The sequence below is a fragment of the Patella vulgata genome, chromosome 8 (assembly GCF_932274485.2).
Source record: "Patella vulgata chromosome 8, xgPatVulg1.2, whole genome shotgun sequence".
Lineage (NCBI taxonomy): Eukaryota > Metazoa > Mollusca > Gastropoda > Patellidae > Patella > Patella vulgata.
In genome coordinates, this window is record NC_065886.2 from 45,313,962 (window position 1) to 45,586,936 (window position 272,975).

General features: G+C 34.3%; 6 protein-coding genes and 2 long non-coding RNA genes across 18 annotated transcripts; 3 read left to right on the plus strand and 5 right to left on the minus strand.

The window, feature by feature from the left end:
* Positions 1–1,872: 1,872 nt before the first annotated feature.
* Positions 1,873–13,966, minus strand: LOC126830765 (transcription initiation factor TFIID subunit 7). 2 transcript variants are annotated; one of them, XM_050561171.2, is made up of 10 exons: positions 13,781–13,966; positions 12,722–12,853; positions 11,026–11,106; positions 10,397–10,496; positions 10,201–10,259; positions 9,132–9,330; positions 8,253–8,420; positions 3,592–3,695; positions 2,932–2,985; positions 1,873–2,613 (listed from the first exon to the last, which is right to left on the minus strand). In XM_050561171.2, exons 1-10 carry the CDS (start codon positions 13,868–13,870, stop codon positions 2,602–2,604), a joined length of 999 nt encoding a protein of 332 aa, XP_050417128.1. In that variant the 5' UTR covers positions 13,871–13,966; the 3' UTR covers positions 1,873–2,601. The 2 variants fall into 2 exon arrangements, 1 of the variants encoding a protein (XP_050417128.1); XR_007683968.2 differs by lacking the exon at positions 1,873–2,613 and having other exon boundaries at positions 2,941–2,985; positions 3,592–6,941.
* Positions 13,967–14,011: 45 nt separating this feature from the next.
* LOC126830764 (magnesium transporter NIPA2) lies at positions 14,012–34,110 on the plus strand. 5 transcript variants are annotated; one of them, XM_050561166.2, is made up of 8 exons: positions 14,012–14,179; positions 19,577–19,729; positions 25,575–25,625; positions 26,240–26,444; positions 27,462–27,518; positions 27,736–27,826; positions 29,750–29,910; positions 30,697–34,110. In XM_050561166.2, exons 1-8 carry the CDS (start codon positions 14,177–14,179, stop codon positions 31,335–31,337), a joined length of 1,362 nt encoding a protein of 453 aa, XP_050417123.2. In that variant the 5' UTR covers positions 14,012–14,176; the 3' UTR covers positions 31,338–34,110. The 5 variants fall into 5 exon arrangements, with proteins under 5 accessions (XP_050417123.2, XP_050417124.2, XP_050417125.2 ...); XM_050561168.2 differs by lacking the exon at positions 14,012–14,179 and adding an exon at positions 17,356–17,507; XM_050561167.2 differs by lacking the exon at positions 25,575–25,625.
* Positions 34,111–36,370: 2,260 nt separating this feature from the next.
* Positions 36,371–40,655, minus strand: LOC126830777 (uncharacterized). Its single transcript, XR_008789116.1, has 6 exons — positions 40,522–40,655; positions 39,953–40,150; positions 38,951–39,088; positions 38,128–38,307; positions 37,256–37,411; positions 36,371–36,593 (listed from the first exon to the last, which is right to left on the minus strand). It is a non-coding gene; the product is annotated as an uncharacterized LOC126830777 (long non-coding RNA).
* Positions 40,656–41,375: 720 nt separating this feature from the next.
* On the minus strand, positions 41,376–43,431 carry LOC130014125 (uncharacterized). The gene is made up of 3 exons (XR_008789117.1): positions 43,412–43,431; positions 42,398–42,537; positions 41,376–41,667 (listed from the first exon to the last, which is right to left on the minus strand). It is a non-coding gene; the product is annotated as an uncharacterized LOC130014125 (long non-coding RNA).
* Positions 43,432–53,753: 10,322 nt separating this feature from the next.
* LOC126830762 (cyclic nucleotide-binding domain-containing protein 2) lies at positions 53,754–72,210 on the plus strand. 3 transcript variants are annotated; one of them, XM_050561164.2, is made up of 16 exons: positions 53,754–54,141; positions 61,164–61,237; positions 61,429–61,555; positions 61,801–61,875; positions 62,035–62,123; positions 62,809–62,882; positions 63,854–63,942; positions 64,691–64,842; positions 65,429–65,506; positions 65,973–66,033; positions 66,471–66,588; positions 67,047–67,117; positions 67,348–67,458; positions 69,793–69,957; positions 70,317–70,376; positions 71,666–72,210. In XM_050561164.2, exons 1-16 carry the CDS (start codon positions 53,992–53,994, stop codon positions 71,876–71,878), a joined length of 1,707 nt encoding a protein of 568 aa, XP_050417121.1. In that variant the 5' UTR covers positions 53,754–53,991; the 3' UTR covers positions 71,879–72,210. The 3 variants fall into 3 exon arrangements, with proteins under 3 accessions (XP_050417121.1, XP_050417122.2, XP_050417119.2); XM_050561162.2 differs by lacking the exon at positions 53,754–54,141 and adding an exon at positions 58,927–61,006; XM_050561165.2 differs by lacking the exons at positions 53,754–54,141; positions 69,793–69,957; positions 70,317–70,376; positions 71,666–72,210 and adding an exon at positions 58,920–61,006 and having other exon boundaries at positions 67,348–67,531.
* A 1,176-nt stretch (positions 72,211–73,386) lies between these two features.
* LOC126830760 (uncharacterized) lies at positions 73,387–182,466 on the plus strand. Its single transcript, XM_050561160.2, has 27 exons — positions 73,387–73,984; positions 119,127–119,379; positions 120,990–121,121; positions 141,320–141,448; positions 143,667–143,742; positions 144,440–144,572; positions 145,614–145,748; positions 146,210–146,313; positions 146,744–146,868; positions 147,597–147,841; positions 148,528–148,728; positions 149,615–149,785; positions 157,166–157,354; positions 166,670–166,874; positions 167,092–167,223; positions 170,398–170,541; positions 173,937–174,168; positions 174,754–174,886; positions 175,393–175,631; positions 176,125–176,249; positions 177,197–177,441; positions 177,739–177,939; positions 178,561–178,734; positions 179,064–179,205; positions 179,704–179,868; positions 180,591–180,793; positions 181,048–182,466. Exons 1-27 carry the CDS (start codon positions 73,901–73,903, stop codon positions 181,741–181,743), a joined length of 5,013 nt encoding a protein of 1,670 aa, XP_050417117.2. The 5' UTR covers positions 73,387–73,900; the 3' UTR covers positions 181,744–182,466.
* An 8,391-nt stretch (positions 182,467–190,857) lies between these two features.
* On the minus strand, positions 190,858–229,793 carry LOC126831146 (sodium- and chloride-dependent glycine transporter 1). Of its 3 annotated transcripts, none has more exons than XM_050561818.2 (14): positions 229,635–229,793; positions 223,494–223,681; positions 210,456–210,587; positions 206,746–207,049; positions 205,972–206,104; positions 205,355–205,489; positions 204,959–205,062; positions 204,692–204,816; positions 204,270–204,382; positions 196,317–196,448; positions 195,669–195,768; positions 195,192–195,292; positions 194,801–194,968; positions 190,858–193,559 (listed from the first exon to the last, which is right to left on the minus strand). In XM_050561818.2, exons 2-14 carry the CDS (start codon positions 223,675–223,677, stop codon positions 193,344–193,346), a joined length of 1,947 nt encoding a protein of 648 aa, XP_050417775.2. In that variant the 5' UTR covers positions 223,678–223,681; positions 229,635–229,793; the 3' UTR covers positions 190,858–193,343. The 3 variants fall into 3 exon arrangements, with proteins under 3 accessions (XP_050417775.2, XP_050417776.2, XP_050417777.2); XM_050561819.2 differs by lacking the exon at positions 229,635–229,793 and adding an exon at positions 229,225–229,247; XM_050561820.2 differs by lacking the exon at positions 229,635–229,793 and adding an exon at positions 228,609–228,631.
* A 14,393-nt stretch (positions 229,794–244,186) lies between these two features.
* LOC126831180 (proteolipid protein DM beta) lies at positions 244,187–265,464 on the minus strand. Of its 2 annotated transcripts, none has more exons than XM_050561889.2 (7): positions 265,381–265,464; positions 259,451–259,607; positions 257,949–258,108; positions 257,141–257,303; positions 256,551–256,645; positions 248,918–248,983; positions 244,187–247,240 (listed from the first exon to the last, which is right to left on the minus strand). In XM_050561889.2, the coding sequence occupies exons 1-7, from the start codon at positions 265,433–265,435 to the stop codon at positions 247,100–247,102; spliced, it is 837 nt and encodes a 278-aa protein (XP_050417846.1). In that variant the 5' UTR covers positions 265,436–265,464; the 3' UTR covers positions 244,187–247,099. The 2 variants fall into 2 exon arrangements, with proteins under 2 accessions (XP_050417846.1, XP_050417847.1); XM_050561890.2 differs by lacking the exon at positions 265,381–265,464 and adding an exon at positions 260,200–260,330.
* Between the last annotated feature and the right edge of the window lie 7,511 nt (positions 265,465–272,975).

Genomic DNA, 272,975 nt, shown 5'->3' on the forward strand with positions numbered 1-272,975 from the left:
GTAGACAAACTAACTACTGAGATAGTAAGAAGAATACACACAACGCGAGTCCTAGCCAAAAGAGAAAGAAATAGGGTTTAACGTCCATTCGACACAAACTAGGTCATTTCGGGACTAACACATGGTTCAATTTTATTTCAATAATTCGCTTGCGCGTACGTGTCTCTAGCAGTGGCAGGAAACCCGGGGAAAACCCGCGAGGTTGGACAGGCGACCCTACTCCTTGTCACGTAAAACCGGGGAATCGAAACCCCGCCAGTTGACTCAATGACATGTGCTAACCATTCGGCCATCCAACCCCCAAATAATAGAAGATCACAAGGCTATTTAAATATGTAGCAGAGAGGAGAGTATGAGTCACTCGTTGGGTGTGTTTTGGGTTTTTTTTTTTTTTTTGGTTTTTCCAGCTCTAGCCAGGTTCTCATAGCACTGCATATTTTACAGCACCACTGAGAACACTTCCAGCCCCGTTCGTTGCTCTGAGCTAGTTACGGCCCTGACCGTATCTCATACATTTCATAAGTATAGCTCATTCCATATGAACTCGCCCTTGTTAACGAGAAAGCGGCATCGTTAGGACTTCAAGTAGTTTCCTTGAACTTAATTCGACTCTGTTCAAGTGCTTTGCTGATCCGTCCTGCAGCACCGACAGGTGTAGCCAGCCCGGTACAAAATCCCGATGACGATGATTTTTTTTTCGGTCAACAACGGGATCGAACACGATAGATCAAGGTTAGGGAGCCAATGTCTTACTAACTGACCCCCACCCCCACCCCCCTGCCACGCAAGTGATGCGCTGTTCGCGCTAGAGCGGAGAAAGAATGCTACCGGAGAGACAATAGTAAGTTCACCAAACATGAACAAACCTCCATAAAACAAACCCGCCCCTTTTCTTGGAGATGGGGGCCCTTTTATTGTACTGGGGGGCCCTCCATTGGGTTTGTGGGCCCTGCCTCAGGGGTTTCATATCAAATTTTCTCACCGGTTTCAGTGTTTTCTTTCAGTTTTATTGTTTGAGATTTTTAAAACGAAATTAGGGTCGGAGACTGGTGCCTCCGCTACTGGACACTTGGATTTTTACTGTAATATTGTTTTATAAATTTCTTTGGCAGAGCTGCAACTCTAGGACAAATGAGATAACTGATCAACCCGCGTGTCTGCTATAACAGTGAGGACATCCCCACTTGCTTTTTGGGGATTGTCACTATTTACTTGCATATGCTGTTTATGCTGTTTCTTCCTAGATCGGATATCTTTTGTGGTTAGAGCGTTCACAAGGTTCAACAAAGTGAAACAAGGGCCATAACTCCTGAACAAATTAAGGGAAATTATTGAAATAAAATAGAGTTCTTCATCTCACTGATGTAAACAATATATATCAATTTCAAAATAATAGTTGATAAATGTAGTCTGTAGAGCTTGACAAGAAGTTGTGGACAACAGATGGACCAACCGGGCAACAATCATGGTATTACATACTTTTACACTATTTGAGTAATGGAGCGGCCATGTTGTCTGGCAGTTTCACCCAGATTTTCATGAAATTTTAACTCAATCATCACTATGGTTTAACAATGACATATTTAAACATTTTTTTTTTTAAATCGTATAAAAATTCTAGAGGTTCCACAAGCTAAAACGCAATTTCTCGTACCATCAGGGGCCATATTCCCGGACGTTACGGTCTGAAATGCAGGAATATCGAAAAGAACTGAGATGTTTGGGAGATAAACCTATATTTCAAGTATCATCAAAATCGGATAAAAACTGTGAACTATAAAAATAGATAATCAAAAGTGAATATGCTGAAAATTTCAGTCAAATTACTTCACTGTATATGATTCTTTTTTATGCATTTACTGAACAATGTCATCAATTTTGTATAATATTTATTCCTGGTAACGATTTTTAAAAATGTTATACAAACAGGGTTGTTTATCACAGTCTTTCGGTTATTTTTAAAAATCGGTTTTGTGATATGTCATCAAAACAGGAGAGACATGGTCACAACTCTCTTAAAATTGAACCAGAAAATAAGTTTATTTTTATAGTTCCTTAGACTGAAGTAATCACACTTTTAAAAACAGCAGTATCTTCACATTATATATAAATATATACAAATTATGCCTCTATACATGTTATTTATTCAGTGTATATAAACTGCCCACCATTTTCTCTGTTAATACCAACTCTCTATTACTGTCTTAGACAGCATGGCATTAATCCGGTTATCAAAGATGGCTCTACTATCAAGGATGATTTGAGGAAGAAAGTTAGACCAAGTATCATCTATCAGCATCAATTTGTGATAATGTTTCTCCAAAGTACTCCACATGAATACCTTTATGGAAATAAAACGTTTTAGACAATCACACACATATATATAATCATACTTCACGGTTGATAATTCTATACTGGTTAATCATATCATCGAACTGACACATAGTCCTGTATTTCAACAGAAAATACATCATATTCTGAACTGCTGCTAGATTATCCTCATGGTACCCTATAGCTATACTTTCAACTAAGAATTCCTGCAAACTTCTGTTGTATGAAGATACCATGCCAACATTTGGTTTAGTTTGGTCTGCTTCTTTATTAAATGTCGAACTGAAAATATAAGAAAAAAACTTAAGACTAATGCAAATTACGGTTATCCACACACACCCTCCCCTTTAAAAACAGAAACATACACCATTAACAGTAAAGTGTTAGATTGCTACTCATTTTGTTATTGGGGTGGGGAATGGGGGAAGCTATATTGTTTAGTGTGTAACATCCATTGTAAAAACCATGTAAAAACAACATTAATCTCCTTATTATAAGAAGATACAGATAACAGTATACATGTAGTCATTGACACAGAATTATAAGATAAAGGTATACATGTAGTTATTGACACAGAATAATAAAACCATCATCTTTTACCTTATCACTGTCAGCTTGAGATAACTGATCATCATAGTCATCTTGTAATTTCTCCTTCAACAATAAAACAACAAATATCAAAACATCAAATGTAATCACACAATTAAAATCAATGGATTTTAAAATGAGAAACCTTTTTGATTTGGGTAAATAACATTGTCAATTTCATTGGATTTTATGTATTGATTTCCTGTGTGACCGGTATGACAGTCTGTCTCGGTTGAAAAGTCAAAAATTGAACTAAAATTAGTTAACATTGTGAATTAATCTTTCAACAATATGATTGAAAATACTATGCAGAACTTAACACAAGACTTCTTGTATTGGTATTTTGCATTGTGAAATGGGCAAGTTGAAATCATACATGGGCAAATAAAAAATCGCACATGAATCATTTTGATATTAACACAGAAGACTTGTATATAGTATAACACAATGTGCAATAGAAATTTGTTAAATCTATTCAACTTAACCATCTTTATATTCCAACTATCATTATACCTGGTTTTCTTACATTTTAAAGTTTTCAATAGTCCAGCTTAATAATAGTTATGTCTCTATATACATATAGTGTTACAAAAGGAGTATACTTACTATTTCTCAACAAGTGTATAGTAGTTGTAGTTAGTATAGAAATAGAAAAAGACTTTATGCACATACCTTTTCAATGTTAGCTTCCATGCTCTCTAATCTCTTTCTATGTCTTTTCTGTCTTATTTGTGTTAATTGACTAGACAATTCTGATAATTTATACTGTTGAAAACCTGTAAGAACATGTATAAAACTTTAATAGTAAAAGTCAAAAAACTATATTATACACATAAAATATAATCAATTAATCATTAAAAAACAGTCAGACTAAGGGTCTAATGATGCACTATATATAATCTAATCACATCAAATCAAAATCTATTTTTAACTAATAGACCTGGCCCCAGTTCACAAAGCATTCTTTGACACAAGTTAAGAATTTACTCAAAATTGTTCGCCTTGTTTTAACTAAAATATAGAGCTTAATAAAAAAATTTGTTGTTTTAATGTATCAAATACATTCAATAAGAATCTATGTGCAAAGTTTTGTGTTTCTGGATCAAAGATATTTCTCATAAAGTGATTGAAAGTTGAGTAAATTCGTAACTTAAGTCTGAGAATGCTTTGTGAACTCGGGCCTGGACTTTTTACAAGCAATAATGCTTCTTTAATTATTTCTATCACATCAATCAAAAATTATTTTTACCAACTGGAGAAGACTTCAAAGTGATAATGCATTTTTAAATATTTCAACAAATGAAAGGTTTGCTATAGTAGGAGCAATGGTTAGACCCATAGTCAGTGATGCAATAGGTGTACACATGCTTTTTACAGTAAATATAATTATCAAAAATTTACCTCAGTTTCTCTATTTAGATCATGCAGAGATATAATTTAAATATTAATTACATTACTTAAAATATTCATTTCTTGCAATTAAAACTAATATTTATTGTATACAATTATAAAACACAAAACTACACAATAATATTAGAAAATGATATAACCATTGGATACAAAGTCAGAAAAAATGATAAAAATAAAGCATACAAAATTGCCACACCACAAAAGATAACAATCCACACGAGGAGGACAGTAAATGTATTAAAGGACAAACCTATATATCATAATGCCCCCAGAATTTATTTTTTCTAAATTCTTTTGCTGTGTACAAATATGGTGCTGCAGTGAATCTTACTTATTCAATACAGTCATTAAAAACAGCAAAAGGTTGTTAATTAGGGGTTAATATGCACAAAAAATAGTCATTTGTGTTGGATCAACATTGTGTAAATATCATCTCTAGATATCACTTAGATGAATATTTTGCTTAAGAATAAAATTTGTATGTTTGACAGTGTCAGAAGAAAAGCGTGGACATTTAATCAAACAGAAAATTAGTGCAGTTCTGCTAATGATTAGTCACTGAATAAATGAAGTATGTGTCATTTCCTAATAATCAACATATCTGAAATACTGTAAAACAAGAAATTTACGAGGCCTAATGTGACTAACAATATCAAATTTAGAACAAGTCATATCCTTTATCACACCACTATCTATTTTAATAAAGGACACTAACAAAATACCAATTAATCTCACCATTGATTAGTTTATCGTACAGGCTATAAATGTGTAATGGAATCAATATGAATGTAGTCAGGGCACATCTATTTCTTGTACACATTTATTTCAGGTTTTTTTTTATAGTATCCAGACTGGCATTATCTGTTCCAGAGTTCAATCTGAACCCAAATATTGTGACTATTAGTATATATAAAAATGTCTGCAGAAGTTATTGGTAAAAGTTAGAAATGCATAAAACCTTAAACATACATTATGCAAGAGCAAAATCTGATTATTGCAAGTCTTAATTTAGGCTTCAGATGATATAGAAATTTTAAATTAGATCTTTATTTAAACAACAAGACCAAAATCAACTCTGTAGACCCACGGATGGCTCGGCTACAGCTCGGATTTAAATAGGATTTCACTTATTAATTAATTCAAATATGGCATATCCTGATGAGAATACGTCAGTTAGATCGAGGCTAAATGATAGAATGTACTTAGCGAGGCTGCTGTAGAGCGTTTCCGCATGCCATTGAAAACTTTACTTGATAATCGAGATATGTAGGTGGAGTTAACGCCTGTCAATCAAACGATCGGCCAAGGTGAAGGCACATTTCACTACCATTTCTAGTCAAATATTACAACGATGATAACTATGTTCAGAATAAAGTAATTTGACTGAAATTTTCAATATATTAAATTCTTCTTTCATCATCTACTTTTGAACTGTTATAGCAAGAATGGCCAATTCTCTATAAAAAATCTCCCATAATGTATCTTTAAGCAAACATTTAGGAATGGATTAAATACCCTAAGCACATAAAAGTTTATGATGCCCCATCAAAATGTAATTCAAAATAAAAAGTTAAAAACAAACTAAACTGAAAAATGATCTTGTATCTTTCAAAATGAAACAAAACTTACATGTATGCTGAAATTGAAATACCTTTATTCTATGTTTTTAATTACAAAATCCTACATTATTTCATTGAAATACAAATTAAAGATGCATTATGTAAGAGCTAAAGTTGCCTAATGTAGTTCTTTCGTTTTACCTCAAATGTTATAAAAATAATTTATTCAAGCCCATAATCAAAGCTCTAGACGGTCTAGACCATCCTATGCTTTGAATACAAACATGATTGCTAGTTAATGATTAAACCTACTTTCTTTTGATATTGTAACTCCACCCATATTGAAGTAATTTGACAGAAATTTTTTAACATATTCCCTTTTCATTATCTATTTTTTTAAATATTATAGCGAGAACTGTCAGCTCTCTATCTAAATCTTACATAACACATCTTTAATTAACAGATTAAAATCATTTTGCCATAATTTATTACAATAAACATATGAGCATGCCATTTCGCTTGCCAGATTCTAATTGTATTGTATTCTCAAGTCTAAATATATTCAATAATATAATCTATTAATGATGGTTATAAATTCATATATGTTTACATATGATTTGTCTTGTCAATATTGTCTGTACCTTTTCTCCAGGGCCCAGCAGCTGCACCCCAATTGAACCTTGGAAAATCTGGCACTTAAAAACAATCAATGGTGACCACCCCCTCCCCCCTTTCCTGTAGTGCCCCAAGTTTATTTAACAAATAGTTAATCCAAGGCTGTTAGCAGAGAGAAAAAAAAGATCTAAATATATTTCAATATTTTATTAAATACAAATATTGAATAACAATAATATAAATTGTGTGCAGTTTATTTTTAATAATAATTAAACAATCAGACATAAGCATACATACAGTACATTATTCACATCTAATCTAACATCTACATCTAATTTAACTCTTTTTGTCTCCTTCCAAACCTTGAAAGTTCTGGGAATGTAAACGTCGATAACTGATATCCATCAACAAGAATCCTCATTCAGGTCTCAAAATGTTCTACAAAAGTAATTTTCTTGACCAGTCACTTTATTTATTCACTGATCATTTTATTCCAGTGTTCAAAAAATTTAAATCATCACCCAACAGTTTGCCCCAAAATAAAAAAAGAAATGCCAAATAAAACTGGAATAACACACTTTTTTTTGTTACTTTTTGTAAATAAGATTAATATGTCACAATTTTATTAACTGCTAGGACGAATAAACTATTAGTTCCATGAGTAAGTAAAACATGTGACTGTGTAATATTTTTAATTCCTAATAAGTTATCCAGAAGACATTAATTTGTTGTGATACTTTGTATAATCTATGGTTGCTCAGGGCAACAGTCTACCAATGATCTGTACAACAGGATTCTGTTTTTCAATAACAAATCCCAAGTTTTACTTTTTTCTTAAGAAAAAGCAACTTTGGAATGTCTCGGTCGCTACCCCCTTTTTAAGCAGGACATTCTGCAGTTAAGACATCATTCAAATCTGAAATTCTATTCTAAAAACACAACAAGCATGCACTAAACAGTTTAATATCTCATCCAGACTGGCAAATATCGACAAAAAAAGAGCTCTTACATTGCCCGGCAGATTCTTTATATTTTGTTCAGTACATGTGTAGCTTGTAGTGAAATAGTTTCTACCATGCACAAACCAAGTATTTAACAGATTAAAACACTGTGATATCATGAGGGTAACTGTCATCCACTGTACATAAACAAAACCCTACACTTGATATAATAGACTTTGATCCAATAGTGGCTCAGTGTGCATTAACCAGGAGGTCCAGGGTTTGGAGCTGGTAATGGCTGAGAATTCCCCTGGGGTTACCAGTGTAGATTCCCCTGTACGAGTGATGAAGGACAGAGAGTCTGACAAGGAACAGTTGTCCGGGTGCAACAAGTTAACAACATGCTTGTACAATAGACACACATGTAAAAGTAACTTTTACTGTTCAAATTTGATGAAAGAGTAGGCAGAAATGCATGGAGTTTGTTAGTCCTCAATAGCCTAATAGGTGCAGAAAAGTAGGATGTTAAACACCATTTTAGTTAATTTTCAATGACTTTCTCAGTGTATTCACCGACAGCTACATGTTTAAAGATGAGTAGCTTTAACAGGATGTGCATATGATTCTGTTTATAAACAGTGACAGCCAGTTACCCTTTGTTAATTGAAGATAAAATGTTTTGTACTTCAAGTTCTGCATTGTGAAACTATTTAAATACTAAATAAATAATAGAATATAAAGAGGGACGATTCCTCTAAGTAACAACATTTAGCTGATATATTTAGAGTACTTGACATCTGGGACTAACCTGTATCTGTTTCAGGTACATCCAGACTTTCACTCGCTGTTCTATCTAAACTTCCGAATGATATTCGAGGTGTGGACGGACCTCTTGATGCCTCATCTTCACCACTATCCATAATATTTATATCTTTGTCTTCATCTTCAGAACTACTTACTTCTCCAAAATATGAGGCTGTAAACACAATATGTATGAATAGTGAAAGTTAGTGTTCATTAAACATACATTATGCAAGAGCTAATTCTGCCTATTGGAGGTCTTTATTTAGGCCTGAAATGTTTCTAATTATTAATTAGACATTAATTAACTTATCCAGACAATAATTAATTCTCTGTGCCATTGCTAGCCTGCGATATTTAGCAGCTTGGGCTACATTTTTTGAAAAGCAATTAAACGTTAAAATGGATAATTGGGACTCTGTTGTTTATCGTACTGACTTTAGTAATGATGATCAAGGCTAGCCTAAAATTCAAAAGCTAATATCTCGGTTCAAAGTGGAGCAATTTGACTTAAAATGTAACCATATTCTATTATAGCGAGAACTTTCAACTCTTTATCTAATCTCCCATAATGCCCCTTTAACTGACTATCAAAATCAACCTTTAGCAGTGGAAGGAAAACAGAAAACCATGAGAAAACCCACAAGTTTAGGCTGGTGACTCTACTCCTTGTCACGTACAAGTTTAGGATCAAAATCAAGCCATTTGATCAGGCCTCAACATGATTCAATGACAGACCTTTCGATCTAAAGCACACATGTTAGGCCACTTGGTCACTCCCCCCGATTTCCTTGTAACCTAGTTATCACAAACTACACCCTATTATTATCTTTTTGAATGGATAAAAATATCCATAAAAAAATAAAATATTGTAAACTAAACTAACCAACATCCATAGATGTTTCTTGTTCATTTTGTAACAAACCAGCTGGTATTTTTCTAGAAGATGTACTTCCTTCCATTATTTGACCTGATGTAGTGGCTTCAGCTTCATCTCGAATTATCTCCCATTTAACATCAATAGCTTCAGCATCATACCGAAATAATCTCTTTACTTCTTTTTCTATTTCTGGTTGATCCATAAACTAAAAGTAACAAATTCAATTGGAGCAAGATCAAAATAATGAAGATGATACTCGATGGAACTTCCAGTACTGAATTCTCTGAAATTTTGCCCAGACAGCGGCACTACGGCCTACTCTTATATCAAATTCCATCTGTCAAGGATCTTTTACGTGCATGCCAATGTGTACACGGGACCCCGGTTTTTCGTCCCATCCGAACGACTAGACAGCTGATCTTGTCAGGCCCTCAGTCCTGCATCACTGACAAGGGGGAACCACGCCAGAAAATCTGGATGAAATTTCTCGGCCAATGCAGGGATCGAACACCTGACCTCCAGACTAGGAAGCCAGCGTCTTACCCACTAAGCTACCGTGATCCCCCTGTCTTAAAAAGTGTCCCTTTTTTCTGAACAGTTTTAAACACCTGGGCAAAATTATATTGAATACAAATACCCAGTTAATGACCAAAGATAGAGAGACATAGTAATATATAGGTATGTAGAGAGAATACACTTAACGTATATTATTTGAACTTATCTACACTTTAAAGAGCTATTAAAACTTTCAACAGGAACATATATAAACCCTCGCTCAAACATAGACATTTCAATATAGTCATATAATTTTTTTAATTGTTTTCAAGAAGTTTGAATGCCCGTTAAAATTATTTTATTTTAAGTACGTCGGTGTTTGAATTTTCAATAATAAGTTGAGTCTTCGATTAGTTTTAATATGCTATTCAAAATTAATTACATTTATTTTCTTGGTATCACAAATTGTTCACAAGTGCTCATATAACATCAAATCAAAAAAAATGTATATTATCATAAAGATCTCAAACTTTTTATCTAAAGATGTAATGGCAGTACATGTCTAACAATATTGTTTTACCTTTTTCTTCAGTGTTTTTCTAAATCGTCTTTTCTTTACATTTTTCAAAGGAGGTGTTACTGTAATGTTATAAAATAAATCAATTTAGTACCATCTGATCACGTTCTATAATCAAAACATATATATTCATAATAATAATAATATCAAATTGAACCCTGAATACACAACAGTAAAGACCTAGCAAAATAAATCTTACTTCCATGATTATAGATGAATTTCTTCTGTTCTTTATCTTTTTTCTTTGGAGAATCACTTTCTTCCTGACTTAAATCATCTTCTGTTGTACAAATCAGCATCTGAAAGAAAAACATACAAAATAATAAAGTTGTTTTTTTTGTGAAGCAACAAGGAAATTATAATTGATATAAATCATTGATTAAAGTAGAAATACTAGGTGTTATTAATTCATAAAAATATGTTCATACTAGGCAATGAAACATACACCCACTGTAACAAAGTCATCTAAACAGTTCATAATGGTTGTCGCATTCGGAATCTTTATGCAAATAACAAGCCAGTGAGACTGATGTCTCCTGCCACAATCCCAAAATAAATAGATGAACTCAATAATTACTTGCACATTTATCATTTTATAAAGCATCTAGCAATCAAATAGTTTTTCACTCTGCATAACCTAAGAAGAAAATGCCCATTATTGAACTTAGTCAAGGTATACACCAAGTTTCACCACTCCCTTTCAATTAGAAGCAGAATTATTGTGGACAACCAAGCAGAAAATGCTCATCATAAAAATCAAATGAATATTCTACATCAATCAGACTCAGAAACAGATTTTAATTGGAATCATTTTTGCTTAATATTTACCTTGTTTATATCTGCTGTCTTATAAAATGTTTTTTTATCAACCGTTTTCAAGGAATCGATTATGCAAGGTAGGTCAACTAACTGAAACAAAAAGGGGAGATAATTTGGCATTGGACTCATGACTAAATACTGAATTAATTACATCATTTTCTCCGTAGTACACTGTAATACATGGCACATAAATTACCAATGTTATAGAAGACCAGAAAAATGGTTTTGTTCTTGTCTTGATTTCAATGTATTTTGGGTGTTCATATGTGTTATGGGATCAAAATTTGTTTTAATTGAAAATTTTATACCCGTAACATACATGTACATGTAAAGCCAAAACAAGGATATATATTCAAGTAACTAATTTTGTGTTCGATCACTGTAAACACAGTGAGCTCAAATTTAAACCAAAATAAGTAAACAAGCCAATATCTCTCACAAAATAAAATTTTAATTATTCTCAGGTAAACTCAATGAATTACTTTATTTTATGTTGAATAAAATCAACAGAAAATCTGAAATCTATATGGCGAGTAGCCATCGCCACAGATTTTCTCTTAGTTCTTTTGCGAATGTGACTACTGTGAACAGAACGTTGGCTTACGAATAACTGTTCTAAAAATGCTTATTTGCAAAGACCGAAAACTTTTGACTGTTATTTAAAATAAGGGGTCATGGTGGTTAAGTCGCTGGCTCGCTAGCCTGGAGGTCGGGTGTTTGATCCCTGCATAGGCCGAGAAAGTTCACCCATATTTTACGACGTGGTTCCCCTTTGTCAGTGATGAAGGACCTGACAAGGACAGCTGTCTAGTTATTCAGAAGATACGAAAAACCGAGGTCCTGTGTACACATTGGGGTGCACGTAAAAGATCCCTTGACAGTTGGAATTCGATATAAGAGTAGGCCGTAGTGCCGCTGTCCGGGCAAAATTTCTCTCATAGCACACTGTATGGCGTTTGCCCGTCTTCATTAGCCCAGTTCGGAGCAAAACAGTAGGACTTTAAATCCCATTTCATTTCATTTATTTAAAATAAACAAATATATCCTGGAATTATTTAGTTAACCAGGGTAGATTATTGACGTGTACGCACAGTGTACATATATTTTTATTATGAATCAAAACACATTCTGACATTTGCACACTTTCAAAATTCCTCATGAAGGCGTGCAAAAATTGATGTCAGGTTTTGAAATCAAAACATGATAAAAAGGACTTCTCCTCTTAGCTAAGTTTTGAATTGCCAGATCATCATGTTTGATGTTGCCAAAAACTGGCCAGGATTCAACTCCTTGGCAAAATTGCCTAAATTTGTGCCTGTGACAGGTGCCTTATTTACAGACTTACAGAAAAAGAATAGGACAAAATGAGATCTATCACTTCAACACCTCAACTGTATCAGTGTCAATATCCTTTGTAATATCACCAGTTTTAGACGACATAAACTGAACACCCGTCATCACAGTGAGAAATAACGAGTGGCAGTCTCTAAATTGTGACGTCATAGGAAATCTTTTGAACTTATTAACTAAGCCAGTATGCTAAGGTCCCCAATCAATATGCGTACTAATTTCTAAATCAATGAGATTTCGCTCCCATAATCCTAAATGATACTGATGCATGTAAAATTGTAAAGATGATAATTTATTATTAGGCATGATTCGAAATGTTTCTTTTCAACTCCATACCTTAATATACAATGCTTACTTTTGCTGAAAATATTTCTCCACCATATCGAACTCTAGCATGCCTCATATCCGGCTGCATCTCTATACTCAGCTTATCTTTTAATGTTAATGAACCGGTTTGAACATCATGACGTAATGCCATGGCAGGACCCTGTAAAAGAATGCAACACTTTAAATCAGATATGACAATCACATATATCAAATGAATCCAAAGTGCAAATTCTATTAAATAATCTAAAAAGTATCACAAAAGCAAACTTTTCAATCAAAAATATAACTGATTCAATACAGTTCTAGATTGTGAGTTGAATTTTTAGAACATGTGTGACTGTTGCCAAGTGTTGGCCTACCAAATTACGTTCTGTGATTTAAAGTAGCTAAGTCTCTATCTCAATATAATCCGAAGTCTTCGACATTGAAAACACGAAATATTTGTCAATTTAAATCAACATTGGTGTTGTTATCGTATCATGAAAAGATAGGCTTCTGATATCTAATATTTAGGACAAAATAAACATTTTACCATTGGTAATAAGGGACTCGAAGAACGAGATTAGACATATTCCACAAGTCATGTCAATTGGTGATCCCATATTCTTATCTGGAGAGCATGCGCCATAAATATTATCGGTGTAGACTGGAATAACCAGACGCTAGAGATTGCCATTCGATTGAGACTTCTGGCGTACTAGTCGAACATAACTGATTTGAAATGAGGGTAAAAACGGAAACGACTGAATGTAAAACAGTTTATATACATTCATATTACATTATTATATGCTTTGCGACCCATTTGTGTCAATTTCGAGGTCCCAAATATTAGCGATTTAGCTCCTTTAAGCGATTATATCGTTATTCTTTTTAGGGATATATGGTTTAATGTTTTATTGCTGCTGTAATTATTTTTATTTTTTCATTTTTATAGCAGTATTTATATAGTAAAGAGCTGGGATATTCTTTAAGTATAGATCAAGGTCCACCAGGAAGAAATGTACAGTAACAGCAGAGATACATGTACATGTACTACATGTACCGGTATACCAAAACCATTATTTACTAAAATATAGATAACACAAACCGGTGGTAAACGAAGAATAAGTTGTTGTTCCAAATCATTTACAGTATCAGCAGGGTTTTCTCTTCTCTTAGCTGCATTTTTGTTACTCATCTTGCCTTTTAATTAAAAATAAATAACGATAATTAACTAATTAATGAGAAAAATAAATATCACGTCTTGCAACCGGAAACGTTCTACGTCAATAATTTTGTGAAGATCAAGGGAGGTAACTCTCATGAAAAGTGATGATGATTCCTGTAAGAATTTCTGTAGGACTCAAAGGAGCAGATATTATCCAAAAATTCATGATGAATTTCATTTAGAAATAGCCTTTTACTCACTTAATTTATTGATCTATACACTGCATCAAAATGATAGTTTATTGTTTTAATAGAGCTCCCCATAACAACTGCAAAGATGGTAAGTTAAAGAGTACCGTAATAATGTGATTTTGATTCATGATTCATTGTCAGATAGCCCTGCATGTCAAATGATGATGTGACCTTCTTTATGTTTTTTTTTTGCTACCTTCTAAAGACTAGACCTACTCTCTTCTAGGGACTATATTTATCGCCTGATCTGTTTTAGAAATAAACTTAGTTATGTATACATCATTATTATTGCGGTGAGACGAAGAATCATAGCAATTTCTGATAACTCCAGAGTTATTGCCCTTGATTAATTAAATTGTCTTATCTGATTTGAAATTGATAGTCGGTAGCCCACAAATACTAGTGCAGTTCATACAGTATGCGTTTTTACATTAATATTGTAGGGGTAGCCTAATAGGTATCCGCTTCAGATCATTAGGTTTGTCATTGTAATTGAGCCAGTCAACGTAATTTAGATTCCCTAGTTATACATATACGTGAAAAGGAGTAGCACGTCCAATCTCGTGGCTTCTCTCAAGTCCTCTGGTTTCCTCCAATGTTAAAGACCCCTACGTAATTGAATTAATGAAATAAAATTGTACCATGTTAGTTTCAAAATGACCTAGTTTGTGTCAAGCGGAGGTTAAACCCCATCCCTCTCTTTATAATCATCTTGTCATATGTACTCGGTTTGATACTGTACCTTACATATGTACATGTATTTATCAAAGTGACTTAGAAAAATAGTTGTTTATTAGTATAAATCTATATTTACATGTAGTATGCTTCCTACTTACTGAAAAAAAAACCCTATTTGGTCCTTTTTTCGGAATCTTAAGAATACAGTGCTATTATATTTGCCCCCAGAAATTCCAAAGATTAGTGAAACAATTTATCAAGATCCGCGAAAGCTAAAAATAGGAGTGTTTAGACAACATAACATCTATCATTGAGTCAAGTGTTGTGGTTTCACTTCCCAGGCAGCGTCATAAGGTGTAGGTTCACCTATCCAACCTCATGGGTTTTCCCCTGGTCCCCCGGTTTCCTTCCACTATTTAAGACTCCTACAGGCAAACAAATTATGGAAATAAAATTGAACCATCCTGAAATTACCTAGTTTATTTGGAGTGGACGTTAAAGCCCCTCTCTCTCTCTCTCTCTCTCTCTCTCTCTCTCTCTCTGTATATTGTTGTCAACCCTGTAGATTCAATTGACTAAATTATATATAATGGGTAAGCACAATTATTATATTCATGAGAGAAGAAACCGTATCTGTATTTACAAGTTAAATATTTTTACAAATCTCTCCTTTTGGCTGTCCAGCAGAATCATTTACAAGTTTGGTCTTCTCTTTGGAACAGCTAATAGGATTTCAACTAAAAGGTGGTGAGGATTTCGATTTGTTCATACTTTGGGCAGAGTAGGGATTAAAGGAGCTAAATCCCTATTCTTTGGCACCTAAAAATGAAAACAAATATAATAATGTAATATGAATGTACATGTGTATATAAACTGATTTATATTCAATTGTTTCTGTAATTATTGTTATTTCTAATCAATTATGTGCGGCAAAATTTGCAAAGAGTCCAAATTGACTGGCAGTCTTCTTGGCGTCTGGTTATTCCAGTCTACACCGGTAGCATTCTGCTGTGGAGTATGTTTAGCCTCGTTCATCGAATCGCTTTATTATATATGGTGCTCGAACACATTCTAGCATGCGATTTGTGTACCAAATTTTAAAATTTTCATTTTGTCGTGAATAGTGGATATCAGAAGCCCATCTTTTCACGGTAAGATAACAATATCAGTGGTGATTTAAATTGACTAATAATTCTTCTTGTTTGCAATGTCGAAGACTGTGAATGATATTGAGTTAAAGACTTGCCTCCTTTAAATGGGTAAAGGGCTCAGATTTTTTTTACTCTGTGTTGATAAATTTCAAAAGACAAAATATTTGTATGAGATTCTCTCAAACTGATCAACAGTAAATATTGACATGACTACCAATATCACTGATCGTGATGGCATCAGGAGCAGTTGATTATTCCTTCATATTCACTTAAATTCTAAAACATGTTTTTAAATTATTAAGACAAAAAATGCATAAAAGAATATCATATTTGTTTTTAATTTTTACCAAGACTATAAAATTTTCTTTTATTTATGCATATAAATTGTCACATTGATCCGCAGTGAATATTCGCTTGGCCGCTACAATCACTGATAAGGATGACATCGATGCGACTTAATGACTACAAAATATTAACTTTTTTCTTTCGACAAATTAAATTCTGAAACATTTTTTTTTAGTATTAGAAAAATAAATAAAGGGTGTTTGAAGTATATCTTGATAAAAAATATTCCATATTTAGTGTAAATAGGTACAGAAAATAGTACGCGGAGGCGTAAAATGGGTAAAACGACATAATTCTGCCCGTACCTGTTCATATTACTACGTTCGATGTAAACAACGCACGTGTGACCATCAATTTGACGTTTTTTTCTGTTTGTTTAATCTGAATTCGTTCAGAAGTACATTTTTTACCGTCTAATCTGATTGACCTGCTCGTGTTTGTTTTAAAACAACAAAAACAAGCCTCAGAAGTACTCTTTTTTGGCGTTATCGACGCCATCTTGCTTTGTTGGTAAACATTGTGATGTGACGTCACCCTTAGAACTATAGCGGTCTGACCTTTTAAAGGTCAGTCATCTTGGACAGAGATAAAAGACAGATGTCGCATTAGGTCTGTAAAACAGATTGATAAATTGTATGAGATAATAATTAGTTTGTCTCATAAATTTCGCATAATATAGCCTGTTTGATGCTGACTTATCATTAAATATCATTTCATTTGATTTCATTTGTTATTTTTATTTTCTAAGTTGGTACATCTACACCAATCAATAAATTGTGCTTCTTTTGACCATGAAAGAGTCGAGTGTCTTCAAGGGATCGTTGGTACATTTATTATTCCCAACCTGAATATCTTTTGATTGATTTTTGTATAGATCTTTGAAGCGTAGCTCACATGACACATGACTCAAGTAATCTATAGAAAAATTAACAATTCTCTTGTGGGTCATTGCAAAACGGGTTGTTACTGACAACACATAAACAAACCAGGTATTGATAGTACTGGTGATTATTATTTGTTGTGAAATCTGATGAGATATTTACATATAATAATAAATATATACATTGACCACGAGTGTTATAAGTATTAAGATGTTCTGAATGTTTTGTCTCGTGAGAATCAGACGTTGATATGCGTTTGACGTAAACAAGAATGTAAAAGTTTAAATTGGATTTAATACTGGAATTGTTTCGCACAACAACAATTTAAACCTAATAGACTATATTATCATTTGATTGACAGGTATGTCTTAATTAATTACATGTAAAGGCGTAAGGTTCCACTATTATTTTCGTACTAAGATTTTTGTTGTGTAATTTATTTTTGATTACACTGTATGCATGAACAAATATTAAATCCAAAATTTTAACAATAACATTGAGTAGTTATTTCTCTTGACTATTTTGTTTTAACATTTGAATTTTTATAAAAATGAAATGAAATGACTTGAAATGGGGTTAATGTCCTACTGTTCTGCTGCTACTGGGCATACGCCATACAGTGTACTGTGAGGGAAATTTTCCCTGACAGCGGCGCTACGGTCTACTCTTATTTCGTATTCCAACTGTCAGGGTTTTTTTTACGTGCACATTAATTTATACACAGGACCTCGTTTTTTGGTCTGATCCGTACAACTATACAATGTCCCTCCGTCCTACAGCATTGACAAGGGGGAACCACGCCAGTAAATTCCGATGAACTTTCTCAGCCAAAGCAGAGATCGGACACAGGACTGCCTGGTAAACGAGCAAACGTCTTACTGACTGAATATTTGTAAGGGGTTATAAAGAATGATCTTCGAGGTAGGCTAACAATGATTTTCTCTCCGTAAAATGAGATAAATCCAATTAGTCCAAGACACCGTATTTTTAGAAAGAGCTTTAAATATCGCCATTTTTGAGACAAGTACAAAAGCTATGATAATGTTAAGAATAAAAGTAACTAAAAAGAAGTCGAAGGACTAATATCCAGACTTGGATGTGTACGTGTATCTCCCCTAAAACATCTTACTTTGTTCAATTTTAACGATTTTAATATTAATCAATTTCAACCTTAAAATATAGTCAAGTCTATACCTTTTAAAAAGATAAGTGTAGTGTATTCTCAGGCAGATACTGGTATGACAATGAGATTTTTTTTTATATACTTGTATTTCCGTCATTGCATTTGATCAGATAAAAACTATACATAATTAACTGATCAGTGTGTGAATTATGAGTTGATTAACTGTACAATATTTGAAGATAATATTTATTCGATCAAAATTTCTTTCATAGCACTCTGTGTATTCAATCAATACAATAATGTTAAAATATATTCATGTTTAATACCTGTATATGAATTGAAGAAAAGTTACATACTTGTAAAATCACAATTAAAATATGGATCAGAAATGTGTTAAATAATTAAATTCAAGGTATCTTTACATCGTTGGTACGCAAATTTCTTAGTAACCGACCTACTGACCACCTTGTCAATGTATCATCTGTTATATTGTACATTGCAAGAGGCATGGACTTCCCTCATGTTTTAGTTAATATATTTTGCGTTAAACAGTGTTTGTAAAGCAACAAAACGTTTAATACAGAATATGCACCATACATTGTGTTGAACATACTTTGGACACAGTGATCCTGGGAACAAGTTTCAGGTGTAGGTGCAGTCCCTGGTATGGTGCTTTAGACACAGCCAACTATTAATATCTGTATTCAGGTACTCAGTAATTCCATAGAATTGTTACTGGTGTATAAACTTCTACTGATTGTAAAATATAAATTACAATAAAATGTCTTCATATGTATGTATGGTTCACACCATTAGAATACATTATGTAGCAGCTGACATTGTCAAATTTATTCTTAATAATAACAAAATATTATTTTATATTGGATCAGTTCATATTCAGCTTATATTCAGCCAATAGAAAATCTTGATAGTTTGTGTGAGTTATGAGTAGTGACTAATTTAGTTCTCAATATATAGAATTCGTGTGATTGGTGTGTAGTTATTGATAAACAAATAGTGCTATATTATAGTTATTGGTGTACAAATAATACTATATATTTATTCAATAGATTAACAGATTTAATACAATTTTTGTTTCATAAGTTAGTAGATAGTTATCGATAGCTTCGTATTGTGATAGACATAGTTTGAATTGAGTTGACACTGGTCTCTCTCATCTTTGAAAAAAACAAAAAAAAACCCTTGTTGGTCTCGTAAGAATGTATGTAAAGTGTTGATGAGATGTTAACATTATTCTTTTACTTTCATTTTTTAGATTTTCATAAATATTATTTTTGTATTTTCAGAAGCTGTTACATCTGTGTTTGCTTGGCTTAATTGGGCTTTCTGTGATTCTGTACATAATTTATTTCAAAATGACGAGTCCTTCGTTAAATCACAGTATAGGACTTGTAAATCAACTGGCAACTAATACAAGTCTTCATTATTCTACAGATCAGGTTGGTTTTGTTATATATATTTATATATACCAGTATTAAGGTGGGGGGGGAGGTGAAATTAAAGGCCCAGTCTTTGAGTCCACTTTGACTGATTGTAAAGACAGTTCTATTTTGCTCAATAATGGAAGCACATATTGGAACATACTGCTATATAACCCAGGGAGTAAGACGCAGGCTAGCTAGCCTGGAGGTTCGCTATACGTGTTAACCAAGAAAGTTGTTGAGGATTTCCAGCATGTTTCCCCATTGTCAGTGGTGCCAGAGGGCCTGGCAAGGACAGTTGTCTAGACAGTCGGATGGGACAGAAAACATTGGCATAAAGGTAAAAACAACCCTTGGCTGTTGTAATTTGATATAAGATTAGGCTATAGCGTAAAATTTCCCTTATAATACACTGTATTGTGTACGCCCATCTTCATTAGCCCAGTCGGAGCAGAACAGTAGGACGTTAAACCCCATTTTATTTTGTTTCATTTACATATAAAGAACCTTGTTGGTTTCCAACATTTTCTGGTAACTTAAAATGGAAATGTTATCAGGAAGAACCAGAAGCCAATTATCAAATTTTAGTTATTTCTGATAATCAGTTTATAGCGTCTTGTAAATGCTTACAATGATTCATTACCAACAAAAGAAAATGAGTGACAAACCTTATGGACTGCTGTGGTTGTCTAGCACCCTATTTTTATTACCAGCTGTTGTTTGTGTTGTGTCAGCTTTTATAATTGAAGCATATGTTATTTGGTATCAAATTTTATCAGCATGCAATAAGATATATCTTCGAACAACGAGGGTACGTAAATGTACATGAATTTTGAAAGAGGTGCTTGGTCAGGGTCCCCCCACCCCACCCCACCTCAAATAGATAAGTCATCTTATAAAACATTGTAGTATGTAAATTAATTTTAAAGGGGTGGTAAGATGAGTAAAAATATGATAATAGAACACACACCTCCAGAAGGGATGCTGGCTTGGTGAGTAGGGAGGTCACTCACCAGCCAGGCAATCCAGGGTTCAACTCCAAAGTTGGAAGAGAAAGTCCTGTTTCATGTCATTTTCATCCCATCCTGAAAACTTATCACTTTTAAAATGTGGTTGAAATCTAAAATAGAAGACTTTAAAACCAATTGATAATTATATGCTTTTATCATGCAGTAAAATATATATGAATCCATGTCCATTATATACAGCACTAATGTAATAGGACGAATAGATTATGACATACATCTCCCCAAGTGACTTAAGTTCATAACCTACAATGTATGGTGACCTGTGACTAGTTCGTAATGTTCTAAAAATATAATTGAAAGATACACATGTGGCTATTATTGCCAACATGGTTTGAGATACATGTAGCTTGTGACATATTTATATATCACATGGCTTATATACACTTGACTGGTTAACCATATCTTACATAGTATACTTGTTCTAGTCTATCGGTTTGATAACAAACTAGGTACAATACATGTCCAGGAGTGTAGGTATTTATATTGTGGGTTATATATTTATAATGTGGGGTCCATTTAACACCATACATATTAAATAGGTCAGTTCTCTCTTATATACATGTATATATATACCTTACTCATGAATATTTCATAATACACAGGTATTTGGAGTGTCCTTGTGCTTGTTATTCTTGATAGTTGATTGAAGTTATTTAGCTATGTGAAACATTTATGAATCGATTGACGACTGATTTTCAATTCAAGGTTGCTAAAGATAGCTTGTTTATTCAGATATTTTTAAACACCGATCAAGTAGTGGAAGAGTATTTTGTTTTTGTTGTTTTTATCTGGTTGATCAAGTTGTTCTACTGCATCAACAAGTAGCTGTATGACAGATATGTGTCAGAAAGGATGTTAACTGTTTTTTATGTAGTTCTAGAAATGGATTTAATTTATCTAAACGTGGGATAAAAGTTTAAATGAAGATGTCTCAGGTATGGTTATATTTGTATATGGTTCAGTATATGTTATTTTACACCTGAAGAAGTAAGGATAATGTATGGTCAATTGTACTGTATTTAAATCAAAATGTTATAAGGACCAACCAGTTTCAAGAAGGTGACTAATTGTAACCCCTTCATGAATATTGCTGAGGAAGTGGCTACAAGCATTATTCGATTATTTAACCATAGTTGCATGTTGTCTTACATTTATATTTATTAGTTTAATTAAGAATAATAAGATGGGTTCTTTTAAAATCTTTATGAAACTTTCAATATAGGTTTATCTCCCAAAGATCTTGGTTCCTTTCGAAATTGGCATGTATCGGACCGTAACTTCATGGATTATGGCCCCTGATTGTACGAAAAACCATGTTTTTAGCTTGTTGACCACTCTAGAGGTCACAATTTTCATCCGATTTTAATGAAACTTGAAATGTATATTTATAACCGAAAGATCTGGGTTCCTGTTGATATTCATGCATATCAGATTTTAAATTCCTGGATTATGGCCCCTGAAAGTCTCTGATTGTACAAAATGTCACATTATTTTTTTTACCTCATTCTCTGTCCATCTCTTGCAAAATGCGGGCAAATGTTGCATGGCAACTGCTTGTTTAAGCATGTTGGGGCTAAAAGATTGACAAAGAAACAATATCCTATGTTTAGTGTGTTTATGTTATGGTTTACAGTAGGTAAAAGTAGCATTACAGTTAACTGAATATGTGATAGAACTCGTTAAACACGTTCCAAATATAATTTTAACACAGAGATAATTATTTCGATAGATGCGTTATGAAGGTTTCAACAATCGGAAGTGACGAATGCAAAAGGAAAACATGAGTTATTCCTCTATATAACTGACTGAAGTGACGAGTAATAACAGATACAGACAAATTTCTGCTCACTAATAATTACTTCGAAGACCAAAAGTTGTTACACAAGACTATGAGAGGATATCTGACAATTCAAAAAAGTAATTGAATGTCACTAGATAAGAGAACACGAGAAAAATAGAAATAGTCGGTACATTCCCTTGTTTTTATTCATTCTATACTTAATAAAACATGGTAATCACAGACTTTTCTATTTTTTTCCCGTGTTCTCTTATCTAGTGACAGTCGATTCTTTTGATGAATTGTCAAATATCCTCTCATAGTCTCGTGTAACAACTTTTGGTCTTTGGCGGAATAAATTCACCCGTGTATCTGTTATCACTTGTCACTTCATTCAGTTATATAGAGGAATAACTTGTGTTTGCATTCATCACTTCCGATTGTTAAAAACTTCATAACACATCTATCGTAGTAATGATCGGTGTTGAAATTATATTCAGAACGTGTTTAACAAGTTCTATCATATATGTGATAATGACTGACACCAATATTGTCCTTTAATCCCCAAAAACTAATATTGTTTATGTATATTGTTGTTGGTGATATTACCAGATGTAGATGTATCATTAGATCAGTTTGTTATAATATATCATAACCACTATCAACTGCTATTGCTACAGGTAATATTTCATATCATCTGTGATTGATATCTTCATTTAACACACACCTGTTGATTAATTAAAACGATTAAATGTCTTGTTTAATTGATTAGTTAATTTAGAGTTTAAAATATGCTGGTATTAGATTTTATGTTATTATGTTGATGTTACACAGTCAGAAATGTAATGGTTGGTATCCATAGAGATCTGTCTTCATTACCCCAGATGGTGCAGATAAAGTAGGACGTTAAACCTAGCAAATGTTAAATTATTGAGACCAGGTCATCACACAAACTTTCTGTGGAACCTGGGACCAGTTCCATTTTAAGTCTAGAGTATCAAGTACCACAGTAAAAAGGAGATCACAATGACCAGAAGCGAATTGTCATTAGGTAGGTCCAAGTCACCAGATCATCATACTGTAGGACAAGGTTACTAGGTCAAATTATATTACAGCATTATGGAAATAGGCTCAGTAAGCTGGTTACCAGTAGCAAAGGGTTAAAGTTGTCTAGGGACAGTGTTTTTTTTTAGTTGTCAGGACTTATATCCAATCTTTTAAATTTTACTGCGCACAAATTTGGAAGTGGCTATATATTGTGTACTGAGTTTTTGTACAGATCTTTTATTTTCCCCAAGTATATGTGTTACAGTATTGGTTGGTATCTAGAACCTTGCCAGTACTTTATATATTGCTACAGGGTTTGTTAGAATTTGTCAGATCTTCTCCTGATTTACAGTGTTTGTTACTTGTTGATTAACTTCTTGCATGCCCCTGATTAATATGATTGTTAAGTCAAGGTCCTCCCACCAAAGTGTATAGTATTTTTGACACTGTCATAAGCCTTTCTAACACGCACTGTGTAATCTTAAACAATTGTTGCATGTGAGGATTGGGAGGGGCCTCTCTTCATCTAACTCCAGTACTGAAGCATTATTTTTTAAGTATGCCCTGTATTTAGTATTTTATCTGCCTTCCTTTAATACTTAATAGCTATTTTATTTTGAAACCTCTGTACTGTTAATATATTTTACCTTGCATTCAATATTACTTTATGTCATGGGCTGAGAAGAATTGTTTATGGATAGCCTACATGTAAAGTTTTGTGAATAATATGCAGAAATGACAAAATTGTAAAAAAATTGAATTGTGTTGTTAGTATTGTGTTGACAAGATTTTACACTCTGTTACTTTTCAATATAACTTAAAGAGGCTGTCCCAGATATCACATGATACCATAAACAAAAACTTATTTTAAAGTATGTTAATCAAATGACAAAAATGTGACTTTTAAGGGTATCAAATATGTATGAAAATTTCTGATCAAAATGTTGAGTTACTCAAAAAAATTCACTAGATTTGCTAAACAGGGTTGTGTAACATATTAAAGGGATTTTGTTCTTGACTAATATGAGAATCATTACCTTGATAATCGTGACAAACACCTACTGTTAGAACTTCTACAGGTATGTAGAAAGAGTTATCCAGACACTAAAATTTGGTGACTTATTGCCGACCGCATGTTTTTATTTTTTTGAAACAGTTTAACCAGAGCTTCAGAGTTCAGATACATGTAATTCAAGGTTTGCATTAAAATATATCCGGTACAGATCCTTTAAATCTGTCTTTTTTATCCAGATCAATTTTAATCAATCAATAGCATTAACCTACATATAGGCAATGAAATCTATTCTATGTATATCCATATAAGTCTACAAATACATATAACACACTGATGTTACCATGAGGATTATAAACTTAACACGACAGGTAATTTAGTTAAATAAACTAAAGTTGTAGTTTGAGCAGTTCTTCAAGATATACATATATGTGGGTGTTTTAGAAATAGATCACGGGACATGAGTCAAATTAACAATGACTCATACAAACAGTTTTTAATCTAATTGATAAGCTTTTAATTGGATAATCTTTATACCTGCTTTGACTTACAAGTTTACAAGTAGAACGTAAGCTTATACAGTGACAAATAATTTAATTACCTTTGATCAGTTTATTTTTGTTTCATTACATAATTACCTTTGACATTAATTAATCATTGATGATTTATTTATAATTTTTAATTCTCTGAGAAAAGCCTTTTTCTGGAGTTATGGTAGTTCTGGTCTTATGACATGTTGATTTTGTAGGCGTGTACCGGTATCTCATTTGGTCCAGCTAAAATTATCTTCACTTTGATTACATTGAATGGACAAAATAAGGTGATTTGTTTATGTGGTAACTAGCTGTGTAGCAATTCGGTATTCCATTCATCTTTCAATACCAGTTAAAACGTGATTTTCATCTGGAAATTATCTCTATGTAAGAATTCACATTATACTGTGATGATCTTTCTCACTAAATCTGTCGGTTAATATTGACGTTGATTTCTTTAATTCAGCATCCAAACTTAATAAGAGAGAGGAATAATAATATTGTTATCTTCAATCAGGTTAGATTTATAGTCCTTTCATTGTTGAATGTTGGCACTTTTCTTCAATTCTGTTCACCTATGCAATTTTCATGAAAGCACATATAATTTATGATTGTTTTTTTATTCACTCCCTACACACAGTTGATGTTACAGATATGATTTTTTATGTCAGTGTTGAATGTACCTGCTTTGAATTATTTTGTTCTCTTCTTTCAAGTTCATATATTTTATCGTATTGAACCTATTCATTTAATTGCATTTAAGGTATTAAACCTATCCTTTTAATTGTGTAAGCCTTTAATATATAAAAAGAAAGAGTTTAATTTGCATGCTACTTTTCAACTTTATAAATTTGAGTACAATTGAAAACAGAAAATGAAAAAAAAAAATTTAAAGGCCCAAATCAAATCTTGATAAAGAGATTATCAACTGTTAACTGCAAAAAAAATAAAACATACCGTACATTAAAAATTCTAATTCCAAATATCTCTGGCAATCAGGATTTTTATGAATAATAACAGTTACATGCCAACATCTCAAATATGATGGCTATATTTACACCTTTTCAGTAAACTTTGTGAACTTGTCATCATTTTGAAATTTTTGTCACCATTTTACTTTTTTTTTTTCAGGGAATAATAATAAGTGGTAACTGTTCTTCAAACTGTAGTAATCAAAGCACTAGCAGCATCATGACACCAGATGCAGGAAGAAGTCAGCAAGACTTCATTATTGGTCTTATGTTGGCCATTTCGTCCAGTTTATTTATTGGGTCGAGTTTTATTTTTAAGAAATTGGGATTATTACGATTGGCTAAAAAACAGACAGCCAGAGCAGGTAAATAATAGTATGAAAATTAACATCCATTTTTATTACAATTCTTTTGAATCTGAATTGTCTTAATACTTTCCCTAGCTATTTTAATGGTAATTGTGATGGTCTGACCCTTCAAAGGTTATTGGGTTTTTGAGTTTTCTTGTAGATCCTGTTCCTTAAAGCATAATTATCAAATTATCCAATAATACAACCCAGATCTTTCTTTGACTTACCTATCCAAAGATGTGTGCAAAACAAAAGGCCTAGTACTACCAAGCAAAATTTATAATTTTTCGTGAATAGATAAGTAGTATTGTTTTCGACACAAATAATAAAAAAGAAACAAGTCCTAGATACGTCTTGGAAAAGGTGAATAATATATAATATAAAATGTCAAGTGTTTTGGTCGGAAATCTGAGTAAAAGTTTTAAAAACATAAATCAGGTGAAAAATAGACCTGAATCATTCCTAGCCTTCAACTATCACTATTTTCATCATAGAGAGTCCAAAATTTCAAACGGTTTAGAAAATATTTAATTCTTCTGAAGATCACAGTCTTATTTTAATTTTATCTTTATTACATTTTCATTCTTGTTTTAATTTTGTTGGACTACACTTCATGATCAGAGACATTTACATTCAAGTCAGAGCATTCATTCATATTGCTTAATGTCTGCTACAGACAAGCTTCTATCGCCTTCATTTATAGTGGGGCCAAATGGATTAACATTAGATTATAAGGTCTGTCATTTTAGAGTCGAAGTGGCGTGGTTTTGATTCCCCACTTGTATGTGACAAGGAAAAATGACCAAGTTTGTGTCAGTGGTCTTAAACTAACTCTCTCTCGCTCTCTCTCCTCCCCTCCCCTCTCTTCATTTATATGCCAGTACATGATTTTTCATTGGTTAAAATCATTCTTGCCAAAGCATCTGTTCATTTGCCAGATGAAAGGTTGGGCCAATTGAACATAAATATCTTATGACTCAGTTATTATTTATGTTATATTTTAAAATATTTTTATTTCTATCATTATTACAGGGCAAGGTGGCTATGGTTATTTAAAAGAATGGTTATGGTGGGCTGGAATGATATTGAGTAAGTTCTGCAGTATATTTTATGTAAAATTGGGAATCTTTTAAGCCTCCATAGACTCCATACCCACATCTTTACATCTTTTTAGAAGACTGACTGGACAAACCTTTTTTTCTGTTATCACTAATATAAATCTATTTACAGCATATAGCATAGAGAAATTAACCCACTAGCTTTATTTCATTGATTATTTTAACACTTAACTGTTTTCTCATTACAGTGACATCAGGGGAATTTATGAATTTTGCAGCCTATGCATTTGCACCAGCAACACTAGTAACACCTCTAGGTGCTTTAAGTGTTATTATAAGGTTAGTGTATATATATCTCTCAAAGAAAACATGACAAGTTAAAATGTCACTCAACACAAACTGGATTAATTCAGGACTAATGTATAGTACAGTTTTCTTTTAACAATTCACTTGCAAGTGGGGGTCTTTTGGAGTGGAGAGAAACCAGAGGTCCCGGACATGAAAACCCACATGGTTGGACAGGTGACCCTTCTCTTTGTCACGTACAAGTGTGGATTGAAACTATGCTGCTTGACTCAATGACAGACCTCATGATCTAAAATGTACACATATGATCAATCGGCCACCAAACCTCCCATATTTTTCAAATTTACTATTCTGTGATTTACAATAGCTTACACAAAATAAAGATTAGAAGTAAATATTGGCCATCTAGATATATATTGGATATTTGTTTGAATATTGTAATTTAGAAGTTTTAAGATTTCTGTTTATAAAATATAAATAGATATATGTGGTTGTCACCACAGCTGTTTATGAAATAACAAGAATATTGATATGTTATTATTCTCACAATACTAGGACAGTTCAATACTTCTAGTCCTGGTATAATTTATGTATTATCGGTTCAATGGCTGGATGTATTAATCTATGGATTCTGAAATTGACATGGATCTCATTATCCAGTCTCAATCACAGAATATGTTCATTACTTATAAACAATAAGGGTGACCTGCACAAATCACTGGTACAGTCAGCCATATTGTGGAACTTCGGCCCAACTGATATCAAATGAATTGTATATACATGTACTATGGCTACAATATTAAACAGTTTATTTTGCAAGGCTCATGTCCAATATACAAGTACAACATCAATCAATATCCAATATACAAGTAGATATCAATAAATATCCAATATACAAGTAGATTATCAATAAATATCCAATATACAAGTAGATTATCAATAAATATCCAAGTAGATTATCAATAAATATCCAATATGCAAGTAGATTATCAATAAATATCCAAGTAGATTATCAATAAATATCCAATATACAAGTAGATTATCAATAAATATACAAGTAGATTATCAATAAATATCCAATATACAAGGAGATATCAATAAATATCCATTAATAAATATCCAATATACAAGTAGATTATCAATAAAAATCCAATATACAAGTACACCATGTGTAAGAAAAACTGCCATATATTCTAAGGCCATATTCCAATGAACATTTATTTTTCTAACAAATTGAAAAATAGGGATAGTTTAAAAGTTATAGTGAGCATACCCATGACTTTATATTCAGAGGTTTCATTAGTTCTTTCAAAATGTGTAGCATAATTGTGGAGTACCTTTTGTATAAATAAAAAAAAATTAACAACTTTTGAACCTTTTAGTTGAATTTAAATTCATTTGAACTTTAGAATAATGTAAATTTGAACTAAAAGAATAATTTGAATATACATAAAATTTAAAGATGTATTATTATTAGATTATATAATATCTGGTTGTGTTAGACTGTGTTAACATCTTTCTCTATAATATTCAGGTTACTAACATAAATAATACAGCTTGCAACATATCCTTTTACATAGATTTACATGTTTTCAAGCACGCAGTAGTAATACATTAGAGATAAAACCTGATATTTAATACTTGACTGCTATAAATTTAAGTCATAAAATGGTTTTATATGTCAGTGCTATCAATAATCAATATAGAATAATGACTCTATGAAGATTTACAATCTACAGGCCAATTCAAGTCATGATCAATAAAGTTTATATGGAAATAAACGCTTGGGTCATAATTTAATTATAGACCTTTAATATAAACATACTTGATACACAGAGAATGAAACAAACTACCAATAGTCTATTTACAAACAAAATGAAAGTAGAGAGATAATGTGTGTATTTCAGTGTGTATTACTGTGGATCAATGTATGATTTTGTTTATAATATATTTCAGTGCTGTATTAGCATCGTGGAAGTTAAAAGAAAGATTAAATCTATGTGGTAAAGTTGGATGTCTATTATGTATATTAGGATCCACGGTTATGGTTATACATTCACCAAAAGAACAGGAAGTAAGAGATATGGAACATTTACTGGATAAAATAAAAGATCCGGGTAATTCTGCTATTTCTTTTTTCTGTTATAAGTGCGATTTACAAGGGTTGAATTTTTCATTCTTCAGAATTGATCTGAAGAAATCTGAATAAGCGTGGCCATAGTAGATTAAAACTACACTTTGACTTAGATATATATATCAAGGGGTTTTAATAGAATTTCTGGATGACAACAAAATATGTAGAAAAATAAATACCTACCAGCCTGTTCAGCCTCTGGTACTGTTTTAAGGGATAGGTGTGTTTTCCCCCACCCCTTTCTCAAAATTAAGTTTTTAAAACTTGCTGGGATTGTTCATTGAGGTATAAGGAAGAACTCATCAATTTTCATTAATGTCTGATTTTAATTTACACAATTTGTTAACAATAATTTTACAGCTAGCACAGACAACTTTGCTGCTGCTGGGCGTACTCTTAAGTCATAGAAATGTTACCTTTTAGGTACCTATGCAATTGTGTTTAAAATAGATAATAGGAAAATGTAGACGTTTTCTCATTGACAAAGAAATTATTATAGTGATAGACTAACCCAAACTCAAACCATCTGGGCTCTTGTTATTCTCATATATTGTATTGTCATTGATTTTTACTTACCCCTCATATGTTATCTTTGATATCGATGCTGTATCAAAATACTTGCCTCGTTAATGGTTAAAACTATTCTTATTTCATTTATTACGGGTTGATTTATCACTATCTCATTTTTTCAGTCAGAAGAATGATCTAAATAATCTCACTAAAATTATCTTTAATATATACATATAATTTTCTTTTTTTATCTTTTCAGTTTTTATTGTGTTTGCCGTGTTAGTTGTGTTATCAGCTTTTATTCTAATGTGTTACTTCGCGCCGAGATATGGTAGTCAGAATATGTTAATCTACATCAGTATATGTTCCGTCCTTGGATCCTTCACCGTCATGGGTTGTAAAGGTCTTGGTGTAGCCATTAAAGAAACATTTAACGGAAGGAACGAGTTCACGAACCCTTTAACTTATATTTTACTTATAATTGTTGTGGCGTGTATTTTAGTTCAGTTAAATTACCTAAATCGTGCATTAGACACTTTTAACACAGCCATTGTAACACCCATATATTATGTGTTTTTTACTTCGGCCGTAATAGCAGCATCGCTTATTTTGTTCAAAGAATTCTACAATATGCCTGCTATGGATATTGTTGGTGACTTGTGTGGATTTTTCACCATTATTGCAGGAATATTTTTGTTAAACGCTTTTAAAGACTTGGATATTTCATTGGCCAATTTACCCAGTCTACGTAAGGATCAAAATAACTCGAATTCTAATGGTGATATTAGCGCAGCCTTGGATAGAGAGCGTTTAATCGAGGACGATGTCCTTACACAAGTGACAGAATATGATGACGATAATTTTACAGATGATCATAATCAAAATCATATCATATTTTAAACTGATGATACACCTTCAGGGTTGGATAATGTTGTGGTGAGGTTCCTGATAACTTATACTATGTGTATTTATTGACCAAAAATATGTGTGTATGTTGATTATAAAACACATTTAGTGACTGGATTTGTTACTGTTTTAATAAAGGGAAAATAAAGGGAAATAATGGTTTTAGCTGACGTTATGTCAAACACTACCGAACTAGGACCTGTTCAGAACATGTATGAATAATATCAATAAAAACACAAAAAAAAGGAAAAATCAGTGCCGAACAAAGTAACAGACACAAAGGGGTTTGTGTCTGACATTGCTTGAATTTAAGCCTGGCAAAATCTGTGACAGGTGCCTTATTTCCAGGCTTGCAATGTAGGAACTTTTGGTACTCGGACATTGTGAGCAAATATTGTGATAAATTGGAACATAAAACATTACCTCATTTAAGCGATGAAATCCATTGGATGCATAGTTATAGTGGATCAGTGAGGTCAGGTCTAAATATTAAGGCCACCCGCAGATTTCGTCAAGGTCACAAGATGTAAATAGGGTTAGTAAATGTAATTGTTGATGAGATTGTGGGTTAGGGTAAGGTCTAGGTTATGGTTAGCGCTAGCCATGTTTACATCTGCAGGTGGCCTTAATATTTAGACCTAACATCTGAAGTATATTCATTGCACCCTGTCCCCTAGATCATTATGCCCTGATAGCTGATTGGTAGTAAAAATTTGCTCTAATCCTATAGTCACAATTAACCAGACTGTTTCTAGTTTAAGGTTGCACAATACACTTTTTATCCATCATTGTTGAGCTTCCAAAACCTTGTAACTCACATGTCAAAATCTTTTAAATCCTACCCATATTCACTGATCCAATGCCGATTTAAAGCATGTGACTATTTCGCATATTGGTTCCTAATATGTCTCAGTAGTGTGATGAGAATATACATATTTCTCATGTCACCCCTCCTTTTGAAGAAAATTGACTGTTAACATGAGTTTTGCCTTCTCGCTCTGTCCCACTTTTTGAGACACAATAACTTAGTGTAGGTGTTTACATGTATTCGGTGAATTCCTTGATGAGCATTTTCCATTAAGGCTGAACAGAAATAAACAATTTTGGAACTCTATTTTAATTGAGTGAGAGTGATGAAACTTAGAGTATGGTTTTAAATTTTGTATATGTCAGTTCACATTTGTCACATTACTAATCAAAACAAGATATTTGATCAGATTTCTTTTTGTTTTAATTCAGAGTGACGTATATACTGTTGTGATCAATAAAATGTTTGTTCAGCAGTAGAATCAGTGTTATTTAAATTAGAAATATTTACATTTGTCCACTCTTGCCATGGATATTTTTTATTTTGATTCTCAGATACTCCTACATCACTTAAAAAGATCCTCATATTTTCCATGTTTATTGGAACTAACTATAAAAAAAATAAATGAAACAGGAAGTGTTTGGTATTCTCAGTTATCAAGTACGCAACCCTGTAAAAGTTATTGACAATCATAAATAATACTGGATAATCATACTATAAACAAGAGGAGATAAATGTAGAACCTTGAAATGCAATGTTTGTGATAAGTCAATTAGCCACGTGATCCATTAAAACAAAAATAAAAACCTCCATCTTCCATCTGATTTTTGCGAAGGTTTGTCTGAGAACAGAATATTGTATAGCCTAATATATTGGTACCTAAACTCAGTAGTATTCATAATATTTGAAATTTAAACACTAATTAGGAACGATAACTCCTCCATTTCAATCAATATAGAACTGTGTTATATTATGTTCAATCACTAAATGCCATTCAAAGATTATATTGATTTTGTTATCTTGCCGTGAAAATATGGGATCCTAATATCCAATATTAAAATATATTGAACATGTTAAAATCAGTACACAAGTCGTGTATTCTACGGTTTTGGGCGTAATTTACAATGAACAGAGACAAACATCCTAGAAGTCAATTAGTACCGACAAAATAATAATAAAAGGTGTAGAATGAACTAAGCAGGTAACTGTTGTCAATTTGGACTGTCTCATATTTCAATGAACATAATTGATTAGAAAATTACAATGAAATTGTTAAAAACTCACTTTATATCCATTCATATTGCATTAATATGTGCTTTAAGACACATATTCGTCTATTTTAAGGTTCCAAAGAATAGAGCCATACATCCTTTAACTTTATAATAGCAGTATACAATCATATGTTTTATCACCTCATCATTACCTTCATATTCATCAAAACATGTACCTTGCAATCAATCAATGTCTCTAGTTTGCCAGGGGGTTGGATGGCCAAATGGTTAGCGTGTGCGTGCTGTATCATAAGGTCTGTCATCGAGTCAACTGGCGAGGTTTCGATTTCTGTAGTTGTACATGATGAGGAGTAGGGTTGCCTGTCCAACCTCGTGGGTTTTCTCTGGGTCCTCCAGTTTCCTCCCACTGCTAAAGACCCCTACGCGCAAGCGAATTATTGAAATTGAATTGAACCATGTGTTAGTCCCGAAATGACTTAGTTTGTTTCGATTGGACGTTAAACCCCATTTCTCTCTCTCTCTGTTGTTTGCCAATCTAAAGTCATCCCCATGTATATACTTGAATGATTATTGTAATAATGTAAATAGGTAATTGTTTTTATTGTTAGTGATGGTCACTAGAAGCCTTTATGCCATTTATTATTGCATGTATTATGGTTATTTTAATATTACTGTATGTTACATGTAATTTATTATTGAGGATGTTATGTAAATATATTTTTGACATTGTTGTAATAATAATAATAATGTTACTGGAATATATATTGAATTATACTGTTGAAATGCAAATATAAATTGTTTACTGAATTCAATAACTACTGAATATATAATAATGGTTGCATTGCATGTAGTGCAGGGTATGCATACTATTTATACTTACTTCCACTTCTATGTGAGAACATGAAGGAAAATATATTTTACGCCCACATTTTGATATGAAATAAATGGGGTTTTAAGGGTTTTTTTAACATCCAACTTTCCTGCACCAACCTGGATAGTGAAGACAGATATATTTATGCAGTGTTCTATGAGGGAAACCTTGACCAGACAGTGGTGCTATGGCCTACTCTTATGTGATAAGGTTCTTTCTTTTACATGCATGCCAACATATATACATATACTGGACCTCAATTTTCTGTACCAACCGAATGACTAGTCCTCCATCAATGAAAAGGGGTAACCACGCCCACAGCAGTATCAAACCTTTGACCTCCTGGTTAGTGTGTCATTGCCTTACCTACTCAGCCACCATTTTCATTTAGTTTATATTGGGGGTTGAACGATTTACCCTTTATACCACATTAATTACCTACGTTATAGTTAGTTTGGGCCAATTAAAACCGATTCCTATCCCCAGTTGCCATAGGGAAGGGACATAACTCGTGTATAATTTTGTAGCTAGGTGGGCTGGCTGAAAAGTTCTAAGCCTGTCTGTGAAAGTCCTTTACAAAGTCGATGGTTTCCGTTTATTTTTCTACGTAGTCCCCTTCGAGGTGTTTACACTTTTACCAACCGGCCTGGATGCAGGTCAGGACCACATTTTCTCAGGCCCGTAGCCAGAGGGGGGCAATGCTGTAGACTGTGCCGGCTGTGCCCCCCCCCCCTAAAAACCTCACTGCCCCTCCGAAGCAAGCAAGCTGGCTACGGGCCTGCATTTTCTTCAGCCACCTTTCAGCTGACATGACGTCATCATTACTAGGAAAATGACGACTGGCTAGTTTCTATTTAATTTTTGGAAACGGGTTTCGTCCTTGGTTACCATTCTGACTAAAAAATTACCAGGATCTCCTTCAGAGCGGTGCAGATTGTCACGGGTCGTCAGGAATCTGACATGTTTCTGATCCACAGTCAAGAGTTTTGGCACCTTTCTTGAAGAAACTGTTGTCATTCCTAACTATTTGGCGATAATGTGCTCAACCCTCTCATGAAAGATGCACATAACACTGGCAATATGTCGAGGGGTCCATCGTAGATCAGTAATGTTTTATTGAATGGTTGCTGTTGATAGCCTTCCAGGACGCGAATCATCGTCAAGGCCCTTTGCCATGTTTAAATTTCACAGCCCATATCTTTACCGTGGAAATGGAAGGGGCATCATCCCTTAAAGTGGAGACCATGTCGGCATGTATCTGTGTTGGGGTTAGTCCTTTCAATTGCAGGTACTTCATGACTGGCCTATAGCTAGTTTTGTCCATTTCTGGTAATTTCTGTGGATATGTTCACAAAATGGCCTGGTACAAAGACAATAATAACACAAAAGTTGCAGTTCTTATGTCTATGATTCATGCAATGATTGTACTTGTTAGAGGCCTTGTTTCAACCCAATTGATCTATCCTTTGCAGGCTTAGAACTTTTCAGCCAGACCCCCTATCAGACCAGGGCCATTCTTTTCTTTAGTAGCAGGTCAACTTAAAAATGTAAAGGCTGTCTTCATTGTTACAACGCTTGTCAGTCCAAAAATATCACCCCTCCTGTTTTCTCACGACTATTAATTTTTTAGCGTTTTCCTTATTACTGTTAATTGTTTGACGTTCTACGTGTAAACTCGTTACAACTGGCATCAAGAAACGTCATTCAGCAATTGACCACCGTCACGATAGGATTACCTTTTTCTTGTGTGGTTTTTTGTTTTGTTTTTTGAGGGGGGGGGGCTGTTTTATTGTTAGTTTATCATTTTGAGTGAAGCCTGTATGATTCCATGCCAGGGACTGTAAATCGCATTGGCTGCTTCCTGCTGGTCCCCGAATCCATTCACATGATTTAGTTTTTGGGGTTTTTTTTTATGTCTGTATAGTTTGTGTCTTGTCCGCGGGTTTGTCATATCTGTTTTGTTGGCGTGTAGTGCGGTTCCCGTTGCACTAACTAGTAAGTAAACCTTGGTTTCCACACAGACAAACATTCCGGAAATTAAAGAATTGTTAGTAATAAAAACACAAACAACCGAAATTCAAATTGACCATGTTTTATTACATTTAATGTAGTCTAACTAAGAGGATTGGGACATGATTAGATCAAGTCCATCAATAAACGTGTTTTAACACTGGTAAGATTTACAGCTACAGGATTGTGGTAAATATAATTCTATTTCTCTGATCTTCTTGTCCTGTGGTAAATTATCACAATAAGCCCACATTGATACCCAACTGTAATTCTCTGTACATTTACTTACTCCATTTCCAGAAACCTTACAGCTCTCACATTCATCATGACTGAAATACAAGTTATAGGAAACTATGAAAATGATTATTCAAGGGTTATCTAGATATTCGTCTGTGATTAAAATCAGGAAATCAATGTAACTAAGACAATAAAACAAAATTCGTCTGAAATCTTTTGAGACAAAAATCGTACGAGGATTTGCACTAAAACCTGGTATTCGGGAATTTAACTTGTCCTCGATGTGATGGGAGATAACTGCAAATGGCATAGCAGAATATTTACTGGCTTCTTTTTTGTACGCGACTTCCTTAATTCATCCATGTTTACTTCCAGACCCTTCCGCCTCAAAATCGCTAAAACTTGGTCAAAAATAAACACACTTCTTCGATTTTAGACAAAAAAGTAAAACATGCCATTCCAAACCGGGGGAAAGGCAGAAATAGAGTTGCTACAGACGCGCTGCATTCGTCTACCATGAGTTCAGGGGAAGCACCATCACGAGAGATCATGAGCAGCACCATCACGAGATCAGGGGAAGCACCACCACGAGAGATCGGGGGAAGTAATCACTAGTCTTAATCCATAAATATCAAATGAAAGCTATACAAAAAATATAAATTTACTAAAGAATAATTTTCACTGTTAAACTCATATTGAACAACAGATGAGAGATTCGTCAATAATTCAAATATTAAGGAATGTTTAGACTCACCCGCATGTAGCGTATTTAATCATCTGTTGAGTTGGTTCTATAACCCAACAATTTCCACTATAAGCTGAGAATACACGAAGATCGTTCATAGTTGCTGGACATACTTCACCAATAGGTTCTACCATTTTCATCATCTGTGGTTCTACACGATACGATCTTTCAAATAGAAAACAATATGAATAAATTTCAAAATAAGAGAGAGGGAGAAATGGGGTTTAACATCCACTCGACACAAACTAGGTCATTTCGGGACTAACACATGGTTCAATTTTATTTCAACAATTCGCTTTCGCGTAGCGGTCTTAAGCAGTGGGAGGAAACCGGAGGACCAGGAGAAAACCCACGTTGGACAGGCGACCCTACTCCTTGCCATGTACAGCTGGGGAATCAAATTTCAAAATATTGATTCGCTGAAAATCTGTGATAATTTTTCGTCAACTTTTTAAATCGTCTTATTTTGGAGATTTCTGATGCTTACTGGATTATCAGTCTGATATTTTCTTTAAATTCGAACCGTCATGGCTTCTTTTGCGTGTACGCAGCGAGTGGGAAACCATTCCTGAAAATGTCCGAAGTTTCTTGTCGGTCCACACTGGCATTCCAGTTACTTCTAGTAGATTTATAATGAATAAAATGGGGTTTAACATTCTACTTTTCTGCACCAACCGAGCTAATGCTGCCCGGGTAGCAATTGCCAAGGTTGTTTTTACGTGGCCTCAGTTTTTCGTCCCATCCAAACGACTAGGCACTACCCTTGTCAGGCTCCCCGTCCTTCATCACGGATGGTGGTGGGGGCACGCAGGAATATCCAGGGGAGCTTTTGTGGCGAACATCGGGATTGAACCCAGGACTAGTGAATAAAATATCATTACCTTTTATGGCGGTAATGAGGAGAACCGTAATGATATCCTTGAGCGGCAAATCTGAGATTGGTCAAACTTCTAGCAGTGTAAGGGTTAAAATTATTTGCATACGGGCTGTATCCATTATGAACTCCATATCTGTAGGGTGTGTATCCACTTTGGCGATTGTAAGCAACGGCTCCAGGATAACTAAAAAGAATGCATGATTATATCTAATATTAGGTGCAGGAGGGCCGCACTACACACAAATCTACAAGATAGACATTGCAAACAAATAAACAAATATCAAATCAAGTGAATGGATGAGGGTGCCAGCCGTAAGCGTCCATTGCGCTGTACAGTCCCGGGCCTGTAAGGATACAGGTTCACTCAAAATTAAAAAAACTGATATACCAAAAAAGACGACATAACAGAAATAATACGACCGATCTTTGTTTTAAGTAGTAGCTATAAACTTCGAGCCATAATCAGAGTTTATACTCGTGGGTGCTCAGTATTTCTTCATGATTACAGAGTTGGTTGGGGGGGGGGGGGCTTTTTGTATTGCTATTCGCGCATACTGCTCTTCAATAGATATTGTTTATTTGGGAAGAATTCAAGTTATTTATTATTTACAAGCGAAATAACCATAACATCAACATACTTAAAAGTACAATTCCCATTTGCATGAAGGATTACTGCGGAGGGTAAGTCTTTCGAGTGGTACAAAAAAATTGAGGTCCAGTGTATACACAATTTTCTTTTTAAACCGTATTCATCCGAATTGGTGTTATTAATATATAAATATGCGAATTTTCGTTTGTAAAACGATGTTGTAAATGGCCGTACTTACGTAGGATAAGGCCGGTTGTATGGAGTAACAAGGGCTTGAAGCTGAGCATAAGTAAATCTATTTGATCTTTTTCTAATGACATGACCATTACCATACTGGTATCTAGGTGTTCTATTATATGGTCTGTAGCCAGGATATCTAAAATAGTTCAAAACATATTTTATAATCAACTGTCTTTACTAATCGATATTTTGTCGTCGTCAATATGCTTCTTAATAATGATAGGATATTATATTCCATTTAGTGTGGAATCATTATAACTATCTTCAAGGCACAGATCCCATTACTTACTATCTAATTAACATTAAATAATGATTTCCTTTGATTTTTTCTTCTGGTTTATATTACATTGTAATCTATTCTATTTCCTACCAAAACCGAGTTCGGCCAGATAGTTCGATGTATAATGATCAACTAGTCCTAATACAATCATAAACCCACAAAAACCACGCTTATAACCAGGCCTATTATAAACCGTAATCCAAGCGAAATTACTCTTTAAACCTATATGCACCCGGGTTTTAAAATTTCCATAAAACGATGCCCTGGATACCAATGCAGGTAATTTTATTAGTTAATAAGATACTTACTGCTATTAATCTTTTAGAGGCATTTAGTAACGGGATATATAAAACAAAACACTTTAACATGTACTTATGGAAAACAGCCACTAAATTAAGTGTGTGTTATAGGTTATTATTATTACTAATTAGGGTTTAACCGTTTCCACTGAGGGTGATATCAAAAGCAAGTCTTCCCGAAGCAACTTGCCAAACAGGCATTAGACCACTTGATCTGAACACCCTTTTCAAAGAAAATATATCAGATGTCAATGTATTGCATCAAATTTGATATAGAACTAAACGTAATTTACATTTTATTTTAAGATTGAATTTCTTGTAATGACTTTATATATTACATACTTTTTCTTTGTCAAGTTACACCACCCCATGTTGTTCCAATGCAATGAGGCTGGGTATTAATTAGGAAAAATATACTTACCTTCGAGTTTCTCGGTGGTATGGGGTTGCAAGTTTTCGCAGTTGTTTAAAAGACAATTTAACCGCTCTTTGAACAATGGGTTTCTTTAATTCAGATTTATAATTTCTAGGCGTTTGCTCGACATTGTATCGGCGGTAAGCTTGGTATCTGTTAGGTCTAAACCGTCTTCTGTTGTTATAAGCAAATCTTCCAGAATACCTGAAAATAATTCTCTAACTATGAAATGACAGTCGATTAATTATTTAGTAAATGGTCACCTCCACGGGTTAATCTTTAGACTAGATCAAACCATACTCGAATAAACTTTTCACCATGATCTGATCCGTAAAATTATATCCGATATCTGTTATCTTTTTCTTGCTACTTTGTCTTTAGTGATCGGTACAGTCAATTTGTATAGTAATGGGACTGGATACACTGATTCATGCGCAAACAAAAACTGTATTTGTTTCAGCTACAAATGGGATCTTACTAAAAATAATACTTACCTATAAAACACTGATAATCTCCTATATACGCAAGTTATCCCAATCCCTATAATTATTTGTTATTTAGCTCGTCATACTTACGTAGGATAAGGCCGGTTATATGGAGTAACAAGGGCCCGGAGCTGAGCATAAGTAAATCTATTTGATCTTTTTCTAATAACATGACCATTACCATACTGGTATCTAGGTGTTCTATTATATGGATTGTATCCGGTGAATCTGAAAACGTCGTAAGAATAAATATTATGTTTGAAACCTCTTTTATTAGGGTCCTTGTATCCAAATAACTGTATGTTATAGCAGAATACATAGAAGTCGCCCAATTACAGTAGCATAATACCGTGTACAACAGAACTATATATCCAACATTTGTTAACCACGCGAAATCCTGTGGTCCATATACAAAGAGTAAGCATACTTCTTTTTGTATCAAATGACTATTTACAACAATTGACCATGGAGATTATATAACTAAACATGTGACTGGGAATTTGCACTGAAACCCAGATCATTTCACATTTGTGCCAATAATGCCATTGAAGATAAAAAAATATGTTTAGAAGTGGGCTATATTAATTTGCCTACCTTTGACTAGGTCTTTGGTATGGGGCCACCAATTGTCTCAGTTGTTCATACGTTAGTTTACCTGAGGTACGAGCAAACGGTTTACTTTGTTCAGTATTAGTAGTTGGTGTCTGGGCACCTGCCTGAGGAACAACAGGAGCAACAGAGCTTCCAGGTTGTGGAGTGTGGGGATTTTTAGGAGCTGTGTTTGGGTGCACCATTCCTGGGTAGTAAGCAGGACGTTGAGGCTGAGGATATGAAGGGTTTGCTAACTGGGCTCCGGGGTAATTGGGAGGATTCTGTTGAGATGGACTACCAATAAAAGATCCCGGTATGTTCACGCGATGTTGGAACTGATTTTGTCGGGGTGTTTGATGAGGTGGCATCATTTGTTGATAAGGATTGATTCTACGCTGATAAGGATTTTTTGGTTGATATGCAGCTCCTGCATATGCTGTAGGGATATATTTTGGACCAAAACTTATTGTAGGACGGGAAGACTGGTTTGGTGGGAGATTTACTCGATGAGCTGGTACTTGGACCGCCGGAAATGGAACTTTGTTAATATCTGGAGCATCATTCTTCGCGGCTACCGTTCCTATTATGTTCTGCAGAAACTCTTGTAATTCTGTTCGACGTCCATATTCTTGTGCTATGCCAGCTCTATAGAAATAATAATTCACATAATTCACAATTCGAGATATATGTTAAATTTGCATGAGCTACTTGTATTTGAAAAGTCGTTTTTATACAATTAAAGAGAGAGTTAAGGGCTAAAAGTGTTATTTGGATTGTAATTTACACAAATAATACAAACCAAAAAAACCGTAATAGATGGATATACATGTCGTGGGTCGACAATACATTACAAATTTTTTAAATCAATAGTGTCAGATGGACACAACTTTCAACAGATTTGATCGATTATAATAATATTTGGACCAATTTACTGCTTATTGTCTGAAAGTGGATTTTTTACGTTTATTGTATATGATCTGAAAGTCTATTTGACGTTTATTGTATATGATCTGAAAGTATATTTTTTACGTTTATTGTATATGATCTGAAAGTCTATTTGACGTTTATTGTATATGATCTGAAAGTATATTTTTGACGTTTATTGTATATGATCTGAAAGTCTATTTGACGTTTATTGCGTATGATCTGAAAGTGTTTATTGTGTATGATCTGAAAATCTATATTTGACGTTTATTCTGGAATATTGGGCTTGGAAAAAATGTTGGGTATGCAGAAACTCACAAAGAAATCTCTAACCTCTACATCAACCCATTTCGCTCTAATTAAAACTTTATCTGATTTAAAATTATTTTACAACCAAATATTTATGAAGTTACATATCCTATAGAGTGTGTAAATATATGTGAATACTTACCGTGGATAATCTTCTGATGCAGATCCGCGGAGGTTGTAAATTTGAGTCAAATCAATAAACTGGTAACATTGGTTAGAATTGGCCTGGGAATGATCTTGGATCTGAGCCAAACTATTTACTACCAATAGTACTAGTAGAATCTACAAACGTTTAAATAAAAGGACTGTTTACCCACTTGAAACCCATGGAATATCGGTCATAGGCGATCAAAGGCTTTTTTTAAACGTTTAAAGAACTAAAACGGCCTATAATTAAACACCTATACACTCAATTAAACCGAATCTATTCAGATTCCAATTAAACTGAATAGCACTAAACCCAAATATAGATATAGTGAAGGCAGCTTAAGAAGCAGAATTGTTGTTCACATTTGCTGTGGATGAAACTTTATCTAATTAAAATTGGACCTTTCTTTGTTTCTTTTCCGTTTTTATACATAGATTGTCGGGGCATTTTAACAAGCAGAATTATTATCCAAATTTGCGACCGACTACATTTAATTTATTTAAAACTAGACCTTACGTTCGTTTCTTTTTCCTTGTTACTTTGCCTTACATTTACATTACAGTCATTAAGTAGTTTGTGTCAAAATGAAACGACCTTCCATTTAGCAAGTGGCAATGATCAGACGCTTTGACTTGGCAAGATTGATTTTAACTAAGTTCAAGTAAAATTAAAAAAGGACAGAGGACGGGTAGTTAGACTTTTAAGTAATTGAATTGGACGACCGTAATTTTCGCCATTTTCTGGTTTATTTGTTGATTTGTGTTTGAATAGGGAGAATTAATCATATCAAGAAAACAGAAAAATCAAAAACCCGACTGACGCATGTATATTTACAATTAAAGTCTATAAACGTCATTAAAGGTGGGATTGTTTCCCTGGCAAACTTCGATATTGTGAATGTTGAATCTCTTTTTAGGGATACCACCAAAAATGGTTCAGTTTCATTCAGTATTTACAAAGATATGATCAACTGAAAATTTGTCAACATTTGTCTTCAAAAGCCAGCACCTTCTATGAGTTTCGCTGAGTTTTGATGGGCAGATTGAATCCACGTCGGGAGATTATTTACCGTTAATAATTTGATTTTGTTTTCTTAATTAAATGTTAAACATTAAGTTTAAGAACATTTTATCCAGGATTAAATCTTGCAAAATTTAAAATCTTTCCGAAAAATGCACGGATACTTCAAAAGATATTAAATGAGCTTACCAGATTAACCGCCATGGTGAACTGCAGCCACGAATCGTCAAAGAGGATTTGCGAGATGGTTAAACACAAAAATATACAGCATTTTAATCCCCTTTTATATTATCTATTTAGTTATAAAATATTCGAAGGAAATAAATTTGACATGTTTTATTCATGAGAACAGCAAGCCATGGATATAATCACAGTATGAAGGTTAATCATGGGATGCTGTCTCACCAATTATGCATCTTCTAACATCAATTATTTCTGGACAATAAACATTTTATAGTACCATAACTTTAAAACTAACACCGAGATATCCATTTCTCCGAGGTGCGTCCTTGGCAACTATACTTGAATTTTATGAAATATAAATTTTGAATGTATTTATAGATCAATAAAATCCGATATAAATAAGGATAAGTATAAAGTTGTATTTTTCTCACGCAATTAAAATTCTTACATGTAGATCATTTATAGATTTGTGTGAGTTTTTGAGTACGTTCCTATAGGGGATGCACCGGGTTAGAAAATCACACTGTGATTCAAGAATTGTTAGCTATTTTAGGATAATAGTCGCCCCAGTATGGTTTTGGAATCTGTATTGTAAACGTGCACAATTATTACCACCCAAGTCTTTTGTTATACCAGAATGGGTTAGACTAGGAATATGTCTGTCCTGTTACGGATTCAGATGTTGTTACTATTACAAAATAGATTCCTATCCATCTGAAAATATCCAATTACCAGAAAACTTCTTTTAACCACAATTATTTATTATAAAAATACTTTGTCTACCCTTAAATGAATTAAAAGACTGTCTTAATGAATACAATGTTGTGGCACTTTCCCTACATTCTGGATTTTAGTAGTTTTTTTATGGCATAGGGAAAATGGGAGTCTGTGGGGTACAGGGTTAAGCAGTATGTTTAATTTAGAGAGATTTAATTTACAAAAGCAAAGTATTATCTTCCATTAATATTTTATTTTACAAAAAAAATAACACAAAATATTATCAAACGTTATCAAATTTCTATTTTATGAAATTAAATTCTAATATAAAGATTTTAACAGGTTTAACACCTCTAAAACATATTGTGGCATTCTCATTTATAAATATCCATATTGGAGGACTACCGTTGGGTTTTATTATCGCATTATATTTATGATCGATAATTTAATTTATTACACTGGGAAATCTTGTTCTTCTTACTCAGTTAATAATTCGACCTTTAATGTCATTTTGGGTCAGATAGGTCATGTCAGGACACCTCTTTACACATGCATAGATTAACATATTAAAATGCATTAAATGTTTGAAATTTATTGTGATTTATTAGACATAATTATCGATTTTTGTTCATAAACTGCAAAGTATGCAACTTCTGAAAATGTCATAAAAGTTGGCTATAACTCAATAAAATTAAAAGTTTTAAAGATTTAGTGTAACCAGTGAAATAACGACTAAAATATTGACGAGATTGTTAAGCTGACGATCAATTTTAATGGGTCTGTTTATGCCACCCATCTTGCAGTGAATAATTTAAAATCTGGAAGGTGTGCACAAATGTTAAGTAAATCGAAAGACACTACATTTGCATTGTTCTTAGTAATTGAAAGATCAATGTTCATGAACTCAGAGTGGCTTACTGCCTAATTCATATTTCTTCCAACAATTTCCGTACCATGCTGTTTTGGATAATGGGAAAGTATTATTTGACTGTAATTGAAGATATAATTGTTACTCTATTGACTGTTCCGAATTAGATGCAAGGCAAAACTCGGAAATGACCAATTTACTTGATAAGCGAATCATGTAGTCTACGTCACAGATGTTTGTCACAAGTGCGTTATGTATAGGATAAAGCACGAGACTGAGGTTATGCTGGGGAAAGAAAGACTGTAGAAAATAACCCGAGAAAAAGAAAAACCGAGGCCGGTAGGTCGAGGTTTTTCTGTCGAGGTTTTTTTTTCTGAAGTCTTTCTTTCCCTGCATATATCCAAAGCCTCCCCCGCCTTTCAGACCGCAAGTTATTCCGGGCATAGAATATACCCCAAAGATCAAAGAAATTTACCGTTACAGGTTTATAAGATGGAAAGAAGTCTGAATAGTCAGAGCCGAGTGAGTTATGATTATAAGAAAACTGGACAGTCAGAGCCGAGTGAGTTATAAGGGCCGAGACAGGGTTAATCTAGTTAGAACACCCCATAACACTTTCTTAAATAAAATGTTCATCTGTGGCCATGAATGAACCTTGTACTTTTCCCTTCAGTTAATTTTCGAAAAGTAGTTATGTTTTATCTTTAATTGGCTTATAAAATACGTACAGATAGGTCAACTTAAACGGTTACAAGAATTCTCGTCTAAACTGTTTGTCATCATCTGTTATCATTTCACGCACCGGCACTTTAAGGGATTGAAATAAAACTTCTTACTACTGCTTTACTACGACGTAAAAACCAACAAGAGATTCCACCATAAATCGACTCTGATTGAAAAAGAAACAAACTATCGGAATCTGCTTCTTTAAACCAGATAAATTAAATATCAGTCTAATAAAGAGCATTGTGTTTTATCTGAGACCTAGTGATCTAAATATTTATAACAATATTTATAAATGAACTATTCTAACGGTACTCCAAATAATCCTTTGAGGTTCACATTCTAACGGATATTGGAAAGAAAAAATCATATATTTCAATTAAATCATACAGTTCGACACGAATAAATACAGAAGCGTTCATTACTATCCGCTTTAATCGAAACAGTTCTTAGTCGTTTTGTCAAGTGATAGTTTGTCAAGCCTTCCGGTTTGATTTCCAAATTGATCTAACGGAAAACTGGAGTTCAAAAGTACTCAAACAATTGCGGTATATGAAAATGAGGGGACCGCGGTAGTCGAACGATCGGAGAACTGGACTTTTGGCTAGATTGATGCGGGTTCGAATCCCGGCGTGGGCCGAGAAGAACCATCGATATTTGTAACAATCTAAAACACAAAGTGATTTATTTGGGCGACGTTTCGAAGAGTATTCTCTCAACCTTATAATGTGTTATGTCCGTGTTGCTGAAAAGGAGGGTGTATCTAGTCAGTCTGAAGGTAGGTAAACGTAAAATAAATATTTGACAGTTGAAGATAGACGAGGAGCCAGTGGATAGTATATAAATATGAATTTGCTTAACTGTAAAAAAAAATCAAATAAATCTCCAAATCCTACACTTCAAAATAATGAAAAAACGTTGTATAGCTTATTTGACATACTATTTTGAAAACTATATCACTTTCGATGTTGTTTGCAATTTTAGCAAGAGTCGCTTATATCAACGCAACGTTCCCGATCAGGCGCTCAATCACCAATTCCTTTTACGAGTACATTTATCATAATCATAAAAGATAGCTGGATATTGGCCTGGCTTATAGTTATCAGTCTTAAATGTGCAGGGAGTTGCGATAGCACAGTTAGTAAGACGTTGGGTCGCTAGCCTGGAGGTCCCGTGTTCAATCCCGATGTTGGGCGAGAAAGGTCATCGGATTTTTCGCCGTGGTTCCCCTTTGTCGGAAGAGACAGTTGGAATTCGAAATAAGAGTAGGCCGTAGCGCCGCTGTCCGAGTCAAATTCTCTCATAACACACTGCATGGCGTATGCCCGTCTTCATTATCACAGTCAGTGCAGAGAATTTCACTTTACTTTAAGATGCATTATGTAAGTTATAAATAGTTGACAGTTCTCGTTATAATAGTTAAACAATATATAATGAAAAGAAGGTGTGTTAAAAATTTCAGTCTAATCACATTATTTTGAGCGGAGTTATTGTCGCTAGAAGAATAGTGCAATCTCGATTCTCATTGCTACCGTTGTTACGATAATATACAATGCCTCGATTATCCAGTTCTTAATTAAATCATTAACTCAGAATCGAGTTAATGACTTCTAGCTGGCCGGTCACCTCTGGCTTGCGGCTGTGACTAGGGGATGAGCGTATGTGACTAGGAGATAGGGGCGCCTTCTTAACCTCGTGGGTTTACTCCGCGTACTCCGGTTTCCTCCCACAGGAAAAACTCCTGCCTGCGTGTGCGCTAAGATAACAAAAATGAAAATAAGACAACTTGTCTGCGATATCACCATCGGTGGAAGCGGACGTTAAACACAAAGAAGGACAGATGGAACAAGCCATTCGTTATTTGTTGGTCGCCTGGATCAACCGATACTTAAGTCTGGATAACCAGCTCCCATTAACCAAACAATCGTATTAGACAGCTTTTGATTGGACACGAACAATAATGGTGACCTCTTAAATTAAAGGTTTGGAACCATTCCGGTCGACGATTTGATTGGGCTATAGTGTAAAAGAAATCAAATAAATTATACCAGTCTACACTAAGTATTGAATAACCCTGGCTTTGCGAAGATGTTTTTGTATCCTCTGTTATAATTATACTGTTATTATAAACATATTGTTTGTTTCGTGTTTTCTGAGGCTGATTGGCTGCATTGTCTCATGTTGACGTCATTTTAACTTTTGGTAAATCCAGAATGACCAGTTCGTCCTCGTGAACTTTCTGAAGAAATTATCTATGATATTAACGATTGGTGTATTAATTGAGCTCTGGTGACTTCGCGTCTTAACATTCTCAGTGAACCAGTGCAAGGGGACTTGTTTTTAGTAGACGCGTGTGGAATCAGTTATAATTGTAAATATCATTCTTGATAAGAATCAGATAATAACTACAAGTGTTTCATAACAATCACATGGCAACTGCAGTGAAAACAATTTTGATAAATTGATTTAATATAATGCTGGAAATTGGTTGTTGTCATGTGACCAATACCATCGACTCCAACTGTACAGATCAGGAAGAGGTATATTTCGATGTTTTGGAAGAGTGGCCAGAAATATTCGCATTTTTTGATAATTAAAGACACTTGGTTGTAAGGTAATATTAACATTATTATGAAATATTTTGTTTTCCAGCGTCCAAATGGCGAAATAATCTTCACTCAAGGTGCTGGGGCGTATGATGCTCCAGGGTTAAGAGCAGTAATAAAACAAATCGCGACGTCGAGGTTGTGTCCGCTTATTCTCCCTTGATCGTTTACCGCGGGAACTATTTTTTGTGTATGTGATGCATGTCAAAACAACCCTTAGTTACATGATTAGTATGAATGATTAGTATGCATAAATGGGTAAACAGTCTTGTGTCTCTGTAATATCTGACGCGACCAAATGATTGCGCCCGAGGTATTAAAATATCAAATAACGGAAAATGCCAACCCACCTTATAACTCTCTATCTAGTAGGCCTACGTTAATTGGTCTTATTTTGCCGATGATTAAAATACACACGCATGGGGTATTGGACCTTTTCCTACAGACCCGAGACAAATCGTTCAGATGGCTAGAAAAATGAGGTCTACCCGTGTACATATTGGCGTGCAAGTAAAACACTCCTTGGCAGTTGGAATTCGACTGTATGCGGAAATGCCACTGTCCGTTCAAAATTCTCCTCCCTGGCATTGCACAATAGACCATAAAAAAATAACCTTTACAGTCTCATAATAACCGAAGTATTGTATGACTACACTGTAAACCCCATTCATTTCTTGTCAATTCTTTGTCTTTGAAATTTAATTTCTTAAAATATAAATCATTAATTCGTTAGGCATATTTCATATTGGATTGATTTTTCTAAAAATATTTCTAAAAATAGACGGCATTAATAAAATTTGAAAAATGGAGATGTTCAGTTCGGGTATACTAAATCAATAGTAGAGACGCATTTCTCACGTGCGGGTGGATAAATATTGTCGAATATCATTACCTATCTATGTTTTATTATTTATGACAAGTTATAAGTATATGATTTATATACTTCTATATACGCACCTAGATACTATAAACACACCACTTTAACAAACATAGGAAATAGAAAGTCTGTTTATCACTTTGTTAGTGGCCCTCAATCTCTAATTATTTACTTACCTCTTAGGATATAGGTAATTTAAATCTTAGGGTCACGTAGAAACGGGGCAATACAAACCTTCACTTATTGTGGATTAGGAATTTTAATCGTGGGGATTTTATTATCTGTTGTTTAGTCCAAAATATGTAACAAACTTAGTCCATTTTCGGGAAAACAGTAGACTGACTGTTTTAGAACGCCGATATTATAGATTTGCGTGAACTTATTTTGAATAACATATATTGGCTATTTATATGAAATTCAATGCTCATATATCCATTCGATATTCTGCAAAGACGTTCATATTTTTCAATTCAGTTTCTGTATTATTAAGCGTTTAGACAGGTGATTGCTTACAAACGTGGACCAAAACTAGAACTGGGCATATATCAACTCTTGGATTAAAATGGGTTTTTAATTAGAAGGTGTTATTTTAAAAGATAAATTTTCCTAACCAGTACTATATTTCTGAACTAAAGCTATGTTTTACAGAATAAATATAACTTCACAAATCCTACATTCCTTTGAGCTGACCAAAAAGAAGTGATGTGAAAAAACCGAAGACTCACGAATGCAGTCAGTGACGTTAAATAACTGTGACGTCAAAGTAATTGTGACATGATTGTAGTTATGGCTCGTTCTAGATGAAAATATCGGAGCTTGGTTAAGCGTGGTGGTCAACGGGGAATCGAAAATGGATAGTTTGTTGTGATATGGATTGTTGAATGTGGATTCAATTTAAAAAAAAAATACATATATAATAATATTAATAATGGATCCGCCCGAATCAGATTTGGATTTTTTTTCAAGACCAGAAAACTATGTTGGGAGCAATCTAACAACAATAAGGTAGGTTTAAACAGTCTATATGTTATTATGAAGTGTACAAAAACACGTAAGGTAATTACGTACTGTAACAAAGTAATTTAATACAGAAATAAAATGAAATGGGGTTTAACGTGCTACTTTTCTGCAACGACTGGGCTAATGTAGACGGGCATGCGTCATACAGTGTGCTATGAGGGACATTTTTCCCAAACAGCGGCACTATGGCTTACTCTTGTACCGAATTCTAACTGTAAAGGGTTATTTTACGACGTGCATGCAAATGTGTACACGGGGCCTTGGTTTGCCAGGTCCTCCGTCCTTCACTACTGACAAGTGGGGGCCACGCCGGAAAATCCAGATGCACTTTCTCGACCAACACCGGGATCGAACACGGGATCTCCAAGTTAGCGGAGCCACCGCGGCTCCAAAAATTTTTAGTCTGATTAAATAATTATCTTTCTATTCTTGACATCAATTTAAATTTGTGGCTGTGTATAAAATATTTATATAGCCTGTAATGATCAATATTATGGGATAGTTGTAGCCCATGAAATATTTTGATTGGGGTGTGTGTGGAGATGCTATCTTCTTCATTTTATAAAATATATATATTGAATTACATATATTTTTTCTAAACTAGATTTATAGCTGCTACAGATAAAAAAGAAAAACCCAAAAAATCTAAAAAGAACAAACGAAATAAAGTTGAACTAGAACTTTACAGGTAAGTCATTATTAACATGACAGTTACACATTACTTTGGTGCCAACTAATTTATGACATATACACATCCTTTGTTTAATTGATATATTATACTTGCTAGGTTACCCGATGATTTGATTTGAAGTTCAGAATTTGCCAGAACAATATAGGGATTTTTTTCCTAGAGATAAGGGGCCTGTCTAAAAAAAAGTATGACACTTTCTATTATGTTTACAGCATCCATAATAATAATCATTAATTGTCAATTTAATCATTAAAGATACCTTCCCGCGTACAAACTGGGTGGTTTGATGATATATTTTGGCTAAAAACATATAGTGGGGTTCCCAAGCACTAAGTACTTTCAAACCGATGCAAAAGTTTCGTTTTCAGTACCAATTTGAAGGTAAGGGTCTATGGAAAAATTCTGGTTCGAGTGTCAAGCACTCAGATAAAAGAAATATCAAAATGACCGCCAAAATCTAAGATGGCTACCAATTTCACATTTTTTTGCATTACGCCTCATAACTTTTGTACTATTGAACCTAGAATGGTGATTTTGGTCTCTATACCTGGACACGACAACATGCAAAGTCATGGCTCTTTTCCACGCATTCACTGGATCAGACAGTACTTCTTCCGTAAAGTGCAAGGGTAAGCGATCCTGCTGCACGTTGATACACGAAGTGTCATCCCTTATGGAGCATTTTGCAACTATTGTCGACACTCCATTCCAGACATCGCCAAGGTTGTACGAAGTGGCAACAACCTTTGTCTGTAAGATGTACTCAATGAATCAAACGAGGATAATGATGTGGACCTCGTCCGATTGAGGTTGTTCTCACGGAAGACTAGGAACGTGAAGAGACTTCCCCCAGCTAGTGACGCTTTCGATCAACATCTCATAAGGAGTGCATCTGGGCAACCGCCACATGTTCATGATGCTTGTCAACAATCCAACTAACCATGGGTGGAAGGAAGAGTACGGCAAGTTGCTTCCCTTTTGGGCCGCGCTGCCCCTCGTCAAGGATGTGTTCCACCTGGATTTGAAGCGCACTTGCTCTAGGTACAAATGTGTGACGACAAAGTTGAAGTACACATGTCAGTGCAAGTGACTAGCTGGACTAGAACAATTTCCAATACTAACATGTATATAGGAGCCTTGGTTAAATTGTTAGCCATTTTCTTACTGAATGTATTGTTCAAGGTTTTTTTTTCAGGCAATTGTGTAAGAATTTACTTGGAAGTACGACTCAATATAAGAGAAGATATGCTCCAACCATGTTTATTTTATATTTATTAGACTAATCATACATGCGAACCCAGGTATAGAGACCAAAATCACCATTCTAGGTTCAATAGTACAAAAGTTATGAAGCGTAATGCGAAAAGAAAGCTGGGAATTGACAGCCATCTTGGAATTTGTGGCCATTTTGTTTTTATTGTATCTGACCCTTACCTTCAAAACTTTTGCACCAATATGAAATGAAAAAAAACCCATGCACGACCCCCCGCTAATATTCAAACTAATTAGTAATTAATCCATCAAAATGTTGCTTCAAATCCTTATCAGAACATTGTAGTCGCGAGGAAAAAAACCCAAGCTATAAAAAAGGGTATTAAAAGAAGTCATGTTTGTGTCACAGGACTTGGCTGTCGCGGTACCTAACAGACGATGTTGTCTGTAATCGCTGTCCATTAAATGTAATATCGAAGCCTAATTATCCACTGCCTACGTTTTTGTACGTAGTTTTATTTTTTATCTGAAACTGTTGTATGTTTAAGTCTCTCACCTTTTCCTAATTCGCTCACAATCAAGTTTATCAACATATACATCAATCGCTCCCTAACGCCAATTAGTGACACCCTGTCATTTTTGTCTTGTGCGTGTCCCATGGGTGTTTTCAAGGAATCCAGTATTTTTCTAGAAAGATTGTGTGTCTCCGCTTTCCATATATACCAAAATCGCCATACTTTTATTGGAAATAAACACCTGATAAATACTTTTGTGGGAAAGTATCTTTAAATAATTCACAAAAGAAAATAAAAACTGTTATCGTGAAGTTATTTTAAAAGTTATTAGATCAACCGAACAAATTGTCTCTTTTTATATTTAAAAAAACACTTTAATAAAACACATGTTTGCGGAAAATGCCTCAAAATATAGTTCCGATGAGGTATCGAAACTTAATTAGTGCCCTCCCTTAAGACTGTATTTGGACAGTTGAGACCAATGTCTTGCGTTTTGAGAGTTGACAATCTAAGAAAATGAATATTTTCGGCCGCACTTTATGACCTGGCTAATTTTCACAAATTAGGTATGAACCATTAGACACCCTTGCCTCTATTCGTATGCCGGGAATTTTTAATCTGTTTCAAGAGTTAGATAAAACATTATCAGTATTTGCAATTTAAAAAAGTTACATTTCCTTCATATTTTCGGAAATATTTAAAAATGCAAAAAATCGTTGCATTCATTTAGTGTTTAACATGCTAAATATAAAAAGTATATATATTAACAAATTCCATGTTTTCAGTTGAGAGGAATCAGTGGAAATCGGTGAGCCAACAGCGTGTTCAAAACAGTCCTTTGTAGTCTGAGAAAAGCGTGTGTTTATTATAAATAGTTTTTTCTTATATATTATAATTCAGGCGTTATCGTCACATATTACCTATAGATGAACAAGATCATGCAGATGAGTTAGAAAATGAAGATGACGAAGAACAAGCTGAAGAAGAAGATGATGATACGATTAAGGAAGAAGACGAGAAGAATGAACAAGCACACCCTACAGAGGAATCATCAGTGTCTAAACCAGAAGAGATCCCGGAAGTCAGAGAAGTTTCCCCCGATCTAAAACCAGTTCCTTCTCCATCTACCGAACCGGCAACAGATTGTCCATCTTCCATGGCTTTGCGGCCACGGGATAGTCTTCCGGGTCCCACCACCAGCAGTTTATCTGCAGCTCAACTAACATCGTCTCCTAAACGAGGAAATGCACAGCCAGTTTCCAGGGGCAATAAAATCAAGGCCAACAAAGAACTGCGAGCTAAGATAGTAAGTATGACAACTTTTATGTTGAATTGCTTTATTTAAAGGGTATCTTCTATTTGCTAAACTCTGTCCTAAGCGCTCCTCTTTTCCAAGAAAATTCGTTCATTTTAACGGAAATCACTAAAAACAATTCGCCTTCATTTATACGGTACCCTACATACTACAAAAAAAGATTTAATAATAGTGTTAAAGGACAAAAATAAAAGAATTTTCTCGTCAATCGCTAAAAGCAATTGCAGCAAATTTAATAATCAATAGTTTATTCTCTGGAATTTGGGTGAGGAGATTGGATGAAGCTTTGGAATTTTAATGAAACAAAAATATACACCATTATATTAAATGCAGAAGAAAGACTTTTTAGATCACATTTGAGTGATCTCTCTTAAATGCAAGCACTACGTGACTCGACTATTGTATACCCATAATATCCGGCAACAGGCTGAATTAATTCACTAAAGTGGGAAGTTCCGTTAACCATTGTCCATTTATTTCATAATTACCTCCACCGAACCGCTTTCCTCTGTCACAATTCGTTCCGTGTTTAATCCGTATTTAATTCAATGATAAAATCAATTACCATATAACACGCTAGATTAATTCCATGGAATGCTGACCCATTAGAAACTTTCTAATTTAGTCCACAGTCATTTTGTGTTTAATTAAAAGCCAAATCGATTAAAATCAAATTTTATCAATATGACTGATAAATGATATATGTTTATTTTCGGACGTGAAATGGAAGCAATCGATATATTACGTTTTAGGTAGTTATTTTGCTACCGCTTGTTGCAAGGGACTACTGTCGTCAGTACTGTCATCTAAGCTTACAATCAGAAAATAATGACGTCCAAACTTTTGTTGTTTTTTTTTTAAGTGGCATTTTGCAATGAGCACATTAAAAAAAAACAATGGCCATTTATATGGAATGCAGTCAATGGTTGTTTATGCGTATAGCGCCACAGTTTTGTAAATAGAAATAGCCCACGTCTCTCTGTGAACTGTTATACAAGTCCATTTTACCGTCACCGAAGCTTTTTATTCCCGAACGATTCGTTGCAGTTAAAGGGGAGTAACACTTGATCCAAAAGCAGACACACCTAACGTAAAATGAAATATAAACCAATAGCATTAATAAAACCACATTTGTAGTTATACAAACAGTTACCTAAATAAAAATTAATAAAACCACATTTGTAGTTTTACAAACAGTTACCTAAATAAAATTTGAAGTATTACCATTCTGGTTGATGATATCATTTTTCTATAGGCGTACACAAAGAAATAAATCTATTCTGTCCTGACATAATATTCTGCTACATTAAACATTGCTAGGAGTTAATAAAACTATAACAATTCAATAGAAAGGAAAACTAATATAATACATTGATAATTTCTTTATTCAGAATTTTATAGACTTACTGACGTCTGTATTGTGTATAAAGAAAGAAATTGAAATATTCTAGTTTTACCTAGACTCTTAAATTAACCATGCATATGCAAGAGTTAAAGTAGCTAAGTCCGTAACCCAATATCATCCAAAATCTTCGACATTGAAAACACGAATTTTTTTGCAATTTAAATCAGCATTGGTGTGGTGATCTTATCTGGAAAAGATGGGCTTCTGATATCCAATATTTCAGACAAAATTAACATTTTACCATTGGAACACGAATCGTGTACCATAATGCGTTTCAGTGCAATTTGTAACAAGTTGCTCAAAGAATGAGGCTAGACATACATTCCACATGTCATATCATACGGTAATGCCATATTCTTATTTTTAGAGCATGCACAATAAATACTATCGATGTTGACTGGAATAACCAGACGCTAGAAACTGACTTTCGGTTGAGACTTCTGTCGTATATCGCCGAACATAACTGATGACAATTCACAGTAAAACGGAAACGATTGAATGTAAAACAGTTTATATAAATCCCTATTATATTATATATGCGTTGCGACCCATTTGTGCCAATTTCTAGCTCCAAAATATCACCGATTTAGCTCCTTTAAATCTGTCTATTGCAGATCTTTCTTTAGGCCTGAAATGTTATTAATTAGACATTCATTTACTTATCCAGACCATAATCAACCCTCGATGCCATCGTTAGCCTGCGATATTAGTGGATGTGAATGCATTAATTTGTGGTGGATAATATAACTTAAAAATGGATAATCGTGACATGGTTTTTCATCGCACCAATGTTAGTAAGGACGTTCGAGGCTAGCAGAAAATGGAATCGCTAATATCTCAGTTCAGAGTGAAGCAATTTAACTGAAAATTTCAGCATATTCTGTACTCATTATCTATTGTGTAACTGTTATAGCGACAACTGTCAGCTCTTTATCTAATCTTACCTAATGTCACTTTAATGCATACGTGTTGTACTTAGCTAGTACACCTGTAGTCTACTAGCCAATTCCATAGGCGAAACATTTTCCTCCATCCAAGCTCAGGGCTCTGTTTCTGAAAGAAAATATTATTTAAAAAAAAAATAATCTTTAGATAATTTGGTATCGATATATTTCTTGCAAAGTTGGCCTCTGTAATATGATCGATTATTATGGTACAAAAATAAATCCAAATATCAGTAGGACCAAGATTCCTTAACGCCCATTTATTTCATTTTCGCCTGTTTGGGTTCTTTTTCCTCTTCATTTTATGAAAGTTTAATTTATCTTATGAATGGAATGCAATTCCACAATGTCGGCGTGTAACTGGTTGTCAATAGAAACTGTCTGATTTCTTTCAATGGAGTATCAATATAATTGCGTGACTACTTTCTATTTTAATATAAGTGTTACACCATGGAACTGGTTTTTTTATACATAGTATCTCCTCATTCTTTAATTACATGCGGTCTATGGCTTTAATATATACCCCATTTTTTTAGATTGCCAGTTATTTTTTACATTCTGATGGAAGCGTGTTAGGGTCAAATAGATAGATTTAAACATTAAATAAATAGCGCTAATTAGAAGAAACGGGATCAAATTAGGAGATACTAAGTACAAGTAGTATATCTTAATTAGGAGTTAGTATGTCCTAATTAGGAGTTAGTATCTCCTAATTAGGAGTTAGTATCCCCTAATTAGGAGATAGTATCTCCTAATTAAGGTTAATTATCTCCTCATGAGTCTCCTAATTAGGACTTAGTATCTCCTAATTAAGACTTAAAATACCCTAATTAGGACTAAATGAAAATTTGATTTTATTTATTTGTCCCTAACACGCTTCCGTATTTTTCTTAAGATATTTATTAGTTTAATGGATTAATTAGTGCTAGATTCAAATAACAATTTATTTCTGTTTATGGCTTCATTCATTAAGACTATAGATGCTCGATATCAGTTCGATTAAAGGTCGCTCTTTGATGATCATTACTATTAATTCGATAATCAGTCAAATTATAATCAATAAGTCTCCCGACCTTCCATTTATTTTAGTCGTACACACTTAAACAGACGGAATAGAGAAAAACAAGTTGGACATTTTATTCGATAGAGCGTAATATATAGGTATTTAATGATTTCAGTAGAATATGCTCCTGTAGGTTTTAAAGGGATATGTCATGGAAAATCGAGGACTGGCTAAGTTCTAATTTCGTAAGTCAGTGAGACCCAAAAAAAAATTAATTCGATTTGTGCTGTACAATATAATTAACAAAAAAAAAAATATTTTGCTTAACTGTTGGCACATGAAACAATAAGCAAATGTATTGTTAGAAACACAGTTTTCGACATCATAATACCCCCTCCTCGCACACCTTTCAAATGTTATTGTTTACAATGGACGCTGAATGTTATGATGTCATTAAGTTAGTAGCTAAGTCTCTAATACAATATGATCCAACGTCTTCGACATTGAAAACACGAATTATTTGTCAATTAAAAATCAACATTGATGGTGTGATCTTACAGGGAAAAGATGGGCTTCTGATATCCAATATTTAATACAAAATAAACATTTTAGCATTGGTACACGAATCGTGTACCATAATGCGTTTCAGCGCCATTTGTAACAAGGAACTCGAAAAACGAGACTAGACATATTCCACAAGTCATGTCAAACAGTAAAGCCGTATCCTTATCTGGAGAGCAGGCGCAATCAATACTATGGATATAGACTGGAATAACCAGACGCTAGAGATTGACATTCGATTGAGACTTCTGGCGTATTTCGCCGAACATAAATGATTTGAAATTAGAGTAAAAACGGAAACGATGGAACGTAAATCAGTTTATATTTATTCATATTATATTATCATATGTGTCAATTTGTGTCAATTTCTAGGTCTCAAATATTAGCGATTTAGCCATTTAAGGAACCCAGTTATCATATTGAGTAAACGACATTTTGAAATGTTTGTGTAAAGTGAAATAAACAAACAGAGCCATGAAAGCCACAGCATACTACTTATGAACTTAACCTTTTATTTACATGTAGGTTGTTTTAAAATCATTGATATATATATCTCGACGGTCAGGGAATTTAATCCAGTCAATGTTTGGCCACCACTTACAAATGCTATGAAATATCAATCAAATAATACGGGACACTTGACTCATGTCTAGGGCTAGATCGAAAAAGAAAACAGCTTAAAATAAAATTGGTTTTTATTTGGTAACAATGTCCCTTTAACATTAGAAATGAACTGTATCAATTGTAGACTGTATTGTTAGTTTAGACTGTATACCATATAATATTATGTGTAAGCCGTTTATATATGAGATACTTTCGAGTTTTGTTGTTTTTTATTATACTAGTTTTATTATAGTTACTCTATCTATATGTTAGTACTTACGTACATAGAATAATATTTACATTGTATATAGATAGTTTATATATTATGATATACGGAGGATATGTCTTTGACGCTGTCAAAAGATGGCCGACATTAAGAAGATTAAGGACAACCCTTATCAAGATTAGCGTTGTTTATCTATTATGATCGGTGTTAATCTAACAAGATCTTCGCCATCTTTAATATAAAAATATAAATGGCGATATATTGGATTACAGTCGGGTTTGATCATTGCAAAAGTAAATAAGCTGATAGCGTGACCATTGTGTTATCTATTTATTTGTGCTGTGAATTGTGTAAAATGTCATGTGTGCCGTCTACAAGAGAATTCCGTATGATTGTGATTTAGTTGGTTCAAGAAATATTTATAGTACCTTTTAGTTTCATTTATAGAATCCTAAAAATATTGTTTGGAGACCATACTCTCTATGTAAAATGCTGTGTGATGTGGTATAATGGGACTATTTTACAATGTTATGGAGCTGCGAAACAAATTAGTTTGAATTATCATGTATCTCTAAGAAATTTGAATTCTACATATCAGCGCAAAAGACACCAACTCTTTATCAGCAAAGCTCGATTAGATTTTTCAAAAACCTGATGCTAATGTTTCTGAAAGACATGATTCATATAATCACCATGGCAACATTACCAGCTTGAAATGACTGTTAAAGGACACAACGCCAGATATATTTCTGTGAAAAAAAACCGAGGAACTAGCTGAAGCTCTGTGGAACGTTTTGAGAGAGAAAAAAACGTCCAGATGGAAGGCGTAGTTTTGGACAAGCTACTTTAGTACCGATCACCTTGTGCCTGAATAAATCTGTCTAAAACTAAGACTAGTGTGGATTGATAAACCTGATATTTTATTCGTTTTCTCTTGCTTTCCAGGTTATTGTTCCTTTCAATTTGAATTATCCCTTGGCAAAATTTACAAACGGCATCAAAATGCACATAATATAGACAAATTGAAGCGATCACCCTGAAAGAGTCATCCAACTTCAATAAACCGTTTCCAAAACGACTAAATATTATGAACTGGGATGAAACCTCCAGACAATGTAATTAGGCCACTTGGTCACGTTTAGTCTAGGAATATCAAACAAACCATTTATTAAAACGGGATTCTACTACTTCTGTTATTTTTCGATATCGAACGCTGCCGAGTAGTAGTATTTCTTAATGTTTTTTCAAGATGTTTTTTTAAGCTTTTACTTCAACTGTTGATCCCAACCGAATGAAGTCATAAGACGAGGATACAACTTATCATTGACCTATGTTGTATTATTGGATGAAACTAATATCCAATATTACACCTTTTCAAGTGGATTATTCAATAGTTATATTTATCCTGGGGATTATGTGGGGATATCGTAGAGGAATTACGACATTTGAGCTGTCAGCTATAAGAAACCATAAAGTGAAAGTTTTATAGACAAAATAAAATGGATAAGATATTTATGAACATGATTTTATGTGCAGTTTGTCGTTCAAGAGATATCTATTGAAATTGTCATACATATATTTGTTTTATAAAACCTGACAAAATGAGTGTGTATTTCCCTCCTATAGATAGTTATATGATCATAGAGCCTGAGCTGTTTGTTGCTGATAAAGGGGTTCGCCAGAAGAAAAAGAAGGGTGAAGAACCAGACCAAGAAGATTCTCAGGAAGATGTTGTTTTAGAAAACACAGACTCGGAATTATACCCGAGCGGTTTATCTCCAAGTGATTTAGATAATCTAAAAAATTTATACGATGATTGTCAATCAGAGCAACAAACAAAAAAAGGAGTTTCCTTTCTTCCTCCTATTGAAGAGAATGACCTAGTCGTATCTGGGACAAACGATAAAAACAGAACCACTGGGAGATATTTCAAGCACTCACGGTCCATCGACTTTGGTATTATCTCTGACAACAATCAGAAAACCGGCGAAAAGCCTTTACTAAAGGAGAAACAAAAGATGATTCGATCACAAAGTTTATTCCATGTACAATCGAATAAAAAGTTTGCCCATTTGTATGCATCTGAACCAAAATTCGTACCTAATCCGCAAAAGGTAGAATGTTGCATTATTATAAAATCACTATAATTTAGTTTTGTATTTCAGTATAAGAAATAAAAACATTCATGATTTTTTGAATCAACCGTTACATTGTGGCTTGATTTTGATTGCAAAAAAGGTAAACTTTTATTCTTGGAATTTTTTGTTTCAGGCACGGGAACGATTTTACAAGGCTATTCGATTGATGTTGATTCTAAAGGTGGTTGCAAGATCTATAGCTAAAAAGTTAGTGAGCGATTAATATTTTATACTAATAAATTGTGGAATTTTAGAATTTATTTTCAAATCATAAAAACAAAATAGATTTAAAAGCAGAGCCCTGTCTGACCCCCGATTATAAAAAAGATAAATTGTTAAATGTCACTCTAGTGCTATAGTTCTATATTATTGTGGGGTTTTGTTTTTACTAATTTTAGATCAGATACAAGCCAAAAACCTTCTGGAACTGTAACAGATTTAACAGTGGTTGATGATACCTTGGAAGAAAATCTCAGGAACCAAGGATTATCTTTTGATCGCTCGTATTTTAAAGCCAAAAAAGAGGTGGGTTAATCTGTTTATTTATTAAGGATCTCTTGAACAAAGAAGTTGTGGCTGAATTGGCGAGATTATAAACAGCTCCAACATTTCTTATGTACCTATTTATGAAAAATCAACAAATCAACAAATCAAGGTATGCGATAAATATAAAACACGACTGACAGTTGTAATTTATCGCTGTTTTTATAATATTCTTCTAATGCGACTGACCGTTGTATTTTATTGTTGTTTTATTGTAATATTTATAGATTACAATAAGCAGCGAAGTCAAGGGTATTTTGAGTTTACCAAAAGAAAACAGATCACCAGAACAAATACAAACAGTAAGTATAGACAAATATAGATACAAGGTCGTAAATTATAACATGTAATTTGTTTATGTACATTAATGGCATTAGCTTGTGTAAGATGTTGATTTAAAGATGTTGATTTAAGATAAACGTTAACATTATACAAACATCTTTTTTTTATTATTATTGCAGGCTATGTTTGGTTTACAAAGTTTAAGATCATTTGCTGAATATCCACTTCATATGCAAGAAAAATTATGTAAAGTCGCTTGGTATGAAGTGTATGTATACTTTTACTTTTTGAGGTATTGAAGTAATAAAAAGGGACCACACCTTTTTCTTTTCATTGAGTTTTGTTTTACAATAAAGGACTAATACCAAATATATTCTTTAATAAATAATACAGTATGTTATTCAGTTTGTCAAATATTATTTATTCTCAAAAAGCTTGAACCATATTCGAGGCTACTTATATGGGTTCTCTAGTGTCACCCTTTCATTAAATTCTAATCAAATTTCGGTATTTTTTCCTAAATCTCTTCAAAATAAAAAGATCGAATAGGGTGCGTTTAAGAACTCCACTGAAAAGTAAACATACACGTGATTGTAACTCTTGTAATATTTTCCCGATCTGCAACAAATTATAATCTAGGTTGATGGTGGGTTAATTTTTAGTGGTGCCATGTCCGGAATCGGATTCTACTTCCGTTTGTATTCCTTTTTATCGGTAAACACATTTTGCAATCTGATTAAAATACATATCTAAATTTCATTTCATTTTTTGTACTTTCGGTGGCTTAAGCTCATAGTTTATTTAAAAATCGTATGCTACTGTCGTGAAGACTAATAAAACGAAATTTGAACCAAATCGCAAACGAAACGAAATATAATCTGTGTTTTAAACATATTTCACAGTTTACAAAACGAATAATAAAGACTTCACACTTTATATTATTGATATTATAGAGTACCACCAAAACGTGTTCTTATTAGACAAGGTCATCATGCTGAAAACTTTTACTTTATTTTATCTGGCCAAGGTAAGTGATCTGTTCATCTTTAATTTTAAAATATGCATATATATCTTGTCTAATAAACAATATTTACATCCAAAAATTGAGAATAGTTTTCTAAAATGAAATAACACAGACTCGTACAGCCTTTTAAAGTCACTGATCATCAGTTCATGGAGTTTGAATCCTTTGCAAACTACAATATTGTGGACAAATCGATCTCTTGGAGGAATAGCAGTCCAAAAATAACCCAGTTTCGTTCAGTATTGACATTTTCAACGAAACTTAATAACACCTAGTGACACCTATACGTTCGCGTAAAATCCTTTGACTGGCCTCTTTCTAATCATATTGAATCCAAATACGTGTACAGTGGACTCTGTCACATCCGATTGGCTGAAGACGGGGACGATGAAGAATATACATTAACGACAGACTTGACCTATTCAAAATTCCTACGCATGCTCAACGACATTAAACACTTCGCACAGATTAAGGACGAAAAGATGATCGCAACAATTCATTTGTTAGAAGATGTTGCCCAGGACTCCGCCTTACGATATGCTTCCGGTAATCTTAAGCAAACTACTTTAAACGATTACATGCATTGATATTTATAAATATATTGTACGCATGCATTGATATTACATGTAAACGATTTTATGAATATATTGTACGCATGCATTGTTATTGTTAATTATTTAATATAATAAAATTTTGAAAGTACAGAAAAGTTTATCATTTATGAAGGGAATATCATTCTGGTGATTCGAAGCTACAATATAAAAATACTTCCGGTTTTCGAAGTTACAGTATTTCCGGTTTGGGAGAAAGCTCGGTATTCCGAAACACTGTGTGATCCGAATTATTGTAACGATCCCGTACGATGTCGGATGTGACAGAGTCCACTGTATCTGGAATCAATTTAAATCCATTTTAGTGTTGGTTAAATCGTGAAAATTAGATATTGTCAGTAATAGTATTTAGTTATTTTTCAGCTGTTGTAACTATACTTGTACGAGATCCTAAAACCGGAGAATCTGTCAACAGAGTTGCTACAATTATGAGAAAGGGCATGAGTTTTGGGGTAAGTGCATTATTTTTACTTTAAAAGGGTATACAGTGGACTCTGTCACATCCGATCTCTGATCACTCCGGATTGCTGTGACATCCGGTATGATTTTCATGTCCCGGTTTATTTCCTTATTACTTCAACCAAAAAATCGCTGGTAAATCCGAATTCTGTATTTTCCGGATAACCAGATATTAAAGCTGTATTAAACTATTCATTTTACTATGGAAATAGAATAGGACGTTGTTTATATAGTTGTTAATGATATTTTTCATTATTATTCCGATCGAAGCATACCCCCCCCCCCCCTTACCGATGTCACATCTAACGTTTAAACAAGCTTAAGCCAAAATGTGGACTTTCCTATTAAAATGTGGACTTTTCTATCAATGAGACAAATAAGATATGAAGGAGTGGCCTGTTTATAAAAGTGACCATTAAGACATCCTCTTTGCAAAAGATGATCTAGAAAGCGTACTCATTCAATGGCATGTGTGTGTTACTAGCCCGTACTTATAGCTAACTTGTGACTTGGTCCTGGATTTCAGAAGTCAAAGGTCATGCGCCGTAAGCTAAGCTTGGGACCAAAGACCATCACAAGATTCACCAAACCCAGTAGTGGTTTAAATACAAAGGTACAACAAAACTTTGCTTTGTTAGTTAGAATTTAGATGCGTTCTAATGGATTGCCAAATATATTATAAGAATATAAGATTCTTTTGAGATAAATAATAGCATTGCGTCCTACTTTTATTTTATTCAGGAACTGGCCTTATTACATCATTCACGTCGAACCGCTACAGTATCAAGTCAAGATACTGTTCAGTTGTTGACTGTAGGTCGTCAAGATTTCTTTGATATTTTTATGGCTGGTAGTGCTCCAGGCCAGATTCCTGATCACATCAAGTTTGTCAGGTAAAACGTTTAAACTTACAAATAATATTTTGAAATGTGAAAACAATAACTCGTTAACCATGTAACTTTGCCCATCCCACCCCTCTCCTTGAAGTCAAATAATGCTCCGTTGATCGAGTGGTCTAGTGCATGGCTTCAGATCACAAGGTCTTTCATTGACCCAAGTGACGTGGGTTCGACCCCAAGGAGTAGGTAAGGTCGTCTGCCTAACCTCGCGGGACTTCTGAGAATTATTGAAATATACTGGATGGTTTATGGATCTGAAATTCAAACAGTTTAGGTATACTCTTTATATAATAGTGTGGGGGGTGTGTGGCGAATGGTTAGCACGTGTGGGCTGTATCATAAGGTCTATCATTGTGTCAACTGGCATGATTTCGATTCCCCGGTTGTCCGTGACGAGGAGTCTCTCTCTCTCTCTCTCTCTCTCTCTCTCATACCCCCTTTCCATGAAGTATGGGAGAGGGAAAAAATGAGGTTTAACGTCCACTCGACAGAAACTGGGTCATTTCGGGACCAACCATGAAGTATGTAAAGATAACAAAAATTATACATGTATTTAACTTGGAGTTGTTATATTTCTCAGTCAGATAGATTTTATGAAAAATTGGCCGATAGATAGATTAGTTGAACATCCGGAATTTTGTCTTCTTCATTTCTTTAAGTAAGTATCAGTATTTACATTTCTATGATGGTAACACACAATTGTTCATTGCTACAAAGCCTACGATAGCAGCATCGTAGACCATTTAGAAGATGTATTCTTATATTTAAAACATTAAGAAATGTAATAACACAATTGAGCAGCACGTATTAGTGAAAGCTCTGCGAATTTGTCTCTTCTGTGTTGACGGTTACACTAGGGCGGTTCCGGAAGTTTGGGAAACTCGAGGCACTACCACTTCCGGTTTTGGAGTTATATTACTTCTGATTTAGGGCTCTGAACAGCTAGTTATAATATATTTGACAGGTTGTTTCTTGATGTACTAGGTGGGGCGTCTTATTCACATTTTCCATAAAAAGCTTAGATAAGGAAAGAAATGTCATGTCTGGTTTTTGAAATTAGCTTAATAATGCCCACATGTTTATTGAACGTATATATTTCAACATTATGTTGTGATTGTTTGTAGGAGAAACGTGGTAATAGTAAAAGATAGCAGTGTCAATGATTGGTTGTATGTTGTTAAATCAGTAAGTATATTACTAGCTTACTATAGTTGATATAATACCCCAACCTCACCTTCATCTATAGGGGGCGGGGGGGGGGGGGCGAATAGTTTAACGTGTGTGTGTTAGATTATTAGGTGTGGTTTCAATTTCCCGCTTGAACGCAACAAGGGGTTGGATCGCCTGTTCAACCTCGTGGGTTTTCTTCGAGTCCTTCGGTTTCACCCCACGGGGAGCGAATAATTGAAATAAAAATGAGCCATAGGTTAGTCCAGAAATAACATAGTTTGTGTCTAGTGGACGTTAAACCCTCTGGTTGTAATGGACTTTACCACATTGTTAGATTAATTAAGCTACTGTACAGTAATTATCATATTTTCCAACACAAGTGTGTTATAACTATAATCTAATCAATGTTACTTCTCATCTATCTATTAATAATATATGATTGTTTAACTCAGGGATCGTGTCAGGTGATGAAACAATTAAAAGGTGTAACTGGTAGATTAAGTTTAAGAAAGAAAGATGTTAAAATGGATGACAGGTGGGAGTTACCTAATTTACCTACAGCTGAACAAGGTATCAATTGAAATATTCTTAAGGATAGTACATGAACTTATATTTTTGGACGAGGAACTTGTCCCCGACCGATACTCATCTTGTTGATATGCGTGTTCCTTTTACAATTCGAAATCGACCGATGAACATCGATGTTTGATATGGCGTCAAAATTCGAAGATGGCTGCGATGAAGTCATACTCAGTTCCTCTGTCATAGTACGGTTGTACTTGTTTGTCATTGTTTTTTGCCATAATTGTCATAAAGTTGATCTTATACAATGTCCAGATATCACGAGGTCGCTGGAAATGACGCACTTCCGACCGTAAAGGCCCTCCACTGATCCAATACGAAATACATTCTGCTGTTGACAATATCCGCCATTTGGAATCAAGGCAGTCACCTAATTCTGTCCATCTGATGCGAAGAGTAGGCCATGGTTTATTACCGTTTACAAAAATAACATCTTTGTGTTTCAGAAGCAAAAATTGATACGGGTCTTAGAAGAAGAAGATCGGCACCATTATCAGAAGAACAACAAAGGCGAAGGGTAAGCTTTTATTCCAAGTTCAATATTAAAACTTAGATGTACATTTGTAAATAAAGCTATGCCCATACCTGTTTTTAAAATGTCCCTACCTATCAGTAAAAACAATTGTTATCAGATATTTAGACAAGATGTATTAGAAACCAAAGCCATTAAAGTTAGATCACTTTAAAAATTGTGGAAAATCACAAAAAATATTTCCTTATTTAATTTTCAATGGTTGTACTATATAGTGGGACAAAATATTAGGTGAAGTGACGATGACTTCACGGGAATCCAGTAACCAAGACAACTTCTCGTTAGAGACCTACAAAAGACAACCCACTGTAGCCAAACCACATTTTGTATGTATAAATCCGAGAAAAAGTAGTTCATATTCTTAATAGTAGTAGTAGCATAGTAGTAGAAGTAGTAGTAGTAGTAGTAGTAGTAAATGCACTTTTGACTATTTACTGAAGTAACGTTATGTTTCAGCATATTTAGCAAATCAATTAGATACATCTGCTTCATCTACCCGTCTCAAAAATAGTATAGCTTCATTCCTTGGTTTGTTAGTGGGGCTTAGAGTACGCTTCCATCTGGTGTGATATTTGGGATCTTCTAAATTCAAAGGGAACATATTAAAATGATAAATAAAATGGGATAAAACTGTGAAGATCGGTTGACAAAGAAAATCTCCAATTTCTCTAGTGAGATCAGTAGGCATAAAACTGGTTTAGCCGGTCCACAGTGTTACTACTGTATGTTAAGTTTGCCCAGTACGCCAGAATCCCAAGGGTCGGCCCTGTAGACAACAATATCCAAAATAGCATAGCATAGTTTTAGCCGCTTTTTTAAAAACAATAACGTTACTTTTAGCCATTCGTGTGAAAAACAACTTTCCCTCTTATAGTTTTAGTCACTCATCTAAAATATAACTATACTTCTTATAGTTCTAGTCACTCTTCTAAAACAACCACGACAGTTCTTATAGTTCTAGTCACTCTTCTAAAACAACCACGACAGTTCTTATAGCTTTAGTCACTCTTCTAAAACAACCACGACAGTTCTTATAGTTTTGGTCACTCTTCTATAGTATTTTTATAGTATAGTTAAGAGTCACTCTTCTATAAAAAAATAACGATACTTTTTAGAGTATAGTTAAGAGTCACTCTTCTATAAAAAAAAATAACGATACTTTTTATAGTTTTAGTCACTCTTCTTGAAATACCTTTTCTATATATTATTTACCCCCGCCACCACCTTCCTAGATGTTCCGTTGTATTATGTTATTAAAACATTTTCTTAATTTGCACCTCATTCTCATATTTTGATCATGTTTTATTTCAATGAAACTAAAAGTTATCAGGGGGTCTACGGTAAATACTGTGTATACTCTACATACTATATATATATATATATATGTTGTACTTTTTAGAAAAAGCCCTAAAACATGTTAAATCATGTGTCTTTATATTTATTTTTCTTCACTATCTCACTATTTTAGCATGAATTATTAGTCACGTGTATTGGGTTCTTTTTTTAAATTCCTACTATAGCATTAGTGCAGAGATTTTCTTTATTAATCCATAATATTTCATTTAATATTTCACTGCATGCATAAAGCGTTTAAACAATAAAATAATATTATATTGTACAATTTAAAGATACATTATTTAATTTTTTTAATTTATATCAAATTATACTCAAATAAAATGAACTTCGCTGTACATGCGTTGACTTATTTTGCACATGCGTGGACATATTTCTTTAAATGTCTCTGCAAATTATAAAGAATTCAGGATGAAGTGACCTCACATTTTACGCACAATCTATATATATATTTGTGACTGTCGTTTGTCTGTCTGTCTGTCTGTCTGTCTGTTTGGGGTTGGCGGCTACACTAGGTCTGCCCCGAGTCTGAAATTTGGGGTATAGGGGTAGCTCGGACTGGGGAGTAACATAGGCCAGGTGGCAGTAGTCTACCACTTCCGGTTTCGGAGTTATGACCCCCGAGCGAAGCCGGTCTGTTCGGGGTTGGCGGCTACACTAGGTCTGTCCCGAGTCTGAAATTTGGGTTATAGGGGTAGCTCGGACCGGGGAGTAACATAGGCCAGGTGGCGTTAGTCTACCACTTCCGGTTTCGGAGTTATGACCCCCGAGCGAAGTGTGTATGTTCGGGGTTGGCGGCTACATCTGCCCCGAGTCTGAAATTTGGGGTTTAGGGGAAGCTCGGACCGGGGAGTAACATAGGCCAGGTGGCGTTAGTCTACCACTTCCGGTTTCGGAGTTATGACCCCCGAGCGAAGCCGGTCTGTTCGGGGTTGGCGGCTACACTAGGTCTGCCCCGAGTCTGAAATTTGGGGTATAGGGGTAGCTCGGACTGGGGAGTAACATAGGCCAGGTGGCAGTAGTCTACCACTTCCGGTTTCGGAGTTATGACCCCCGAGCGAAGCCGGTCTGTTCGGGGTTGGCGGCTACACTAGGTCTGCCCCGAGTCTGAAATTTCGGGTATAGGGGTAGCTCGGACCGGGGAGTAACATAGGCCAGGTGGTTTTAGTCTACCACTTCCGGTTTCGGAGTTATGACCCCCGAGCGAAGCCGGGTATCCTGCTAGTAATACAATATAACATGTTCTTCTACAATACACAGTCAAATCACCAACATTTTTTTAAAATTTATAAACCTGTTTTATATAGCTTGCGTGTAAGTCAGCCAGAGAAGAAAGGAATCAGAAACGGGAAAATAGATCACCAAGATATAAATCACCAAGATTAAGAAGATCAGCTAATCCTAATCCACCACCATCTAAACCTAGTAATGTATTCGTACAAGTTGAACATCTGAAACCTCGTGATGTATTCGTAAGTTTATTTTAAAATCTTCTAAACTAACGAATGAAGAGAATGGGAGTAGGGAATGTCTTCTTCTCTTTCTATTCATTTATTTAAAAAAAAACAAATTCCTTGTGTTTAATGAAAATCTTCTCTTTCAGTATTAATAATTTCTGTATAAAAAAAAATGTGTTTTATGAAAATCTTATCTCGTGTATTTTTTTAAAAAAGAATTGTGTTTTACAAATATTTTCTCTCAGTAATGTCTTTGAAAAAAAATTATGTTTATGAAAATCTTCTCTCAGTATGTATTTCTTTTAAAATGTCCTTGTTATTTTTATTATCATCAATGTTTTCAAGAAGGTTTTAACGTTTGTATATTTTGCTAGGGTCTTCCATCCATACAGTTTGATGATGATATAGCCAAATCTACAACATCTGTCAGTTTGGTTAGTATCGCATCGTATTAAAAGCTTTGTATTATTAATTATGGTGTAAACGAATAGTGTGAATGTTCCTTAGTATTGATCACGAAAGGGCCAGTTGGTAATCACTGCAGTGTAATATTTTTCGAACTGGTAACTAATCCGTCAATTAGCAATCCTTGACCTATTCATTTATTCACTGTAATGCCTAGGACTCACTGGGCATTTTTAATCTCGGGGATGAACTACCGATGGAAATTGATGAGCCTCGAAAGGCGTCCCAGGGAAGATTAAGGGGCGCCGCGAGCCATGTGGAACCACCCGGAGGCCTCGGGAGAACTGCGAAACGAGCATTGAAATTTTTTCCCGATATGTTTTCTACGTTTTGTCGGGAAAACAGGCAGGGAGGCATTCCAGATCCACGCTGAAGCTCCGGGGATGCTTCCCTCAAGCTTCCTCGAAATATTCTTTTCCTCGGAGGCATCCCCGATTAAAATATCCTCGGAGGCCCCTTGATACTTCGGCGAGATATCACTGATGCTTCCCTGTGGATCTGGATCGGACAAAACGTCGGGAACGAATCTGAACAAGTTTTTCGCAGGTCTCCCGAGGCCTTCCGATGGTTTCACACTGGCTCGCGATGTCCCAAAGCTTTCCCGGGACACCGAAGAACCTGTTCCTGACCCCACCGGTAGCACATCGCCGAGGCAAAAAATGCCCAGTTGGACCAAGGCATAAGTGCCGCCGATACGCGATGATGTTGATTATCGGAGCCTTCTCGATTACTGGGGGCCATCACCGATAATTCAAGGAAATGCTTTGTGACCATAGCCAAAGCGCCAATGAACGTTAACCGAACCACCCCCTGTGCCTAATACGTGACATGGACTATTCCGTTTTTGTGGGCAAAAACATCGGGAGCATCGCCGATGATTTTTCCCTAGAGGGACCTATGCATGAAAACCCTAATTTTCCACGTTCGACCCAATCTGACGAATTGTGCCAGATTACTAGCTCTCACCTCTCTGGATAAAGATCCGGTGTAACATGCATAGGCCTACTGCACGTTCGAGGTGTTATCTCTATATTCGAGAAACTGACTGCACAGCAAACCTGCAATTATAAAATGGTTTATGTAAATCCATTATAAGCAATTGACAATATATAGCAATCAGGTCTAGTAGCTGGTTTAATAATTAATATGTAGGAACCCAATTGTCCCATAACATGGCACAAATTGAGCCTGTCTAGTTATTACGTGGTTCAAAACTAAATGCATTTCATTATTTAAACCGCATTATGTTTGTTTATAGGTTAGCCGTGGTGCAGAATGTATCATGGTATCAAAAGAATTTTATGCGAAACACGCAAACGAAATGGTGAAAAAGTTAATCCGGCAACAAGTGCGACCTTATCCGGCTGAAGAAACATTTCAGGAAAATTTACAGATTAAAACGGATTGGGAACTATACAAGCAAACTATGATTACTGATCTAACAGACGATTTACGTCCGGCTAGTCGGTGACATCGCAGTCAAGTCTGAATATTTTGTTGTGGTATCCAGCATGTATGAAATATGTAACTGGGTTATATATTAACAGATCAAGGCCGTTTGATAAATATTAAATTAAAATTAGAAATAAGATTTGAAATTATCATTGATTAATATGCTATTTTAGCCCCTAAAAGAGTACAATTTGAAGAGCATATCTAGATATGGGAAACAATTTAACTTCTCAATACAATGGTTATTGTCGCTGTATGAGCTTTTGTCATCATTTCTATTTATTATATATCTAAATAAATATAATTATACAGGTCACAATTGTATAGAATACAATTACTGCTTATTACTAAGCGCCGTTTCGAATAGTCTTTTCTATAATAATGGCTAGAGAAGCCTATTCGAAACGGCCCTTAGTAATAAGCAGTAATGGTATTCCATACAATTGTGACCTGTATATTCCAGTTCAAATACTAAATGCCATTGAAACAAGTTAAATAAATTAAATATAGTTCGCGGTTTTTAACCCAATTAATTTGCTACCATAACCCACGTATTTCGAAGAAACCTCATTTCATTTCCCACGTATCATGACACATACTTTAATACGTGGCAATCAATGTTGTTTATGCGCATAATTTATCATGGTTATTTGTATCGCACTCTCTCGTTGGCTGCCAAACTATGCTACCAAGCAATCAACAATTACTGAATGTAAAGGAAGAGCTCAGTTGATCGAATTCAACTTATCTATTTGGGAGAATTATCGAAGTTGGAAACGTTTAGACCACTGGAATGGATACTGATTTATTGAAACAAGAAATTGTGTATTAATAGAATGATATACGTATATCATCGACGGAAGTTATATATTTCATTTTATCATAAACACTTTTATTAATACTACCACTTGCGCAATATCATCAACTATTACTTGTATAATAATATCATGAACAATAAATATTTAAAACTGTATTCCCTGTTGACAACAGTACGTCTATTAATCACCAGCACACTCGTCCCTATATGCCTGCATCATTTCATATTTAAATCATAATCTTCAACCGGGCCGATCTAGATTGGCGAGCAGAAGGAGCTGATGCTGATAGCAGTAAGTAATACTCGATTGAACGTTCCAGGAAAGAACTCTCCCAATCCTATGAATTGAGTAAGCAAAAGAGCACGTTAGTCTAGTTTGTAATTAAAGGGCATGGCGAAGAACAAAAGAAATAATATGTCTGGGCTCTCTCTCTCTTCCTCTCTCGTAATTGAAAACGGTGTATGGACCTTGGTGTTATGTAATAAGGATAAGGGGGAATAATCCACCCCATACTACCCTGCATTGTATAACCAATCCGCGAAGTCAAAATTTTATTGAGCTATGGCGATTAACGAAGGACCGCTCGATACTCGCCTGGCGTCCGGATTCACGTAATCTGGTATTTGAAATACAATTAGTGAAATGTCCTCCCGAGAGAGGTGTATTGTAAGTATGTCTGATTTTGTCGATAATTGACGGGAAGCTGTCTGTGGCAAACCCGTGGAATTGATTTTATGGAACGAGAAATCGGGAGAAAACATTCAAGCTTACAGTTTTATCTTATCCTGCAGTCAACGATGTTATGCATTATGAAGACCTCTCCTCAAAACACAATACCATCTGGCTAGAAATTGTCTTACTTATCGTCTGCATCGATAATGCTTTGAGCTCATGATTTACCTGTTTATCTCCCTTTAGTACGTCTGCTAATATAAATGAATAGGATTGTGACTAATGCAGTGGATTAATTTGAACGAGGAAGATGTAAAAGGCATGGAGAAGAACAAACGAAACAATAAGTCTAAAAGATTGTATCGCGATCTGCGGTGAATTCGATCTTAAGATTGGTTGAATTATTTCACTTTGGAGACGTTATATAATGAAACTGACATTTCAAGTGCTTCTGCAGTGAGGTTGAGTCATCAATCTTGTATTTGTTGCGAGAATAAAAAAGGGCCTCTTCTCCGAGGAACTATATTTTATTTGTTTCTGGGATACTAAAAATGGCGCTAACAAAGGAGGTTTTGGAAATGGCTGATAAAAAGGTCCCGCGACCTAGCCAGACAGATGAAGTGACTTCTAATCAGGTAAATGCAAAATTTTGCTTATTTCCCCAAATATAACTGAACAATTGAAATGAAATGGGGTTTAAATTCCTATTTTTCTGCACCGATTGGGCTAATGAAGATAGGCATACGCCATACAGTGTGCTATGAGGTAATTTTGCCCGAACAGCGGCACGACGACCGACTCGTTTTTCAAATTCCAATTGTCCAAGGCTCTTTTACCTGCTCGCCAATGTGTACACGAGACCTCGGTTCGTGTTCCCACTCGAACGACTAGACACTGTTCCTGTCCAGTTCCTTCTAACCCCCTGGTTAGCGAGCCATCGTCTTACTCAATGACACCCTGTGGCTCCTCATGACTCCTCATGACATTTGACAAAATCCTAAGTTAATGATATTGAATAACACCAGGACAGCCAAATTTTCTCAAAATGTGACATTAATCCCAACCCTTGTTCTAGTGGTGTATAATATGCTACGGATAATGTAATTTGAAATCGCTTGCCCTACCTCGTGGATTTTCTCCTAAACCTCGGGTTTCCTTCTACTGCTAAAAACCCTTACGCCCAAGCGAATTACTGGAATAAATTTGCACTATATGTTAGTCCCGAAATGACCTAGTTCGTGTCGAGACGAAGTTGTACCCCTTTTGTCCCACTTGTTGTAATCTAGGTTGATTGTATAATATGGCAGTAATGACATGTCACCGTGTACTGTCGTTAAACTGATGTCATGGGTATGTGTCATCAATAGAAAACAGTATAGCTAAATCAATAGAAATTCTAACCTTACAATCAAATAACTAAACTGCTCAGATACCGCGATGAATTGTAGGCCTTAATACCGAAAGAGTATTGTTCCAGCGACATTCCAGTTAAAGTTAACGATACATTAGTTAAGAGCTAAATATGCCTATTGCTAGTTTTTCTATAGGCCTCAAATGTTATAGAAATTATTAATTAGACCTTTATTTACATAACAAGCCCAAAATCAACTCTTGGATTTAAACAGTCGTCCATATAATAATTAAATCATTAAATGTCGGACCAAGCTAACATTTACCGTTATCACTGACTTCACTCCCGGAGACTGCCTATAAAAAGGACTGAAAATCGAGGGTACTGTTATCGTCTGTCAATCAAACGATCGGCAATTCTCGGAGACAGTGCGGAGACAGTTGATGCCTATTTCAGGTCCAAACTAACAAAAGTGATAACTTCGTTCAGATTAAAGTAATTTGACTGACATTTTCAATATTTTCTTTTTTTATCATCTATTTTTTAACTGTTATATCAAGAATGGTCAACTCTTTATTAAATCTTATCTAATGTATCTTTAATAGCAATATGCCATTCAGTAATGTTTTATATAACTAACATCCCCAAAGATTGTTGATTTGACAAAAGGTTTTCGGAATTGTATAGTTCATTTCAGTCAATGCGACTGTATTGGAACCGCATATCCGGAATTCAATGTGATCATAGAATTAAGTACCAGCGTGATACGAAACAGGAACTGAGTATGGCGTCATCACAGTCATCTTGTAATTGTGACGAAGTCAATCTAAGTGCAAGAGTCCAAGGAACAAATATCATGTCTATTGTCTATCGTACATGAACAACAAGATGGGTAACGGTTGGTACCCAGTTCCTGGTCAAAAAAAAAATTAACCAGATGTTAGTTTCAAAATGACAAAATATTATGTTCACGAGACATGAAACATCACGGTGATTGACTCCAGTAAATTGCAATTGAGGAATATAAAATGAAAGAAAACGAACTGAAGCAATAATCTTTTTTCAATTTATTAGAACATCTAATCATTGATTCAGGATTGGGACGAGTCCTACGTTTCTACAGAGTTTCAAAGCACTTGTATTTCTCATATCCTTGCAATATCAGATATCATATTAAAAAAAAAATTAAAACAAACTTTATCTGGATCAATTTATCAGCAGTTTTCTGTATGATTTCCTGGGGGTTGGATGGCCGAATGGTTATCACGTGCGCGCTGTATCATAAGGCCTGTCAACTGGCGTGGTTTCGAATTCCCGGTTGTACGTGGCAAGGAGTAGGGTTGCCTGTCCAATCTGGTGGGTTTTCTCCGGGTCCTCCAGTTTCCTCCCATTGCTAAAGACCCCTACGCGCAAGCGAATTATTGAAATAAAATTAAACCATTATGTTAGTCCCGAAATGACCTAGTCTGGTTCGAGTGGACGTTAAACCCCATTTCTCTCTCTCTCTCTCTCTCTCTCGCTCTTTATGATTTCCATATTTTATCTATAGGTATTTTATCTATAGGTATTTTATCTATAGGTATTTGGCTTCTAATTAAATATGACTTCGAAAAGTATTTTTATATAATAAACTTGTTCTCCGAATCTACTTATCGGTTCTTTTTCTTAAGATTTCCATAATTTCGCAGCTAATTGAATATTATTTCAAAGATTATTTTTTGTTATTATTATTATTAATTTTTCAAAGTTATACATATCGACATTCCATATTAGAAAAAAAGCATAAAAGCGCATTAATCGACTTATATACTACTAATGAATTTGTATTTTATGAACACGCCTTATTCGAATCAATACTTTTCATTATATTGACATCATGATGAATGGTAAACCCGTCTAGTTAGAGCAACAACTAATGGTTTAAAGGAAAACAAAGCGTGTCGCTTTCTTTGTTATTTTTTTTTTAAAGCTGCTTTGTAAATAAACTTAAGTAAACTTATCGAATATATTGTGGTATGATGGTATACAAAGCGTGTCGCTTTCTTTGTTATTTTTCTTAAAATCTACTTTGTTAATAACCATAATTTAACTTATCGAATCGTTCCTGTTTGTAATGAACGATGGTTTTCAATGAATCCATCTTGACAATATGGATTTCATAACTTGACTCCGTAAAGGGACAGTTTCACAATCGTTAACAAACATGGGTTTATGTGAGTGAATAGAATTTTTTTTTTCCTTATTTAAAAGTTTCATATCAAAATATTCAGACGTTCGAAATGATCACTAAATTTGTTATCATTGGACTACCCTTGGCGGTTCTCTAACAACTGGACTGCTAGTGGGGTATGTGATGTTAGCGACAAACATTTCTTTCACTAAGTTTATACAAATCTAATTTGACAAAGTCTGTTTTCAAATCGACGCTAAAAAAAGAAGACGAAATAAAAGTCGTGATAGTAAATGAAATTGGGGATTTTCAAATTAGCATAAATTTGCACGCAGACTGTATAAGTACTTTTAAGCATGTATGAGGGTCGTTTGAGTCACGTGGGTTCTCTGTGACATTTGATTCTGAAGGTCATTATAGTCTGAATCAGATTGCTTCAAATGGCTGATCAGTGTTTTTATTACTTGTTTACATGCAATATAAACAAACAAGACGGTTGATCTTATATGTACATGTAACTGAAACTATGAAGTCTCAGGTAAATTGAATTCAAAATTAAAACCCACTTTGCAGAATAGGGAAATACGACTTTTTCTATATGATCTGATAGTACTTTACATATTATTTCATTTGGTTGAGTTTTCTAAAAGATGTATTATGTAAGATTTAGATTAAGAGCTGTCGTTCTTGATATGTTAGTTTTAAAATAGATAATAATAGAAAATGAATATATTGAAAATTTCAGTCAAATTATTCTTAAAGTTTTAAAGGTTTGATAAGGAATAAGGTAAATAGTCTCGAATGGCAAGTATCATTATTACATAGCAAACGAAGTCGCGTTTTTGTATTTTAACGTTTAACTCAGATATTGCAGATATTATCTAATTCACTTAATATATGAGCCTTCCGATGTTCCAGAGTGTTGGTTATGGGCTTGTCATGTGAATAAATATTCATTGTATCTAAGATATTGGATATTAGGATCCTATTTTCACAGTACGTAGACTCTATTCTATGCTACATATTTTATTAGCCTTATAATAGTCTATTATTGTCTACTTTGGAGTCCTTTTCACGTTGTGTATTTTCTTTTTACTACAATCTCAGTAGTTAAGACGTTTGTCTTACCAGGGATTCGGAATAACAATGCAACAGTTCAGTTCTACATTTTTATGTCAAGCTGCTTAAATATGGTTACAATACATAATAGATTACATTAGCATACTTAATATAAACATCTTTCTCTCAACACCAACTCCTGTAAAAGTCTAAACATCATGGCTAGACTCAGGAAACCGCTACATCATATGGTCTAGAAACTCAGATGTAATCTCTGCGGAACTCAATGATATCTAATCTTAAATAGCTGATTTAGCCTTTTTATAAGATTTGCTTACGCCATGACTTAAAATTCTGCAAATAATGAATATGATTGGATGGTTACGGTGTATGATGCAATTAGTAAATTTCCAATCCCGTGTTAATCATGATAATCTGTTTAGGTTTTATAAATCTTTTTTGTACGTTAACCATTCACTCATTTTGATTTAAGTGCATGAGACATGACTTCTATCCCGGATCCATTCACTTGATTTGATATTTGTTTATTTGGTGCAATGTCTATTTTCTGTCTTGTCCGCAGGTTTATCTTGTAGATTTTTGTTTTACGTGTAGTGTGGTCCTCCTGCACTTACTATTAAAGATACAATATAATGCTGTTATTAATTTAAAGAGCAAAAATTCAACCTACCTTACTACAACAGATGACAACATCAGTATTGATTGAAATGGACCAATATTGAATTCTAATTCGTGTTTTTAATTTCGAATGTTATGGAAAATAATGAGTTAGAGATTTAGCTCCTTTAAGTATACAACAACCCTTTTACACACGACAGTCGTTAAGCTTAAAGTATGTCGAACGACAAAAGAAACGCACATGTTTTATATCTAAAGGTACGTGTGTAATTTTGATTCAATGCTAAAAACTTTAACGTCCATTTTAGCATTATCTACCGTCTGCTGAACAGATTCAATCTGGCAAACCAAACTGATGACAGGCGGTAGGCCGAGAGTAACTACCAACAGACAAGATCGCCTAATTTACATACAACATAGACAAAATCGCTTCCAACAAGCAGCGGAAACTGCTAGACAGACCATCGACATCCACCAGAAACCGATACGTGATGCGACAATACGGCGGCGTCTACGCAGTGAAAACCTCGGATGCCGACGACCAGTAAGGAGACCAGTACTGAAGAAGATATCGCCAATGGCGTCAACGACAATGGCAGAGAGTATTATTCACGGATGAAGGCGGTTTTGTGTGTCCAGAACACAGAACAGATGGAAGGGTAAGGATATGGCTTAGACGGCGAGGGCGGTGTGATGATATAAATGTTTTGGAACATGATCCATGGGGAGGACCAACCATCATGTTATGGGTCGGTATTGGTTTTAATAAGATATTCCAAACAATCGGCCCTGGTCACGGAAATGGTGTCACTGTGCAAATTTACATCAACCAAGACATTCAACCCTATTTGGTACCATTTTTTAGAGGGCAACAACAATGGATTATTCAGCAGGATAATGCAAGACCCCATGCTGCCAGGACGACGCAAGACTTTTTAGCATTGAACAACACAATATGTTACCATGGCCACCAATGAGTCTAGATATTAACTCCATAGAACACCTTTGGGACGAGCTTAAAAGGCGCATTAACCAAATGATTCACAGGCCACAGACAGCCAACTACTTACTAAAGCAGTTCGAGGAACCATGGCCCGATTACCCAGAGCTTGTATAAACCGACTTATTGCGTCCATGTATCGCCGTTGCGTAGCTGTTGTTGATGCTAATGCCGCCCGTCAGACCGGGGTGGCGTCCTTACTGCGCTGCTGCGACCGTACGTCGACCGGAAAATGCACATGGTCGCCGGCAAACGTGAACACAACGCGCGCAAATGTCCCCAAAAATTACAAACTTGAAAAAAGTCGTGTTCTCATAGTTTTCCAGTTCAGATCGTAGAATATACCCCTGTCATACCGGAGTGGAGCCTTACTGCGTTGCTAAGATGACGAAAAAATGTTCTCAAAGCGCGACAATATCGCCTTAAGCGATATCGTGGATTCGTCTCTAAGATCGCCAATGATCGCCGAGTCAAAACAAATGCCAAGGTTCTGCGATATGACTTGGAAAGCTATGAGAAGGCGACTGTTTTCAAGTTTGTAATTTTTTGGGACATTTTCACGCGTTGTGTTGACGTTTACCCACGACCTTGTGTATTTTCTGGTCGAAGTAAGGTCGCAGCAGCACAGTAAGGACGCCGCGACGGTCTGACGGGGGCTTTAGCTTTTGTTTTCAACATGCTCAAAACAAGCGCTGTGACTTGGCGATCATTGGCGACCATGGTGACCACACCACGATAGCTGGCGTTTCCACCACGCTTATGGTGATCTTGAAGCGCCGTAGCAGCGCAGTAAGGACCCCATCCCGGTATGTCGAGGGTATAATGGAGAACAAACACCCTACTAAGTTCCAGCCTCGTTATGATTGTAAAGATACATCATATTAATGTTGTAAATAAATTTGTAAACTACTTCCTTCTTAATTACGATTCTGAAAAAAAGATTTATCCCCTTATCCCAAACTTTACCCGTTCTACAGCCATTTTAAATTTACCCTTCTGAAATTCTTATTTAAATTCCGTTTCTTTATCGTTGGGTATATAATCGAATTCTCAAAGACGAATAACAAATTGACAAAATAGCTAAATGCTAGTATTCGGATTTCTTCAGAACTGGGAACAAACAAGAGTGACAGTTATCGCATTAGTTTCTGCATCTAATGTCTTGGATCAAAATGTGGTTACGATTGTCGTGTCTGAATCAGGCTGTGCTCACATATTGCTAAAACAACTTGTTACACATTGGTATACAACAACCTATTGGGAATGTATTTACAATATTCCATAACCCAGTACTTATCGGGCCAGTAGTCCTAAATAGCGTTACAATTGCTGAACCTGTATTCAAATTGTTTACTTTGTCGTTTCCACCAATCCACCAGGTCACGATAACACGGGACGCATGTAATTTATACCGTCTGACAAATAGTCCTGTTTACGTAATTTCTCGTTAATTATTCATACGATAGACAACAGTCGACAGTTCAAATAAAACCATTATTAAAATTAACTGATAATAAGAATGGACTCAGGAAGCAATTCTGATTCTCAGTTTTCAAGAAAGTGGAAAATGATTGTCACAGCAATTTTCATATACAACCATTTATATATCTTTAATTTGAAATGCATGGAATCTTTACAGAGGAGGATGTGGTGTCTCCATCGTGCCAGTTTTACCAGGGTTGTGGAGACGGTCCTAATGTGAGTAGACAATTAAAGCGCAACTGTTCCGATCAAAGCAAGTTTGGCCCACTGATTTATTTATAAACAAAAAGCATACTTCATTCTAGATGGAAGCGAGAATAAATCCCTAGTAGTAGCAGGCAGCAGCAGCAGCAGACATAGTAGTAGTAGTAGTAGTAGTAGTAGTAGTAACATTTGTAGTTTTTGTCTGTTGAACGACAACCGTTTTGAATATATTATTATTACGTTAGATGGTATATAGTGTAGAACATCAGTACCATAAAATGTTATTGGTGTTCTGTTTATTCAGTTGGTTACTTCATTAACATTTAAGGGAAAGCACGTTCTGGGCCCGTGACGGCAGCATAATGGTACTGTACACCTTAATTGGCCAATGAAATGTTTGTATGGCAGGGTTTCGCAGAATTTTCTGTCTTGATTGGTAGGTTGATTCATCACTGACGCATGTTAATAATTAATAAGTGGCATACTTTTGGGTAGGCGAGAATATCAAAATGGGATTTGTAGGGAAAATTCAATAGGGTTCGTTGAGATTAGATTTCCAGGGTTACTGTAACATTCGCAGGAGTGATAGACTGATCGAACTTGTAATTTAGTGCATGAGAGAAGGAAAACATACGTCATTGATTGCTCACAGATAATAGATCTAGTTATACTACCGTTCTCATCTCACAATTCTGTAAATATAGTCTTGTTCATCAGGAATATTTTCTGAAGCATTGATTGGGGTTAATCTAAGTAACAGGTGTTTATGGCGTCTTGTATCCATGGACAGAGATCAGGGCTTCCGGTTCGTGGTTATGACAACCAGACTGTACTTGACAGACATGTTAATACAATAGTGGCAGATGATAAGACGGTTATGATAATATCAAGGACATATAGCTTGAATCCATTAACTCTCTAACCTGTCCAAGATAAAGGGATTTTCAAGCCTTCCCTTTGCATCAGTTGAATTTGGTATTCAATGCTAGAGAACGGTTTACTACTGGGGTTATCATTAAAATATAAGAATGTTGATCTTTTAATGGTTACAAGCTCTACCATAAAGCGTGTATTTAGGCTTTTGTAAGATCATCAGTTGTTTCAGATGGTTTCACGTTGATGCTTTTCTAGAAGCGGTTGATATTTTCAGGATTCCTGGCCGATATTTAATTTAATTTAATTTGAGACATTATCTGGAATCCACTTCAGTTCATCTCCACTTATTAGCTTTTATAATATCACCATGTTCTGCTATCATGTAGTATGGCTACACTTACAGGAAAATGGTCACATGCATCATTATTTAGTACATATCAAAGTTTGTTACCTTTCCATACAGGACTGTTGATAACATACTATAATATTTACATTATTTTCTTGGTGTTGCACGTATCTAAAACTACCACCCTTTTCATCAAAGACACGACCATTCAACATACGTATTTCAAATGTTCAACACACCATAAGAAAGATTTCCCAAAAGGTATCGATAACACTATCTTTTGAGTAATGTCACACGAATTCATTTTCTTAATTCCAAAAGGCCGAATGTCCGCAGAGGAAACAACTCCTACTCTGCTGGAACAGTTGTACATCATTTTAAACCAGAAATGTATTATTAATAGCAATCTAAATAAATTAAAACGAGAAACAGTGACCAGAAACGATAGTATAGACAAAAAACGTGTCTAGGTGAAAACAAACGATTATAAATAATTTTATGCCAGCACCAACGGTCTTTTTCACATGCGTGTCCAATGTAAAAACAGTTATCGGTATACTTCAAAATCATGTTCCTGGCAAGCATAGATGAACATTGTTGATTTCCGTGTCCAGGGTGATTCCATTTCATTTCAAAAACCAGCTCGAAGCAAATAATCGAGTTTGTGCTCCCATAATATATTTAGCAGAGTCTAAGCACAAGGGAACTTTTAACACGCCCTTAGAGAATGTGAGAGAAATGGGGTTTAGCGTAGGGGTCTTTAGCAGTGGGAGGAAACCAGAGAACCCGGAGAAAACCCACGAGGTTGGACAGACGACCCTTTTTCACTTTCACGCACATCGAAACCATGCCACTGGACTCATTGACAGACCTTGTGATTTCACGCGCACGCGTTAAACCACTAGACCACCTTACCCCCCGACATGCCCTTTGAACAATTATCAGAAGATGTCAAAGCCGTCTTCTTGGCCATTTTAGATAATTAGCCCATGGTGAGCCGAGATGAATAATTGGCTTATAAAGACATGTTCGATATTATGTATAAATACTTGTGTTACGCTATAGACGTTCTCGAGAGATTACAACAATAACATAATCAAGTTCTACAGGAAAACTATATGTTTTAATGTATAGAAAATGAACTTGTACTATCCTCTTTTAAAGATATTAAACTCTGTCTGTTAGTCTATAATCAGTTAAAGTTGCAATTGCAAATCTTCAAGTTATATTTTTAAAATGTATTAAAATAAAGCCTTAAAATAGATGGTACCCATAAACAGTCCTACCTTGTTAAAGAATAATCCTATTAATCCTATAATTCGCTATTGCCAGCTGAGAAATTGGCAAAAATATCATTTTTAACTTCAAATTCCAACGTTGGAAAATGGCTGCCACATGTTGTCAATAGCAAAACAGGGGAGGTAATTGTGTTGTTATTTCCTGTGTCATAGATTTTTAAGGGTGGGAAATAATGCCCATGATCGTATAATAGTGATTTGATAACCTATTTGAGCAAAAGACATAGAAATAATTATGTTTTGACTTTCTTAGAAAATTTGAAATTCTCGCTTTAAATATAAGTTCAAGACCGCGCCTTCGTTTTAATTATTATCATTTCTGTTGTTCATAATTACAGCAATGAATAGTAACCGACAGGGGTATCGCATATAAATGAACTTTACTGGCAAATAAGAAATGAAATGAAATGGGGTTTAACGTCCTACTGTTCTGCTCCGATCGGGCTAATGGGGACGGGCATGCATCATACAGTGTGCTATGAGGGAAATTTTTCCCGGGCAGTTGCAGTATGGCCTACTGTTATATCGATTTCCAGCTACCAAGGGATCTTTTACGTGCATATCACTCCGTCCTGCACCACTGAGAAGTGGAAACCACGTCGGAAAATCTCGATGAACTTTTCATGGCCAATATGCCAGCCAGTGCCAGACAAAAAGAGAATAAGCAAATGATCCGCGGATGTCATAAATTTCGTAACATCCATTATATAAAGGCACTAACAGTTATGCGAACTCGTTAAATAGACTTACACTGTCCCATCAATGACAAGGGCGGATCCAGAAAGTTTTGCAGGAGAGGGTTTGCCAGGTACCTGAGACAATGCCCCCCCCCCCCCACACACACACACACTTGGCCTTGAAAAGTCTTGGGAAATACATGTCTGTCGTTTTTTTCACGTATAAACACACACTGAGCTTTTAAAGAGAAAAGCCAAACACCCCGTTTGACGGAAACTTTTATAATAAATTAATACGATCACATTGTGATTCAATTTCATTGATGCAAAGCATTAATAATTGTGATATAACATATGTCTATGTCATTATCTCGTTTGAATGCCCATCTCATCCCACATCTGACGATAAAGGACAAAGAACACGACCGTGACACTTTTCTCATAAAAGGTGTTTTTCTACAAAACAAATCCAAACCAATGTCTATTATTGCAGGGACGGATCCAGAGTGGGGTGGTGTGAGTTGAACACGTTACTGATATTAAATAACACTTCCACGCTCTTGTCCTCGGAATATTGCGATTGGATTGTTTATTTTTGATTTTTGACTGTTACATAGAGATTTTGTCCCGACTAGAGTAGATGTTATAGCACAATTGCAGAGTTATTGTTAATTATTGCAGTAAAATTTGATCAATTTGGAGGTGTAGTATATTTAAAGGCGGTTTGGAAGTTCATTTCCATTCGGTAAATCCATCTCTCGGGAATTGTAGTGTCCAACTCGGCGTGTGGCAATTTCTGACCTCACTGATCAGTCGGTCTACCAATCTGGTCTAACAATAGATTCCCATCGTCTGAGTTGAAGTACCCTTGGAATAAAATAGTTTATGTTTTGAATATATGTTTTGGTCAATAAGTAAGGTTAATATAACAGAGAAGGCTTGTAAATATACAGTATAGTGACCGACCTAGTCATTTGAGTTCACAAATAGTTTTAGTTCACATAAAACCAGTATTAAAATAGTTTTAGTTCATTTTTCACTTCACATAAACCAGTATTAAAATTAACAGATAATTTAATAAAATCCCTTTATGCTCTGTTATCGATCTTCACATCTTAAATATAGAACTTCGATTTGCCAAAACAAAAATATGTCAATTTTGAATAAAATCTAATTTCCTCTTTTATTGATTTCGTCTTTTTCGGAATAAAGAGAGATTCCAGAGAAAATATATTTCATTATTTAAATCATTTCTAAAGCTTTGGCGTTCAATGGAATTCCTACATTATCTGTTTTCGATCTTCATGTTTGCTAAAATCAAGAACGGCGGGAAGTTGAATGAACCATAGATTAAATTGTCTTTTGTTATTGGTTGGTTGGTTATTGTAAATACACATTGGGAAAATCTTGGTATGAATGATTATAGATTCTCGTCTGTTTAGTTTTATCTGTTGTTTTGTTAATACAATGTTATTTATGTGTGGGCTTAATGGAATCACGAATATTTGAGGCAAGAAAAGAAACGTGAATTGTAATTTTATTGTAATTCAAATCAATGGAAGTATCACTTTGTATTTACTTGTCTATACCTTTCAATGATGTAAAAATCATTATCGAAACCTTACATCTAGAATAAAGGAATGGCTAAAAATAAATAATAATGGTTTGATGAATACTTCCGGTATCAACCATTTTGTTTGGATAGGTATCGTTTAACAGGTTTTATCCATTATCTTTGTTCAATCTTCACGTCAGCTAAAATCAAGAACGGTTGAAGGAACCATAGATTAATTATCTTCGGCTGTTTGTTCTTTGGTCATCGTCGAAAGATTATTGAACACTAAACTACAATCAAGTTCTAGACATCGGGAGTGTTTATTACTAGTACGTTAAATAATTCTAATCTGGATATGCGTACAAAAAGCCCAACTTGGGCATGGACTAAATGGGTCCGGACCCAGAGGTTCATTGCAAACATTAAATTCCAGACGAAAGTTCCTCTCATCGGTTTAGCGGTGCAGTAGTGGTGAGTTTGGAACCCCTCAACCTTCTTTGTGATTGGTCGAAACCCGTGACGTAGGCGATCGCTCTTATGCTGATTATATGCCATTCGGATCTGAATAGATTTCCTCTTTGGTCAGATATTATGTAATTTCTTCTTGTATTGCAGACCGTTTAATCGTGTGTTATTCGTGCGTGCCATTCAAATAGACCCGTGTGCCTTTTGAAAGGATATAAAATAGTCTTTTCGTAGCGGTAGGGTCCCGCTCCGTTTAAGCAGGGCTTTGGATGGGGAAGTGGTGTCAAACGTTGTCTATATGACAGATGCTATATAACACTGGTCGTTTGATTGAAGAATCTTTGGATTACATGTGTTAAGTTCCAATTTTTGTCAATAAATGAGGTCAAGATAACACAAGAAGTAATGGAAATAATACTGTCTGGTGACCTACTTTGTTATCTAATCTGACAAATAGCCATGTTTACGCAATTATTCAGACCTGAGACGACAGTTCAAATAAAACCATTATTAAAATTAAGTAACAATTAGTATTCGAGACAGGAAACAATCAGAATTTCGTACATGGCCATGGAATGCGTTCTCCAGTAATTATTCCAATAGTATGTCTCACACATTATCTTGAAATTCAGATTCTTCAAATCGTCGCAGAAAAGACAGTACGTCGCGAGCAAACGAAGAAAATACATATTCCAAGCACAAATACGTCTAATTAAATATACATTATGCAAGAGCTAAATATGCCTATTGCAGGTCTTTCTTTCGGCCAGAAATGTTATATAAACTATTAATCACACATTTATTAACAAGAAAAGACCTTAATCAACTCTAGATGACATCTTATGAGTCGGATTTTCACTAAATTTTAATCCGATCTGCTGCTCAACGCTCCAAAAGTTGATAATGGAGACTATGTTTTTTATAATACCGACTTTAGCAATGATGATCGAAGCTTGGCCTAATATTCAATCGCTGCTATACTGGCTCAGAGTGGAGCAATTTGACTGAAACTTTCAGCATATTCCCTTTACATTATCATTATTATAGTGAGAATTGCCAGATCTTTATCTTGTCTTCCATAATGTATCTTTAAAAAGTGTCTTTATTTGTCATAACCAATTTATTTTTCTCAAATAAGTTTGCATGCAAAATTAATTTGTTTTGAAGAAAGATAGGACAAATTTTAGCATCCAATATTTATTGGCCTCTAGTATTGTATATATTTTTCTTTATGAAAAGAAAATCAGTTGTTTCATAAATTAGATAGACCAGTCAAGGTTTGGAAAAATAGGACCATGAAAAATTATGAAATATTTTATATTTATTTTTTCTGGAACATTAATAGTTTATCTTATCTTTGTAAGTATATACAACCAGATTTACCACAAAAGTTCCACAAGATATTGGACATAGAAAAAAAATTCAATTTTTTCAAAAGATAATTCACAGAACCCATTATCCTGCTGTGTTGCATCACATTCCACAAGATTTTCGACAAAAAAAAACACAGACCCAAACACTCTATCATAATTATTCTTAGTAGGAAATCCTATGAAATGTGGTGCCACACAGGTTATGTTGGCGTGGCCGACTGATCGAACTTTTAATTTTGTAAGAAGGAAGGCAAATACACGTCATTGATCGTCCATAGTTATACTATCATTGTAGCCTGGTAATTCTGAAAGTGTAATATCAATTCGGTATTTGTTCATAAGATTCTGAAGCATTGATTGTGGTTGGTCTGATTAACAGGTGTTTTTGAGCGTCTTGTAATTCATCGACATATATTAGAGCATCGAGTTCAGGCTGTACTTGACATAATATTATGTTGACCTTGGAAGAAGACCAACACTAAATTGTACTTATTCTATTATACGCCTACATTTTTATGCGGACGTATATTGTCGTCGTCCCTGTCCGTCCGGACATCCATCCGTCCACAGTTTGTTTGTGGACACTCTACAAGTCACACTTTTTTCCCGTTTTTAACGAAACATGAAATATAGGTTTATCGCACAAAAATCTCGATTCCTTTTGATATTGGCATGTATCGGATCCTAACTTCATGGATTATGGCCCCTGATTGTACGAAAAAGGTCACAATTTTATCCGATTTTGATGAAACTTAAAATATATGTTTATAACCCAACGATCTTGGTTCCTTTCGATATTCGCATATCGGTCGTAACTTCCTGGATTATGGCCTTCTAATTGAGCGAAAAACCACGTTTTTAGCATGTGGTTCCTCTAGAAGTAGCAATTTTTATCCAATTTAAAACAAAAAGTTTAAACGTTACACCATTATGATGATTGAGTTCGAATTTCGTGAAAATCGGACCGAAAGTGCCGGACAGAATGGCCGCTCCCTGTACACCAATAGTGTTAAAGTATGTAATATCAAGGTTGTGGACCATCTAGAGGTCACAATTTTTATCCAATTTTGATGAAACTTAAAACATGTGTCTATATCCCAAAGATCTCGGTTCCTTTCTATATTCGCGCATAACGGTCCGTAACTTCCTGGATTATGGCCCCGGATTGTACGAAAATATCGCGATTTTAATTTGCTGACCCTCTAGAGGTCACAGTGTTTATCTGATGATGATTGAGTTTGAATTTCGCAAAAATCGGACCGTAACTGCACATCAAAATTGCCGCTTCTTGAACGCAAATTGTGTAAAAATATGTAATACCAAGGTTGTGGACCTGCTAGAGGTCACAGTTTTTTGTCCGATTTTGATGAGACTTAAAATATATGCTTATGTCTCAAAGATCTTAGTTCCTGTCGATATTTGCAAATACCAGTCCATAACTTCATGGATTATGGCCCCTGATTGTACGTAAAATCACATTTTTAGCTCGTGGGTCCTCTATAGGACACAATCTTTATCAGATTTTAAAAACGCTTTAAAATATACCACCGCACCACCGGGAAAATTGAAAAGAAACTGCCCAACAACATGGCGGGCCTTGCACTCAAATTGTGTACAAGTATGTTACACGAAGGTTGTGGAGCCTCTAGAGGTCACATTTTTTGTCAGATTTTGATGAAACTTAAACCATATCTTTTTTATATCCCAAAGATCTAAATTCCTTTTGATATTTGCGCATTTCAGACCATAATTTCTTGGATTATGGACCCTGGTTGTTCTCTATCCATCTCTTGCAAAATGTGGGCGTATCTTGCCTGGTAACCGCTGCTTACCCAAATATGAGACTATCAGCTACTTCGTTTGCGATTATTAAAGTTAAACAATTCAATAATCAGCGATATTTCGATAAACATAATGCAAAGCTCTGTTTAAGACGTTTCAGGGTCATTAAAAAATAAGGTAATACAAGTGACCACATGGTTGGCGTTTTAATATTTTCTCGATTTTATATGTGAATACATTTAGTTCTTGAAGATTATAAGCTAAAAGAACATTTTTTACACCAATAAAATACATCCACGTCTAAAACAACGTTAATATTTTGAATAATGGCAATGGTGGGGGGGGGCACATTTATTAATTGAGTTTACACTGACTCGTTATTATAACTGTCATTCGAGTCAACACCACAACTAGTTAATCTTTAACATCATCTCTGTCATCGATGATTATATTTCAATCGACATCAACACAATACCTTATATCCTCAATGACAAGTTCAAAATGAATTCCTTGATTAAATAAATCTAGAAAACAATTTTTTTATGCAGATATGCCAAAACAAAAATATGGCAATTTTGAATAAAATCTTTTTTCATATTTTATTGATTTCGTCTTTTTCAGAAAAAAGAGAGTTTTTAGAGAAAATATATTTCATTACTCAAATGATTTCTAAAACTTTCGCTGTTAATAGAAATTTCTTTATTATCTGTTTTCGATCTTGACGTCTGCTATAATTCAGAACGGCGAGAAGTTGAAAGAACCGTAGATTAGATTATCTTCTGGTATTGGTTCTTTAGTCCATATCTAATCATTCCGAGTACCGAGGTTTATTGAACATATATAGCAATCTTTTTTTTAATATTTTCTTAAATAATTCCTAACCTTTACCATAATCCGTGGGTCTTAGACTTATATTTATAGGAGCATTACATAACCTGGTTATCTTTAGACATTCAATGTAGATTCTAGGCCTACTGTATAGAGAAAATAACAATAATGAGTATATCCAATTTAGTTTCATATTGGGGACAGGGCAAGTGTAGGGTATGTCCCTTATCTTTACATAAATATTCTAAAAATTGAAAAAATTATTATCCTGGACTAAAATATAAATTCAATTGTCTGTTTATTCTTATTCTTTTGCACCTAATATTAAATATTAGATAATATTAAATATTAAATAATTAAAAAAAATATATATTAAAAAAGAAACGATCCATCTATCATACAAATGGCAATACTTTAATACTTAAAGCTACTAAAAACTGGTGGGGCTAATTTCATATAATATCACAACGCCATTGGCCCTTCACTATAATTCATTTTCACAAATTATACTTATTGCGTTATCGTAATCGGATTTGACCATGTATATCCAGGGGCCAAATTAGAATGCTAAAAATCTAGAAACTAACTTTCTTGTCGATAACATACTGAAATGAAATGGGGTTTAACGCCATACAGTGTGCTATGAGGGAAATTTTGCCCGACTAGCGGCACTACGGCCTAATCTTATATCGAATTCTAACTGTCAAGGAATCTTTAACATGCACGCCAATGTGTACACGGGACCTCGGTTTTTCGTCCCATCCGAACGACTAGACAGCTGTCCTTGTCAGGCCCTACGTCCTGCATCACTGACAAGGGGGAACCACGCCGGAAAATCTGGATGAACTTTCTCGGCTCAATGCAGGGATCGAACACCCGACCTCAAGGCTAGCGAGCCTACGTCTTACCCACTTAGCCACCGTGACCCCCGATAACATACTGGGACACTATGAAAACACGACAATTTTATACGCAGATAATTATAAAAATATATCGTTTTGAGATATATACTTTAATCATGCAATTCTGAATAATGACTATGATTAATAGGTGAGCATGCGGTTGTTACTATCATGCAAACTCACCAGATATCAGTTCTCTCAACAAACCTCAAACATAAGAGAACATAAATACCAGAGCCGTCGGTCGAAGGTTGTGATGCCATAACACTACCATCCTGAAATGGGCAGATCGTTTCCAGCGGTAGTCAATTCCCGGACGGCAACGCGTGACAACGGATCCACAAGACCAGCACATGATTGTCTGCTTGATCGCACGCTGCTGGCATCCCATACGACTGGTGCGACTGTTACAGTTCCACATACGTCTATCATTGCTGTCACGATTCGTCGCCGACTGCGTGGCTGACGGCCTTACGTTGGGTCGTTACTGACTTTTGATCTTTTGATTTTTTATCTCAAAAATATGTCGATGTATCACACTGTAAAGAAAATATATTATGGCCTGCGTGGGTTGTTGTTGATTTTCTCGTGTCGGTAAATACCCAGCATAAAACCATCCAAAAATTAACATTTCCGCTGCATTATGTGTCGTATCAGTATATTAAATAGATTTGTGGTATTAAGAAAAGATACGTTGAGAAGGGTGAAATATTTTGAGTATACAAACGCACCCTGTAAATACGCCTTCATGTTAATACACTAAATTTGGTTTGGCCATTCTTGCCACCATGAAACCCGGCCATGCGTCATTGCTACATAATCTATTAGTATACAGGTCACAATTCTATGGAATACAATTACTGCTTATTACTGAGCGACATTTTGACTAGGCTTCTCTAGTCATTATCAAGCCTAGTCGAAACGTCGCTCAGTAATAAGCAGTAATTGTATTCCATAGAATTGTGACCTGTATACTCAAATGCCATTGAAACAATAAATCTATAATTAGGTCCTGTAACTTCAATCTACAATGACTTGCTATGTTGTTAACCTCACACTAAATGCACACACATATATCCTTAACTGTATTCAATTTTAAAAAAAAAAAAAAAAGAATATATACATGACTCTTGAAACAACAGTATAGCTCATTTATTAACTGTCAACATGGAAGGTCAGTAAGTAAGAGTATTGATTATTTATATAAACCCTATATATCCACGTCATATTTAGAATACCAAACGTGTATTTATTACCTTTATACATAGTTATTATACATCAGGATACATCAATATAGTTTATAAAAGTTAATCATAAACTCAGTCGCTTGGTTTATTGTATCAGAAATGAGACAGTGTACACACCCATATTTTTTGTTATTGATTACATCCATAACATAACTGACTTGTTTGTGGAGTTCTTGCAGTAATATATAGAATAACTTTGAAGTTAAAGCGCCAAAGAAAATAATTAATAGGTTTATTCCCGGGTGTTTTCCATAATTATGCAATTAGTTACAAAGGATTTGACACGTGTCTTGCTAGAGAAATGGAATTCTCATTCTTTGTAGATCATCATACCAATTCCCATTATGTTAGAAAAAAATTATCGGTATAGATTAACCCAATTCTTCAACATAGGCTTAATTGATTTAAAGGCGCTAAATCTCTGTTATCTGAATCTAAAATGGACGAAAATGGGACAAAAGCACATTATGAGCGAATATAAACTGATTTACGTTTATTGCTTTTTAAAAAACTTTTACTTTAATTTCTAATCAGATTTGTTCATCGAAATATGTCAGAAGTCCATAATGAAAGGAATTAGCCCCATTACAAATGGCGCTCGAGAGCATACAGTACACGTTCTCGTCAACCGAATTAAAAATTGTTCACTATGTCTTAAATATCGGCTATAGGATCCCATATTTTCCCGGTACAGAAACTGGAATGTCTTTTATTGTATATTCTTATAGGTCGAGGTTAGTTTGACATTTTTATATAAATAGAATACATATACCTATATCATGTAAATAATGATATTTACAACCTATTGTTATATAAATATAGATATACATTGTTCACACCTGTAAGGTATTGATCTATATCAACACAATTCATTACTAAATTTCTCTTATATCACCCTTCGATCAGAAATCTCTAAATGTCAAACATATCAAATCTAGATACGTTAGTCTATACATAGCTTTCGTATTAATATATCTTGATGGTATACATTCTTTATACACTAGCTACTTCGAGATATATTTTTTCTAATAGACAGTAATACATTCTGCAAACAGAGAACATGAAAATGAATAAAATGAAATAGGGTTAAACGTCCGACTGGGCTAATGAAGACGGAAGACGTTCATACGCCATGCAGTTTGCTATGAGTGAAATTTATAACCGGCAGCGGTGCTACGGCCTACTCTTATATCGAATTCCAACTGCCAAGTGATCTTTTACGTGCACGCCAATGTGTACACAAGACCTAGGTTTTTAGTCCCATACGAACGACTATACGCTGACCATTGCATGGCCCTCGACCTTACACCAGTGACGAGAGGGGGGGGGGGGGCACATCGGAAACGGAAAATCACGATGTCCTTTTGAGGTCAACGCAGAGATAAAACACGGGACCTCCACTTCAGCGAGCCAACTTTAATAAACATTTTTGATTCCTTTAAATGAAAATGAAAGCGGAATAAATACAACTTAAAATTCTTGAAGCATGCTTACTGTTTTCGACTAAAATCGTTGATGTAGGAATTAACATGTCGGTCAACCAGCTTCGTATCTGTTCTCAAACGGAGCTAATTATAGACAGACAGCTTTGGTTTCGTATGACAATAATATTGGATAACTGCACTAGAACATTTTGGGACAAACAATGACTGGTCTCAGAGTTTGCATACCAATACCATTTGACTTAAACATACTCCTCGGTACAGGGCCGTATTTAGCGGGGGTGCAGGGGGTACATTGCACCCCCACAAAAATAAGGCGCCCCGAGAAATTGCGCCCCCACCCCATCCAAAAAAAAAAATTATTTGACAATCTTTCAATTATAAAATAATACCCTTGATTATAATCACACAGTGATGCTCTTAAGGCACTGATCAGTCGATCGGTTTTAAGGGCGCCCATACGCCAATGGGTTCGTTTGCCCTGATCGAAACTTTCTTATATCACATACGTGGAGGCTATGGCGCCCCACCACTCTGCTGCACCCCCACTTTTAAAATCCTACATACGGCCCTGCCTCGGTATAACTGTATAGTCAGTTCATCTGAATTAACCATACTTGGTGTAACTGTATTTAGTCACATCATATTGGAGCAACCAGGAAAGATAAACAAACGGATCATGCCAATTTATGTTTTGTTTTGAACGATGAAGCTGGTGGTGGTTTGTTTACCAATTTTAATTTCGTTTAGTTGTCTGTATACATATGCTCATTTCCTACAACAAATTAGCACTTCAAATGTAATGATATCGCCACTTTCATATTCAACCAAAAGAGTCGCATAAATGGTTTACACATTAGATTTCTACCTTCAACGACTACGGCAGAAAATCAAGTTTTCTGGCATAGAATGCACATGGTCATAGATGTAAGGCGTTCAATTATTGTCCTTGTTTATGAGACATTGATGACGTCGTATCCGGAAAAAGTTTTATCAGTTAATTGTGCCTAATGGGTACAGACATCTTTTATTTGTGGTTTGTATTCTAATAATGACTTGAAACTAGACACTAGATTATAAATCTTACATTACAAGCAATCAGTAAATGTTCATTTAACTGCTCGTTGTAATTGTTTCAATCGAGCGGCAGCATCCCCGGGTTATCTCTCTAAGTTTCGAACAAGAGACAAAACAAAACATCATATTCGCTCCTAGTGTGAGCGCGACTCTTCTTCCTTGAAGTTGTAAAACCGATTCCTCTTAATAGGTATACAAAGCTGGCGAATTTACGAGGCAAAACTCTTTAAAAACTTCCCCGTTACATCGGGGTATATATAAAAAAAACACAAAAAAAACACATAGGAGTTTATGAGTTAATATCTTCACAGCAAACACAGCGCTGGACAATGAAAAATCTATTCAAGAACTTCCTATTTAGGACAATTCCAGCCAAACATTCACAAAATATTTTACTTTTTAACATAAACATCCTAATACTTTGTTACTTCTAACTTTAAAAGCCGTAATACGTGTTCAAAAACAAACAATTTTAATTGTCTACCCTTTATGTGTTTCCTCCCACTGCTAATGACCCCTACGCGTAAGCGAATTATTGAGATAAAATTGAACCATATGTTAGTCCCGAAATGACCTAGTTTGTGTCTAGTGGACGTTAAACTCTCTCTCTCTCTTTTTCTACTGTAACACTATTTTAATGATAACAGATATCAGTTTAGTAAATATATCATTTATTTACACCAGTAATCAAATATAAAACGGCTACACAAATACAACAGGAACTAAACTACATCAGGAATATAAACAATAACATTAACATGGTACATTAAGACAACCCTTCCGCTCTTCTGCCTCGGCACGGCTGAACTCGGATGAGTCCATTCGCCGGTCTCTGCTCCTCCCTTCTCTTCCCCGCTCCTTTCTCGTCTGCGTATCCCCAACTGTCAGCAAACTCCTGGTTATATAGCATCCGACAAAAGGGAAAATGCATAATAGTCATGCTCATACATGGAATTGCCTGTTTATCCGATTATGGGATGTGTAACTGCACTGCGTATTTCCTTTGAAGCTATTATCAGGTCATGGTATGATTAATTGACCATTGGTATTTCCTTTGAAGTCATGCCGAGGTTGTACATAGATCGTGTGTAGCTTGTAAAGGACATGGGATTAATTACATGTTTAATTAGAACACAGACAGTCGTTTCTTAACAGAAGTATGTACAGAGTTGAAAAGTCAATATCATATATTATCAAAAACCAGCTGGGGGTCAACAAGTTCTATGCACCTAATTAATGATCGTTCAATTTGATGAAGGTTATAGAGCACTTCGTCACATTTGTTGCTAAATAGTAAGCAATGCATGCTGGTTTGCTTGTGTCCCACATACAAGAACCCGCTACACCGGCCTTATTATTTTCCGTACAATCTTTTTTGATCTATAAATGAAATGAAATGAAATGGGGTTTAACGTCTTACTGTTCGATCTATAAAGCGATAGATAAATTTATTCATTTCAAAAACATTCCTATCCAAATCGGGGGGTGGGGGTGGGCTTATAGTTTAACGCGTTCGCGTTAGATCACAAGGCGTGGTTTCTATTCCCTGCTTGTACGTGACAACGAGTGGGGTCGCCTTTCCAACCTCGTGAGTTTTATCTGTATCCTCTTGTTTCCTTTCACATCTAAAGAACTCTACGTCCGAGCAATAAATTGAACCATATGTTAGTCCCGAAATGACCTAGTTTGTCTTTTGTGGACGTTAAGCACCACTCCACCCCACTCATTTCCAAAACATTCCTTTCTAAAACATCCATTTGATAACCGTTATTCAATTCAGTAGAGTGCTACGCCACGACGTGAATTGACCTTCAACCTAAAATCAATAATAGCTCTATCAACAGAAATGTGTCGGAAGAGGTGTATTTGATTTTAATCAAAGCCTGGGAACACTGCCAACAAATGTTCTTTTTATTTTTCAAGAAAAAAAATATCTTGACCAATCTAAACTCCAAAAATTGTTTGAAAAATTGCTAATTTCTTTCTAAAACGAATAATTTTAATTAATTCTTTTTTAAAATCTAAGCTAATTTTTTTTTCCGAGGAAAGATAAAGAAATCGATAAACTACTCAATATTCATCTTGAAAATCCTGTTCGAACCACTTTTCATTAAGATAGGATGTAATCAGTAGCATCGGATGTTGGTTAAGTCTTGTTGAAGGACAGAAACATGTTAATGAAAACCACTTGAAAAGCTAAATCCATATTTGGCATCACCTAATATCAACTTAAAATGCTATTATAAATTAAGAAGCACGGTTAAGAAGAAATATGTTATTATAAAGAAAGAAGCACGGTGTGTGAGAAATGTGTTATTATTAAAGGGACAATAACACTCTTGCTGACTTGACAGCTCCAGAAAATAAAAAATAGCCTTATTCTAAGTACTAGATGTTTTAGTGTCTTAGTTGTTGTGTAAATTATCCATTAAATCCTATTTTACTTGTCCAGAGGGTTCAAAAATATTTTTAAATCCAAGTCACATTTGAAAAGCTTTACGTCAGGCTTTTCAAATCATTTAGTTGAATTTTTCCAGTTTTTTAAATTAGGTGTGTTAAGATGAAATTTAGATCACCAATTAATTGGAATATTGTAAAATAGTGCAATTTGTTGACCAGAATAAAGATTGGGACATATTATTCAGTTACAACAAGAGTGGTATTGAGCCTTTAAGTAAGAAGCACTGTATGTGAGAAATGTGTTATTATTAAGTAAGAAGCGCCGTATGTCGAAATATGTTATTATAAAGAAAGAAGCACGGTGTGTGAGAAATGTGTTATTATTAAGTAAGAAGCGCCGTATGTCGAATTATGTTATTATTAAGTAAGAATATGTTATTATTAAGTAAGAAGCACGGTGTGTGAGAAATATGTTATTATAAAGTAAGAAGCACTGTATGTGAGAAATATGTTATTATTAAGTAAGAAGCACGGTGTATGTAGAAATATGTTATTATGGAATTAGATAAACTGAGATTGTAGAAATATAGTATTATGAAGTTAGAAGAACTGAGATTGTAAAAATATAATATTATAAAGTTACAAGCACGGCGTGTGTATAAATATATGTAGAAATATGGTATTAACAAATGATAAGGTTGGGTTACCTCCTAGCGTTATACCTATGGACCAAATCTAAATGTTCCAGTCCCGATTATAAAATTAATATTTTAGAATTAGACAAATATAGTGTTTCAGTCCATTTATAAGAAAAGGTAGTCCTGACTCTTGATTATTGGTCGTCTGGCGCATTGAAGTTTTAAACACGTTTTCGAAATGCATTTTTCATTTTCAGTTTCAGAATTCATTTCGTTTGTTTGAATCTGGTGGTGTAATTCTTCGGATTCCAAATATCGGTCCTTTACAAGTCAAAAACGGCACATTTCACTCTTCTGTGAAATCGAATCCGGATTCGTAACGTTGTTTCTTTGTGAACCCTCTAGATTTCAATTCTGGACAAATCGAGTAGATTTTTTGACATTTCGGGCGTTTTTGGGTCGGATGAATTCAACTTACTATATAACCAGTTTTCGGCGTTCGATGGGCAGACTGTTTCGATTCCCCGGTTGTACGTGACAAGGAATAGGGTCGCCTGTCCCACCTCGTGGGTTTTCTCCGGGTACTCCAGTTTCCTCCCACTGTTAAAAACCCATACGCGCAAGCGAATTATTGAAATAAAATTGAACCATGTGTCAGTCTCGAAATGACCTATAGTTTGTGTCGAGTGGACGTTAAACCCCATTGCTCTCTCTCTCTCTCTCTCTCTCTCTCTCTCGATCGATCGATCGATCGATAGACAGACACATTATCGTGCAGGGTTTTGTTAACCACAAAAATACATATATAATCCATACCACAAAGTGGATTTGTTGATTCACGAAACAAATAGAGTGGATTCGGAATCTGAGAAAAATACTCAAAATAAATGACGAATCAACCACGACCTATTATGTAAATTCAAAAGATGTGTAGTTCAAATTGTCTTATACCTTCAGAATAGCACAAATGCATTTTTGGACTAACATATGGTAACTTTTAATTTGTATTGATCGACAATGTGAATGGATCGTATTCGTACGCCGTTAGAAATCTGCGCTTAATTATGTTCAATAATGTTAAACATAATTTACCCTACTGTAAGTATATCTATCGACACAATTACAAATGGGGTAATATAGCCCACACTTAACACAAAATGTCTGACAGGTCTAATTCGGCTAATATTGCATAAAGGGCGAGACTTTGACAAGGCACAATCGAAATCTGGAAACAATCATTTCTGGAATCAGTGTTTTATTAAGAGTGGTGCATTGTATAACATCAGACAGTCTAACACAATGATAAGAAACATCCCACTACTCGAGATAAAAGATGTAAACAATTCAACAAACAAGATAATAATCAACATATGATAAATACTGCTGATATTTATAGCAGAACAATGCATAGTTAATAGATTGTTCTACTTTTCCCATCAGAACAATATGGCTGCAGTCTAGGACAAATAAGCTATAAAAAGTGATGGATTTCGGATAGATCGGGGTTATATTTTTCCGAAAACGCCTGACATTATTTTAAATTCTGATCTACTTTAATTTTGTATATTATATTCTGCTGCTGTGTTTTTTTATAAATTAAATCGCACTCCTTTGTTTGTTTCTAGTTTATTATTTTATACACCAATATAAGACCTTAAAACAGGTTGCAATGTATCAAGTCGTGTTCTAACCAGAATCAAATCACAATAATAGTTTAATTTCCCTACAGTATACTATAGGATGTGAGGGAAAGCCTAGATGTGACAGGGGTAATACCCTAAATCCCATGATATCCTATAAATCACCCTGCACGTTTCAAGTCAGTAGCTTGAAGCGTATATATGGTATTAGTGTCAGTGGCTTGTGGCACGAAGTAACAGTATATTGTCGCATACATAATATATTATGTCAACGCTTGGGCGACATAATATATTGTGTTGACGCTCCAAGCGTGTTAGCATATTAGACCTGTAGACTCAGTGGAATGTACGCGTCATCAGAGCGGATCCAGGGGTTGGACCATGGGGACCGGTCCACCCCCTTAACAATAGAAAGTGTCCCTGTAAATAAAAGAGGGCATCCTTATCAGAAAAAGGGCACCTGTGATGTCAGAATTTCAAAAAAGGGCACTTTTCTTTCGGATTAGGGTTAGGGTTAGGGTTAGGGTTAGGACACAGAAAAGAGAGAAAAAACAGAAAAGAAAAAAACAATCGAAACTTACCGATTCCATGATGGAAAATACCGCCAAAATATGTCTCCAAAGCATTCATTGGTTATCAAAGCGCCAATTAAATCTATCGTTGCAAGTTCATGCCTAGTCACCTCCATCCTAGTTCCAAGCGTTGACATAATATATTATATCGCCCAAGCGTTGACATAATATATTATGTATGCGACAATATACTGTTACTTCGTGCCACAGGCCACTGACACTAATACCATATATACGCTTCAAGCTACTGACTTGAAACGTATCGCCTGTATAAATACATATCTTTGATTACTGCTGTAATTTACAGTACATAAAGGTTATCTCTAACTCTAAACGCTTAAATATTCCAGACAGGAAAAGGGTCTACATTGTTCAGAATTGACTATTGTAATTATTTACTAATTGGTATTGCTGATGAACGAGTTTCAAAGTTACATAGAATTCTAAATCTTGCTGCATACACTGCTGGTACTTATATTAAATCAAGTTCACACATCGCTCCATTTTTAAACATTTTTATAATGACCCCGTGTCAATGTTTTACTTTAAAGTCCTATTTTATCTTATAAATCTATCAACAAATCTGCTTCAGGTTACGATTAGAAAATAAATCGTTATTTGATGTGCAGAAAACAATGGATTCATAACTCTTCGATACATTGTATCATCTGTATGGAATACACTTCGAGAATAGACCAATGTGATTCTGGGTCAGCCTTTAAACATTTTTTTGGCGACTATACAATTCCATACAGTAGCATTATACAAGACGTATAGTACCAGAACATTGTTTAAATCTACAGTAGCATTATATAAGATGCATAACCAGACCAATGTTTAACTAAAGTACATTTAGCATTATACAAGACGCACAGTACAGAACAGTTTTTAAATCTATATATAAGTAACATTATATAAGATGCATAGACAGAACAATGTTTAACTAAAGTACATTTAGCATTATATAATTCGCACAGTACTAGAACAGTTATTAAATCTATCTATAAGTAACATTATATAAGATGCACAGTACAGAACAGTTATTATATCAATCTTTAAGTATCACAGGCTCTTAAAGGGATTAAAATAAAACTTCTTACTACTCTTTGACTATATATTACAGTAATGAGAAGGTGTATCAGCTGCCATTTTGTTTTGACTTGTTAACGATATTTCGTCTGCTGTCATCACACAATACTCACTAGTTCTAACACTTCCCGTCGTTTTTATTCTAACGAAACTTTATTTGATCATTATACACCTTTCTATGTAATTAAATTGGTCATTTTACAGCGTTATTAATTACAAATCAAACTTGAAGCGTGATCACTTGGATATTCGTATCTTCGACGGACCGGAAGTACGACGAAATGAGGTCAAAGGAATTCCCTTTTGCTTTTGTTTGTAGCAGTCCCTTTATAAACCTATCCGTTAGTCGAAATTTGCCTAGGAACTGGGTGATCCAGATTGCGCCAAAATACCAACACGCGGCCTGCGGCCGCGCTGAACAACGGCCTCGCTTCGTAGGCTCTATCATTTACCGTGTTTGTCGGGTGAAAGATGGCAGGCTTTTAAAGTTATAGAATGGCATTAGACGCCGTTTTTTTTCACTGATTTTAGATATTTTAAATTTATTAGTCAATTTAAAAAAATAACGGTTTCTGAAAAGTTGATGAAACAAATATTTTTTTATAATGATCGGCCGAAACATGATCGGAGATGTCCGGTTTTTTTTTCTTTATAACGGGCACTTCATTTTTGCGACTAAAAGGCAAAATATTTTTTCCCAAAAAGAAATATAAATTTTATATCACTTTACCTGTCTACCCGAGAGATAAATCTACAGCTGTATTATATGAGACACACTAGAACAGCGTTCATCACTATCAAAATAGCATTATAATAATAGTAACAATTTAATTCAATTAAATTCGTTTCTCGAGGACGCCGAAACAAAAGGCATACATTAAAACATATCACATTTATATGCGGCTGAACAAGAAATAATAATTCAAATATACATTTCATTGGTATATTGACTGTTACAAAAGAAGACTGTAAATTCCATTAACAGATTCAACATTTAATAGTACTTCTTTCAAAACAAATAATATAGTAAATATTTATTAATACGAATCCTGATTAAAAATTTCATTTTCAATTTTATCCGTTTCCCTCAATGCCAGTTATAAATAAAACATTTTGCTCTGATCCTTCATGGTAAAAACATTGTCTCTTTGAAATTTACAGTATTTTCAGATCAAAGTGTAATTTGTTTATCGGGTGAATGACCTAACGGTTCTCAAATAATTGTACCCTCTATAACAGTGATTAGCGCGCATTAAAGATTTATTTGTGAGGTAACTTTCAAAGCTAATAGGAAAATCCAGGCTTAAGACGATATTAGTCCAGCCAATCCTACAGATAATTAATGGATATTTGCAGTGAAATTCTTTTGGGGTTGTAATATTATATCCAAGAACCTCGATTCTGTCGTATCACGTTCTTGTTGTAATTCATTAAGCTTTTGTTATTTGAAATGAAATTCATCTGGGATTGTTATATTCGAAAACCGAGATTCTGTCGGTATCTGCAATCACACAAAGTAACTGCGTTGGTGTTTTACTGAGATTTCATTTAAATGAGTACAAACTTCAAAGTCGTTAACTAGAGGATAAAAGCTGCACAAAGAAGCATAACGAGATTATGTATCAAAGGCCGATCGTGAAAACAATTAGTTTGTGGCTATCACGGTATTGCTGCAGAAATCGCCAATATATTGTCTTGGATTAGTCGACACGAGAAGAAGCTTTTCAAATATACTCAGTGATAGCAACAGTATAACCACCGTACAGAATATAGCGTGTAGTGTACTAAGTAATGGTCAAGGTGTTTCAGGAATGAATGTTTTAATGCAGTTCTTGTTCCGTATATATCATTGGGATAAATAGAAAGACTTCGATAAAATATACTGTGGATAAAATAAGGAAAAGTCAATTAAATATGCCAAGATTTATTTGCCAATAGTGAATATTTCGGTGTTATATATTGCATTATATATATCTTTGATACGGTGTTTTGATTTGTAATAGCAACTTAGAATGTACATGTATATATAATTATTATGCTTACTGTTTAAATAAGTTACTTTAAGGAATCTAGTGTTCAAGGACAGATTGACTGATTACTCTTTAACCCTTTTAATGAATTTGCGTTGGATTACGTTTTATGCTGTGATATTCATATGGATATAATAATCCCATGTTAATAAGTGCGAATTCTTCTATCAGGTACTTCACTAGCTGTCAGTCTAATCTACACGGTATGTAAGCCAGCTTTTCATCGTTTTATTTAAATACTAATTAAACTACTCGTAAACGAAGTTGCAACAAGTGCAATTTGGGTGGCATGTAAAGACGTAAGGGAAAATCTTTTCACTTCTGGTGAACACTTATGGATTTATTGCAGTTATATGGTGGGCATGAATTTTGATAATAAGTTGAATTTTATATTATTTTGAATAGACAACGTGTATTTAAAGGGGCGCGGTTAGCTAGTCCAACTGTGTTTAATGTATGAACAATCATCTACGGAGAACAAAAGTTGACGTTGTGGACTATCAATGTCACACAATGTCAATAGCCTATGTTTTTCGCCCTTGTTCTTGGTTCTTTCAACTTTTATTGATTATTAATTTATTTTTATAAACATCGAAGTGTTTTATTGATGAACTCGCTCTTTAACTTTTACAATCCATAAATTATGAAGCATAATGATGTATGCACTTTAGATAACAACATATGTTCATCAACGCATGTAAAGTATTTATTCCTGGCCGCCATATAAATAATTTTAATTATTTATTTATAATAAGTTGATGCATTTATTTTGTGCTACCTGTACCGGTTGTTGATCGTCTAACACTCCATTTAATTAATCATTTCATAGTAATCAAGGTAGTCGTGGTAGGTATGTTTAAATACCTGTTATAACAGGTGTACAGATGCATTAGTGAACCAAGGGGTATTTTCAACTATAACATTTCAAATGAATACCGATTTAAGAAAGTTTCCTTGAATTTAAGTATTCTAACTGTTGGAGACACTTTCACCCTTAATTTTATTGACCAGCATCTGGGCCCTACCTTCTTACTGTTCATGTTTTTCGTCTTCTTTGGGGTCGGAGGTCGGGTGTTCGATCCCTACATTGGCCGAGAAAGTTCATCCAGTTGGAATTCGATATAAGAGTAGGTCGTAGTGCCGCTGTCCTGGCAAAATTTACCTCATAGCACACTGTATGGAATATGCCCGTCTTCAAATTAGCCCAGTTCGGATCAGAACAGTAGGACGTTAAACCCCATTTCATTTCATTTCATTTCCTTGGGGTCGATTTTTGATATGGCGTCATAATTGCAAGATGGTGGATATGACGTCATGCTCGGTCCCGGTTCTATTGTATGATAGTACTTGTTTTAACTTAATACTGTTAGATTTATGACAAAGTTGGATAATGAAACAAGTCAGTTATAGGTAAACTTTATCAATAAATAGAGTTAACCTTACTAAAGTTAGTTACTGACACACAGAAAATATTCAAAGATATTCAGCTTTAAAATGTCACGACGTTTACATGCGTCATATGATATATTCATAAATCTTTTCCCATTAGCAAGAAAAGACTCTCGTTTTATGGTGCGATTTCCTGAAGTTCGAACGATAATAACTTGAGACCATAAAAATGGCGGGCAATAATTACTGGGAATAATACTATTTTATATCGTATATGAGTAACTAAAAATATAACCCACAACAATATCGTATAACTTTTCTTTATATATTATTTTTGTCCTTAATAGCCTACGTAACCGTAGATTATAAATTATATTTATTATGCCAGGAAAAACATATTAAACATAATTATGAATCAGTCACAAACAGATAGGTTACTTCAAAAGAAATGTATTTTAGTCAACAAAATTGTATTATATATTACTAGCAGGATACCCGGCTTCGCTCGGGGGTCATAACTCCGAAACCGGAAGTGGTAGACTAACGCCACCTGGCCTATGTTACTCCCCGGTCCGAGCTACTCCTATACCCCAAATTTCAGACTCGGGGCAGACCTAATGTAGCCGCCAACCCCGAACAGACCGGCTTCGCTCGGGGGTCATAACTCCGAAACCGGAAGTGGTAGACTAACGCCATCTGGCCTATATTACTCCCCGGTCCGAGCTACCTCAATATCCCAAATTTCAGACTCGGGGCAGACCTAGTGTAGCCGCCAACCCCGAACATACAGACTTCGCTCGGGGGTCATAACTCCGAAACCGGAAGTGGTAGACTAACGCCATGTTACTCCCCGGTCCGAGCTACCCCTATACTCCAAACTTCAGAGTCGGGGCAGACCTTGTGTAGCCGCCAACCTCGAACAGACCGGCTTCGCTCGGGGGTCATAACTCCGAAACCGGAAGTGGTAGACTAACGCCACCTGGCCTGTGTTACTCCCCGGTCCGAGCTTCCCCTAGACCCCAAATTTCAGACTCGGGGCAGATGTAGCCGCCAACCCCGAACATACAGACTTCGCTCGGGGTCATAACTCCGAAACCGGAAGTGGTAGACTAACGCCACCTGGCCTATGTTACTCCCCGGTCCGAGCTAACCCTATACCCTAAATTTCAGACTCGGGGCAGACCTAGTGTAGCCGCCAATCCCGAACAGACCGGCTTCGCTCGGGGGTCATAACTCCGAAACCGGAAGTGGTAGACTAACGCCACCTGGCCTATGTTACTCCCCAATCCGAGCTACCCCTATACCCCAAATTTCAGACTCGGGGCAGACCTAGTGTAGCCGCCAACCCCGAACAGACAGACAGACAGACAGACAAACGACAGTCACAAATATATATATAGATAGATATATACATTATAGTATTCGAATGGAGATTTTCAAGGATTATGGAAGAACTTTAAGGTGAAAAATCTCTTAAACTGAAACGTTCAGAATTTTGTCAATTTCAGACACGTGAAGGTACATATTATGTCACTTCATAAATATTTCATGTTTTCCTAAATATAACCTTTTGATTGTCTCTCCATAAATGATTACGTGTTCATGTCTGTTCGAAGTATAATCCTTTGATTGTCGATCCATAAATGACAACTTGTTCATGTTTGCTAAGAGTATAACCTTTCGGTTATCGATCCATATGATAACTTGTTCCATTTTTGTTCTCGGTATAACCTTCTGGTTTTGGATCAATCTGATTAAAATACAGATCTATATTTCGTTTCTTTCTTATACTTTCGATGGCCTCCACCACATCAAGATCTGGCCGGTAATCGGTGTTTTAAGTGGGTATTCGGAAATACAAGTTGTGCTTTGATATGTTTTCTATCGCTGCGAATTTCAACCCACAGTTCAGCGCAACACACGCTAAGAACTCGACTTAACAGGTTCTTTGATTAGCTAATTCCTCACATCAACTAGAACGCGACTTATTTAACAAATCTTCCGGATCCCTGTATAGTGAAGAAAGGGAAAAGAAATTTAGAAACGTAATATTTGTTTCCGATCCATAAATGATCACTTGTTTGATGTTTGTACTCAGTATAACCTTTCTGTTGTCGATTCATAAATGATCACTTATTTCATTTTGTTCTGGGTACAATCTTTTGGTTGACGATTCATAAATGAGCACTTGTTTCGTGTTTGTTCTGGTAGTAACCTTCAGGCTGATTTCTCACGAAACTAAAGAACAGCCAGACCCACTAAACAACTATGTGCACTTACTGTATATTAATTATTATGTATTGGCACCGTGGGCTGTTCCATTAGCGTTTATAATATAACTTTATGGCTTCCGTATAGTATTAATTTTTTGCTCGTTTTTTGAACCTAGGATTTGCTATATTCTTATTTTATAGCAATATAATAATATAGCTTATCCATGTAGGTCAAGTCAACTCTCGTGACCATTTTGGTAAAATCCTTGGATGGAATGTTAATTTGTTCGGTTTCGCTTTCTGAACATAAAACATCTTTACCGAACTTCGTTTTAGCAACAATCTTTGTTTTTGTTTTTGTATCTAAATTCTTGAATGAAGCATTGTTGTGTTGCGTTAGAATAAGTATATCCTATCTCGTGCACCACACCTACCATTACCATAATATATGTTAACCAAGGCTATTTGTTAGAAGAAGTTGGCTGAAGTTTCATGTATGATTTTAAAAATACTAATAACGTAGAACGTTATAAAGACATTACCGTTAGTCTACATAAAACAAACTTATCGTAGTACAGTTATGACGCATACTATGTTGTGGTGATTAACCCTGTCCTTAAAGTGCATACATAAACAATGCTAATTGTTGAATTCCAGGTTTAACAGAACACCTACGGTGTTATGGACCTTTATATACAGAGAAAGTATCCTTTTAATTTGAGTTTAATTTAAAATGCTATAAGATTTAAATCAGTTAAATTATAACAACTACTGCCTTCTAAATTTCAATTAAAATTTACAGTAACAGGAGTGGCTAATGTTTTAGTTTCCACGATAAACAAGTAAATCATTGAAGATCATGATATACAACATTTACACATTTCTTAAAGATGTTGTATGTAGGCCAAGGAGATCACATTTTTTGGTAATGCTCTACAAATCAGAATTAAGTTAAAGTTTGATTAGACGGCAGAGTTGTTGATGACGACCTATATTTTGCCACTCTTTCCTTAAAGTATAAAAGCATACTTTGTCTTCTGCACGACAGTGTGCTATGGGAAAAATTTGGACGAGAATGTTGTAACGGGTTCGTTTCCGATCCGAACGATAGACGCCGTTCTTTGCTAGACGCTCCGCCCTGCAACGCTGACACGAGGGGGAGGGGGGATTGGGCGTCGGCGAGGATTTTTCGCGGCCTACACCAGGATTGTTTCCCGATATTTGCTCTCTCAGCCACCGCAGCTCTAGACATAAAAATATATTTATGACGATGAAATACTTTGCGAAAACACAAAAGATAAAGCTGCATGATTCATGCAATTAACGCCTTCGATTAAAAAATAGTAATAATAATCGTAGTAGAAGTACAGCTTTAAATAATGCACATGAACAGATCACGCTGGGTGAAAATAACCCCCCATCAACATATTATACCTACGTCTGTAAAATATAGGTCTATTATATAATATAGTCTATTAGGTACAAGGTTGAGCATGTTTCACTGATGTTTTGCCTATCCATCAGGTATGCTTAAGTTCTGTAATTAAAAAAAAAACAGATTCCATTATAAATTAAAGGGGATTTTAACTCATCTATTTTCATAGTGTTTGAAGTCTGACGAGCGGAAGCTTACTTAAAAGCATATTGTCGAGGTGGTTACACCTGTACCCAGTTCTTACAAACATTGAGTCATGATCACAGGAAAGTAAGTGATTTACAATAATAGTTTTATTGCGTTTTGTACAATTTACCAAGTGTATAGATTGGTTTTACATCTACGTGTCCTCACTGTGTAAACTGTCAAGTAAATTTTAGCTAGAGATAAGCCCACAAACTGGACTTATAGACTTAATTTATAGGGCATTAGACAGCTTACCATTATATATCCATATATGTAATGATATTACTTCCGGGTTACGATTCTGTCATATTAAATCTGTATTAATATTGATTCACTCATACAATGTTATTGCTGTTTTGAAAAACTCAACTACTTAGTTGCGTGAAATGTTCCAGATCCTATTGTTAGATTGTACAATAAAAATCGCGTAGATAAACAAATTTAAGAAAATCAATTGTTATTTGTTTGAAGTAATGTTTGCCTTTGTATACTTGTGAAACATTAACGGGTGTTCGAGGTCTTGTATTCTGTGTTAACTATATCATTTTTATGACAGAACGTCAAGTTGGCCACACAGAGGTCTGCTAAATAGGTTGGTCATGTTAACGTGAAGACACTTTTGATTATATGTACACCGTCAGATTCCTACGTTTCTATTAAAATAATCAAATCACGTTTTGAACATTCGACTAGCAGACGGCCACAGATAATAGCAGACGAGAAACGTGAGTAAAAACCCGGGAAACTGTGGATTGAAGGGTAATCATTACAATTAGTGAAAGTAAACATGATAGAAGCCATCCATCATAGTGGTGATTCACGGAATAGCTTTACATCACTGGTCTGTAAATTCAATGGATCCCAGAACGTCCTGACATTTTCATAGGATGACATGTTTGCTAACATATTGAATTCCTTCCGTTATTATTGTTGGTTCCGCCATAATAAAAACAACGATAACGTTGCTACGCAAAATATGGGATTACCACTAACAGTAATTACCAGGAAACGTAAATGTTGTTGGGTATTGGTAATGACTGATAGAACCAGGGTGGTCACTCAATGATGATTCTAAAACCAAAAAGACATGAAAAGTGGAGCCAAGAGGGTTTTCTTACATACCATACCCTTATGAAAAAGTCCTATAGAAAAAGTACACGTTTCTATAGAAGTTTGTGGGATTCTATAGAATGCTATAGAATGCTGCAGGAAAACGAAATCATTCTGTATTTCAAAAACATGTACTATAGTTTTGTGTAGGATTGGTAGATGAATATTTTCCAAGTGTAATTTCCTATAGAATTCTATAGAATACTGTAAGAAACTATTGGGAAAAAAATAAACCTACAGATTCATTGGTGCTGCAATAGTTTTCTGTAGAACTAACTTGTATCCTCGAGTCAGTTGAGTAATCCTTCAGTTTTCTATAGCCTTTGTGCTAAAAACTATAGTTTGCTATAGAACTAACTTGTATTCTCATGTCAGCTGTGATTCCTATAGATTTAGTGGTAAAAACTATAGTTTTGTATAGAACTAACTTATTGTCTCAAGTCAGTAGTATATTCCTATAGTTGTCTATGACATTCTGTTGAAAACTAAGAATTTATATGTATACTGTACTTAAACCATTTTAACAAATAGCCTACTATAGTTTCCTACATAATATTGTAGAAACAATGTTCTATTCTACAGATTTCATAAATTAGCGATGTCTTTTATTCATACTATAGTTTACAATAGAATTTAGTGATTCACTTGTGTGAATAATGTAAACTTTTCCAACATAATTTTCCTGGATGCAGTTTTCCTTAATTTATTGTGATACCAAATGACAAACTAAAATAAGCTTACCACGAAAAATAAAATATAAAGTATAAAATTGTGTATATAATATGAATGAAATAGTGATACATGTTGACACTCAAGGAAATCCCCACCCCATCCTCCAAAAAATGCCAGTAAATGTAGATGTTCACAACAAAAATATCAGATAATAAATTTTTCTTCAGAAGTCAATGAAATAAAGACACAGTTTATTTAGATTTTATTGACTATAGCAGATTCTGTACTCAGATTCTGTCAACCGTGAATACCTGTCGACAAATTATAATTAACAGCCAATGTACCCTCTTGAAATCTGTTTGGCCATTGGCTGAATTTAAAATTCAAAAATTCAGTGTATGACAACTTTAGTATTAACAAGAAACTGAAGAGAATGGTGGTGTTTTTTCACAGAGTCGATTAAAGATAGAAAGATAAGTATACTTTATTACTTTCTTAACAATAATATTAAATTACTTTAATTAGATAAGATTTATGTGATTTTGTTATTTATTTAACTTTATTACCTATTCTTTTCCCTATATTTCAGTTTTACCAAGAAAAGAACTTTTCATGGTTCCGGCTGGTGAATCATCAACAGAATTCAGATTAATCCATGAGAGAAAAAATGAGCTTATCAATTTAGAAGAATCCATGAGAGAAAAATAAGCTTATCAATTTAGAAGAAATCATGGGCCAACTATATTTATTCCCAAAATAAGATTTAATAAAAAAAAGTCTATAGAATTCTATAGTACCCATTCCTACAGAAAACTATAGTGGCCCAATTTCCAAACTACAGAATACTACAGTATTCAATCCTATACATAACTGTAGAATTTCCTACAGAAAGTGCAATAAAAAACCTATAGAATACTATATTATTTTCCTATAGAAATTTTGCCATAAATCTGTAGGAAAAACTATAGGATGTGCGCTACAGAAAATGTAGAATATTTGGGGCCGTTATTTCCTACAGGCCCCCAAAATTCTGTAGAATACTATAGAATTTTATCCTATAGAACACGGGACACGCCCCCAAAAAACTCTATAGATTTTCTATAGAATTCTACACTGCTATTCTGTAGGACTTTTTGCTAAGGGTATATTGCGTGTGCTATTAATAAGATAGGGGTTAACAACCGTTCTATAACCTGTCTGATGACGGGGCGAGGGGAGATTACGGCATACATTGATTACCTGGAATGCGGAATGGAGGGTGGGGATCGGGTTATAACTTTCACCCTACAACCACAAAAAACGTTATGAAAGAGCCACCGAGACTTCCATATCTACAAGTCTGGTTTATGTTACATAATCTACTATATGGAGAGAAGACAGACTCTGAAATAAACAATTTTAGTTTTATATCCAGAAAAAAAAGGATATCACTTTTAGTATGAATGACAAATAATAACCCTCCTTAAAGCGGCCATACAACCGGGGAATCGAAACCACACCAGTTGACTCAATGACAGACCTTGTGATACAATGCACACGCGCTAACCATCAGGTCCCGTGTTCTATTCCGGTGATGACTGAGAAAGTCCCCCCTAGTTAAGGGGCCTGGCAAGAAATAGTGTCTAGTTGTTTGGATGGAACGAAAAACTGAGGCCCGTCTGTACACATTAGCGTGCAGGTAAGAGAACTATTGGCAGTTTGCATTCGAAGTAAGAGTAGGTCGTAATGCCGCTTTCCGGGCAACGTGTCCCTCACAGTACACTACACGGCCGTCTTTATTAGTCCAGTCATTTTCTATCGCTGCGAATTTCAACCCACAGTTCCGAGCACCGCACGCTAAGAACTCGACTTGATTGGCTTATCCCTAACATCAACTAGAACGCGGCTTATTTAACAAATCTTCCGGATTCCTGTGTAGGGAAGAAGAGTAAAACGAAATTTCGAAACAAAATGGTTGTTTTCGATCCATAAATGATCACTTGTTGTCGATTCATGAATGATCACTTATTTCATTTTGTTCTGGGTATAATTTGTGGGTTGTGGATTCATAAATGAGCACTTGTTTCATGTTTGTTCTGGTAGTAACCTTTTGGATGACGCCCCATCGACTTCATTCAGGCTGATTTCTCACGAAACTAAAGTACAGCCAGACCGACTAAACAACTATGTGTACTTACTGTATATCAATTATTATGTATTGGCACCGTGGGCTGTTCGATTAGCGTTTATAATATAACTTTATGGCTTCCGTATAGTATCAATTTTTTGCTCGTTTTTTGATGCTTCGAAGTCTGGTGCCATTAACACTTTGAACCTAGGATTTGCTATATTCTTATTTTATAGCAATATAATAATATAGATTATCCATGTAGGTCAAGTCAACTCTCGTGACCATTTTGGTGAAATCCTTCGGTGGAATGTTAATTTGTTCGGTTTCGCTTTCTGAACATAAAACATTTTTACCGAACTTCGTTTAAGCAACAATCTTTGTTGTGGTTTTCTTTTTCTAAATTCTTGACTGAAGCATTGTTGTGTTGCGTTAGAATAAGTATATCCTATCTTGTGCACCACACCTACCATTACCATAATATATGTTAACCAAGGCTATTTGTTAGAAGAAGTTGTCTGAAGTTTCATGTATGTTTTTAAAAATACTAATAACGTAGAACGTTATAAAGACATTACCGTTAGTCTACATAAAACAAACTTATCGTAGTACAGTTATGACGCATACTATGTTGTGGTGATTAACAATTATAACAGCTACTGCCTTCTAAATTTCAATTAAAATTTACAGTAACAGGAGTGGCTAATGTTTTTGTTTCCACGATAAACAAGTAAATCATTGAAATAAGGTCATGATATACAACATTTACAAATTTCTTAAAGATGTTGTCTGTAGGCCAACGAGATCACAGTTTTTGGTAATGCTCTACAAACCAGAATAACGTTAAAGTTTGATTAGACGGCAGGGTTGTTGATGACGACCTATATTTTGCCACTTTTTCCTTAAAGTATAAAAGCATACTTTGTCTTCTGCACGACAGTATGCTATGGGGGAAATTTGGCAAAGAATGTTGTCACGGGTTCTTTTCCGATCCAAACGACTAGACGTTGTTCCTTGCTAGGCCCTCCAACCTGTACCGCTGACACGAGGGGAAGGAACTTTCGCGGTTTACACCAAGATTGATCCCCCATATTTACTCTCTCAGCCACCGCAGCTCCAGACATAAAAATATATTTATCACGATGAAATACTTTGCGAAACAACAAAAGATAAATGATAAAGCTGCATGATTCATGCAATTGACGCCTCCGATTAAAAAATGGTAATAATAATCGTAGTAGAAATACAGCTTTAAATAATGCACATGAAAAGATCACGCTGGGTGAAAATACCCCCCCATCAACATATTATATCTACGTCTGTAAAATATAGGTCTATTATATAATATAGTCTATAAGGTACAAGGTTGAGCATGTTTCACTGATGTTTTGCCTATCCATCAGGTATGCTTAGGTTCTGTAATTAAAAAAAAACAGAATCCATTATAAATTAAAAGGGATTATAAGTCATCTATTTTCATAGTGTTTGAAGTCTGACGAGCGGAAGCTTATCTAAAAGCATATTGTCGAGGTGGTTACACCTGGACCCAGTTCTTACAAACATTGAGTCATGATCACAGGAAAGTAAGTGATTTACAATAATAGTTTTATTGCGTTTTGTAGAATTTACCAAGGGTATAGATTGGTTTTACATCTACGTGTCCTCACTGGTATAAACTGTCAAGTAAATTTGACAGAGATAAGCCCACAAACTGGACTTATAGACTTAATTTATAGGGCATTAGACAGCTTACCATTATATATTCATATATGTAATGATATTACTTCCTGGTTACGATTCTGTCATATTAAATCTGTATTAATATTGATTCACTCATACAATGTTATTGCTGTTTTGAAAAACTCAACTACTTAGTTGCGTGATGTGTTCCAGATCCTATTGTTAGATTGTACAATAAAAATCGCGTAGATAAACAAATCTTGAGAAAATCAATTGTTATTTGTTTGAAGTAATGTTTGCCTTTGTATACTTGTGAAACATTAACGGGTGGTCGAGGTCTTGTATTCTGTGTTAACTAGATCATCTTTATGACAGTATGTCAAGTTGGCCACACAAAGGTCCGCTAACGTGAAGACACTTTTGATTATATGTACACCGTCAGATTCCTACGTTTCTATTAAAATAATCAAATCACGTTTTGAACATTCGACTAGCAGACGGCCACAGATAATAGCAGACGAGAAACGTGAGTAAAAACCCGGGAAACTGTGGATTGAAGGGTAATCATTACAATTAGTGAAAGTAAACATGATAGAAGCCATCCATCATAGTGGTGATTCACGGAATAGCTTTACATCACTGGTCTGTAAATTCAATTGATCCCAGAACGTCCTGACATTTTCATAGGATGACATGTTTGCTAACATATTGAATTCCTTCCGTTATTATTGTTGGTTCCGCCATAATAAAAACAACGATAACGTTGCTACGCAAAATATGGGATTACCACTTACAGTAATTACCAGGAAACGTAAATGTTGTTGGGAATTGGTATGACTGATAGGACCAGGGTGGTCACTCAATAATGATTCTAAAACCAAAAAGACATGAAATGTGGAGCCAAGAGGGTTTTCTGACATACCATAATTGCGTGTACTATTAATAAGACAGGGATTAACAACTGTTGCTACCCAGGATGATATCGCAGACAATCAGGTATCTCGGGCGTTTTATCGTTCTATAATCTGTCTGATGAATGGGCGGGGAGGGGGGGGGGAGATTACGACATACATTAATTACCTGGAAATGTGAAATGGAGGGTGGGGATCGGATTCGAACTTTCACCCTACAACCACAAAGAACGTCTGAAATGTTATGAAAGAGCCACCGAGACTTCCATATCTACAAGTCTGGTTTATGTGACATAATCTACTATATGGAGAGAAGACAGACTCTGAAACAACCAATTTTAGTTTTATATCCAGAAAAAAAAGGATATCACTTTTAGTATGAATGACAAATAATAACCCTCCTTAAAGCGGCCTACTCCTTGTCACGTACAACCGGGGAATCGAAACCACACCAGTTGACTCAATGACAGACCTTATGTTACAATGCACACGCGCTAACCAACAGGTCCCGTGTTCTATTTCGGTGGTGACCGAGAAAGTCCCCCCTAGTTTAGGGGCCTGGCAAGGAATAGTGTCTAGTTGTTTGGATGGGACGAAAAACTGAGGCCCGTCTGTACACATTAGCGTGCAGGTAAGAGAACCATTGACAGTTTGCATTCGAAGTAAGAGTGGACCGTAATGCCGCTTTACGGGCAACGTGTCCCTCACTTTAAACCCCGTTTCATTGTTTTTATAAAAGATATCAGCAAAACAGTCGGACTTTAAACCCTGTTTCATTTTGTTTATAAAATATATCAGCAGAACAGTCGTTAAACCCCATTTCATTTGTTTATAAAAGATATCGATGTGCCGATTGAATGATGATAATGTCAGACTACAACTAAACCTGACTTTTCATCACAATCATTGTCCCCATACTTTATTACGTGTATAATAGAACAATGTTATCCTCATCGATTTTTTGCGCTACAAGATACATTTTTCAATTTCTTCTCTTTCCTATTTGAGTGTATGCAGATTATGTTGCAACTGATTGTGTAATTTCCTCTAAACGAAATGGGGTTTGGAGATCTTCCCACTACTCTTCATCGAATAACATGCACACTCACATGTACACGGGACGTGGACGAAATTCCTTACTAGCCCCGCCCCCTCCAGTCGCCGCCCCCGTGCCCGTCGTGTTCCACTAATAAGGAGTAACAACGCCGAAGAATCTCTAGTAACTTTCATGGCTAACACCATGATTGAACCGGGGACCTCCTGGTTAGTGAGATAACGTCTGACTCACTGGACCACCATGTCTTCCAATTTCCTGTAAAAGAGGAGATCATGCAAAGAAGGAAACAAAAATAAATTACATTTCGAGCGATTCTTATCAGTTTTAAAAGCAAATAGATTAACAGTAGTGCTCGTATTATACAATCTGATTAATGTTCTACATTTTACCAGGACGATTCCTTGTATTTATGACTATGTAGATTTACAAAAGTACCCATTCGATCACGAGGCACCGTATTCTTGACTGACTAAGAAGCAAATATATGGCAAATATAGACTTTCGGGAATCGTAGAATTGTCAGTCAACGCCTCGGTGATAAATTATTTCTATCCGCAAAGTTAAAACATTAAATTAAGTTATTTGTCTTAAGGGACAATATTGGTGTCAGTCATTATAAAATATGTGATAGAACTGGTTAAATACATCCCAAATAACACAGAGATCATTGCTACGGGAGATGTGTAACAAGCACGTGAAGAAACGGGAAGTGACGACAAACATGCCAAACACGAGTTATCCTACTATATAACTGATTGAAGCAACGAGCGATAACAGACACGCGATCGAATTTCATTTCACTGATAATTCGATTGAAGATGAAAAGCTAGTATATGAGACGGTGAGAGGATATCCGACAATTCAAAAAAAGAATTGGCTGTCATTAGATAAAAGATAACGAACAAATTAGAAAAAGTCCGTGCATTACCATGTTTTTATTAAGAACAGAATGAATACAAACGGGGGAATGCACGGGATTTTTCTATATTTTTCTCGTTGTCCCTTATCTAGTGACAGCCAATTCTATTTTTAAATTGTGAGATACCCTCTCACCGTGCCATATAATAACGTTTCAACTTCAACGGAATTATCAGTGAAATGGAATTCGATCGTTTGTCTGTTATTGCTCGTTACATCAGTCAGATACATAGAAGGATAACTCGTGTTTGTCATGTTTGGCGTCACTTCCCGTTTCTTCACGTGCTTGTTACACATCTCCCGTAGCAATGATCTCTGTGTTAAAATTATATTTGGAATATATTTAGCCAGTTCTATCACATCTGTGATTATGACTGACAACAATATTGTCCTTTAATCCTCGCTCTCTATATTATTGACATTTAAATAATGAAAATGTGTATTGTTCTACTGCTGCATTGGTTCTCCTTGCAACAGTAGGTTTAAAAAAGACCAAGGCAGTCATCCTTCTAGTTGGGCTCACTTCAACTTTATTTGTCCTTTTGTAAGGGTGGGAAAATCCTTGTATCAAAAGTATAGGATAATCTTCCTGTGTTCGGTCTGGGGACAATTTGACCACCATTATTATACGACCATTATTATAAATCTGTGCTGACTAAAACAAAGGAAGCATTAAGATATCCATTCCTTAGCTACTGATTCTGGGTTCCTGTTTTTGCAACTTGCTTCCTTGTAGCAGTGTCCACTAATGTACAGAGTCAGCAAACTAGCCTAATGTGTCATTTTTATAAACTAAGTCAATAAAACCAAAATAGATATTATCACTCTTACGTTTTACTGTCTGGTTAATGTTAACATGAATTAGCCGATTACAATAAATTAAAGATACATTATGTAAGATTTAGATAAAGAACTGACTGTTCCTGTTATAATAGTTCGAAAACAGATAATGAAAAATGATTATTTTTAAAATTTCATTTAAATTGCTTTATTCCGAGCAAGTTATGAGTGTTTGAAGGTTTGACCGGATGTAGCCTAAAGTGTGCATTATCGTGACAACGGTACTTGGTAATCGAGACTTTTTTTTCGATAATCCATTTTATCATTATTTTCTTTTAAATTCCATATGAACCTCGGCACCCCAGAGAGTTGGTTAAAGGCTTGCCGTGTGCATAAATGTCTAAATAGTAGTTTATATAACATTTGAACACAATCTAAGGACCTGTAATAGGCAGATTTAACTCTTTGTATGATTTATTTTTAATGATTTCCAAAAGTCAACAGGAAATTGTCGACGTAATGTCTTGTATAAATGCAAGAACGAGGTGAATAGGAAATAACGTACATTACCATGGAAATCAGTGCAGACTTAACAGTTTTCTTTCTTAAGTCACTGGCCGGTTACTGTTGTCGCGGTCAGTTAATTTTCACTTCTTGATGTAATGGAAAAGCAATTAGATTACTTGGAACTTATAACAAATTAACTTACTGTTGTGTAGCCTATGGAAAAGTGGGAGTTTGCAGACTCCATATCGGGTCCGCAAGTGTCACATATTCTTATTTACAAAATTTCGGCGACCCGCGAGTCAAGGTTCTTCTTGACCTCCACCCACGTCCAAACCCGCCCTTCCGTTCGGCCACTATTTTTAGCTGCAGTCGATAATTTAGTTTCATCGTATTATCGCAGTGACCTAATTCAATATGTGATCGGTTTCAGACCGGATGTATCACCGGACATCGTTATGAAACTGTTGGCATGGTGTATAGTCTCGATCATCTCGATCATACAGCATTAGGTAGTTATAAGTATGATGGGTGGGATGCCAGTATGAGTTTCTCGAAATTTCTAATTTACTACAGTATTTGATTTGATGCATTTTTTGTACTCTAATAAGAGAAAACATTATCTTTATAAATCTAATCGAGCAATAAAATTAATTTGTATTTTCTCTTTCAGACGCTGTCATCATTAATGACACAGCAGACGCAAGAGACGGATCTACAAGATTCGGACCAAGGACTAACCAAAGATAATAAATATGATAGTGACTGTAATCTGGCAGCTGATCCAGCAGAAGAGAATCATTATGATCGATATGATCAAACTTTGTGGGACCGACACTTGGAATATTTATTGACGTGCAGTAGTTTTGTGGTAGGAATAAGAAATGTTTTACAGTTTCCCGCGATGGCGACCAAAAATGGTGGAGGTGAGTTCAAATGGTAAAGAGAGAGAGAGGGGGGGGGATTTAATGTCCAACCTACGTCATTTCAGGGCTAACATATGGTTCAGATTTATTTCAAGAGTTCAATTACGCGTAGGGGTCTTTAGCTGTGGAAGGAAACGAGGGACACGGAGAATACTCACAAGTCTGAACAGGCGATCGTACTCCTTGACCCAACAAGCACGCGTAAAACCATTCGCCCCCACCCCAGTGACGTCAAGGGGAGGGTTTCTTTTCTAATTTAGCATGTTGTGAATTTCAATTAAACTCTGGTAATGTTAGTGCTGCAACTTTTAACCCTGGTCTCGAGACGTGCCAGTGCCAGTGTCACAGATTAGGTGTGAAACTTGAAATAAAGTTTTTCCTTCGACATGTCTGAAGGAAATAATTTAAAGAATTTTTTTAGCACATTTGTCACTTACTCGTAATTGGTATTATTTATGATTCCCACAAGGTCGTCCTCCTTAAATTATATATGACGAATCGTCTTACTGCTCCCTTAATAATGCATTAATTTGACCTTAAGCTCCACCTTCATTAGCCCGATTGGAGCAGAAAAGTGGGATGATTTCAAAAGCTACGTACGTTCCCGGATATGACGTAAATATATCAGAATGCACGATCGAATGTATAGCGTAGTGTTAGCAAGCTTTTCTCCAACTTAGATCAAATTACTCAGCAGAAAGTAGCGTAATTATAGTTCTGATGATGATAGGATTCCATCTTTAAGTTACAGTAGCAGAGCGACATTCTATGTTCCCACCGCCTACATGTTCATGATGATCATTCATGCTTAAGTTTCCTCTTAAAACCACTACGGATAGTATAGGTCCGATTGATACTCTAAAAAATATATATGGTTGGTATGGCCACGTTGACTCGTGCCCGAGGTCAGATTATATAACAGTTTGCTAGAGACCCAGAAGACAAACACGTGGACAAGACAAAACACAGACATTGTACAATTAGAAGTTCCAAAATTATAAAAAGGGATGTAAATGTAATTTTAAAAATCTAAAATCTCACAGATATTGTATTTTTAGACTAGGAACTGGACCCCGAGAGACACTATAATCGTCTTCTTCTTGGGGGTGGGGCTCTTCGAAATAGCCTAATACTCTGCCGGTATAATCGACATGAAACTTGAGCAATAATTGTGCATCGATTGACGGACTTCATCTTGTGATATGATGTACGTGTTTATCATTGCATAAAAACCTTATGGTATGACATAAGACTGTCAATATGTTGAATAAAAACAAATTTACTCATTATAGATCCCAATCAGTACTTTAAGGGGGCATTGGGTAAGATTAGATAAAGAGCTAACAGTTCTCGTTATAATAGCTAAAAATAGATAATGAAAACATAATAGAAAATCAGTTCTACTAATTAACCAAAAATGGTTTTGATAACGGACAATATAGAAGTTATATATTTATAAGAAGCTTTTATTTAATAAATTAAATCGTTGCTATGCAGTAGGAAACACTTCACTGCCTTAAATGACCCATGCCTACCTTGACATTTTCTGTTCCTTCTAATTTAAGAAGATTCATGGTTTTCATCAAAATAATTATTTTCTTATTTTCTAGGTGCGTTTTATTTTGTATATTTATTCTTGGTGTGTATAGTTGGAGTACCTATATTATATTTAGAGATGTGCCTTGGTCAATATGTACATGGTGGACCAATGAAAGCCTGGTCTATGATGCCCTTAGCACAAGGTAAGACAAAATCGCCATACTATGTTTGTCGCTTACCCCTTGAATGTTGGATGAAACTACCCCCCAACGGAACAATGTGGTACACTGGAGAATATGATCCAGCATACGGGTTAATTAAACAGGAATAAACTACTGTCATGCATGACATACTTCGCAAAAGATCAGTATGGAGATTGACTAAACGGGATTTCGTATAGCTCTCGTAGTCGTTTTGAGCAATTTCTTTAATCTGTAGTACGCATATATCTTTTAGGCTTTTCAAAGCTTCTGGTGCTGTTTTTGCGTGGTGATTCAAAAGGAATTAGTTAATCTGAGAATATTGCAAAATTTATAAGCGATTGACATTTTACGGCTTGTCCCAAATAGGTTTCGTCTACGGTGATTGGAAAAGATTCACATGCTGTGAAGAGAAAATAGGAAACCACGATACCTATTCTTATGATAATTCTGACATTCTATTGCCGATATTTCGATTGATAATTCAAGAAACATGCACTATTAAACGACGGCTTAACAACAATACTCATTTCTACTATTATACGCATTACACGAGCTAGCATTGTTCGAGTATATCATCTAGCGGTTATCATCTACGTCATCCTCTGTACTATCACCATCTTCATTATCCTCAACATCGCCATCATTATCAACATACAATGTAGTTTGTAATGAGGGGAGCTGGATGGTCAAGTGTTCCAACTCGTACGCATTAGATCTGTCATTGAATCAAATAGCGTCGTTTGGATACCAGACCAGGAGTAGGGTCGCCTGCCATACCTAGTGGATTTTAGTCGGGTCCTCTGGTTTCCACCTTCTGCTAATTATTGAAATTAAAAGCTAACCATATGCTATGCCCTAGTTTGGGTTGAGTGGACATTAAAATCCATTTGTATCTTCTTTCTCGCGATGTAATGTTTTTCCATAACCGACCTGTTTGTGTAATACAGATTAGATTGGTCTTTTGTCGACCAATTCTATAACACGTGTGTGACTTATCGTTTCAATGTTTAAAACCTTAAGTTTATCATTACCGAGTGTTTTCATATTCACTCAAGCAGATTTTTTAATCCTTTTATTGGATCCTTCTTTTTCTCAGAAAATCAATTTTAGCATCATGGTTTGTACTGGGCTTTTTTCAAAATCATTTAAAAAGTTAAAATGTCAAAGGAATCAGTTTGTCATTCATCAAAAGTCGTCTACACTTTAAATGAGTTGAGTTAGTGATAATTTACTTGACAGCTCAATCGTTCTTTTTTAAAAGCGTCGAGACAGAATTCACAATGAAATCCATTTTAACCACATTTTGTTGTTAATGATGTATATTTAAGACAAGGTCGCACTGTGGGACTTTTTATTGTGGAAGGGATGGGTTCGAACGGAGTTTAACGCCTCGTGTACACTGTATAAAGCCGAATTAAATACATTGATAAACAGTTTGAAAATTAAAATAGTTATGTGAAGTTGTCAAATAAAGTGCTAGGTCGGACAGTATAGGAAATGGTTCCGGGCACCCTCAATTAAAGCGTAAACGTGGATATTAGGGTTCTTAAATATTATCTTGATCAGATGCCGCCCATAGATTTGAATCTTTCTTCGATCTGTTAATGTTACCCAATCGGAAGTCTGACTTTAATGGCAAGATAGTTAGCAGAATTTATAAGATAATAAAATAACTTTAATAATCTCTGCTATAAATAAAAGGTTGATTATTAGAATGACATCTTTTGTCATATTTCTGATTAGGTCTATCTATTAAACATAATTATATATAAAACTCAGTGATATTCTAACCAATAAATCGATTAAATCGATTGATTTTATACTGAGATGTATGAATTCAGAAGACGTTGGATCAATAGCTGAATTATCATAATATCAGTAAATAGATTTCTTAGACGAAGACCAATTAATCTATTATCAGTAATTATTTAGTAATTTTCATTGCTAATGAACCGGATCAAGGAGTTCACAATATTAAATCAAGCTGAGAAAAAACAAGAAAGGCCAACAACTTGTCAACAACATTAGATATTGATATTCGTCGCTCAACAACTTTATGCTTCAATACAAAATATAAAAGAAATTGTTAGCAAGTTGGCGAATTGAGATCTGCTATCAGGTGCTCGTGAAAGAACAAATTTGTCTGGCAGTGCTTGTTCTGTATTCTATGAGATGTACATGTGGTACCCCAGTGTTTGATCCATCCCATTTTAAAACTCTTCCCGTGACGTGTGTAGCTACCACAAAGAGCCGATGATGGGGGTGGGGGTGGGGTGGGGGTGTCCAGGTAGACATTCATAACTGAATGTGTTAGGTTACACAATAAACTTTTCTGTATTCAAATATTGGTACCTAGTTCGTTTGATCGTTCGACCAATACTCTGGGTTTCGGTCTAGATCAGTTATGCATGTCGTTTGCTTGTAAAGATGTAATTGATCATGTTGCTTCACGTTTTCTTTTTCTTTGTCTTTATGAAACTTTCAGATGAAACCCCTGGGGTTTTGTGTTGTCTTTCTTATTTATTTACATCTTTTTTTCCTTTTTTCTTTATTTATATTAGTACTATCAGGGCCCATTAAGTATTGTATTAGGTATTATGTATGCCTATTATTTTACTTTCAAAAATGTCATGGTCGGTGACTTTTTTTCATTAAAGATGAATACCTCAAAGACAAACCGGTAAAACAATTGTCAAGGTTAGATGAATTTTTCACTAAAAAAGAATGCAGCAAAGACAAACCGGTACTGAGTAAAATCGCAACTACGGGCATATCACCAGGAAAAATAATAAAAATGTACTGAGGCAAACAGGGTACCGAGTAAACCCGCGACACCGGGCATATCATCAAGGATATTCTTAAAGCCCAAATTGTGACATCAAAGAGATTACAATTTGGCAATATAAGATTCTCATTTATTCAAGGTAGTTATGTGTGGTTAATGCACCAGATGTTTATTTGTAAAAACAGTTCTTGTGTAATTGCCAAAACTTTTTTTGTAACGAAAATTCAAAGCTGTGTCTCTTTTAAAGCTTAAGTATGCCGATTAAATTTCATTTAACTGTCTACATATTATGGAAACATTATCAAATTTCTGCTTTTATTATTATTTAATTAATAGAACTTTCCAGACATATTATTTTGTCGTTAAGGTGTGAGGTAAACATGAAATGAAAATGAAATGAAATGGGGTTTAATGTATTACTATTCTGCTCCGACTGGGCTAATGAAGACGAGCATACGCCATACAGTGTGCCGTGAGGGAAATTTTGTCCGGACAGCGGCTCTACGGCCTACTCGTATATCGAATTCCAACTGCCAAGGGATGTTTTACGTGCTCTGTTTTTTTGGTTGAATATGATATTAATAAAACAAACGCAGATTTGTCAAATGAAATTTATATGGATTTCGTTAAAGCAGAAAAGGAACAATTTCCATATTTATCTGATAATGCTACATGTTGAAATATTATTACCACAGTTTCTGTGGGTAACAGGTTTATATAAAACCCATGCAAATAATAATAATTTTAAGTTCTTACTTGACGGTATGTGTGTGCGTGTGTGTGTGTGTCGGGGGAGGGGTTGGGGGGGGGGGGGTCATAACGAAATTTCCACTATAGTAGATAACATCCTGCCCATTAACTTTGGTGTCTGAAATGGAGGTCCACACTATAATCGTATTAATGAGTAACTATAGGTTTATTGCTTTAATACATATAACTCATGAAAAATACTAAATATCAATAAATATGTATACTGGTGCTATAATCATACGAAGAGTATAAAACATTCAATTTACAATACTATGGGAAAATAATCTTTGAATGCAGACACAATATTCTAGCAGTTAGTTAAAGGCACAACTTTATTCCAGACTAAATCATATATCATCTGGAGCGATGCCACCATTCGACGCGAACATCTTAACCCTACGCCCCAAACTTTTTCCACCTGACTAAATATGTAAGAATAAGTAAACGAGACATTGTGTTTACATGTATGTAAAACGTAGGTATATAAATATATTTAAAACATCTTAACATTTGTTACCAATGTAGATAATGTATAAACACACCTGCTGTATTTACGGCAACCACCTTTTTACAATTTCCCGAGTGCCTGGTACACTGGGATTTGATGCCATTACAATTATCATCGCCTGTATTACAATCATCTGGTCTCCGATCATTTGTTACACGCGCCAGGAAGTAGTCTATATTGTGATGTATATTTTAGAGCAATGCTTATACCCTTTGTGATTTGATATTGTTTAAAAAAGTTGTTATTTCAAAAATCAACGGTGGCTAAGTGAGTAAGACGCTGGCTCGCTAGCCCAGAGGTCGCATTTCTCTCCTGGTGTTGGCAGAACAAGTTCATCGGGTTTTTTTCCGGGGTGGTTTCACCTTGTCAGTGACGCAGCGCTGAGGGCCTCACAATGACAGCTGTCTAGTTGTTCGGGTGGGACGAAAACCCGAGGTCGCGTGTACACATTGGCGTGCACCTAAAGATCCATTGGCAGTTGGAATTCGATATAAGAGTAGGCCGTAGCTCCGCTGTTTGAGCAAAATTCCCCTCATAGCACACTGTATGTCCGTCTTCATTAGCCCAGTCGGAGCAGAACAGTAGGATGTTAAACCCCATTTCATTTTAAATAATTAACAAAACAAAAAACAGTTTATCTATATGATTATGCTAATTATTCGTTTAATTAGCTTTTACATAATGCCTGTTTAAGTCTGATGTAGTAGAAAAAGGCCATCTGGGATCAATGTAAACGCTACAAAATTTGTTTTCGCTACAAAGCAAAAAGTGGGAAATAAAATTTTAGTATGGTAATTATAGATTAACTGAGGACATCAACCATGCCGCTCTTCGCTACTATCATTTGCATTTACTCGTACATCAAAATACGATCTTCCACTAAACTATGAGTATCGACTTATTTACATGCCTTTTAATAAGTGTATTTAAGTCAATTATTGGCTTCGCATCAATTTGATTATTTCCAATTATCCATCAACAAACACACTATTGAGGCCGTCAAGTACTGCAATATAATAAATCAGATTATTCAGAAACATTATTTTCTTAACTGCCCTTGATATCGAATAATTGTATAATAAACAGGTGGTCTGAGGCGTTCGTACTCTATTCAACATCAGAACAGCTCTTAAAATCAGACGCTTAAGTAACGCCAGAGGGATTATAACCTTACATTACGTATAGGTTAAGAATTATTTGGAATACTCGACCCGAGACTGACTTCGCACTGTTTGTAAATGTTAAGATGATGTAAACCTCTAAACAGGATCCCCGCAGAGACTTTGGGCCTTCGTTTCTATGGTGATTGAGTATTTCTTGCTTCCGAACAAAGCTAATCAGTCATATTAATACGACACGTAACGTCAGATGGTTTGTTTTAAAATAGCTTTAACTGATTTTGACTTGGGTTGCGTTTCAGTTATTGTTAAGGAGGTACGTTTCTTTAAATAAATATTGAAATTGGACCCTGTCTGAACCGTCAATAGGTTTTACTGCGTACTATAAACAACACGATAAGAGAAACTGAAATATGCAACTATGCCCTGTATAATCATAATATTTCAAGACTTAATTCTGATCTGATTTTTGAAGAAATTGTGCCTTTCAACACCCACCCCCTTCATTCCTAGATATGCATGATAAGCAGCAGGACACACTACCCCGCTTTCAGTTCCCAATTTAGGCGATGATATTGTTAGGTATATGTCGATCTAGTAACATTAAAGGAGAATTTAAACCATTGCAATTTTATAAAAGCCGTTGCCATTTTAACTATTTTATTCAATATCTGTAGTTTCAAAAAAAATGTTCAACCTGAAATTACAAGTCATCAAAGACATTTCCTACACGAATTTCATCTAAATAACGTCGAAGCATTTCCGGAAATCCACCAGGTCAGATCTCCTGATTCTATAAAATTCTCCGGAAATCCACCAGAACTCACGCCAAACTTGACGTTGTCTTTACTAACTTTAACCGTCGCCCCCCCCCCCCCCCTGCCTCCCCGCTGTTCAAATCCCCGCAGAGTACGGAGAATAGCTATTATAGCACGTTGTTAATTTATAAACTGTGAATGACAATTACCCTGAAGACGTCACAACCCGTGTCGCAGTTTGTTAATTAAAGACTAAATGCTTGCATTTCGGGATGAGAAATTTTTAAACTATATTTTAATATTGGATAACGAATAAAGTTTCGCAATGGCAGGCATCGTTCCACGACTGCTTGGGGATTTTTTCTTCTTAAAGTTAGTAATTTAACAACTATGTTTGGTTTTCGGATTTTGAATCAGGCCTCGTGATAATTCTACCAGAGAAAACACATAGACCTGTTCGCGGTGATTTTGAATCACCCTATAATCACAACGCAAGAAGAAAAACACAATTATCAAATTTGTCACGAACACAATAAAAGCATTTTCGTGTAGATGACTTTGTTTCAACTTAAATGAGCAATTGAGCATACTAATTTTATGTTCTTTGGCCTTTTTGTTTTCAAGGAATACAAATTAACCATCTTTGAAGTTTCGTAAAATTTTATTTTTTTATTACGATGTTCTTAGTGGATATAAAATTACAATAATCACGACACATTAATCCACAAAAAAGACATAAACCAAAAACATTATTGAGTACATAGCTAGAACCGCATTCAATCAAGTGTATATTTGATAACAAAGTTCAGTTTTGAGATACTTTCTCAAACCTTGAATAGAAATTGCGCTTTTAATTTCTTTTGATATTGAACTCCATAACTTCGGAGTACCGAAAGCGTAAGATGTATCACCGGAGGTGGTTTTTGAAAAATGCCTAATTAAGAGACTGTCTGGTTGTGATCGAAGGGTTCTGCAAGGTTTATTGGTGTCGAGACGATCTCTAAGGTATTGTGGTGAAGAATCGTCATTTAGACCAGAATACGTAATAGACGGTATTTTAAAATTGATACGTTGACGGACTGGTAGCCAGTGAAGATCTTTCAGAATTGGTGTATGTTCTTTTGGTTTAGTCTTGGTTATGATCCGCGCTGCTTTATTTTAAAATTTCTAAAGTAGTTTAATTTTATTTTCAGGTAGATTGTACAAAAGGGAATTACAGTTGTCGAGTTTTGGTGTAACAATAGCGTTTCCCAGCATTTTAGTCGTGTCACTATCAATGCAAGATCTAATTTTTCCAATATTATAAATCTGACAATAATACTTTTACACATTGCCGAAATTTGTTTATTCATATTCAGATTAGAATAAAAATAAACACCAAGATTTTTTACAGAATCTGTTGGTGTGATAGAGATATTGCTAATTTGATAGTTTAGATAGTTTACTGTTTAAGATTTTAGTAGTTGCAGCCTGCTGCTGACTTTCATTATGTCTGTTTTGTAATCGTTGAGTTCTAATAAATTTATCATGGTGGCTAAGTGGGTAAGACGCTGTCTCGCTAGCTTGAGATCGGGTGTTCAATCTCTGCATTGGCCGAGAAAGTTCATCCAGATTTTCCGGCGTGGTTTCAACTTGTCAGTGATGCAGGACGGAAGGTCTGACAAGGACAGCTGTCTAGTTGTTCGGATGGGACGAAAACCCGAGGTCCCGTGTACACATTGGCGTGCACGTAAAAGATCCCTTGGCCGTAGCGCTGCTGCCCGGGCAAAATTTCCCTTATAGCACACTGTCTTCATTAGCCCAGTTTAGGAGCAGAACAGTAGGACGTTAAACTCCATTTCATTTCATTTCATTTCTAATAAATTTGAGTCCATCCATATCTGATAAACATGCATATCTCAGATGGTTCAAAAGAAGGCTCAAGAGCTACATAAATTGAGTGTCTCGGCGTACAGATGGTAGTTAAGACCGTGTTTACGAATGTCATTTCCTAAAGATGTTGTGTATGTAGTAAATAATAAAGGACCGAGAACGGAACCCTGTGGCACGCCATACTTTAAAACCGTTGAGTTGGATGGGGGGGGGGGGCCTTTGATAACAACTGTTTGTGTACGGTTTTCAAGGTATGACTGGAATCATGTAAGGGCTAGTCAAATAACACCAAAGTTGTTCAGCAATTTTTTGAAAATAACGTGGTGTTTATCGTGTCAATCTCAGCGCTTAGATCAAGCAGGACTAGTACTGGTGTTTGTTTCTTATCCAATTTGTTTAGTAAGTCATTTTGAACACGTAATAAGGCGGTTTTAGTGTTGTGTTGTTTTCTATATGCAGATTGGAATACTTCGTTGAGGTTATTATTATGCAAAAGTTTTTAAATGTTGTAAATGTAATGTAAAGTCATGTTCGAAATCACCCACAAGCCATGTTGCATTGATAATTAATTCATTTAAAACAGTTCTTCAAAGTTGTATTGAAGTTTTTCGTGACATTCCATATGTGCTTGATAATGAATTGGCAATGCGTTTAGTACTGAGAACCCACTTAGACATAACTAGCTTAGGGCGTTGCACTGGTGAATAATTCGACTAGTAAATTGAATTGTACAAATCAGGGTTGTTTTTTCCTAAGATCCATCTTGAACGCCATATTGAATTACTCAAAACGCTCAAGGGTGACAGAGGTTTATCCGTCAGATTCTGAAAAAGGACTCCTAGACTACTAAAATCAGTGATAAGAAAAACTTTGCATCCAATTTCCAGGTTCAGGCATAGTTCCGCCGTACTAGTTTAATTGCAAGAAAACTACTCACATGACGCAAGAATCTAGTTTTAGAAGGTTTGTTTATCACCTGACTTGATTGATGGAGAATCCATTTTAGTTTGTATTTGTCGGTAGTCGCTGTCCATTTACCATAAATATCGAAGACTAAGTAAAATTTTGGATTATCCTCTGCCAACTTCCTTTTCCACCGTTTAAGTCTTTCAATGTTCTTACAACCGTTAGCCATTAGATAAACACATATGGGGCAGGCTTCCACTTAGGGACACCCTTAATTTTTTGTCATGTGGACGCCCCATGAGTGTTTTTCAGGGAATCCAGTATTTTCTTGTAAGATTGAGTGTCTCTACTGTACTTATAATACCAAATATGCCATACTTTTACCGGAAATAACTACGCTATAAATCCTTTCCTGTGAATGTATCTTTGATTTGCCAAATTCGTCGCGAATAATACCAAATACAAAAAAAAAATACAGCATTAAATTGCTTGTAAAAAAATAGTATTATGAACAGATAGTGTCTTTAATATATATGTACAGTGTATATAGGTTATTTATCGAGTGTTCTGATTTTGAGTTCAGAATTTGCCAGAAATAAAAGAGTTTTCCTGAAGGCTATGGGTCAGACTAGAAAAGTATGGCGTGTCCTAGAACTTTTCCATAATAATGTAATAATCATCATTGATCTCATCATTATATACTGCACAAAACAAAGGACAGATTGCATCATTCAATTTCCTTAAATGACATGGTTTTTTAAAGAATATTTAAGTTAAAGCGTTTTGTTTAATATAGCGAACACATCCACAAACAAACAGTATTATGCGGTGCTGCGTGGTTTAAATATACACGTGGTGTAAATCTCTAAAATGGGATCGTATACAAGGGTACGACCTTCAAGTTGTTTCTATGTACCCTAGTCTGGAGGCTCAGTGCAGAGGGGTGTCCATCAAATGGGCAGAAAACCAGACCCAACTTTTCTAGAGTAAAATTTTGCGTAGAATACGATACCGAGTGGTAATCAGTTGGGGCGTGTTCGAGATATTCGGGGTCAAAGGTCAAATGAGGTCATTTGCACTGAAAATGAACGCGCAGCCATTCTTGTATCACGAAAACTGATTACCACTCGACATCGTCTTCTACGCAAAGTTTTACTCTAGAAATGTTGGGTCTGGTTTTCTGCCCATTTGATGCCCCCCCCCCCCGCACTGAGCCTCCGGTCTACCCTATTCTAGTTTGTATAGTCATCGTCTTTGTGAGCAGACCATGTCAACATAAATATACTATTCAAAAAAAGTAGGGGATATTTGATTTTGGGGGCATAATACTAAAATATGCAAATGACTACGAAAAACGTCACTAAAGAACCTAACAGAAGAAACATTTCCAGTTACATGTGACGCCCAAACGCACCAATAGGTACCGCATGGAATGCAGGTGATGCTTGGGATCATCATGGAGGTCCAACCCAAGATTTGCACGACTCTGACTTTGAATGTTACAGTCATTGTGGCATTGAATTCCAGGGTGGAAACATCAGTTTAATTGTTTTAGTGACCAGAAAACAAATTTTGATATGCGTCGGCTTACCCAAAATGAAAGGTTACGTGCCCTTGGCATGCTACAGATCGGCACAACACAGGCGGTTGTGGCGCGGACGATGAATGTTTCTCAGTCTGTCATAAGCAGGCTATGGTCCAGATACCGTGATACACAATCTGTACAGGACAGACCACGCTCAGGTCGACCAAGGGCGACAACTCAAGCCCAGGATCGATTTATCCGTACCTTGGCCTTGAGAAATCGTGTCATCACAGCAAATCAGATCAGCGCTCGTCTTCAAACAGACACTGGTGTGAGAGTGAGTGGCCAGACGATTCGGAATCGACTGCATAGGGGTCACCTTCGCGCCCGACGTCCTCGCGTGATCCCTTGTTTGAGAGATCATCACATTCAGGCAAGACGTCGTTGGTGTAGGGATCGTCAACACTGGGATAATCGACGCTGGAGCAATGTGATGTTTTCAGATGAGTCAAGGTTCACTGTTGATTTTTTGGACAGACGTAGGAGGGTGTGGCGTCGTCGAAACGAGCGCTTCCAAGACGTTAACGTCATCAGACATGATCGATTTGGGGGTGGTTCTGTTATGGTGTGGGGAGGCATCACTGTTGCTGGAAGAACGGCTTTACATGTTGTTGCAGGGCGTGTTACAGGCCAGTACTACCGGGACAACATCTTGGCAGTCCATGTTGTGCCGTTCGCACGACGTAATGGCCGCCGTTTCATCTTCCAGGATGACAACGCAAGATGTCACAGGGCCAGGATCGTTACAGGTTACCTCCAACAACAGAACATCACCACATTACCTTGGCCAGCACTGAGTCCCGACCTCTCCCCCATCGAGCATGTCTGGGACATGCTTGGACAGAGGTTACGTCAACGTCAACAACGTCCTGCCAATGTCCAAGAACTTGCTGCTGCGTTGCAACAGGAATGGGACAATCTGGACCAAAATGACCTTAGACGTCTCATTAGGAGTATGCCACGTCGGATCAATGCTTGTTTGGCAAACAGAGGAGGATTTACCCGTTACTGACTTGGTTGTGATGCTGTGGTAACTTTGCTGTTTGACCCCGGGTATCATTTTACCCTTATAATGGTCAGTCTGTGCCTTACTTAGTCTAACGATCATTTGGAATAAATCGATGAATGTGAACTTCATTTCATTTTGTCATTTGTTTCTTCGTCAGTTTCATTAGGTGACTTTAATAACACTTAAAAATCAAATATCCCCTACTTTTTTGGAATAGTATACATGGTGTCAATGATGGTGTTCGTCCATACTTCAGACATAATATGATGTAAGCTACTGTAAAGGATTCAATGATCAATATCTTTATCGCTTTGCTATAAGATTTCTACTATAGAGTTCTAAACATAACAATTAAAAGCAAAATTAAGTCGTTCACAGACTTGATTCAGTACATCATTGAAAGATCACGGTGCAATTTCGTTAGCGACATTTCCTGTAGCTACCAATCGTCTTCCAAACCTTGCATACAGCTATTGAGACTGTCCTTGCTACTTTAAGGACATTGGACTTGGTGCCAGCTTCCGTTTCCTTTCAGTTTACTTTAAAGGGACTATTTTCCATAATATTCGAAAGTAAAAGTACAATTAATTAGAATTCAATATTAGTCCATTCTAAACCATATTGATGTTGTTATGTTGCCGTGAAAATGTGGGATCCTAACATCCTAATATCCAATATTTAAGACACAATGAACGTTTTAGAATGTGGTACACAAGGCGCAAAATCATTTCCTAAATAACAATGCGGCAGGAAATAGTAATGGCTGATTCACAAACGATAAAATAATAATAAAAAAAACTTTTAGAACCTATTTCACCGAACATGACTGATTAGAAATTACATTTTTTTTTTTTTTTTTTTTTTTTTTAAATTGAATATACGTGTAAATCACTTTATATACACTCATATTACATTGAATATGTGCTTTTCAACCCATTTTTGGTTTTAAAAAATAGAGCCATACGCTCTTTAATATGAATTATATTTAGGTATTCTACACAAAGGTCGTCTGCTCGTGAAACAAATTTAAGGCGATAGTGTATATGTGTGTGCCGTGAATAAGGAACACAATCAACAGAAATAACGAAAAACAGCGCCATTTTGTGGGTTGTCTTTGTAAATATCCAATATGAACTTTCAACATACTTAAATCACAATCTTCGAATTTTCGTCTCTGAAAACTGTTTCATATTGTCCATCTGGGGGCTTGGGCTGCCCGTGATCAGCCAGGGGATTGATAAAACATATCCACCTTGGCTTGGGGTAGCAAACCCGTCATTTATTGGTTCAATGTCCATGTAAAATATTGCGCCTCCAATTTGACCACAGATAGTATCAGCAGAAGCTGAATAGAGAAAAACACGAATTCGGGTTTGGATTAGGACGGATTCGCTTCAATAGACAGAAATGGAAGTTAACGTCTAGTCAATCCAAACTAGGTAATTCCGGTACCGTGGTATACTTTTATATCAATAAATCGCAGGGACCTTTAGCCGTGAGAGAATCCAGATAAAACACATGCGGATAGGTAGGCAACCATGTTCCTTTTACATACGAGGGCTGGCTGAAAAGTTCCAAGCCCATCTGTGAAAGACCTGTAGAAAGTCGATGGTTTCCATTTATTTTTCTACATAGTCCCTTTCGAGGTGTATACACTTTTGCCAACGATGTTGCAAGGTCTGGATGCCGGTGAGGAAGAAATTTTCATCAGCCACACTAAAAAGTTGTTGACTAGGAAAATGACGACCAGCTAATTCCTTTTTCATTTTTGGGAAACAGGTCCCATCGGTGGTTACAAATCTGTCCAAAAAAATTAACGGCGCAGTTGTCACGGGACGTCAGGAATCTGATATGTTTCTGATCCACAGTCAAGAGCTTTGGCACCCATCTTGCAGAAACTTTTGTCATTCTTAACTTGTTGGCGGTAATGTGCTCAACCCTGTCATGAGAGATGCCCACAACACTGGCAACATGTTTAGTGGTCAATCGTCGATAACCATGGCATGCACCGGGTAATGTTTTCTTGAATGGTTGCTGTTGATTCTCCAGGACGTGGGCCATCATCAAGGCTCTTTCTGCCACGCTTATATTCCGCAGCCCATTTCTTTATTGTGGAAAAGGAAGGGGCGTCATCTATTAAAATGGAGACAATGTCGGCATGCATCTGTGGATGTCGGCATGCATCTGTGTTTGGGTTTCACCCATCTTGATTAGCCCAGTTTAGGAGCAGAACAGTAGGACGTTAAACCCAATTTCATTTGTGTTGGGGTTAGTCCTTTCAGTTGCAGGTACTTGGTGACTGCCCTATTACTAGATTGTCCATTTCTGGTGATTTCAATGGGTAGATTCAAAAGATGGTCTGGAACGAAGACAATAATAACACTACATTTGCATTTCTTATGTCTATGATTCATTCAATGATTGTACTTGTTGTTACAACCCAATTGATCTGTCCTTTTCAGCCCTCGTACATGCTAGTGATCAAAACCACGACACGTTACTCAATGACAGATCTTAGACTATGCACTCACCACACACCCCCTAACCCGTATCACCAAGCTCCCTGGTTCGCTTCAACCCAACTTGCCCCAGACTAAACCTCTACGTGACAGATCTTATACCATGCACTCACCACACACCCCCTTACCCCAATCACCAAGCTCCCTGGTTCGCTTCAACCTAACTTGCCCCAGACTAAACCTCTACGTGACAGATCTTAGACCATGCACACACCCCCTTACCCCTATCACCAAGCTCCCTGGTTCGCTTCAACCTAACTTGCCCCAGACTAAACCTCTACGTGACGATATCATATATCACTGATGATCAGCAGTTAATTTCTCTTTCCTCTTAAATTGTTTCAGTATTTTAACTAGAGCTGTCTTACGTAACATTTATTCCTGATATATTACCAGGGTTAACTGTTTAATGATGATTGTGTCAAATTAAGACGAATTGCCTTTTCATGTAATTGTGAATAAATCGTTTATCAAGCTATCCCAATTTATACAAATTGTTAATCAATGTCGTATCGTTAAAGGCTATGATTTTAAGCGAGTCATATTAGACTTACAGTACAATGTTTAGTGTTTTGTTTATTGCCTCTTGAGATATTGATTCAAATAATCTTTAAAGTGAATGTTAAACTAATATAGCCATCGTTTGTACAAGTCTGGGTCTAATATTTGTATAGTTGAAAACAGATTAGATAGTAGATTGTTTCATTATTTCTGCGAAGGGGTGGGGAGGGGCTCCTTACGTACAAGTCCATGACAAAATGGGAATGAAACGTTTTTGTGGTGAATTTTAGATAATTTAGCCACTTTCCAGTTATTATTTTTTAGCAAAGCAACTTCAGTTTCAGATATCCAGGTCCGTTTAACTAGTCCTCTATTTGATCAGGGTAAACTTATTCTTATAGAAATCTTATATAACTTCTTAGACTAGATTTCACAGCTTTTTAAGTTCTCACATACCACGATGTGCACAATTGTGGGATTTACCGTCCAGAATTAGTCAAAATTATGTTTGATTTTGTTAGACTACCAACAAAAGTTGTTGCAAAGGAAAATAGTCTCTTTCTTTTGGCTTGAATCTTGAATCGGCAGATAACGTCATTAAGTGAAGTGTTTGGGATCAGTATGGAAATGTCCATTGAAGATCGGATTTCTACTCCTTTCAGTCTATTAAGAAGGGCATAAACGGACCATATTAGTGTAACATCCCAATGAGATATTTACATAAACTGAAAACCAGTCTAACGGTGACAAAAACATTTTTGTACTTTATGCATCCGTATAGAGATAAGAAGTAGATTCCAACAAGTCTACTGCGTGGGAATCATTGGTGCAATTTTCAAACACGAGAATAACAATTAAAGACTCTTATTTGTTATTTTTGGAATCAACTGAATCTTCTTTCTACTTATCTACAAATTATGGCGGTAATGTACCGTATGGCTTTAATACGTCTCTTACTTGAATCCAAAACGATTTCAATGTTTAGATCAAGGGTGCGAGCAAGAGTGATTTGGGGGATTTTAACAGACTCTTTTCTTCTTTTTTTTCACTTAATTAAACGGTTTGGATGACTGTAGTCAAAACAAGATGTCGATGCCAAAACATCGTGGGTTATAAAATAAGGAGTGGGACCATGCGCTGTATACCGTAATAGATTGTCATAGAAATCGAGCGTTGAAATAAAGTATTATGTTGAAAAGTTTGGTTTGTTTTTGACCGAAATCGGAACTTGAGACAGGGAGAGAAAAGCTAACCCTTGAACACTTACTAGATTATTTAGCAAATGGTATATTTATATTTCGATAACTCGATTACGTAAGGGGAATTGAAAATCTTGTCACTTACAAATATGCAGTCTAACCCATGACTTGCAGCCCACAGGGAGCGAGTTGCATTACGGACATATGGTTGGGCACTTTTCCTCGTATTTGAACATACTCAGTATAGCAAGAAGGAAAGTTCTTACAACTCTGGCTTCAACTTGGTATTGTTTAAGTATACCATTTGCAACCATCAATTTTAGTATATAATTCTTTCTAGATCGCGCATTTGAACCCATTATTATTCCTTTCGTTTTAAACCGAGTCAAGGCATCGTTTTAATTCGCTCTAACACCTAATAATCTGCTGGGTGTTATGAAAGCGCTATAAATAACTTATTCGTCTAAAATAAGAGAATTTAAATCCTATCAGGCATTATGCTATCTTATAACCCAACTTGAAGGATTTAGTACGTCTAGGTTTATTACATGCAGTATTTCGACAATATTGAAAAATACCTTGTAATAAACTTAAGAAGTAGTGAATTCATAAAGTGGTGAATGTTATGCCAAACAATACAGGTACGATTCGGTGACAATAAAGGGCAATTACTCTTCAAATACGTGTTTCGCGACTCTTAACTTCGATACGGTTCATCATTATCATTACTTCGTAAACTAGTAATTTACAAGGTTTAGTCACAAGCGCAACAACTCTACAAGTCTTTGATGCATAACTCGTCATGTGGCATATTTTTAACCATTGAGATTTACAAAAAATCACAACAAACTAAGAGTCACAAATAATTTACGTTGAGAGCGATTAAGGGAAGTTCAGGCGGACACACGTCACAGATGACGGTAATATTCGATCACATTAACATCTAGACATATTAAAAGGTAATCCACCTCTAGATGAACTGTGACGAACGTAGTATTTGATATTTTCTATCAACCAAAACTAATCATCTTGAAGGAAACATAACAACAGTACCACATTAATCACAAATAACCAGTGATAAATATCAGTAAGATGGACCGTTAGATTTATTGTTCAGTTGGTCAATAACTCATAGATTTCATTGTCAAGAAGGTTTTGTCTATGTCGGGTACCGAGATATAGGAACGCAGTTTTAACGTCTCGTCAAATTGTAAAGTAAATGGTTCTAGAAAGAGTTAACATACCCTGGCTCTGTGCATAACGGTCGGAGGTGGGGGGTGACCGAATGCACAATGCATCTTTAAGTAGAAGAAGCTTTGATCATTATAAGACATCTGTGGGTGTGGCATTTTTCCGTTGTCTGTCGTTATTGGTATTCTATAAGATGAAATCAATAACCCTTAATGGGCCACCTGTCATAGATTGACTCAGTAATAAAATGAAATCACTTGAACTATACTGTATAAGCACAATCTCTTCCTTTTCATGAAATAAAGTATTGGGATTTTACAGTACGCAGTCTAGATCCTTATCTCGAGTAAAAGGAGGTTATGAAACCATCACGCAATGTGTTAAGGCAATATCATCATTCCAAACATCTGATGACATGATATTGGACTAATATTCTCATACCCTATATCTGCACGAATGCTTGCTGAAACCGACTATATCTGAATCCTCTCAAGTTGTGTTCTTAATGCTATAGTAATTCCAGTCCCATACAACATCGTGATTTCATTAAGAAACCTTGTCAGCTTAGCAGGCTTACGACGAAGACAAGACATTCGTCACAGGAAACGAGCAACCTTAGCAATATCACAATATTCTCGATTTACCAATTTTTACATTATTGTTTTCATGTAACATGTCTCTTTACACGTTTTGCATATAAAAGAATGTTCTTGAAATAGAGGTTACGAATTTGTGCGGGACAGATGGGGGGGGGGAGTTGTTGTGGGGCCGGTGAAGAGAGGGGAGTATGCGCGCCCGCATCTCTTTTTAAGTGGCAATGTCTAGGATAATTTAGCCGAACATAACTTTATTTTCAACTCATGAAAAATGACTAGCGCGCTTTAGGACATAAGGCATGGTTTCGACCCCTCTTACGTTTTCAGTTAAATTTACTTCATTCTGAGCAAATATATGAATATGTGAAGAATACCGTAGTCTCTATTGTCATTGCTATTGTTGTTCTAATAATAACCAAAGTCTCGATCATCCATTTTTAAATTAGATTATTAAATGGCGATCGTGTTTCAATCGCTTCAAAATCACAACCAACCATCGGATAAACTGCAGTTGAGACAAATCTGATGTGTTGGCGTATTTCTACGCTTTGCGTGACTACCTTTAAATTAAATTATTAAATGGCGACCGTGTTCTAGGGGGTTGATTATGGACTTGTCATGTGAATAAATGTCTAATAAATAATTGATATAACATTTGAGGCCAAACAACAGATTTGTAATGGGCAGATATAGCTCTTACATAATTCTTCTTTAAATATAGTTCCAATTAACGAACATTACATTCGGGAATGGTTTTCTTTTAATCCTGCAAGCAAGGTATTATATCACAGTGGATTCATAAACGTAATTAGATAATATTAGGTAACCCTTTAATCACCGACACAAACAAACAAATAAACACAATTTGTATATTTGTCTTTTAAAGTGTTCGATATCAGAAGCACGGGCCTGCTGACTGTATATATAACTTTGGGTTGGCCTTCTATGTATATAAAAAAAGAAGAAGTGGTGTGATTTTCATTTTCACGGATATCTTTTACAATTGTTATTAATCCGTTAAAAAAATTTGGAATAATGGCATGTAAAAGGAACTAGCGAGCATTTTCGCCATAGGAGTTATCATTCCTTCATTGCACCAATACAAACTTGATAGGTTATACAAATCATTTATACCGTGTACTGTCTCGAATTTATCAGCCATAGTACGTGACTGACAGTTTAGATCCTTTCTCTTGTCCTGATAAAATATAGAATTGGTTCCGAGACAAGAATCCATCCAACATGACTTGCACAGCATGTGCAACGAACAAGAAATTGTTGAATATATACTGAATGTCTTTGAAAAGATTATTCGCAAAACAAAAATCCCAAACTTCGAATCAATTATCCAATTGGTGTGATCTGGCTGTATGCTGAATATGTGATATATGTTCGCGTGTCAATGACTGCAGGCAGTCTTATTATCACCGAATGAGATGATCATAAAGAATATGGTCAGCGCTCATTAGTTTTGAATGATTCATTGAAGGCTTAGACGTGTTCCATATTCACGTCCAGATCGAATTAAAGACCAACCTTTTTGCCCTCATACTTGAAATGCCCAGATCCGATATATAAGTCTCTGGCTAGACCTATTTGGGATTAATCCCTTGTATTTTTGGTAAAATTACAGTCGAAGTAACAAAACAAACCAACTCAACTCTTATGATTTGACCTAAATCAATCTAAATGTGTTAGCTGTATGCGACCTCCCCGGCTATTCAAATGAGAAATGTTATGAGACGTTCTAGAAACAGTGTTGCGGTTGCTTTCGGGCTAAATATACCACTTTCTGGAAAAAAGTAGAATGGGTTATGCATCTTAGTCGATATTTTACCATTTCGTGCTGGCGATATCCTAGGAGCAAGTGGAAATGCACATGGAATAGCGTATAATGTAATTAATACATTTTGTAGCTTTTCATTTTAACCTCCCAGTTCATACATGTATATTTTCTACGGGGGTCCATGTAAACATCGGTGGACATGCAGAAGAACCCTAGACAGCAGTTAGAATTCGATATAAAAGTATGATTTTAAAACCCGTGTCATTTTATGTCATTTCCTTTACACGTAGTAGCAGTACTTCTTAGTACAGGTTTGCTACAGGAGTCTTTAGCAGCCAGTTATTTGGAGTTATTTGGAAAGAATCGATTAGAGATAGATATATTTTATTGAATAAAACTGATAGCTTCGGGTTGAAAGGCTCATGCAAACATAAGACCGATCCTAAATTCCTAGCTGTTTAAAGGCTCAATACCACTCTTGTTGTAACTGAATAATATGTCCCAATCTTTATTCTGGTCAACAAATTGTACTATTTTAGAATATTTCAATTAATTGATGATACAAATTTCATCTTAACACACCTTATTTAAAAAATTTTAAAAATTCAAAATAATGGTTTGAAACGTCTAACGTAAACCTTTTCAAATGAAACTTCGATTTAAAAATATTTTCGAACCCTCTGGACAAGTAAAATAGGATGTAATGGATAATTTACACAACAGGTAGGACACTTAAACATCTAGTACTTAGATAGAGATATTATTTATTTTCTGGAGCTTTCAAGCCAGCAAGAGTGTTATTGTCCCTTTAAGTGCCTGGATAATCTATATACCTACCAAATTAAGGTGGTAAGTGATCGTCGTGATTATCTAGTCATTAGTACGATTTAAGAATGAAATACCTTAAATGAGTTACACAACCCCTTTAAGAAAACCCAGCGATTATTTCCGAACGGCTCAGTATTTTGATATGAAATTTTCACACAAGTTATATAGACTTTATCGTCAAAGGTTGGTCCATTAAACATATCGGGATCATTTTTGACGAGTTTACATTTTCAACATAGATTGATATTATTACCACAGCCATTGAAGTTTGTTTTCATGTGTTTCAGGTCTAGGCTATGGAATGTTGGTTCTAACAAGTCTTATCAGTATGTTTTATAATACGTACAGCGCCTGGTCTCTTTTTTATTTCTTCTCTTCATTTACATCGAGATTGCCTTGGGAACCCATAAATAAAGGTAAATATTGAAACAACACATCGACTTCTCATTGTTTTCAGAAGAACCTTATTATTAATAACCAGATATCTTGGGAAAAGGGGGGGGGGGGTCTAATTGGGAGCCCGTGAACATGTCCCAGAAATATCAAACAAATACACTTTTAAAATATTCGATTTTCCATGAAACGATCTAGATGCATTTTCGTGTGTGTGTCTTTTCTATTTCATACATTTGGTTAGTCTTGTGGAATGAGCGTAGATATACGATGGTATTTTATCGGAAATCGGCTTCGCGGCAAATCCTGTTTCAACAACAACCCAAAGTAGTAGTAGTTAGTTGTATTTTACGTCCGCTTCCACCGAGGTGATATCGCAGACAACCCAAAGTCCTGGATGACCTATTAAATGGGTGTGTCAAGTGGAGGCTTCTAATAAACATCTGTCATTCACCAGACCATGATCGATTTCCCTTATTGACCAATCTTCTCAATGACGTAACTCTTGTAACGATTGAAAAACAACACCAATCGGTCAATCTTAACTGCGATGCTGTCCAATCAGAGAAGTGTCTAAACACGATGGCGGAAAAGATCAGACGTAACACATATGCAAATCCCTTGGAGTCATCTTGACTTTTCAAACAGCATATATAGGGGTCACCTTCAATTCACTGCTATAAAACAAACTGTTAAATGAACGGTCTAGGGAATACAATGAGATTATTGGACTTTTAGGTCTCGTCGACACGTTGAAACAAACTCATATAAATTACGCGTACATCAACGTGTAGAGGGATAGATTTGTTGGTTTTCGTTTCATCCGAATTATTAGGCACACCTCCTTGTCAGTCCTGCTACTATCTGTAAAGGTAGTTTTCCAAGTTCTTAGTAATACAGGGGCATGTCAGTCGACCGTACTGTTGGGCAGACAAGGAAGGTGTGAATAGTTGTTCGCATGGGACAACCCGTAGGCCTACTCGTAAAAGAATCCCTAATAGTTGGAAATCGAGGAGTATCCTACCACGCATGGCACAAGTAACCATAAAAATAAACCTACCACATTTCTGTCCCAAAATCAAAATGGCCGAAACATTGTGTTAATCCAAGCCCCATTCCATTCTTTTTTATTCGTGTAATTCATAACTAAAGCAGTCGTTAAATGAAATAGGCTTTATCGTCCTATTTTTCTGCACCGACTGAGCTAATGATGACGGGCATAGGCCATACAGAGTACTATTGGGAAAATTATACCTGAACAGTGGCGACACCGCATACTCTTATATTGAATTCCAACTGGCAAGGGTTCATTTACGTACAGTTTAATGTGGATATGCATTTTGAAATTGATGCTTTTCAACCTAATCACCTAAAATATAATCCTGTATAAGCGCTTCCGGTTGTTCATCTAGTCAGTTTTACATTTAAAGACGCATCTGTACGATGTAGATAAAGATCTGGTCGTTCTAGCTATAAAAGTTTAAGAATAAATAATGAAAAATAATAATATATTAAAAGTTCCAGGCAAATTACTTTATTCTGGACGAAGTTATGAATATTTGAGTGTTGACAAGAATAGCCTAAATTGTGTCTGAAGATTACCGATTGACAGTTCATGTTTTCGATTGTCAAGTACCGTTGCTATGATAATAAACGAAGTCTCCATTTTCAGTCCTTCAATCAGTCGTCACCGTGAGTGTCGCCACATTATTTTTTAATGTAGATATGGCGGGCATTGTTTAATCCACTCAATACCATCCGATAGTCTAGAGAGGAGGGGAATGTGGGCTTGTCTGTGGTTAAATGTCTAAATAATAATATATAAAAAGTGAAGCCAGAAAATACAACCTGCAATATGTAGATTTAGCTCTTGCATTATTCATCTTCAGTTTTTCTGATAATTGTGAAATGAAATGAAATGGGGTTTAACGTCCTACTGTTCAGCTCCTACTGGGCTAATAAAGACGGGCATAACCATGCAGTGTGCTATGAGGAAAATTTTGCCCGGCCCGGACAGCGGCGCTATGACCTACTCTTATTTCGAATTCCAATTGTCAAGGGTTCTTTTACGCGCACGCAAATATGTACACGGGACCTCGTTTTTTGTCCCATTCGAACGACTATACGTTGTCCCTTGTCGGGACCTCCGTCCTACACTACTGAACACGGTACCACCAGATTAGGGAGCCAACATCCTATCAACTGAGCCACTGATAAAATTGTAGGTGTGTACATTTTCAGGTAATAATACAAACAACGCCTCTGTATCAGTAGCTGGTTTGGTGCCATCTATACAATCTTCACAAAAATATCTTCAGTAAGTTCACGTTTTATATCCCTCTTTGATAATTGGGTCATTATAAAGGGTTTAATTAGGTTGTTCTGGTCGATGGTGCAAACTCGATACGATTCATTTTTTGTTTCTATATAGATTAAGTTTACTAGCTTTAGATTTATTTTTGGGTTAAGGGGTCGACAAGGGAACACAAATTAGCTTATATCTGAACACTAGCTTTATCTATGAACATGATGCTGCTACCCATCAAATATGTCACAACTACAATCAAATACACAATTTTATTTTTAACCGAAATCAAAGAGGCTTAATCATTTAAATGGTTTTGTGATTTTTTATCGAAGATCCCCCTGTTCTCCGGTTTCCTCTCATCCCTCCGATAACCACCAGCCAAGTCTGTGAACTAATGAAGGTTATGTTAGAATCTTTTGAGTAGGACAGGGCAGCCTTTGAGGGCATTTTACAAAAGCCGGGCTTTTTCACAATATATCCATCGCTAACTTTAATATTTGCCTAAACTGTTGCATTATTAAAAATCATATTTTACCATTATTCAGTAAACATATCGAAGACATAATATTCCCTTTAAAATTTAGTCTGGGTATATAAAGGGAAACAACTCTTGTTCTCGGGGCAGACGATAAGAAGCGTTTCAGGTGCATACGTGCAGTACGCTAAGAAAAATGTCATAGATTGATGAACAATTTGATTATTTCAGTGAAAATATGTTAGATTTGTCGTCAGGACTGGATGATACAGGACAAATACAACCTTATTTAGCAGGATGTCTTCTGTTGTCATGGATACTAGTTGGTGTAGCTGTTTATTGGGGACACAATTCTTTGGGAAAGGTACTACTATCAATTTGGTTTCACAGTGGTTGAGAAAACAATTCCCTATATTATAACATTTGTAAACCCATTCGAACATTAGAAAAATAGTAGACTAATTCACATGTTGGATAGAATCTGGCGACATTGACAAATGACCTTGGAAGATTCGCGTTACTCATAAATGGCACGCGTATCATAAAGAAGTAAACTCAAAAACAATATTCAGTTTTCCAAAAAATGCAAGTTTCTGCATATGAAGCCTACCATACCTAATAAAACTCAATGCAAATTTTAGTAGTTGGGGTTGTATTGAAATTGGTAGGTTATCATTTTTGATCCTAGCGTACGCCTGTGTTTTCCCACAGTGATATTAAACAAATCTTGGAGAACTCGTGGAGAATTCTAAAGTGCCAATAAAGTGCCAATTTTATCAGATATTTAAAGGTAAAAACAATGCATAGGCCTACTTTATTTGTCAAAAATTGTATAAAGAGTCACAGTCCATATTTAATGTCTTTCAGTCCATTTATCTTAATACCTCTTGTGATTTTTCAGTCTCTTTTAGCTGTATTGGCACCATAGGCGTACGAGCTGGGGGGGCTGGGGGCGGCTGCCCTCCCATTTTGGGCACCAAATGCTGGGAAAATTTGGGCACACAATTGTATTTTGTAAAAGTTGTATAAAAAAAGATATTGTGTTCTTGAATGTGTCCAATTTAACAGCGAATTTATTATTATTATGTAACATACTAAGAACCTAACTACATTTTTTGGGCACCAACCACCACCGCCCCCCCCCCCCCCCAGTCAAAAATTTCCCCGTACACCTATGATTGGCACAATATTTCACACATTTTTTCTAAGCCATAAAATATTTTCAGTATTGTAGGCCTATTGGGTTAGAAGGGAATGTAAACATATAAAGAATTTAACCAAATAAAGATTATACAATTTAAAGTTTAAGATTAGGTGTAAACCTTTTTGATGGAGACCATGAGACATTAATCAAAATGGTGGCTACCTTTTAAGCCATATCTGGTTATTTTTGTGTTGTTTTCAGATTGCCTTTGTTACAGGAACATTACCTTATGTATTATTATTAGCCATATTTGTTGGAACTATAACTTTACCAGGAGCTGTGAATGGTATCAAGATGTTTTTGACCCCCAGATGGCCTATGTTAGGTAAACTTCAGGTTAGCCTATCTGAAACTTGTTTATTGTAGATTTAGAAAAGTTTAATAGATAAAACCTGTGTGAGACACTGTGTATTGCGAAAAATCTGCTAGAATCAAAATATGGCAATAATAGGTATATTGTGGGCATAAAGTGGTCACCAGTGTTCAGTTTGAAAATTTACATAATGACTCTGGTATTTATTGGGTTAGAAGTCAAGTTCATGTGATATTTGGTCATGATATCTGTACTTCGAAACCAAAAATCATTCATATGAGGCTGGTGGCAGCACATCACACCATATCCACCTTCTAATTCTAAGCATTTAAAGCAATATGTGTATAACTGAAAAAAACAAATATCCATACAAAATATGTTTAAATTGTTAAGGGGGTTTTCTATGTGTTATAATGTAGTTTTCATGCAATATGTATTAAAATCATAGTCATTAGGTCTGATGATGGTTGATAATTTATTGTAGGTATGGTTAGATGGTGCCATGATGGTATTATGTAGTATGGGATTAGGTACTGGTGGTATTATAAATTTATCTGGTTATTGTCATTTTCATAGTGGTTGTTTCAGGTTAGTTTACATCAATTGTCGTATTATTGAATGTACAATATTCTAGGATAGATCTAGAGAAGATACCACCATCCTTGTTCTTAGAGCTGAATTTCAAGCTCCTGGTCTTCAGGAACCAGTACTGAAAGACAGTAATGTATTATAGATCCATGGAATTTTTAACTAGGAGGTTCTCATTATTTCACATTGTATTTTGAATTATTGTTTCTGAAAATTGATGTTATGGTGTTTATAATCTTCAGAACTATATGTTATGACTCTCTTGAAAAGTCTTTGAATACAGAATTCCAAATTTTGCATAAATTAATGTGTTTTAGTAGAAATGTGTTCTAATGTTCCCAATCATACTCTTTTTAAAGTACTATTATATTAACTGATCAGAATTCTCTGTTCAAAAACATTTTTGTATCAAATAATTTTGTGTTGATAGGAATGCTATGATAACTGGTTTATTTAGTGTAGCAGGCTGTACATTAGCTGGTTGTTGTATGTTTTCTATATTTGGAGTTTATACATATACAACACAAATACCACTACATTCATTGAACATATCAGGTGAGCAAAATGAATCAATAGAATTGGTTTTTGGAAGCTCTAGTCTCTACACTGATAATATAGATCAGATACTCCTTTAATAACACAAGCAAGGTAGAAAATTTGCATGTGACATGAATAGACTGAAACAATTTACAAATTCATTAAGGGATACAACTAGTTCTCTTTTTCTTAGACGTTTCTGTAAAGACATGGATTTACCAGTTTTAATTTTGAAAGACATCTATACAATAGTCTGATACTGTTGGATTTAACTTTGCCCACATCTCTGCAAAATGGCCCTGTTACTTGGTAGTCTCTTAATGATGAACCAACTGTTACTGAGTGGTCTCTTAAAGATTAACTAACTAACTGATACCAATAGAGTGGTGTTGGACTTACAACTTAGCTGTTACTGGGTAGTCCCTTAATGATGAACCAACTGTTAACGCAGAAAGTTTTTTATGAAGAACGGCCCTGTTACTGAGTGGTCTCTTAAAGATTAACTAACTAACTGATACCAATAGAGTGGTGTTGGACTTAACTTTGCTGTTACTGGGTAGTTCCTTAATGATGAACCAACTGTTAACATAGAAGGTTTTGATGAAGGATATTCCTGTTACTGGGTAGTCTTTAAAAGAGATTCAGTTTCCCTTAAATTTACAGTTTCAAGACCTGGATTATATTTCATAATTAAAAACTATTGCTGTTAGTTCATATTAAATAAATTGTTGATTATCTTATTTCAGAAACAGAGTTTGCTTTTCAAATATTTCCAGCAATCAGCCATTATTTACAACACTCACCAGTGTGGTCGGCCATGTTCTACCTCCTGTTATATATAAGTTGTTTTGGTACCCAGATAGTATATATAAATACAATACATACAGGCTTTCTATATAAACTTGGTGTACATACAACTGTATGGAAATTATCCAGTCTTATCTTCTTTATTTCATTATTTTATATATGCGGTTTAACCACAATTACACAGGTAGGATTTCTTATTTACTTATATTTTCAAACCTTTAAGTCCCAATAACTTTTATAGCAACAGTTTTACATTGTTTAATGTTGACTGTTTAACAATGGTTCATGTGGTAACAATCATAAGGCCTACCCAGTACCCATGCAGTTAGAAATTGACATTGTCAAAATAAATCTCCAATAATTTTGTTATATTACAAATCAGCTGGGCAGGTGTCTCAAATTGTGCATAGGTAACAGGGCACAGGTGAAAAACACACAATTGCGAAAATATGAAAAAATGACACAGTTCTGAAATATGCACAAAAATCAATTCTGCAAAACAAATTGATAGTTGTAATTTCTGCAAAACAATTTTTTTATACATATTGAAAAACATAGGTTCAGGGACAACATGTCTTATTATTTGGCATATCATATGCCAATCATAAATCACAAAACATCTCGATTAATTTTCTGTTGGTTATTCAAATTTTATACCCTGATGACTTAGTTGGAGAATCAACCTGATTTTAACCATCTGAAACTCTGAATAACTTGAAAAATGTACAGTTACATTTATACAATTACATTTTCTAGTTACAGAAGAATCATGTAGATTGCTTTTAGAAGAAACTTGGGGAACTAATGTAACAATTTGTGAATTGTAATGATTACCGATGTATGATATTTGATTATTTCTGTGTGTTTCAGGCAGGAATGTATGTTATGACATATCTAAATGAGTTTGTACATAAATTAGCTATACCTATATTTTGTTTAATGGAATGTGTATTTACTACCTGGTTATATGGTGCTCAGAGATTCTATAATAAAGTAGCAGATATGACTGGATCATCTGATAGCCCTTTTATAAAATGGATATGGAAAGCTGTGTGTCCTCTTTCTTTAGTTGTAAGTAGTTTTTTACTACCGGTACCTTTCTTTTCCAGTTATTGTATCAATGGCCTATTATATTTAGCATTCTGCTAAGGGGGCTTGTTCTTAAACTTAATCTACCACTTCCCTAATTTCAAACATGGCCAAAGTGTGGTGCTTGTTTTAGAACTAAGTTTTATTTGCTCAATGATTTGTAAGCATTTATGCAGCAGTAATTAGAAGTGGGAGGAAATTAGAGCACCCAGAGAAACCCCATAAGATTAGGCAATCTTGCTCTTTGTCATCTTCAGCATGCAATTAGACCTCTTGACCACCCAACCCTCTTCTGAAATTTTCAAGACACAAGTTACGGTATGAAAACTATATATCAGCCCATTTGAACAACATACATTTTGAAAGGAAATTTATGTTGGTACCAGATAATCTAGATCCAATAAATGGTCTAACCCCAATTGTTTAAAATAGGTCAGTCTAACATTTATAGGTAAGAAAAAGCTACAGTCATTTATAAACATTGATCTCTTGAAGAATAGGAAGATGTTGACGAACTTGGTTCTGGTTCGTTCTTTTCTAATCTGTAACAATTGTGTATAATAAGGTCTTTACCCGTTTAAAAATTATGAAATGAAATGGGGTTTAACGTTCTACTGTTCTGCTCCGAACTGGGCTAATGAAGACGTGCATACGCCATACAGTGTGCTATGGCCTTACAGTGTGCTATGAGGGAAATTTTGCCAGGACAGCGGCACTACAGCCTACTCTTATATAGAATTCTGTCAAGGGATCTTTTACGTGCACGCCAGTGTGTACACGGGACCTTGGTTTTTCGTCTTACCCACTTAGCCACCATGACCCTCACTCAAAAATTATGATTAAATAATTTGTTTTCATGTTATTTCAGGCAATATTAGCATTAACAATAGTCTGTGATAATTGTATATTGTGTAAAGCAGAAGTTGGTGGTAAAGCCTGGATGGAACCAGTTGGTTGGTTTATTTCTGCTCTACCAGTATTTGTCTGTTTTATTCCTAGTTCTGTCAATCTCATTACATTCCATGGATCATCAAAACAAGTAAGTATTAAGATATAAATGTAGTAGGGATGTGTGATCAGGGCTGGATTAACCAGTAAGCAAATGAGGAACCTGCTTAGGGCACCACAGAATTTCTACTTGGTTAGATGACAAATTCAAAATGTTTAATTTGAAAATTATTATTTTATTCGATTTTTATTCTTTTTTTATCTTTTTTATCTTTATCTCAATATATAATGACAGGTATAAACCTCTTAGCAGGTGCTTGACAGATTGATTATGTTTTATTATTGTTTACATTTTGAATCGTATTGGGGCACCAAAATCTTCTAAGTGCTTAGGGCCTCTGTAAGTGTTAATCGGCACTGTGTGTGGTGTACTGTTTGACTGTTCGTATAACTGGGGACACCTAGATTATTTTGTCCCGTGATGTCTCGAGTTCATATATTTCCCCAACATTGCATGAGTTATGATGGGTTAGGTGTTACATGAAACGTGTTACAAGAAATGTTAATGTTAGCACATTATAACCATATTGTGAAAGCCAAGTAAAAATTAAATAGCTTTAGTTAGACAGTAATCAGAAGGGTTGAAAACATGTATTAATGAAATACAAAGATAGAGCATAAGTTCTTATTTCTATAAAACAGTGAAAAACTTGTGTCAGCACTGTTAGATTGCTATTAAAAAAACATTAAAAAAACATAATTGATAAAGTACTAACATTAAATGGTATGACAATACTGGACTAGACCTTATATCAACCGTAAAGATTTGTCTCATATAGTGATATAGAAATTTGTTTTTAGTCATTTCCTTAACATTTATAAGATCTGTCATTGGGTCAAGTTTTCATTCCCAGCTTGTATGTGACAAGAATTAGTGTCGCCAGTCCAACCTCACGTGTTTTCTCCAGGTCCTCTGCTTTTCTCCCCATTTCTCTGTCTCTTCACATTCAGGAATCTGTGGTATCAACATAAGGTGACCCCCCCCCCATATATATATCAGCTATGTCATTACCACAACAACAGCGAAATAAGCTTCACATGTTACATTAATTACCACCTGTTGTTCAGGTATGTCAGGTCACAGCTATTTCATGCCATATTAAAGATCATAGGTCAGTAGTAAATATTTTATTTTAGCATCATTTGACACTCTCTCCCTCTCTATTTACTGATGAATGAAGCTTTATCCATCTCATTAACATTAACAACAAAACATTACAAATTTCTACAAACAAAAACAAAGTATGTGATTTAAATATAAAATAAAGTAGATGTTATTGTATAATACATAAATCATGTTTTTATTAGGTGTATGCAATAGACCATACTTGATTTATAAACTAAACCAGTCATCTTCATCTTCATCATTCTTCACAGGTAGTTTAAATATTGATGATCACATGTTGGTACTCATTCTTAAAAAATATCATGATAGTATATTATTAGACTATAGCGAATTCAGTAATGTTAAAATATACATATTTAAGCTATTTTTTTTAAATGACAAATTAGGTGGATTATGAACGTAAAGTCATAGTCTGTAAATAACTGTCTTGATTTCAAAAGTACTCTTGATATTTAATTTAAAGTAGCTACAAGAATAATGCACTAGGAAGGATATGCTTAATCTTTCTATAACACCTAATGTCACTTTGTCTTTAGTCTTTTTATAACATCTGATGCCAATTAGAGTGTAATGACTAGATCTGTTGGTTTTGTGAAAAAAAATAGAATTGTCAATTTAATTAATTTTCGGGTCTGCAGATAGAGCTGATGTTTAGATACATCTGATTTTGTGGTTATCTTTTGACATTTTAAGCAAAATTTGAAACTCAAATAGGTTAACAGACCAACATGAACGTTATCTGCTGAAATGAACATTTAATCAAACATTTAAACCAGTAATAATAGAATTAGCACATCTTATCATCCTAATTCAACACATTTCATGGGAAGATATTATTGTCACCACTGCCCATCTATCGATGCATCCACAATTTTTATTATTACACTGCCCCTGTAACTAAAATCTAATGAAAGCTTTTGAGATCTTTTTTTTCATACTTGCTGGAATTGTTTAGTTAGATAGTCCTAATGACAAACAAAAATCAGTTCAGAGTTATTGCCCCTGTCACCCAAACTTTAGAAATGCTCTAGAGGATAGAGAGGTTTTCTTTCTCGGATTGTTTCGAGGGACTATGTCGAAATTCACACTTTCCAAACAATTTTTATGCATTGTCATTGTTTAGTGAGTATAGCGATGCCCATTAAGTTGGAGGTCCCAGTTTCGATTCCAGAGTTTACACAATTTTCCAGTCTAGTTTCAGTTGTCAGTGGTACAAAACGGAGGGACTAGCAGGTAAAAATGTCTAGTCATAGGTCCCATGTACATAAAGAACCCTTGGCATTTGTAATTCAAGGATCAGTAAACAGAAACGCAGCTCTCAGGGAAAAATTTGCCTCATTTGTCTTCATTAGCTAGGTTGGTGCAGCAAATTTCATTTCATTTATACATAGTTATTGTCTTTGAAAACATGAAGATCATTCATTAAAATGCATTGCCTGGCAACCCTGTTTACATCAAAGAAATAAAATAAGGTTTATATAATGTCCTACTTTTCTACACAAACCTAGCTAATGAAGATGGGCATACACTGTGCTGTGCTATGAGGCAATTTTGTGCCGAACTCATACTGTCAAAGCTTCTTTTACGTGCACTTCATTGTGTACACAGGAACTTGATTTTCCATCACGTCCGACCATAAATCAAAGAGATTTTCTTTTAATACTTCTGTAATACATTATACACTTTGCTTCACATTTAATACAAATGTATGTGTGGCCTTTTTCTCTATTTTTGTAGCATCATTGATGCACGATAGTTTTTTACATAAAATAAACACAATTATTTGACTAAATGGTATTTTCTTCATTTTAAGATATTTTCTTTATTCATATGACAATGATATATTATTGCAGTAAAAGAAAAAAAATGAAATGCATTAATTTTATAAATGATTTCATGAACAAGCAAAAAAAATCTTAAAAGTTAAATATATAAGCATAACTTTTATGTTTGACACACCTATAAAATTAGCTATTTTTGCTTGTTATGACATGATCAAGCATCCTTGAAGCAACACAAGTAGTTTCTCAAAACTTGTTAATGTTCCCGCAAAGTACACTACGATATTATATATGATCATTAGATTTAATAATAGATAAAAAAAACTCCAGGGATTACATCTGCTTTAATAGTATAGAAAACAAAATCGTGTGAGTATATATTATGTTAGTCTGCTCATTTAATCGATTATGCTAAATAAAATTTGTGAGTTTTTAGAGGATGTTCGGAAGAAGTAAGTTCTGTATATTTGACTGACTTTTGTTTAATTTGGTTGAACATATAATAATATTATGTCTGTTCAGAAATGATTAAGTTGTTTACTAAATTGCAAATGTCGCTACACAGACATTGTTGATGACAGAATACATTTCTGATTTGTTTTGCTACAGGAATGTTCTATTTCATCGTAGCAGGCAGTGGCATGAGCAAGACAGACTATTTTATTATTGGAATATTCCTGTGATATGACACTCCAAATTTAGGGATTTTCCCCTTTTTATACGCCCACATTTTCATGTGGACGTATTATGCCGTCGCCCCTGTCCGTCCGTCCGTCCATAATTGTTTGTGGACTCTCTACAGGTCACAATTCTTATCTGATTTCGACGAAACTTGAAATATAGGTTTATCCCCAAAAGATCTCGGCTGCTTTCGATATTGGCATGTATCGGATCGAAACTTCATGGATTATGGCCCCTGTTTGTACGAAAAATCACGTTTTTAGCTTGTGGACCCTATAGAGGTCACAATTTTTATCCGATTTTGTTGAAACTTGAAATGTGAGTTTATTAACCCAAAGATCTCAGTTCCTTTTGATATTTGTGCATATCGGACAGTAACTTCCTGAATTATGGCCCCTGATTGTACGAAAAATCACGTTTTTAGCTTGTGGACCCTATAGAAGTCATAATTTTTATCCGATTTAAAAAAACGTTCTATTATATCACCATTACACCCTAAGAATGACTGAGTTCGAATTTCGTGAAAATCGGCCCAAAATTGACAGACAAAATGGCCGCCGTTCGTTCCCAAATAGCGTAAGAATATGGTATATCAAGGTTGTGGACCCTATAGGGGTCACAATTTTTATCCAATTTTGTTGAAATGTGAAATGTAAGTTTATAACCCAAAGATCTCGGTTCCTTTCGATATTCGTGCATATCGGACCGTAACTTCCTGAATTATGGCCCCTGATTGTACGAAAAATCACGTTATTAGCTTGTGGACGCTATAGAAGTCATAATTTTTACCCGATTTAAAAAACGTATTATTATATCACTGTTACACTCTAGGGACGACTGAATTTCGTGAAAATCGGCCCAAAATTGACAGACAAAATGGCCGCCGTTCGTTCTCAAATAGCGTAAGAAAATGGTATATCAAGGTTGTGGACCCTATATAGGTCACAATTTTTATCCGATTTTGTTGAAACTTGAAATGTATGTCTATAACCCAAAGATCTTGGTTCCTTTCGATATTTGCGCATATCGGACCGTAATTTCCTGAATTATGGCCCCTGATTGTACGAAAAATCGCGTTTTTAATTTTTATCCGATTTAAAAAAACGTATTATTATATTACCGTTCCACCCTAAGGACAGTTGAGTTTGAATTTTGTGAAAATCACCCCAAAATTGACAGACAAAATGGCCGTCGTTCGTTCTCAAATAGCGTAAAAATATGGTATATCAAGGTTGTGGACCCTATAGAGGTCACAATTTTTATCCGATTTTGTTGAAACTTGAAATGTAAGTTTATAACACAAAGATCTCAGTTCCTTTTGATATATGCGCATATCGAATTGTAATTTCCTGAATTATGGCCCTTGATTGTAGGAAAAATCACTTTCTTGTTAGCTTGTTCTCTATCCATCTCTCGAAAATGTGGGCGTATCCTGCCTGGCAGCCGCTGGTCATACTTCATGGGAGAAGGTGTGGATTGTGGAGTGAGTCAAAATTGTTTAAAATGCCTCACAAAGTTTAGGTCATCAAGCGCGAGTTGAATTCCACTATATTGTTTGTGACAAGGAACATGGTTACTGTTTTAGACGACTATGGTGGTGGTTAACAGGCAGGAGGAGTCAAAGAGATAAAGCCATATTCATATTTCAGTTCGATTCTTTATTCAGTATGTACTATAGATTACATTCTCCCAAGTAGAGTTGTCTTCCAGTAAAATGGGTGGGGGGGGGTATATTTTACATTATAATTTGTTTGAAAGTTGAACCATTTATCTTTCCAAGCCAATAGAACTAATCAATATGTTAAAAAAACTACATGTTATATCAAACGTTGATAGACACAACTTCTAACAGACAAGTCAATGAATGACCAAGGATAAATTTTACATATGGTGATTAAACATTTGATTAGTGTATAATAATGATCTCGTCGAAATCCTACAAAAGATGGGCACCCATCATCCATAAAATTAGTCACCAAAAGGATAAAGAAAGAGGCATTTTACATCTCTCTCTCTCTCTCTCTCTCTCATTCCAAGTCCATGTAGCTGTTTTATTATTGTTTATATGTGTATCTTGGTCAGTTTTACCTACAGATATATTGATTAGAACATATACAGCTGGTATATACGATTATATTTCAAATAAATTTAGATTTAGATATTTGAATATTTTGATAACTGTTTATTAGTATTTGGTTGTCAAAGCCATATTGTTCTGTCCCCCGGATCAATATTGACTTTCAGATTTATATTTGTTTGGGGTTGTTTTATATATGTTAAATGTGTCTTATTTTTATACAATTTGAAGCTATTATATGAGTTACATATATGCACATCTTGTTTACAGTGGTGAGCTTATAACAATTATTTTTAAGAAATTTTGAATGTTTATATCTTTAGGAAGATTAAAAATGTATTCCTCTGAGCAGACGCCAAATTTCTACTGGGTATATTTCTCAAAGATAAATATATCATGGTTCGTTATGAAGCTTTACAAGTTGTCCATTGAATTTAAGAATTTAAAAAATAGTTTTAGCCAAATGCACCTAAGCTTTGTAAGGGGTGTCGAAAGTGTAAAAGCAGTTTTGAGCAATACACTGATCCCTAAACCCAGAGGTCAGGGTTTGATCGCAGTTTGTCTCCCTTTGTCAGTGGTGCTGGATGGAGGGCCTGGCAAGGAAAAGTGCCTATTCATTTGGATGGAACGAAATGCCCCTGTCTGAGGAAAATTTCCATTATGGCACACTGCAGGGCGTATGTCAGTCTTTAGCTCTTTCGCTCCCTAGACAACCGATGGCTAGAAACTGAACTGTAGCATCAAAACAGTTTAAAAAGCACTTGCAGACTTACATAGCTTTTTTAAAAAATGCAGCTGGTTTACTTGTGGCAGCTACTAATTAACCTCACAGAGGCACCATAACAAAATCTCCCCCCCCCCCCTCCCACCCCTTTGCTTCAACCTTCCAGATTTTGTCTTTATTGATTGAAAACAATATCATCACAGGTCTAAGTTGAGTATTTAGATTTGTGCTTAATGAGATAATAATATTATCTTAATTATGTCATATACATTTTAATGACATAGAAAAAAATGATGATACATATAATTAAAGGTCATACTGTTTGAATCCTGGTTTCTTGTATATTAAAATAACAAGGAATCTGTATATGTTTATGTTTTATTAGATGATGATATTTACGTTCATCAAGGAAAGTTCCCTGTTATATACATAACAGTTCCCTGTTATAAAGTTATTCATATCAGTTCCCTGTTATATACATAACAGTTCCCTGTTATAACATTATCATATCAATTCCCTGTTATAAGGTTATTCATATCAGTTCCCTGTTATAAAGTTATTGATATCAGTTCCCTGTTATATACATAACAGTTCCCTGTTATAACATTATCATATCAATTCCCTGTTATAAGGTTATTCATATCAGTTCCCTGTTATAAAGTTCACATAACAGTACCCTGTTATAACATTATCATAACAGCACCCTGTTTTAAAGTTATACATAACAGTTCCATGTTATAAAGTAATCAAAACAATCCATGATCATCAATCAGTTTTATGATGGTTAATCATTTATTCCATATTTAGGATTTTACGGATTTTATGGAAAATTGTAGAAGCAAGAGATTTAGCTCTCAATAGAAAATGTGAACCAAAATTACCAAATCTCATTAACTTCACAAATTTGTATAAAAAAACTATCATTCTTCACCTTAAGTTATTTTAATGTTTTATGGAAAAGAGTTGTTGCATTCAGAGTTACTCAAGCATGTCATTTCCAAATTTGTCTTATTTAATTTCAGAGGTTGCAGAAATTATTACAGACACCACCTGACTGGGGACCAAGACGACACTGGGACGAGGATGAGCAGGGCACAGAGTTACCGGAATATGTAATTTGTAGTCCCGATGTATATCATCCAGCCAATGCTTTAGCTTTATTAACAGCCAATCTTTATCTGCCAAATATATCAGACATTATTACTATAGATGTAAGTACTTTTCAATTCAAGTTTGTATTTGGGATACTTCTCATGTATTATGAAAAGTTTATCTTGATATTCTAATGGAAAATTAAGTGCAGGAGAGCACTATGTATAACAATAAACTAGAAACTTAGATAACAAACACATGGACAAAAAAAACCCACAGACATTGTAAGACATGAATTAAGTGAATGGATCGTGGTCTTAAGCGACCACTGTTCTAGATCTGTACAGTCACAGGTCTGTAATGTCACAGACTTTAATTAATTTGTGAGTCAAAAATTACTTAAAACAAAGTACAGTGTTGATTTGAATTTAATTTGGTTCATGTATTTTTATTCTCCATATTTTCCAGTAATTTTATTAAACAGCTTTCACTGATGTATTTTGAGTTTAAACTGTTTTTTTACACCCAAAAAGTGTATTTGATAAATTTCGACAATGTATTGTTTGTCCATCTACAGTCGTCATTGTCTGACAGACATAAATTAATTGTGTCTCCATTGTGTCAGAAGAATGATTGTTTTTAAGTTGTTTTACACTTAAATGATGTTGGTTTTCATGCATTGACTTATTTAAAAATATTAAGCTGCATCAATCAATCATTTGAAAGCAATAACTGTCATCAAAAATAGTTACACCTCATATAAAACCGTGTTTTAGAGGTGTGTAATTGTGTCAGGGGAGATAACCCATCGCTATATTCTTCATTGAATATAAGTACTTGCCTTCTTTGATCAATTCAGATTGATTTTTTCTGTGTTTCAATTTATTTCAATGATGTATATTTATTTTTTCTTGGGGTGACATATTTTAAGTTGTACAGGTTTTTAAGTTGTAAGAAGGTGGTTAAGTAGATTTTGTTCTTCCACCTATCCTTCAATCCCTATCATTTCACAATGAATTTGAAATTCAGTTTGAAATAATTATTACTATACAGATGAAAGGTGGTATATTATAAAGAAATCTAAATTTTGAAAGAAATTTGATGATATTTGAGTCAGTGACGTACCTAGACTAAAGTTTGAATGAAATTTGATGATATTTGATTCAGTAACGTACCTAGACTAAAGTTTGAATGGAATTTGATGATATTTGAGTCATTCAAGGCGTGACATACTAAAACTAAAGTTAGAATGAAATTTGTTAATATTTGAGTCTGTGATAGCGTGACATACCTGAACTAAAATTATAATGAAATTCGATGATATTTGAGGTACCAGTGATGTAAGTACACAAAAGTTGGAATGAAATTTGTTGATACTTGAGTCAGTGCGTATCTATAGTTTGTGTTTTTGTCCCTTTAAAAAAAACAATCACATCAAACATACTTTCCACCAATAAGAAGTGATTCTGGGGAAAAAAAGAATTGTGTCAGGCATGTATATCTTTCTCAATAGAAATTTGTTTAGTTTTTTTTTCAATGCTGTAGACCAAAGTTGGCATCACCACTCACTGATTTTGGGTGTTTGATGATGTATCATGCATAGCTGTAATACATACCTGTTGTGATTCTCAAGTACAATATTTTTAAATTAGTTAACACCTGTATGAATGTACAGGTGATTAAAAATGCAGTACAAGCCTGCTATTATAAATGAAATAAATTTAGGGTGTTGTCACTTTTGTGCACTATTTTGCTGCACACTCACACATATATTTCTTGGAGGTTTTTTAAATGAAAGAAGACTTTGTTTGGTAAGATATATATCAAGGCCTGGTTTAAGTCTATCGTGTGACCACTTCTGTTCGCAACATGAATGTTGATCGTAGATCCTCAGAACTCCCCTGTTAATTTATCACGCACTGATTATCTTTTATTTTGACTGTTAAGTTTTAATTATCTCTTATTATGTGGTTTTAAAGGCCTTATTATTGTTATCATGGTTGCTTGAAATTATCACTTCAATGGTTTCTTATTGTTAATTAGCTTGGTGTGAGCTAAAATATGTATAAATAGACTGACTGGATGACCTGGCGCCTGGTACGTTCGGGCATTTTTATGCGCGAACTCTTAGGGTTTTTTTACTGGCATGCGCACAGGTACTATTTCTTTTTCTTTTAACAAGTACCCAAATCGGGGATTTCGTGCGGAGGTAGTTCGGAGGTAAGCAGTCTGTGAAGTACAACACTTGCCACTGTACTACCTGTGTATCGCTAATTATAAACCGAATGTGTGAAGACAGTTCATACATATCACTCAAAAATTTTTCAGTACAAACTCAGTTGATTCACGCTCGATTTGCTACTAAACAAACCCACAATATATATTTCACGGCTACGTTGCGACGGTACCAGCATACCCAGTTGTTGACACCCATTACATCACTCCTGTCTAACAAATCATAAAGCTGTGGTGTTACGGTGGCGGCATAGTATTTCACCGTAACACCACAGCCACTCTAACCATTCATAATACATCTAACTATCCCTTTACAGCACTTCAATCCCTACACATTTCCCCTCGTCCTACTTTCCCAAACGTCAACAACACATCTCATACATCCAGTTCGCTGATTAACCCTTGTACCACGTCTACTGGATGTATGGTTGTCTTGTCTGTGATATCACCCTAGGTGGAAATATACGTAAAACCTCAGGAACGAACAAACGTATGTTTGTCATTAACTTGCATGTGTTACGAAACGTCGTTATTAAATAACAGAGAAGTAGTTTTATCCATATATATCTGTATGTTGTGTTTAGTTATGAATGAATGATTCTGTTTATGACTGAATTTTTTTTGAGTTTTTAACCTGTAAGATTTTGAATGACAAATTTAGTGAGAATTTCACTTGTGGGTTCATCTAGAAATGCACAACAGAAATTACTTTAGGTTTGTTTTTTTTAGTAATTTTTTTTCTCTCAAAAATATGTAAAATATTGTCCTTTTCAAAATAAGTAAAGTATTGTCCTTTTCAAAATAAGTTAAAATTTGTGTTTTCAAAAATAAGCCTTGCTAAGCAAAACCAATATGATGTTTATAACCCAAAGATCTGGGTTCTTTTCAAATTTCGCACATATCGGATCATAACTTCCTAAATTATGGCCCTTGATTGTATGAAAAATCACGTTTTTAGTTTGTGGTCACTCTAGAGGTAACCATTTTTATCCGATTTAAAAAAACGTTTGAATATATCACCGTTACACACTAATGATGGTTGAGTTTGAATTTCGTGAAAATCGGACCAAAACTGCTGGACAAAATGCAAATAGTGTATATATGGTATATCAAGGTTGTAGACCTTCTAGAAGTCACAATTTTGAGCCGATTTTGATGAAACTTTAAATATACCTTTAAAATCAAAAGATTTTGTTTCCTGTCGATATTCGTGCATATCGGATTGTAACTTCCTGAATGATGGTCCTTGATTGTGTAGCAGGAGGATCGCATAATCGACTCCAGGTCGGGGTTGCACATAACAGTTGAGACCAGTTAACAACAGTTTATTACAGGACAATATAATATTTACAGAACAACAAAAAAACCACCTAAGACAGGTGCTTTCCAGGAAAATAAATGTGACCATAGAGTTGTAAACTTTATAGACAACACAATTAGGAACACTTGAAACAAATGATTAATTGTGCTGTAATTAAGTAGAGATGTTGATAGTTGACCAGAAAATAAAAGAGTGAAGTTAGTAACCAGGATAAACAAAGCAGGTTTCTAAGACACTTAAATCTACTCACTATCTTACAATAGCATCTTTAAACTAAAGTAATTATAACTACTGGAAATACAAGGCTAGCTGGATAAACAGGACAATGGAAACTGACTAAAATCTTTAAACAGAATATAACACCCTACTAAAATAGTTAAAGAGAATATAGCACCCTACTACAATTGCATGAAAAATCGCTTTTTGTTTTAGCTTGTCTTCTATCTATCTCTTGCGAAATGTGGCTGTATCCTGCCTGGCAGCAGCTGGTTCATCTACAATTAAACTTAAAGAAGGACATTCTGATAAAAGGGTCTTAAAAATCTGATTGGTAAATATGAAAATTAAGTAAAATCAATCTGAGATAAAAGTAAAACATAATTACAGCAAATAGTTTGAAATATACAATTTCTTGCTCAAAATTGATCTCTATGTGAAGTTAGTGGCTTTGTTAATAGTTGGTCAATATTAGAGGTTATATTGGCATGGTTCATCATTTGTCAGATCTGTAGAGTGTTGGGCTAACATTAGGAAATGTTTGAATATAATTCGGACTAAAAGCAAAAATATCGACCAATAAGACTAGTAAATATGTTTTGGGGCTTACTTTAATGAATCATTCGGTATGATAGTTTGCTTGACGTAAGATAGACCTTTAAAATCAATACAATAACAAAAGTAAAAATTCATTTGTCAACACATGTAAAAGTCATTGTTGAAGAATGCACATTTTGTGTTACAGGTATATTTTTAGATTCATGTCACAAAAAAAAAGTCTCATTGCAGAATAAATGTTTAAGTTACAATGAAAATTTTGAAAAGTAAAATAGAGTAATTACCTATAGCAAGTATTGTTATATGTTAAAGAGCTAAATCCCTAATATTTGGGACCTAGAAATTGACACAAATGGGTCACAACGTATATAATAATGTAATATGAATGTATATAAATTGATTTACATTCGATCGTTTCTGTTTTTACTCTAATTTCAAATCAGTTATGTTCGGTCAAATACGCCAGAAGTTTCAATCGAATGGCAATCTCTAGCATCCGGTTATTCCAGTGTACGCCAATAGTATTTATTGCGCGTGCTCTCCAGATAAGAATATGCCGTCACTGTTTGACATGACTTGTGGAATATGTCTAGCCTCGTTTTTCGAGTCCCTTGTTACAAATAGCATTGAAACGCATTATGGTACACGATTCGTGTACCAATAGTAAAGTGTTTATTTTGTCTTAAATATGGGATATCAGAAACCCATCTTTACCCGGTAAGATCACAACATCAATGTTGATTTAAATTGACAAATAATTTGTGTTTTCAATGTCAAAGACTTTGGATGATATTGAATTAGTGACTTCGCTACTTTAAAGGTAAATATTTTTTCCATTGATGAATAATTTCAATATGTATTCCGGTTTATGGACTATATCCGTAATTGTGTAAAGCCAATAAGTGATATTTAATAACAGGAAATAAAAACTTGACATATGAATTTTTGACAGAAAAACTACAACAAATTTTTGTTAGCTATGTGAAATACTCAAACGAGAAATGGTATCTAGTGTTCTAGAAAGAGCCAGCATACCCTGTCTTGTATGACACCTGCCACTGCTACGCTCGAGGACTATATGCCACCAAAAGTCACCAGTCCAGTGGATTAAGTTACAATGAAAATTTATTGTCGATGTTATCTCAAATGAGAAGTGGTATCAGATGTTCTGAAAAGAGGACGCACAAGCATGACAAGTGCAAATATACTTTTAGCTCAATTATTCATGGATCTATCCGGTATCTAGCATGATTCAGCCAAACTTCTTGATATCACTTGTTTTGTAGGATTCTTTTCAATTTGCAGGGATGCTTCATGTGGTCATAAGGAGTAATTCTACCAAATTTTTAATTTTTCAATTACACAAAATTATGTTCATAAAATTATGTTCATAAATCTATGTTCATAAAATTATGTTCATAAAATTATAAAATTATGTTCATAAAATTATAAAATTATGTTCATAAAATTATAAAATTATGTTCATAAAATTATGTTCATAAAATTATAAAATTATGTTCATAAAATTATAAAATTATGTTCATAAAATTATGTTCATAAAATTATGTTCATAAAATTATGTTTGGACTTACAAAATCACATGGACGTGATAGGACTGAACTATTCATAGAATTTTTGAAAATCTGATGGAATTGTTCATAAGGGTATAAGTAAGAACCAAATTGATTTACGAAATTTCAAATTTCCAGTCATAAATTATTCTCTTTGTTTATATTCAAATTTGTGAAATCGTGTTTACACAATTCAGAAAAGAGTTCTTTATTCATTACTTTAAAACTTGGTTAATTTGTTCATAAGAGCATGAGGTAGAACCGAATCAATTTTCAAAGATTTCAGATAAGTTATTTCCATCTTTATCTCCATTCAGATTTGGACATTTAGAGATTAAAAAAGCAGTACAAGTTCTAACTGGAATTTTTTAATATTTACTGGGATTTTTAAAATCTTGATCAGCAGGATTTCTTGACATTGATTTTACCTCTGGTGCACTTATAATTGGGCCTGACATGCTCCAGTCTTTGTTGAACTTTTAAAATGGATTGGATTTGTGAGTTTCTCTCATTTCCCACCCAGTCCGACAGTGAAATTTATTAGTGGCATTCATGATAAAAACTGCTGTGTAAATGAGAAACTGATGTGGGAGTTCTGTACTGCTAACATCTCTAAACATCACAAAGATTTGAACTATGCTAAAAGGTCAAATTATGACAATAACATTGTGCAGAAATTATTTTATACTTTCATTTCAAATAGGGTGTAGCCTAATAATCTCTATTTCTTTCCGAATTAAATTAGACATGTTTTAGATTATGATTTGTTCTTGTTCTTCAACAGTATACTTTTTGTTCTTCAACAGTATATTTTCTTGTTCGTCAACAGTATATTTTCTTGTTCGTCAACAGTATATTTTCTTGTTTTGAATAATTTGTTTTTGCATGTTATTTAATGACAAACAGTTAGTGTGTGTCATCACATACATCACAAATAATGTGTTACTCTGAACGTCACCAGAATATATCTGTCTTATTTTTATGTCTTGTCTAGTTACAGTGTAGGAAGAAATAGTTAATCAATTAAAATATAAATTTCTTCCATAAAATAGCTTGAGGCAGGTGACTTTCTTACTTGATGTAAAAACTGATTTCATAATGAGTTTTGTAAATCATTCTCTGGCATTACAAAGCTAATAGCGAGGTAGATGGTGGCATTATACAGAGCTAGTATTAGTTGGTGGCATTACAGAGAGCCATTATTAGTTGGTGGCATTACAGAGAGCCATTATTAGTTGGTGGCATTACAGAGCTATTATTAGTTGGTGGCATTACAGAGAGCCATTATTTGTTGGTGGCATTACACAGAGCTATTATTAGTTGGTGGCATTTAATGTAATTTCAATATACAATCACACCAGGAATATTAAGATAAATGAATTTGAGAAAAGTCTGCCATGCCATCATTGAGATATACACATTGTTACTTTCAATTTAGGAATTATATAATTTTAAAATGGTTTCCAGGAATCATGGTGGGTCAGTGTTTGGATTTTCAATAATTAGGTGACTCTAAAGTTATTTAAAGATGTTATGATTAACATTAGTTTTATTTTCTTGCTGAGAGATATCGGTATCCCTTAAAAACATTCAACTTGTACTCTATAAAACATATCAAAAATTAATCACTGATTCTTGATTTCCTTTCTTAATTAGTTTATAAAAATAATGTTTGTAGTTGCTGGTGATCATTTTTAATTAGAATAAATTAAAAGGGTTCTGTCATACTTGTAATGGTGTTAGAAAAATCATATTACCATTACAGCGAATCATAGATTATATTAATACATTCAAACTATATATATATATATACCTGTGTGCACTAATAATAAGACTACGAAGCGTGAAATCCAGTTATTATTTATAACTTTGTTGTGTTGTACAAAGGTCCCAATAATCTTGTGATATATAATATTTTATATACAGACAATAAAGTACCACATACATGTATATTTGTATATTAGAATAAACTGGATGATCTGGTATTTCTGTTTTAATTTTCTTGACACCTCAAGTCTCAAAATGACTATGGCAATTTATTATATGTTCAGATAATTACACCCATTACACCCATTAGCTATTTTGTGTTAGAATCTCTCTAGCCTAAAAATTGTTGCAGAATTGACAAGAGTACAAGGTGATTCTCAATAGTATTTTCTATTTTCTCTAAGAATGATTCACAAGTGGATGTGGTAAAAAATAATTTTGGAAAAAATATGTGAGATAGAAGTGAATTTATATTGTGTTGTTAAGCAGTGAATAATGTGTTTTATTGTGTAAAACTATCTAGCATGCTTTTGAAGAATATCTTGTCATTCTTGATGTGTTTTTTATTAAAGAGAAAAGATGGATGGGTTCAAGCTGATGAATTTATGTCTGCATAAATTTACACGTAATGGTACACATAACAGTATTTTAGTCCAAGTACACAAATTCAACAGTGTAAATGTATTGGTTCATGTGTTGCTTGCTAGTGAAATTTGGAAAGAATAAGAACTAAATGTTTAATTTGTTTGATTTTGACTGGAGGATTAGTTCTAAGATAGAATGAAAAGGATAGTTTTATATTTGGAAAAGGATAGGACATTCCAAGAGATTTAATCTTTCATAATGGACTTTTTCTGTTCTCATTGTAGACGGACATTGTGATATATTGGTCGGACATGATTTATTTTATTCATGAACAAATCAAGCACTTAATTTGGGGCGACTTGTTGGAAGCCAATTACGTAATGAAATTCTGAACGTGTTTACTTCTTCAACACCTTTCTGTCAACAGATACGAGTTTTGACGTCTGTTTTGAGAACCCAAGAGAAAAGATAACACAAGTTTATTGGATTTAGATATTGTAGATTTCATTTGAATGTGACAAGTTGAACGTAGGATGAAAGGAATTGCAGCAGATTATTGGCTATTTTTAGGACAATTGTTTTGAGTGGTTTGGTAGTTTGACATGTGAGATGACATCATCTTAAATTACTTGTGATATCAAGACATTGTTTTAGTGTTGACTTTAATTTCATCTTGAAAATATTTTTCTGTGATGTATAAGATATATAACCAGTTCATTTCTTATTTTGATGAAGAATTGAGATGGGGGATCATTGTAATTGTCACATCCTATAGATGAATAATTCGACTTATAAATATTTGAAACTCGGGGAATACTAACTGAAGAAATCCAATACCCTCTTGCATGCATCATAGCAGAAGAATTAGCTGTCGTATTCAAAACCATTTTTGCTTGATCAGAATGAAATAATGATTCTTTGTTTTTATGTGTTCTCTTTATCCTATATATAAGCAGACGTGTTAAGGAACATGATTGTAGTGTAACGAGAGAACCGTTTGGTAGACTTGTTTGTTCGTATTTACAAAGTGCAACTAAAGAAATTGACATGTGAACGCTGATTAATGATCATGTAATACTTCAACCGAAAGTTAAATGTGACAAGTAGGCTGTTATTAACCAATTATAAGCTTCAAACAAGGAAAAAGAAAATTCAAAATGGATGCCTTGAATCTTTTACAGCAACAGCGCAGGGATTCGGATACTATGGTTGGATATCTGTCAGATTTGACCCTGTCGAGTTCTGATGATGATTCCAGTGATGAAGAAAACAAACTCCGTGGAAATTGGAGTAACCGTTTGGATTTTGTTCTATCGTGTTTAGGATATATTGTTGGATTAGGAAATGTATGGAGATTTCCATATTTGGTTTACAGAAATGGTGGAGGTAAGCATGTATATCTCTAATTCTTTACTTTTTTGTCTAATTGATTATTGTGAAAAAAATTCTTTCTAATCAAAGTACAGACGATCCAAAATGTCTTTAAGATTTTAAACAGTAGTCTGTTTACCAAAAGCAATACTCAAATTTATGATTCTATGTAGTAGAGATGGCAATTTTTATTAATATTTGGTTTGTTGTTATTTTTTTCAATTCTAAACAGGAGCATTTTTCATCCCGTATCTAATAATGTTATTATTTTGTGGTATACCTCTGGTCTATATGGAACTAGCCTTTGGTCAATATGCAAGTTTAGGACCAATAACAATATGGAAAGCTGTTCCATTATTTAAAGGTAAGAAGATTTACAATGTTAGTATATGTTAAACCAGGGCTTATATTTCGGTAATGTGTACCTGTCAAGGTGAAGTTGATCAAATGAGGAATGCACCTGTCAGTCAATGTACATTATTTAAAATCAGTTATTATTAAAAATTACACATCAAAGGATCATCTATACAACTGATCGATTTCAGAATCTGATCCCAAAAATTTCACAATTAACTATCAAGCCTTGCCCTATCCCTAACCCTTGTTACTCTGATGTGTTATACTGAATGCAGGTGAAGTCAAGCCAAAAAAATCATATATTTGAAAAGTCCTGGGCTATACTTTCAGCTACATCATAGTTATTCTGATATTAATGAAATTTTATTCAGAATTTTACAAGGTTTGTTTATATTGACTAAATGAAAATACCAGGTAGTTATCAGTATTTATGTATTGTCAAAAATATTCCTGCATCAGTTTACTTTGCCTCTGTAATTGTAACTGATTTTAAGAGTTAATTAAAGAAGATTGTTGCCTTTTTTCCATTTGTCCAATTTCAATCTCTAAAAAACTTCATTTTGCAATCTTTGGGGATAAAGCTATTTTGCAACCCACGTTTTATTAAATCCAGACTTCGATTTCTCTGGTTATCAGGATCTACCATACCATTTAGATAATTGAATTTGCCGTTGATTTAGATTACGTGAACACAGTGGGATGGTTTTCTCTGCGTAATTTATTTGATTTTTTCATGATTACCATGAAATGTCTGATAGACAGACTCTTGATCCCCCACAAAAAGAAATCATCAAATATTTATTTTCTATAATTCATATATTTTGATCATCACAAAAATTAAAAGACCCTGGTGAGATCAGTGCCATCACCCATCTTTGGACATCAAGCAAAATAATTTGGCTCACGAAGACTTTACTAAGAAAAATAGTTACTACAGATTTTAATCAAAATAAGTGGCTTATTTTACAAATAATAATTTTACCACTACGCACAAGCGAATTATTGAAATAAAATTAAACCATATGTTAGTTCTGAAATGACCTAGTTTGTGTCAAGTGATCATTAAACCCCATTATTATGGCTACTGAGCTGGTGTAATTATGATGTCCACAAACTATTGATAGATAGTTTTTAAAATTACAAAAACAGGGATATCTATCAAAAAAATTGATATCCCAGTGTTATAAATTGATGCTGTCTTCATTATCCCAGTTAGAGCAGAACAGTAGGGTATTAAACTACATTTCATAAATTGATGATATTAAACTAAACCAAACCATCCTACTTATATTCTAACTTTTAAGATGCATTACGTAAGATTAGATAACAGAGCTGGCTGTTACAATTTGATTAAGCAACTTTTATTGATGTATTTTAGTTTTAAAAAGTTAATTTTAACACACAAAAAGTGTAAACTTCTTTGATAACTTACAATGTATTGTTTGTCCATCTACAGTCATCATTGTTTCACAGTCATAAAATAATTATGTCTCCACTGCTTCACAAGAATTATTTTTTTAGACTTTTTTTTCACTTAAAGATGCATTATGAGAAATTTAGTTAATTTGCTCTAATAGTTCAAAAATGGATAATGAAAAATTGAATATATTGAAAATTTCAGTCAAAATACAGAATTCTGAGCAAAGTTATGAGTGTTTGTAGTTTTGACAAGATAGTCTCGATTGTCAAGTACCATTGCTGTGATAATAAACAAAGATTCTATTATCTATTTTAAAGTTAATTTATTAAAAATGGTGGATGTTCTAATACATTCAGTCTATGACATCTGATGGTCAAGAGAGTTGATTATGGGATTGTCATGTGAACAAATGTCTAGATAATCATTTATATAACATTGGAAGTCAGAAAAAAGACCTGCAATAGGCGGATTCAGCTCTTGCATAATGAATCTTTATGGAAACTTGGAAGTGAATAAATAAAAAGGGAACAGTCAGCTCCTCCTACAGATTTTTCTTTCAAATGGTTTACAGTAATACACATAGAGCGAACAAAAAGTAAAATTATAACATGATCTATAACACTATATTTATCTTTGAAGTCATATTTTTAATTTCATGTTTCTCATGTAGAAATAATGTGAGAAAATATGTCTAATGAAGGGGTAATTCAAGCAGATAATATGTACTTCAAATTTCTTGTAACTTGTAACACAATTTTGCCTGGGGGAAAGTCTGAAACTGATGACATTTCTTTCTTCAATATTGGTGCAATTCTTTGAATAAATGTAGTCAGTTACCCAAGAAACCATGTTGAATATTGCAAATTTCACAATTTTGAACTATTTCTGTCAAAATCTTGGACCCTTTAAATAATAGTGTAGCCCATAGAGGAGCTAAATATCTCAAATTTGGGTCAAAATGAGGTGTCGAATTTGATTGATCTATCTAAAGCGTTATTTTGACTAGTGATTGTGCAAGCTCAATGATCAAATTTAGATATCAAAAAACAAAATCAAGCAATATTTATTAACCTATATTTAGTTTCATTTTTGACTGTTGAACACACCATCTGCATAGTTAATAAAATAACAAATAAACCCAACATACATCCAACATTGCAAATATTATATAACTAAATGTACTGCAATTAAGATTTGTTTAGTTATGAACATTAGATTTTTTTAAAAGACCTGTAACTAACTAACTAATAGTTATGATCTCAATAAAATTGATCTCTGTAGTTATGATCTCAATCAGATTGATCTCTGTAGTTATGATCTCAATCCGATTGATCTCTGTAGTTATGATCTCAATCAGTTTGATCTCTGTAGTTATGATCTCAATCAAATTGGTCCCTGTGGTTATGATCTCAATCAGATTGATCCCTGTGGTTATGATCTCAATCCGATTGATCCCTGTGGTTATGATTTCAATCAGTTTGATCTCTGTAGTTATGATCTCAATCAAATTGGTCCCTGTGGTTATGATCTCAATCAGTTTGATCTCTGTGGTTATGATCTCAATCTGATTGATCTCTGTGGTTATGATCTCAATCAGTTTGATCTCTGTAGTTATGATCTCAATCAAATTGGTCCCTGTGGTCATGATCTCAATCAGATTGATCTCTGTGGTTATGATCTCATCCAGATTGTTTTTTTATGATTTAGTAATATATAGGTGTATATAGTAATAATTATATCTAATTTTTTTCATGATTGAAGGTATTGGATATGCTATGGTAGTGGTGTCTATGTTTGTAGCTGTATATTATAATATGGTGAATGCTTGGGCAGCGTATTATTTATTTACGTCTATGACATCTGTTCTACCCTGGCAGTCTTGTAACAATACTTGGAATACTGACAGTAAGTAATCTTTTTTCATTTTATTGTATATGTATTTTTGGCATCTAGATGATATTTAATCTTTTAAAGGGAATTTGTGATCAAAGATCATGCCAGTTCAAAGAATTGATTAAATCATAATTACAATAAATGTCAAACATTTTTTGATACAGTATCAGGAAACTTTTCCTGTTTATTTAAAGTAATAAATGATACAGTACTGTTTGAGTGTTCTCATCCCTTAATATCCTAAAATGTGGTGAAATTTTGTTATGGATCTATGAAATAGATTCTATATACTTTTTAAAAATGGGTATATATTAACATCACTGCACACTAACAAAACTAAGTTCGTGTTTAATGAAATGTACCCTAACTAGTTCTACAGCCATTTGAACAGAACATCAATGATGCAGTGTTATGACTATAAATTAAGCTTTTTCCATTGTTTAGATTTATTCCTAATAAATCACCATGTTGTTTATTTAACCCGGTTCAATTTCAAAATAATCAGATATCATTGATTGTGCTCAGCTATATTTTTTGTTGTTGTTCCAGTCTCAACTTGGTATATACGTAATTTTGTATTCCACTTAATTTTTTCACAAAATTTAATCTAATGCTCTTCTTCGCTAGACAATTTCACAGCCAGATATGGAATATATTGTCCGACTTATCAGTTAAATTAGTGTAGATTTTTGTTTCTTACTGTATTAACTGTGAATATGTACATGAACAAAAATAAAAAATGAATAATACCAGAACAAAATAAAGATCAAATGTTAATTAAATTATATTTGGAGCTAAGAAATATAGATTTTATTCAGTCTAGAAAATTCATTTATAAATTAAAGAATTTTCTGTTTTGCTTATTAATGTTTAATTGTAGCACAAATTAGAAATTTCCCCGATTCTAATGTTTAATTGTCATCTATTATTTATTCATATACAATATAAATAAATTTATCTCTTGGTTTATAATCAATAAATTGTATGCTTGATTGAAACTCTTCAATCCAAAATTTCAGCTCAATTTAATATAGAATACAAATTTTTCTTTAATTAGAATTTCTTCAATGACTAATAAGTGGGAGAGAGAGAAATGGGGTTTAATGTTCACTCAACACAAACTAGGTAATTTCGAGACTAATGGTTCAATTTTAATTCAAAAATTCGCGTACGCGTAGGAGTCTTTAGCAGTGGGAGGAAACCAGGGCACCCAGAGAAAACCCACGAGGTTGGACAGGCGACCCTACTCCTTGTCATGTACGACCGGGGAATAGAAACCACGCCAGTTGACTCAATGACAGACCTAATGATGCAACACGCACACGCCAACCATTCGACACACACCCCCATGAATGGAAGGTGGATTAACATCTCTTTAATACTTTACTTAGATCATTTCTCAGACTGACATTACAGTAATATTTATTTATATTTTGCCTGGGCAGAGGTGTTTCTGTTAGCTCTTCTTTGAATTCCAACTGTCAAGGGATCTTTTACATGTACTACTAATTGACCCACCTTCCCTTGTCAGCTCTGTAGAAACTCCCACTTGAAAAAGTGTGAAGACTTTTGTCATAAAAAGCTGCAATTCCAGTTTAAGGTCTTATCCATCACAACCCCATTGATTTGTTCCTTCTCTTTATTTCATTTTTAAGATTATAATTAAGTATTTTTTATGAGATAGCTAAGTACTATATGAAACAAACCAATAAATAGTCATTGTTATATGAACAATCATTAAGTGAAACAATTATTAGAAAGGAAGGATATTAAATACTAGACATCATTTGTACCCGTAATTTGAAGACACAATTGTCATGACATGGTTAAATTCACATAAATAAGAAATGAAATGAAATGAAATGGGGCTTAACGTCCTACTACATAAATAAGAATAATAAAATGTTTTTTAATGTATATAAAAAGAGTAAATACAACTTCATATTTATGTATTTCTTCCCCGGCATTCCTTCTCATAAACTAAAACATAACAAAAGATTTACTGAAAATAAAGTGTCTTGATTGATGTTTACAAAATTAAAACATACATATATATATACAGCAGATAGTCTGTTAAAATAAATTATAAACAGAATTACTGCCCCTGTCAAAAGTTTATAATCCCTCTACAGGTCAAAGGCTTTTCTTAAGAACTGAAATCCTTTATTTTTTGGATGAATATTATTAGTCGTAGCTAATACCAATATAAATGACTTGAATAGAATATTAAATATCTATGAATTATGTATAAGTTATATATAATAAAGCTGTTGTATAAGAAATATGGTCTCATATTATATATCTAGCTGATGTTGTCAGCTTTATAACCATGTGACTGACACTGATTGATAAATACAGGATATAAAGACAATTATTCGACATAGGTATGTCATGAAAAAATAATACATTAGGAAGGTCATTTCTGACTTAAGTCAGGAAGTTATATATATGTTAGTCCTGATATGACCCTGTTAGTAGTGAGTGGATGTAAAACCCAATGTCTGTCCACCGATCCATGTATAGCAGTATTGAATAATTATAGTACCCTTTTTGTTATACACTCACATTGAATTTGTACTTCTATACTGTCATGTCCTGCTTCCATCATCCATTCATCCATCCAGAGCCTCGGTGACTCATGGGGGTCTGGCCATGGGATTTAATGTTCTACTTGTCTGCTCCATACTTGAACAAGGAAAGTCAAAATTATAGTACAGTATACTATAAATATATGTCATACTGGCTCGGGTGGGGGGGGGGGGGGTAAGAGGGGAAAGTGTTTTAATGTCCATACGACATGTCCATACGGGGTTTTTAGCAGTGGGAAGTAACCAAGAACCTGTGGAAAGCCCACAAAGTTGGACAGGCAACCCTATTCCTTGTCACGTATAAGCGGACGTTTTGAAATCACTCCACTTGACTCAGTGACAGACCTTATAATGATCTTAAGTGTACATGTGTTAAACCATTTGTGTGCCCCCCTCCCCTTCTTTCTCATCGGTTAGAGGTAGTCATTTAATTTAGATTTACATTAGCTGATGTCTGATTTAGTCTGTTTGTACCTTTATTAGAGATACGAGCATACTTCATCAGAAACTGAGCATGACGTCATCACAGCCATCTTGGAAATTGATGTCCGTCAATCAATGCACAAATGTCCAATGAACAAGACTTTCAAGTTTCTTATTGATTATACTTGAATTGGCAGAGCCTTGGATTTTTTTCAAAGAGTTTGACCCACAAGAAAAATAACAATAAGACGAGTAGCACTTGGGGCATAGTTCCTTGTCCAAATATAAAATTCAGACCATTGATAGAATGGAGACAGATATTATGTTCTCAGTATAACACAATTTATATTTTAAAATTTTCTATTAGTCAATCTTGCTTTGTTTTTTATTCTTCAGAATGTCATATAAATAAATATGAGGTATCTAACTGTTCAGGTGTAAATCTAACATATGCAGAATCACCTGAATTTGACAGTAATTGTAGTAGTGTATTAACTAACTGTACTCTGTATAATACTACCCAAATAGTACAGTGTATTAAAGAATTACAAGATGCTTTTGGTAATGAAGTTTTAGATCCTAAATTTCTACACCACCATAGAACCAGCCCTAGTGAGGAGTATTTCTAGTAAGTATATCCAGGGAGATTGAAATGAAATCAGTGATAAGACTTCTTATAATTTAGATGACTCTTTCATCCTCTGTTTATGCTTGCATATTGAAATGGGGTCAAATATTGTTGTCACCTTTGTCCATCAGTCTGTCTGTCCACCCCCCACAATGCCTTTTGAACACTACAGAATACATACATCATCCAACGTAGCTATATTTATGAATTTTGTTTACATTAGTGAGACAAGCTTATTTCAGCGAGTTATTGCCCTTGATCACTTTCTACCATGGTGTGATGATAAAGTTTCAATTTTTAACTGATTGTGAATGAGGATGTGTCTTTTCAGTCTGCCAGTAAAATAAATGACCATATATGAGGATTAATTGTCAAAGTAATGATGCATGAGTGCATTTTTGGGAAAATATAAAATATCTCACGGCTTAATCCATGCTAATATGTATTCAAATAACAGTTTGATTATTTAACATTTAATTATGAAAGCAAAATAACCATGCTAGATAATACTAGGAATTTTATAGCGCTAAAATCATGTATAGAGTCTTTCATATGAGATATTCAACTTTTATTTTTGGTTTTCAGTTTATCAGTTTTAGATGTGTCACCAGGTATACATGAATTAGGATCAATAAGATGGCAGCTAGCTCTATGTCTATTGATGTGTTGGACTATTATCTTTATATGTTTAGTAAAAGGTATACAGCTGTCTGGAAAGGTATGTATATGTAGACAATCTATATTTATTAATAAAAGTTGTATTTGCTGTCTGATAATCATATACCAGTTACTATATATAATGCTATAAGTTCTCATACAAAAAAGGCCAATTTTAGAGGACATTTCCTATTGAACTAAGGTGGGATGGGGCACGGTGGTCATGGGACACACAATCAAAATAGACTGGTACAAATGCTGGCGTTGACAGAAGAACATTCAGTAAATTTCTAACTTGGTTCTCACTTGTCCCAGGTAGCACCCTGTTGGACTGTCAAGACATGTGTACCCACTCTGTCAGTTGTTGGTAGTGCATGTAAAAGATCCCTTGGCAGTAGGAATTCTGATGTCCAGGATTATTCTTCATCTCACTTTACACAAATAATCCTAGAAATAAATATTACTGTATGTTAGAATGAACATGACATAAATAACTCATCCCATTCTTACTCAACTATGTTTAGGTATTTCCTGTAATCACTAATTATTTCCAATTTATTTTTCCAGATTTCTTATTTTATGGTTACATTTCCCTACATAATTATTTTAATATTACTGATACGTGGTATGACTATGGATGGTTGTTTAGAAGGTATCAAATACTATGTAACACCAAAATGGGAGTTATTAAGACATCCTCGAGTGTGGGGAGATGCAGCAACACAAGTTTTTTTCTCATTGTCTCTATGTCTCGGTGGTCTCACAACATTAGCCAGTTATAATAAATTTCATAATAATATATACAGGTACGCTTTATTTTACTTACTATAAAAATACATCGTGAAATTAATTTGATGTAAATTCATATTGATATTAATGCGATCTGCCACATAATTTACTTCTTGTACTTTTAAATAAGATACATTACCAGATAATGATATCAGCATTATGTTCCTCTCAAAAACTGGTTATTTTTGCTTAATATAATTAAAATGTCACGTTTTTTATGTCAGATTTAAAATTTGACTTCATTTCATTCTGATTATAAACTTTGTGGGTCTACACAAAGGTCCTTCTTCCATAACCTATCCATTGTTTGCTTTATTTGACATCTTTATTAAGACAATATGATTGACTCAAACCATTCTTTCAAATATAGAGCATGGTTATTGGTGACATGAGAAATCAAAACAAAATATTTAGAGATTGTTAAGACTATACTGTATTAACAACATAAAAAAAGGATATATTTTTTGGTTAAATGATGTATAAGACATTGTGTATGTATTATGATTTCAGAGATGCCATATTGGTATGTTTAGGTGATACATTAATGAGTGTTATGGCAGGTTTTGCTGTGTTTGCTGTTATTGGTGTTTTAGGGAAAAAGTTGGGTACATCTGTAGAAAATGTCATAAAATCAGGTAGGACAGATTATTTGTAAGGTTTTATCATATTCAGATATTAAATGATATATTTTACACCCAATCCTAAAGTGGGAGTGATAATGACATATTGTAGCCAAACTGTTATTTTTTTTTTTTTATCAGTTACCTCCCCTGACACATCTAGAGCTTATTAAATCTTAGAAATTTTCACTTGTTAGTTAAGCAAGAGAAATAAAACTTACATAGAAGTCAAGTCCAGTGCAGAATCATTTAATATCATGTTAAAGAATAGGATAAATATATTTTACAATTACAGTGAATTGTGTTATCATAATGTCTTATGAGGAGTTATTTCCCTTTGTGCACTGATTTTCTATACGGTGTATAAATTCAAACGCCTACACACTGTCACACGCCTCTATTGATCCATTACCAAACGATATGATTGTTATTAAATAAAGGAAAGAATTTCCCACTCAATCATATTTTAAAAATACAGGAAGAGCTTCGGCTCTCCTAGGTCTGATATCATTTATGTGAAAGCAGAAGTTAAAGAACCAAGGTACTACAACTTCTGTCATAAATGTTTGAGCATCATGTCTTAAAAATGTGTGCATGCATACAGAATGTGTGCAGCCAGTCACAACTCAAGTATACAGCTAGTTAGTTGACCTTTTGAAAATAAATTATTTCTTCTTAAAGCAGGGGACTATTACCAATATAATGGGTTTGTCCGTCTGTCTGTCTGTCTTCTATTAATTTACCCAGCTTATAATTGAGGTAGAATTTTAAAACTCTATGGATGGGTATCTGGACTAATAATACATTTTTTCTGATCAGTGTAACTGTCTTTAGCAATATGTATAACTTATTTATTGTTTCTTTTTAAATTGCTATTGTTCGTTGTTGTTTCCGTTTTAACATAGTTTTTTGGGTTTTTTTATAAATATCATTATCTAATAAATATTTTGTCTTCTATATAGATGTGGGTTTAACCTTTATTGTGTATCCAGAAGCCATTCTATCATTTCCAATATCTCCACTGTGGTCCATATTATTTTTTCTAATGATGTTTATGATGGGATTAAGTACATTGTTTACATCAGTAGAGACAATAGTTACAGCTATTATTGATGAGAATATAACTAAATTCCGTAAGAAAAGAGTGCTAGTTTTATTTGTACTCTGTTTGTCTGCCTTTTTACTTGGTCTTCCATTAACAACACAGGTGAGACTCATTTATATTTGATTATTTTTTTACATTCAACTTATTAAACTTCAATTCATCTTTCACAATTGAATAAACAGCTATTTGAAGATTAAAATATAATGAAACTGCAGTGGCTGGCTTTCTACTTTAATAAATAAACAGTCCAGGAAATCTGCACAATTAAATGCACGTGCTCCAAAAACCTAGCTACACTGTACACAAAAACTTAGTCCAAATAATCCGGAACTTACTGTAGGAGATCTCCCTCATATGAGATTGAGAACAGTAGGATTGTATTTATAATGTATGTTTCAGGGTGGTATTTATATATTACAATTAATGGATGAGTTTGTAGCAGGGTTTCCACCTATGATAAATGCTGTATTTATGTGTATAGCTATAGGATGGACGTATGGTGTTAAACAGTTTTGTCAGGATATAATGCATATGATAGGAACACCAGTTAGTTGGTGGTGGAGAATCATGTGGTATGGTGTTAGTCCTAGTATTATTACAGTAAGTCTCCAATATAAAATAAATCTCCATTATATCTTCATTAGATCAGCATCCAGAGGTTAATAAACCTACAATTTGTGGAACAGGAACTAGGCCCTAGGAGGTTATTAAACCTACAATTTGTGGAACAGGAACTAGGTCCTAGGAGGTTATTAAACCTACAATTTGTGGAACAGGAACTAGGTCCTAGGAGGTTATTAAACCTACAATTTGTGGAACAGGAACTAAGCCCAAGGAGGTTACTAAACCTACAATTTGTAGAACAGGAACAAGGCCCCTAGTTGATACTCATCTTGTTATTGGTCTTGTTCTTGGGGGTGACACGCTTTGAAATAAGACTAAGGCCCCATGAATTCAAGTTCATTCAGCATGAAACTTTGCATACTTGTCGCTTGTACAGTTGGGCATCTATTGACAGACCTCCATCTCCCATTTTTAATATGACTTTCCAATACCAAGATGGCAGCAATGACGTTATGCTTAGTTCCAGGCCCATAGTACACTCATACTTGCTTTGTTCAGATCTTATTAAAAGATCTAATTTATTTTTTAGAAGAATCATGTTTATTCATGAATTTAATAATACAACATTAGTATTGACTGTGATTTTGTTTATTTCAGTTTATATTAATATTCTCTGCCGTTGGTTATATTCCACTAAGACGTCAGTTTGATGAGACTAAATACCCTGAATGGGCAGAAGTTGTAGGATTTATTCTAGTTACTATATGTATTATACCAGTATTTGCCTGGATTGTCTATAGATTAGTATCTATAAAAGGTTCTATAATACAGGTATGTACTTAAATATTTTATTTTCAATAATTTGTTTGTTTAATTAGAGAATCTGACATCGAGAAAATATAGAATCAGAATTTCTTTCCCAATTTATATGATTTTCTAATTAACTGATCTGAAATAATGAAAATTTTACCAGTGATACTATATGTATTAGCAGTATATTTATGGATATTGTAACTTAATTTAAGGATTTAACTTCATCTATTATCACAGGGAACTGATTTCATTAGCTTAGTGTTAATCTTTACTAATTTAAAATATTTTTGATGAAAATCCTTTATGCAATAAGACAAGAATTATCTTAACCAATTTATTCATTCCAGAGATTAAAGAAATTGTGTCAACCAGAGACTGATTGGGGACCTGCGTTAGAAAAACATTGGAAGTATGTAGAATATTATCCTGCTGTTCATACCCAGATGTTTCCATCAGAAATGGATAATTCAGCTCTCAATACAATAACAGGTAATTCATTCTAGATTCAAGTATCTAGGGAATACAGGATTGAATTTTGAACAACTGAATTCTCTCATTACCACAAAATGAGGACAATTGAGTAAAGATAAGAGTTTGCGGGCAATCAAATACAATAATATTATACCAGATATGGCTGAAACATACAATTATGATTTGAGTGTTTCATCCAATTTCATATATCTTGTTTCTTTGAGGTAAAAAGTGTGACAAGTTTATGTGATCTCTCCTATAGCGTAATGTGTGACTCCACACGCTTTTAAACATTTTATATGGACTATGGAAATACATGTTTGTCATGATTTGAATAAATATCATCAAAGTTAATAAATAAAGTCTGTGAATGACATCAAGCTGGAGATAGCCATTCTACAACCATAACAGCATTATTGGTAATAATCAACGATGAAATACAAGATTACAAGTTAAATTCCATGAGATTAGTAACTTGTGTATTCTCTGATATGTTCTATATTCTGTTTATTATAGATCATGTTGAGTTTACTACTGTTGGTGTAAGAGTTCCTAGTCTATCACAAGCTAGTTTAATACCTGTATCTCCCAGTCTTCCTAGAACTAAAAAACCATTAGATATGAGACAACAAGCTATATTAAATCATGCCTATAGTAATCCACAGTGTAATCTATCTACCAGTAAGTATATAGTAATACTAATTTTCGGTTGTTCTTATCCTTGCATTTAATCTATCCAACTGTAAGTGTCTAATGAATATAGGATGAAAATGTTGTTGGAAAAAAATTACCTCTCGTGGTATATAAGAACATGACACTGTCACTGTGTCCTGTATACTAATTAAGACCAGTATCATGAATTGTCCCAGGTTTAGTTCAGTTCCACGGCATGGGATGGAGAGAAATTGTATTGGGTAAATATAAGTTCCCTGTTTATGCATGTTGCCTATTTTAAAAAAGTTGTGAAGCTCCAGATACCAGGGTATAGAAATGTTCTTATCATTGGAACTTTCTGCAAGGAAAGTTGTTAAAATTACATTTTACTTTATATGTTTGAAAGGCTAATTCAAATTCTCTTGCTTCTGCAGGTGCTTTAAAAAAAAAATACAGGATTAAATATACATGTTTTATTTATTATTACAGGTTCTATTATAAAATACAGGGCAGTATAATGATGTTTTGTTTATTATTACAGGTTCTATGATATAATACAGGGCAGTATAATGATGTTTTGTTTATTATTACAGGTTCTATGATAAAATACAGGGCTGTATAATGATGTTTTATTTATTATTACAGGTTCTATTATAAAATACAGGGCAGTATAAAGATGTTTTGTTTATTATTACAGGTTCTATTATTAAATACAGGGCAATATAATGATGTTTTGTTTATTATTACAGGTTCTATAGAAAAGCTAGGTATGAAGAGAATATGTTCTGCTAGTGAAAGTGCTTTAGATGATATTATTATAATGCCTAGAATACGACCTAAAGTAGAGATGAAAGATGCTGCAACACAAACACAAACAAGTACATTATGTAAAGATTTATCTTCATCATTAAGTGCTAGTACTAGTAGTCAAATAGAGGATGAAGTATTTGAAGTAAGTTTCCTTCTTTTATTATGGGATCATGGTAGTTGAGCATGGACTGTATACAAGTTATCTTTTCTTGGAAACATCGCTATCTTGGTAGAATGAACTGTATAATACAAATTATCTTTTCTTGGAAACATTTATCTTGGTATATGGACCATAAATTTTACAAAACAATTCAAAATGCCTAAGCTACGGTCTAATCATCTAAGATTCAATCAAATCTTTGATGGGTATCATTTATATAATAAATTAATTTTCAGGTAAACTCACCAACAAAAGAAAAAGATACAGAACTGGTACAAGTAATACCAAAAGAATCTTCACCCACAAGAAAAGTTTCTTGGAATGCAGACATTCAATTACATCATGAAAATCGTCCAACTTTAATCCGACGTTTATCATGGACGCAGAAACAAAATAATACACACTCTCCCACCGTTCAGACCCGAAGATATTCATTAGGTTTAAATCATTCAATAATATATCGGGATCCTTTACTACCTCCAAAACGCAATTTATTAATCAAACAAGACAGCTTAACGCAAACCACATCTTTAGCGGTTCCTACTCGTAAAGTATCCTGGAACAAAGACACTGAGCGTTCACCAGTGAGTCCAAGTCGTAAAGTGTCATGGAGTCCAGAAATTGAGTATTATAATCGCATTTTATCACGACCAGACATACATAACGTGTCACCATTACAGAAATTATCAGTTAGCGAAGACATCGAATTACAAACCTCTCCCTCCCATGATAGTTATAATAGTTATGATGATGGTAATCACGAACTCTTGAATACAGAGAAATGTGTAGAACAGGAAGTAGAGTTACAAAGTGTAGACATATACAACGAATCAACTGAAACAACAAATGTTGCTTATGCGTCTGATTCTGAAGAAAGTTTATTTGCAGACAACCAACCTGCCGTTATAGATGTGGAAGTTACCCATTTCTAAAACATATTTGACAATTTATGCATTGTGATAAATCAGTTTGATGTTCTTTCATGTTTTTTTAGTTTTAAAAACCAGTGCTAGATATACACAATAATGTATGGTTGAAATGAGTGTAACTATATTCTTCTTGTTGAGCTCCATGAAGTGTTACGTGTGATGTTTAATTTGTGATTGACTATTTGTATTACTTACAATATACATAATTTTGAATATATATGAAACTAATTTAATATCATTTTATCCACTAGTGTTGTTAATTTACCATTTTGGTTAAGTTTGATGTGAATATTATGGTTGTAAAATTAATACATATTTATAATATATATATAATCGATTTTATTATGGTGGTATGATTGATATAAACTAGAACCTCACTATAATTTGGTTTTTCTGTAAAACGGATTTGAGTATAAGCATGGGGACACTTGCAAAAAAAATAAATTACCCGAGTGTGTGCTCTCTATAATGACTGTCAAGTATGATTCTTAAGTGAAAAAGTTGTATTTGAAATACAAAGATCGGTGTGTTTGGTGTGTGCTTAAATGATGTATCTTGTTTTGTTATTAAGTTTTTGATATCTAGTTTGTTTTGGTACAGATTTTACTTATTTCGAGCAATAACTTTAGTTATATTTAATGTTCAAATATTTAATGTTTAACTTTTAAAAAATATATAATTTTTATAGAATATATTTTGTTATTTAATATTGCTTGTGTTTGTTTTTTAGGGTTTTTTTTAAATATATGGTTAAAGTATTACTTATATTTATTTCTGTTATATAGGTATTTATTTATATTATATAGGTATTTATATTATGTAGGTATTTATTTACATTATGTAGATATTTATTTACATTATAAATAGGGTTATAATCGATCTTATAGAATTATGTGTATATAAAAGAAATTATTGAAGAATGTGTTGATACAATAATAGTATATTATTTAATGTTGTAAATTTAGAAGTATGTTCATACATCTTATTTGTGTGATAATATAATATCTGATATTTAAACTGTGAATAGAAATTCTTAATAAAATTTTGATATCTTGAGACAAGAGCTATTTGTACATATTTGTTAGTTATTATACATTATTAGATTAACATGATGAATGCAGAGCTTGTCATATGCTGAAATATAATTAAAACATTTTGAAGGAGCAAATTGGCCACATTTTATTTTAATTATGTTAATGAGGCCGTCCCAGATTGCACAGGACACCATAAGTAAAATGTAAGTCTAACCCAAAATGTGATGATACAACCTGTTTACTTTCAAATTTCAAAATAAAGAAATTGAGCGTTTATGTAAAGTCATTTAAAGATGCATTATGTGCAAGCTAAATCTGCCTATTGCAACTCTTTTTTCCTTGTTTCAAGTGTTTTATAAATTATTATTTAAACATTTATTCACATGACAAGCCCATAATCAACTGTCTACCCATTGCATGGCTGTGATATTTAATGGATTAGAACACTCGCGCCATTTAATAATTCAACAATAAAATGGATAATTGAGTCTGTTTATTACCATAGAAATGGTATTTGACAATCAATACTATCTTGTCACCATAACTTTGATCAGCATAAAGAAATTTTTAATATATTAATTTTTATACGCCTACATTTTCATGTGGACGTATTATGCCGTCGCCCCTGTCCGTCCGTCCGTCCACAATTGTTTGTGGACTCTCTACAGGTCACAATTCTTATCCGATTTCGGCGAAACTTGAAATATAGGTTTATCCCGAAAAGATCTTGGCTGCTTTCGATATTGGCATGTATCAGATCGAAACTTCATGGATTATGGCCCCTGTTTGTACGAAAAAATCACGTTTTTAGCTTGTGGACCCTATAGAGGTCACAATTTTGATCCGATTTTGTTGAAACTTGAAATGTAAGTTTATAACCCAAAGATCTCAGTTCCTTTCGATATTCCCGCATATCGGACAGTAACTTCCTGAATTATGGACCCTGATTGTACGAAAAATCACGTTTTTAGCTTGTGGACCCTATAGAAGTCATAATTTTTATCCGATTTAAAAAACCGTTCTATTATATCACCGAAACACCCTAAGTGTAACTAAGTTTGAATTTCTTGTAAATTGGCCCAAAATTGACAGACAAAATGGCCGCCGTTTGTTCCCAAATAGCGTAAGAATATGGTATATCAAGGTTGTGGACCCTATAGGGGTCACAATTTTTATCCGATTTTGTTGAAACTTGAAATGTAAGTTTATAACCCAAAGATCTCGGTTCCTTTCGATATTCGTGCATATCGGACCGTAACTTCCTGAATTATGGCCCCTGATTGTACGAAAAATCACGTTTTTAGCTTGTGGACCCTATAGAAGTCATAATTTTTATCCGATTTAAAAAACCGATCTATTATATCACCGTTACACCCTAAGGGTGACTGAATTCGAATTTCGTGAAAATCGGCCCAAAATTGACATACAAAATGGCCGCCATTCGTTCCCAAATAGCGTAAGAATATGGTATATCAAGGTTGTGGACCCTATAGGGGTCACAATTTTTATCCGATTTTGTTGAAACTTGAAATGTAAGTTTATAACCCAAAGATCTCGGTTCCTTTCGATATCGGACCGTAACTTCCTGAATTATGACCCCTGATTGTACGAAAAATCACGTTTTTAGCTTGTGGACCCTATAGAAGTCATAATTTTTACCCGATTTAAAAAAACGTATTATTATATCACCGTTACACCCTAGGGACGACTGAATTCGAATTTCGTGAAAATCGGCCCAAAATTGACAGACAAAATGGCCGTCGTTCGTTCTCAAATAGCGTAAGAAAATGGTATATCAAGGTTGTGGACCCTATATAGAGGTCACAATTTTTATCCGATTTTGTTGAAACTTGAAATGTAAGTCTATAACCTAAAGATCTCGGTTCCTTTCGATATTCGCGCATATCGGACCGTAATTTCCTGAATTATGGCCCCTGATTGTACGAAAAATCGCTTTTTTAGCTTGTGGACCCTATAGAGGTCATAATTTTTATCCGATTTAAAAAACCGTATTATTATATCACCGTTACACCCTAAGGATGACTGAGATTGAATTTCGTGAAAATCGGCCCAAAATTGACAGACAAAATGGCCGCCGTTCGTTCTGGAATAGCATAAGAATATGTTATATCAAGGTTGTGGACCCTATAGAGGTCACAATTTTTATCCGATTTTGTTGAAACTTGAAATGTAAGTTTATAACCCAAAGATCTTGGTTCCTTTCGATATTCACAAATATCGGATCCTAACTTACTGAATTATGGCCCCTAATTGTATGAAAAATTGCGTTTTTAGCTTGTGGATCCTATAGAGGTCATAATTTTTATCCGATTTAAAAAAACGTATTATTATATCACCGTTACACCCTGAGGACGACTAAGTTCGAATTTCGTGAAAATCGGCCCAAAATTGACAGACAAAATGGCTGCCGTTCGTTCAGTTCCTTTCGATATATGCGCATATCGAATTGTAATTTCCTGAATTATGGCCCTTGATTGTAGGAAAAATCACTTTCTTGTTAGCTTGTTCTCTATCCATCTCTCGAAAATGTGGGCGTATCCTGCCTGGCAGCCGCTGGTTCATTATCTGTTTTTGAACTATTATAGCAATACGATCCAGCTCTTTATCTAAATCTTACATAATGCATCGTTCAGGAAATCATTTTTTACTGTATCAGTGACTTAATTATCATGACTATCACTTACCAATAGAACCTAAGCAAGAATGTTGACATGGTTATCCAGGCAATTATACACAGCATGGAATTTTGAGTATCTCAGTTTCAAAGGTGTAAAATACATCAGATTTCACAAGATTTATCTTTAAAAAAAATATATGTGGGACTCCCCCTTTAAACTCAATAATCATGTATCAAATAAAGGTATTATTTGCCTTAACTCATGCAATATATATATATATAGAGAGAGGGAGAGACAAGAGCGAGAGAGTTAATCTGAAATGTAAAATGTTGATTCATTATCTATGTCTTGAAATTGTGGTGTTGATTTTATTTTGTTATGAAGACCAGACCAAAATTTATCAATTTTTCAACGGAAAACCTTAACAATTTAGCACTGGTTATATGTAAATGTTACTTACCCCAGGTCTTTGAAGAATATTTGAGAAAGTTGATATATTATTACCTGGACAGACTGAAACAGACAAAAACTGCTGTATTATAGAACCATTTACTAGTTCTTGTGGGTGCCACAGCTGTTCATGTGACAGGGCAGTCTAAGGAGCCCCAGTTAATGGGGGTTTAAGTGTTAAATGGATAAACACAGAAACAGACCACAAAGGTTGTTGTCACATATTTGGTCTTTTATAGATAATGTGAGCATTTACAAGACACTAACTAGAGCTGTAACAAGCAATAATCAGAAATAATTAAATTTGTCTGCAGTTCTCCTAGTCCTTCAATTTATTTAAACATGTTCCTGTAATCATGTGATTTTGAGAGATCAGAAATCGTTGAAAATCAATAGAATTCTTTGCTTCATAAACACCTGGTGATAATTTTAGCCCCTGAAGACTGGAATCTGGATAAAACAAGACTTATTTTATAAAAATAATATATTATTATTATTATTAACAATGTTTTTATTCTGGATATCTGAATGGGATTGAGGAACAGGCATCATAGATGTAACACCCCTCTACCTGAGGTTATGAGGTTATAATGGATGAATATAATTAATTGTTATTGTTGGGATGTATGTAGATCAAATGTAGATATTTGTTTTGTACAGGTTACACCTAGTGTTAAATTTGTTTGCACCATATGAAATAATCATTTTATAGTATGTATGTCTTGTTTTTAGCCCATCCAACCAACAGCCCCCAAGCCTGAACAATTTATATTTATAAATTTCTTTCTAAGAACAGTTGATTTCAGCCTAACCTCATATGTAAGGCTTTGATTTGCTCAAGTACAGAATTTCCATACAATATCTGAATTATCTAAAGCTATCCTGAATGAAACTTTGATGGTGAATAAACATAATAGTAAGTGCAGGATGACTGCACTACACACAAACAAAACCAAAAAGACAAACCTGAGGACAAGATATTCAAACTACACAAACATTGCAAGCAATGAACAATAAATATCAAATCAAGTGGAATCTCATCCTGGTAATTGAGGTTTGTTCAGTAATATGGATTTAAGCCATGGGGTAGTAGCTTTGTTTTTAGTAGATTTGCATAGCAACCATTTGGGTAATGAACATGGTTGCAAGACTAAAACTTGGCTTAGATCATCTTGCCAAACAAGGTCTACCAAAGGTAGTTTGTGCTGCTTCTAATGTTATATTCAATATCCAGTATACACAAGAAATAAGTTAAGTGTCTTAAAGATGCATTCCCATGAGAGTATTTATAGGGTGGTTATTTCCAATAAAAGTATGTCAAGTAGACACTCAATCTTACTAGAAAAATACTAGATTCCCTGAAAAACATCCATAGGGTATGCACAGGAAAAGAAATTAAGGGAATCACTAACAGACTGGTCTGCTTGAATGACGTGGGGAGTTTTGGTTTTGTGATTAAATGGCTAGAGGTTGTGATAACAGTGGGAGACTTAAACATACTGCAGGCTTAAATTTCCAATCAACTGGCAGAAAAGTTTGGCAGAAGTCAATCCAAGAATTTACTTAGGCTTTGATATCTATGGTAGGCCTAAATGGACAGCCAGTAATGACAAATTATAGATCTTAAATTGTTCCTTCCCCTCAATCAAGTCACATGAGAGAGAGACAGAGAAATGGGGTTTAACAACCACTCGACACAAACTAGGTCATTTCGGGACTAACACATGGTTCAATTTTATTTCAATAATTTGCTTGCACGTAGGGGTCTTTAGCAGTGGGAGGAAACCGGAGAAAACCCACGAGGTTGGACAGGCGACCCTACTCCTTGTCACGTACAACCGGGGATTCGAAACCCCGCCAGTTGACTCATTGACAGAGCATATGATACAGCACAGCACGAACGTGCTAACCATTCGGCCATCCAACCCCCGACCGCCCAAAGTCACATGAATAACAAGGATGCTTAAAATAGGCTTTACTGCTAGGGGTAGTTTTCTTCCGATCAAAATGTTTTGAGAGGTATTTGAAGCAAACTTTGGATTAGTTGAGTATGTTTTAAGTTCTAATAGATCATCAAATCACAAAATTTGTATGCGAGAAGGCATCTTTAACTAACAATGACAGAGAATCATAGGCTTCTCATTCACCAAGACTGCCATCAGGAATTTGTTCACATACCATGATCTAGAGTACTGGTTAAATCCAAACACAAGCTCATCCCAAACTTGGGCTGCCTATCTACAGCTAGCTCCGGCTGAGAATAGGCCCTAAGCTAATTAACCGACATTTTAATTCCTACATCAACACTGAGGATGCTTTTAGAAATTTTTAGAAGTATTTATTTCTCTTCTATTGTCATATTGAATGAAATTAAATAGGTATAATTAGCCGTTGTGTGCATGAAAGCTGTCAAACTAATCAGAGCCGAATCACAAAAAAGTTCCCTAATTATTCAATATGGCGGCGCCTATGACAGATAATTTCACAGAGGCGGTTTTGTTTGCGAAAACAAATTTAGGAGTATCTAACCTTGTTTTGAAAGATAAACAGATTGAAACTCTAAAGACAGTTTACAATGGTAAAGAATTTAGTGCAATATTACCCATAGCACATATTATGTATCGCTTTTACGCGAGTGTCGGCTACATGGCGTGTTTACATAAAACACACGTGCGTGGGTTATTTTTACTCTGTTGTCTAAACGGTCGACAAGTCCCGCCCCAAAATGATCACGTGTGCATTTTAAATGGCGGCTAACCAGGGCAGTGTCACATTCTGGGAAGTATGACCTACTGTCTGATTCATCGTAAATTTTAAACGGATTTCTTCGATTATGAACAAACTACTTAACGTTGGTTATTATAAACTTACCTGTGTGTTTGTAATGAACTCCCGTTCGATAAAATCCATTGCACAACTAATTATCACAACGATGAAAACAAGTTCTCTCTTGAAAAATTGAAATATCACAAACTTTTCCCAGAGAAAAATACCAATATGGAAGATGGTTACGTCACTCTGCGGAAGATATCATTTCGTATTAGGGGTGACAGCATAGGAAATTCAAGTACAATTACGACAAGAATCCATGACCACTCGGTTCAAGACCAGTCGGACCAACTGATAGACCACTCATCCCAAACAAATAGACTACTCGGACCATACAAAAAGACTATTCGGACCCAACAGAAAGACGACTCGGACCAATAATAAAACGTTGTTTTAATAAATTGATAATTGCGTTTGTTTTAATATAATTACTCGAACCAATAATAAAGTGTTATTTTAATAAATTGATAATTGTGTTTATTTTAATATGACTACTCGAACCAATAATAAAGTGTTATTTGAATAAATTGATAATTGTGTGTGTTTTAATATGACTACTCGAACTAATAATAACGTGTTGTTTGAATAAATTGATAATTGTATTCCAAATCGCAAAATATCGAGAACCACACTTGTAGTCACGTTTAAAAAGGGGCATATAAACGTCCGGTCTTCGTATTATTATGTGCTGTTTATATTAACGCATCAAGGGTGGATAACTTGAAAACGTGTCTCCACCCTCCCCCCCCCCCCCCATATATAGTAACCCAGGGGTTAGTGGGGTAGAACGGAATGAAACCACTGGGGATACCGCGAATGTGGAAAAAGTAAAATTAGGCTATCAGACAAGAACAGTATACCCGTATATGTGGAAACTGTCAAAAGTCTGGACATACCGAGTCTCATTGCAAGAGTAAAGAAAAATTAGATTGATATTTTTTTTTGGCACCATTATTAATTAATTTTAAAACTAATCGTTGATTTATTTTCCGTACACAAAATTGAACCAAACAACTCTAAATATAAGAATTCCGTATAAGAATTATTTGCTTCTTTGTATTGTGATTTAATAATAAATAAATAGCATATTGTCTAGCCTTATAATATAATTTAATTGGTCCGACTGGTCTTGTTTTGGTCCGACTGGTCTTAGTCCGAGTAGTCTTTGGTCCGAGTGGTCTGGATACCTACGACAATTGGCATTGAGTTTGAGCGTTCGCACACATAACTACCCGCATTCCTGTATTTAGTTACCGTCTAGTAAAATCTCTGCAAATTTTATAGCTTTACTTTTTGAAATATTTTGTTCTAATTATTTGATTAGCGACTCGGATGGGATTATTTACTTTTGAACACGCATGCCGCACAAACACAACTATACATTCGTTTTACGGGCTTTATCACACTTCGGTCAAAACTGTCGGGCTTAGTAGCATTATATACCCACCCGGGCACCCAATACGGCAATAGACACGCTGAGGGCTGCCACAACACGCTTAAAGATGTTACTGAAGCGGTTATTATTCGATCGAAAGAATGCGTATAAAATTAAAAATACACTCAGAGAATTCGGAGGTAAGCTTCATGATCCTTGTTAAATTATTTATAACATAAAGAAGATAGGATATTTATAGTTTATTCATGACTTTATTTTTACGAGTATCCGTGCAATCAGTGATATTTTAATTGTGAAGAAAATTTGATAGACTGGCGATCAATGGTTTCCATATAAATCTCCTATGTAATTGCCTTCAATTGATATTTTTCGTCGCCCAAACCCATATACGATCAAAATGATCGCGCTGTCAAACTATCTTTCAATGTTAACCAACCCCCGCAACAGGTATATTGGATTCGACCATTACGTCACGAAGACATTGTTGACATCGACTCTGTCGAAATTACAAGTAAATTTTCAAATTTTTCAAGAGAGAAATTGTTCTCATCGTTGTGATAATTAGTTGTGCAATGGATTTTATCGAACGGGAGTTCATTACAAACACACAGGTAAGTTTATAATAACCAAAGTTAAGTAGTTTGTTCATAATCGAAGAAATCCGTTTAAAATTTACGATGAATCAGACAGTAGATGGGTCGCTGCGTGCAGTATGACACAAGCTAAACAGCAACAACATTTCAATTGAAAAAAAAACCCAGAAAAAATGTCTGATTGGATGTTTTTTTATTAATAGCATTCCTTTTGCTGTAAAAATAATGAAAATATTTACAGAACCATGATGAAAAGCACACAAATATATTTAAGGAATGATACAAAGGCAAGTTTAATGAATATGTGGGGCCCATTACTAGTCTTAAGTCACAAAAGTTAATAACGATTTGGAGCTTTAAGCAATCGCAACCCTGATATAACCTCCTCTGTTTTTTTTTTTAAATGTTTATAGATTAAAGCTCCACAGTTTTGGTATGCTACAAAAGAGGCACTTGTGTGTACAGTAGGGTTTAAATTTAGGAAATTGAGTAAAACTTTTGCAGATGTTAAGCATTTTAACCAATCAAATATTGAAACTAGTGTATTTTGAGAATGAAACTTCTTATTGTATGATAATATTCTTTTTTTTTTTTCAGAATTCACTTAATGAAGCTGAATATGATATATTTTAAGACTTTGACTTTACCTTGTTAACATTGATAATGTAAAGAAATGGACAAGTTGTTCATCAAATCAGGATGCATAAGGTAAATGAAGCAAAAGAACACGAATTTGAGCTTTTAAAGCCTTCCTATATTTACAATAGTATTAAAAATTAACATATAATCATAACACAAACAAAAAAAATAACATATTATCTAAATAATATAACAATGACTTAAAATAACAAGCAAACAATACAGAGGTGTCATATATAAAACTTACTCATATGGACTATATTAAAATTTACAGTTATGGACTAAATGACTACATGCACACACAAATAGCGGTGGTGTGACTCTTTGTGGGAGAGCTATTCGATATTCAGCTGTGAAATAAGTAGGATATGGGTATAAATATATTTCTAATTTTCTAGAAGCATTCTGATATTTGGATCTAAAAGAAAGTCACTAATTATCATCTGTATTGCTTTTTATGTGCTAAACAAAAGTACTCATACTGATTTTTTAACATCTAATTAAAAAAAACAATATATAATCTCTAACTTGGATTCAATCGGATTAAAAAGAAAACTATCAAAAGATTTTTTTGTAAAGATAATAGGTGGTGCTGGTTTCTTTTCAACCTATAATGTTGAATGTTGACAAGTTGTCAATTTATCAAATTATCAAAACACTACATTAAAATGTAGGCATATAAAAATCCTACAAATGACAGAGACTTTGACAGCCATCATCATAACTAAGTATAAGTTTAAATAATGACAAATCAAAGAAGTAAAATAAATGCATATTGTATTGATAATTATGTAGAAAACCTGATAAATACATTGAGTTACACAGACACAATTCTTTGGACCTTGTCCTAAACTGTTCCAAATATGGACAACATGCTTTGCGACCAAAAGAATTCCACAGGGTATTGACAATGAAATGAAGTAATTACATTCGAGTAACATGGCAAAGTGACTGTGTGAGAAATGATGAGAATTTCTTCTAGACCTCAGATCAACACAAAATAAATATATAGATCAAACATTTAATTTCATTAATTATCATGTTAATTGTTGGTTATTTTGATTCAATTTTTCCAAATTATCTGCCCTTAATTCATTATAATTTGGTAATTAATAAATCTAAGTATACATCAAATTAGGATCAATCTCGGGTGTTTAAAAATGTCACAAATGAACTTTACAATCATGTAAAAGTTGCCAATAAATAATTTCTAAGTAATTGGGGAAGTACACACATTACAAATATATATTTTATATATATAATATACTCGGCTATACTGAGGTTGAGGATTCAAAAATTGCATTGAAAATAACTGCCTGACTTCAAGGCAAAGGATCTTTATTTTGCATCAGAGTGCTAAATGATAAATTGTGTATGGAAACTTGATATTATTTCACGAAATTCAACTATATTTACAAACAATGGCACATGAACATTCAAATTATCTTTTATACAAAATAGAATTTTGGCAAATATTGTCAGTGTTTTGCTTCGGAAAGATATAAAAAATATTTTCAGATCACAACCAAATCTAATAATAGTACAATATATAGTCTACTGGACCTCTGAGACTTGCAATAGAAAATACATCAGTCCATTTGTAAACTATACTAACTTTCTATACATCCTACAACGAAAACAAAATTGAAAATGTATTCTTAATCATTTGGAAGATAATTAAATAAAATTTCAATTGCTGATGATACAGGTTAATTTATTTTTTTAATAGAATTTTCTTTTGTTAGACTTGAACCAACAACCTATACAAATAAATACCCAATATTAATGATATACATCATGATAATTTTGAATAAAATTAATGTCACAAACATCTGGAATAAAACTTACAACCTATATTCTGATAATTTTTATATTTTCTAAAATACAGATCTTAACATACAAATACCCGATGTCGATGATATCATGATAATTCTTTTGTCACAAAATTTTCATAAAAGTTATTGTGCCCAAAAAATTAAAATTGAATTTTAAAATGCCTACTAAAATAATTTCAGAATTTTTTTCAATGTTTCTCTTCTTTGGTTAAGATGGGCGTATAACTTGAGTTCTGTTTTGAACTCATATCCACTAATTCTTCCATTTGTCCATTTTTTTCTTTCACTATCATGGCATCCGCAGATTCTGGATCAACTACACCTAGTGACAACAGATATCTGGCACGATTTTCTGGTAAAGCTGGTCCCCAATTGTGAGCTGGTTTCATCAACTTTTTGAATCTCTATTAAAAAGAAAATGTTTATGAAAAAATACAGCTCATCAATGTATTTCTCTTAATGATTCAATCACAACCTTAGAAGCCATTGTACTAAAACAAAATTCCATTTCTATTTTCAATGCCAGGGATGGATGCTGAATTGTCCCTATATGCCAGACATGTCCTATAAGCTGGCAAATTTCTGACCGGGAATATGCCTAATCGGGCATCAAGATATGGTACATCATATTAAATATTCCTAAAAATAATTACTTTACCGACTTACTGAGGGTATAACCATTACTCATCTCGACCGTCACTGATAATAGGCGGGATTATTTAAGAAATTAAGTGATCAACCTTTTTAAGGTGTTATACACCTTGACAAATAAATCATTAGTAACTTTGTGGTCAGGATTTAAATAGAAGTGGTCAAAATTTGAGTTTTTATCTCAAGTAACTACAATAATTTTATGAATATATTTTTCTTTAAAAAGATAAGAGAACCCTCATTAAAATGTCACCAGAAAAGATTCCCATACACCACAGCATACCAGATCAACCTAATTCATTATTATATTTTTATCAAAATTTAAAAGGTGCAGCTTCTTTAACTCCATTTGACACAAACTGAGTCATTTTAGGACTAATATTGTTCAATTTTAAATTATTTGCTTGTGTGTAGGGATCTTTAGCAGTCGGGGGGGGGGGGGGAAACTGGAGAAAAAATTATGAGGTTGGATGGGTGACCCTATTCCTTGTCAGATACAAGCAGTGAAGCAGCCAACCAACCACCTTAGAACCTTGTAATCTATATATATATTTGTGACTGTCATTTGTCTGTCTGTCTGTCTGTCTGTTATGACCCCCGAGCCAAGCCGGTCTATTCGGGGTTGTCGGCTACACTAGGTCTGCCCCGAGTCTGAAATTTGGGGTATAAGGGTAGCTCGGACCGGGGAGTAACATAGGCCAGGTGGCGTTAGTCTACCACTTCCGGTTTCGGAGTAATGACCCCCGAGCGAAGCCGGGTATCTGTCTGTTGGGGGTTGGCGGCTACACTAGGTCTGCCCCGAGTCTGAAATTTGGGGTATAGGGGTAGCTCGGACCGGAGAGTAACATAGGCCAGGTGGCGTTAGTCTACCACTTCCGGTTTCGGAGTTATGACCCCCGAGCCAAGCCGGTCTATTCGGGGTTGTCGGCTACACTAGGTCTGCCCCGAGCGAAGCCGGGTATCCTGCTAGTTATAGATAAAGAAAGCAACATACCTCAATGATGGGACCTTCTTCTCGATAGACTTGTAAGACCATACATAATGGTATAGGCACGATAGAACATACACCTAGTAACCAACCACATAATACAGCCCATTGTGGATACTCATAATCACCATATTTTACGGGTCCTAACGTAATTACACTGAATAACCAGATGAACTGAAATAAAAAAACACTTGATGTAAATATAAATATGGAATGACCATTTACGAAGTAGGCATCTAATTGTTGGACCGGAAACTGGTCCCCTAGTGCTACTGATGTTGGGGTTGACAATTGGCTCTGCCAATTCAAGTATAATTGACATGAAACTTGGCATGCTTGTTCCTTGGACAATTGTGCATCAATTAAAGGTCTTGCAATAGACGTTTATCATACTTACAACAATAACAGCAGGAGTTGTGTATTTCCAACTATATACCCAGATACGATGAGGTTGATACCCAATCATAAGTTCTATGTCTTTCATAAATCTATCAGCACCTATAACATACAATCAATTATAAATTGTCGAATATTTCAAGCCAGAAATTAATTTTTTTTTTTTTTTAATAAGCAATTCCCATCTTGTATTAAATATGATAATTTACTTGACATTTTTTCTTCAACTAAGGAAGCTGAAAACTATGGATGGTCTTAAATAATGACAAAACTGAATATCAGATTAGTGGTTCCAAGATAAATCTGACTAATGTCGTTTATGGTGTTATAGTGATCGGCATCTGATACACATTACACTATAACAAATATAAACAAGTTTGAACATTCCAGCTCAATTAGAAGTAGAGTTCTTGTGTCTCAAAAAGTGTGACAGACCGACCGACCGCGGGGGACAATGAAACAAAACATAAAGCCTTACCATAAACCCAGGAAACAACGAGACATTCAGCTAAGGAGATCAACATGAGAGAGAAACTAGCACAATACCAATCCATGATTTGTAGAACGTAGATACCTCCCTGAAAACACAAATCACAAAAAAAACAACACATTAGTTAATGCATACTAATATGCGTTTCATTTTTCAGTTGTAAGTAGATTTAATTTTCAGCCTAATATATCTATGATTTTGAAAGTCAGGAGAAGGTTCACAGACTTCATGCTACACAAGCTTTTCTGATTGAAAAATTGGCCATAACTTGTCAAATAATTCTTGGTGTGCACTGGTCTTATATTTCACCACTCTTCTGCTCATATATTCCTTATAACTTTAGAGAGTGAAATGGGGTTAAAGTCCACTTGACACAAACCAGGTCAATTCAGGACAATTTTATTTCAATATTCACTAATTCACTTGCACATAGATAGAAGTATTTAGTTGTAGAAGGACCCTGAGAAAACCCATGAGATTTGACAAGTAACCCTATTCCTTGTCCTGTACAAATATGGGATCGAAAATCACACCACTTGATTCAATGGCAAATCTTATCATCTAAACTCAACCTCCCTTGATTAAAATATGCTGTAGTTTAATTTAAGATGATAATATGTTATAAACTGTACTTACTTGACTGATACAAGGCAATCCCAATACAAACTCTATAAAGCAGGCAACAGCAGTTACGATCAGTTTCTTATTTCTCAACAGTTCTGGAAATTCATCCATGGCACCAGACAAAAATGTCTCAAACATTCCAAACTATGAAAATAAAAAAAATACAAAAGACTCTTAGATGGATAGTGGTGACTTTCTATATCTGAAATAGAAACTGGGAGAGGGGGATTCGTTAATATAATTTACTTTACATATGTTCGTCAAACTCTTATAATACAATTTACATACCAATTACAATCTCAAACATATTCAATATTATTTTATGATCAAGGGTTGCATAAATCTATTATATACAAACAATGCATTTTAATTGTATGCTGGATGGAGGATTCAAATTCTTAATTTATCAAGCTGCAAACTAATTTCCAATCTAAAAAAAAAGATCTAATTTTGATTATAAATCCATCCAACATACAATAAAATAAATTCAAAATCTGATATAGATCTTCAAGTAATTATTCATCACCCCAAACAAAAAAAAATTAATTCCGCAGAGAATATTTATTCATGAATCTATCCCGCAGTGAATATTAATTGAAGAACTATTTCATTTGGTATGAATGATTCATTTCTGAATGTAATATATAGGTAATTTGTGTTGTGTTGTGTCTGTGTGTTACATGGTTGGAATGTCGTCTGTTTTTGTCAGTTTTTAACTAATATGTATTTCAATTCACCACACATCCATTCTATGAAAATTCAAATCTGCAAAATGCAATTCTTTAACCAGGTAAAAAAATTTAATAATATTATTAATACAAATTATATGGTTTAATTGAGGTGATACATATTGGGAATATCAATTTCAGGGAAAACTGTTGTTAGAGAGCAATGGTTTGGTACGACGCCCAAAAGAACGTAGTAAAAAAATCCAACACCATTAAAAAGACATGCAAATCACTTTGTTGACTGGAATCATATTTGATTGGATGTGTGAGTAAATTGGAAATTAAAAAGATGAATCAAATACACTGTATGATGCTGTCAAACAAAACCTAGAGAGCTGACTTCTGTCTGTTGCTGCGGCATGCCTCACTGGCTGGCTCTGACACCACCCCCTCGGTCATGGCCTTTACAAGAATAATCGAAAGAACAAACATGTCTAAATTACATCATTATTTAATTGGTTTTTCAATAATATCTAAAACTTCTAATCATCAGAACTTTAAACAATATCAATTAAGAAATTGTATTCAACATTAACAATAAATAAATAAATAACAGAATACAAAACTAAACTAAACTAACTTGAAAATATCCCTACCTATTCATAAAATGTATGTGTTGACCTTAAAGCAATAGTTTTACTGACCCTTACTATTTTTCTTTTAAAAGGTTAGTTATATTTAACATACAAGTTTTTAAAACAAAAGGGTGTTTTTAATCATATAAAATATTTTGACAGATTAATACCCAGGTTATGTCCTACTTGAACCCAAATTATTCTACTAGTGTATAAAACTCTTTTTATAAAACTCTATTTATTTTTAAAACTCTATTTACATATATAATTATCCTGTTCCTGTATAAAATTATCCTATTCATGAATAAAACTCTCCTATTTGTATAAAACTCTCCTATTTGTATAAAACTCTCCTATTTGTATAAAACTCTCCTATTTGTATAAAATTCTCTTATTCATCCCTAATATTGCATTAACAATTTAGTTTTTTTGAATCCAAATAAACAAATATTCTAGCTTCACTTCAGTATTACTTCAGTCATTCAATCTCTAATAGTATTAGAAATATTTGGTGATACCCCATTTAATTACTTTCACAATTCAACTGTTTCAACACTATTGATATATAACTGTTAAAAACACTTTATTCTAAATACTACAATTAATCAACCATTTAATTTTATTAATCTATCCATGTAATTATTGTGTATTTTCAATATTTCTAAAGGTATCATTTATTATCTGTTTTGATTTTAATTTTTAAACATCCACATGTAGTCATGAAGTCATTTATTCATTCATTCTTTCATCATGCCATACAAACCCCATTTCATCTCTATTTTCACACATTCTCTTTCTGTCCTACTTGCTCATCTATCATTTTCACATTAATGATTTTGTGTCTTTCTCTCTTCCTTAGATAATTCAGTGCAGTTTTTGCTTCTCTGGCATAACAGAATTTCAAGAGATTTATTTTTACATAGATGATTAAAAATTCTATAAAGGTTGTTCAAACATTTCATACAAATAAATTAGCCAAATTTAGAAAATTTGAATATTAAAAGCACTGAAAAATCTCAATCGCTCTGACTTGTTCTATTCTGATTCTCTATAAAGCCAATTCCATGGAAAGATTAGAATGCTGAATCTGACCCAGCTTTCCAAAGCTTGATAGCCAAATGAGATAAGTAAATTAAGATGAAAAATGCTCTGCAATAAACATGTCATCACCCATTAGTCTGGTTATCCAAGACTAAGTTGTGCTATCATGCGCAAATGCTGAACATAAAAGAAAGCATTTTCATGATTCTGAAGCTGGTTTTGTTCTTCCATCACATGATAAGACTCTTTTTGTTTAGCATTTACGGTTTCAGAACCATCTCATTTGGCTATCTTGCCAGTGATAATTCTTTGATGCCGCCTAAAGCTAAATGAATACTATTTTTTTTATCTCTCTGTGCAAACGGGTTTATCGTCAAGATCCTTTACATTCTAATTTCTGTTTACATCATTCTGTCATTCTTGCAAAACAACTCTTTCAGATCTTGCATCAAGCTCACATTTCCTTGCTCACCTACATGTTGACTTACTAATCCATTTTATCCAGTATTTTCAAAACTATCATATGATTTGGTTGTTAAAAACTCAGTTAAAATACATAATAAAGATCAAAGTAATACATGCAATTTCTAAGAAAGAAATCACCAAATTTTATTTCAATTAGAACTAATTTAGGTTTACCTGTTATAAGGAGATTTGACCCAGCGAGCCCTCCTCATGAGAGTCGTGATCAAACAAAGAGTTCCAGTTAGCTTTTATCTTTTTATAGCCGAAATCTAGAAATTATTTTGAGGTAAATCAATACCTTCTTTAAAACAATTTGAAATTTTCGAAGAGAATTTCGGAGCAGCTCCACTATGCATTTTGTTTCTGCTATTAAGTTTTAAGCCTTTTTGGTGGGATTCAAATTTTATTCTATATAAAATTCCACTGGAATATTTCAAACATTTAAATAAATCTTATGACTGGATTCTTTTTTTTTAAAAGACAATAACTTTACTTACGTGAACTGTGTCATACTCAATATTATACAGTAAAGGACAATATTGGTGTCAGTCATTATCACATATGTGATAGAACTGGTTTAACATGTTCCAAATATAATTTTAACACACAGATCATTGCTACGACAGATCATTAGATGCGTAATGCAGTTTTCAACAATCGGAAGTGACGAACACAAAAGGAAAACACGAGTTATCCATCTATATAACTGAATGAAATAATGAGTGACAATAGATAAATGGGCGAATTTCTGCTCACTAATAATTCCTTCGAGGACCAAAGGTTGTTGTGTGAGACAGTGAGAGGATATCTGACAATTCATAAAAAGAATTGACTGTCACTAGATAAGAGAACACGAAAGAAAAATAGAAAAAGTCTGTGCATTACCATGTTTTTTTTAAGTATAGAATGAATAAAATCAAGGGAATGTATTTCTATTTTTCTTGTGTTCTCTTATCTAATGACATTCGATTACTTTTTATAATTGCCAGATATTATTAGTGCGCAGAAATTCGCCCATGTATCTGTTATCACTCGTCACTTTCTGTTATAAATATAGAGGAATAACTTGTGTTTTCCTTTTGCATTCATCACTTCTGATTGTTGAAACCTTCATTACGCATCTATCGTAGCAATGATCTTTGTGTTAAAATTATATTTGGAACGTGTTTAACCAGTTCTATCACATATGTGATAATGACTGACACCAAAATTGTCCTTTAAGCAAGAACTGAATACATTAAATAAAGTTGTGAGTAGTCTCCCTTTGAACATTTTGTAAGGTTAAAGTAGGCCTATACTGATGACTATTTAAATCACCATATAGTAATATGTTTCTGTAGAAGTTCCTGTTTAACAGTACAACATAATCTTTGAATCTACTATATGTCACCAAATCAAATACCATGCAATAAGTTTTGTAAAAAGTAGTAGGCCTATTAATGAAGTTATTCTTTACCATATTGGAGCTATAGGTTAGCAAGCCTGAAATAAGGCACCTGTCACAGATATGGTCAGGAACAAATCAGGCACAACCCTCCTGGTGCCTGCCATTTTGTCTCGTTCTGATCTGTATTTTATCAGAGTTTTTAATGATATTTATAATACATTTCAGATACCAAGTTCAAAATGTCTGGCACTAGTTCATTACCGCCTGATGTCCTGCCTGATATTATTTCAAGGCCTGGGTTAGTGATGATTTTCATTATAAAAACTGTTGAACCATCAAAGAAATGATCCTTGATTTATTTAAATGTTGAACAGGCCAAAAACTATTTCTAATTTCTTCTTCAAAAGGGACTATCTCTGATTTGAAAAATGCATAGTGGGCGTTTGTACAATTTCACAAACACAAAAATAAAATACCTGAATCAAAACCGGATGTCACTGTCAAATTTTCAATTTAAATTAAGTTTTTGATTGATTATGGAAGTCGTTGTTTGTTTTAATTTTATAACAAGAACTTTCTTGGCTGAAAACATAACCACATACATTTTACATAATGAATAAATTTCAAAGTAGAAGCATACAGAAAAAAGTTTAGTTTTCGTTTTCTATTTCCCGAAGATACGATGAAGCATGTGTGCAGCAGCTTACTTGATCAAGATCAAAACATATATTGGTCGTCTTCAATGATCTACTTTAACTATAAAGCGCCCGTTAAACGCAGGAATTAATATCAACAGAAAATGAAGGGTTGTCATTTACAGGAAAAATTTTACTGGTACATTTTAGGGCAGTCATTTTTTAATGACAAACTGTGAAAGTTTGATCTCTTGAAGCAAAAAAAAATTAAGGAATGACGTTTTCAAATTAAAATGAATTAGTATTGGGATTAAAAAAAAAAAAAAATACACTCTGCAAATCAAATAGCACAGTCAAAGACATAACATCTTTCAAGAGTTTTTCAGCTTGTGGCCCAAAAGCTTTGGAGAAAAGAGATGATATGACCAGTGGAGTTAGTTTTGATCACAAATAACCATATGTAGATAGTGTTATTTCGCATTAACTCCCAATAAATATGTGCTGGGTAGTAATAACGTTGATATTAATTCCTGCTGCTCTTGCTCAACACTTCCAGACCATTGTAAAAGCTTATCAGAACACAGAAAGCCGTTGTGAAAAAGAACAGACACACAATGGCACTTATTCTAGTTGGGAAGACCGCAAATTCCACAATGAAAATAGTCCTAAAAGACTAATTTTGGTCGAATTACTATTTAATATATCTTCACTAATTTAATCTGTTGATCAGACATTGTGTATCAAAAATCTGTTGAATTATGAATGGTAAAGCTTCAAATTCTACAGACACGGAAACATTAGAAATTTTAAGAATTAAAACTGAGCAGACGGCTTTCCATGCTTAGCAGCAGACATATTAAAAATAGCTCTCAAATGAATGAAAATTAATGAGTTGTTCATATGATTTATTAGTATCAAAATGGAGTAAATCAAATGTCCTCCAAATATAATTAACCTATAATTAATTATTTTGAGAAAACAAAAGAATAAACCCAACACGTACATGTAGCAGGACTCTCACATCTCACTGTTGCCAGTCAAATAATTTTACACATTTTACCATAATTTACAAATTTCAATAGGAATATGGCTGCTTTGGCCTATTTGATTTTTTAGAATTCATTATTTATAGTTGTTTTCTATCAGTAATTGTTACTATCTCTGGCAAACTGTAACAGAGAAATATTAGAGCCCTGACATACATCCATACACATGTCCACAACAATTAGTCAGGTACTGGGGTAGACTAGTACAACTAGTAGTTTAGTAAATGAATAATTAACTAAATTAATTAGTAATGCAGTGCAGACAATGTTCTTAAGAAATAGCATGCAACTGAACCAAATGACCACAACTAAAAAAAAAATGCTAAAACATGCAATAATTAACAAAATATAGTCTAAAAAATGAAAATAAAAAATAAAAATAGAGGCATCCATAAAATGTGATGTGGTAAAATACTGGTTATGTTTTTGTTGCAAATACTGATAAATGTACCCCTGTATGTATACATAAATCTTGAGAAAATAGCAAATCAATGAGTTGCAGAGTTTCTCAATAAATAAATTCAAAGAATGTGATGTGTGATGTGGCAGTTATGTCAGCTCAATATTTTCTGATATACATGGATTTTAAATTCCTTTAAACTATCACTGGTCCGATCTATACTAAAAGTTTGATGAACAATTTTTTAACCATGTAATATAAAAATATAATTCTAGTGAATAATAATTAAGATGTATTAATTACCCCATTATATAAGACCGTGAATGCAAAATAGTGTATTGTGCTATACAATATGAATATCAAACTAATATTAGTTAAGCTGCATGCAAGCTCAACCATTATCTATACATTTAGCACTACTTGCACCCTCTCATTGCCCAGCATTAGCAAATAACTAAATTTCATCATTACTTATAATACCATTACACACTTTTCAATAAATAAAAAATAATTCAAAGAGTCATTTCAATTTTAACCCTTTAGAACTTAGACCACACAAACCACCCAGTAACATGCACAGCTGTGGCACTCCAAGAACTAGGCTGTTTAAGGACTGTTTGAATTGTCTATGGATATAACCAGTACTAATATATTACTTTTCTCTAATTTTCTTATTGAACTGAGACAGTCAATATTTACATGTATCAAGTGCTAAAGAGCAAGTATTTAAAAAACAAAAAGTTGTAATATTTCTTTGAATAGTGTGAATTGGTATTAAAGCTAGCAATAAATAGCTAATTATACTTTGAAATTAGCCACTGGAAAAACTATTATTAATAATTTGTATTTTAAAGACATACAACAAAAAGACATTTTACAGAACAATTACTATAATATATATAACTACCAATTACATTCTACCATTCTGTTACATAACATGCAGCAGGGTTTTCTTTTAAAACAACTGAAATCTGTCAACACCCATGATGTTTTTATATCTAAACATCACTGATGTTTGAACAATTAACATTTAGCCATTATGAATTTTGAAGGGTAAATTTTATTTAATGTAAAGAATAAACCACCAGCTATGTATTAAATAATAAGTGAACCCAGTAGTACAGAATGGTAGTTAACATTTAGTTTCCAAATAAAATTCATTCTTTAAGATCCCTTATTGAGATTTCCAATCTATTCTAGTTCACAATTATCAGCTCAATTCAATTTATTTTCTAATAATATAAGCTGCTGCACACAGCCCATTTTTACAAAAAAAAAAAAAAAAAAAAAAAAAAAATTTATTTAGGGTAATGTCATATTACATGATTATAAAGTTTGAAAAAAGATCTATTTAGAACTATTTTTTCATTAAACTAAAGGATCTAAAATTAAACAAAATGAAATTTCTAAGGAAATAAATTGGATCTCAGATGAATTTGTTTAATACAAATATTTTGTTATTTAAACATTTCTTGATCACGAAAACATTTTTAAATAAATGCTGTTTAATATTAATTTTGAGAAGATGATATGAAAAAAAAAAGATTATTATTTGAACTGCATTTTATCTATTTCTATTTTCAAAATCTATACATGAATGATTAAAAAAAATATCCTCAATATGACATTTGCCCCCTATAAATATGTAAATCGATAATTTAGAAGAAGAATTAAAACAAGTATTTTACCATGCTATCAAGGCCAATCGTCAGTAACATCAGAAAGAACAAAACCGCCCATAATGGACTTATAGGCAGTTTTGCTATAGCCTCTGGATAGGCTACGAAGGTAAGACCAGGTCCTATAAAAAACAATATTTATTTATTAAAGTATTATTTGCACAGTGTTAAAATGGCAAGCAATTTTTGAAGGGAGGTAACTCTGCAGTGACCAAATATTATTCTCCCTTTGACCACAATCAGACACTAATAGTATAATTTTATTTCCATAATTCATACGTGTAGGGTCATTACAGTCGGAGAAAATGAGAGAACCCTAGTTTGACCACTGCACCACAATCGCTTCCAAGAGAGTTCAAGAAAACTGATATTTTAAATCAACCAATAGGAAATAAACATCTCTTCTAAGTATTTCTTTAAATTCTAGTTACCTTCAGTGACCACATCACCAACATCTACACCAGCTTCATGGGCCATGAAACCCAAAACTGAGAAAATCACAAAACCAGCAAAAATACTAGTTCCACAATTAATAAACGGTACCATCATAGAATCTCTGAAAATATATCATATAAATACATTAGGCTGCATTCATTACTTGAAATAATAACACTGTAAAATTCTCACTGCTATTTAATCGTCGAATTACTGCAAATAGTTATGTGTGGCAGACATATTTTACTGAGACATAGACTCACCTATAAACATTGTGATCAAACTTATTATAACTAGCCATTGTGACAATACCACCCCATGCCACACCAACAGAATAAAATATCTGTAAAGCTGCATCACCCCAAACCTGCAAAAAGATACAATATGTCATACCGTTAATCTTGTTAATCTTAATATTACTGTCTTAAAAAAATGATTTTGAAGTTTGAATATATCTAAACATTCCCCACTCTCCCATACCATTTTTCTCTCCAAAATACGAGTTTCATATAACTAAAGTTGAAAAAGCTAACCTTGTGATGAAGACTTATTCACTTGAGCAACAAAAGTTTACCAAGGAAGAAAAGAGAGAAATTGATCTAAAATATATATTTTTCACATTAACTTAAGAGGCATTATTCAAGAGCTACAATGATTACCTGAAAACTGGCGAGTTTTTCCCATCTTGGAATAATATAGAACTTGATGCCTTCTAACGCTCCTGGTAAGGTCACGCCTCTTATCAATAAAACCAATAATACCAAATATGGGAAGGGAGCAGCAAAGTGCATAATCTGATGACAAACAAGAATTTATAAAGTAAATAACTTGTAATAATCTTCTGATATAACATAAATATATTCATCTGATTGAATGCTCAATAACAGAAAATTTATAACCATTTCTGAAAATGTCTTCTTATTTCTAAACCCTAACCCCTGTTTGCCGCAAGTTCAATTTTTAGGATCAATCTATCGAAATTTAACCGTTGTCATCTGTAATAACCAGGTCTTTAATCCAAGAGATAAATAATATAACGACTGGTAACTTGAAAACATTTTTGACCAATATGTTTTTTTTTTTTACTGTTCCGATGGGCTGGTAACTTGAAAAAATTTTTGACCAATTTTTTTTTTTTTACTGTTCTGATGGACTTGAATCTTGAATATTTTAATAATGAAATGGAACGAGTTTGAATGTTTCGTCAAAACAATGTTTAAATGGTGGATAGGTTTAAAGAGAGATTTACACATACAGTAGCATATTTTTCACTTACTTTTCCCAATATCTTGACACCCTTAAACAGACAGAGAAACACAAGAACCCAGGAAGCAAGTAGAGCTACTAATAGCTGCCATCTCATTGATCCAGGATTATCTATTCCATCACTAAGCTCTAATACATTACGCCTGTAAGGAAAAAACATTTATGTCATGCTCTTCAAGAGATCAAAGCCAGCTGTATAGAGGGGATTTTTGACATTTGAATAGATGTATTTTGTAGCACTACCCGTCGGTCAGATATGGAACTTTAACGTCCAGGTTTAACTGGCATGGATACTGATGGAACTTTCTTTTATTGGACTTTACGTTATTTTTTTTTTAGATATGGCTACCCAAATCAGTTATATATCAGGAACAACAAGATTTTTGTTAAATACTTTTTTTATATTGATGCAGAATACATAGTTGCAAGCCATAGTCTACATAATACTTAAAAATAACATGTCTTTCATTCTCTCAACTCACTCCTACAAAGTCGAGCCAGTCTAGCCAGTGTAGTTAAATCTGAAGTCAATCAGATGATAGTTTTAGTCCTAGACCGTCCACAAGCAACGGATAGTAGGAGGTGACAACAATATATGACCCCATTTCAATGTGGGCATATTAAAACAGTTGTAAACAGTTTAGTTGAATTATAAATTGTTATTAGTTGAATGCAGTTAGGTTTTATGGTCTATGTGTCTTGCCTTAAATTTCTTAAATTGAATAGCAAGAGAGGCAAATTTCTTTTTTGGAATTTTAATTTTTGCGACTTTAAATATACTCACTCCCAATATTCTTCACTAGCCGTCTTGTTTCCTGGGGTACGTAACGTATTATTTAATGTAAAATATATTGAATTATTGAATAAACTACTGTTAGCCATTTCATCATACGTATAATTAGACAATTCTGCAAAATATTTCGATCTTTGTTCATCAATACACAAATCTGTATTCCATTCATTATTACAGTTACTCCACGGTAAAACAGCCTGGAAGGACACGACTAAATAATACAACGTCCAAGCTATAATAACATTATAGTAGACACATACTATAGTAGACACCATCACCATGCCTATACCAACACCTGAAACATAGACAACATCATGGCATTAAAGATGCAGTTGAAGGAATGGATTTGTCAAATCACACAGATATCACAGGACAACTACCCAACTAAACAGACAGAATAAACCAAACACGGCAATACCTAGCCCATGCACTTATTATACATAAAGGCCAAAATATTGTCTCTTGCGGAAGTACTCAGAAGTACTTGTGGATCTCTTGAAATTTTACGTCCCATCAAAGCAGTAACAATCAATTGATCAGAAAACACTTCGCATTCTGTTGCTGGAACACAAAGTGAAATACACTACCTTCAAACCCCCATAGAAGTTCAACTGACTTGAAAACTTCTGTGCACATGCACGCTTTGTTGATTTTGCAATCTTCCCTCAAATACATTCCAATCAGAGCTCTCTCTTCAAACACATTCCAATCAAAACCACTGCTCTCACTTCAAATACATTTGAATCAGACCTCTCACTTCTAATACATTACAATAAGAGCTCTCACTTCTAATACATTACTTACAATCATAGCTCTCACTTCTAATACATTACAATCAGAGCTCTCACTTCTAATACATTACAATCAGAGCTCTCACTTCTAATACATTACAATCATAGCTCTCTAATACATCACAATCATGGCTATCATTTCAAATACATTACAATCAGAGCTCTCACTTCAATTCTTGCACCATGTTAAATATTATGCATGGAAATTATACTTTTTTTTAAATTTTGTGAAAAATAAAAGATACAACCAAGTTTTCAAAAGAAATATGTAGAAATAGTTGAAAATCAAAATAATTCTTGGTTGTTTCGCCAATTTACATTGTTTATAAAACTTTAGCCTCTACAATGTCCACGAGTTTTTCTACGTGTTCAAAGACAACAACTGACTACTCATGAATTGTGAAAAAGTTTGAGTCAATTGGATGATAACTTTGTCTCTAGAGCATTCAAAAGCAATTGTAGACCACTTTTCAATGTGAGCATATAAATAAACGAAAATAAAAGTTAAAAGATATTTAGAAATTAAAATTCATATGAAACATATATTTTAAATTGAAAACTACAGAACATTTCAACATTGATATAAAGGCTCTTCTCCATGGAAAGATGAAATAATGAAACAATACCATCATGTTAAATATTTTAATATATCAAGTTTCATGTACATCAATCAATATGGCATATTTTAATATAAATAGATTTCACAGGGTGTGATGTAATTCTATCTGATCCCTGTCATAATGATTACTGTATTTAATTACCTACTAGCATGGCTATACTATCCCCTTATTTAAACTAAATTATAGCCCTTTATAAAACTTTTGTTGCTTTAATATATCAAATACATCAATAAGAAACTATGTCCAATCATAACTTAAGTCTGAAAATGCTGATCGTAAGATTGCATAATTACAAATATTTTCTGATTAACAGAATGTTATTGAATATAAATCATTCGGTCACAAACAAAAGAAATGCATTTATATAGGTCAATTCTAATGCTATTCTGACGATATGTTTATATTATGTAAATTGCTAGATAAGAATCAATTATTATTTAAGTTAACTCCTATAATCAGGGTGAATAATCTTGGAATGTGATGCTTCACTGCAGCTTGTCATAAATTATTTAGCCACACAGAGCATACAAATAAAATAAAAGCATCAAATTGAAGGATTGTCATTTAAATGATGATAAATTTGAAATCTTATATCCATTGTCCATAGTAGCTAATATTAAGTGATGGTAGGACCACACCACACATAAACAAGACAAACATGTGGACACACACACACAATATACACAGACATTTCAAACTATAAACAACAAACATAGGCCTACATATCAAACCCAATGAATGGATCCAGGGGCCAGGCTACCACTGCACACCAATGTGTATACAGGAACTCAGTTTTTCGTCCCATCTAAACTACTATTGTCCCTTTTCCTGCAGCGTTGAAAAGGGAGAACAACGCCATAATTTTTTTATTGTATATAATGGGAGCATTTACACCTAAAAACAGCAGTCCTATAAAGGCAACATCCAATGAGGTAAATATTATAAATAATTCACATTTGATAAAATAGGGATGAACTGGTCTTGAAAGGAGACAAAGACATTTAAATTCTAATCAGTTATTACTTCCTTCATTTATAAACATAGAGATGTGAATACCACAAATTTAAATCTATTTTCGACCTCCTGTTAGGTTGGGAGATTTATTCAACCTTGTTTATTTATCTCTCAAGAAAATTCCAACAATGTCTTCTATTATGAAATCACAATGTTAAAACATTTAATTAAGGCAAGCTTATGAAATATGATATACTGGTAAAGATTTAACTTAAGTGGTATTGAGAAATACAGCTATTTAACTTAAACCGATTCATCCAGTCTCTCTCACAAAACCTCGACTCACAAAGCTTTTATCTAGTCTGGTGAGACTAAATTTTGATAAATAAACTGACAGTCATTAAAATTAATGAGAATTGTGAAACCAATTATTTAAATACATGAAATTTATTCCTATAATTATAATTATCTGAAATGACAATAAATACTTTTAGGGTGTTACATTAATACTTTAATGAGGTTATATTAATGAATACTTTAATGAGATTATGAGGTTATATTAATTAATACTTTAACAAGGTTATATTAATTAATACTTTAATGAGGTTATGAGGTTATATTAATTAAAACTTTAATGAGGTTATATTATTGAATACTTTAATGAGGTTACATTAATACTTTTACTTTAATACTTTTGTTTGATGGAACAAAATTCATATTGGACTGTCAGATGAGGCCTTGTCCATGGGGCAATTTTTAAACTAATAAATATATATTTGCATACAATGGGGGGAGTGGGTCCCGCACACTATTTTGTCAGCCATAAGGCTGGCCGAGTGCCAATAGTATTGGGCCTATAGTTTACACACAATTCATTCACTTACAGACACTCAACCTTGTTACAAATATAAGTAGTATAATAACCAATGAAACAGATGTTCTTTATATCTATCGTGTTAATGCACATACATATTATAGAAAGCAGGCATAATGCGAGCATAATCTAACTCACTTCAAGCAAGGTAAAATATGTGTGCTCTTTTGAGGTCAGCACATTCCAACAAAAAATGAAGGGGAAATTTCCAGTGCCCTAAATCAGAGGACAAGTTTATTGACTTCAACAAAGGGTTGAAATTAAATAGAGTTGCATTTTTTTTACAATGAACCAAAGAGTCACTCAGTAACATGACTTATTTTTAAATGACTGTGTTTATCTTATGGCAGCAGATGTCAACTTCATTCAACATATAAACATTAACATATATTGATATATTAGTGACTAATCATGTCATGTGGTCAGTCATCCACTACCTAATTGAAACATTGTAAAACTTACCTTTGAATAATGGACTCATCCGCCAAGCAGAAATTGGACTTAAGCTGGAAAACTGACCATAGGACACTTCCATAAAAAAGAGTGGAACACCACATACCACCAAAAATATAATGTATGGGATGAAAAAGGCACCTGAAATAAAGAATGTACTATCAAGAGATGACCATTTTGTAAAATTATGCTTTCCAGTAACTGAGTTCTTTCAATGGGATTAGAACATAATTTAACAGACTTGCAAATAGTCTTATCACATTCCGATTTGAATATCTGGTTTCGGTATTTTTTGAATATTTTGTTTTGACCCTTTAGGATGTAATGTATTGTTTGCTTTGTCTGTATTTTATTTCAACCATTCTATCTAACATCTAAATAAACTATTATATACTGGTATCTACATGAAGGTTTCAGTCTAACTACTGGAGAGAGAGACACTTGTTGGCTTTAACTTCTACTTAACACAAGCTAAATCATTTCAGGACTGACACAGAGAAAACCCACAAGGCTGGACAGGTGACCCTACCCCTTGTCACATACTGATGGAAGCCACACCACTTGACAGAATGACAGACCTTAAGATCTAAGTATTGGACCATTCAGACACCCAACCCTCCTCTTAACAACCTGTTAATGACAATTTTACTATTACTATATTGAATATTCATACATTATGTTTGAAATAAAAAAAATAGATCTATTCATTTCATATAAGGTGCTTCTCTATGGTTTACAATGTCTGTGTTTTGTCTTGTCCAAAGTTTCTCGTTAATTTGTATGTGTGGTGCAGTCCTCCTGCCCTTAGTAATATGTATGTAACTGGGAAATAATGACAAATTGTTTTAACCATTTTGTCTACTGTGTTGTAATAAACATTAATAACATGTCACTTTAATCATAAAACTGATTTATATATATCAGTAAGTAAACAAAGCTCTTAAATTAAATGATTTATATTACTAGAAGGAATGTCTCATATCACCCTGTAAACATTTATTGTCAATATCAAAAGCTATAAAAAACATTCATGACAAAACCCAATAACAAAGTACTTGTAACAACAATACATGTACATAGCCTATTTTCTTCCTGTTAATGATTTACAACAGGAAATTCTAATATTATCTATGATACCTTGGGTCTAAACACAATGAAGGCATCCTAGCTTCCCACAAAGGCTGTCACATTCTTCTTCTTTTGTACCCCTACGTGCATCGAATTATTGAAATAAAACTGAACAATATGTTAGTCTCTCTCTCTGTTTGTAGCCAATTCAGACATTAATTATCAAATAGCTATGAAATTCAACAGGCTTTTTCATTTCATCAACATGAACACATTTCAAAAATTGTGCAAAGATAGACAGAGATTGACACTGAAAGAAGCCTGAAATCAAAGCAGAAATTAGCCTGTGATCACATGTCACTTCAGTCAGTTATATAGAGGGATAACTCGTGTTTTCCTTTTGCGTTCGTCACTTCTGCAACCTGCATTACACATCTATCGTAGCAATGATCTGTGTATTAAAATTATATTTGGAACGTGTTAAACCAGTTCTATCACATGTGATAATGACTGACACCAATATTGTCCTTTAAAATAGATGAAAAGTAGTCTAAATTCTAAATCACATATTTAATGATTAATGTAATATGAATGTATATAAAGTGATTTATATTCATTTTAAAAATATTTTATTGTAATTTCTAAACAATTATGTTAAATATGTGATCAGTCTAAATTGAATGACTATCATTTATGCATGCTTAGTTAGTTCTTTTTACACTTTTCTGGTATTATCAATTTGTTGTTTGTGAATCAGTCATTACTTACTTCTGCATTGTCTTGTTGGGTATGTTTTTCTTTGTTCATTACAAATGGCACCCAAAACTACTTGTGTAGTGATTTTAAAATATTCATTTTGTCTGAAATATTGGATATTAGGAACCCATATTTTCACAGCAAGCTAACAATAGCAATATTGATTGAGATGGGCCAATATTGGATTTTAACTAATTTTTTTAATTTCAAATTTTATACGAAATATTGAGTTTGGGGTATAGCTCAGTGCCGGAAGTCTGTTGGTCAAATTTGAATTCTTTAATCTATATATGTCCATATAACCCTGCCAGGTGGTTTTCAAGTTTTCAGTATACACATAGAAAGTGATGTGCGAGTCTGAATTGTGAGTTCCCACTTATAAAATCACCGCAGTATTTTTTTGTCGGGAGCAAAAGCTCTGCAAAAAATCAGTTAATTGTAATGCAGTGGACACATTAGCCGAATCTTTCGGCCGAATCAATCGGCGGCGAATTTTATTCGGCCGAATGGGTGGACACACTAGCCGAATGCTTCGCCCTATTCAACCTGTCGATTGCATCACCTTTCACGTCACATGATTAAACATGGCGGCGTCTATGTCTTCAATCTATCACGTGACTTCTCGATTGGCTAATGAATTCTATATTTGGCCGAATGCTTCGGCGAAGCGGACACACCAGGCGAATATAATTCGGCCGAATATATCAAAACCTGTTTGATTCGGGCGAATCATTCGGCCGAATGACAGTGGACACATTAGACGAATCATTCAAAATAAATATATCCTTATTAATTACCCCACCCTTATGTTTTCTGTAGTAAAGGGAGGTAACTATATTAAACATTTCTGGTTGCATTTGGAAGTTCGAGAGAAATGGGTTTAACATCCACTCACGACAAACTAGATCTAAAATGCTTAGGTTAGACCCCATCCCACCCCCCACATTTAGAAGTGTCTAGTAGGCTAAATTATCAAGTACACTGAATAATGAATTGTTACTAAAATAATAAATGGCACTGGACAATAGTAAATTGAATCAATGACAACTAAATTCTGTAAAGCTCTTCCGAGTCATTATTTTGGAATGAATATCATACGGTGAACTTCATCTAGAAATGAGAAATTGTACTCCATCGGGATGGAAGAAGACACATTGACAGACATCAGCAGAATGAAACAACATTTAGCTATTGTTTGCAAGCATTAGGTAACAATAAATAAGTGAATTCCTGGAAACAGACTGAATAACCAGATGATGACATACAAAATGAGGAGCCTTGAAATGTGTTGATTAAGTAAAATGATCCTTTTGACAAAATTAAAGTAAAAACTTTCTTCCTGCATCAGCTTTTTGAAAAGGATGATCTGATGATTAGAATATTTTTTTGCATTGTCTTAATAAAAAATTTCAAATATATCTTTACTCAAGTCACATGTTGATTAATTGCATATGCTTCATTTTTGAATACACAATCTGCAATGGAGCAAAAATTACCTTGCCCCAAAATAAGCCAACATAAATGAAGATAGGTTGCCAGGCAACAAAACATACGCCCACAGCAGCTAAATCGTCCGAGCGGTCGACAAGGGTTGTCACATTTTTATTCCTTTGTAGGTAATTGGATGCCTTTACAAGACAGTTCCATACAGATCAGATTATAAATTTTGTCATTTGAGGGTTTACAAGCTTCTAAAGATAGGTTGCCAGGCAACGAAACATACGCCCACAGCGGCTAAATCGTCCGAGCGGTCGACAAGGGTTGTCGCATATTTATTCCTTTGTAGGTAATTGGGGGCCTTTACAAGACAGTTCCATACAGATCGGATGATAACTTTCATCAATCGAGCATTAACAAGGTTGAACAAAGTCAAACAAGGGCAATAACTCTAGAAGTAAGAAACGGAAATTGCTGAAATTCAGTAGGATTCTTCTCTTTACTAATTTAAATGACGCACATAAATTTCATACAGATCAGCATATAACTTGTGATGTTAGCGCATTCACAAAGTTCAATAAAGTAAAACAAGGGCCATAACTCTAGACGTAATAAACAGAAATTGCTGAAATTCAATAAGCTTCTTCGTTTCACTTATTTAAATAATGCATATAAATTTCAGAATGATCGGATGATAACAATTGGCGTTAGAGCGTTCACAAGGTTCAATAAAGTGAAATAAGGGCCATAACTCTAGACATAATACACAGAAATTGCTGAAATTCAATAGGCTTCTTCATTTCACTAATTTAAAAAATGCATATAAATTTCAGAAAGGGCAATAACTCTAGAAGTAATAAACGGAAATTGCTGAAATTCAGTAGGATTCTTCTCTTTACTAATTTAAATGACGCACATAAATTTCATACAGATCAGCATATAACTTGTGATGTTAGCGCATTCACAAAGTTCAATAAAGTAAAACAAGGGCCATAACTCTAGACGTAATAAACAGAAATTGCTGAAATTCAATAAGCTTCTTCGTTTCACTTATTTAAATAATGCATATAAATTTCAGAATGATCGGATGATAACAATTGGCGTTAGAGCGTTCACAAGGTTCAATAAAGTGAAATAAGGGCCATAACTCTAGACATAATACACAGAAATTGCTGAAATTCAATAGGCTTCTTCATTTCACTAATTTAAAAAATGCATATAAATTTCAGAAAGATAGGATAACTTTTGGGGTTAGAGCGTTCACAAGGTTAAACAAAGTGAAACAAGGGCCATAACTCTAGAAGGAATAAACGAAAATTGCTGAAATTCATTAGGCTTCTTCATTTCCCTAATTTAAATATTGCATATACATTTCACAAAGATCGGATGTTAACTTTTGGCATTAGAGTGTTCACAAGGTTAAACAAAGTGAAACAAGGGCCATAACTCTAGCATTAAAAACGGAAATTATTGAAATTAAATAGGCTTCTTCATCTCACTAATGTAAACAACATATATCAATTTTAAAACAATTGGATGATAACTTTTGGCGTTAGAGCATCCACAAGAAATTGTGGACGATGGACGGACGGACGGACCGACAGACGGGCGTACGGGGGTGACGGCAATATACGTCCACATTTCAATGTGGACGTATAAAAAGTGTCTTGGTCTGATAAAATAAATGTGCTGTTGAAAAAAATGTGCTTAATCAGGCTTTGACAAATCAATAATCCATTTTCTTAGTCAATGAAATACTAAAACAAGACATCCAATAAACCATCAGTCAGTGTAATTGAGAGTGTAGTATAATAATGGTTAAGCTATGCCAAATATGAACCATGTGGGCCTATAAAAAGCCAGATCCTTATATTCATGTAATTTGGCAAAGAAGTCAGTGGACACCACTTAAAACTAGCTCTTCACTGATATTGAGAATGCATGGTAACAACATCATTGAAAATAACAAGGTTACAGATAATGTAACATAAAATTTCCATTTGGCAAATCATTCAATCTATAATAACTTTATGTTTTTTATTTTGGTTTTCATGTATTTATCCAGCCATGGTTTTTATGAGATTGTTTGCTCATATGGTGGGATATCATTTCCATCAAAAAATACATAATAATAGATTTATCATCTGGCAAACTCAAAGAGGGTGAATTATTCGTGGGCATGGGCCCCCTTTACTGTCTGTTTTTCTTGGCAAAGTGAAAAATATCTCAGCTTTCATAAACATGACTCTTACTTTACGCGTACTATGGACCTACTGACTTGAACTGAAGGGTACGAAAGACGTGTTATATTCTTGTTTTCTTTTACATGCCTAATAATATAACTCATAGGTGAAGGAGATAAACAAGTACCTTTAATTAATGTACTTGCATCTGAACATTTAAAATTGTAAAAATTTGAAGTTTTAAAGATAATCACAGGAACCAACATAATATAATCAACTTCTCAAAGATAAGTTGCCAGGCAATGAAAAATACACCCTCAGCAGCTAAATCGACCGAGCAATCGACAAGGGTTGTCTCAAATTTATTCTGTTATGGGTAATGGAAGCATTTACAAGACATGGACATGAATACTAATTTAATACAATTCAGAAGATGATAACTTTTGTCGTGTGAGTGTTCCAAAGGTTAAACAAAGTAAAACTAGGGCCACCAATAACTCTTATAACTAATTAATGGAAATTGTTGGAATTCAATAGACTCCTCTGTTTTACTAATCTAAATAAAGCATGCAGATCAAATGATAACTTTCCACGTGGTCAAATAAAATATAATATATTTCCATTGTCATTTCTCTACCTTTTATAACATTGCTGGCTGCATATCTTGTTTTATTTAATAATTACATTTGTGGAACTCTTCCTGCATATTGAGTAAATACCAACATTTACATGACAACACCACACAGGTACTGTAACTTTACCCTGCCATGAATATTTTATAACAATACCATGTAAACATTCCAAAGACTATCATTAGGTACAAGATAGGTTGCCAGGCAACGAAACATACACCCACAGCAGCTAAATCGTCTGAGCGGACGACAAGGGTTGTCGCATAATTATTTTGTAGGTAATTGGAGGCATTTACAATACAATTTCATACAGATCAGATAATAATTTTCGTCGTTTGAGGGTTCACAAGGTTCTACAAACTGAAACAAGGGCCTTACAGAAATTGTTGAAATTTGACAAGCTTTTTTGTTTTACTAATTAATTTAAATAATGCATATAAATTTCATATTGATTGGATGATAACTTTTGTCATTTGAACGTTCACAAGGTACACAAAGTAAAACAAGGGCCATAATTCTAGACGGAAATTGCTGAAATTCAATAGACCTCCGTTTCACAAATTTAAATGATGTATAAAATTTCATACATATCGGTTCAACAAAGTGAAACAAGGGCCTTAACTCCAGAAGAAATTCACAAAATTTAGTGAAATTAAATAGGATTCTTCATATCAATTTCAAAACAATAAGATGATAAATGTAGTCTGTAGTAGAGTGTTCTCAAGAAATTGTAGACGACGGACGAACCGACAGACGGAGGGACAGGGGCAACAGCAATATACAGCATTTCTTCCATGTGGGTGTATAAAAACTTTAATTGGATTCAGTGGTTTCCCACTTAAAGATGTGAATAATGTGGGATCAAACCAGGACCTAACACCATTGCAAATTATTTTTAAAACCAAAGGCGTTTTCTTCTTACTAACAATATAACCGGGTAAATATACTTTTAAAGGATCAGATGATAAATAGTCTGTAGCTAGAGTATTCACAAGATATTATGAACAATGGACGAAGGTGATGACATACAACCACATTTGTTGATGCAACCTTAGAATATCTAAAATCTTCTATTGCTCAGTCTCTTTAATTGTGTAACTATTAATTTAATATAGCTTCCCTGTTTTCAACCACTGTATGATAACTATATTTATTAAAGTTTGAGATATTTTAAAAGAAGAGACATAGGTTACAAATACTGTCAGACAAGGAACAACAATGAGATGGCTCATTAACCAGGAGGTTATAAAGGTTGTCAGGATTGTCAAGTCTCGTTTCCCCATGTCAGTGGTACAGTACATAGGTACACGACAAAAAACCCTGGTAGTTAGAAATCGACTGACTGAGAGTAGGCAAAATTTCTGCCACATCACACTGCACAACAAATGAAGTAATCTGGTTGGTGCGATAAATAAGACTTTAAACTCCATTTCATTTCATTTCACTACATTGCCAGACAAACCATCAAAGACATCATATATCTTTATCACAAGAAAATATGTACCCAGACTAACACCTGTTGATCAGACATTACATTGCTACACCTTCAAACAGTCTTGGTATTAACCTTGCACCTATAGGCAGACATACACCTGTAATAATATTTCAAACGTTGAAATGGTGCTCAGATTACCTTTCTTTACTTATAGTATAGCCGTTGTTCAAATGTTACCGATCTAATAGGTAATGTTACTATGCAATGAACATACATTAATCTAGTGGTCTATGGTTTTCAACAAAATACAATAATCCAAACAGGTTGCCTCAGCAAAAGGAAAATTGGGAGAAAGGACACATTTAAATGAGGTTTTATATTGTCATCCACAATTGCTTGTGGAATCTATACAATCTATACATGAAACAAAGTTAACTTTTATGCATGAGACAAAGAAGTCTATATTGGTTTTCTGTCAGAGTTATTGCTCTTGATCAATTCAAAAATTCTTGTGGCCATTGTTATAAGTTATTAGCCACATAAGTTTATGTTATAGTTTATTACATACGTTAGAGGATGGACCTTTGAAGATAAGATTGCCAAGCAACAATTTTAAATATATTCCCAAAGCAACTCTGAGCAGTCGACAAGGGTTGTCACATATCTATTCTTTTGTAGGTAATGAGAGTATTTACAAGACACTAATATCAAATTAATACAGATCGGATGATAACTTTTGTCAATCGCACAATCATGGGGTTCTACAAAGTGAAACAAGGGCCATAACTCTAGAAATTCTTAATGGAAATTATTTAAATTCGACGGGCTTTGTTGTTTTGAGAATTTTTCCACTGAATTGGTTATCTATGCGATCTTGACTTGTTTTATAGGCTTTGTTTTATGTGTTTAGCAAAATTACAAATTTGATAAGCGGGAAGTGGTGGTACTGTTTTTAAAGTGGTAGAGTGTTTATCTTTTAAAATGATCCTCTTCTGGATAGGAAGTATTATCTTCTATATTATGCTCTATTATCTCCCTCTTAACTTTCTTAAGTGTGTGAGGGTGTGTTATCAAAGATAAACAGGGTGTATTGTTTGCATATGTCAATATATATAAATAATACTTTAAGTACATGTGGTCAGTGACTTGATACTCTTAAATAACCTTGGTCAACATGTGGACTCCATCTGTAACACATCTACTTCAAGTAAACATTTATATAAATAGAGAAATAGGTTAATTCATACAACATATATATACAGTATTAATTACAGAACTAGATCTTGCCAAAACAGGGTGGCAAAGGTCTAAAAGAATCGTCATTTAATCTGTTAGGATTATCCGAAATCTGACTTCAGTTTTGACCAAAGACCAAAGTTCATAACCTAAGATTATAATGGAGAGTGGTTTAATTAATGCCCCTACCATCTGACTTTTAGATCATTCTGAGAGTTTTATTAATATGAATAAGTGTCCATGCAAGGAGCAGAATTCTCCCAGTGTAACTGTAATTTCAATAGCTCTTCCTCAAATTTTGAAATGACAATGGATCGCTTTGGTTTTATTAAAGTTTATTATATAGATCAATTTAAGTTAATCACCTGATAACTTTAGCGTCTAGATCGTCCACAAGATTTTTAAAATAATCATGGGCCATAATTCTGACAACAATTTTCATAAAACGGTGACAATCACTTGAAATAAATCTGATGATAACTTTAGCCTCTATTGCTTGTGGAAGACCGACCAATTGACAGACAGAGATGACACCAATATATGACCGCATTTCAATGCAGGCTTATAAAAAGGTATACATGCTTTACACATAAAATCACTGACTGTATAATTACCAAGGAAAAGACTCTATCTCAGAACATGAGCAATGCAGGTAACACAAGGAAATAGGTAACTAATGCAGATTACACAATATGGGGAGTAATGATATAATAGTTTGGATTGAGTTATTAACCCTGCACAAGAACCAAGACTTGAAATTATATAGTCTAGATGTGACTTACGAATTGGATTGAGTTTTTGTTGCATCATTTGTGATACATTTTCTAATATAATAGTAAAACACTTTACAGCAGAGTCTTTATCTCAAAATTTTGGCGATTTTGATATTTTATTCAGGGGTGAGCAGAAGCCAGAATTAACAGCAGAGGTGGTTGTCAGGTTTCGGAAATAGGGTCGATAAGCGCTTCCATTCCTATTTAATTGACTTCACCTACAGACATTTTTTATGTGGCATATTGTATTCTGAATAATAAGTTTACAGCTTCAATACTCGTATGTTAATAAAATAAAACACCAATATTCCTGGCTGATAAAGTGGTGTAATTTGACTGTAAATGTAATTAACTAATCATAGGTCTGATTTTGTAGCCGTTGCTTCGAGGCAATAAATTAAGACACATTCATTGTTGTAATTTCGAATTACATTTTTCAATGTTGCATTTTGAACGAATAAAGTTATTATTTACAGGTTTAAAAGAACAATAAGCTTAAAATGTTATATATCAGTGTCATCTCATCTGTGTAAAAATGGAACAGAAGGCCATATTTCTTAAACATATATTATTTAACAGTTCATTATTGCACTTTTAAATAATCAATACTCTGTAAATGAAATAAGAACTAGGAATTAAAATATAAATCAATAAATGAAATAAGAACTAGGAATTAAAATATAAATCAATAAATGAAATAAGAACTAGGAATTAAAATATAAATCAATAAATGAAATAAGAACTAGGAATTAAAATACAAATCAATAAATCTTAACTGCCAGATATAAAGACCATGTGATGTTTCATTATTTCACAGATACAAAGACCATGTGATGTTTCATTATTTCACAGATACAAAGACCATGTGATGTTTCATTATTTCACAGATACAAAGACCATGTGATGTTTCATTATTTCACAGATACAAAGACCATGTGATGTTTCATTTTTTCACAGATATATTTTGATTTGACTAAATCAGTTTTGCAGACCACATTCTGATACTTTTTAAAGAAATACAATGTTTGAGTTGAAAATAGTCCCAACATTAGGATGTGACAGTCCTGTTTATCAAACCATTCATAATACAATTGAAGAGTGAAAATCCTTAAATTTTATCTTTGAGTTCCTATTAATCACTTATATATTAATTTTTTAGTTTCGGCAATCATTTGTTTTCTTTGTTTCAGTAATTATTTATGTATTTTCCAATTCTATTATCATTTATTCATATCATCAAGTTTTGATAATTATTATTGTTTATATTTTTTTGTGATGTTCTATAGTCTTTAACCTGCCATTTGTAATTTTTTTTTCAAATTTTGATTTGGTTTATTGCTTCAAATTTTGATTTGTTTATTTTTTCAAATATTGATTTGGGTTTTTTTTTCAAATTACTGTTATCAATAAAGAATATTTGAAAGGCACATTATTTCCATCACCACCATTATGTACAATTTTTACGCCAGAAAAAAAAACTAACAGCCGTTGCCATATCTATGCTGCATATCATTAAATTGCATTGAAACTTATCAGCTCACAAAGAATGTATTTTGTGCTTGACTAAGATAATATCTAGGTCTCTTGACCATCTTAAAGGGTATTAAACTGTTCTAGTCAAATGACATGGACAACAGTAATGTAAACCTAACAACCTGTCGTCTGACTTTTCTCTAGACAACACATAGAACTTTAATAAATGTTTCTTGAACTAGTCATCCATAATTAAGCTGATTAAGTAACCTGAGGTGAAATTTGCTGTACATAGCTTATTCTGTTTGACTTCTGATGTTGCCATTTTGTTTGAGCAATCATGCTTCAGATAATCATTTCCTAATTAATACACATCATTTTAATTAGCAGGAATTTGTCAAATGGGTCCAGATAGTCACTTAGGTTCATAAAGGCAAGTCAGACCAAGTAAATTAGGTTTTTTGGCTGGGCGTTATTTAGTAATATCCAATGAATTAAATATTGGCTAAACCTACATGTACAGACTTAAAATTTGGAAGGAAAACCCATCTTATCAAAATAAAAATAATTGCATCAAATTTAAACATGCATTATGCAAGAGCTAACAGGAATGTAGCCAGGATTTGCTGAGTGTTGGAAAAAATAGCTTCTGAGTGAAGGGAGGAAAAAAAAATTTTGGAGGGGGGGGGGGGGCGTGGTCTTTTATGAAAATTCAACCCTTCTTGATGTATTTTCAGAGCATCTGCTGCCTTTTGTATTTGCTTCAGTGCAAATCAAATTTCCATTTATATATTCAAATTTTTACCAAATTCACTTAATTTTCGTCAATGATACAGAGACTCTTGCCAGGGATCTAAAAACTTTTTGACACCAACCGACCGAGCATAAAATTGCCCCACCCCACTATGTTTATCAGTTTTTGGGGATTTTTTTTCAAATATTACTTTATTACTTTGAGATTAAAAATTAAAACGATTCTTAAAACGGTGTTTGTGTTTTATCTGAGTACAAAGAATTATGACAACAGGTAGATATTGATAGTTAAAACACGTTGTTTTATTTGACTTGTGTCTCACGAATTACAACACCATTTACGACATCCAAACCTTTAACATCGGAGTGTCATAAATTGGTCTGGGTGACCTATTTACGGCAAATATACAAATTTAAAGACCGTAGAATTGTAAAATGAATGGACCTACACAACTTCTAAATATAATAAACAAAATACCAAGACTTCTTTCTTTAAACTAATTTGGGATGATAGGGTCTACTACGGCACACAAAAATAAATTATGCTGTGGCAGACATGGTTTGCGTCGGCTTTTACCATGGCTTTGCCATTTGTCATGGTAAATTTCGAGCGCTGAGTTTGTGGACAGAGAGGACGAAGGGGTTTAAATACGACTGGGCGGCTTTCTTCGACTTTTTCTATGTACTGGGCAGCAAAAAATAGTGCCCGGCATGGCTACATCCCTGAGCTAAATCTGCCTATAGTCCTGAAATGTTATCTTAATTATTAATTAGACATTAATTAACTTAACCAGGCCATAATCAACTCTCGATGGCATCGTATTTCTCCGATATTAAATAGATTAGAACAGTTCAGTCATATTTTGATTTAAGCTAAAAATGGACGAGCGAGACATCGAACAACCAGTACGGTGGTTGAAATTATTGCACAGATCTTGTCAAACCTTCAAAGGCTATTCCTTTTATAATATCTATTTTCGAACTATTATACTTATAGCAAGAATGGCTAGCTCTTTATCTAAATCTTACATAATGTATCTTTAATCAAAGAAACATTCATATTTTGATTCAATTCAAAGAAGTCTCTAAGTGCCATTTTACAGGTATGGTTTCTCAAATTAAATCTTTAAAGAATAGTATGAAGACTGCCTTTTCATAAAATCTGAGACAGACGTTTCAAAATATTCTAAACAAATCTAATTATGGAAAAGTTCATATCTTCTCCTTCCCACTCTGGGCAACATTCTGCATGCAAAATTCATATTTTGTGTTTCAAATAAATCATTAACATAAATCCTTACCTCCTCCACTTTTGTAACAAAGATACGGAAATCTCCAGATGTTACCCAGACCAACGGCATATCCGATACAAGTCAGAATAAAATCCAACTTTCCTCCCCAATTTTCTCTTTCTTTCATCTTATCGTCTTTCTTAAGATCATCTAAACTATTAGTTCTACTACTAGAATCGCTGAGATCATCCATGGTTCTGGAAGAAAGAAATATTTACAATGGTTATCAATGACATTAAGCTCTGTCTTAAATACCCTTTTCAGTGATGTGAAGTGCATTCTAATTCTGAAGGTCATAACGGCTGACCTACATTCCTTTAGAAATTGGTTTTCTTGTAACATCCGTGCCACCATGTTCAAGCATGACCAAAAATATTATTAGTTAAAACCAGTTGTGTTAAACTAGTTTTATACCACATCACTGAACAAGAAAATTAGACACCAAGTCTGAAATACATTAAGGTTGTTGAACTTTAATTGCAGAAGACATGACGAAAAATAAAAAGAACTTTTCTAGTAGTTCGTGAACCAAATTTTTATGAACTGAATGATTTACAAAAATTTAAAATACTGCTGATGAATAAAAATATAGTAATTTTAAAATGTTTAGGAGCTTTTGTATACAATTCGTTCTTGTCTCTGTAAAGTTGTGCATCTTTGTATAATTATGTCCATGTGTGTATCCTTTTTTTGTTTGATGTATATTTCTATTATTTTAGTAGATAATATTTTCATTTATTTCAATACTAAATTAATTTTCAAGCGTTAATCTATTGTAAAACACAGTAAAACCTTTCTTGGATTCAATTCTTACAGTTTGCTATCAAAATTTTGTTGAATCAAAATGGGGATTGAGTATAATAATTTCCAAAGTTTTAATGATACCTGGCAATCCTCCCTACTCATTTAACAAATTTTGTAAAATATAGGTTAGTTTATTTACCGGTAATTATTAAATACCACATATTCCAATCACATATTTACACATGGAAGATAAAACTGTTCTTTAATTAAAATGAGTATTGCAATTAAATCTAATTAAAATGCCTGAATATGAATTTTCCTCCATTCACATAAAAGTTAAACAATAAATTCACGTGGAATGAGTTGGATATTAAAAGACCTAATGATGTTAAAGAACACCAACCTCCATTTGTGCTGCATGTATTTGTATGTTTTTAAAGATAAAGAATTGAATTATTATTCATATAAGGTCACCTAATAATTAATCAAGATCAGTCTAGATGAAACTGGTCCAGTCACACCACCCCCCATGTAATACAGTATAGATGGAGTTAATAGCCACCAACAGACTGGACGGCCTTCACTTTCATCGAATTATCAAACTTGAACAGTTTTCTTCTGGAATGTTCTAGACGACAGTAGCTTGGTCAAAGTGAAAGGATCTTAAAACAAGCACCAACAGACTGGACAAATGTTTTTTCCCTGAATGTTGTAGAGAAAAATAGAACAGATCTTGAAAAAAAACCAAATAAACCTTGATCAGTATCTCTTCTCTAGTTTAATTTAACCCTGCAGTAATACTAATAACTTCCACATTTCATGAAGTAAAAGTTACAAACATTATCAGTTTCAGTTGAGGGGGGTCAAGATACTGTAATGGAACCCTGGTGGGCTTTAGTACCTGTCCCAGGATGCACCAAACCAAACTCCATTCCAATACCAGTCTAAGTTCTAACCATATCTTATCTCACTGAGAATGAGTAATCAATTGATTAAATGGTTTAATAAAAATTATCAAAATCACTTTTATTAAATTATTGAAATATCTCTTCCCGACCTATGGTAAAATACCTTATTGCTCTATTTTTTGAAACTTTAAACTAGAGGAAAATGGGCTTAAAAAAATGATTTATGTTCAATTTTTAAAATATTTATTGTAATTTCTAATCAATTTTGTTTGGTGAAATATGAGAACAGTCCAAATTGAATGACCTTAGTATGGGTCTGCTTGGTCCATTCTATACCGGTTTTTTTATAATTATTTTGTAATTTGTGAATCAATCGTTAGTAACTTACAGATTAGTCTTGTAGGATAGGTTTTTTTTTCACTTCAATATGACAAGTTGAATATTGAACAATATTCAAGTTTTATTCTTCAATTATGGAAAATATTGAGTTAGAGGCTACGCTCCTTTAGTAATCTTTATTACTGCAGAATCTGTGAAGAGTGCTTTAACTCAAAGCTTTCAATGTCTGAAGCTGTTTTTCTTTCAAGTAATCTGATTTTCATTAAACAAAAGACAACTTTGCAATGAAAACTCTACACACTCTTCGAACGTCATTTTGAGAACTTCTTTCTAAAAGCGTCAAGTTTTCCTAATAGGTACACCGGTAGCCGCATCACAATTTATGGGTGTAGCTACATATCACTTAACGTCATACAGCTGAGGTTAGCATACCAGAGTCTGCCCTAATGAAGAATGGCTAAATCTTACATACTGCATCTTTAAAATACAGTAAGATAAAATTAATAACATTTCTGTCTTTGTTTGTGTCCCATATCTACCTAGGTTATTTTTGTTGGATGTATCAATGTAAATATCAAGGGTCAAAGTGAACAGTCCAAAAATGCAAGGTTTTTTTTTTAACTCGGGAAATATGTCACTAAGACATCTAAAATATACCAAAGCAACCAGTGTACATAGTTGACTAAATACTTTGTTAAATTTAACAATGCTGCTACCATGGAGTTTATTAATGTCATACTTTTCTGTACGGACTGGGCTAATGAAGACATGTACACCATACAGTGTGCTATGAGGGAAATTTTGTCCCGACAGCGGTGCTACAACCTACTGTTATTATATTGAATTCCAACTGGGAAACTTTTTTGACAACACCAGGATCGAACCCCGAACCTCCTGGTTAGTGAGGCAGATCTTTACTCACTGAATCACCTCATCTTTCAATGCTGCTCCCACCAGTGACCCTTGTATTCATGCCCTCTTGGATTGTTCCATTCTTCAGGTTTCATCCTTTATTTCGAATGGTACCAATACCATTGTGGAAAATACTAATTAACTTATTATAAGTTGCAGTTCTTATGACTATGATTTATTCATTGATGGTACTTGTTGGTGCTGGTGACAAAAAAGTTTTTTCAACCCAATTGATCTATCCTTTTCAGGCTTAGAACTTTTCAGCCAGCCCTATTTAAATTGTTTTCTTCAAAGATAAGATCGTGAGGATTGTAGAAAATACTAGTTAATAATGTACTTATTTAATCATTTTCTTTAAAGATAAAACATCAAAGATAGGATTGTGAAGATCAGATATAAAATCTTTCACAAAATTTTTCATAATAATTAACATTCCAAAATGACCTGTCTGGCCAATTTAAACCAGTGGAAAGAGACAATTTTCTTTTAACAACTAAACAACTAGCAATGGGAGCTGAAGTTCTGTTAGTAATACAAATCAAACAATATCATAATTTTAACCAGAACTGTACGGTAAATCTAATCACTGCACATTGTGCAAAAAGTATTGGATGATAAAATGAGAACTGAGGCAAAATGAGGCAAAATATTAGTGATATGTAAGGATTTTATATAGTCTACCGTTTTCTTTTCTGCATTTCTGACTTCTACCAATTGGACATTATTAATAATAGAATACGCTCATTAAAACATCCCTTTATGCATGCTCAATGCATAACATTTAAGAAGTCTTTTGTCAATCAAAACATTCATAATACAGTTTCTATTCTGGATAAGAGAGTTTAAATACCGGTATATGTTTTTATTATGCGGTCTTAGGGTACCTTTGGGTTTATCCTTTGTCAAAAGTTCAGACAAATAAGAGAGCGAGATCATTTTGAATTGCCTATGACAGAACATAATACTGAATTGCCTATCTATATGCTATTCATCACGTTTGTAATGCACTACTAAATCCTCGCCCTTTATTTACTCTTATCAAACCATCTATTATGCAAACCAATACCATAACTAAATTATTGTCTTGAATTCATTATGCCTCTTTATGGATCTATGCATAACTCAATGATCAATATTCTACAGTTTATTACTGCGCCAATTCTATCAGGGCATTTTCTCTTGTTTGTGACAAGCATTTCACGAGGTTTTAATTAATGAAATTATCATAAAAGGTCTTTTCTTAATAAATGGATCATGCTACTACTATTTATTTAACCTATGAGTGGCTAGGTGCACCACAAAAAATAAAATATGGTTTATAACTGGTAATATCATACATAAACTTGGACAGTGGAAATTCCCCATGAGAATTGCACTTCTAAGCAAAAATGAACTTAACCCTGAACTCTCAACTTGTAACCTGCTCTAAATTGGTATGTTTTGACTATAATCTGTTTCAACAAATCAGGAAAATATATTATGTACAGGTCACCTAGAACCTCAAGCACCCCATGGGTAAACATTCATACTACTGAACCCTCTGAAGGGCAAACATTCATACAGTACTAGTATTTCTAAACCCTCTGAGGAAAGGGGAAGTAAGCGGCATCATTAATTTATCAATACTTTGACATGACATATAACACCTACAGACCATTACTTACTGGTTAATGTTAATGCTAAAAATAGTACCAAGATTACAGAAAATTTGAATTACCATGCAATCCAAAGTCCAAACATGTTCAAATGGCAATAAAAACTAGTAAGCATTGGCCAAAATGTGCTTAAGCCTATTACAACCAAAATTTCTTTGAAAGCTTGTTAGCATTAATTTCAAAAATTGCCTTTACATCAAAATATAACTTTTAAGGAACCCTAAACAAATAATTCAATAAATAAAGGTGAGTTATTTAGACCATCTTCAAATTTTAACATTAAAAAGTACATTATCATCAATCCCAAGATGACTTTAGTCATGTTGGCGTACAAATAGCGTGTCAATGAATGAAGCTGTTAACTAGTATGCATTTCATCGTCTAGTCTTAGTAAAATAACTCCAAAGAAATGCCCTCTTTAAATCAGAAATTACTCCTTGTCGGACCATATACGATTGACCAACATTCATCGCAAGTATTAATTGTTGAGATATTTTTAAACACGAAGAAATAGTCTTCAAATCAATTGATTTCTAAATACATCATGCATGGAATGGTTCACTTACTTCGAAGGACTACACACAAAATATGGCCGTTTCGGTGAGCTTTAAAGGCTGCCATTACGGCACTACCATCAAGATCTATTGAAACTGTATTATTACGTCACTGCAGTAGGCTACGACGAACAAAGGTTAATAATAATAGATGATCATACTTTTTATTTTTAAACTAGAGTTTTGTTTCTCCCACTATGTCTATGTTTTCTCCATGCTAAAAGTGGACGAAGAAACCGGTTGGGTTGAATGTCCAACCACGTGTACTTGCTGCTATCACTTTCCCCCCACGTATTATCATTCAACAACCTTGACCTCTAATTCACGTGCAATTTACCCGCGATTGCGTGTACTTATCTCAACAAGAATAACGGTAACCATAAGAATCTTTATGCCAGTTTGTGGTACATAATTAATCAATCGGTATGATTTCACGACACTTCATTCAAATCATTCAAACATGGAAAGAAAAGCATCCAAAATATCGTATAGTCTGAATCCGGCTCATGCAATACATGTACATGTGTACGTATGCATATAAACAGTTTTAAATGAAGTGGGGAAAGGAAAAATGTAAAAAAAAAATGAACGCCAAATAAAAATGCAAACGAGAATAAAATGTACCTACGTGAGCACACCAGCAGAAGGCGACAGTAATAGATACCGTTAGCACACTTTGAGCCGAGCGCGCGTGGAATTTTCCATAAACATGTGCACTATGACATGTTAGCTAAGCCTATGCGATTTCAATCATAGGTCAGACTGTCGAGTATTTTCTTAATTGAAATTAACAAAAAGTCTTTTTTAAAAAAAGTCTTGGTATAGACTGATTTAATCCAAATACGATTTATCCATCTTTTTATATATCATTCATTATTCCAAATAAATATTATATATCCTATAAAAATATCGATATTTTCCATGCCACAATAAAAAAAATAGCGTAGCTAGCCAACGTATGTTACGTTCTCATGTCAATAATTTTCCTCTCTAAATCAAGTATAAAAATAAGCAATATTTTTAAATGACGTCCCTTACCTTGAAATTTAGTAATTCACAGCCCATATAAATTATCATTTAACGGATTATCTTTTAACTCGAGTCTTCTGCGTTAACAACCTTGAATGAAACTACCATAGATTGACTGTGCTCTAGTTTAAGCCACACTTGGACGATTCCATTCTGGACTGTGCTGGTATTATTTCTTTGTTTAACCATGGTTTAACGTTGCCCTAGTCCAGGTCATCAAGACGTCCGTACGTCTTCCTGACCTGCAGTAGTATTCAATGTGGCTAGATCGCGTCGTTTCTGATATTGTGGATTATTACGTCAGGTTTACTGAAAGAGGGGGAGAAATGAGGTTTAACGTCCACTCGACACAAACTAGGTCAATTCGGGACTAACATATGGTTCAATCATTTCAATAATTTGCTTGCGCGTAGGGGTCTATAGCAGTGTGAGGATACCGGAAGACCCAAAGAAAACCCAGGAGGTTGGACAGGCGACCCTCCTCCTTGTCACGCGTCAAGTTTACTGAGCTTGCAAACTGTATTGTTTCTATTGCAATGCATATTATAATACGGGGAGATGCTGCAAAATGCTACAACAACGCTGATTTCGTTTAAATAAATGTACATAAAGATATTGTGTATCAAATAAACCCACGCAATTTCGGAATTATCAATAGATTTGCAATTTAGGACTTTAATAATAATAATAATAATATGCCTAATAATATAAATTAGAGGCTACAATGTTTTAAAAATGAAAGCAAAGCTATTTCGGTATTTTTAACACACCCATTCATTTAAGAAACTTTAGGAAACTATCTCGAAGTATAATGATATAAATCGAAGGCTACCATGTTTCTCGATTTTGGCCGAGAAAGTACCTCGGGTATTTCCGCTGTGATTCTTCATTGTCAGTGGTGCAGGACAGGAGGCCCGGCAGGGGCCATGTCTAGTCGTTCGGATGGGGCCAAAAACCGATTTGACGTAATTTTACTGTAGATCTAAAATAATATTGATAGGCCCATTTAATTCAATATACTTAACTACAAAAATGTCGACCAGTCGATCCATCACTCGGAACGCTTGTTTATATAGAGGCTATAATAAGCATGCTATATTTCTGGGACTTCACAGTACCGGTACCTGTGCCCAGCGGCTTACAAAAAAAGCTAATAAAATAAATGGGTTTTAAACATTGATTTTAAAAAAAGTATTACTTTGACTTTGTCTAATATTATAAAAAGTATTTAACAAAAAGAGTAACTTATCCCTCGAATAAGTTTTTGAGGCAAGGGTAAAATCGTGAAGGTGTGTTAATTTTTTAATAGTGTTTATTATATTACCTTTATCATTAAACCATCGAAGTTCGGGAAACAAAACACGAAAGCATGCAACAACGGGTATAAGTGACAACAGCGGGTGTACGGGTATAGGTTACAACTTAGGTTAAGGCCATACAATAGATAAACAAAACTTGCTGCTTCCCACAAAAATGATAAGATCAAAGTAGATCTATAGTATATGATTGTCCATTATGTGGTAGGCCTATCTCTTATTTTTGAATCAATAGATATTTTCTTCGATCTTATTCTTAATAAAAGAGAACACAAGGTGATGTTTGTTGTTGGGTTTTTTCGTTGGGTTTTTTTTTTGTTGTTGTTTTTTTTTTGTTTTTTTTTAATTTTACATGAAGTTTTGTGTGAACGCTCAAGATGCTCGAGTTGTGACCCTTTATCTTTCCTATTTATAGAGATGCTCATGATAATGTGCCAAGTTATTTCTCTTCTCATTGTTAAAGAATAAAAATTAGGCTCACCCGTGTTTGATCTAGGCATAGGTAATGCAATAAAATCCATACCTTTTCCATTCATACTCTTAGTAATTAGCAGACTAGTTTGGTGAGGTCATATCCTGTGGTGACAGTGTATGACATCACATCTTGTGGTAACTATGTATTATGACATCACATCTTGTGGTAACTATGCATGACATCATAGATTAGTCATATTATGTTTTATGCACAGATAGGTTTTTGTATAAAAAAGATCAAACTTCTTTTTTGAGTGTTAATTTTTTATATTTTTCAATTTTCACTTAAAAATTTGGTTTGTGTTTTCCTGAAAATTAATAAAAGTTAACCAAAAAATATGTTTTTCACTTAAGTTCACATAAACAGCTTCATTCTGACTTTTATTTCATAGAAATTGTCAGAAAACTAGAGCAGGTAGGATCATTGCATATGAATTGCAGATTTTACTGTAAGCGTTTTGTTTGAAAGAATCTTTTAATTTGTGTCTCCTAATACTCGTGGGGTTGGATGGCTGAATGGTTAGCGTAGTCAATTGGCGTGGTTTCGATTCCCCGGTTGTACGTGACAAGGAGTAGGGTCGCCTGTCCAACCTCGTGGGTTTTCACCGGGTCCCCCGGTTTCCTCCCACTGCTAAAGACCCCTACGGGCAAGCGAATTAGTGAACTAAAACATTAAACCATATATGTTAGTCCCGAAATGACCTAGTTTGTGTCGAGTGGACGTTAAACCCCATCTCTCTCTCTCCCTCTCTCTCTCTCTCTCTCTCTCCTAATAGGCCTACTCATACTTTACAGTAGGCTATCAGGAACTGGACCCCAGCCGGTCTATAAAAATGGTTGTACCGACCGACGTCTTCCGTCTTGCTACAGTCAGGCCAGTAGTTAGCTGTGGGCAAGGGCCCCCCTCTCGACTGGAATAAATCGACGACGAGATTGGCGGGACGCCTTACCAATGTCACTTGGTTTATGGGCGCTTTGCCAATCGTCGTTATAACCTATATGAGCCTACATTTGCATATGAAAGTTGATGTTGTGCGAAAGTTGCTATGTAGAAAGCGTGAAGGACAAATGGGATGTGACAGAGAGCGCAAATGTAAAATGTAATGAGAGAAATGTAAAATGTAGACACGTCAAAAAAGCATTTTCTCACAAAACATTTGTCATTTAACACTTAACATTTGACGTTTTACATTTAACTCTTGCCTTTAAGGTATTTTGACTTTATCAATAGGCCTATCGGTATTAGGACTTTGTACATTGTACTTTTTACATATAATCAATGGAAACGACATTGTCGCAGAGCATTTAATATTGGCAGCGATACCCTTCTATAAATATTATCCAATCAAATTACTAAAATTTGGATTTTATCTTAGTTAAAATTTCGTGAAACAGGCCCCAGAACAGTATAAGACTTTAAACCTCATTTCATTTCACTTTGCTAAAACAGAGACACTTAGATTTAACACATGATACCAACTACATGTAGTACGTTTTAGTTTTATTGATGTAATAATAATCAGACGTAGGCCTACACGATTTTGACAGGTAGGCTAAGCAAAAATGAAATGAAATGGTGTTTAACGTCCTACTGTTCTGCTCAGACTGAAATGAAATGAAATAAAAAAATTTGGGGTCACTTTTTCTTAATTTATAGATGGGTGTTATCGAGTGTAGCTGGGTAGCTATGAAAGATATAGAAATCGAATTTATATTGATAATATTCGGCCATTTTCAAACTTGCGCGAGTGGTGGAAGTGAGGCAAATAGCCCACTACTACTCGGGGCATAGCGCCTATACCTGGGCGATATACCCCACACCACTGGGCTGATTACCCCAAAATGATGCAAACAATTTTTATACGCCCAATTTTGTTCGTATATTGCCGTCGTCCCGGTCCGGCGTCCACAATTGCTTGTGGAAAATTGCTTGTTAAGGGTTTAGGGGCCAAAGTTAATATCGGATTGACTTTAAATTTACAGTGTTTAAGGTCATGAGACGAATAAGTCTTTCAACAATTTCCGATAATTACTGCCAGAGTGAAGGCCCTTGGTGACTTTAAGGCAATACACGTTTTAACACCATATCTTTCGGCATGAAATGACAATAAATTGCTTATTGGATAAAATGGAAACATAACAATATGTTACAATATATAATTTACGAGGAAAGCAGGGGACTATTAAAATGGGTTCGTTCGTCTGTCTGTCTGTCTGTCTGTCCGTCACACTTTTTGGGACACAATAACTCTCCTAATTGAGCTAGAATGTTCAAACTTGGTATAGGTGTTAATTAGGTTAATGCCTTGATGGAGTTCGAAGATGAGCATTTTCTGCGAAGGGTAAGCATATAAGCAATTTGATTGGTTGAAGCTTTGGGACACGATAACTTTAGTTCTAATTAAGTGAGAGTGATGGAATTTGGTGTATAATTTAATTACATCAATACCTTGACTAAGTTCGATAGTGAGCATTTTCTGCTCTGGGTAAGCAGAGCGATAAGCAATTTGATTGGTCGAAACTTTGGAACACAATAACTCTCATTTTAATTGGGCTAGAATGTTCAAACTTGGTGTAGGCGTTCATTTATAGTTGAATTCCTTAATGGTGTTCCATGATAAACATTGTCTGCTTACGGTAAGCAGGGATAAGCCATCTCATTGGTTGATGCTTTTGGCACAATAACTGGTTTTAATTAGTGAGAGTGATGAAACACCGAGTATAGATTCATTATCATTACCTTGACTAAGTTCGATGATGAGAATTTTCTGCTTAGACTAATGAGGGATAAGCAATTTGATTGGTGAAGACTTTAGAACATAACAACTCTGCTTTTAATTGAGGTAGAATGTTTAAACTTGATATAGATGTTCGTTAGGTCACAATGAATGTCTTGACTGAGTTCAATGATACATTGGGATAAGATAACTTTGATTCTATCTGACAGAGCGTGATGAAACTTAATGTATAGTTGATAATCAGTTTGCTTGATATTTTTGACACAAAATAAATGTGAGATTAATTAATATAAACACAACAGTTCTATGGATAACAATTATTATATTTAATTAAAGCTACGTTTCAACAATGATTAACTTGATAATTGTGCTTGATAACGACAAGAGAATCATTGTTGAAACGTAGCTTTAATTAAATATAGTAATTGTTATCCATAGAACTGTTGTGTTTATTTTAATGTGTTCAATTACTAAATGCCATTCAAACAGTATTAATTAATATGTGTCATCTATTTATTTTGGGATTTCGGCGGGGGACATCGGCCTCAATGTTGGTTTGTTAAACTTATATAGCGCCAAAATTCAAATGGAAACAGCCGCTCTGTGGCGCTTTTACAATGAATGATACAATTCGAAAAAGCGAATAGATTCTTTAGAAATAAAAAATTAAGGTATAGCAAAGAAAATCATAACATATAATAGACATGTAAAAGTATATTAGTAAACTAATAAGATACCATAACATATAATAGACATGTAAAAGTATATTAGTAAACTAATAAGATACCATAACATATAATAGACATGTAAAAGTATATTAATAAAACTATAAGATACCATAACAAGTAAAAGGCAAGCAAATTTTGTACCTGTAAAATAATATACGATTTATCATTTTATATCTCCTTGATGCAGAAATTTGCAACACGTTTTAACATCCTATCTTTCCTATGAACAGGAGTAGGGTAGTTACAGGGGTCCCGAAACTAGTTAATGTTCATGAATTTGCGTCGTTTTTGATGAATTGCTAAGGTTGCCGCAAGTTAAATTTGTGCAGAAGCTAGTAACACCAAGATATACGCTATAAAGCACAATTTACGGTCAGATTTTCTAATGAAATTGTTCGGAGAGAACCCTACCGGACCCCCTGCTCTTACGGAGCAAGGATTACTCCGCCGCTTGGGTATCATTAGGACCGACATTAACCACAGGTTCATTTCTGCCTATTGTTTTGTCTAGTGTCCATTGCTGATGAAAAACAGTATTGTTGTGGCAATCACAAGAACTTGTGAAATGAATAACATACAATCTTATCGGAAATTAATTTTTGAACCCCATATTGAATTCAGTAACTCTGAAAACCTTATTTTTGAAGGAATATCCAAAAGAACAAAAATCGCCATATTGGATTCTATTTTCATTGTCGTTTTAAATTTACCCCATGTGGGCTATTCATAATTAGTTTGGTTTTTTTTGGATAGAAATTGAACCCTGCAACCCCAAACCCCTTAGCCTATAGACAATAAGGCATTACAAGTCATGATATCTAACGTAAGTAAAAAATTTAAAGACGATTAATTAAAATTCCGACGTTTGGGATTTCATTATGGTGGCGATTTTGCATTTCTGCCATCTTGGATTCTTAAATATTAACCCAGCGACACCGAAAACCATATAAATATAAATGACATATCTAATAGGAAAAAATGACGATTAGGCCTAACTTAAAATCCGCCATTTTGGATTCCATTTTGGCTGCCATTTTGAATTGCTGTTGTATTGGATTTTCAAAATTTATCTTTAAGCTCAGAGACGTCATCTTACGAAATAGCTGGCATGAAAAAAAAAGAGTTATTCTCCTACCACTAAAACACACTGATTACGAGATAACGCTCTCCGAAACTTGTTGAAGACTGCCACATTGAATTGGGTATGAGTTTTCGTGAAAAATTAATAAAAGTTTAATAATAAATATATTTTTCACTTTAGTTCACATAGACAGCTTCATTCTGACCTTTATTTCATAGACATTGCCTCAAGAATCTACCAATTCATCAATGATCGACATAAAATTTGCCAAGTCTGGTCCTTGGACAATTGCGCATCGATTAAAGACATGTCCGTACCTTGGACAATATTGTTCATCGATTGACCAACTTTTATTTTAGATATAAGCTCAGAATTCCAAGATGACCGCGATGACATCATACTCAGTTTCTAGTCCATAGTACGCTACTACTTGGGTGGTTGGGTGGCTGAATGGTTAGCACGTGCGCGCTGTACCATAAAGTCTGTCATTGAGTCAACTGGCGTGGTTTCGAATCCCCGGTTGTACGTGGCAAGGAGTAGGGTCGCCTGTCCAACCTCGTGGGTTTTCTCCGGGTCCTCCGGTTTCCTCCCACTGCTAAAGACCCCTACGCGCAAGCGAATTATTGAAATAAAATTAAACCATGTGTTAGTCCCGAAATGACCTAGTTTGTGTCGAGTGGACGTTAAACCCCATTTCTCTCTCTCACACGCTACTACTTGTTTTTTTTTAAACTCGATTTTGATTTTACAATATAAATGACCGGGTTATTGTTAAACACGCATCGCGTATATAAGTTTCATTCAGAAAAAAAAATATAAATTATAAATGTGAGAATGAGGGAACTATTAGATATAAACAGGAAGTGATATATTTTGTGTCTACATATTGTTTGCATTAAACTATATTTATATATTTTACTGCCCCATTTCTCAATGAATTGTGACAAGTTTTAAAACATATTTATCTCATTTCTAGGGCGTGGTCTACTTATATTACTAACAATAGTTATTTCTAAGCGCCGTAAGAGCAATATTCGCACTGATATGAGCGGCATTTAGCAATTGACACGCGTAATTGGCGAGTCTTTAGTTTAAATTTAAATTGAGATTTTTGAGTATATTATCTGATGTCCCTGCGTAGTTATTACAAAGTTTCACACCCCTTATGGAAATCAAAATCTGGCTTTGAAATCTAGCAACATCTAGTTTCTTTTTGTCGCGTCCCGAACGAAGATTAAAGATGCGTTATGTAAGATTTAGATAAAGAGCTAGCCGTTCCTTCTATAATATCTCAAAATGAGATAACGCATATATATTGAAAATTGGGGGGTTGGATGGCCGAACTGGCGTGGTTTCGATTCCCCGATTGTACGTGACAAGGAGTAGTCTCGCCTGTCCAACCTCAAGGGTTTTCTCCGGGTCCTCCGCCCCCCCCCCCCCCACTGTTAAAGACCCCTATACGGGCAAGCGAATTATTGAAATAAACTTGAACCATATGTTAGTCCCGAAATGAACTGGTTTGTGTCGAGTGGACGTTAAATCCCATTTCTCTCTATATATATATTGAAAATTTCATTAAAATTACTTAGCCTAGCTTCGCCATTTTATATTAAAGGAGTCAAGTCTCTAATTCAATATCATCCAGTCTTCGACATTGCAAACACGACTTATTGGTCAATTAAAAAAAAAATTAAATCAACAAAATCCGTTAAAAACGGAAACACGGTTCAGGCACGGCGGAGTGTGCCTGTTTGTGTATGCGAGGGGGGGGGCTAGAGCGTAGACTTTTTTGAAAACCCTGTTATGTATACTGATCTTAAAAAATCATGCATATTTCACATTTTGCGTAAAAGGCGGGGGTTATTATAGCTCCAGAATGTAAGGTCTGGTGCGTACCAAAGACGAACTCATCCAAGAACTTTTGACCCTTAACACTAGATAAGTTTCATCTCATGAATCATGCGTAATAGACAGGGGGTCAATGCGCATTAAAATTGAACTCATCCAAGAGCTACTGATACTCGTTTTAACTGCCGTAGGGGTCATAATCCAGAAATCCCATGCATGGTAAGGTATTTAAACATTTTATTAACCAGAAATTGCCCCGAAAGCGTCTTTGATAATCTAGACCCACAGGAGCTTCAGGGGCCGCCTCATCTAAAGTCCTGGGATGTGGTAAGCCCAGTCAAGAATTGTTTACGCGGGCCCTGGGGTTTAACTCTGGAACGTAATGTCGCTAAATGTTTGTAGGGTTCGTCCTCTCAAAGCCATATTGCTTCACACGAAACTTGAATATAAAACGTTAAAAACACGGTTTTCGGGGGGGGGGGGGGGAGCGATAAATGTTAATAGAATTTATTCGCTTATGGCCTCAATGTTTCTCACCAAATTGTAAAAAAAAATAATATATCTGTATATAACGTTTATTGGAATGGACCAATAATTCGTGTTTGGAATAGACCAGTAATTCGTGTTTATAATAATATTAAAAATTAGAGTTTTACGCCCTAATGAAGGGAAAAGGTGGCGTCGAGACTTCATTTGGTCTGTTTTATATAAACAGTACATGTATTTTTAAATTATAGTATACATGTATAAATTAATACAACTATATACATATTGATATGTGTATATCGGGATCCCCCAACGCCCCCCCTCTAAAAAAACAAAAACAAAACAAACAAATTACACAAACAAACAAAAAACAATCTATTTATTGTATACAAAGCAGACAATTAATTTTCTCAAACTGCAGTGTCCTTTAACATGACTGTGTGCACAATCAATGAAATTATATTTTTTAGAAAGGCGACAGGGAGGCTTCGCCTCTTTTTATAGAAAGGCGACGTCGATAATCTTCTTCACAGCAATATTGGGTATCAGGAACCAATATTTTCACTGTAAGATAACAGCACCAAGTTTGATTGGAATGGACCAATCTAATCGTGGTTGGAATGGAGCAATACTTCGTGTTTGGAATGGACCAATAGTTCGCATTTGGAATCACACTGATCAGCAGTGAATTTTCACTAGGCCGCTGTGAAACAGATTGATTTGGAATGTCGAAACCTGGATAATATTGAATTACATGTAGCTAGAGATTTCGTGCTTTAAGCTGGAAAAGGTGACGTCATCTCTTAGGGAGACTTCATTTATATTTTTCACATCTTCTGCTTTATGAACATTATTTTAAAATTTATAGTATACATATTAATACAACTATAAATATGGGGATCCCCAAACGCAAAAAAAAAAAAAAAAAAAAAAAAATACACAAACAAACAAAATCAATTTATTGTAAAGAACTTTAAAGGTTCAATACCACTCTTGTTGTAACTGAATAATATGTCCCAATCTTTATTCTGGTCAACAAATTGTACTATTTTGGAATATTTCAATTAATTGATGATACAAATTTCATCTTAACACACCTTATTTAAAAATTTTGAAAAATTTAACATAATGGTTTGAAACGTCTAACGTAAACCTTTTCAAATGAAACTTCGATTTAAAAATATTTTCGAACCCCCTGGACAAGTAAAATAGGATGTAATGGATAATTTACACAACAGGTAGGACACTTAAACATCTAGTACTTAGATAGAGATATTATTTATTTTCTGGAGCTTTCAAGCCAGCAAGAGTGTTATTGTCCCTTTAACATGCGTACACCATCAATGAAATTACATTTAGAAAGGCGACGCTCGGTGTGCTTTAAAAAGAAAGCGACGTGGTAGCCTAGCGACACTAGAAATGACTACAATGAAACACCATAAAGTAAAGACCTACGTTATTTGATAATCTGCATGATTTTTTTAACGAAAGATAATAAGGGCTTTTGTTTTAATCCACATGATCATGTTACAAAAATAGACCGATGCTGTTGTTTCTAAACTCACTGATAGCCTACAATTGGTATAACCTATTTATCGACTAATGGTAGTTCTACACAATACAGTAAACAACTGAAAAGAAAGATGTCGGTCACGTACACAGCTACTGAACAGCTAGTATAGGCCTACTTCCTTTATTTATAACAATTATACACACCTAACCTAAGTTACCAGTCTCAACTAAATATAGTAACGGTTTACGTTTAAACCATGTTTATCAATACGTGTTGGCCTAACATCTTGTTCCCTGATCAAAAAAACCCAACAAAGCCGCGAAATTCATATTGATAATATCCTGGACGTGAACATTTTTAGCGTCTTAATGTAGCGTTGCCTGGCAAAAAAAGTAATTTTTGTTTTTTTACTATGGATCGAGACTGTGGCATGTTATGGAGTTCACACACTTTAAAATGTTAAAATATAAACGTGGAATTAAAAGAATGGAATGGAGTTGAACGGCCTACTTGTCTGTACCGACTGGGATAATGCAGACGGACATTCCGTCGTGCTGTGTGCTATATGAGGGAAATAAAAATTGTGCTCTGATAGCGGCGCTATGGCCTCTTGTTTCGAATTTCAACTGTCAATGATTCTTTCATGTACACGCATGTGTTCGAGGGTCTCGGTATCTCATCCCAACCGAACGGCTAGATATAAGACACCATTCCTGGCCAGGCCTTCCGTTCTGCACCATTGACAAGGGGACACCACCCCGGAAAATCCCGATAAACTTTCTCGACCTACTGGTTAGTGAGACAGCGTCTTCCTCACTGAGTCACCGCGGCTCCTAAATGACGATATAGCACAAAATGTGCAGTCGAAAATTCTGATGATTCATTGGATACTTTATTAATGCCCCAATAAACAATTCCAAACACTTTAGAATATGTCTTGTTTAACAACAGAAAATAAAAACATGGAGATGATATATCAATAATTTGTGATGTACATTTTGAATATGGATATGGTTCTTCCTTATGTCCTATTAATCAGCCCTATCAATTAACAATTCCATTGAGTACTCTGATCGATTTCGCGTATCCGGGTTCATAAGTGAACATTTAAAAGAGAATGTAAAACTTTGCATTCGGAAAGCTCTAAATAATTCCTTTTTTATAATCCCATTATGAACTTTACAAGATTAAATTAATGAGTGCCAGCAAAGACTGGAGATAACTCGGCGATTCTTCTTTTTCTTTTGTTGTATTTTCTTTTTTCATCATCCAATGCTGCTTCCCCATATGATATCAAAAGTGGTATTTAATTCCTATAGTACATTTTGCTTCGGGAGCCACTGAGGGGACAGTAATTTCAAAACCCAAGTCTGTTAACGTTCATGAAGTACTCGAGGAAACTCAGTTTTTGTTTTCGTAACTCACTCTATTACCAATGAAAAGATAAGCAATAGTAAATGAGATATTATTGTCTTACTGAACTGTTTGAGGCAAAAGTTTTTATAGCTCTGTGTTGTTTAATCATTTTGTCTGGCATGTCACAAGTCTTGAAATCTTGAAACTGTTCGGTGATTATTCTGTCTGTATATAGTCTTCTTCTTCGAAATCCAGTTTACTTATCTCTAAGCTTTGCATCCATCACAATGACATGTTTGTTCTTTCCGAAAATATGAATATGAATTCCTCTCTAACTTTAAAAATCCGTATGATCTGCATTCTTCATTTCTTCGGCAGGTTGACGATGTAGCCCATCTTCAACTCTTATGCTATACGTACCACTTTCGTCTCCATAAGGACCGTCGATGTTGTCTGGGCCAGGTTCTTTCCCATCTTTAATTTTCAGGTTTGCATTCTGACTTTATTTTTGGGTTACCCCAAGGTTGATATCAAGGTTTTCTTCTCCTTCTGTCCTAGAGGTGCATTTACGAGTTGAGTTATAGTTCTTGTCGCGTATAGATTTTTAGGCAGCCAATTCGTATGCTTGGGAGGGGGGGGGGCTATTGCTAAGTGAAACCAAGTGAAATTGACAACTTTTATTACCAGTTAACAAGTATGATCGTACTGTGGACCAGGAACTGACCATGTTGTTGGATGAAATTCAGCAATCTATTTCACCAAATCGATGTTGAATTACTCAAAGATGAAACATGCCAATTTTCATGTCGATCGGACTTGAATTGAAGGAGCCTTGCTTTTTCGAAGAGCGTCACTTCAACAAGGACAAGGATAAGAACAAGATGTGTAGCGGTTAGCAACCAGTTCCTCGTCCAAAAACACAACACAATTTATATAGAAAACAATCACTGGTTTATAGCGCGACGTTTTAACAAGTCTTCTCTTGTCGTTTTTTTTCTTTTTTTGGGGGGGGGGGGGGGGTTAGCGCGTGTGCGTTGTATCACAAGGTCTTTTATTGAGTTAACTGGCGTGGCTTCGATTCCTCAGTTGTACGTGACAATGACTAGGGTCGCCTGTCCAAGCTCGTAGGTTTATCTCCGGGTCCTTGATAAGAGAATACTATACCCACCCAAGGATTCCAATAATTTGGAGATGTAAAGTTCAGACTTATACCCAACTAACGAATACAAGATTATGGTTCTTTTGTTTGCGGTTTATTTTTTCGTATTTGCGTTGTTTGTTGGTGCTAGTTTTAAAATAAACTGTAGATCAAAGAGATAACTATGTTATGTGTTTTCTTTAATTTTTCATGCATTAGGTAAGAATATGCACTATGTTAATCAGTTAAGAAATGCAGATTTCTGTTCCTTCTGCGTCGTATGATTTATATAAAATGATTTATCATGCAGAATTAATTTATTTATATAGCCTTCTCGCTCAAATTAACAAAAATAACTAAAAACGTCTTCATATGTAAAAACTGTAACCATAATTTATGGATTTGGATCTGATAGTAAATTTCATTTACGCATTTAAAGTAACCAATAAAATGCAATATTTTTTTTACAAAATTGCAATCCAATAATTTTGTCTGAAGTATTCGATCTTCAGCTGTTACCGCGTAACTTTTTCTTTCTTTCTTTGGTTTAATGGTTTTCATGTTTGGTGTAATTAAGAAGAATATAAAAAAGGCGAATCATGTTTTATATTTGCTTTGAGTTGCAAATAAATGACAGATCATTACGTATACATGGATGTTTAAGAGAATACTGTACCTAGAAGTTGTGTTTGAGAAGTGGCATGCCTAAATACCTAGTTGTTATTGTAGAATTATGTATTGATCTATATTAGTGCATTGACCCCCGGTAACATGTTGTAGATGTATGATGAACCTGGTTGAATGTGTACACATACTTGACCACTCAGTGAACTTACTTCAAGTTACACACCTAGCAGTCTGCTAAATATACACATCCGGATTATCGCTATAACGAGCTCGTTCTCGCAATTCACTTATATCAAGTACAACTTCTGGTTTAGTATAGATTAGGATAAGCCCATCTATTTTGGGATTACTCTTTTCATGGATTACCGCGCGTAATTTAAACAAACCTTGACCATAAGCATATGATGTCCTCGACGTTAAAACTTAGAAGACATCGTTGTGCAAGGGTTGTATTTTGGAGAGGGTGCTGTTGATGTTAATATATTGTTTTTACCCTTTTGCATAGAGACATATACTTGTAATAGAAAATGTTTTTTTGTGTTCTTTCAAAAATAAAATGGGAATTTCGGTAGGGCTCCTCATAAACATAGGAGCCTTGCCCCCCCCAAAATTTATTTTCGGGCAATGAAAAATTCGACGACCTTTTTTTTTCTATTAACGTTTAGAGAAAAAATATAACTAACTTATTTCTATGAGATCCACACTGCCGGAAAAGTATTTTCTCGTCTATTTCTTGTCCACTGCATGCCCGAAAATATACCCGAAGCTCTCTTATGATAGGTATGCCCAAAAATCGGGCATCGCATCAATATAATATACTATATATTGATCATATTGATTTCGATATATATTTGATTATATTATATTGATTTTGGGCAATTTTCTCTTATGCCCCCCTGAATTACTTTGAGCTCCTACGCCTATGCTCATAAAGAATAAATAAACGTACAATCCAAAAGGGTGTTATAAAACGTAATTCTATGAACTACAATAAATGTTTACAACATTTTTATAAAAAGCAATAACTCTGTTTGCTGCTTTCCTGGTTAATTTTCTCTTTAAGTCCTTTAACCCTAGTTATTTTATCTATAGATCTACATATACATGTATATCCCTAATCCACTGTCAATTCCAACTGTCAAGGCATCTTTTAGAAGTGTACCACCAATCTGTTCACGGATGGGGTCCAAGTTTTTTGTACTATCCAAACCATTAGACCTACTTTATTGAATGAATAAATGAAGCAATAACACATCTTGAAAAAAATCTGATGACATTTATTACATGTCGAAATGTAAAGAAAAATATAATATAAACCACAACAGGACAGTTTGCTGTATAAAAGAATGAAATGGTCTGATAAAATTTATAGATGGAAAATGACAATCACTGGTACAAAATAAATTCAGCAATTAACAAATACATATATTTTCTTGTGGGGTGGTTAGACTTGGTAGCTATATTATTTATTTAAGTTAAAATACCTCAAAAATACATGAAATACAATACAGTTCTCTTTAGACATGTAGGGGTGGCAAAAATATGACCTTTCCAAGCTGTAAGTAGTGTAAGTCATGATACAATGTTAAAATGTAAGTTAGACCAGTTTGACAGTTTAATTGTCTGTAATTTTCCCCTTTCTATTACAGAAGTTTTCAGTAGACCCACTTTCTGACTACAGAGGTTAAATAGGTGTTAACATCAAGGTAAATAATGTTTCTATCTTCTGTTGACATTTATTCTTAAAGGGTTTACTGCGCTATTTATTGGAACCTTAAAATAGAAGAAAATAGGTCTAAAAGTACATATTAATGTAATATGAGTGTATATAAAGTGATTTATATTCAATTAGAAAATTTTTTATCTTAAATTCAAATCAATATTGTTCAGTAAAATATGTGACTAGTCCCAATTGAACAGCAGTCGTTTACGCCTGAATAGTCCATTCTATGGGTTTTCTTTTAGTTATGATTTTATGGTTTGTGAATCAGCCATTAGTAATTACTTCTGCATTAAGTGAGTTGTAGGATATGTTTTTCTTTGTTCATTACAAATGGAACCCAAAACTGTAAAGTACACGACTTGTTTACTGATTTTAACATTTTCAGTATATTTTAAATATTGTACATCAAGATCTTATATTTTCACGGCAAGATAACAACATCAATATTGATTGATGGACCAATATTGAATTTTAATTTCAAATTTTATCGAAAATATAGAGTTACAGGTCTTTTGCAGTTATATCAGAAGTCATATCGATAATATTTTGCACATAGTACATAAGGCAGACCACCCCTGCCTTATTAAAATATATAAATAAGAAAATTATATAAGTAAAAAGGAAATGAAGCACCAAATTCAAAGATTTATATTTGACTTCTTGAAAAGCTATCTGACGGAGTATTCCACAATGACAATGAAAAAAAAAATTGAAGCAACATCATAAATCAATTCTCATCTGGCTGTCATAGATAGGTTCTAAGAAAACAGGGTGCCAAATACATAGTTTATTGAAGCAGTTTCACTTGATTTCTTACACAAGGAATTGTGTAATATCGGGTACTGATTCATACACTGGTATTGAAGATTAAATAAAATTTTACATCAACAATTCATCTACATCTATGATAATAAATGAGATTACAATGACATACCAGCTTCATTAGTTAAATTATTATAATAACTTTATACAAAACTACATTTCTATTGAGCAAATGTTTGTTACATATAAGCCTGGAATATAATTTATTATATAGATATGATTGAAAGAATGAAATACACAGGAAGAAGTAGAGTGACTGAATGAATGAATGAATGAATGAGCAAGATGTTCTATTTACAAATAATTATGAATAGAATTTGGATATATAAATAGAAATAATACATAAATTTACACCATATTACTAACTTGCGTCCCTTTATTGTCAGTAGTTTAAGTCCCCAATCTTATCATTTATTTAAAGCTGTAAGGGAAAACAGATTGTTTGATTTAAATTTTTGCATCTACAGTTTTAGATCTAAGTTATTATATATTAAATATTCTTGTTCATGATTATTTTTATATATTTCAAATTGGACATGTACGTAAGACCATTTTTAGCCAAAAACAGAAACAGTTTATACAAAATGAATGTATTATGTCATTGCAATTTTTAAAAGATTGGGAATGAATACTATATTAAATTGTATTATTAATAATATTAGACTTTAAAAGAGACTATCACTAAAATACTACAACAATAAATGTACTATGGAGCAGAATACACAACATAATTGTAAGTTCTAACCTAGTAATTCTTCATGCATTACATTGAAAGGTTATGAGTTAGAATTATATCATGAATTCTGCTCCACAATACACTAATAACTAAAACTCTAATTGAAACTACTTAACAACATAAGTGCTCACACTGAATACTGATTTTACTATTTAAATATTCTATGTTTATATTTGAATGCTAATTATCTAGAAACTGTGAATCTTCCATATCAACGAGTAAAATTATCAAATATTTCCCACAGAAGATAAACATGAATCAACCTGACATCAAATACATGTAATGAATACCTAAAAATCAGTTCAAATAAATAGCTTTGAACAACTATTCAAATTTGAATATTCAAGTGAGCACTAAACTACATGTAAGTATTGTACAATTTCACTATCAACATCAGATAGAAGAAATGCATCATCTATTCAAATCCAGTTTTGTTCAAAATCATCCTTTGGTCAATGTTTTATAATAGTAGACCTTCCATATCTTGTATTTTGATAAACAATTAGTCATAAATCAATGACTTCATTATTTTTATCATTATTCTATGCGGTTTTGTATCTCTAATTCAGAATTTAAACAATGTAAAAATTTTATGTAGGTAATAAAAGTCAATAACCCTTAACCAATTTAGAATAAATTAGTTCTATGAAATATTCATCAACATGCTTAATTATAAAAAAAAATACCAATTAAAATGAGATCTATTTTCATTTGACCGCATGTGAACACATGTTAATAACAATAAAAACACAAGTGAAATTTCTATAATTATTTGAATAATACCTCCATTTGGTTATCTTTTTTATTTGAAATTCTTATTTTCTTTATTTCATTATAAAATAAAATGTTTTGTATAAAATGATTACATAATTTAAAAATAAATGTTTTTTAAAATGATATTGGTGTTTTCTTGTCTGTCAGACTGTGTATATCTAATTCCTCCATCTCTACTGCATCTCGATACTGGGTTAATTCTTTAGAAATCTTGATGCGTGTATAGTTGGCTGCCAGACAGATCATGAACAATATCTAGATAGAGATAAGCAAAACTATGTAATGCGTATTATTTTACATTTTTGTCATAATTTGTAGGTAATGTAAGATACAATAAACAGTGTCAAAGTTCTGTACCATTTAGAAGAATACACATCTTGCTTTACTGCTTATCACAGCATTTTATCCTTGATTGTGTGTAAAAAAACTGCATAGTTCTTAGAAATCATGATAAAATATGTCTTGTCAAATTGTACACAAAACTGTTCTATTTCTAGAGATTTTCTCAATTATTGATATAAAACATGTATGTGTAGCTGAATAAAATAACATGCAGTTCTACGCAGTTATAGCAAGCTAAATTATAGAGTGAAAGTTAATCATTTATAGTTTTATGCTTTAAAAATGTAACATTTCGTAATTTCGTTGTTATTACGCAGTAGAGGCACGACAATCACTTCAAAATATAAGTAAGTAACTAATACTTTTAAAATTGACAACACATGACATTTTCACTACCGGTATTAACATTTGGTTTTTTGGAATGTAAGCATTTTGAACAATATATATATAAAATCCATTTTTATTGGGCAACTAGATGAAAGGAAGGTACAAGAAATTCTTATTCTGAAGAAGTAAAAAGCGAATTTCCTAAAAATGCCGGATACAACCTATTGACACACCACCATGGGCTGTACATGGTTTGTTGATATAAAAAGTATGGTCACTGTAAGATCACACCCCTACAGGGTAACCCACCATTATCTTATAAAAGGAGGTAATGGTTGTCACAGTACATGTATGTTGTTATTATCATTCTTTATTTTAGTCTTTTAGTGGAAGTAACCCGTGTAAAAATAACACCATTCTGTTCTAGATAGGTTGCTTATCATCCAAAAAACTAAATCTTTTGTGAGATGTTTTATTTCTGATTTTGAGATTACCACCAACTGACCAATGCTGATATTTACAGAATTCTGTATTATTTCATTGTCTTGAGATGCTAACAAACAAGGTTAGGTAGAGACTAACATATGATTTAAGGGGCCTTGAGTAGAGGAACGAAACCGGAGAAAACCTACAAGGATGGAGCTAACTTTTAGAAACATTACCATATTTTTAAAGTGGTAACTCAAATAACATATTTTCCCATTATCCACAGATTATAAAGTGTCTAACCATGAACAGCAAATAAACAGCCATAATATTATATACATTTAAAAAAAAAATTATTTGTTAAATGTAGGAAACACTTCTGTAATATTTCAAGAGTGTCTTCCTGTTCATTTTAATTTTGAAAAATAAAGTGTGTTTCGAAACACATACATGTACCACGTACAGGTACAATGATAGTTTTAGAATGTGTCCCGCCAAAAACATTGAATATATTTAAGGTGTTTTCAACACCAACTGAAAATAAGGGTTGGGCTACTTCAACTTTAAATATGTAGGTCACTCATAAACATAAAACTTGTGATAAGATAAACAGGTGATAATCTGGCGTGCATGAATAGAACATGTTTTTAAAAACAACAAAATAATGTATGTTTATGAATATTTATAATAATTAATATCGGGCTATTTTTATTCCTTGTAGCAATTTTGATAAGATATTCATCTCTTTAGACGTTTCTAGTTTTGATTTAAATAATTTTATCCTAAAAAAATTATTTTGAAGTACAAAAAAAGATTCTTAACATAAATAACACTTACCATTCCTAAAACTATACAGAAAGCACCACCATATGCCACACTAAACAAAGGTCCAGCTTCTAATACCTACAAAATAAAAAACATTTTTTTTAGAATAAAATTAGTATCAGGTATCCTCTACCATTATTATAAAATAGATTTAAGATCAGAACGTTCCAGACTAAAAGGCTAATCTAGACTTACTGATCATTAACGAGTAGGCTTGTCAAAAGCATATTGCTCCAAAAAGTATAAAAGTCAACCAGTTTTATAATAGAAGTTGTGGCCATCTCATGTTTACATCACTTCTCCTTACTATTGATTTCAGACTACTTATTTCTATCTATGAACATCAAGGTCAAGATATTACTGAATGTTTATTACTGTGAGTAAGGATATCTGGGGTTTGATCCTGATGTTGGCTGCAAATGATCCACAGGATTTCCCAGCATGGTTTCATATTGTCAGTGGTGCTGGACGGAGGACATGGCAAGGCACATGATCTAGTTGTTTGGATGGGACAAAAAAACTGAGATGCTTTGTTCACTTTGGCTTGCCCATAAAAGAACCCCTGACAGTAGGAACTCAGTTGTTGTCCAGGGAAAATTTTCCTCATAGCACACTCACTGAATGGTGTCTGCTCATATTTATTAGCCTGATTAGAAAAGAAAAGTAAGACCTTAACCCAATTCATTTATAAAGCCTGATTGAGACACATGGTAGCCTCTCCCCACCCCACCAATGACTTCAACAGTTAGCACTATGTCAACACTGTAGGTAGTATTTCATCACATTTTTTTTTACAATACAAAGTGGAATAAATTAGTAATTTGAACCATAAAACTGAATCCACTATGAGAAAGAATAATAATAAATGTCTTTGAGGTAAGTTACATTATGCGAAGTCAGTTTATTAGACTATTAACAACCTTCGTAGGGTCAGATAAGTCATGGAATATTCTTACCCCTAGTTATATCAAGTACATGACATTAACAGATGAAATGGAATTTTACTTACAAGCTTTAGTCACATGTATTTAACGACATGAAAGAGATTATGCCCTTAAAATATCAATCTCTAACTCATAGTACTTCATATGTTAGAGTTGTCAGAATAAACTGTTATAGCCTATATAAACTCAGATCTTAGTATAGATTACAATATAAAATGTTGATTAAATGCTTTAATAGGCATTAATTAAGTTATTATCTCCCTTTGATGAATCGTGTGTCTTGGGGGCAAACGGTTGGACAATGTCACAAAATTGGACCTTTGGTTCTTTTTGGGGCGGATTGACAGTCATGTACTTATAGTTCACATTAATAAAAACACAGTATAATTTAATATCAATAAGTACTGTATGACTCCAGGTACTGCAGACAATTTTGTATTAATTACAGTACTCAGTATTCTGGAATAGATGTATATCTCATGATTTGAATAAATAATGAAACAAATTAATGTCGGTGAGTGATCACCAATAACTAACAATTGTATAACCATAACAACAATGTTGTTATGATTATACAATTGTTAGTCATTGGTGACAACATATGACAATCTATCACATAACAGAAGATAACTCGAATTTTGATATTGTGCCCTCACTGTTTGGTGTTTCATTGTTTTTATCATCTATGACAACATGTATTGTATGTACTGTCTTTTTCTTGGTCTATTATAATTAAATGAACAAGATTTAATAAACATAATAGGAAATGCGACTAAAGAAGTTACAAAATCTGCCTTTTCTCAACTGTATATCTATCTGCACAAGAAATTTTTCTGTACCATAAAGCAGTTTATATTCTTAAAAAGATGATTTGTTCTATCAGTACCTTTGATGTATAATTATGTTATTACAAGAGCCTACATCATAAAGGCTTAGCATGAGTTATAATAGCAGGCATAAATCTTTTTTAATCATTGTATCTTAAAGATTAATCATTCATCTACAGCCAGATGTAATTTTTTTTTAGTGTTTTTTAAACACAATATTTTTATTCAGGATGTCTCCCTAGACATAATATTAATATAAATATAAAGAAACAAATAGGTGTATCTACACATAGTTAAAATGGCAAACATATATATATATATATAATAAAATGGCTGAAAAAATACAGTATATAATATAGGTTACAATCATACACATGCTAACATCGATACGCAATATTAAACATGATATTGAAAATAAATTGATCGAGATTAAAATCTGTATAACATATCAATAAATTTATCCACTTGATTATAAATATTATTGTTTACATCTAAACCGTGAGTTTTGGAGCCGAAAAGGAGACATTCAATGTTTTTAAAATCATATTGGAGTTTGTCATGGGTTTTGTTTCGTGCATCTGAATGTAAAGAGCATTGGAGGAGGCAGTGATCAGGATCTTCAAAGAGGCATGTAAACAGATGGAATTTTTATACCTGATTTGAAGAGATGATCGGAGAATATTTTAAGAGTTCTTACGTTTCTTGCAGGGATACTGCAACTCTCTTATACTGGATGGGATAAATAATTTAGAAAAAAGTTCAGTATGACATCAAATTTCTTTTACTTTATCTTTGTTTTGAAGTGAATATGTATTTGTAGGTTCCAGATTTATGAGATTCTTAAGATAAGGAGGGGTTAGGTTATTGATAAGTTTGTATAGTAGTTTTAAACATACATTATGCAAGAGATAAATATGTCTATTGCATGTCTTTCTTTAGGCCTGAAATGTTATATAAATTATTAATCAGACATTTATTAACATGCCAAGACCATAATCAACTCTAGCTGGCATCGGATACTCAGGATTTTAACTAGATTAGAACAGTTCGCCATTTAAAAATTTAATTTAACCAGCGGCTGCCAGGCAGGATATGCCCACATTTTCGAGAGATGGATAGAGAACAAGCTAAAAAGAAAGTTATTTTTCCTACAATCAAGGGCCATAATTCAGGAAATTACAATTCGATATGCGCAAATATCGAAAGGAAACGAGATCTTTGTGTTATAAACTTACATTTCAAGTTTCAACAAAATCGGATAAAAATTGTGACCTCTATAGGGTCCACAGCCTTGATATACCATATTTTTACGCTATTTGAGAACGAAGGGCGGCCATTGTGTCTGTCAGTTTTGGGCCGATTTTCACGAAATTCGAACTCAGCCACCCTTATGATGTAACGGAGATATAATAATACGTTTTTTTAAATCGGATAAAAATCATGACCTCTATAGAGTCCACAAGCTAAAAACGTGATTTTTCGTACAATCTGGGTCCATAATTCAGGAAGTTACGGTCCGATATGTGCGAATATCGAAAGGAACAGATATCTTTGGGTTATAAACTTACATTTCAAGTTTCAACAAAATCGGAAAAAAATTGTGACCTCTATAGAGTCCACAACCTTGATATACCATATTTTTACGCTATTTGAGAACGAACGGCGGCCATTTTTTCTGTTTATTTTGGGCCGATTTATTTTCAGGAAGTTACGGTCCGATATGCGCGAATATCGAAAGGAACCAAGATCTTTGGGTTATAAAGTTAGATTTCAAGTTTCAACAAAATCGGATAAAAATTGTGACCTCTACAGGGTCTACAACCTTGATATACCATATTTTTACACTATTTGAGAACGAACGGCGGCCATTTTGTCCGTCAATTTTGGGTCGATTTTCACGAAATTCGAACTCAGCTATCCTTAGGGTGTAAGGTGATATAATAATACGTTTCTTTATTATTTTAACATTTCAAGTTTCAACAAAATCGGATAACCAGCGGCTGCCAGGCAGGATACGCCCACATTTTCGAGAGATGGATAGAGAACAAGCTAACAAGAAAGTGATTTTTCCTACAATCAAGGGCCATAATTCAGGAAATTACAATTCGATATGCATGAATATCGAAAGGAACCGAGATCTTTAGGTTATAAACTTACATTTCAAGTTTCAACAAAATCGGATAAAAATTGTGACCTCTATAGTGTCCACAACCTTGATATACCATATGTTTATGCTATTTGAGAACGAACGACGGCCATTTTGTCTGTCAAATTCGAACTCAGCGGTGTAACGGTGATATAATAATACGTTTTTTTAAATCGGATAAAAATTATGACCTCTATAGGGTCCACAATCTAAAAACGCGATTTTTCGTACAATCAGGGGCCACAATTCAGGAAGTTACGGTCCGATATGCGCAATATCGAAAGCTATCGAAATCTTTTGGAGATAAACCTATATTTCAAGTTTCGTCAAAATCAGAAAAGAATTGTGACCTCTATAGGGTCCACAACCTTGACATACCATATTTTTACGCTATTTGAGAACGAACGGCGGCAATTTTGTCGGTCAATTTTGGGCCAATTTTCATGAAATTCGAACTCAGCTGTCCTTAGGGTGTAACTGTGATAAAATAATAGGGTCCACAAGCTAAAAACGTGATTTTTCGTACAATCAGGGGCCATAATTCAGGAAATTACGGTCCGATATGCGCGAATATCGAAAGCTATCGATATCTTTTGGAGATAAACCTATATTTCAAGTTTCGTCAAAATCGGAAAAGAATTGTGACCGGTAGAGTGTCCACAAACAATTGTGGACGTCCGGATGGACAGGGGCGACGACAATATATGTCCACATGAAAATGTGGGCGTATAAAAATGGGAAAGCAAGACTAATTCTTGAATATACCAGTTAACCACGATGCACACATCTTGTCAAAACTACAAACAGAATTTTCAATATTTTCATTATCTATTTTTGAGGTATTAGAGCAAATATGGTCAGCTCTTTATCTAAATCTTACATAATGTATCTGTAATTTGTGTATATCTCGTCTTTTTTTGAGTGGATTAAACTCTGTTTCTGCGTAGAGGGAAGTATGGCTAGTACCATTAACTGCCCCCACAAGTAGTGTGTAGTGGTGTGTCCAGCTGAAGGTATACGAGATTATTACATAAAAATCAGTGCACCCAGCCCAAATAACACCTATGCATAATTAATGTGCGGCAGAATGAAAGAAGAATATAGAGCATGAAGAGATTTTCTATTTAATCGATATTTTAAGGAGTGAAGGTAGTTTACTAATTTTGATACTTTACTAATTATACTATCAATGTGGCTGTTCCATTTACAATTGGTTTGAAAGATAAGTCTAAGGTGTTTATGTTCAGTTACTTCCTTTATTCTTATTGAGTTCATTAAAAAGAGAGGTTCACAACATTGTGTTTAGTTGTGAGGTTTAAAGTTTCTGTCTTGAGGGGGTTAAATATCACTAGCCATGTTTCCGCCCATGTATTGATTGTTTGGTTTTTTTGTTTAGTGTAACTGCACATGCCTCTGGGTTATCTGTTTTTAAGTACAGATATATGTCATCTACAAATATATCATTCACAATGTCGTTGATATATAATAAAAATAACAGTGGCCCTAATACACTGCCCTGTGGGACACCAGTGGGAATACCCCTGGAGTCCGAGGAGATTCTGTGTATTACGATACATTGTTGTCAATAATCTAGATAGTTCTTGAACCACAATAATAATCCTCCTGAGACCCCAGCAGCATCCAGCTTGTAACAGAGCCTGGCATGCCAGACTGTCAAAGTCTTGCTGATGTCACAAAAGACGATCCTAGTATATTTGTTATTGATTATCTGGATTTATTACCTGTAGTGTAAGCAGAGTACAAAACTGGTCTATTTATTGGAGTAAAACAATTCTTTAGATTAGAATGTGCAAAATTACTAATTGCCAAGGAACTATGTGGGTGATGCCAACAGTCACTTTCTTTGGCTACAAACCTGATAATTATAAATTTCAGATAGCCCATTTCTGAAATAAACTTTGACCGACATATCCACATAGGAAACTCCTTGGAATGTTCATTACTTCATTTTAAGTAAGATTTTCAGAAAGATGTCAAGAATTAAAAAGCTAAAACTGCATATAAAATGACCATATAAAACAATATTTACTTTTAACCAGGGTTTATTATATACAAATTTCATTCAAATCCATTCACGATTTTGCCAAATAAAGAAATTTCCCAGTGATGTCATAATGACCAAATGTTTGTGTGTATCAGTAGATTAACCAGCGGCTGCCAGGCAGGATACACCCACATTTTCGAGAGGTGGATAGAGAACAAGCTAAAAAGAAAGTGATTTTTCCTACAATCAAGGGCCATAATTCAGGAAATTACAATTCGGATTGTGCAAATATCGAAAGGAACCGAGATCTTTGTGTTATAAACTTACATTTCAAGTTTCAACCTCTATAGGGTCCACAACCTTGATATACCATGCTTTTACGCTATTTGAGAACGAATGGCGGCCATTTTGTCTGTCAATTTTGGGCCGATTTTCACGAAATTCGAACTCAGCCGTCCTTAGGGTGTAACGGTGATATAATAATATGTTTTTTTAAATCGGATAAAAAATTATGACCTCTATAGGGTCCACAAGCTAAAAACGCAATTTTTCGTACAATCAGGGGCCATAATTGAGGAAGTTACTATCCGATATGAGCGAATATCGAAAGGAAGCGAGATCTTTGGGTTATAAACTTACATTTCAAGTTTCAACAAGATCGGATAAAAATTATGACCTCTATAGGGTCCACAACCTTGATATACCATATTTTTACGCAATTTGAGAACGAACGACGGCCATTTTGTCTGTCAGTTTTGGGCTGATTTTCACGAAATTCGAACTCAGCCTTCCTTAGGGTGTAACGGTGATATAATAATACGGTTTTTTTAAATCGGATAAAAATTATGACCTCTATAGGGTCCACAAGCTAAAAACACGATTTTTCGTACAATCAGGGGCCATAATTCAGGAAGTTATGGTCCGATATGTGCGAATATCAAAAGGAACCGAGATCTTTGGGTTATAAAGTTACATTTTAATTTTCAACAAAATCGGATAAAAATTGTGACCTCTATAGGGTCCACAACCTTGATATACCATATTTTTACGCTATTTGAGAACGAACGGCGGCCATTTTGTCTGTCAATTTTGGGTCGTTTTTTCACGAAATTCGAACTCAGTCTTCCTTAGGTTGTAACGGTGATATAATAATACGTTTTTTTTAAATCGGATAAAAAATATGACCTCTATAGGGTTCACAAGCTAAAAACGCGATTTTTTGTACAATCAGGGGCCATAATTCAGTAAGTTACGGTCCGATATGCGCGAAAGGAACCGAGATCTTTGGGTTATAAACTTACATTTCAAGTTTCAACAAAATCGGATAAAAATTGTGACCTCTATAGGGTCCACAAGCTAGAAACGTGATTTTTCGTACAATCAGGGGCCATAATTCATGAAGTTTCGAACCGATACGTGCCAATATCGAAAGCAGCCGAGATCTTTTGGGGGATAAACCTATATTTCAAGTTTCGTCAAAATTGGATAAGAATTGTGACCTGTAGAGAGTCCACAAACAATTGTGGACGGACGGACGGACGGACAGGGGCGACGGCATAATACGTCCACATGAAAATGTGGGCGTATAATAAAATAAAACGGAATGATTTGTTCTTTCTACAAACTTTGTAGACTATGATAGGATATATACCTAGACTGGATAAACATGCCAACAAATATTGAATACAATGTAAGAATGTGGATATATGGGATATATACTGACCTTGTCACACATGGGTTTAACTTCATAATGTTCACATAGTGCTTCTTTACCAGGAATAGCTGTACCAGCTGGATACGACTCATTTCTATATATACCTGAAATAGTCATCCATAAATTAGTTTTTAATGCAAGGGAAATAACTACAGATCAAGAATGTTTACTATGGGAAATACATTGTAAGTAGATCATTACGATCAATGCTGCACAATAGAATAACAGTTGATAACTTCATTCTTAAATTCAAAACATTTTTTTAACATTCATTATTTGTTGTACTTTTACAAAAAGAGAGCCAAACATGTCACAATCATCTGGTGAATGTGATTGACCACCTAGATCATTCAATAAACCATCAAATGAGAAATAGGATTTTGTCAGATCATCCATGATTTCATCCCAATCCTCATGCACTAAAACCTAGCAGACATCTAAACCCTTCCAACCATTCTAGACCCCAAACTGGCATGCTGAAGCTTTAAATATCACTTGAAAGTTCTGCATAAATCTATTTTCTTATCTTAATATGAAATACATTATAATAAACATGATTGCTGAAAGGGTACAGAGCAGAATGTAAACATAAAACTCACCAAATTGGGTAAGATTAAAACAGTAATGAAACGATGTTGCTGTTTTCCTGTAAACTTCCATATCACAGATTTGACTAATACTAGCATAAACTATAATAGGTACTACCATTACAGATAATATTACAATCCATGCCATACCCAATATATATGATACAACCATAAACTTAAACAAAATAAAATTTATAATGATTAAACTATGATATTACTATCACAACAATCCTTTAATCCTTTTTCTATCGTATTGTTGACATGAGTGTTGGATGTGCTAGATAAATTCATTTATGAATGTACTCTCGGAAAGACTTCAGCTTTTAAATAAATAAATGGAATGAACCAAAATATTTTTATCAGACATTTGTAGAAAAACAAACAAATTAAATATGTCAACCATTGAATAAAACAGTTCTCTAAACCATGTCTTTGTGTGAAGACTAAAGGGAGACAATTTATAACCTGAAGACTAAAGGGAGACAATTTATAACCTGAAGACTAAAGGGAGACAATTCATAACAAGACACCAAATCAGAAATAGTTTCTTTCCGAAAGTCAAGGAATGGAGATGAGAGTTAATATTTTACCAACTCTTTAAGCGGCCCTATTTCATACTTCTGTATGTATTTCTGATTATTTTTCTTGTCAACTTCTATTTTTATGTTCAGGATCTCAGTTTTCTTCTATTTGAAGGATTACATTTAAGTCTGCACTTAAACTCTTGCTTCTACTTTCAGGTCTACCATAGACTTTATTCTGACTAATGATTAATTAAGGGAAGCAACTGTACAATAAATTTGAATAAAAAAAAACTTACAAAACATGCAGACACCCGACCTCCCATGATACATTTTGTTCCTGAATATAGGTTCTCTCTAGTGGCACCAGTTGCAAGATAGCCGAACACCATCAAAATAATAGCAAGTACTGCCATACACACAGCAATAATAATAAAAACAACTTGAATAACCTCTAACCTAAAAACAAAACGTGAATAAATTAGTTTGAATCTGATTCTTTGGTGGATCTATTAGATCAGCTCACAACAAGAGATATTTACAAACAAAAATGGTGTAGATATAAAATTTCAATTGAAATACATCATGTTGGCAGCACACCATAAAGTGGCTTCCCTTTTCGTCGTATAATGAAATTTCCTGAAGGTGAAAACTCACCAGTAACAGCTCTGGTCACCAGTTTCATATAACTAATGTGCAAACATTTCAATGGTAATTGTCTTCTGTATTCACATGTACATTTATACATTACCCACAAAATACTGTATTTCTGTTTCAATTTTGAATAAATTATTCTTCATATATCAGACAAAAGATACACAATAATGCCATTACTCTGGATGTCATGAAATAATTACAGGAGGTATGTAACTATACCGGGGGGTTGGATGGCCGAATGGTTAGCATGTGCGCGCTGTATCATACGACCTGTCATTGAGTCAACTGGCGTGGTTTCGAATCCCCGGTTTTACGTGACAAGGAGTAGGGTCCCCTGTCCAACCTCGCAGGTTTTCTCTTGGTCCTTTGGTTTCCTTACACTGCTAAAGACCCCTACGCGCAAGCAAATTATTGAAATAAAATTAAACCATATGTTAGTCCCGAAATGACCTAGTTTGTGTCGAGTGGACGTTAAGCCCCATTTCTCTCTCTCTATGTAACTATACCACTACTCATCTACTGATTGAAAACTAGACTTGCTATTTTAGGGGGATTGGACTATAAACATGAAGATACTAGGGTATTTATCTCAAATAAGTGTCAAATTTATACAAATTAACTATTCTGTTCATATTCATTTGACAGACATAATATTTTGAAACCAAATTTATAGGGTGATGAGATACACATTTTATTATTCGCTATAGCTGATTTGTCCAGTTGACCATGTAATCAATAATATATTATCACAGTCACTAAAAACAGCAACAACTCTTTAATGACATCTCCCCATGTATAAACTATGATTTGATGATACATTTGGAATAAAAACATATTAAAACTCTTTATCTATCGAAGGTTTTACTTCAAATCCCTCTCAAAACATTCCAATCTCAAGAAAACTAATCCAAACTGTGAAAGTCTGATTAAAGCACCTTTGATTACCATGTTACCGGATTGAGTAAGAATCCATTTTAGCTTGTATCTGGTTTTTTACATTAAATATCGAAGCCTTTGTAAATTCTTGGAGTATCCTCTGCCAACTTCTTTTCGCGCTATTTAAGTTCCGAGTCTGCTGCATGTTTAAGTTTCTCAGTGTTCTCAAACATGTTTACAAACATTATTATAATATACATGTACTTACCAACCAACATTGAATAAAAACTGGCTATTGAGAACTCCTTCTATAATTAAACTAAGAGCTCTATACAGAGACCCACAGAACACACCCACTCCAATTATACATATCAATCCTGCTATTAGTGAAGCAAAGGGAGTTTTACCAATACACTCATAGCACCCTAAAATATATAAACAATACATTTTATTAATATAACAATATCGAGACCAATATGTATTCATAATGATTGGAAAAAATAGTTATATACTAGACAAATAAATATCAATAGAGAAAATAATAGAAGAGAGAAGATCTATTTAAACCTTGCAAGTAGTTGAAATTGCTCTGTGTACATGTTGATTTTAATAATTTCTAGGTCTATAATATAAAATGATCGGCCACCTTAGTATAAAAATGTACTTTTCTCAGCAACTAGTGAAGCAAGAAAATACCACCTTTTAGGGAGTGTCATGTGGATCACAAACAATGAAATAAGTTTTTTTAAATCAGATTATGTTGGAAAACGAAATTTTTAAAAAATTGTAGATGGGAGACTTCACGAAGGGCACTCGTTTGTTTTATATATACAAACCAGACATTTCATTTGTAGTTGTTGACCTATCAATTGTCTGAAGTCTGTTGACATATTTGAAAACCATAATTATGTGTCAAATGTCACAAATTTCAAATAAAAGCTAGTCAAGCAAAATATCAATTTTATAATATTTTAAACAAATTATTTGACCGATTATAATCCGTCATGTATTACTTACCCGCCATCACGTCTTTTGATAATATTTCTCCAAAATAATAGTTAAAATTAGAACAAAAGTGAACAATTTACATTCTCATAAATTCATTTCCGTCAACGAAGGTGGCGCTGATTAATCCAGGCAACTCGTCCAGGTGTGACAGGTGTGACAGTGACTCGATTATCAAGTCCTGCGTACCTGTGAGAAGAAATAGAGAAGTCGCCGTCTGCTTGAAAAAATGAGTTCTTATACAAATTCCAACTTAGTAAGTAGGACGTTAAACCCCATTTCATTTCATTTCATTTCCAACTTAGTATACAATTTAGAAGGGGTCACGACCAGTTTGGACAGCTTATTTTATTTCCATTTTATTTCTTTATGTACGTACATGTAGGTGACAGGTAATCAAAATGTGTGCTGTTGAGGTGGTTGGAGGGGCAAAGCTGGCGCAAAGTTCAAGGTTAAGGGGGCAAAGACGCGAGATTCAACCAGGGGTATGGGGGGGGGGGGGCCTCCCCCAGACATTTTTTAAAAACAGACTGTCGGAAATGCAGTCTAGCAGTATTTCAGGCACTGATCGTCGAGAAAAATAGATCTGACCAGATACCGCCAGTCGCCTGACCACTAGTTTATCAGACCAGAAAGGAAAGTGTCAAACGAACCTCGACGAAGGCCCCCCCCCCCCTGAGCGCTAAAGTAGCAAGGCCTTACGGGAGGTATGTGGGGCCCCCCTCCACCCAAAAATTTTGAAAAATAGATTGACCAAATACCGCCTGTCGCCTGATCACTAGTTTATCATACCAGAGAGGAAATTGTCAACGAACGGACTTGTCAACCTCAACGAAGCCTCCGAAAATTTGAAAAATAGACAGCCGGAAATGCAGTCTGGCAGTATTTCAGGCACTGCTCGTCGAGATGAATAGAGCTAACCAGATACCGCCTGTCTCAAAATCACCAGTTTATCCGACCAGAGAGGAAAGTGTCATACGAACTGAGTGAATAAATCAAAATGAATGAATATTTTCGCCACGATATTTTGAGAAATAGACACCGGAAATGCAGCCTGGCAGTATTTCAGACACTGGTCGTCAAGATAAATAGAGCTGACCAGATACTGTCTGTCGCCAAATCACTAGCTTATCTGAACAGAGATGGGGGTGTCAGACGAACGGAGTGAGTGAATCAAAGTGAATGAATATTCTTGCAGCGTTGAATCTATGCCCAAAAATTTGAGGATCGTAAAAAGCATTTCTCAAGTGGTTTACGTGTTATCGTTTATAGTTACAGCAGGTTCAGTTCGGTAAGAAATTCCACTCAGAATCTACAACATGCAAGTCTATGACTGAGTGGGAGTTAATCATCGTAGAAGGTATTGATTATCAAAACATATCACAAATATATTTTTTCTATTTCTTAAAATTATTGGGGGTGCCCCCCCCCCCCCCGATTGGCACCGCCACTGTTCAGGTTGACTGAGAATATTTTGCCAGGACAGCGACAAACAACTAATATAATATACAAAATTATTATTTTCTGAACAAATCTAAAGAGAAAACATACACGTACGACTGACCAGGGACCGGTTGCTTAAAACAAAGTTATTTTAACGATACTTTAACGGATCCTTATCTTGTTAACGTGTCGTTTGTTAACTGTCCGTTAAATGTCTGTTGCTGGAAAGTCAATTTCATTAGCCGTTAGCTAGGACTGATTAAAGTTAATCCAAGAGAAGATTGCTTGTTCATTGGCTAAATTTTAAATTTAATGTAGATGTATAACAACTTCATAGAAGTTAGTACTAACAAGAAAGTGAAGAAAGTGTAGTCTGTTTACACAACTTGATTAAAGACAAAAAGATAACTGGATAATTTACTACAGTATAAAAAGCATGGAATACTGCTTTGGACTTTAATACACAAACTACTGAGAGTTTTGACCAAGTAAATAAAATATATTCGCTTGTATTTTCTCAAATCAGACTGATCACCTGGATACTTTTCTCACGACTAGAGATGTCGGTAAATCTGTTTAACTACACGTATTACGGATCAAATAAGTGACTGGATATAAAGTTCTTTCATACTTGATTGACTTGTTGTCCCCAGGATTCAACAAAATTATCAATCCACTATAATTGCTTTTTAAAAAAGGTCATTTGGGCGTTAGTATAAATTTGTTTGAAGTTGGGATATATGAAAACAATGTTACACGTAATTATGTGGTAGAGAACCACACCGAGTAAAATATTTTACAGCACGCTGCAATTACTGTTGAAAACTTTTAACTTTAATTGAAAAAGAAAACGTAGAACGTTCAGCTTCAAAAATACAAATGAATATTAGTCCTTTTAAAAAATTTTGTACGTATTAAAGAGGCATTATTCGAGAGCTATCTGACTCCTGCAGCCATTTCTTTTGGCCTTAAATGTTATATAAATTATTAATTAGACATTTATTAACATGGCAAGACCAAAACCAACTCTCGATGCCATTAGATGGTGCCTTCTTTATGGCAGCTCAGAACGAATCGGCCATTTAATGATTTAATTTAAAAATGGAGAAACGAGGCAAAAGTCTCGAATAACCACGACCGTGGTTACGATAATAAACAATCAGTGCACACAATTTGTCAAAACTACAAGCATCGATAAATTCGCTCAGAATAAAGTAATTTGAATGAAATTTTCAATATATTCATTTTGCTTTATCTATTTTTTGAACTATTATAGCCAGTTCTTTATCTAAACCTTACATCGTGTATCTTTAATCAATTATTTTTAAAATATACAACTTTGATCAATCATATTTGGATGTTTAAACATTTGAAAAAATTCAGAACACACATTGAGGTCCCACTGGCCTTGTTCCACCAACTACACACATAACCCTCATTACCCGAGCTATCTGGTGATGCATTGGTGATTATGCTTCTTGATAACACCATCAGGGTATTGGACATACACCACGTTAAACACTTGGACTTCTTTCAAAATGTATTTAGTGTATGTATAGATATAGAGGCCATCTCCAAGATGAATGAGGCTAGTAACATCTATCTTAAAGCCGTATATTTCTAGATTTCACAACAAAAAGATTATATTTACTTTGTATCTCCACAATCCACAGAATTTTATCCGACGGATTTTTTGTATGTGAAACCCGCACTGAAAATAAAATACCCATGAAGAACCGAAAGAAAAATCTACCGGAGAGACAATATAACTAAACATTTCTGAATGTTAGTCGTTAAGGGAAAAGGGTGATGAAAACAACAACAGAAGTTCTTTGGAGGAATCCAGTGGACAGTATCAGGGTTCCAGAAAGAAGTAGGCACATTTACTGTGAGAAATAAAAAGGGTGCCACAGTCGAGATTTCTAAAACCCGTGTTCGATTGATCATAAGACCAAAAACAACTACCCGTTGACCGATTATATTTTTTTTTCAGTCTGAACCACCGACCATAATCTTAATTTTCAAATTTCTCAGTTTCTATAAATTGATCTGGGTGCGGTTTTCTGAAGACAAATTCCAACATTTATGGGGTATAGGGGCTATGTAATTGTAAACACCGATATTTTTTCTTTTTGACCTAATAACTAGCGTTGAGAACCCACAACATTTATATTAAGACACAGCTTGTTTTGATTCTGTTATTTTCACAAGACGGAGACACATAAAATTGAGAATTATATTAGCTATTTATTTATTAAGCAAAGTGTTACTTTAATATATTAAAAGTAGTCTGAGACTAAAAGTGTATCAACCTTCTAACCCCTTTGAAATCTGACCAAGATGGCAGTTTTCCCATCATTATGTCCAATGACCAATCGAAATGTATATTTTGAAACATATAATGTGAAATATTAAGTTAAATTCCTGAACTTGAGTGTACCAAATAGTGAGTAAATTGGGTTTTATACCGTGTCCAGAAATAGGTTATTTGACGAGAGTCGTAACAATCCCAGCCATGTTGAAACATGTAAAATTAAAGTCACGTTCCTCAACACGAACAGTAAGGACAGATATACATAACACGAATACATCATTATCGGTAAAGATGGGCTCACGTTTTCTCGCTAAATGTCTCACATTGTCTTAAGTATTTCCAATTATTGGCGGTAATAGTAGCACTGTCTCGCATACTTTCTTATCAGACTTAGATTTCGGGACGTGGTAGACTTTTCCAGTTCATAGTTTAACAACTGACACAAAATAAGTCTTTATCTGTATAATTATTTAGGTCGACTGTATTGGAACTCCAGGAATTATATTCATGCATCAGAACATTGAATACACCACAATAAATGAGCTGTTTTGAGCGTAGTATTTTACTTTACCATAATTCTATAAGATAAGATGTTTATTGCACGAAGGCACCCATTAAGGACAGCATGCATACGCGTATATTTAGAATTACATATACATACATGTATATATGCATTGATAGAATACAATTTTACACTAATACATCTAAAGAATTTCAGTTGGCTCCCACTAAATGTGGTTTCGATATCAAAAGCCTTAACAATCGATTTTTGTGGGTCAAAATATTAAACATACATTATGCAAGAGCTAAATTTATCCACTGCAGGTCTATCTTGAGGCCTGAAAGGTTATGTAAGATATTAATTCGACTTTTATTAACATGGTAAGACCATAATCAACCCTCGATGTCATCGGATATCTCCGGTGTTAAGTAGATTAGAACGGTGAAAATGGTGAAGAGAGTCTAGAGCTTCGAACAACCAGTGCGATGGTTACAATTAATGCAGACATCTTGTCAATCCATCAAAAGCTAATATCTTTGCTCGCAATATCTCTTCGAACTATTATAGTAAGAATGGCCAGCTCTATATCTAAATCTTACATAATGTATCTTTTATAAGATTGTAGGAAATCTCCGGCTTTGCTGGGAAGGCTATGTATATGAGACAACTTCCGGTCTATCGAGAGGTTACGGGTCGAACATTCTGATCATGGAGCACCCGTAACGCTAATCATTATGAAAAACAAAACCTGCGATTTTTGAAATAATCTCCTAATTTTGTAATTTAAATAATTGGATTGAGTTACTTACAGATCAAGCCGATTGTTCTCATCAATTATGTGTGCAGAGATTTTATTAGCAGTCTCCCCTAGGTGAGGGGTATATCTTGCAAGAGTCGGGCATCTTCAAGTAAGCAATAAAAGTATTCTACTCACCTTCGCATTGTTCACCGTTAGTTGCAGTATTAAACAGATAGGTTTTAATTGGCATGGTTGAAAAACGAGTAACTTGCCTACAATGAGATAGAAATCTATTCTTTAAGTAGATCACGAAGGGAGAATTTGCATACCCAATACTAAAGACCAGTGTGCTTAGCGTGAATATATTTTGTTTTACCATGGCGTCGGGTTCTAAACATAGAACCTTGTTAAAATGTGTGAGTTGTGAACGCGATATAGGCTACAGGTTTTAACGGATTACTTCAAATTATGGTGTGAAGCACTGGAGTCATGGGAGGACGAACCCTATCGATATTCATCTTTCCGCGACCTTTCATTCCATCATACCCCATCCCCCTTTAGAACATTTTTTGAACACAATAGAAGCTACAGGTTTTAACAGGTATTTTTTGCAAAATTTGGTATCGATATTCAGTGTTCCTCGATCTTTGTGCCAGAAATACCCCCTTTTGCGAAAATCTTGTGAATGCGATAGAGGCTACATGACGTGTGTTTTATTGGACTTTTATTCTTAAAAATTTAGTGTGAAACATTGTGGTCATGGGAAGACGAATTCTTGGGATATTGAAGGTTTCGCGACCCTTCCGTACTGGAGTTACTTCCCACCCCGTCTCAAAAGCTTGTGAACATTAGCTTTCAATATTAACTTTTTTTCTTCTGCAAATTAAATTCTAAAACAGTTTCTGAAAATTATTAAGAAAAATAATAAATGTGTTGGAAGTATATCTGGACGGGATTATGGGTTAGCAATAGCCTTGTTTACATCTGGTGACCTTTGAACTAATCTGCAGTTGGCCTTAATATTTAGACCTAAACTGAACAATAGGAATCAGAATTCTTGAAGGCATTAAGGGTCCTCGTCATGACCAAGGAAAAAGGTGGGATGCAGCCGCTGGGAGGCCCATAAATACACAGTTTCTTTACGTCGGCATTTCCGGTATACGTGTCACAGAGTCCACGGTCCAAAGCCCTACTCCGACACAAGCAGGGTAAAGTTAGAAACCCTATTTTTTGCACAACCCTTACGTGTTTTGGGGGAGGGGTGCAAACTCGAAGACTGCTAGGGACAACTTCAATGTCACCGATTAGCCATATTCCTGAAGCAATGGCCCGAGAAATCCCCCTCTGGCCATTGCTGGATTGGCTTCTAATACTCGTGTCTGTTCTTCCCGTTCTGTGGCATTCCCTAGAACTTTGGACAGTGATTTAAGGTATTAAAAACGGTGAAAATATTGTTTGTCTCGAAACAGTATTGTTTACATTGTATCCGTTTTGATAGCCTCGTTTGTCACGCAATAAATTTCTGCAATATTCCGCGATGCACTGGTTAATTGGGCATAATAAAACGGGAGTCATGACGTACGTTATGTAAACATATTTGGTCCAATTATTTGGAGCACTGTTTAAAGGACAATATTGGTGCCAGTCATTATCAAATAAAACTGTTTAAACACGTTCCAAATATTATTTTTTCACAGAGATCATTGCTACGATAGATGCGTAGGGCCTAATCAGTGCTTCAACAATCAGTGACAATTCATAAAAAAAATTGACTGTCACTAGATAAGAGAACATGAAAGAAAAATAGAAAAAGTCCGTGCATTACCATGTTTTTATAAGTATAGAATGAATAAACACCCGTGAATGTACGGACTGTTTCTATTTTTCTCGTGTTCTCTTATCTAATGACATTCAATTACTTTTTTGAATTGTCAGATATACTCTTACAGTCTCATATAACAACTTTTGATCTTCGAACGAAAGTTGTTATATGAGACTGTAAGAGTATATCTGACAATTCAAAAAAGTAATTGAAGTATCTGTTATCACGCGTCACTTCAGCCAGTTTTATAGAGGGATAACTCGTGTTTAACTTTTGCGTTCGTCACTTCCCATTGTTGAAACATTGATTACTCATCTATTGTAGCAATGATCTCTGTGAAAAAATAATATTTGGAACGTGTTTAACCAGTTCTATCACATATGTGATAACGACTGGCACCAATATTGTACTTTAAGCATACCCTGCCTCATACATGGTGCTCATTACAGTCTATAGCTAAGAGGTAAAGCCAGACACAGTCATTGAAGTCGAACATTCTATTTTTACTGATCATACACGTGTTTGTGATTGTCACCAACTGCAGATCTTGAAATTTTATATAGTCATCAAACAGTATAGTAAAGAATTGTCTCCAAGTTCACCTGTCCGTATCCAATATAAACAAGACAATTTGCTATTAGCTTTTATACTGCCTATTAAGCATATTAGGAGTACAACTGACACCCAGAAGCTAACGTAACAAATTAACTAATATACCTGCCATTTCCGACTTCCATCTTTGATTTAACACTAAGGTTTGTTTATTTATAGGAATTTATTGCGTGTACTTATAGTAACCCAAATATGAGATTACGTCCATTCCACTTATAGTTTGATAACATACATGTCAGAAAACTATTAGCTTAACACCCAATCTGTCGAAAACATCCAATGGTGTTTATTTTTCCTTTTAAGTTTTATTTTTTACTTTTCAATTATATATTTTGTTATTTAATAAACAAATTATTTAAATTTATCTTTCCTTTTTTAAAATTATTGTCTCTATTCTTATTTTTTTATTATTTTAAATGCAATAAAAAAAACTACCTTCTAGACGACAAACAAGTGCATGGAATAATTAAATGCTTTTGCGACCATTGTTTGTCCGTCAGCATTACTTTTTTTGTGAATGAACGACAGGTCCTGGATTTTATTTTTGACATATGCAGAGGTTGTTCATATGGAAGAGCCTATCAAAATGTCTTGGTCGCAAATCATGGAGCCATCTTCCGTTTACATTCAGACTTATGTGATGCAATGCTACGATGATGTGATGCAATGCCACGATGATGTGATGTAATGCTACGATGATGTGATGTTATGCTACAATGATGTGATGTAATGTTACGATGATACCCCAAAAGTGTACCCCCCCCCCCTTACAAATATCTGATCTGTATTGAAATTGTTATACTGATTTTTGTAGTACTATGGTCTTTGCGACCGATTTTCACGAAATTGGAACGGTTATATTTTCAAGTTTCATCAAAATATGGTTACCTCTAGAGGCACCACAGCCTTGTATTACACACTTTTACAGTATGTGCGAACAGAACAAGGAGCGGCCATTTTGTCTGGCAGTTTTGGTCCGATTTTCACGAAATACGAAAGGGTTATATTTTTGAACAGTTTTCTAAATCGGATAAACATTGTGACTTAATTCTAGAGAGTTCACAAGGTAAAAACCTAATTTTTCGAACATTCAGGGGCCATAATCATTGAAGTTACGGACAGATACACGCCGAGATCTTTGGAAGATAAACCTATATTTCAAGTTTCGTCTAAATCGGATAAAAATTGAGATCTGCAGAGTGTCCACAAATAAATTGTGGACGGACAGGGGGGACTCACTATACGTCCGCTTGAAAATGTTGGCGTACAAAAATAACTCACCGTGATAAAACTTGGTGTTTGGAAGACTAAACAACGGATTCCCCAGAATGATATCAAAGACTTTATATAAAAAGAGCTTTTTATTTTAGAAATTAAAATGTTGTCATTTGATACTCCCAATGGCCGGTTTATAGTTGTTAACGGTTATGTAACAGAAACATTTATATCAGGGCAATAATGCTACTCAAGTCGGACATGTTGTTTAGATCAGCGTACCAGACAATTAAAGGAGCTAAAGCGCTAATATATGGGACCTAGAAATTAACACAAATGGGTCACAGCACATATAATTATGTAATATGAATCTAATATATAAACTGATTTACATTCAATCGTTTCTGTTTTACTGTAATTTTTAATAAGTTATGTTCGGCGAAATACGCCAGAAGTCTCAGCCGAATGTCAATCTCTAGCGCCTGGTTATTCCAGTGTACATCGACAGTATTTATTCCAGATAAGAATATGGCGGACCGTTTGACATGACTTGTAGAATATGTCTAGCCTCGTTCTTCGAGTCGCTCGCTACAAATAGAGCTGAAACGCGTTATGGTACATGATTCGTGTACCAATGGCAAAAGGTTTATTTTGTCTTAAATGTTGATTTAAATTGACAAATAATTCGTGTTTTCAATGTCGAGGACTTTGGGTGATATTGAGTTAGAGCCAGACCAAACCCAAACATCCAAAATTTAGCACTTTTTCCTAGTTAGTTCTAGGACTGCATAGTGCTTTTTTTATTTGATCACACAACCTGCGCATTTCATCTGCGTAATCTGCACCATTTATGGTCGAACCCTACTTTATATAACTTATATAAAGTCACAGGAAACGGAGACCATGACCTTGCCTCTGGTCGGGCGTTTTTATTCTTCAGTCTGGGTACCAAACAGTAGCTACAGTTCCTCGCTTGTCCTGTATTAATGTGCCGAGAACAGCATCAACTTTTCCTCGGATGGTCACTTCAGACCGATGTTCGTCTTCAGTGCTGATCCTGCCTTCTGTAAATTCAGCATGCAATTGTTTGACTGTACTATACTATTCAAAAAAAGTAGGGGATATTTGATTTTTAAGTGTTATTAAAGTCACCTAATGAAACTGACGAAGAAACAAATGACAAAATGAAATTAAGTTCACATTCATCGATTTATTCCAAATGATCGTTAGACTAAGTAAGGCACAGACTGACCATTATAAGGGTAAAATGATACCCGGGGTCAAACAGCAAAGTGACCACAGCATCACAACCAAGTCAGTAACGGGTAAATCCTCCTCTGTTTGCCAAACAAGCATTGATCCGACGTGGCATACTCCTAATGAGACGTCTAAGGTCATTTTGGTCCAGATTGTCCCATTCCTGTTGCAACGCAGCAGCAAGTTCTTGGACATTGGCAGGACGTTGTTGACGTTGACGTAACCTCTGTCCAAGCATGTCCCAGACATGCTCGATGGGGGAGAGGTCGGGACTCAGTGCTGGCCAAGGTAATGTGGTGATGTTCTGTTGTTGGAGGTAACCTGTAACGATCCTGGCCCTGTGACATCTTGCGTTGTCATCCTGGAAGATGAAACGGCGGCCATGACGTCGTGCGAACGGCACAACATGGACTGCCAAGATGTTGTCCCGGTAGTACTGGCCTGTAACACGCCCTGCAACAACATGTAAAGCCGTTCTTCCAGCAACAGTGATGCCTCCCCACACCATAACAGAACCACCCCCAAATCGATCATGTCTGATGACGTTAACGTCTTGGAAGCGCTCGTTTCGACGACGCCACACCCTCCTACGTCTGTCCAAAAAATCAACAGTGAACCCTGACTCATCTGAAAACATCACATTGCTCCAGCGTCGATTATCCCAGTGTTGACGATCCCTACACCAACGACGTCTTGCCTGAATGTGATGATCTCTCAAACAAGGGATCACGCGAGGACGTCGGGCGCGAAGGTGACCCCTATGCAGTCGATTCCGAATCGTCTGGCCACTCACTCTCACTCCAGTGTCTGTTTGAAGACGAGCGCTGATCTGATTTGCTGTGATGACACGATTTCTCAAGGCCAAGGTACGGATAAATCGATCCTGGGCTTGAGTTGTCGCCCTTGGTCGACCTGAGCGTGGTCTGTCCTGTACAGATTGTGTATCACGGTATCTGGACCATAGCCTGCTTATAACAGAATGAGAAACATTCATCGTCCGCGCCACAACCGCCTGTGTTGTGCCGATCTGTAGCATGCCAAGGGCACGTAACCTTTCATTTTGGGTAAGCCGACGCATATCAAAATTTGTTTTCTGGTCACTAAAACAATTAAACTGATGTTTCCACCCTGGAATTCAATGCCACAATGACTGTAACATTCAAAGTCAGAGTCGTGCAAATCTTGGGTTGGACCCCCATGATGATCCCAAGCATCACATGCATTCCATGCGGTAGCTATTGGTGCGTTTGGGCGTCACATGTAACTGGAAATGTTTCTTCTGTTAGGTTCTATAGTGACTTTTTTCGTAGTCATTTGCATATTTTAGTATTATGCCCCCAAAATCAAATATCCCCTACTTTTTTTGAATAGTATATATGAAGAAGCATTGCCACCTAATGTTTGTATCACGTCATCATGAATTTGCTTTGACCTAAACTTTTTTGCATTTGGGTTTCTCCATTTTGAGAGCAAATGGCAGTGTCGTGCTGTTTGACAAGATATATATATCGGTTGAGTTTCATGGCGATGCCGGAAACTTGTACTGAATATTCAACTTTACTAAAACCATAAATAATATGTTCACTATGATCTGAACTCTCGAGATGTTTGCATACTTTGGGCAAGACGTAAGCCTTACGAGGTGATATTGATAAGAATCAGTCCGCTTCGTTTTTTCAGTTCATTTGATATAAGCTGTTGTACTCATATCGATTACCTTACACCTTTTCTTGTTGCTTTACAGTAATCTGAATTACTATTTCTTCGTAGGGTCAGGTATTATCATTACAAATGGGGTGTGTGGGTGGCGGTGCTGTTCCTCCTGTCGACTTCTCAACTTTAAGTGACTTTTCCCTAATATAACCTAGAAGTGATTCTTACGTTGACTGGATTTATTGCCAATTTGGCTGCTGTTTAACTTTTCAACTGTGTCAAACGGAGCGGGCGTCAGTTCTTAAGAGTTAGCATACCCGATGTTCGTCACAATGAGTTTGTTCCAAAAATCAAAATACCACCCTTGATCTCTGAACTTTTTACATTTATTTGTCACTTGAGAGTTGCAAAGATGTCCTTTTCATTAGTAAAAGCACAAAGACCCGGCTCTAAATCCCATTACCACTCTCATGCGATAGCAAAAGAAATACTCTCAAAAATAAAAATTCTTATATCAGTATTGTGTGGCTCACTGGGATTTAAGATTATTTTCAAAGACTCTTAGAAAAATTTAATTATCTTGTGGTTGAAAAGATAAGCGTTGCATAATTGAAATTGGAGAGTGCATTTTGGTACAGGCGTTTTCAAGAGAGGTGTGCAATTTAAGATTAAACGAATTTCCTATCTATTTGCACTTTTTATATTGTTAAGACATGCTGTATTGTGAATCCATTGTGCCATGGCAGGAAAGTCAGATCTACTTTATTTACTACGGGGTTAGACTTGAGGTGTAGGTTCCCCTTAATCTTTAAATAAATAAAGCTAGTAACCGAGTCTCACCCTTAAACAAACAGGACATTTCTTCACAGGTGTGAAGTGTGATTGGTTTAATGGGGGGTACCTTTGAGCTTATTTTATCGTATACACTAAAGTCAAAAGTAAGATTCTACTAAAAGAGCTGACGCCAGATCCTGTTGACGATACAGACAGATTAACAGATGAAACAGGACAGATATTTAACAACTCGGTACTAAACTATTAACAATCTTCTATTGAAAACTTCGTTTTCGTTTGACTAAGAATTTGTTGATATTTATACCGACACTCAAATTTCAGAAAAAAGCATTGAATTTGGTATTTTAATTAGTTTTTTCCCCCCGTAAGAACTCCTTTAAAATGCTTCCATATAGGTCAACTGCTGCTGACCAGTCAATATTTCTGAGTATACACG

What these genes read in the sequence shown, in the direction of transcription:
- LOC126830764 (XM_050561166.2), top strand. An exon ending in GTGGGCTGGAATGATATTGA is followed by an intron (nt 27,519 to 27,735) that starts GTAAGTTCTGCA and finishes TTCTCATTACAG; the next exon opens with TGACATCAGGGGAATTTATG. An exon ending in GCTTTAAGTGTTATTATAAG is followed by an intron (nt 27,827 to 29,749) that starts GTTAGTGTATAT and finishes AATATATTTCAG; the next exon opens with TGCTGTATTAGCATCGTGGA.
- LOC126831146 (XM_050561818.2), bottom strand. Translation starts at nt 223,677, where the DNA reads ATGGATGATCTCAGCGATTCTAGTAGTAGAACTAATAGTTTAGATGAT. An exon ending in TTGTTACAAAAGTGGAGGAG is followed by an intron (nt 210,588 to 223,493) that starts GTAAGGATTTAT and finishes TCTTTATTTCAG; the next exon opens with GTGCCTTTTTCATCCCATAC. An exon ending in CGATTGGCCTTGATAGCATG is followed by an intron (nt 196,449 to 204,269) that starts GTAAAATACTTG and finishes TTATTTTCATAG; the next exon opens with TTTGGAATGTTTGAGACATT.
- LOC126830765 (XM_050561171.2), bottom strand. Translation starts at nt 13,870, where the DNA reads ATGAGTAACAAAAATGCAGCTAAGAGAAGAGAAAACCCTGCTGATACT. An exon ending in GAAAAACACTGAAGAAAAAG is followed by an intron (nt 9,331 to 10,200) that starts GTAAAACAATAT and finishes TGTTACTTTTAG; the next exon opens with TTTATGGATCAACCAGAAAT. An exon ending in TGTACCTGAAACAGATACAG is followed by an intron (nt 3,696 to 8,252) that starts GTTAGTCCCAGA and finishes ATGTTCTTACAG; the next exon opens with GTTTTCAACAGTATAAATTA.
- LOC126831180 (XM_050561889.2), bottom strand. Translation starts at nt 265,435, where the DNA reads ATGCCAATTAAAACCTATCTGTTTAATACTGCAACTAACGGTGAACAA. An exon ending in TAACGGTGAACAATGCGAAG is followed by an intron (nt 259,608 to 265,380) that starts GTGAGTAGAATA and finishes TATATATTTTAG; the next exon opens with GGTGCTATGAGTGTATTGGT. An exon ending in TTTTAATCTTACCCAATTTG is followed by an intron (nt 256,646 to 257,140) that starts GTGAGTTTTATG and finishes TGACTATTTCAG; the next exon opens with GTATATATAGAAATGAGTCG.
- LOC126830762 (XM_050561162.2), top strand. Translation starts at nt 60,494, where the DNA reads ATGAGTGTGTATTTCCCTCCTATAGATAGTTATATGATCATAGAGCCT. An exon ending in ATTTTAAAGCCAAAAAAGAG is followed by an intron (nt 61,556 to 61,800) that starts GTGGGTTAATCT and finishes TAATATTTATAG; the next exon opens with ATTACAATAAGCAGCGAAGT. An exon ending in TGAAACCTCGTGATGTATTC is followed by an intron (nt 69,958 to 70,316) that starts GTAAGTTTATTT and finishes ATATTTTGCTAG; the next exon opens with GGTCTTCCATCCATACAGTT.
- LOC126830760 (XM_050561160.2), top strand. Translation starts at nt 73,901, where the DNA reads ATGGCGCTAACAAAGGAGGTTTTGGAAATGGCTGATAAAAAGGTCCCG. An exon ending in TATGATGCCCTTAGCACAAG is followed by an intron (nt 121,122 to 141,319) that starts GTAAGACAAAAT and finishes CATGTGTTTCAG; the next exon opens with GTCTAGGCTATGGAATGTTG. An exon ending in TAGAGGATGAAGTATTTGAA is followed by an intron (nt 180,794 to 181,047) that starts GTAAGTTTCCTT and finishes ATTAATTTTCAG; the next exon opens with GTAAACTCACCAACAAAAGA.